This window comes from Ursus americanus, chromosome 26 (assembly GCF_024610735.1).
Source record: "Ursus americanus isolate L20-20 chromosome 26, mUrsAme1.1.p, whole genome shotgun sequence".
In the NCBI taxonomy this organism is placed as follows: Eukaryota; Metazoa; Chordata; class Mammalia; order Carnivora; family Ursidae; genus Ursus; species Ursus americanus.
The window spans coordinates 12,000,309-12,288,666 of NC_142152.1; the positions used below are offsets into that span (position 1 = coordinate 12,000,309).

At 37.8% G+C, this 288,358-nt stretch overlaps 2 protein-coding genes and 2 pseudogenes across 4 annotated transcripts in view; 3 read left to right on the forward strand and 1 right to left on the reverse strand.

Moving 5' to 3' along the window:
• The first annotated feature begins 5,320 nt into the window (after window positions 1-5,320).
• LOC148107687 (small ubiquitin-related modifier 1 pseudogene) lies at window positions 5,321-36,480 on the forward strand (annotated as a pseudogene). The gene is made up of 2 exons (XR_015721790.1): window positions 5,321-25,129; window positions 36,391-36,480. The product of XR_015721790.1 is annotated as a small ubiquitin-related modifier 1 pseudogene (transcript).
• A 33,791-nt stretch (window positions 36,481-70,271) lies between these two features.
• On the forward strand, window positions 70,272-221,052 carry FUT8 (fucosyltransferase 8). 2 transcript variants are annotated; one of them, XM_087856020.1, is made up of 10 exons: window positions 70,272-70,475; window positions 126,983-127,098; window positions 127,211-127,373; window positions 128,065-128,160; window positions 135,323-135,443; window positions 163,150-163,387; window positions 202,249-202,495; window positions 205,328-205,504; window positions 211,196-211,346; window positions 219,967-221,052. In XM_087856020.1, the coding sequence occupies exons 1-10, from the start codon at window positions 70,273-70,275 to the stop codon at window positions 220,282-220,284; spliced, it is 1,830 nt and encodes a 609-aa protein (XP_087712146.1). In that variant the 5' UTR covers window position 70,272; the 3' UTR covers window positions 220,285-221,052. The 2 variants fall into 2 exon arrangements, with proteins under 2 accessions (XP_087712146.1, XP_045666401.2); XM_045810445.2 differs by lacking the exon at window positions 128,065-128,160 and having other exon boundaries at window positions 135,329-135,443.
• LOC123800650 (cytochrome c oxidase subunit 7B, mitochondrial pseudogene) lies at window positions 119,599-119,844 on the reverse strand (annotated as a pseudogene).
• Window positions 221,053-273,215: 52,163 nt separating the features above from the next.
• Window positions 273,216-288,358, forward strand: part of LOC123800594 (uncharacterized) — an 18,158-nt gene continuing 3,015 nt past the window's right edge. Inside the window, exons 1-4 of the mRNA XM_087855932.1 lie at window positions 273,216-273,409; window positions 273,875-274,474; window positions 278,520-278,664; window positions 283,928-288,358. The exon at window positions 283,928-288,358 is cut by the window's right edge and continues 3,015 nt beyond it. Coding sequence (XP_087712058.1) covers window positions 273,216-273,409; window positions 273,875-274,474; window positions 278,520-278,664; window positions 283,928-283,984 — 996 coding nt within the window. The 3' untranslated portion in view covers window positions 283,985-288,358. The remainder of the gene's footprint in view (window positions 273,410-273,874; window positions 274,475-278,519; window positions 278,665-283,927) is intronic.

The following is a 288,358-nucleotide window of genomic DNA, read 5'->3' on the forward strand; positions in this document are numbered from 1 at the left end:
CTACATAATAATATGTTCCCCAAAATGTGTTTGAAAATAAATATTCACATGGTAGGAGGTGTTTGGGTATTTCTATGGGGAGTTATTCCACGAAGCCAAAATGTATCATTATAAAACATCTAATTCTTTGTGCACCTGGGTGGCTCAGTTGGTTAAGTGTCCAACTCTTGATCTCAGAGTCTTGAATTTAAGCCCAGTGTGGAGCCTACATAAAACAAAAACAAAAACATCTAATTCTAGTTCCTGGGCATGTCGTCTCCCTGGGGACCAGGAATCCTGCTTTTGCACAACATCAAACCTGTCTGAGTGGAATTGCTAGCTATGTTTGGGCTGAGCAAATGGATCTTGGGCCCAACCTCCTTCTAGAGGGGGGTGCAGCCTCTGGGATTTGAGTTCTGTTACTAAGATGGTAGGTATATGAAGCTGAGGGGAAAAGGATCCTTCTCACCCTGCTGTGACAGTATGAGCTGGGGTACTTAAAGTCTCCCACTTATATATTTGATTACCTGGGATATTTTTGCAACCTAGCAATACCTATAGCTCTGTACTGTCCCGAGGGAGAAATCAAGGACTGTTGGAGATAGGCCTGGGAAGGGGTTAGGCCGGACAAGAGGACGCCTATCCTGCAGGATTTTAGAATGACAGCTTCAGTTACCCCTTCATCCTTACCCATCCCAACTTTTGTGTATATGTGGCCAAGCCTTTGTCTGTAGAAGGACTGGGAAATGAGGTAGGAAGAGTTAACTTTTTTTTCCATCATAGACCAGGATAATAACACATGTTTATCTCAACTTCAGGGAGGCCTGGCTTCAAACTTCTTCCACTCCTTAGCATTGTGAGTTACCAGAGCTTCATGCAGTAACTCACAGTCATTGATAAGATGATGTCTAAATGACTGAATTTGGTGTCCTAAAGGTTGTTTAAGGGTATCAGTCTGTAATGTGTGAAATGTGTTGAGTTGTGTGAAATTTAGTCCTGGTCTGCTTAGTGTGGTAAGTATAATCGGCGTATCTGTAAAACTCAGTTGTAGTATACAGGGAGGAACAATAAATTGTGCCTAGAAGGTAATGAAAGGGTTTACAGAGGAGGGAATACTCAAACTCTTTAGTAAATGAGTGGCTTAAAAAGTAGATCTAATAGTGGAACTTTCTGCCTGATAATACTGATATCTTAAAACCTTACTCAAATCAAATAGGGCTATGGTGCAGAATACATTATTTGGGACTGAGCTCAAATTTCAGTAACTTCTAAGCTGCCTTTAGTAAATTTTCATTGCAAATTATACATTAGATGATTTTTATTTTAAAGATTTTATTTATTTATTCGACAGAGATAGAGACAGCCAGTGAGAGAGGGAACACAAGCAGGGGGAATGGGAGAGGAAGAAGCAGGCTCACAGCGGAAGAGCCTGATGTGGGGCTCGGTCCCACAACGCCGGGATCACGCCCTGAGCCGAAGGCAGAGGCTTAACCGCTGTGCCACCCAGGCGCCCCTATACATTACATGATTAACAATTTTTTTAAGTAGAACAGTTGTTCTAGTAATTGAACTTTTATTGTGATTCAGGTACTATATTGAATGCCTGAGACACCCACAACATACGACATGAATTAAGTCTTAAGAGGCAAAAGTCCAGAGGAAAGACAGAAATCGCTAAAATTGTGACACATAGGGAATTGTGCTCTTACAAAACATGCTTTGCAAGAATAGGGAGGGAGTGATGATATCCACAGAGTGGAGAGTTAGAGAGTTTGAGAATGGTGCTTGATGGAGATGACAATTGAATTGATAGCAGAGATATTTTTAAAGCTAAACTTCCAGTACATAGTCTCTCAGTTTTCTTTAACTCTAGACTTAATTGGTTAAGTTACAGTCTCCCATAACATTTAGTTATATATGTATACAAAGAGAATTACTACTTTTAATAAGGACGCTCAGATTTTGCGTGGTTCAGGATCAATAAAGCAAAATTATATTTCCTTTGCATATTATAGTTACTAGTAATATTACTATTAAATACTACTATACTACCACTGCTGCTCCTGTAATTACTTCTATCACTACTATTATTACTGTTATTAGTACAATGTTCTAATGCTATTACCCCTTCTCCTCCTCCTTCCACTTGTACTACTACACTACTACTTCTAGGTAATACTTGTTTTTACTAGGAACCATTTTTAAGTTCTTTTTTTAAAAATTATTTTATTTTAAGTAATCTCTACGTCTGACATGGGGCTTGAACTCACAACCCTGAGATTAAGAGTAGCACGCTCTACCGACTGAACCAGCCAGGCGCACCTACTTTAACTTCTTTATAGTTTTTTTTTTTAAGTTCTTTACAGTTTTAAGATGGGAGATTATATTAATTTTTAGAAGAGTTTTCAAGCGTATTGATTAAAAAAAGTGACTATTTCACAGAAACTTAATAAAATTATCCTCATTTTCAAAAAAGTATTCTGATAATTCAAGTTCTAGTTATAAGGGGTTATCATATGTTTTTCTTTATGTTTCTTTTAAGTATTATCATATGTATGGTAATGTGATTGAATTTTTATGATTAGATTTGTTCCAAATAAAAATTAATCCTAAATATAAAGCTTTTTTCTACTTAGGTATGCTTTTCTTGTTACTCTTGATATTTTTTCTGGACATTCAGGTCAATCAGGGTGTTTGTTTTAGAATTTCTCTAGAGAGCATAAGCTATGGAGTAAGGCGGATGTGGTATGATTCTTAATGTGGATACTAGCTGTGCTTGGGTAGTTAATTTAGATACTAAATTTCTACATCTGTAAAATGTAGATAAATAATAAATGTGAAGTCTTAAGCACAGTGCCTGGCATGAAGTAATGACTCAATAAATGTTAACTATTACTGTTAACTGAGTTAGGAGTTATGTTTCTGGCCTTAAATGTGGACCTTGGAGACTAGGAATACCTTGGGCCACCTCAAGCCCCTATATGAAGAAGACTGCCTATAAGATGACCTCTTCTGGGTATGCCTTTCTGACCTGAAACTAATCAAATGGCTATGGGCTTTGCTGAAAAATTTTTAAAGAACTCGTGTATTGCAAAAACAGTATATAGAAGAAACTTTTAGTATACCTCTAAATTTTGGCATAGGATGAGGCCTTAGGTTGGTTAGGTTTCACTATGATGTAAGCATAATCATAGAGCAAGAGTTGATAAGAGAACCTTTTTCACAGCCTCTGGTCTGGGTAAGTTTGGCTTACTTGGGATAAGGTAGAGGAATCTGAACTATAGAGCCAGTAGTGCCAAACAGTAGGGAGAGGTGTCCTTTTTTTTTTTTTTTTTTTTTAAAGAAGTTCTAGATTAAAAAAAATCTTGTTTTAGATGTTATCAGGCATCAGAGGTAACTGATGAAGGCAGCAGAAAAGTCAGAGACAAATGTAGCTAAATCTAGGTTGTATCTCCTATAATCTTTTTAGTTAGAGGACCAGGTCTATAAAATGTTGAGAACCCTCTAAGGGGATTCCATGATGGCAAATGCTTGAGAGCTCTGGTATTTCCTTGTCTTTCTTTTTGAACAGTGGAGGTTAGAAGTGCATTCCCAGTCACAGAAACCTGTGTATATATGGTTACTATTCTGAAAAGAGACATTCTGTCTTCCATTTCAGATAGTTATCTTAGATACTCATATTTTTAGAACAATAATGTCACTGTGGTTTAGGTTCTGAGTTAGTGGCTTGAGGAAATTTGATCAGGCCATTGCAGAATAGAAGATAAATCTCATTTTAAAAATATTACTTACCGTGCCACCAGTTAGTAGTGACTTGTAACATGAAACATTCTTAAAAATCCTAGGAGAGTTGTACTTTCATGATAGTTTAATTAATTATGTGCACTTTGCATTTTGGGAGTATTAAAAAAGTGCTACATGGGGAGGGGGATGGCTTTAAAACAAATTGGATTCTTTTATACACCAATAAGTTGACAGTTTGTCTAATTATAAATGAAAGCGGAATTATTACTATTTATTTATTTTTTTAAATTAAGTAGGCTTCACACCCAATGTGGAACTTGAACTCCACTACCTGGAGATCAAGAGTCACATGCTCTACCTACTGAGCCAGCTATATGCCCCAAAAGTAGAATTTTTAATTGATTTAATTCTAGATTCTAGAAGATGCTTTACAAAACACCTAGTCTGTCAATCAATAGGTTGGTACTTTTCATACATATTGTTAACTTAAAAACTGGAATTTGTAGAGTGATAGTATTATACATGACACTTTATCAAAGAGATTAGTTGACAGCCTCATATAACCTCTTCCTGATCACTCAGTCTAAAATAAATATCTATTTTTTATCATATCATCTTATATATGCCACTGTTTTGTGTGTGTGTACATGCATGTGTTTGTATTTGTTTATTGACTATTTTCTTACCAGAATGAAATTCCATGAGTTCTTTTTCATCAAAACATTTATTAAATGCTTAACCGAACGTGGCCTGAGCTGTGCCTAGGCTTTGTTAAAGACTTGAGTGCCTGTAATGAATCATCGAGCCTTACATCGAAAACCGGGGATGTACTGTATGGTGACTAACATAATATAATAAAAAATTATTATAAAAAAAAAAAAAAGACTTGAGTGCCTGGCTAAAACCAGGGAAACTGCTGCCTCCTTTTCATGTTCTGAGAGCAGCTACTTCTCATAGTTGGGGCCAGTCCTGTGGCCTGCAAAAGAGGGGATACATATACCAGAGCAGGATTCTGCTAACTGGAATGGAGCCAGGGGTAAGGACACTAAGCCAACACTTCCAGCCAACTCTTCAGGAGATATCCTGAGCACCTAAAATAGCACATGACACATAGTAGGTGGTCAACAAATATTTGATGAATGGAGGACTTTCTCTTTTTCTTTCTTTCTTTTTTCTTTCTTTCTGAGGGGAAGAGTGTCAAGGTTCAGACTTGAATGACATGTAAGTAACTTTAAGTTATTCATTTTCATAAAGATGATGCTGGAAAAGTATGTTTGCATAATAAAGGGATACATTTCAACATTTTAAAAATGAAGAATTGAGAACTCATTAGTTTTAAGGCTGGCTAGTGTTCATCATTGTAATCTGTTAAAGGAAAATATAAATTGTGATAATTAAATTGAAAATACAAGAGAAATTTTGATTGTAAAGTGATAATGTTTGTAATAAAAATTATAAATATAATTAAAATTTTAGAAAAGCTTGAATACCATGAAATCTCTGAAAGTTAAAAAGTCAAAGTAGAGTGGTGCAGTGCCTGGCAGAAGTCCCTCCAGCTGTGGTATTGTGCTGTGGGAAATTGTAAATTCCACAGTGCGGTTCTGCCTACCCGAAGCCACTATGCAGAGACGCTGGGTGAAGCCACCTTCATCATGTCTGACCAGGAGGCAAAACCGTCAACTGAGGACTTGGGGGTAAGAGGGAAAGAGAATACATTAAACTCAAAGTCATCGGACAGGATAGCATTGAGATTTGCTTCGAAGTGAAGATGACAACACATCTCAAGAAACTCAGACTTGTGCTGTCAAAGACAGGGAGTTCCAATGAATTCAATCAGGTTTCTTTTTGAAGGTCAGAGAATTGCTGATAATCACACTGCAAAAGAACTGGGAATGGAAGAAGAAGATGTGATTGAAGTTTATCAGGAACAAACGGGATCATTCAACAATTTAGATAATTCTTTCTATTTTTTTCTTTACTCACAATCCTTTTTTATTTTTAAAAGTAGTTCTTCTGTAATGTGGTGTTCAAAATGGAATTGAAAACCTGCACTCCCATCTCTTTAAAACATCTGGTAATTTGAATTCTAGTGCCTCTTATTCATTATCACTTGTTTTCATTGTGCTGAGTTTTAGTGATCAAACTTCAGCCCCCTTCATATTGCCCTCTCCTTTTAAAACATTACACATGTGCACAGAGAGGCCACCTTTTCCAGCATTGCATTCACAGGCAATGTGAGTATTCATAATGACTTTCTAGTTGGCCTTGAAGTTCTAGCATGTGATTGCTTTATTCCTGGATTATGACTTTCAGTGGGAAATGGAAGTTTTTCAGAGAGCTGAACTGTGGAAAATGACCTTTCCTTAACCTGAAGCTACTTTTAAAATTTGCGGGTCTGGACTGAAAGAAGAGAAGTATCAGGCCGGAGTTGAGATGACAGAGATGGTGAGAGTAATGACTAACTCCAAAAATGGCTTCACTGAGGAGAAAACATTTTAAGATAAAAGAAGTCTTGTCAGGGCCCCTGGGTGGCTCAGTCGTTAAGCGTCTGCCTTCGGCTCAGGGCGTGATCCCGGAGTTCTGGGATCGAGCGCCGCATCAGGCTCCTCCGCTGGGAGCCTGCTTCTTCCTCTCCCACTCTCCCTGCTTGTGTTCCCTCTCTTGCTGGCTGTCTCTCTCTCTGTCAAATAAATAAAATCTTTAAAAAAAAAAAAAAAAAAGAAAAAGTCTTGTCAGAAGATCCAGAAAAGTTCTAATTTTCATTAGCGGTTAATAAAGTTATTCATGCAGAAGTATATATAACAATACTGCTCTTTTAAATTTTATTTGTACTTTTTGGCCTGTGATATGGGTTTTAAATGGACATTGTCTGTACCAGCTTCATTAAAATAAACAAAGTGTTTGTAAAAAACCTTTAAAAAAAAGTCAAAGCAGAATCTCTGAAGTAGATGTTTATTCTAGAATCTGAAAGAGGAAAGGAATAAAATTAGGTTATGAGTAGGCTAGGTATTGACAAAGCACACCAATCTGAGGCTAAATGTTGTCAGCCAAGAACAGATGTTAGATGGAGGAACCCAGAAGTACTGCCTTCAACCTACTGTTGAATTAGACTATATTGGACCTATCATAGACTCCTCTTAAGAACAGTGACTAAGTTCGCGTTCAGCGCTATCCCCAGTGCTCAGTGTAGTTCCTGGCAATTAGTATTCTCTGCACAAATTTTTTTCTTGAAAAAAGTGAATTAATCTATAGGTAGTAAATTCTGGAGAGCTGATTTCAGACATTTTTAGGGGTGTTGTTGCCATGGGTTTTCAGCCATAGCTTCTCCTGTATCATTTTTCTTTGAGTTTCGCTTAACCTTTTGGGGTGAAGTATCAGAAGTTGTGCCTTTGGCCCTTGTTAATAATATGTTGTGAATTATTTTCTGTATTACTCTTATCTATAGCGGGACCCTTTTTTTCATAAAAGACAGAGAACAAGCTTCTCTAGTTTTTTAAGTTCTGGTAACCAAAATTTGAATCTATGACCAGTGTACTAATAGATAGAATGTCTTGTATTTTTTTTTCTTAGTGAAGGTACCTTAAATAAAATTCCAAAGGGTTTAATTGTCCTGCTAAATAAATCTGTATTACTTAGTTATGTGAAGTTGTAATGATTAACTTAAGGGAATGAGTCATCAGTGCTTTTCTCTTGCAGTTAGTGATTTCAAGCCTTTTTTTGTGTCGGTAGCAATGAAAAATTACTTAGTCCTTGCTGGACATGAAGAAATTCAGAGTTGCCTTTGCTTGTATCTTCATGGAATGAAAGAGGTGGATTAAATTGCCCTTTTACTAATGTAAATATGAAAATAACTTAGTCTAGATTGTCTTCTAGGCTTTTATTTCACTTACACTTTTTCCCCCCAAAGATACACTCCTCTTATTTTAATACATGTTAAAATTGGATGAGTAAGCTTCAATATGTTAGTGTGCCTTCCCTTCAGTCTCACTAGCCATATTTTAAGTGCTCTGTAGCCACACACAGCTAGTGGTTATTATATTGGACAGTGTAGGTATAGAACATTTCCTTCTTGCAGATATACCTGATATAGACATTTTCTCTTATAGATTTTAATGATCCAGGTAATTATAATCTTTAAGGTAAGATTCTCAGTATTTTTTGGTAAGACATTTGTATTATGAAATTTATTTTGATTATTCTGTTATATCATGGATACTCAACTAATTTTTATTCTGTTTAAAATGTCATTTTTATCTAATTTTGAGACTAGCTTCCATTTTGTAATATAATTTAATGGGACATTTTGATGTAGTAACTAGAAATTGCCCTTACAGGTAACACAGAACATTAATCTTGTTAAGTGAGGTAATGAATATAACTGTGTGAAAATTCCTTTTAAGGCTTTTACTATCAGTATTTTAGGAATGTGGAGCTTTCAAAACAGGCCTTCAGGTCCTAATGTGTTTTGGTTAAACATGATAATGATTTTGTCAGTATAGTGCTGGGCTTACAGAAGTTGCTGATTAGATGTTTGTTCTTTTATTACATAGATTTCATTTTCTAGAGCATGGTTCCCTAAACCAGGTGATCATAAGAATTTCCTGAGGAGGGGCTCCTGGGTGGCTCACTCGGTTAGCTTTTGCCTTGGGCTCAGGTCATGATCCCAGGGTCCTGGGGTTGAGCCCCATGTCCAGCTTCCTGCTCAGTGGGAAGTCTGCTTCTCCCTCTGCCTCTGCCTGCTCCCCCTGCTTGTGCTTTCTCTCTCTCTGTCAAATAAATAAATAAAATCTTAAAAAAAAAAAAAAAAGAATTCCCTGAGGAGCTTTTTTAAAAATATAAGTATCCAAGGCATATATATTATATAGCATATGTATTAATAAAATCCTTTGCGTGCATTTCTTAGTATTAAGTCCTTGAGATAGAATTGTTGGCTCAAAAGATTGAATTATTTTTTAGATTTTTGATTCACAGAAACAAATTTCCTTCAGAAAGTTTGTGCCAATTTATAAACTTTTCCTCACATTTTCTCCATACTGGGTATTATTGAGCTTTTACTATTTCTCAGTTGATTAAAAAGATCTCTTATTTTAGTTTTTATTTCTTTGATTAAGATGAGAGTCAGCATTTTTCAAAATTTTTTGATATGCATTTTTTTCTTCCCTTTCCCTTCCTCCCTCTTTCCTTCCCTCTCTCCCTTCCTTCCTCTTTTTTTCTTCTTTTCTTTTCTTTTTTCTTTCGGATTACCTGTTTTCGATATCTGTTCTTTTACATACCTAAGTTTCTTCATTTTGGTCAACAATACGTTGAATGATAGGGCTAGAAGGCAATGACTAAAAACAAGAATTGGTGTTCAGAAGGGTGGGGTGATTTTGGTTATTGAGCCTGGTACAGATATGGGCAAAATGTTAACTCTGTCACAGATCTGCAAGATTCTTTGTACATATTTCCATCTATTCTCTTGTAAATGTTATCTTAGGAATGGTCCTTTTCAGTTTGACACTGGAGGAATTGGACTTAAAATTTTCTTGTGAAGAAAGGAAGTATTTTGCTACTATCATTTGGAAACCGATTGTTATATTTGGTTTTGGTTGTTATTGGAATCAGTTTGAAATAATGCCATTTAGTAATGCCATCTAACACAACTATTTATTTTGATTTCTTGCCTATGTATAAATATGATAGAACAGAAATCCCTTAATTATGGGGACCTTTTATCTTTGTGTTGCTAGTGCCTCCTTGTATCTGGCCCTCTAAAGGAAAACTCATTTCCTGTACTCACAGCACTTCTGACACCAGATGTGTGGGTTTTCCACACCAAGCAATTCTTTAATTCTTGGAGGATACCAACCGAGTAGTTAGCGTAGACCCCAGAGGTTAAGGGTCCAGTCCCACAAGACTACCCTTCACTTCAGATGTCAGTTGGAGGTAATGGGTGCCCAGGTAACCCACACGTCTGTCTGACTTGGCTACAGATTGGGGGGATCCCATGACTTCCTCCTCAGGTTTGATAATTGGCTGTTATGGCTCACAGAAACTCAGAAACACGTATGTTTATCGTCTTATTACAAAGGTATAATTAAAGATAATGATGAACAGCAAGGTGAAGAGGTACATAGGATGAGGTCCAGAAGGTTCCTGAGCACACAGAGTGAAGTGTGCCACTTTCCTTGCACATGGATGTGTTTACCAACTTGGATGGTCTCTAGGCCCCGTAGTTTAGGGATTTTTAATGGAGGCTTTATCACATAGGCACTATTGGTTATTAAATCAATGTCCAGCCCCTCTTGTCCCTGGAGGATAGGGCATGGGGCTGAAAGTTCCAAGCTTATAATCTGGGTTTGGTCTTTCTGGTGGCCAGCCCCTATGTTGAAGCTATCCAGGAACCCAGCAAGAGTAGCCTCATTAGAATGAAAGATGCTCCTATCAAGAAATTCCAAGGGATTTAGGAACTCTGTGTAAGGGGTGTGTGTTCATCAGGGCCAAGACAACTGTGTTCAGTCTGCATGGGGGCTCACAGAGGGGGAGTAAAGGTGCTGGCACTGGCAGGAGTCTTTCAGAGTACCCAGGGGCTCTGGTTTCCATGTGCAGAGGGATGTTGACAGCTTATTATCAGGCGGAGGCTTCAGAGTCGCAGGAGGATTGTTTTCTAGGTGACTGGGACAGCACTCCACTAGAAGTCCTCACCCACATGTCCAACGCTACTTCCCACCAAGTCCCTACTGTAAACTGGTGTGGAGCCTCTTTTTACTTCAGTGTCCCTTGAGTGCCCTCTACTGAAAAAGCTTAGCATAGTGCTCATGTTAAAGGAATAGTTAAAGGAATTTTGTTGTTTATCACAAAACATATATTGAACGATTCCTTCATATGCAGAGTCCCCAGCATATGTGTCCATAAGTGACACATATGGATAATACCTAAGTTTGTTTACCCAGTTACCTGTTGATGGACAGTTTTGGTTCTTTCTAGTTTTTGGTTCGTACAAGTAAAGCTGCCATGAACATTAATATACAAGTTTTTGTATGGACGTATATTTTCATTTCTCTTAGGTAAATGCCTAAATGTGGAAAGACTGGATCGTACAGTAGGTGTGTGTGTAAATTTTTAGGAAATTGCCAGATAGTTTTCCAAAGTGGCTTATGATTTTTTGTTCTTGATGGCAGTTCCTCTATATCTTATCAATATTTGGTATGGGTTATTCGTTTTAATCTTAGCTATTCTAATAGGTGTATACTATTATCTCCTTGTATTTTAATTTCCATTTCTCTAATGACTAAGAAACTCATTTCTTGTGTTTATTTACCATTTGTATATTTTCTTTGGTAAAATGTCTGCTCAAATCTTTTACTTTTTTTTTTAATTGGGTTTTCTCATTATTGAGTTTTGGATTTTTTTTTTTTTTTAAGTTTTGAATGCTGTTTCTATATTTTTGATTCCATACTTTGCAGAGGTTTTTTTCCTGGATTGTGGCTTGTCTTTTTATCCTTTTGTTTTTTTTTAAAGATTTTATTTATTTATTTGACAGAGATAGAGACAGCCAGCGAGAGAGGGAACACAAGCAGGGGGAGTGGGAGAGGAAGAAGCAGGCTCCTAGCACAGGAGCCTGATGTGGGGCTCGATCCCACAACACCAGGATCATGCCCTGAGCCGAAGGCAGACGCTTAACCGCTGTGCCACCCAGGCGCCCCTACTTGTCTTTTTATTCTTTTAACAGTATCTTTTGAGGAATAATAATTTTTAATTTTGATGAAAGTTCAGGCTATCAATTTATTCTTATATTGATCATGTTTTTGTAGCTAAGATATTTTTGCCTAATGCAAGTTTACAAAGGTGTTCCCCTAGGATAGCTTCTGGAAGTTTTATGGTTTTAGGGGTTTTTTTGTTGTTGTTTTGGAAAGTTTTTTTTTTTTAAGATTTATTTATTTTAGGGAGAGAGCACAAGCAGGGGGAGGGGCAAAGGGAAACAAGCAGACTCCCTCCTGAGCAGGGAGCCTGACAAGGGGCTCAATCCCCTGGACCCTGAGATCATGACCTGAGCCAAAATCAAGAGTTGGACACTCAACCCACTGAGCCACCTGGGTGCCCCATGGTTTTAGGTTTTATGAATAGTACTATGATGTATTAGAGTTAATGTTTTTTATGTGAAGTGAAAATTGGATAAGGGTTTATTTTTTTTGCATAATGATTTGTTGTCTTTACGCTTTTTGTCAAAACTCAGTTGATCATATATGTGTGGGTTATTTCTGATTCCCTAATTTGTTCCCCTCTATGAATGGATTTCTGGCAAGTTGCGCAAGGCAGATTTCCAGCAAGTCCTACTGACATGACACCAGAACAATTAGCTGTCATTCAGTGAGATAGGACTGTGCCCTCTTCAACAAGGTCTCATCTCAGCCCTGGAACGTCTAGGGAGTTGGGAGAGGCTCTTGCTTAGGCACTCCTGTCTCAGCCCTAGGAAGTATTAGCTGCTCTTGTATTCTTTAGTATTCTCTTTGCTTCTCAGTAGTTAATTGTTGTCATACCAATCCCTGTTATAGTTAATGATTCTTTATACTTTCCTTTTTCAATTTCTGTGTGTCTTCTCTCATCTGATTGGATCTAGAATGATGCAACTGTTCTAGGTTTTTTACATTTCTATGTGAGTTTTAGAAGCAGATGTCTAAAAAGAGCCTACTGGGATTTTCACCGAATTTATACATAAATCTGGGGGAATTGGCATTTATCAATAGATTAATTTGGGGAGAATTGACCTCTTAACAATATTGAGTCTTTTGATTCGTGAATAAATTATCACCTTTTATTTAGATTTTCAGTGTATTTTTTTTTTAAGATTTTATTTGTTTATTTGAGAGAGAGTGCTTGCATGTGTGGGGGGATGGGCAGAGGAGATGTGAGAGGGAAAGAATCTTTTTTTTTCTTAAAGATTTTATTTATTTGTCAGAGAGAGCGAGCACACAAGCACAGGGAGAGGCAGGCATAGGGAGAAGCAGGCTCCCCGCAGGGCATGGAGCCCAATAGCGGACTCTATCCCAGGACCCTGGGATGGTGAGCGGAAGGCAGATGCTTAAATGACTGAGCCACCCGTCTGGAGGGAAAGAATCTTAGGCAGACTCCATGCTGAGCTTGGAACCTGTTGTGGGCTTGATATCATGACCCTGAAATCATGACCTGAGCTGAAAGCAAGAAATTGAACATTAAACCAACTGAGCTACCCAGTTACCTCTAGAATTTCAGTCTCTTCTAGCAGTGTTTTATGGTTTTTTTTATATAGATCTTTCCCAGATTTTGCCACATTTATCCCTAAGTGTGTTATATTTTTTATGTTCTTATAAATAGCATAATTTAAAAAAAATTCCACTTTCCAGTTGTTCATTGCTAATATATAAAAATGCAGTTGATTTTTACAGTATCCTGTAACCTTGCTAAATTCACTTTTTAGTTCTATTAGTTTTTTTTGTTTTTTGGGGTTTTTTTGGTTTTGGGGTTTTTTTTTTTTTGGTAGATTCCACTGGATTTTCTACACAGTAATGTCTTCTGTGAATGAAGAGAGTTTTAACTCCTTTCATTCCAATTTGTGTTCCTTTTATTTCTTTTCCTTATCTGAATTCATTGGTTAGACCCTCTAGTATAATGTTGAACAGAAATGGTGAGAAAGGACATTCTAGTCTTGCTTCTAATCCTAGTGGGAAATCATCCATTCTTTCATAATTAAGTATGATGTTAATTGTAGATTTTTCATAGATACCCTTTATTAGATTGATTAAATTCATCTATTCCTAGTTTGCAGAGACTTTGCAAATCAGGAATGGATATTGGATTTTGTCATATGTGTGTGTGTGTGTGTGTGTGTCTGTTGAGATGAGAGTTACTATTTTATTATGTTTTAGCTCTAGGTAATGCAAAAGTCTGTTGTTATGTACAATTTTATTGGCATTTTTTCCCGCCAAAATGACCTCCTCCCCTAAAGAAAGTTAATTAATCTGCGTGTATAATACCTGGGTTTTAAAAATATTTTATGTGCAATATCATCTCTAATTGGTTAAAATATATAAATTACAATAATGCTAATGGAGTCTAATTATTGAGCTGTGATGTGAAAAAATAGAGAAAAATCTGAGAAGTATCCATAAAATACAGACCCACTAAAGAAATTTTGATTGAGTACAATTGTTTTAACTCTAAATTTATATTTAACATTACTGAAGGGAGACAGCTGTAAGACACAGATACTTAAGGGTCTTTGGTAAGTGTTTAGGAAGAAGTGAAAACAATAGAAGAATTACATGAAGAAAAATTTAAAGCATAGAGGCTTTCTTAAAGATTGAAAAAGCAAGTAAGTAGACCTAACAGAACACAGGGAGCTCAAAAAGATTGCCGTTCTTTCTTATAGACAATAATTGGAGTTAAGGCAATGTAGCTGGTGGCTTTGTGAAGTGGAAAGAATTGCCCTGGGATATTTGGGTTTAAATCCTGTGTTTGCCACTTAGTTTCTTAAACTAAGTTTCTGATTTCTCATCTGTAGAATGAACATAAGAATATTTATTCCAAGGGTTGTAATGAAGATTAAATAGAATCAGTTACATAAAAGTGCATAGCAGTATAGTTAGGTGCTTAATAAATGTTTGTCTTTGTCTTTATTATTTTTTTAAATGACCAATAGAAGCATTGCTTTTCTGTTGCCTATTTCCCTGGTGATTATATATAGGAGATATATATATAGTAGTGCCCACAGTTACTTGAAACCCATCAAGAAAATAAAAACTGAAGCCAGTTCCTGCTATGTTGACCTCCTAGAACTTCTCATAGTTTGAAAGAAAATTAACCAGAGCACTGTGAGCATGAGGTTGTATTAGAAAATGTTCTGAAGGAGAGTTCTAACTTGAGGAAGGATGGCAGAATTTATAGGGCATTAGCAGAAGGTGTTAGGCATAGTTCAACTAGTTTGGGGACTAGTTGGTCAAGGATGGCTCTCAGAAAATTGATCTTGTAGCTAAGTAGCCATTGGACAGATTTTTTCAAGAAGTTTGAGGAGAAGCAGCTGTGGGGGGTCAGTCAAGGACATGAGAGGACCAATGCAAAATTCTCAGGTGTTTACTGTCTACACAGTAGATTTCTCTATCATTGGCTCTTCCAGTCTTCTCCTCCTGCACCCCCGCCACTACTATAAGGGCCCTTTATCCGGGTCATGATTTTAGACCCTTTTAGCTCTTGATCTCAGAGGTAATATCTTTATGAAACTATTAAGAACAAGGAATTAAGTATTTTGTAGATTCAGAAAGTTCTCTTAGTCTTTGCTTCCTGCCTTCTTCGTATTGTGTTTTGGATTCTATTATGTAGGTGCTCTGCAGTAGAGGAAATTGTAGTGTATGATAACGAAAAGCTTCAAAGTAGACATATGGCTGGAAGGGAGATTCAAATAGAGTTTTGTAGCAGGTATTTTAGATAATGACACATCTTCAACTTAAATTGCAATTGATTTTTTTTTTATTTTGCCGTGTCTTTCTGTGATGATTCTAGTAGAAGTCAAATGAAATTATTTTTGATAGCTGGTTTGTGAACATTGGTATTTGCGGCTAACCTTCCAAAGCCTACCTGTGCTTTCAGGGAGCTCAGCCTGTGACGAAATGGATCATCTCTTCTCTTGTATCTATTTAATGCATTACTGGTTTCTAGCAGCCGGTACTTTAACATTGTTATTCTTGAGTTTGGTGCTTCAAGTGATTTCTTTGCCTTTATGAGGTACTTTCTGACTATAGGTGAATCCATTCTCCTGTAAATATAATCTGTGCTTTGAAATTAAATTATCCTTGTCCTCTTTGAATGCATAAATCCTTTTATTATCTGATAGTTTGCCTCTTGCTTTGTGGCTTCCTGTGTTCCTTTTGTAATGCTTACTTAGCTTTTAATTTAAATACAAGGGTGCCTTAGTTAGCATCCAAAGAAGACTTTGGCCTATCCAGACATTGAGAAAGTATGAATATTTGGCCACCATATTTAGGATTATTGGGACATTTCATTCTAATTTTTCAGAATATAGAAGGAAAGGCAAATTTCTCATTTTTTCCTAATCAAGCTCACCATAGACCTTGTACTTTTCAAAACAGCTTGAGTTGGAAAAAAAAAATATATGAAGAATGGCATATCTGCTATTTCTACATGGATGTACTTACCATAACTGTGAAAAATATATTTGATTTACTGTGAAGCTGTGAGGGTAAATGGGTCAGATATAATCAATATTTTACTATTGTCATGCATAGTTAAGCACTTTTCCATAAGTTATGAGAAAGCTATGTATTTTTTTTTGTTTGCAGAATATCACGAATATTTCCATAATGTGGCTTTCTTTTTTTGATATTCAGAGGAAGTTAGAGATAAGATTTATCTACAACTAAATAGTAAGGCACTGGTGAGCATCTTTTCTACCTCATATATTACTATGCTTCTTAAATCTCAATCTCCTCCATTTGTAACATTTGGTGATATGATACAAGTATCACTACCATAGCTTGCTTTATTTTCTGGGAAGTATCTTTTATAGCCTTCATATCTTTCAATTATCTTCTTTTGCTTTTTTTTTAAAAAAAGATTTTATTTATTTATAAATAGAGAGAGAGAGAACACAAGCAGGAGGGGCAGAGGGAGAAGCAGACTCTGCGTACCCTGAGATCCTGATCTGAGCCAAAGGCAGACACTTAACCAACTGAGCCATCAAGGTGCCTCTTTTCATTTATTCTTGATGTTTTTATAGAGATTCCTGCTACCCATGGAGAGAAATAAAAACATGCAATGCAAAATCTCATTTAGGACATTTTAAAAATTAACAAATCAGTTATTTAAAAAGTTCCATGGATTTGTGATTTTTTTTTTAGTTTTTTTTTCAGCTTTATTGAGGTATAATTGACAAATATTATAAAATATTTAAAGTATACATCATGACTTCATATGTTCTTTCTTAGTAATTATATAGTGCAGTGTTATCAACTATAGTAACCATGCTTTACATTATTAGATTCTCAGACTTTGTACATCTGATAACTAAAAGTCTATACTCCTTTACCAACCTCTTCCTATTTCCCACACCACCCAGTCCCTGACAGCCACTCTTCTACCTTCTGTATGTATGAGTTTGATTTTTTTGGGGGGGGGCGGGGGGTAGATTCCATGTATAAGTGATACCATGCAGTATTTTCTCTGTCCGGCTTATTTCACTTAGTATAATGCTCTTAAGATTTATTCAAATTGTTGGAAATGGCAGATTTCTTTTTTTCTCATGGCTGAATAATATTGCATATATACACATATATGTATATGCATATATATATATATACCCCACATCTTTATCCATTCATCTGTGAATGGATACTTAGGTTGTTTCCGTATCTCAGCTACTGTGAATAATAGTGCAGTGAACATGGGAGTGCACTGATCCTGTTTCCATTTCCTTAGGGTGTATACTGAGAAGAGAGATGTCTAGATCATTTGGGTAATTCTATTTTTGATTTTTTGAGGAAACCTCCATACGTTCTCCATGGTATGCTGCATCAGTTTACATTGCCACCAGCAGTGAACACGGGTTCCCTTTTGTCCATATCCTCATCAACACTTGTTAAATAACATTTCTTTTTTTTGTGATAGCCATTTTAACAGGTGTGAGGTGGTATCTCATTATAGTTTTGATTTGCAATTGGTGATGACTAGTGATGCTGACCTGCCTTTTCACATCCCTGATAGCCATTTGTGGTCTTCTATGGAAAAATGTCAGTTTTTAAATCAGATGTATTTAATTATCTATTTATTTATTTATTGCTATTCAGTAGTATGGGTTCTTTGTGTATTTTGGATATTAACCCTTATCAAGTATATGGTTAGAAAATATTTTTTCTCGTTCTGTAGGCTTTCTCTTCATTTTGTTGATGATTTCCCTTGCTGTGCAGAAGTTTTAGTTTTTTGTTTTTTTGTTTTTTTGTTTTTTTTTCCCCAAAATGGTAGTTTTATTGAAGCACAGGGACAGGCTCATGGGTAGGAAGAGCTGCTGCTGCTCCCTGCTGCCCAGAAGCTTTTTTTAGTTTGGTATTGTCCCATTTGTTTATTGTGTTTTTGTCACCTTTACTTTTTGTGTTTTGAAATTGAAAAAATCATTCTCAAGACTGATGTCAAGAAGCTTACCCCCTATATTATCTTCTAAAAGTTTTACAGTTTCAGGTCATTTTGAGTTGATTTTTGTCTGTGTTGTAAGATAGGGGCCCAATTTCATTCTTTGGCTCTTGCTGTCCAGTTTTCCCAGCACCATTTCTTGAAGAGACAATCCTTTTCCCATTGTATATTCTTGGCTTGTCAAATATTAATTGACCATATATGCAAGAGTTGATTAACTGTATGTGCATGAGTTTATTTCTGAGCTCTCTCTTTTGTTTCATTGATTTGTATATCTGTTTTAATTCCAGCATTGTACTGTTTTGATTACTGTAGCTTTGTAGTATAATTTAAGTTAGGAAGTGTGAGGCCTCTAGCTTTGTTCTTTCTCAGGATTGCTATGGCTATTTGGGGTCTTTTGTGGTTCAGTACAGATTTTAGGATTATTGGTTCTAGTTCTCAGAAAAATGCCGTTGGAATTTTGATAGGGATTGCACTGAATTTGTAGATTGCTTTAGGGTATTTGGACATTATAACAATATTCTTCTAATCTGTGAGCACAGATTTATTTGTGATTTCCATTTATTTGTGTCTTCAGTTTCTTTCATCAGCCTTATAGTTTTCATGTACATATCTTTTACCTCCTTTGCTAAATTTATTCCTAAGTATTTTTTTGATGCAGTTGTGAATGGGATTTTCTTATTTATTCTTTCTACTAGTTTGTTGTTAGTGTATATAAACACAACTGATATTTGTGTATTGATTTTGTATCCTGCATCTTTACTGAATTTGTTGATTGATTCTAACAGTTTTTTGGTGGAGTCTTAGTATTTTCTATATATAACATGTCATCTGCAGATAGTGAGTTTACTAACTCCTTTCCAATTTGAATGTCTTATTTCTTTTTACTGGCTCTGGCTAGGATTGCCAGTACTGTGTTGAATGAAAGTGGTGAGAGTGAGCATTCTTGTCTTGTTCCTGATCTTAGAAGAATAACTTTCAGCTTTTCACTGTTGAGTATGATGTTAGCTATGGATTTGTTATATGTGGCCTTTATTATGTTGAGGTATGTTCCCACTACATTCACTTCGTTGAGAGTTTTTAATCATGAAAGAATGTTGAATTTTGTTAAATGTTTTCTTCATCTGTTGAGATGATATGATTTGGGGGGGGGGTAGGTGGGGAAGGGCAGAGGGAGAGAGAGAATCTTAAGCAGGCTCTATGCCTAGTGTTAGAGCTTGATGTGGGCTTGATCTCACAACCCTGACATCATGACCTGAGCCAAAATCAAGAGTTGGGTCCTCAACTAAGCACCCAGGTCCCCCATATGATTTTTACCCTTCATTTTGTGTGTGGTATTACATTTACTGATTTGCCTGTATCGAACCATCCTTGCATCCCAAGGATAAAACTCACTTGATCATGGTGTATGAATATTTTAATGTGTTGTTGAATTCTGTTTCTAATATTTTGTTGAGGATTTTTGCATTCATATTCATCAGGGATATTGTCCTGTAGGTTTCCTTTTTGTAGTGTCTTTGCTTGGTTTTGTTTATAAGGATAATGCTGGCTTCATAAAATGAATTTGAAAATATTCCCTTCAAATTTTTGGAAGAGTTTGAAAAGATTGATAATAATTCTTCTTTAAATGTTTGATAGAATTTACCAGTGAAGCCATCTGGTCCTGACTTTTTTTGTAGGAAGGTTTTTGATTACCGATTAAATCTTCTTACTAGTAATTGGCCTGTTCAGATTTTCTATTACTTCATGATTCAGTCTTGATAGGTTGGTGTATTTCTAAGAATTTGTCCCTTTCTTAGGCTGTCCAATTTGTTGTATGTAATTGTTTGTAGTAGTCTCTTATATTCCTTTATATATGTGTGATACCATTTGTAGTGTTTCCTTATTCATTTATAATTTTGAGTTCTTTCACACTTTTCTTGGTTAGTCTAGCCAAATGTCTATTTTGTTTATCTCCTCAAAAAACCAGTTCTTAGTTTCATTATTTTTTCTATTGTCTTTATAGTTTCAGTTTCATTTATTTCTGCTCTGATCTGTGTTCTTTTTTTCTTTCTTTCTTTCTTTTTTAAGATTTAATTTATTTATTTGACAGAGAGAGAGAGACAGCCAGCGAGAGAGGGAACACAAGCAGGGGGAGTGGGAGAGGAAGAAACAGGCTCCCAGCGGAGGAGCCTGATGTGGGGCTCGATCCCAGAATGCCAGGATCACGCCCTGAGCCGGAGGCAGACGCTTAACGACTGCGCCACCCAGGCGCCCCAGCCTGGCCCAGCTCTTGGTTGTCTCTCACAGCTTTGTAATTGTCCAAGCTGCCATCTTCATGGCTCCCAGCAGCTGAGAGTATGCAAAAATCTTTCTGTCCCCAAGTGGAGGATCAGTCATCCACCTGTATGCAGGCTAAATGAAAGCTGGACCCTCAGGTAGCAGCTTTCAAAGTATGCAAGTAGATGTGTTCTAGGGAAACTGGGATCTGGGTGTTTCTGTCTCCTCTGTCTGTTCTGAGCCCTGGGGGTTAGCCAGTTAAGAACTGTTTCTTTGTTTGCTACTGTCTTGTGGGACCTGTGAGTGCAATCCCTGCAGGCTGCCAGAACCAAGCAATCAAGGAGTGCATTCCCTGGATGGCAGCCATAGTACTCATAGTGCCAGATGTGTGTACAGTCTTCTTCCAGGAAGCTATGTGTGATTTGTTGTGATCTCCTGGGAGAAAGCAGAGATGGTGTCTGCTGGTTTCCCAGTTTTCATGGAGGATCGACATCTCTCTATACATGTGTACTAAATTAGAAGTCTCATCCTCTGGCAGCAGCTTTTTAAGTATGTAAATAGGTCTCTTTCTGGGAATGACTGGGAGATGGGTGTTTATGTCTGTTCCCTGTGCATTGAGCCCTGGGGAGATAGCCACCTAAGAACTATTTATTTGTTTGCTACAATCCTGTTGAGTCTGCTAATGCAGGCCTGGCTGGCCATCAGAGTTAGACTATCAAGGGGTGTGTCCTTTGGGCAGCAGCTGCAAAAGCCAGCACTGGATGTGTACATAAATTCCTTTCAGGAAGATACCAGTGAGTGGGAGCTGGGCAGAGAGAGAATGCAAAGATGGTGCCCACTGGCCTTCCTGGTTTCAGGAGAGGATTACAATCTGTCCCTAGATGTGTGTTAAATGAGAAACTTGGCCATCAGGCTGCACCTTTTAAGATATGCAAATAGGCCTATTTCAGAAAAGAATGGTAGGTGGGCACTTTTGTCTGTTGTCTCTGTGCTGAGCCTTGGGGGCATAGCCATGAGTCTGTGGAGCCCACCAAGAACTATTTCTTTGTTTGCTATAGTTTTTGGGTCTTGTGGACACAAGCCCCATTGGCTTTCAGAGCTAGATGTTTTGGGGGCCCATCTGAGTTGGAAGTCTTAAAAGTGGCACTAGATATTGGGTTGAAACCCTTTAGTCTTTTTTTTTTTTTTTTTAAGATTTTATTTATTTATTTGAGAGAGAGCATACACAAGTGGGCACACCAGCAGGGGAAGGACAGAAGGGGAGGGAGAGGAAGAGGGAAAGAATCTCAGCACTGGAGTCCCATGTGGGGCTCAGTCTCATGACCCTGAGATCATGACCTGAGCCAAAACCAAGAGCTGGATGCTTAACCAACTGAGCCACCCAGGCACCCCAGAAAATCTTTACTCTTCAGGGAGAAGTTGGTAGTTGTGAATTCTCTCCCAGTTGTATGTTGCTGTGCCGGGAGTGGGGTTTATGGAAAGTGTTTCTCAGCCTTTCCTACCCATTCAGTGTTATGTTTTTTATTTGTCCTATGTGTAGTAGTTACTCAGCTAGTTTCTAGATTTCTTTCAGAGGGACTTGTTTCATGTTTAGATGTACATTTATGCCTCTAGGAAGAGGTGAGTTCAGGATCTTGTCACCATCTTCAACTGGAATCAGAGTTGTGATTTTCAAATGTTATCTTTTTGAATGAATAGTTATTCCAGGGAATTAACAGAGATGCCAGTCATATCTAAAATATAACACAAAGTGAGTCTTAAAAGGTATATAACTTCATTTGTGTTGCTGCATGATTTAACTCTTTTCAGTAAGTATACCATTAGAGAATACAGTAGTTCCCCTTACCCATAGTTTTCCTTTTCACAGTTTCAGTTACCCACAGTCAACCATAGTCTAGAAGCAGATGATACTCCTTCTGATGTTAGAAGGTCAGTAAGTAGCCTAACGCTATGTCACAATGCCTGTGTCATTCACTTCACTTTATCTCATCATGTAGGCATTGTATCATCTCACATCATTACAAGAAGAGGGGTGATAAGATATTTTTAGAAAGAGAAAGCACATTCATGGTATTTTTATTATAGCATATTATAATTACTCTATTTTATTTTTAGTTATTGTTGCTAATTTCTTACTGTGTCTAATTTATAAATTAAACTTTATCATAGGTATACATGTATAGGAACAAACATAGTATATATATAGGGTTTGGTGCAATTTGTGATTTCAGTCCACTGGGGGCCTTGAAATGTATACCCTGTGGAAAAGTAGGGGGAACTACAGTATTTTAGAATGATAGCAAAAGGCTTGTGCTGTTTATTAATATCATACCTATGTGTAGTTGGTGTCATTGGTCTCATAGTTGCATAAAATAGATGGCATAGGGAAGGAGAAGAAACATAAAATGAGAGTTTCTGCAAATTTACCAGAAGAAAGAAGTGCAGTGTACTTTCTAATGTGCTTTTTAATGTTAAAAAATTAAAAATTCCAAAACCCAAGGAAACTGAGAAAGCTTCTTGGACTTATATAACAATTTTTATGTATTAGTTGCGGAGCAAAAACAATAGGAAATTAATTTTATATAAAAAATAGCTTTTAACTGTGAAGTCCTTCTATCATTCTTCAGTTCGTTAAGCCTACTTTTGGTTGTTATTATTTTAAAAAAAATGTAATTAGGCAGTTCCAAGAAAGCTTCAGAACAGCTGTAATTACAGCTGCAGATTTAGTCAAAATAGGGGTTTTTAAAGGCTCCACTCCCCTTTCGCATCTCTTTCCCTCACCCCAAGTAACCCAAATTTAGTTGTAAAAGTTTTGGTGAGCTCAGGATTCCCGAAACTGGAGTGCCATATGTTTAACTGCATGCAGATGTGATGATTATATGTGACTCTTCGTTAAGTTTTTCGGAACCTTTTTAGTTTTTCTACTCTATACACAGTTAAATGATTTTTATCAGCTTGTTTCTATATTTAATTTTACAGATATACGTGTATTCCAAACATAATATTGATTTTTATCAAGGCTCAGGCATCTGCTAAAACTACTTAGGGGGATAATAGTTTTTAAATTTAAATTTGAGCTAATGTTGCTATTATTACAAGTTGACTGGAAATCTGTAAAACCTTACATCTATGTTTTTCTTCAAATTTTACTTCAAATTGTTTTCAAAAATATTTCTTTAAATTTTACTCTAATAGGAAATTGACTTTAACCCTGTCTAAAAACAAATTTGGTAAATCTCTTAATTATTGGAGAAAGTTCTATTATGATAAATCAGAAGTTAAAGATACATTCTTGTTAGTGCTCCCCTCATGTTTCCTTTCTGTAGCTTTATGATCTAGGGATGTGGATGTCATTTTGAGGTCTGGTTTTCAGTTAGTCAGTCAGGGATTGGCTATAAAGGTTATGAAAAACAATGGCTATGAGCAAGGTTTGGGGCCAAACTCCCTTTCTCAATTAATTGCCATCTCCTTTGCAGATGTTAGTTATGCTGAATATCAGTCTTGGGCTACAGTAACTTAACTTGGATTCTAATCATAATTTTGCAGTGTTATTTTCTCAGAATTTGTTTTAAAATTGTAGTTATTTGTGGTTGAATCACAGGTAAGGAAATTCAGAAAGTCTTCTGCCAAAGTTAACAATTTAACAATTTCAGGCAGAAGAGCAAATGAAACATATCTATAGGTATATACCACCATGTTCAAAGGGATAAGGTTACAAAAATATATGGTTCTTACCTTCAAGTACAGTGGGTAGAAAAGATACAAATATGTGCATTAGTTTAAGAAATCAACTTTTAGGAGTGTCTGGCTGGCTCAGTCAGTCAAGCTTCTGCCTTTGGCTCAGGTCATGATCCCGCGGTCCTGGAATGGAGCCGCATGTCGGGTTCCCTTCTCAGCAGTGAGTCTGTTTCTCTCTTTCCCGCTGCCCCTCTGCCTGCTTGTGCCCTCTCTCTCTTTTCTCTTGCTCTCTCTCACAAATAAATAAATAAAATCTTAAAAAAAAAACACAAAAGAAATAAACTTTTAGAAGATAAATAAACTCGGTTTTATATCTCCAGACTCCGGAACTCTTCAGATCTTAAAGAAATTCCAAAGCCCTAGACCAGTTTTCTTATACATGAGGAAACAGACTCAAAGAAATTGAGTGAATTACATTAAGTCATTGATTAAATAGATTTATAGGACATTCTAAAAATGAACTCAGGAGTACAAAGGTAGCAAGTTAACTTTGCTCTTAGAATGTTGGATGTCAGCTAATGTTGATTTGATTGCTCATTGTAGGTACTTCTAGAGAGAAACTGCTGGTTTTTTCCTCACATGAGTCTAAGTGGGAGTATCAGCAGAATGTGGACTTATATAGTAGGTTATTTTTAGAGAGATAAAAATTGAACAAAAGCCATTTCAGAGAATACTGCTGAATTCAAATGAATAGTTAAATACACTCATTAAGACAGAATAAAGAACCGTATTTACAAAATTACATAACTTTTAAAACATAGATTGGCTTATTTGAGATTGAGTATAATTTTGATGAGGAACATACAATTAATTATGTGAAAATAAAGGAAGAAACTTAACAGAAAGAAACTATTTGGAAGGAAAATAAAACTGAGACTTTAAAAAAATAGGAAAAATGAAATGTGAAAAGCAATTTAATTTTATTTAGTTACCCAAACTTGATGTTGTCACTGTCTCTTCTTTTGTCTTCCTCCTTCCTCTACTGGTTCTCTCTGAAAAAGGCTCTAGTGTGGTGTGGTGTGATACAGTTCAGTGCAGTTCTGGGTTTGTCACCAATGACCAGTATAGTCTTGGACTTAAAGTTTGCATATTTAAAACATACAAAAGTGAATAATTTTGAATTACTTTGACTTCTGAGCTTAAGTTAAGGTACTTCATGAAAAATGAGATTGGGTCTTGGATGTGACTATCAGATTGTTGGGACAATCACCTGAAATCACATGAAAATGTTTTAAAAACTGAAGACTTCACAAAGGTAAATAATATATTTTTTATAACTATAGATTCAATCCAGCTTGACAAATACTTGAGTATCCAGTATGTCAGAACCAGGGTTGTAGACTTTTGAATTCAGGAAGATAGAGTCCTTGCCTTTAAGATACTTTCTGTGTAATTGGGGAAGAAACAAAATATATAATGCAAATGTCTATAGTGTATGACAGAATATGAAAAAGGTAATGAGAGGTTCAGCTGACCCAGATTGTGGTTTAAGTAAAAGAGCTTCCCCCCTGAATCTGCTTGAAGTCCATGAGACTTGGTATGCCCCGAGTGACAAAGTGAGTATTTTGACTTTTTCTTGTATATCTTCTGCTTTTTGAGCCTTGAGGTAAGAGTGGACAGATTTTTTACTTGCATTACAATGTGGTGAAAGACTAAACTTGGGCTCTCTAATAGTTGCAGATGGGAGCTTATTGATTTTTTAGGTGTACAGACATGAATCAGTAGCTGAGTCAAAGTGCCACAAAGAATGTATAATTTTAGATTTGCTGAGTACTGTCAATGGGATAGGTTCTAGATTTTAACATCTGGGTTGGATCCCTTGACAGGAACATAGATGATTAAAGGGAAGCTTGAGGAACATCTGTCCAGTCCCTTGAAGAGAACTTTTACAGGGTCCCAGAATTAGCTTGGCTGTTTCTGTTTCTCATAGTGAGAAATCTTTCTGTTATGTGATGAAGTACACTTTCTTATGGGCTGTTGTGTTTGGAATTCTTTGTTTTTGTCAGACCAAATGACCTTCTGCTCCATCTGCTGTTCTGTATTTTTTACATTTTATTAGATATGCTACAGGCTTGAATAAGGAGAGAACCTGTCGATAGGGCAGCCAGAAATAGAAGAGAAGAATGATAGGTTCAGGAAGCAAGTCAGAAAAGAAAATAATAATGATAATAGCTAATACTTATTAATATTGAAGTTCCAGGTCCTGTTCTAAATGCTTTTCTTTTATTACCTTACAACAGCATATGGTATTGATATTTTAATAGTAACTATTAGTTAAATGAAATATTAACTTAATGTTAAGTGGTAATAATATTTATCCTTGTTACAGACAAGGGAGATGAGCTATAACGCTTTGCATGAGAGGCAGGGTTCATGCTAGGGGTATTCGATTCTATATACCAAACTCTAACACTACCACATACTGCTTGTTAGAGATAATCTGGACACCCTTTTAGGAAAAATTCTCAGCCTCCTCTTCTCTATGTACAGTACTCATTAGAGATAAAAGATGAATATTTTAAGGCCAGTAACTTGGTTGGCAGAGGTAGGGTAGAGGAGGTGAAATATTATAAAATTTATTCAACATTTTAAGACTGAATGGAGGTATCAGAAAGGAAGGAACCTGAATATGAATATAATCTACTTTGCAAATCAGGGAGAAAGGGAATTTTGGTTAGGCTATTGTAATGACTAGATTTTATGATGCTACATAGTCATGAAAGGTTGACATAGAAATAGTTTCATAAGAGCTTATGACTGATCACTAGTTTATAGACCAGCACCGTCCAATAGAAATATAATGTGAACCATGCATGTATTTAAAATTATCTGGTAGGCACATTGAATAAGGTTAAAAGAAACAGGTGAAAGTAGTTTTAATAATATATCTTATTTAACCTAATATATTAAAATTTTTATCTCAATACCAATTAATATAAAAATATCAATGAAATATTTTACATTCTTCCTACAAAGTATGAAATCAGTGTGTATTTTATACTTACAGAGTTTCTCAATTCAAATTAGCCATATTTCACATGCTGAATGGCCACATCTGGCTACCGACTACCTTACTTGACAGTGCATTTTTGTACCATTAAAAGATAAAAGATTGATTTTTCTTGTTATGTTCATAAACATTTCTGATTGAATTATAGATAGATGGTTTATTCTCCCTCTGTATATAGCACACAAAGAGTGGAGGTTGACCTGGGGCCAAAAAGGCATCACTCACTATTCAGTTGTGTCTAGAGAATCTGCTCAGGAGGGGAATATATTTTTAATATTTAGTAAGAAGGGTTGGGGAAAGATTTACCAAATGTTTAGGCTTCCTGCTGTTTGAGGTTTTGTAGGTGCTATATAGAGGGACTTCCAGGGGACTCCAGAGAACTTCTGGAGCTCTGGTTTTATATAAAGACTGCAGTGCTTTTTCTGTAGACAGAGCTGTGGAGGAGAAGTACACAGTTCTTACTCTTAAAATATGGTGTTTGTTAGTTAGGGCTTTGTGCCTCTGCCTGGAACCCATTAATTTGATTTTTGTGGAATTTAATGTTTAAGGTATATTCCTCAGGCAGGAATTTCTAAATCTGTCTTTTCCTCAAAAAAAAAAAAAAAAGAAGGATATACCTTATTAAACTTACCACTTAAAAATGACAATAAATCTTTCATAATTGGGGAGCCTGGGTGGCTCAGTCTGTTAAGTGTCTACCTTCTGCTCGGGTCATGATCCCAGAGTTCTGGAATCGAGCCCCACATTATAGGGGCTCGCTTCTCCCTCTCCTCCCCGCTTGTGCTTTCTTTCACTATCTGTGCTCTCTCTCAAATAAATACATAAAATCTTTAAAAAAAATAAATCTTTCATAATTGTAAAAGTGTAATATGCATTCTTTGTAAAAATTTAGATAGTAGAGATACCTATTTTTATGTGTGTTAATCAGCAGATCTCCAGGAGTTCCTGCGTTATCACTTTGGCTTCTTCCTGTAGTACTGGGGTTCCTTGAGCTCTGTAGCATTCCAGTGAATCAGAACCTTTTTGGTTTGTATGGGAGAGGTATTCTCTCCTTAAAGGAGAGGGTGAGCAAATGGGAGATATGTGTTCTCCCTGGCTGAGTTAATTTTTTATATTGTACTGTATTATGTATCATATTTTATATTTAGCTAAGAGCTTAATTTTAATGCATTTAATTAAAAATCTTTCTAGAGAGTTATCTACAAATTGTAAGGTTTATAAAACTAAATAAAAGCCATAAGATTTATACTAACTTGTTGAGAGTTATCAGGTTAAAATATAAGTTCTGCTCTGTGCAATTTAAACAGAATAGAATGTGCTTTTATCATTAGTAATTTCTTTTTTATAATTTGTGTTTTGGTGGCATGCGGATGTTATCAGTGTATACATATCTTTTTGCATGACTAATTGTGTTTTCTTGGTTATGAATGTAGTTTAAGTGGGGGAGGTTTGTGGAAATAAGTGCTTACCGTTTTAGAGGTAGTTGTTTGGAACAGGCAAGCTAGAAATGGGAGAAAGAAAATGATGGCCATTTGGGAGGCACTGAGAGGAGTGGAAAACAGATGCTTTGAGAAGAGGTCCAGAATGTTTTAAAAAATAAATGATTCATACAAAAAACTTAATCATTAGGAACATAAGCAGATTTTACAAAGTTTGAGTAGAAAGCATCATGAAGGAGAACTTTGAATTGCATATTTATTATGTTCATGTTTTGTGTGGATGAGATATAGAAGTCTCCTGGTTGCTTTGAATTCATCACCTTGTAGCTTCTTATACTCTTAACTAAGGATTACAGCCCTTAGTTGTGGGAAGTCATGAGACAGTTTGTAATCTTTTTGAGTTAAACAGCTTAATGACTTAGACTGGATTTCATTTACCTGTCTATTCATATTGTCTGCTGGAATGTTAGCAGTCATACCCTCATCGTGGAGTTACTGCTAATTTGTAAAGTGCTGTGAAAACATTAAATACTCTTTAAATATCAAGTATTAAATTTATCAGAACATTCCTTAATATAAAGTAGTTCACTCATTAATCCATACTTAATTTTGGTTATCATAATGAATAAAGCTGCTGTAAACATCCATATGCAGAGTTTTGTGTGAATATTAGTTTCAGCTAGCAGCTAGTTTAATGAGCATTTATTTATCTTAGCCAGAAACTGTTAGTAGACTACATGCAATATATCATTTAATTCTTGTATCTGTAATATTATATAAAGTTCATGCCATAATAATATATGTCCAACAACTGGTTGCTATTATTTTTTTCTCTGTGTTAGTTCCAAGGATGTAGTTTAATCAGAAGTCAAAGCTCTTAAGATGAGGGATAGGAGTGGGTAGTCTGATCAGACCTAAAGGACTTGTAGGGAAGTTGAGAGTGGTTTGAAGGTGAAGCGTAATTCAAGGATAATCTGCATCATAATTACTTAGGAAGCTTGTTAAAATGTATAGTTTTGGGTTCATTTTAGAAAGTCAGACTTTATGATTCAGAATCTCTGGTCATGGGCCCACCCTACAATTTTATGAGCTTAATATGTAATACTAATTCACAATGAAGTTGAGAATCATCTTTTTAAGTTTATTCTTCCTGATGAAAAAATGATTCAAGTGATTTTTAAATAGTTATTTTTCTTTGATACAATAAGTTTTCTTTTTTATTGGTGATGGAGGTAGTAATTTTTTTTTCATTTAAATTTTACTCATGATGTATAATAAATATGATTTTTCTGTGTTATGAGGGTAGAAGGAGTAGTGATTAGTCATTCGACTCATATTTAGTAAATATAACTTATTTGAGGTATATTTTATTTTGTTGTAAATAGATCATATTTTACTTTATTATTCAAATAATGTAGTCTTTTGGAATAGGGTAGCAAAGGAAGGTAGACTGAGAACACATGCTATTACGAAGATAGGTGGACCTATGAAGAGAGTGATTTCCTGGTTTTAACTAGAAGGAAAAAATAACTACAAATAATTTACATAAGTAATATGGATTATTAAAGCCTGATGGAAATTTTCAAGGAGTTTTGGTATGGGTAATTTTGTTAGTCATATTAGTTAATGAAAAGAGTCATATCAGGAATACTCCGCTTCTGTGTTTTTTGACAGTTGCTTTGCCTCTTAAAAACATGCTTCTTTTGGGTTTTGTCAGCGTTGGCTTCCTGAGACTCTGACTCCATTCTTTGGGAAATCAGGTTGCATCCCTACTGTGGACATGAACATTAGCTTTCTTTTTTTCTTTCTTTCTTTTTTTTTTTTTTTCCTTGAGAGAAAGAGAGAGGGGAGGGGAGGGGAGGGTGGTGAGGGAGAGGGAGAGAATCTTAAGCAGACTCCATGCATCGAGTACAGTACTCTATCTCATGACTCCAAGATCATGACATGAGCTGAAATCAAGAGTTGGACCCTTAACTGACTGAGCCGCCAGGCTCCCTGGACCTCAGTTTTCTTAGATTCTTCAGGTAAAACCTCACCCAAAGGAACCAATGACTTGCTTCAAGTCATAGTTTTATACTTAGGTGTTTAGAGGAGTGTATTTCAGTGAGTCTTTGCTTTGGTATTTTTAGTCTTCAAATCTTTCTGGTTCTAGCATCCACTTTAATAGCTCTTATGGGTTAAGCAACTCTATTTTTAATATATATAGTTTTGTTCATTCTCAGCAACTGGGTCACCAGAGCTTTGTCATTGTTAATGAAAAAGGTACTGCATACTTTTTTATTTTTTTAGGACTGAATGAAGTTGCTTGGTCTGAATGAAGTTAAGTCATCTTAGAAATTGTTGCTTTGCTTTAAATACTCATAGGATATAATTTTACATATTTTAAATTCAATCTATTTGCTGGTAAATTACATTATTTACCTTTGAGAACTTTGGCTATTCTATCATGCTATTTAGAATTCTCATGAATTATTACAACTTACTAGTAGACCTTAAACTGATAGCCTCTGACTTCTTTAAAAGTTGTCTTCAATATTTTCAAAAGTAACATTTGGGTCTTACTGGGACTGAAATTTTTACTTCTGTTATGACAGAAGCAGAGAGTGGACCTTTTGAGAAGTTAGGAGCAGTGTAGTACAGAAGAGAAAAATCAGTGAATTTATGTCATATCTGTTTCATTGTGAAAAATAATCATAGCCTTTTATAATTTACTTTTCTGAGGGTGGTGGTAATAGTGGTGGTAGGAGCAGTTATAGGGGTGAATTAAGGAGGCACTGAGGAGAATATATCTCCTAATATGGGCTTTCAGTTGTTTCCCAAATGTAGATAGCAAAGTGATTATTACCAAAATTTTTTCCATGGGATAGTCTCACATGCAATATTTTATCCTAAAATATTGACGGTGTTGGCATTATAAGCAACCTCCTGAGTTACTGTCCTCTCTGTCATGTTCCTCTCTGTTTTAAGTGCAGGCCACAGACTCATAACAGTGTTGATGTAACTATAGCACTATTATAACTCTGTTGATCCTTTTTTTTTTTAAACCAGAGAAAAGCACACTGATTTTTTTCCTTTACTCTTATAGTGTTATTACCTATAATTATACTTTTCTCCTGAATGTTTCGGGATGGTATTGGTAAGCAAAGTGTTATTTTATGGTTAAGTTTAAGCTAAGGCTATCTGAGTTCAATTCTCAGCTTTGCCACTTACTAATTGTATGACCTGAGGCGAGCTATTTATTTTATATAACTTTGCCTGAGTTTTCTTATCTGTACAACAGGGATTGTAAAATTATCTACTTTATAGCCATATGTTGAGGATTAAATCATTTTGTAAAGAACAATGCCTACAAATTGTATAGGCTGAATAAATATTAGTTATTATTAAATATTATTAAAAGTTATTAACTTACTAAAATTGTATTCTTAGTAAACTCTAGTAGACTTTAAAAGTAAAAACATTTAGGGGTGCCTGACTGGCTAAGTTGGGGGAGCATGCGTGAGTTCAAGCCCCAGGTTTGGTGTAGAGGTTACTTAAAAAAAAAAAAAAAGTAAAACTGTTTAAAACTTAAAAAAAATTCAACTTAGTTATTTTTAGGTTGGAGTTTGGACATACAGACTCTCAAACCCTTTTCATACTGTTACAGAATGATGTTTTTTTTCAAACTTTAATGTGCATACAGATTATTCAGGGATCTTGTTAGATCTTAGTAAGACAGGAGAAGCTCCCTGTTTAATAAGCTCCACTGGTAATCTGGATGTAGCTAAGTCCTTGACCATACCTTGAGTATTAAAGTTATGGAATGTTCCAATAAGCGGTTCTCAGTCCCTCTGTGAGTACTTTATAAACACTTGAGTGTTTGTTTTTTTTTAAGATTTTATTTTTAAGTTATCTCTATACCCAATGAAGGATTCAACTCACAACTGCGAGAGCAAGAGTCACACACTCTACTGACTGAGCCAGCCAGGTGCCCCTGGTTTTTTTTTTGTTTCGTTTTGTTTTTGTTTTTAATATGCCTAGGCTCCATCTCAGACCAGTTAAATCAGATCTCTGGCATTGTGTTCTGAGCATCGTCATCATTACTACTATTTTATTATTTTTGTAAAAAATATTACAATTCATTCTCATGTGTAAACAGCATTAAGAGCTACTATATTAGTGATTCAAAGGAGAGTCAGTAAGCTAAGAAGCTCCATTTCATGTCTTCCTTTATCTCCTATCATTTGAAGCATCTGTAGGGAGGATGAAGCACAGCTGGTTAGAGCTCTTTAACTGGAAGGCAGCTAACATCCTGAAGTTTTCTTTTACTGGCCTGGACTAAGAAGTGTGACTCCTTGAATGTCTCCTCATGCATCCTATTGCTTGTTGCTTTCATCATTTTTTTGGTAATTTCTTTGACCTCTCCCTAATTTGTCAATGGCCTCCTGAAAGTATGATAAGTCAAACTCAGTATAAAACTACTTTAATAAAACAACAATGCCAGAGGCAAAAGAATGAATTCCTTCCACTTCTTAAATTTTGTGATTTTTATTATGGAAAGTGGAAAACTATATTTGTTTTAGACTTTTTATTGGCCTTTTCTTTATATTTCTGGGGACTAAAATGTGTTTTCTTTCTGTCATGATATTTTTTCAATATATTACTTTCTTTTTTTTTTAAAAGATTTTATTTATTTATTTGACACAGAGAGAGAGTGTGTGTGTGCACACACAAGGGGCGGGGGAGGTGCCAGGCAGAGGGAGAGGGAGAAGCAGGCTCCTGGCTGAGCAGGGAGCCCGATGTGGGGCTTTGTCCCAGGAGGATGGGATCATGACCTGAGCTGAAGGCAGACATGTAACCAACTGAACCGCCCAGGCGCCCCCAGTATATTACTTTCTTAAGTTGTGTTTCCTCATCTTTTTCAACCATACTTCTTGCATCCATTTCCCATCTTGCACCAATTTTGGGGGTGAGGCAGTAAATATTAGACTATCACGTTTTCAGAAAATAGTTTTCCAAAGTCATTGTGATCATGCTGGATTTTATTCTATGTAGCCATGATGTAACAGTTAAAATCTGGACAGGAAAACAATGTACACTAGATCTTTCTGCCAAGAAAATTTAATATAGTGAATGGATTATACAGGTGTGGGAGGGTTAAAAAAGCAAAAGGGGAACACTGGAGTAATACAGAGACAATAATTGCAGAAAGCCACAACTATCAATACTAGGAGAACAAAAAAGGGCTTAGGAGTAGAGTTGGGGCTCAAAACCTCTGGAGGAAGTACTGCCTGGCTGCTGCTGCTGCTGCTGCTATTTCTGAGAGTGCTGGAAAAATTGGTGGCTGTCACCAACTGCTCCTGCTGGAGTAGAGGGCCTATCCTGGGGCAGTGCTGACTGGAAAAAGCAAGTTTCTCCTTCTAGTGCCCTTTCGGCAGCGTGAGGAAGCTGGCTGGCGAAAGAGAAAAGTAGTTTCCAGAGTTCTATTTTCAGCATCACTATGCTGAGTATTAAAGGGTGGATTTGGAGCTAAAAGACAATAGCTGAATAATGAGCACATGCAGCTTTCTTCCCTTCTGGTTACATGACGGCATGGGCTTTTGGTCTCTTGGTCTCTTTCATAGCTACTGGGACTCCTGCATGCTCTTAGAGTCTAGGATTTAGAATGAAAGTTGTTATTAAATTAACTTGTCTAGTTAATGTGATTCAGGGGCATGAGGTGGGACCACCTGCTCTAAGATAACTCTGTCACAGCCTTTCTTGGGCTCTGAGATTTAATTATTAGATAGTAATTCCTTTGGCTCTCAAGAGGTTTCTGTTTTTTAAGATCCCTTATTTAAAATACAAAACTTGGGAAGTCTTGTGGCTCAGTAGGTTAAGCATCTGACTTTAAAAAGTAAAAATATTTAGGGGTGCCTGACTGGCTCAGTTGGGATCAAGCCCTGTGTTAGGCTCCCTGCTCAACGGGGAGTCTGTTTGTCTCTCTGCCCCTTCTCCTGTTCATACTCTCTCTCTCTCAAATAAATAAATAAAATATTAAATAAAATACAAAGATTTGGAAGGAATAATGATGCTTTAAACCAGAGGTTAAAAATTGATTGCTTATTGGCCAAACAATGGCCTGCAGTAAGAACCAGTCTTTGAACAGATTATACCTTCTTTCTCATTCTAATATTCTTCTTCCTGCAGAGATTCTCAAATATTAATATGTATGTGAATTATTTGGGGATTGTTCAAATGCAGATTCTGATTCAGTCTGTCCCTGGATAGGGCCTGAGTTTCCGCATTTCTAACAAGCTCCAGTGGGAGGCTAAAGCTACTGGTCCCTACATTAGACTTTTCTTCTCCCTTTGCTGCTTTGAAAACCACTGGTCTGGCTTGTATCTGCTGTTGGACCTGGGTTTGAGTGGTTGATTGGTGAGTGATCACAAAGGAAAAGTTTCTTGCAAGCTTAACTTTGTAGAAATATTTTAAGCAATCTTAATAGATTTATAGCTGTTTCTTTCCAGGTAGAACCAGAAGGGCGTATGCCTCTGAATAGGTTGAATTTTTGTCCATAATTTTGTTTGACTGCATTGTCTGCTCTGGATGCAGAGGCATGTCTATCACTTGTAGTTTTCCTAGGTTCTTTGCATAATTGCATACATGTTTAAGAGGAACTGACTAATGGGAGATAGGAAGGAGGACAATTAATAAATTCATGCATGAGATATTGTGCCTTCATTAGAGCCATTATTCTTGATTAAATAGAGCTATCTATGGATTTCAAAAATTGAATTTGGTTTGAATTTCATACTAATTGCATTTCCCCACTTTTGACACTTTCATATACTTAAACTTGTCATCAAAGTGTAGGGTCTTGCCTTGAGCCAAGTAAATGATATCCTTTATTTTTATTTTTTTGAAGATTTTATTTATTTATTTGAGAGAGAGTGCAGAGGGGCAGGGCAGAGGGAGAGGAAGGAGAAACTCAAGCAGACTCCGTGTTAAGTGTGGAGCCAGATCCCACACACCTGAGATTAGGACCTGAGCTGAAATCAAGAGTCAGACACTCAGCAGACAGTGCCACCCAGGTGCCCCAAATAAATGGTAGTTTATCTTAATGGACCTTTGAAGCCAGCCCAAATTTATGAAGTTGTTAATTGTTCTTTACATTTGGATTTTACTTTACCAAGCCATACCTGGTTACATGTGTAAAACATTAATCTTTTATTCAGTTGCCATTCTTCAAGATTCTTTCTCTGAAGGCTCCTCATCCCCATTCCTGGATCTTTCCTTTTTTTCTTTACAGACTTTGATTTTCAAAGATACTATGTACTTTGTTTTTGTCTGATATGAATATTATCCTTAAAGTTTTAATTCAGGCTATGGATGATAATTCAGACTATGAATAGAGAAATAATTGGCCCCTTTATCAGCTGAGGTGAAAGAGTTAAAATGAAAGTTAAGGATTTAGGGGATTCCTACAAAAAAGAAGGGTGATAAAGCTCAGTTTTAGGATCCTAAACAAAGCATTTTGATTGGCATATAGAGACCCTTGCATGTACATAAACGCCCATATTTGAATATTTATAGAAGATAATCTGTCAAAATTACTGTTATTTTAATTTGCCAAGCTTGGCTGATTGCTGCAGTTGGATGTTAGTTGAATTCTAGATGAGGAACTGTAAATATGATCTAGCGTGAAACATGTTTTTTGTCCTTGAAGCTGTTTGAATATCCCCCCTCCCCTGTTTTTGTGGGTTTTTTGTTGTTGTTGTTTTTTAGTGAGCCTTTTTGTATAGTTGAACTTCCATGTTCTTTGTTAGGGGGAAAAAAATTAAAGTAGTGTGAGAACAGTAAATATTTAAAAAAAAATTTTAGTTGGAAAAAAATTTATTCACATTTAGTGATCAGGAATGTTTAAATAGTTTTAACTGTTTGTTCAGTCTTCAAAGGAGCTGTCTGTAGAGATTTCAAACCTAGGGACGTGTATCTCATCTGAATGGCCTGTGAGGTTTTATGTGAGATATGTTTCATGTTAACAACAAAGAAAATGTATAATTGTAGATAATTAATGTTACCCCCTTCTTTTCTCATTTTGAACAGTGATAATTTTAGTGACCCAGATTCAAGCAATAATATCTTCCTTTGGAAATACCATGTGGTTTTGTCAGCTTATGTTCTAGTGGAAGGAAGGTAAGCCATTTTTCACAGTTAATATTAAAATAACTTTATTAATAAATCAAATTTTTCTCTTTAAAAGTTAGGAAATCCTTTTCTCTTTAGGTAGGTAGTGTTCCTTCACCCAGAAAACACTATATTATTTATTGATGCTCTATCACTTTTCCTCAAAAGATTCTACTAATACTACATTATTTCAGCTCTGGAGATAATCAGTGACTTTCTAAAAATCATGTGACTTTTTTTGGAGCAGGAGTACCATGTGTGCTGTATCTGCTAGGCTATCTTGTCTCTTAGCCATTTTTACCTGGATAGTTTATTTTTACAAATATATAACCACTTGACATGGTGAGAGAGTCATAATTTTTGTTTTTGGTTTTTTGCTTTTGATGTTTTCATTTATACCTTGTGAACTGACATAATTGGCTCCATTTTTATTGGTTATTACTTTAGCTAGAAACAATGCCAATTACTGAGTCTTAGTTGTAGTTAATACTGACTTTGTTTTGGGATTGCAAGAATGTGAGGTCTCAAGAATATACTTTATGTTTAGCAAATTAAGAATGGAACTTTTAGAACATTCTTTTCTATCTTTCACAAGCATCCATCTTCATTCTCATTTGACAACCTCTTTTTGGGTCGATTAGTCTTTTTTCTAGGAGCTTTAATATATGTGTGTGTGTGCGTGTGTGTGTGTGTGTGTGTGTATGTGTATACTTTTTTTTTAAGCTTGTTACTGTAGTCACTTTTCCCAATACTTTTTGTGACCATCCCCAAATCATTTCCTATGTATTTCACCCTAATTCCTCATTATCCTTGTAGGAAAGTATTTGTCCAGCTTTGTAGCTCTCCTCTGGCTGAAGTGCAACATTATTAATAATTCTTTAAGATGTTACCCTTGTTCCTAATTTTATAATGGTTCACCATCTGTTCAATATATTAAGGGTTCAGAAATGTCTGTTGTACCTAATACATTACAGATGTGGAAATAATAATAATAAAATACAGTTACATTTATGTGAAGTGAAGATACTGCTAGTATGTTCCCTTGGGTTTGGTTATTCTGACATTTTTGCAATGTTTGGGGACTTATTTGCAACATGCTTTCAAATTTCTTAAGGTGAATTAGATATTTTCATCTTATTTAACCAGCATGCCTTTGATTAAGTATGTTAAAACAAAGTTGAATAAAATTTAAGTAAATAATATAAAGAGTAATGAGCTTTTTTACAGTGTAATTTGGAAAAAAAATTAGCTGTATTTCTTGTTATAAGAACAGCAGACAGCACTATACAGTGGACTCCAATTTTCTAAGTAAATTAATTTTGATAAAGGTTAATTCCACAGCAGTAGCAAATGTTGGGAATTGGCATCCAAATGTCAAATTCACATACAAATTCCAGGTTTTTACTGATTTTTTTTTCCTCCAGAGGAAGAATATGAAAACTTGAGTTTGTTTAGAAGGTATTATAATTCTATTTTAAGAATTAAGAAATAGGCTTTATTTTTCTGCAAACTGAGCAGCAAAGATACCAGTGAATTGCAGTTTTTACTGATAGATTTTTTTTTTTAAAAGCCCCTGTGGATATCTAATATTTAGGTCTTTATTTAGGAACTATTTTAGTTTGTAATAATAATGCAGGATCTAAATGATCCCTATAATTTTTGATTATATATGTGTTTTCATTGCTTCAGAAAGAAAGGGTAGAGTGTATTGTATAGTAATTTGCATTTTGGTATTACTTATAGGGTGAACTCTGACCAGTCATATTTTAGGTAATTTATATGCCGTTGAGACAAATTCAAATCTGTAGTTTTCCTCTCTCCTTAGTAGCATAAGTGTGTTATATGTCACTTTATCAATTAGTAAAATGTGAAGGTAAAAATTGAAAATGGAGATTTTTCAGAGGTTTTTGGTTTGGCATGTAAGTTACCACTCTATCCTAACAGTAAGTAAGAAACTGAACAATCTGAAAAATCTTTCAACTTTTCTTAGATTTTTCATAGAGGTGAGGTCACAGGGAAAGCAGGTATCCCCAGATTGGACAGACAGGCAAATACAGAGAATGACAACTTATTCTAGCAGAGCATAGGAGCAGAGACCTTTTAAGGGAACCAGTATTGGGTAGGAAAAAAACCTAAAATGTAATTAACGAATTGCTAGAGGCTCAGTGTGGACAAGTCTGAGGTAGAAACTCCAGGGGGGCCCAAGTATAGGAATCCCACACTTTCATGGATTTACCTCTAGCTCTACCATGTCTTCACAGTGAGTATTAGAAAAAAATGCCCTGATACTTCCTACAGGGGAGGGGGAAAGCAATCATTTTGAAATGTGCCAAGGCATTTTGTTTTTCTCAACAATATTTGCCCCAAAGAAAACTTATTTCATCAGTATCTAACCTTTTAAGGTATTATCAGAGCCTAACTGACCTGGAGGAAGGGGAATACCCAACTCTAGTCTGTTTTAGCCTTCCGTGTAGGGGAAGAGAAATGTCCAATTCCAGCCATTCTGTTCCTCCTCTAGCCATCCTCTTTGACCTAAGGGGTGTGTGTGTGTGTGTGTGTGTGTGACTGGGTTGGGGGCGGGAAGAGGTGCAGGAGGACTGAGAAGAACTTGTGAAGATCATAACTTGGGAGTGCAGACTCACTAAAAGACAGAGACCTAATCATGGGACTATATAGAACACTTCTCCTACCCCACATTACTAAATGCCTGTTTGCCACAGTTCCTTTTATCCAGTGCATCATGTCTGGCTTCCAACAAAAAAAATTATAAGGCATGATAAAAGCAGAAAGCATAGTTTACAGAGATAGAGCAAGCATCAGAATCAGACTTAAACATAGCAGGGATATTGGAATGATTAGACCAGGAATTTAAAACAATAATGACTAATATGCCAAGGGCTCTAATGAAGAAAATAGACAACGTGCAAGAACAGATGGATAATGTAAGTAGAAAGATGAAATTCTAAGAAAGGAAAAGAAATGCTAGAAATAAAAAAATATTGTAACAGAAATGAAGAATGCCTTTGATGGGCTTATTAGGAGACCGAACATGGCTGAGGAAAGAATCTCTCTGAGCTTGAGGATATGTCAGTAGGAACTTATAAAATTAAAAAGCAAAGAGGGGCACTTGGGTGGCATAGTTGGTTGAGTATCCAACTCTTGGTTTCTGCTCAGGTCGTGATCTTGGAGTCATGGGATCAGGCCCTTTGTCGGGCTCTGTGCTCAGAGTGGAGTCTGCTTGAGGCTCTCCACTGCCCCTCCTCATCATGCTCTCTAAAATATATGGATAAATCTTAAAAAAGAAAAAAAAATGATTAAAAAAGCTAAGAGAAAAGAGCTTGAAAAAAAAGTTAAAAAATAACCAAGGACTGTGGGGCAATTTCAAAAGGTATAATATATGCATAACGGGAATACCAGAAGGAGAGGAAGGAGAAAAAGGAACAGAGAAAATATTTGAAGCAATAATGATGGAGTATTTCACCAAATTAATGTTAGGGTCCAAACCATAGATCCAGGAAGTTTGGAGAACACCAGGCAGGGTAAGTGTCCCCAAAACCTCACCTGGGCATATCATATTCAAGCTGCAAAAAATCAAACAGGAAGTAATCTTGAAAGAAGCCAGAGGGGAAGAAACACCTCATCTATAGAGAAGCAAAGGTAAGAATTACATCGGACTTCTCTTCAGAAATCATGCAAGCAAGAAGAGAGTAGAGTGGAATATTTGAAGTGTTGGGAGAAAAATCCAACAATCTAGAATTCTGTATCCTACTAAATTATCCTTAAAAGAGAAGGAGACTGAAGACTTTCTCAGATAACAAAAATGTAGAAAATTTGTTGCTAGTGTGCTCGCCTTTTAAGACATATTAAAAGAAGTTCTTCAGAGAAGGAAAATTGTGTAGGCCAGAAACTTGGATCTACATTAAAAAAGGGAAGAACATTAGAGAAAGATTAGGTGAAGGGAAATAACTTTTGAATAACTTGAAAATGATTTTTATTTTTCTTATTCTTAACTGATCTAACAGATAACATAATTTGTTTAAAATAATAATATCAACAATGTATTCAATGAGTGTAGCTTAAAAATAAGTGAAATGAATGACAGCAATGATACAAGGGGCGGGAAGGAGGAATTAAGAATATTCTATTATAAGGTACTTGTACTTCACTACTCATGAAGTAGACTTGGATTAGTTGTACATGTATAATATGAACTCCAGGGCAACAGTTAAAGAAAGTGAAAAAAGAAGTATAATTGACATGCTAAGAAGGGAGAGAAAATGGAATCTCATAAAATCCTCAATTAAAACCATAAAAGAAAAAGAGTGGAAGATATAAACAGGAACAAAGAACAAAGGCATTGAAAAGAAAACAGAAACAATACGGTGGATATCAATCCAGGTGTATCAGTAATTAGTTTCAATCCAGGTGTATCAGTAATTAGTTTACATGCTAGTGGTCTATATATACTCAGTTAAAAGAGACCATCAGAGTGGATCAAAAGATAAGACTCAACTATATGGTGTTGACAGAAATCCACTTTAAATGTGGAGACACATACAGAATAAAAATAAAAAGATGGGGAAGGATATACCATATGAACACTAATCAGAAGAAAGCTGGAGTAGCTATGTTAACTTCAGACAGAGAGCAGACTTCAGAGCAAGGAAGATCTTCAAGTATAAACAGGAGCATTATATAATGACAACTGGGTTAATTCTTTAGGAAGACATAATCCTTAATGTGTATGCATCAAAATATGTGAGGCAAAAACTGAGAGAATTGCAAAAAGAAATAGATGAATCCACTACTATAGTTGGGTATCTCAACACTCTTGTCTTAAAAATGGACAGATCTAGCAGGCAGAAAATCAGTGAGGACATATTTGAACTCAACGGCACCATCAATCAAGCAGATATGCTTGAGATTTGTAGATTACTTCATCCAGCAACAGCAGAATACACATTCCTCTCAAGAATGAAAATGGTGGGGGTGCTTGGGTGATTAAGTCGGTTAAGTGTCCTCTTGGTTTTGGCACAGGTCATGATCTCAGAGTCGTGAGATCAAGTCCCACCTTGGGCTCTGCTCAGTGGGGAGTTTGCTTGAGATTCTTTCGCTCTCCTTCCCCTAGTGCTCCCTCCCCCTGTGCTTCTCCCCCTGTTCATGCACACACTCTCTTTCAAATAAATAAACAAAATCTTAAAAAAGAAAAGGAATGAAAATGGTATTATTCAGAAACTTCAGAGTTCATTTCAGACTTTAATTTGTTTCCTATAGGATTTGCATCATAAGCGAGATCAGAGAAAAGAAAGATGAGGACTCACTTTAAAAAATACAACAAATTATCACCTGCCTCCCCTCTACCTCTTACATATTCTAGGGTAAGAATTTTAGAACTTTGATTTTATTGTGATACTTACACATTTTTCTGGCCTCAAGTTTGGTATAATGAATGAGTGTATGTGAATTTCATGCTTTTAGAAATGAAACCTACCTGGCACTCTCTCATTCATTAGCTACCAGGAATATTTCATACTACTGTTTGGTTCCATGTAGCAAAATTTGGAAATTACTCTGAAATATGAATCCTTCATGCCTTGGCCAGTATTTGATAATTATTGACCTTTGATACTGAATAATAGAGCCCTAGATGTCTGACTGCCTTACTATTTTTTTTAGTAGATTTTGAGTAAGAACTGAAGCAGATGAGAAAGGACAGGTGAGAATTTATAAAAGAAGAGAATATTCCAGCTGAATTTTAGAAGGTTTTATAGGCTAGTAGAAGACAGATACTTTGAGTGATACATTGCCAAACTTCCTCGAGGAGAGATGAAAATGACTTAGGTTTGATTTTGTATTTGAAATGATGGTGTTTCTTTCCCATTCTGAGACCGGCTTTTTCTCCCTGCTCTTGCTGTCCTGTAGAGCCATGCTAGTGGGGAACAGGATCATAGGTTTAAATTAGTGGAATGTAGGAGCATTGGGTAGAATGGGGAGTAGTATTTCACCTTCTTCCGTTAAAATTTAATACTCATTCTTTGTTGCTCAAAGTAGTGTTTCAAGAATTGGCACCTGGTTCAAGAGGGTCTGATTTTTAGGAAAGCTATTCTAATGACAAAAGGCGTTCAGTGTTTTCCTGTTGGGTTATTGGATTAATATTGGGTTGACATCTATTTGCATGCTAAATGCTGTGTCATTGTTACCTTTTGTCTACCTGGTAGATTCATGATAGTGACCTTACAGGGATTACCAGCAGAGGTATCATTCTCTAAAGGAATTAGAATTCTTATTAAAATGGATTTGGTAAAATTCTTCCCTTTTCTATAGAAGAACAAATAAAACTGAAAACAGGGGCACCTGAGTGGCTCAGTCAGTTAAGCATCCAACTCTTGATTTTGGTTCAGGTCATGATCTCAGGGTTGTGAGATTGGTCCCCATGCTGGGGCCTGTGCTGGGCATGGAACCTGCTTGAGATTCTCTCCCTCTGCCCTTCCCCCGCCATCCCCTGCTCACATATTCGCTCTCTTAAAAAAAAAAAGAAAAAGAAAAAAATGAAAACTCTGAAAACAAAAATAAAATCTGTCAAATGAACTTCCCCTCCTTGGATCACAATCATGGCTTGAGGACAAAATCTATCAATGTATAATTCTAGGGTTTCTGTCCTGTCTTAGCTGCCTATTTTCTGTACAAACCTTGATCAAGTCAAATCACTTCTTACCTCAGTTTCTTCATCTTCAAAATGGAGATTGTGCCTACCTTACAAAGCAGTGATAAGAATTAAGTGACAAAATGTGTGCCAAGTGCCTGGGTCATGTCTGATACAGAACAAGTGTTACTTCTCTTCCTCCTTCTTTTTGGCATCAGTAATATCTGGATTCCACCTCTTGAATTCACTAATCACTGATTGTGAGATCAAATTATTTTGTTTTTCTGAGCCTCATTTTCCTTTAACATGAGATCATTAATACCATTTTATAAAGTTGTGGTTAGAATTCAGTTCCTAGTGTAGTCTAAGAAATTTTTGTTGAATCTGAATGTGAATGTTAAACTGCTAAAAACTTATATAAATATGTGAGTTTTGCTGGATGGATCTTTTGGATACAAGATCCACAATATATTTTTAGGAATATATACTAAGAAGTACATAATAAGGAAAAATACATCTCTAGTTTTTGTTGTTGTTGTTTGATGGAAGGACTCTACAATAGTTTACTTAATTTTTGCTTAATGTAATTCATTGGGAATGTAGGGAAATTCTGGATCAAAGGATTTGGTGTCACTTGAAATAGCTCCCTCTAGAAGGAATATGTGTAGGGTACTAAGGAAGTCGAACGCTTGATTTTGAATATACCTCTTTCTTTGCTTTTATTCTTTTTATCTTAGGTAACTTCATTTTTTTGTGAGACTTCAGTATACAATAATAGTTTTGTGGGCAGGTCTTGGAAAATAATCAGTACTGAAAACTTCTTAGTTTGGTAATTACCAGAGAAATAATTAATTAACCAATATTAAAGTTTAGTTGGTAAATTAAGGTCGAGTCTCATAAATGAATCATGTTAAAAGAGTTATGAATTAAATCAGTATTGTTGAAATTTATGTGTTAATCAGTATAATTTCTTTGACATCATAGAATAAAAATTGATGTATGTGTGGTATATTATATTGAACTAGGGAGTTTGTATTTTTAAGCATGTTATATAGTTCCCATGAATTTCAGTTAGATTTGTTTGAATGTGAGTCGTTTTTATAATTGGCAGGAAAAATATCATTGCCTTTGTGTCTTGTAGCAGTAGTGTTAGCTTTTGTGTATGTTTAGATGAATGTAAATTTTAACTTATTTTCTTACACATTTCCCAAAGGTTAGGAAATAATTTAGCATACAGAATGTTAATCACTTTTAAGAAATCCCAGTTTATCATTTTATTTGACATGCTGTATTTTTTTTTTTTTAAGATTTTTATTTATTTATTTGACAGAGATAGAGACAGCCAGCGAGAGAGGGAACACAAGCAGGGGGAGTGGGAGAGGAAGAAGCAGGCTCATAGCGGAGGAGCCTGATGTGGGGCTCGATCCCATAACGCCGGGATCACGCCCTGAGCCGAAGGCAGAGGCTTAACCGCTGTGCCACCCAGGTGCCCCAAGACATGCTGTATTTCTTATTAGATTGTTTGTTAACTGCCTTGAAAATGTTGCAGAAAGTAGGGAGTAGTCTTTGCATGCGTAGTTTTTACCTGCAAGGAAAAAGACATAAGAAAATAGAATCAAAACTGAATCGCAAAAAACATTTAAGTGCAGACAAGCTTCTGCTGAGAAAGTGGAGATGAATTTAGGTGTGAATATTAAAACATATGGATATGTTGATTATCCCTACGTTTAACTATTTTTGTCATAAGACAAAGGGTTTGCAAAGTTAGAATAAATGCATGCACTATTGGTATTGCTGAAATCAAAATAACTTCGGGGTTTTTTTGCTGTTTTGTTTCTGTTTTTGGTACTTGTTTTTTTAAAGAAACCAGATATGGAGAAAGGGGATCCCTCCTACATTGTTGGTGGGAATGCAAGTTGGTACAGCCACTCTGGAAAACAGTGTGGAGGTCCCTTAAAAAGTTAAAAATTGCACTACCCTGTGACCCAGCCATTGCACTACTGGGTATTTACCCCAAAGATACAGACGTAGTGAAGAGAAGGGCCATATGCACCCCAATGTTCATAGCAGCATTGTCCACAATAGCCAAATCGTGGAAAGAACCGAGGTGCCCTTCAACAGATGAATGGATTAAGAAGTTGTGGTCCATATATACAATGAAATATTACTCAGCTATCAGAAAGAACGATTTCTCAACATTTGCTGCAACATGGACGGCACTGGAGGAGATAATGCTAAGTGAAATAAGTCCAGCAGAGAAAGACAATTATCATATGATTTCTCTCATCTATGGAACATAAGAACTAGGAAGGTCGGTAGGGGAAGAAAGGGATAAAAAAAGGGGGGGTAATCAGAAGAGGGAATGAAGCATGAGAGACTATGGACTCTGAGAAACAAACTGAGGGCTTCAGAGGGGAGGGAGGTGGGGGAATGGGATGGACTGGTGATGGGTAGTAAGGAGGGCACATGTTGCATGGTGCACTGGGTGTTATACACAACTAATGAATCATCGAACTTTACATCGGAAACCAGGGATGTACTGTATGGTGACTAACATAATATAATAAAAAAACATTAAAAAAAAAAGAAACCAGATACGTGTAGAACGTATAGAAAAATAAACATTTTTAACTCCTTTTTTCTTGATATTTTAATATTAAGAGCTATTAGAATTCTGTGATTGTACATTTATAAAGTATTATTTGGGCAAGTCATTCATAAAGTAATATATTTTTGTCCTTTTTTATTGTGGTAAAATACATATAATATGAAATTTACCATTTAGCCATTTTAAGTATGTGATTAGGTGTGTGTACTTAACTTACACTGTAATTCAGCGTAAGTACATTTAATATTATTGTGCAGCCATCACCACTATCTCCAGAACTTTTTCAGCATCCCAAACTACTGCACTCAAGAAACATTAAGTCTGGATTCCTTCTTAACTTCCAGCCCCTAACATACCATAATCAACTTGGATGTTCCATTCAAGCATATGTATTTAACATATGCATTTAACATTCAAGCATAGATTCTAGAGAGATCATACTAAAATGGAAGTTGGATCATGACATTCTTCTAAACAGTATTCTCTAATGAAAACATTCTTAGAGTGATTTAACATTGCTTTTCCCAGACTCATACCTTAACTCTTATCACATCTCCTATCTCCATCCCCACTGTGAGCTGTGTAATTCTTTGTTGTGGATACATTTCTTATGTATGTAAACTGGCTTAAGTGTACATGAGTAAAAGGCAGAAGGTTGAACTCGATATGTCTCAAGGTTCTTCCCAGGTTTGTGATTTTAATTTAATCTCTATAGTACCTGGATTTTCCAAATGAGAGAAAACAGACTAGGCATGTATAACCTCTAAATAAAGTTCTCAACAGATCTGTGGTAATTTTAAAAGCTAAAATTTGATCAGACTATAAACATTTTGTTATGTTTTGGTATTTCAGTGGTCTTTTTCTCTCTCTCAAAATATTTTTCCTGGAAAAGCAATATAAATCTTTTATGAATTCAGTCATAATTTTGCAGTTTAATTGGATTTTTAAGGTTTCTCTGTGTATGCCAGCTGGACCTTTTGGAGAATGTTACTACTCTTTTTCCACTGAAATGTTAGACCAAAGGAAAACATACAGCTAGCTGTTAAATTCACATTTCCTATGGATGATGTTTTGAAGCTCAAAAGGAACTTTGAACATTTTAAGCACAGCTGAGCAGAGGTTCCAAAAGGTAATGCTGTAGTACTGTTTTTTTTCCTCCATATTCATATACTTGACTCTCAGTAGTGAGCCTGAATTGTGAGTGATAAAGACATTTACAGGCTCATTACTGTGCAGAATGAAAAAAAAGAGAAAAGAAAACTGAACTAATTTCAAAGTCAACACTTAAAAAAGTGAAGGGGTGAATGAACAAGCATAATCATCCATTCATTCAGCACATATATGATAGTCTACTATATACCAGACAATCCACTAAACACAGGAAATATAATGAAGTACTGTATGGTGACTAACATAATAAAAAAATGCATGTATCATAAAAAAACACAGGAAATAAAGCAGTGACTAAAATAGAATTAGTCCCTACACTGTTGGAACTTAGATTGCCTAGAACAGTGAGTGGAACATAATAGGCACTTAAAAATATTTGAATAAATGAGTTCTGTTTTGTGGAAAAGGTTTTGGAGTAATGGGCATTGGAGTGAAGAAGTGTGGAGTGTCCTGATCATTGCATTATAGATAGTTCATTTTTAAAAAAATGAAAAAATGGAAACAAACCAAATATTTATTAATAGGGAAAATGTTAAGTAAGTTATGGTAGTACATAGAATGTAATATACACTAGGGCCTTTAAAAATAATGGCATGCAAAGATATTTACTGGCTGACATGAAAGGTGTTCTTTCCCAACATTTTGATTACTTGGTTATACTCTTATTCATCCTGTTTACAAACCAACTTTTTTCAGGTTCATTTTCACTCTTACCCCTGCACCTGTTTTCACCTCCTTTATCTTTGTTCTTGGTCATGACAATACCTCATGGCATTTCAGTCTCCTTTTCTGTGGTGGTGGTGGCAGCTGTTCTTCCAGATTGCACATGGGATAACCTAGCATTTTATGCGAAGTGGCGCTCTACAGGTGCGGGAGTTTTGAGACTGAGCTTTTCTGAGCCAGACTCAGTGGCAGCAAATTTATTTCCTTCCCTCTTCCCTTTCCATGTGTGTTAATGTGTTTAAGGTTTTCTAGGGCAGGTCTAGAGGTCACCTTTACTCTTGTACTCTCTTAGCCTCATTACTAAGGTGGACCTCTCTTTGGGACTTTACTGAATGTCCCAAGGATTAAGTGAGGACTCTGTATCATGTTTGTAAGAAGTTGAATGATTCCTGGCCCTCTGTGAGCTCTAGTATCATCAAATAATTTTACTCAGCTTTAGCTACCTGGTAATTTTTCTTTCGCAGAACTTATTTTTGCTTAACGTTATGTATTTTCACCCTATGCATATGTAGATTGTTATTCAGTTAATTTAAGGGTATCTCTCTCTCTCTCTTTTTTAAAATTTAAAAAATAGGTCTTTGCATAGCTCTCTCACTTCAGGGATGTTTTCCCCCCCAAATAATTGTTTTGTTTTGTTTTTGTGCTCTGACCTCTGCCTTTTCAACTTAGCAATGCACTAGATTTTATTTGGGTTTCCCCTTCAAGAATACTGTAATCTCAAAAGTGCTTTCAGAAAGAATCCCAGGTAATTATAGGTCTTCCCTGTTCCTTTTCTCCTCCTCCTCCTCCTCCTCCTTCTTCCTTCTTCCTTCTTCCTTCTTCCTTCTTCCTTCTTCCTTCTTCTTTCTCCTCTTCCTCCTCCTCCTTTTTTTTTTTTTAAGGAATCAGTTTTGTGTTGCCTATTGTCCAAAGTCAAATATATAGTTTATTCAGTTTTCTAGTTGTTTACATTTGGAAGTTAATTCTGGATCCTATTTACTCCCTTGTGGTAAAAGTAGAGAACTCAACACTTTTAAAATGAGGAATGATACTCTTAGCAAGTAGTATGTCCTGCCCATTTCAAATTGTGTTCAAATACCATTATGTGTAAAAATTCACTTTTAAATGTTGCTTAAATTAAATTGATCTTAGTAACAACATTTCTGTTATTATTCCACACATAACTATAAATAAAAGCTGCTTTGGCTGCTTTTCATCTAATATTAGTTCCCAGTCAACTGATGCATTAAATTAAAGTTGGTATAATGCTAATGATTTGTAATACCTGATTCTTTTGGGTACTTTTATGCCTCACTGAGGATCACTGGCTGTTTTATTCTTTCATTTCTTGTCTTGTCTTTTTTTATTTAAACAGGAATCAGTATAACTAAGAAACAAAAACCTTAACATAATTCTTAGTATAGTAACTTTTTTTAAAAAAAAGATTTTATTTATTTATGAGAGAGAGAGAGAGAAAACACACAAGTGGGAAGGAGGGGGATAGGGAGAGGGAGAAGCAGACTCCCTGCAGAGCAGGGAGCCTGATGTGGGAGTCAATCCCAGGACCACGAGATAATGACCTGAACCGAAGGCAGATGCTTAACCAACTGAGCCACCCAGGCACCCTGGTATAGTAACTTTTTACTAATAAAAATATGTTTTATGTTTCATCCATTGAAAATCCAGTAGTATAGAGCATAAGTTTAGTACTGCTCAATTCTTTAAAATTCCTCCAGTTAGTTTAAAAGCATTGGTCATTGAGTAGAGTATAAGCATGAACTGGTCTGAACTTAACTGAGACTATCTCATTAAGTCTGGAATTAGGAAAAAAGATGTGTTTGATAAAGAACAATATACTGAGCCTAATTTTTTTTTTTTTTTAATAGGATATGAGGTGTTCATGAAAGAGTGAATGACTGTCATGGTTGATTCGATTGGTGACTTGAGCTTCATTCATCATTAATGCTTACAGTGTTTCAGCTACTGTACTAGGTGCAAGATACTCCTCCTAATAGTCATTATGTGTCTGTGCTGTTCTTGGAAGAGAGACCTGAAATTCTTAGGGGAGTTTGAAAATGAACCAGTGGTAGCATTGTGATTTGTATGTTGTGTGCTAAGGCTTAGCATAGGCTTATTTATTTATTTATTTGTGTGGGAGAAGGGGGATTTTCATTTTATTTATTTATTTTATAGAGAGGGAGAACACAGGCATTTTTGACTCTGGCATTAGAATTGTACATTGTTAATCTTAGGAAAAAATACTAAAGAAATTTACAGGCATAATTTACATATCTGTCAAAGGATGAGAGTCAGGGTTGTAATTATGGGTAAAAGAACTATAAATTTATTAGTTCTGACAGATAGCAACAAAATGTCCGATTCTGTTACTTTTTATTATTTCTTAAAATATTTTTCCCGATGTCTTTAAAAATTGCTGCGTCTAGATATATCCATTGAGTGTGGTGTAGCAAAAAACTGTTTACTCTTTAATTTTTTGACAGCAGATATAAAATGCAGACATCTATTCAAGAACTTTTAGATACTAATGATTATTCAAACTAGATACATTTGCCAAAGCTGCTTTGGGTTTATCTGTTACTAAAAGTGGTGGCTCTACCTGTACTGCTGCCTAGGCAGCATGGATGCACTGCATTTCATCCTCCTCAATTGCTTATCATTGAAATTTATGGATTATGTTTCTTATTTTGATAGAGTTTTTCTCTTGTAACTCTGCCCCTGAATAGTAATAATCCCTCGGTCAGTCAAACCATATTGCTTTGATTCATTTGAAGTCAAGACGATAGATCTAGCTGTGAATCTTGGCTCCTGGTCTTGTGACCTTAGGTGAGTTACTTAACCTCTGCTGGTTTTTTTTATTATTGTAGTATAGTAGTTAATTGAGTAGACTCTGGAGTGTTTGTGAGGATTTGCATCCTGGCTCTGCTACTATTTTTTTTTTTAAGAGAGAGCGCAAGCGTGTACGCTCATGTGTGCACATGTGTAGGGGGGGCAGAGGGAGAGAATCCCAAGCAGACTCCACGCTGGGGGCGGGGTGGTGGGAAAAGGGCTGATCTCAGGACCCTGGGATCATAATCTCAGCTGAAATCAAGAGTTGGATGCTTAACTGACTGAGCCACCCACGTGCCCCATGGCTCTGCTATAGCTATGTGACTTTGGGCAAATTACTAACTTTTCTGCCTTCTCATCTGTAAATTAGGGATAATAATAGTGCTTATCTATAAAATACTTTGAGTAAGCCTGGCACGTACTAAGCACTCAATAAATGTTTGCTATTATTATTTTCTATAAAAGGACAAAAATAACATAATAGGGTTATTATAAGGCCTGAATGAATAAATATATCACTTTGCACAGGGACCTTCTACATGTTCAGTAAATGAGGCACTATAATGGGATTGATGATAATTGTGATCATGCAGCAGATGTGTCTATGGAATAAGATCCAAGATTTGTAACAAAAGAGACCACACTGGAGCTCCATTGATTTGCTAATTGGTCAAGACACACAGAGTGAGTTGCAGCATTCTATTAGGTCACTTGTACAAAACAAATCAACTTTTCTATCCCAGCTGGTGCACAAGATGTGATAGATGAAAAATCCTATCCAATAAGACTTTAGAATTGTAATCTTATTATACCTGTTGTAGTATCAGTACAGGTTAGGATTGGCCACACTCCCCAGATAGCCAAGGAAGTAAAAGTATTTATTGGGGAAAGCTTTTACATTAGCTGTATTGATTAAAGATGTGATATAAAATTTCTCCCAGCATCAAAGGTTACTCAGAAGCTATGAAAAATGGATAGGAACTTATGATGCAGGCTGCTAGTATTCTACCTAACTTTAAATCTGTTTTTCTCTTCTACAGTAATAGAACCCTCATTTTTATTCTATTTTTTAAATTTAGGTAGGTACATTGACACCTTGAAGAAAATACTGTATTTTGTAGATAAGTAACTAAGTTCTGGCAATAAAGATAAAAGCAGAAATATTATATGTATGTGTGTGCTTGTAAAGGTCAGTGACTCTGCTGGAAGAGATCCCATTTTGCTGTTCAGTTTCTCCTCTTTGACCTTTATTGAAGACATGGTAACTAGAGCTTTGGCAAACATTTTGGACTGTGAGGTGATCTTGATGATGGAAGCCAGGCATGGAGAATGGTGGAAGAGAAAGTTAGAAACTTGGGTCCATGAAGGTCCCTGAGGATACTGTGAAACCACCATCTCTACATGGCCTTTCTCTAGATGACTTTTACAAAAGAAAAAATAAACCTCAATTTTGTTTAAGCCAAGCTGCTCTTGTGTTGGGGTATTCTATAATGTGCAGAACCGTATCCTTATACCGAGGGGAAGCAGTATAAATAACAAAGCCCCAATGAGATTTAATGGTTTGTGTGGGAGGAGTGAAGATGTAAGGAGAATTGGAGGCTAATACTAAATGACTAAGTGATTGTGGGTCTACTTTGATCATACTGGTGAAATTTTATTAGATTAATAGGAAATAGACTTATGGGAAAATATTTAATATTTCAGTGACATTGATAGTTATCTAATCACATTTTGTTGGATATTGTGGGTGGTAAGAAGAACTGGTGAAATTGATGGGTGGACCATAAGTCATTCTTGTCTTTATTAATAGTTTTTTTATAGGTTATTGTTGTTAGCTTGTCATACCATTGTTAAATGACATATATCTAACTTTGTAGTTTTTTTATGGTAAATTCCTTTTTTTAATGACGCTTCAAGTGTCTTTTCTCAAAAATTTGGATTGACAAATATGAGAAAAATGGTAGAAAACATTGGATTAGCCATTTTCTGTGGAAGAAGTTGAAAAAAGGTTATTTTGGAGCCTATGCAGTAAATGGTTGATATTCTTTCACTCCTTTACCTAAATATGATTCTAAACAATTATTTATGTACTGATACTTAGGCTCTCACTTTTTAATGGTTTCTATGACACCAGACAAAATTGACAGTGCTTTAACTACATTAACTAAGAACAAAGAGATTCAAAAACCAAAATGAGAAATGGAAGAGAAAACAATACAACAGATAACCACAGAAACACATAGTGTGATAACAGATTACTATAAACAGTAATATACTAACATCAGATAACTTAGGGGAAAAAATAATTTCTAAAAATGCAAAAGGATATGAATCAAAAATCTCCCAGCACATGGTTTCATTGGTGAATTCTACCAAACACTTAAAAATATAATGACAATCTTTATCAAAATCTTAAAATAATGGAATATAGGGAACACATTCAGAATCATTCTATGAGGCCAGTACTACCGTGATACCAAAGCAGAATAAAAATAATACAGGAAAAAAAAGTCTAGTTTGATCTAAGTATTGCTATACCAACTTTCTTTTGACGTCCATTTGTGTGATAAATGTTTCTCCACCCTCTCACTTTCAATCTGCAAGTGTCTTAAGGTCTAAAATGAGTCTCTTGTAGGTGGCATATTGATGGGTCTTGTTTTTTTTTATCCATTCTGACACTCTGTGTCTTTTGATTGGAGCATTTAGTCCATTTATATTCGAAGTAATTATTATTATTTTTTAAGATATTCAGAGAGTGCGAGCGGGGGGGAGGGGAGGGGGAGAAGAGAGAGAATCTCAAGTAGACTGTGCTCCAGGCATGGAGCCCAGCATGGGGCTCGATCTCATGACCTTGAAATCATGACCTGAGCTAAAATCAGGAGTTGGACCCTTAACTGACTGAGCCATCCAGGCGCCCCCACCAAGTAATTACTCATAGATATGTATTTATTGTCATTTTGTTGTTTATTTTGTTGTTTTTGGAGATTTTCTCTGATCCTTTCTTGTCTTTGACACTTTTGGTCACTAAAAGAGTCCCCTTTAATATTTCTTGCAGGGCTAGTTTAGTGGTCATGAACTCCTTTAGTTATTGTTTGTGTGGGAAACTCTTTATCCTCTCCTATTCTGAATGATAACCTTGCTGGATAGAGTATTCTTGGCTGTAGATTTTTCCCATTCAGCACTTTGAATATATATCATGCCACTCCCTTCTGGCTTGTTAGGTTTCTGTTGAGAAATCTCCAGCTAGCCTTGTGGGTTTTCCCTTCTATGTTATGGTCTTCTGTCTTGCTGCTTTTAAGATTTTTTCTTTATCACTATATTTTGCAAGTTTAATTATAATATGTCTTGGTGTTGGCCTGCTTTTGTTGATTTTGATGAGAGTTCTCTGTGCCTCCTGGATCTGTTTGTTTCCTTCCCCAGATTAGGGAAGTTTTCTGCTATTATTTCTTGAAATAAGTTTTCGGCCCCCTTCTCTGTTTCTTCTTCTGGGACTCCTATAATACAAATATTATTGCGTTTAATGTAGTCACTGAGTTCTCTAAGTTTATTTTTGTGTTTCATAATTTCTCTTGTTCAGCTTCATTATTTTCCATTATTTTGTCTTCTGGACTCTGCCCCTTATCATGGTTGGCTTGAGTGCAAGTCTTTGGTTTGAAATTATTTTTGGATAGATTTCTTTCTGAACATCTAGTTTTGATGTTTCCTGTATATAAAAGTAAATGAATAAACATATGAAAATGACTTTGAATCTTAGTTTTAATTCTTCTAGGGCTTGATTTGAATTTTATTTTGCCTAGGATTTTAATTATAGCTATTAAATATATGCATACTTGGGTAATATTCATGCATTCAGTTTTTTCATTCAATAAATACAAATAAAGGGCTTGCTCTGTTTTAGGTACTGTGTTCTAAGTCTTTGTTCTACTACTACATACCTTTAGGTATTGGATATAAATAAGCCAGTAAGTGTTGTGCTAAAGAATAATAGAGGATGGTGAATGCTTTTTAAAAAAGATAAGGTGTTGTAGCATTCTTGTAAGGTATTGTAGCTATTCTTCTTTCTTGCTTTTAGGGTCCCAGTTTTGTTCTGGAACCTACCCTTAGGGATAAATCCTGATTAGTCTAAGCCATAGTGGTAATCCCAACCCACTTGTCAGTGATTGATTTTGTGAGGCACAGGTGAGTCAGTCTTTGGTAATAAGATGTGCAGATCTTCTGGGGGAGACTTCTGTCAGTAGTTTTCTCTTCCTTAAAATGAGACAGACTAAAGGGGATTACCGGTTGTTCTTTGTTAATATATGTACCGTAATTACATGTGGCTGGGATTGAGGCAGCCAACTTGTTCATGAAGAATGTTAGCCTTAGGACAGAGGCTGACATGCCAAGGGAGTAGAATAGAAAGATGAAAATAGATTTTTGGAGTGATTAAATAAACTTTTTGTCTACTGAGAAATTAAAATTTCCTTATTTTTAAAGCTATTTTGAGTTAGATTTTCTCTAGCTTATATCCTAACGTGTCATAATCAATATAGTTTATCAGGGACTATCTCTGAAAAGAGGTGGCATTTATTTAAGTAGAGATATGAATTATAAGAATGAGCCAAAGGAATTACAGTTCAGGTAGAAGGAACAGAAGAATGAAGGTGCCATGATAGGTAAGAACTTGGCAGGAGGCTAGTATACCTACTTTCTAATGACCAAGGGAAAAATAGTAGTAACTAATATTTATAAATTGCATTACAGTTTATAAATCACCATTACATATATTATTTCATGTAATCTTTACAATTATATGAGGATATACTGTTATTCCCATTTTATATTTGGGTAAACTGACCATATAGTTATAGCCACCTATTAATTTGGAATGGTTGCTGTTTCTACTCTATCATGCTGCCAATCAAGTATATATTATGTAATACTGGATAATCAGATGAAATGGTAAGTGAATACATTTTATTTGAATTTTTTAGTATTACTACTTTTCAGCAGTTTTAATCTGTTCAGGCCAAAGGTACAGATAAGGCCAGATTTCTGGACCCATTTGAATAGTACAAATTAATTGCATCAGTAAGCACAGCCTGGTGTGTTATCTTGAATTAAAGTGAGTAAGATACTTCTGATAGAAACCTCATAAATGTGATTATTTATTTGCACTTCATAATGAGGAAGATTAATTTCTAAGGTATTGGCTGGTTCCAGTGAATTTAAATAGAGTATTTTGTGCTTATATATTCAGGATGTCTAGCATTTAAAATTCATATGTGCGTATACTGTGACCTTACTGATAAGCAGTATGAAAGTATGATAGATGACTCTGTAAGTAATGAATGAAAATTGAATTTTATAGTCTTGGTAGGGGTTATATGAAAATTTCCTTTTCTGTCCTCTCCTATCCTTCCCTTTCCCCTTCCCTGCGTTCTTCCCTCCCCTTCTGCTTTCTTCCTCCGCTTTATTCTACGTTTCAGTTTAGTTGGTTACACCAGTGCTTTTACATAAGTAAAAGTTGATTTCAACTAGCATTAAAGGGCCATTTTAATTTATGATACTCTTTTTACTTGCTTTTTTCTACTTTCTTAAATTAATAAACACATAATTTTATAAACTTCCCTTTTTCCATATGGAGGCTGGACAGTAAGTAGTAGTTTAAATAAGTTATATGGAACAGTACTTAATTTAAAAATGAATTTAGATCAAATGGGAAGATATTTAAAGTCTTGGGTATATGTTAATCTAGAATTGTGGATTTTGTATATACAGGGCTTTTAAAATATTTGTACTTTTTTTTCTTTTTTTTTCCCCAAGATTTTATTTATTTATTTGTGTGAGAGAGAGAGTACACAACAGAGTGAGAGAGAACATGAGTGAGGTGGACGGGGTAGTAGAGGCAGAGGGAGAAGGAGAAGCAGAAACCCGCCAAGCAGGGAGCCTGACTCAGGGCTCAGTCCCAGGACCCTGGGATTATGACCTAAACTGAGGGCGGACACTTAACCAAATGAGGCACTCAGGTACCCCCCCCCCAATATTTGTACATTATAATTGATAACTAACTTTCCTCTAAAAGCTTTATTTATGTTTCCCTGTTATCAACCTGATACCTTTAAAATGTCATAGTTACACTTAACTTCTGCTACATTATAATAGTCATTGATTAAATTTGTTGAATAAATGATTTTCTGTTGAATTTTTCATTTCATTTCAGTACAGTGAATTACTTCAAGAAGTAGTCTATAATAATGATTTGATTTTTACTCTTTCCAGGTAAGAAAGTAAATTCTTCGAAAGAGAACTCTCTGAACTATGATTTTATGATAATAACTAGTATATATTTATTATAATTTAGAAAATCATTATTTGAATATTTGTGATTATTTCTTTTGTTCTGAGAGAAGGTTAGGCTACTAAGAAGATTGGACACAGTTTATGGTTTGTTAATTATTTTACTAGTTATTTGAGTTGATTCTTACTGTTTTTGAAATGTAGGCAAAATGCAATTTTCACATTAACATTTGGATTGAAGTTGATTATATCTATAGAATAATTACCTTTGGAATTTTTTCATTAAAAGAAAGAATGTACAGTGATTTTGCTGAAAAAATTTTCATTGAAACCTCAAGATGCAAGCACATAATTGAGCCATTTAATGAATTAGCAGCCTTTAATTATTGACATTCTCAATTACATTCACAAAATGGATATAGTTTAAACTTTCTCTTAAAATGTTTTTCAACTGTATTGAAGCATAATTTACATCAATAAAATGTACCCATATTAAGTATACAGTTAGATGATTTTTCTCAAATATATACCTTCATGTAGCTGTCATTCCCCTTTTTAGTCATCACCTGCTTTCTTCCTGGCCCTTTGTATTACTTTCTTTGTTCTAAAATTTCATATCAATGTGTATTTTTTTTTATCCCTGGTATCTTTAGCCAGGCTTGTTATTGATATACATCCATGTTGTGTATATTAATAGTTTGTTTTTTACTGTTGAATATCCTATTATATCAATATGTCACAATTTCTTTATCCATTCATGTGTTAGTAGATACTTGGGTTTTTTCAAAATTTTGGCTCTTATAAGTAAAGTGGCTGTGAACATTCTTGTACAAGTCTTTGTAGGAACATACGTTTTCATTTCCCTTGTAAATACTTAGAGTGGAATTATTGCGTTATATGGCAAATATGTATTTAGCTTTTATGAGACTGTCAAACTTTTTTTTTCCTTTTTTCTTTTCTAGAAAAATTTATGTAAAATTGCTGTTACATCTTCTATAAATATGTTTGGTAGAATTCACACATAAAGCCTTATGGGCCTAGGGTTTTCTTTTTGGGAAGATTTATAAGTACGGATTCAACATCTTTAATGGTTATGATCCTCTACAGTTACTCAGATTGTCTATTTCTTCTTGATTGAGCTTTGGTTATTTCTTTTAAGAAATTTGCCAGTTTCAGGTCTGGCTTCGTATTTGTTGACACAAAGTTGTTTACAATATTCCCTTATTATCTTTTTGTAGCATCTGTAGTGATGCTCCCTCTTTCATTCCTAATATTGGCAATTTTTGTCTTATTTCTCCCCCTTGATTAGTTCAGCTGTAATATTATCAATTTTATAGGTCTATTCAAGGGACTTGGTTTTGGTTTCATTGTGTTTTTTTTCCATTGCTTAACTGTTTTATATTTCATTGATAGAGTTTACATTTTGAATCTTTTACCTATTTCACCAAACTTTCAAATACTGTCATACTTCTTGAAGGATAATGTAGGAACTTTAAAGTAATATCTTTCCTTTTTATGCCTGTCATCATTTATTATTGTTATTTACTTTATGACATTGTTACATATCCCATAATACTTTGTCATTACTTTAGCTTTAAAGATTCAAATTTATTTTAGGAGAAATTAAAATGAGGTTTCATTTATACTTACCATACATTTAATATATCTGTTTAAATTCATTGTTTATATTCACATTTCCATCTACAATCAGCCTAATAAGCAACCTTTTATATGTATTTTGTAGTGGTATGTGCTGCCAACAAGTTCTTTCAGCTTTTGTTTTCTTAAAAATGTACTTGTTTTGCCTTTATCTTAAAAAAACAAAACAAAAAACCCCCCCAAAAACCAACTTTTTATTTTGGAGTAATTTTAGAATTACAGAAAATTTGCAAAGAAAGTACAGAGACTTTCCATATACTCTTTGCCAGGTTTCCCATCTTACACAGCCATGGTAATTTGTCAAAACTAATAAATTAACAGTGGTACAATATTATTAACTAAACTACAGATCATATTGGATTTCACCAGTTTTTCCACAGTGTCCCTTTCTCTTCTAAGATCCAATCCAGGAGACCATGTTGCATATAGTCATTATGTCTCATTGTTTTTTATGATAGTTTTGAAGCATACATTCAGGTCAGTTTGGTTTTGTCTAGTATCTTTCCCATTATTAAAATGGAATTATGTGTTTGCAGATGAATACCATAAAGATGATGTGTCGTTCTTCAGTACCATTTAGAATTGTTCCATCACCGTAAAAATTTCCCCTGTGGCCCCTTAGTAATCCACCTCTTCTTGCATCTTCCTTGGCTATCACTGATCCATTTTTCTTCCTAGTTTTCTATCTTTTCATAATGTTAAATAAATGAATCATACAATGTGCAGCTTTTGATTCTGGCATCCTTCACTTAGTAAAATATATTAAAGATTAATCCATTTTGTTGAGTGGGTCAGTAGCTCGTTCCTTTTTAGTGCTAAGTAGTACTCCATTGTTTTTGACATATTAGAGTTAAATTCATTTACCTGTTAAAGGCCATCTCAACTTTTTTCCAGTTTTTGCCCATTTTATGAAAATCTGCTATAAATATTTAAGCATCAGTTTTTGTGAGAACATAAGGTTTCATTTCTCTTGGGTTGATACCTGGGAGTGGCAGTCTTAGGTAAGTGTAGTTTTAACTTTGAATCCTAAAACTAAAACTTCTTTAAGAAAACATAGGAGAGGGGCGCCTGGGTGGCACAGTCGTTAAGCGTCTGCCTTCGGGTTAGGGCGTGATCCCGACGTTCGGGCATTGAGCCCCACATCAGACTTCTGCGCTAGGAGCCTGCTTCTTCCTCTCCCACTCCCTCTGCTTGTGTTCCCTCTCTCGCTGGCTGTCTCTCTCTGTCAAATAAATAAATAAAATCTTTAAAAAAAAAAAAAGACAGAAAAGAAAAAGAAAATATAGGAGAAAATATATGTGACCTTGGATTTGGGATTGAATTTTTAGATGTAATACCAAAACCACAATTATGAAAAAAAAAGAATAAATCATATTTCATCAGAAATTTTTAAATGTTCCTGTGTGCAAGACACTGTTAAGAGAATGAAAAGTAAGTCACAGACTGGGAGAAAATACTTGAAAAATCACTTATCTGATAAAAGATTTGTATCCAGGATATGTAAAGAACTCTTAAATCTCAACAATAAACAAATAATCTAATATAAAAATGGCAAAAGATTACAGTAGACACTTCACCAGAGAAGATATATGGATGGCAGATAAGCACAAGAAAAGATAATCACTTGCTTAATGTCATTTGTTTTTAGGGAAACTGAAGGCAAATTGAAACTACATTGAGATACCACTCTACAACTATTTTAATTGCTTTAAAATATTAACTATCAAATGCTGGAGAGATTGTGGAATAACAGGAATTCTCATTCATTGCTGGTGCTAACTCAGAATGAGAAGCCACTTTGGAGTACAGTGTGGCCTTTTCTTTAATAAACATACATTTTCCTTATGACACAACAGTCCCACTTCTAGGTATTTACCCAGATTAAGTGAGAACTTAAGTTCACAGAAAAACTGCTTTTATTTTTGAAAATATTTTCACTGGATAGCAAAGTGTAGTTTCGCCATTTTTTTTTTTTTAATTTCAGCAGCTTTAAAAGATGTTGTTCCATTGTCCACTAGCTTGTACTTTTTTCTAAGAGGCCCCCTGAAATTATTTTTACCATGTATGTATTTTTTCCATGACTCTTTTTCCCCCTCAAAAATGTGGTTTTATTTGTATTTTAAAATACGTTGGAAATTCTGCATATACCTAAGACTAAGCTTATTTTTGGTATATATTACTTTAAGTTTGATGACAGGTTTTGTTCTGAGAAGTCCTTTTTCAAGCTGAATGTCAAAATGGGGAAATGCCTATAGATTCTAACTGGCCCTGAAGCTAATGATGTAAATTGCTTTCTTGTTAATGATGATGGATGACTTTTATTTGAGTTTTATCACCTCAACAAATTTTCAGTTCATGATGACGGTTACTATATGGTGATACAGCTACGGGGAAAGCTATATATAGTTACAAATTTTCTTCTTGTGATGAGGGGTTTTTTTTATTCTTTTTTCAAGTCCATTGAACTTTTCCTCTATAGTATCTAATCTGCTCTTTAATCTTTTCCAGAGAATTTTAAAAACATTCAGATTTTTCTTACTTATGGAAGTTGCATTATTGTTGTAGTTTTTATCTCTTTTCTTGGTATATTGGTTTTTTAATTTAAATCTTAATATATATTTTTAGTAATTGTTTTAGTTTCCTTGTCTGCCCTTCATCATCGCTATCTTAGGGGTTTGTTTTAAATTGACTGATTTTCTTCTTGGTTCTGAGTCACATTTTCCTCCTTTTTGACATCATGGTAAAAACAGTTTTGGGGGGGTTAAAGTAACTCATAATTTATTAAACCGTATTTCTGTTGATGGGCAATTATGGTTTTTTCCAGTTTAGAGCTATTGCAAAAAATGTTGTAATGAGTAGCCTTGTAAAATTCATTTTGTTCATATGTTAAAACACATCTTAGCATAAATTCCTGCTAATGTAATTTCTCATCAAAGGGCGTGTTTTTACAGAAATACTTGATGTATGATGCCATATTTCCCTTTGCATAGTATATAAGTGTATACATACTTGTATTAGTTAAATAAGTGCTGAATTATTTTTGAGTTTAGAAGACTACCCTCTTATGAACATGGTTCATAGCAGATCAAGTCTTTGTTCTCTTAGTTAGTTCTATAGAATATTGATATATACTCATCTTTTGCCCTTAGCATTAAAGTGAAGCCACTTGAATGTGATTCTTGGAAACATCATTTGCACACAGATGCTAAAGGAAGTCACTGTTGGTCATTTTCTTATTGTTAGATATAAGAACAGTCAATCTGACTGTTATAAATGGTACTGCATTTGTTGTTTTTCACAGAATGATTAAACTAGTTCTGTTTTTAAGAAATTAATTAGTTGATATAGTTTATATTCAGTTTCTCACTGTATCACTCAGTATGTTAGTAGCTGCAAGAAGACGCTTTTTTGAGGTTGTTTCTGTGAAATTACTTCCCTTTGCAATTAGAATCCACTAGCATATTACCTCTTGAGGGCAGAGTTTCTCATTTGTCTCATTCACTGCTACAACTCCAGTGCCAGGACAGTGTCTTTTATATGATAGGGACTTATTAAGTATTTTTTGAATGAATGAGTGATTGAATCATGATGCTTTATAGAATTAAGTAAAGTACATGATAAATTTGTTCCACATGTTCTCCATTACAAATGATTAGATTGCTGTATATTTTAAAATAAATAGAGCATTATGTATGAATGGCTACACTGAGTGAAGTAACTTATTTAGAAGGTTAACTGCTTATTGGTGGCACAGGGGAGTATGTGTCAAAATGACCATTGTAATGGACAAAGACCTTTACTCATGCCATCTCCCTTCTCTATTGTAGCTGTAAAACTTCTCTATTGTAGCTGTAAAACTTTCCCCTATCTTCTCAAGATACTAAATTCGATCAGAAATCCCAGAGCATTCATCTGTATCAGGTATCTTATGTTCATCCTTTCTGTTTTGTATTTTGAATCACGATTTCATTTTTGTCCTATTTTATCTCCACTATTGGATTTTTTATACTTATTTCTAAATTATTTGTTGCTCGGGGGAAATGTTGACTGATACTTAATGAGATGATGGAAATGTCCTGTATCTGCACCATTCATAGGCACAAGTAGCTGTTGAACATTTGAAATGTGGCTGCTGTGACAGGATAAATTTTTAATGTTAATTCCAGTTTAAGTAGTTGGATGTGGCTAGTGACTATTGAAGAAGACAGTGCAGCTCTAGGGCTTACAGTATACATTTTAAAGTTATCAGTCTAATGTGCAGTGAGAACTTTACTACAGTGTACTTCCATTTCCTCCCTCTTCCCCTTTTGTGTTTTGTCATCATATATTCTACAGATTTATAAACCTAGTGATACATTATTGCTATTTTTGAGTTAGACATTATTAAGTTAAGGGAAAATATGTCTTTATTTTCTTTATATTTTACCATTTCTGGTGCTGTTTATTTCTTTGTGTAGATCCAAATTTCTGTGTGGTATCATATTTCTGCTTGAAGGACTTCATTTAACTTTTTTTTTGTAGTGCAGTTTTGCCAGCACAGAGTATTTTTCAGCCTTTTTCTTCCCCCTGGAAACAACTATTTTTGAAAGATATTTTCACTGGTTATAAGTTGACACTCTCCCCACTCCCATTCCCTGCACACACACACCCCCCCCCCCCAGTATTTTAAAGTTGTTGCTCCATTGTCTTCTGGCTAACATGGTTTCTGATAAGAAATGTGTTCTTACTCTTGTTTATCTCTATGTGATTTTCCCCCCCAGCTACCTGTAAGATTTTCTGTCTTTGTTTTCAGCAGCTTTGCCTACATTTTAAATGTATCCTTCTAGAAGTTCTCTGCAGTTCTTGGATTTTTGGTTTATCATTCATTGATTTTAGAAAATATATTTTCTGCCTCATTTTCTCTTCTCTCTTTCTGTGACTCCAGTGTTAGATCATTTGATAATCAATGCTCCCACAGATTTTGATTTCCTTCTTTTTCTTTCCATTCTTTTTTCCTCTTTGAATTTTATTTTGGATAATATCTAACAACCTCTTGTCCTGTTTGCTGATTAATCTTAACTTTTATCCAGTTTTCTGATAAGCCTGTTGACGGTCCTCTGATATTTTTGTTAATTTGGTATTTTATCTGCTAAGTCCTCCTCTGTTCATGTATGTTGTCCATACTTATCTTAGATTTTTTAATATACTATAATTATTCTGAATTTTCTGTCTGATAGTTCTAACATCTGGTTCATTTATGGGTCTGGTTCTGGTGTTTGCTTTAACTCTTGAAATGGTTTGTTATATCTTGCTTTTTTTATGTGTCTCTAGATTTTTTGTTACATGCCAGACATTAGAAGTACAGAGCTGTAAAGACTGAGGTCAACAGTATTTATGCCCAGAAATGGGTATTTTTCTTTTTGAGTCTGTTTATGTATGGATGGGGATTGAGTCATTCCAGTCAGTGATTGAGTTGGTTTTGTTTTGTTGTTGTTGTTGTTTTTGCAGTTGTTACCTTCACTGAGTCAGAGACTTAAAATTCTTGAAGTAGTGGAATGCTGTTACCTCATTCTTAGTGTGGGGCCTGGAGTGCTAAGATTGCTCAGTATTCTAGTCCATCCTTAGCCTTTACCATGTCTTTGGATGGCTGCATCACAAGATAATCTCTCTTAGTGTTCTTTGTAATTTTTGATTAGTTGCTGGAGAGTGTGAAGTTTATTTTGTTGTCTTTCTTGAAAGGATGTTGAGTTTTGTTTTGATAGGCATTTAATTTACTTTTAGATCACCTTGATCCTTTTGTAGCTTGTTTTTAAGTTTTGTTATAGCTTTTGTTAGCCTCTTTTAATTCTATGGCTAGAGTCATTAAACTCTGGCTCACTGAGGTAAATATGGTCTATAGCCTGTTTTTGTATAGCTTTTGAGCTTAGAATGGATTTTACATTCTTAAGGGGCTGTAAAGAAACATAAAAACAAAAAATATGTGATTGAGACTGTATGTGTCTCGTATAGCTTATGATGTTTATTATCCTGCTCCTTAGAGAAGATTTTCTGATCCCTGCTCTAGGGCTTACTTAACTGTAACTTCTTTTTTTTTTAAATTTATTTATTTTTTATTTTTTAAATTATTAACATATAATGTATTATTTGTTTCAGGGGTACAGGTCTGTGATCCATCAGTCTTACGCAACACACAGCACTCATGACAACACATATCTTCCCCAGTGTCCATCACCCAGCCACCCAATCCCCCATCCCCCTCCCCTCCAGCAGCCCTCAGTTTGTTTCCTAAGATTAAGAGTCTCTTATGGTTTGTCTCCCTCTCTGGTTTCTTCTTGTTTCATTTTTTCCTCTCTTCCCCTATGATCCTCTGCCTTGTTTCTTAAATTCCACATATCGGTGAGAATATATGATTATTGTCTTTCTCTGATTGACTTATTTCTCTTAGCATAATACCTTCTAGTTCCATCCATGTCATTGCAAACGGCAAGATTTCAAATTTTGATGGCCGCGTAATATTCCATTGTGCATATTTATATATATATATGCCTGCGTGTGTGTATATATATATGCACACACACACACACACACACACACACACACCAACCTAACTTCTGAGATGTTTTATTTTTGGCTTTCTACTGAATGCACCAGGTTTTCTCTGTGGCATTTTCATAGTTTTTGGTTGGAACTCTCAGGTTTTCCCCTTTATACAGTCTCTGAGAGATACTCATTTTTCAGTTACCTAGTATTTAAATTTTCTTTCTTGATAATTGTTCTTTGCCGGACTCATGAAGTCTTATGCATGCAGAACTCAGTATCCTATATACATTTTTGGATCCTTTTCTCTGGGCAGCTCCCTCCTCTTCAGTATACTGACCTGTATTTTTTCTCCCCCTTAAACTTCTTAAACTTTAAGTCTCTAACTTATCACTTCAAAGATAGCTGTTCTTTGCCTGAGTTCTCCACCTTTGTGTGGGTGTTTTGTAAATTTTAGCCAGAAAGCTGGAGTGATTATAGGACTTACCTTTGATTGTTAACCTTATCTCAGGCATCGCAACCTTGTCTGGCTATTGCCCAATCTCTGAAAACAGGTTTCTAAATATTTAAGTTTTCTGGTTGTTTATGTGTAAGGGCAGGTCTAGTACCAGTTATTTTCTCATGGTTAAAAGTAGAACTCTGGTTAGCAAACATTAATAAAAATGCCTTTAGACTTCCAATATAGCATTAAACTAATAATTACAATTTTATTTATTGAATTGCTTATTTGCTCTAAATTGAGTTTAGTTTTTATAGAATTTATAAGATGTGTTAGCAGGATGTATAGGAAAATGTGATTAAGATTAAATTCTGTCTGGCATCTTGAATGCCTGCTCTGTGCCTTAGACTTTGTACAACTTGGTGGGGACAGAAAGAATAACACATGAATTGAAGACCAGGCACTCAGCCCCGGTAGGAAGTAGGCATGTATACTAATTCTCTATTGTTATGTAACAGATCACCCTAAGACTAAGTGATTTAAAACAATTATTATCTGTTGGTTCAGAATCTGGGCATGGCTTAGCTAGGTCTTCTGGCTCTGGTCTTTCAAAAGCCTGAAATCAAAATGTGGACCAAGTTTCAGTCACATCGAGGCTTGACTGGTGCAGAATCCATTTCCAAGCTTACTCACATGGTTGTTGGCAGATTCGGTTCCATTCCACATGGGCCTTTTCATATGGCAGCATCAGGGTAACAAGAAGAGAGAATGTGAGTGAGGTAAAAGTATCAGTCTTTTGTAACCTTATCTCAGAAGTGAAATCATACCACTTTTGCTGTATTCTATTTAAGAAGCAAGTCACTAGGTCCAGCACACACTCAGGAGGAGGAGATTACACAGGGCATGAGTCCAGGACACAGGGATCATTGGCAGCCATTTTAGAAACTGCCTATAATAATATATGTTATATAAATTATACAAAATATTATAAATGGGTCTGTAAAATAACATAACAGCATTAATATATGTACCATAATAACAATTTGCTAGTGATATGTTAACTGCTTCCCATAGACTATTTTATCTAAGCTTCTTCTAGTATTCCGTGGGAGAGGAATAAAAATATCCATTTTACAGATAAAGAAACTGAACTTCAGTAAGGTTACCTTGCTATGATGTAACAGAATGAAGATTCTGGTCCAGGCTTTGCCTATTCTACTACCCATATTTTTAATCTCCATATCTTATCAGCATTAAAATACTATTACCTTTTATTGAGCCCCTTTTATGTGCCAAGCGTTATAGTAAGTACATTATATATTAACATCATTTAAGCTTCACAGTAACTTTATTAAAGCTCTCAGTTTTACTGATTATATACTTTAGCTTTCAGATTCAAGACATTACTTTGAAAAATTACATTTTTTTCTTGTTTCAGAGACATTAAGCAATATAACCCAAAGAATCTCTGTAAATACCAAAAAAAGAAAAGTGATTTAAATACCTACTACCTTAAAAAAAAAGTGGTATCACTAGTTAAATAAATTTGTGTAAGGAAGCCTGACATATTTCAATCCATTTAATATTCCACAAAAAATATATCTCTCTCTCTATATATATATACATATATAGAGATATATAGATACAGATATACATGTACATATATATATATAGATATATTTTGCAGATGAAAGGTGGTATGTGAATCTCAAACAGGAATGAATTTATGAATACTTAAAAAGAAAATGACCCACTCGTAGAAGAAATCTCAACAAATATTACTATATAAATTTAGTTAGAAATTAATTCATGTAGTTAATGTTAAAATATTTTTACTAATAAATTTGAAATATTTTCACTAATAAATTCTTTCGCAAATAAATTGAGTGGCTTTCATATCAAGATCTGTACATACTTTCTTCAGTCATCCCATTGTCTTTACATAATAAATCTTTTAGATGAGGAAAATAAGACGAAGTAAAGAGAAATTATTTTCTCATGTTGGAAAGGTACCATAAGTTGATGTTATGGTCTTTTAGACCAGTTTATTTTGATTTATTTAATTTAGACCAGTTATTTAATTATTGAGGGTGCCTTGTAAGGTATATGTTGACAATGGTAAATCCTAAAGCTTATGGATGACTTTGTTTTTGAACCATTTTCCTTATAATAATAGTACTGTGTTACTTTCTACATTCAGATTTGCTTTCTTAAGTGGGGCATAAAATGCAGTTGAAGCTGATGTGCATGAATTATGTCATATGTCACACTAGCATATGTCATGTATGACACCTTCATTTATTCATTCACTTATTTATTTATTCAAAAATGTTATTAGTACCTACTAAGTGCCAAGCACTGCTCTAAGTACTTGGGATACATCAGTGAACAAAATGGATAAAAATCAAGGAGTTTACGTTTTGACAGACATGGTTCAAACAATAGGCTGATGCTATTAATTAAGAAAATGACCATGTTTTGCTCCTACAATAATTTTTAATGTATTTTACAACTCATGTAATATGTAGTAACTTAATATTTTGGCATTTAGTATTTAATTTTTTATGGTAGTTTATAAGAATTTAGGGTATTTTGTATAACAAAATTTATGTTTCTGTAGACTTCTGTTTCTATTTGAGTTATATTATACTTCTGCTGACTTTGAGTATTATAATTTTTGTTGTAATGAAATGCTACAGCACATCTTTTTATTATTTAAATGATTCTTGTTTAGAAAGCTATCTTTTCTTTTGTTTATCAGAGTTATCTAAGTTAACTTTTGCTACAAAGGGAAAGATTAAAAAATTTAAAAACTTCGGGCACCTGGGTGGCTTAATCAGTTGAGCATCTGGCTATTGGTTTCGGCTTAGGTCATGATCTCAGGGTCCTGAGATCAAGCCTTGCATGGGTCTGTGCTCAGCATGGAGTCTGCTTGGGATTCTTTCCCTCTGCCTCCTCCTCCCACCGTGTGTGTGCACGTGCGCGTGCGCGTTCTCTCTCAAATTAAATAAATAAATAAAATCTTTTTAAAATTTAATATCTTATTGGTATAGCTTGGAATTAGCTAGAGTATATTATAGATTAGCATATAACAATAATTTACAGTGTTGCATATGTTGTTACAAGCAGTATTATTAACTCAAATGTTGATAGTTAAGCTTCTTTTGTTGACTTACTGAATTAAATCCATCCCTTTGACCATCAGGGTGGATTCATTTTTTTTAATTTGCTTTTTAACCAGGAAGCCCTGAATATCTGCATTTTTTTCCACATATGAAGAGTAGACATTATATGACTAATCTTTGACCTGAAAGGTTGAATAGTCCTTAATTATTCTTATGTTTTGGTGGATAGATGAGGGTACCTGAGATTCGAGGAACAGGGTTCTGGGAAAGGATTTTGAGAGAGACAAGAATGAACAGTGGCATCACTAACAAGAATGTTCTCAGTGGGCTTAAGCATAGTTACTAAAACACCAGACAAAATGCCAAGTTTTCTTTTTGGATTATTGCTTTTTTAGTTGGTTTTCAAACAGTTCTCAGTGAGTACAATTCTTTTCATTGTGTGTTTTAACAGTAACAATGAAGAAAATAGTGTAGGAATAGGAAGGAAGTAGAACACTTGTTTGAAGAGATTTGCTTTACATTGAATACTTGGCCACTTAAAAACAGCTGAGATTTAAGGTTCAAAAGTAGGAAAATAGCTGCTCTGCGCTAATTTTTGAGGCCTTTCTCCAACTTTTTTGTCCAGTCTTTAATAACTGCTTAATTAATGCTTAAGTGCCCATCACATTCAGTCTTCAATATAGAAACTATTTCTTGTCTTTTCTTTTTTTAAAAAAAGGAACTCTGTGCCTAGAGATACGACTTCTCTTATATAGCTCTGGAATTATCAAATGGTGTTTAAGTTATATCTTTGCCTACAATTTTTTTCTTTGGAGAAAAAACTTTTATTTCTAAAGGAAATCTAAGCCTGATGAAGTAACAAATGAAACCCACAGTGAAGCCTGAGAAAGCATGTGCATGTGTAACTTAAGATGCACAGTGACTAAGATATAACTGGTTTAGACTTATGTTGCAGTTACTGGTCTTTTTTAATAAACTCAAGGAAAGGATAATCTAACCTAATCTATATGATAACCTTTACTTGTGATATTTGGAGTGGTTACCGCTGGTTAATGGCTGCGATAACCTTTGCTTAGCTAATATGCATGTCACTTTTAGAATTTATCAGTGACAATTTGCCTGTCACCTACAGAGTTAAGTAGTGTAATGGCAGTCGAGCAGTGAGATGGAGGAAGATGGAGTCGAGATCTTATACGAATGAGAACACGTTTCTGCTTGAGATAATGGAAACACTGGGCCAAAATATGTAGTTGAATATATTTTGTTTGGTTTTGATTGCTTATTCAAAGGTCTTTGATCCCATGTATTATCTATTGCACAATGATGTAAGAAGGAGAAGTGATGATGGCCCTTAGAGGGGTTTCAAGCTTAGAGCTAATTAATTTATCTGGTAGGGCCCTGGTATACATGGGTGATTTAATATGCAGATGTAAAAGCTTTTGCTTTTTATGTATTATTAGGCTGTTAGATTATTTGCCAGCCCTTTTCCAGTCAACACCAATGTGTTTCCTTTAACTCCATGAACCTCAGCATATGCTATTTTGCATATCCTAAATAATTTAAATACATTTCTTACTCTTTCCACAGCATGTAGAGTCCATGAAGTACAGGACAATAAATCTTCCTACTCATACCACCAAGAGGATCTCTTTGAAAGATTCACTACAGGACTACCAGAGACACCAATTTGTCTGAGGCATCATGTGTTGAAACAACAGAAGGCAACTACTTTTGCACTAGCTAGAAACAGAGTTACGATGTTTTCGATTCTTTGAGCTCCAGGAAGCCAGGGGAGTGAGTTGAAAATCTGAAAATGCGGCCATGGACTGGTTCCTGGCGTTGGATTATGCTCATTCTTTTTGCCTGGGGGACCTTGCTATTTTATATAGGTGGTCACTTGGTACGAGATAATGACCACCCTGATCACTCTAGCCGAGAACTGTCCAAGATTCTGGCAAAGCTTGAACGCTTAAAACAGCAAAATGAAGACTTGAGGCGAATGGCTGAATCTCTCCGGTAGGTTCTAAAAAATTGAAGGAAGAATGATGAAGTATTGTACTTTGTTTTTAGTTGCAGGTCTTCATTCATCTATTGAAAAATACTTAATGATTTATTTAAACTGCTATTTTTGCAAAAATTTAAATATTTTAGTAAGATACTTCTTATACCAATGATACCTCTATATATTTAAAATAGAGAATTTTTTCAGAGTGTCAAATCTTATTTTGCATATGAATTTTAATATAGAAAAACCATGTCATTTAATTTGTTTTTATATTTCATTTATAGTTATCTTCAACATTTTGATAATTTTGATACATCAAGTACAAACTTTGTATGATTTAAATTAGTGCATATTAAAATTTTTATTGTATGGACAATAACAAAGTCATAATAATTGAGAGGCTGAGTTAATCTATAACTAAAAATGAAGAAATGAAAATTCATTGCTAAATAAAACAACTGGATCTGGAATCTAGGGAATTGTTACTGTTGCTACTTCTAGTCTATTAAAAAATGTGACATATATGTTAGAAGGCATCAGCTGTTTGGAAAAATAAAATCTCGTATTTTCAGGGAACAAATAATTGTTAAATTCTAATTCCTCTGCTTCATATATGAAGGTGATTATCTATTTAGTGATTGCTGTTTCTCAAGCTAGAATTTGAAGATTTGAGATAAAGAGTTGTCATTACTCTAGAAGGTGGTAATTGACCCTAAGGGAAGTAGTATAGAGAAAAGGAGCACAGAGTTCATTTCTTTTTGAGAAACAAATAAATTGAGGAGTGTGACATGCAAACGTCCTGTTGTGCTTTGAGCCTTCAGAGTAGATGGGGAAGGAGAGAGGGAGAGTGCTAGATTGTGGAAGCTGAGGAGCATTCTGTGAAGGAAGAAAACAGTTGGCAGCGTCACATGCTCTCGAGGCTTGAGAGAAGACTTCTCTGGTTCTTCCATTCCCTCACCTCCCTGCCACTGCTGCCCTTGTGCTCTTTCTTTAGAACTTAACTTCTTTCTCTCAACTTTTTTCTTCACCATAATATTATTTTTGGCCCTTTTAGGTTCTGTGGAAGACAACCCTGGGTTTTAAGAATTTTAGACAATGAATGAAAAATTATCCATGTCATTTGTAGTAATACCATGCGGTAAAACATAAAGTAACCAGGAATTAGGAAATGGACAGATAACTCCTTGAATTTATATATCATTTTATTTCCTTTTGGGTGGGAGCCTGGGAGTATCATGGAGAAAGTGATCTTTCAGTAGAGTCTCAGTCAGTGATTTATTACAAGATTCAAAGATTGGTAATTTAGAGGTTAATAATAATAGCTATCATTGATGGAGAGTTTATCATGTGCAAGGTACTGTGCCGCGGGCTTTGTGTGGATTATCTCCTTGAACTTCGTAAGTTTCCTTATGCGATGCTGGTATTGTTTCCATAATCATTTTATAGATGAGGAATCAAAGGAATATTAAGGAATTTAATTTTTCCTGAGGTTATATTTTCACAAGTGGTAGAGCTCACTTTGCATCCTGGCAGTATGATTCAAAAGCCCGGACTCTGATGAGGTGTATTGCCTCTGTGAAGAGGAGAAACCAGAGAGAAGTCAATGCTTCAGAAATCTCAACTAAAAGTGTCATGTAGGAGATCACCAAGAGTAGCTGCTGCGCTGGTTGATTTTGGAGTATGCTTTGATTATAGTAAAATCTTGTTCTACATCCTGGGATTATTGCTCCTTGGAAAAGATTTTGCTTCTTAACAATTTAGGCTCATAAATAACTGATTATTTTTCTCCTCATTCCAGCTTCAATACTGATACTTCATTTGGCTTATTTCTGACTGCCAAGTGTCTTGTTTTTATTGTATGAAAGCAAGCTTGCCTCTAATAATAGTTGTTTTCCTCTGCAGCGTAATCTTTGTGTCTCTTAAGTCACTTTGTGTTCTTTTGTATTGAAATTAAATTCTCAACTACTACATTCAAATGTAGAGACAGCTTGTAAGAGCTGAGACAGTTTGTCATGCTGTAATACTGTAAATACAATCTGAAAACAGACTGAGTCATTTTTATATATAGATAGATAATTTTAGGAAAATAAATAAGTAATTCTTTTCCCTCATTAGGGCAGAAAACCTCCTCAGGCCCTTCCATCAACTTTACGGGTAGGGCCATTTGTGTTTCAGCCAGAGGGATTGCATTTTAGAGCTCCTGGCATAAAAGGAAGAATAGCAGAGGTGCTACTGGTATTTGTGATTTTTCCCTCTCATTGTAACATTTTGTACCCAATTTGCTATGTCTTTTTCTCAAAAGAAAATGTGTTCGTAAGCCAGACTAAAAAGGAGTAATTCATATGTCTGTAAAACTAGGTCATTTCTTTGGGATGAGGCATATGGATTGGATTTGGAAAGAAGCTTGAAATTACAGTATTTAAGAGGACAGTAGTTTTAAAAACAGTTAACCAATCCTCCAGCTAGAATTTGCTCATTTTGTTGATTGTACTACACATTCAGAAAAATAATCATTATTCTGAGGGATGCAAATGTTTAAGTACAATGTTTGGGAGGTTGTTCTGTGTATGTGTGTCTGTGTCAGTCTGTGTCTGTTTAATTCTGACTTATTGATGAATAATTTCTATACAGTAAAATTCACTTTTTTCAGCATATAGGTCTACGAATTTTGGCAAATGCTTACAGTCATGTAACTACCACCACAGTCAAATTATAGAAGAATTCTACCTCCCACCAGAATTCTATTGTGCTCTTTTGTAGTCAGATTCTAACCTTATCTTCTGTCCCTGGCACTGATCTGTTTTCTGTCTTGTATTTTATTCTGTTCTAAAATGTCATATAAATAGAATAATGTGGTATATAACCTTTTGAGTCTGGCTTTTTTCATTTATAATGTACTTGAGATTTATTAATGCTATTGTGTGGATTGGTAGGTTTTTTTCTTTTTCCTATTATTTTAATTCCTTTTTAATACTGAGTAGTATTCCATAGTATGGACATATCACAGTGTTGTTGTCTTTTTTTTTTTTTTTTTTAAACGCATTGACCAGTTAAAGGATGTTAGGGTTGTTTCTGTTTTTGGCAATTATGAGCAAAGATGTTACAGCATTTGCTCTGTAGGTATTTGTGTGAACATAAGTGTTTATTTCTCTTATGTAAATATCTAAGAGTGGGATTGCTGGGTCATTTTAGTGTATGTTTAATTTTTTAAGAAGTTGCCCAAATGTTTTCCAGTGTTCTTATATCATTTTGTATTCCCACCAGCAAAACTTGAGAGTTCCGGTTGCTCTCATTCTTGCTAGTATTTGCTACTGTAAGTTATTTTTATTTTAGCTGTTTTAACAGATAATGTAGTATTATCTAACTGTAGTTTCAATTTGCATTTCCATAATGATTAATGATGGACTTTTTTTTTTTTCATGTGCTTATTTGCCATTCTTTAGTGAGGCATCTGTTCATATTTGCTATTTATTTTATTTTATTTTATTTTATTATTTTTTATTTATTTGAGAGAGAGTGAGAGAGAGAGAGCATGAGCATGAGTGTGGGGGGGGGGGCCAGAGGGAGAAGGAGAAACCAACTCCCTGTGGAGCAGGGAGCCCAGTTTGGGGTTCGATTCCAGGACCCCAGGATCACAACCTGAGCTGAAGGCAGACGCTTAACCAACTGAGCCACCCAGGTGCCCCTGTTACCTATTTTAAAAAATTGAGTTTTCTTATTAAAATTTGTTTTCTTGTTATTGCATTCTTTTTAAAAATTGGGTTTAGATATAAAATTTTAAATATATATGCATGTATGATAAAGTAAAAACTGTGGCTTAAAACAAAATTTTATTTTTTCTTGATTATTTAATTTGCATTGTCCTCAACTGGGTTGTTTTTCTAGTTTGGGGTCACTCCTGTAGCTGCTGCATTGTGGTAAGGCAGTCCAGATAACCTCACTCACATGTTTGATGGTTAGCTGGGACCATCATTTGGTTCCCTTCCATGTGGCTTCTCCCGCAAGATAGCCCAGGTTTTTTATGTGTAGTAGTGTTCCAAGAGGGCAAGAGCAGAAACTGCAAGTCCTTTTGAGGCCAAGTATCAAAAGTCATACAGTGCCATTTCTGCCACATGCTCTTAGTGTTTGCAAGTGAAAGGGGCACTTCATATTCAGGGAATAGTGGGAGGAACTGCATAGAATTTGTAACCATATTTAACCGTCATTCTCATCTCCAGAAGTAATCGATTAGGTCAAATCATTGTGGTCCTGACAGCTGAAGTTTAGTTTAGACTTTGTAATAGGGGCCTCACTCGTTGGGTTTATAGTAGAGGAATGACACACTGAAAGTGGTTGAGTAAGATTTAGATTTTTCAGATGGATTTGGGGCATGCGCCTCACTGGAATGAAATTAACTAGGAAACAGTATTAATCTAGACATGAGGTGATGCTGACCGAGATTAATTAATGGTTTAATTTGTTGTCTTGGGAGCTAAGGTACATCTGCTTATTTTCCCATGTTTTCTGTATGTTCTTATTTGGTGTTTCCCAGAGATCTCTTTCTTACTTGCCAATTGCCAGTATATTAGGTAAACATGTGGTAAGCTTTCTTTTAAAAACTTAGAGATAATCACTTTCTCAGCCTGCCACCCTACAGGAATGCCTTTCCATGCCTCATGTTTGTTTTATCTCAACCTTTAATAATGTGAAGTTACTGTCAGTTCACAGAATCTTTGCTTCTTGGAATTTGAATCTGCTACTTTGCCTCTCAGTCAGGGCTGACATTTAGCAGAAAATACCTAGAAAATTATTGAAACTTGTTCAGAAATCCCTTGAGCAGTGAACCTTAAGTGGGACAGATGTCAGAACTGGATAAAACTTGTAAAATCTAAAGAGTACTTAATTGTCAGTGTTCCTTTTAACTTAAATCCTTTTTGTTCTAGGTCCATTTATTTTTGAGAGTACAACTTAAAAAAATTCAAGTGTGACGTTGTGACTAATTAATAAGGTTGTTTGGTCCAGGAAAACCAAAGAAATTTCTTCTGGAATTTAGATGCTTGCTGTAAACTGTAAATTTACAAACCACAAAGAATGTATAATTAATTTATGGATTATCTGTTTTTCTGAGCTATGTAGTAATTTTCCCAGATGGATTAGAGCCAAAGCATGACTCTTCTGGTGGAAAAATTTGACTGAGGCAACAGAAGCATGGAACACTGGCATGGGTAGAAAGGAAACTTATGTAATGTTTCACAGGTCATATTTTACTACTTCTGTTTGAGAAGCTGGTATTAGAAAGGAGGGGATGCCTTTCTTCCTATTGGTTGATTGGAAAATTGGCTCTAGGCTCTCTTCTCTGTAACTGCTCGTCTCTCATGTAAAGAGTGTACTTATATTCCTAGAGCAAGTGAATGGATTGGAATGTATAGAGTACCTGCCATCTACCTATAACCTTCCCTTATGTATGTGGCTTTTATTTTTGCAACCCTGCATCCGTTTTTCCTTATGCTATTAAGAATATCTAATTTTTCCTTAGGGACAATACTGCTTCCCTATGTGAGAATATCTTAGATTTGTAGTCAAGATTCTTAGACTTCCCAGTCTGATAAACAGATGCTATCTCCCTGAAATTTTTACTAACTTTTTTATATGTTGCTAGATTAAGTTTGTCAGTGTTTTATTTTGGGATTTTTTTTTTATGTTAACAAGACACGTTTACCTGTAATTTTTCCTTCTTATGATGTCTTTTGTGTTTTGGAGCAAGGTTATACAGGCCAATTCTATTCTCTAGAAGGGTTTGTATAAAATTGGTACTCATTCTATGTTAAATCTTTGTTAGAATTCTACCAGTGAAGCCATTTGGGTCTAGAGTCTTTTGGGGAGGGTCCAGGGTTTGAGTTGGGGAGTGAAAGGGAACAGCTGCGAAGGTTTTTAATTCTGGATTTGATCTTTTTAATAGAAATTGGCTCATTCTCACGTGCTGTGATAAGCACTGGGTGTTATATGTAACTAACGAATCATTGAACACTACATCAAAAACTAATGATGTACTATACAGTGGCTAGCTGAACATACACACAAAAAAGAAATTGGCCCATTCAGATTTTCTTTTTTTTCTTATATCAGTTTTGGTGAGATGTGTTTTTCAAGGACTATGTCCATTGTATCAACATTGTCAACTGTATAAGCATAAAGTTGTTCATAATGCCTTTCTAATTTTCTTCTCCATACCTGTAATACCTGTAGTAATGTCCCCTTTTTCATTCCTGGTACTGATTATTTGTGTTTTCTCCTTTTATGTTGCTGAGAGTTTATCAAGTTCATTTACCTTCTCAAAGAACTAGTCTGGTTGTTTTTTTGTTTTGTTTTTCTCTAGTCATATGTCTGTTTCTATTTTATTGATTTCTATTCTTAGTAAGATAATTTCTTGTAGTCTCTGTTTTGTGTGTGTGTGTGTGTGTGTGCGCACGTGTGTGTGTGTGTGTGTGTGTGTTTGCTGTGATTTTTAAAGCTTTTTCAGAAAGAATTTTATATCATTGATTTTAAACCTTGCCTCTTTTCTAATATATGCCTGGTGAACTTTAAATTTCTCTCTAAGCAGAGTTTTAAGTTGCATCCCACAAGTTTTGACAATGTCCTATTTTAATTGTAATTAAAATAATTAAAAATTTTAAAATATTTTCAAATTTCTATTGTTATTTTTTTCTTTGACCCACGGGTTATTTAGGAGTGTGTTGCTTAATTTCTAAGTGGGACACTTTCTTCCTTCTATCCAACTGGGAGTGAGTGAATATGGCAAGAGTAAGGTGATAAAACTTAGTCTACATTACTGTGAACTCAGGGATTTTCTGAACTTGCCTTTGTTTTATATAGTGTTGTGTTTTTCCTGTAATTATACGTACACATATGTAATCTTTCAAACATGGACATTGGCTTTATAGGTGTAAATGTAGAAAGTTCCCTGTGGATGGTTTATACTTTTGTTCATATAATGACAAGTTATCACCGTTCATTTAGAATCAGGTATTTTTGATGAATACTTTTTAATTGAATTTTCAAAATATAGATAAAACTATAATCAGAATTAGTCAACAGTTGAACACAAACAAGTATAGCTTTCCTATGAATAATCAAAGATTATTCAAGTGTGAATTAATTTGGTTACCTTTTTACCAGGGATCCTTATAATAATAGCTCACTTGCTGAAGATGGTTGGATCTCGGGGAGTTTTTGTGTGTGCTTGGATTTAATGTGTGCTTGGCTTTAAATGGCAAACTATGGGTGATGGGACAGATCCAGCCCTCCCTTGTTTCTTTGTTTTTTGGTTCTTGGGTTTTTGTTTTTTTTTTTTTTTTTTTTAATGGCTCCCAAACAAAGAATGGTTTTACATTTTTAAATGGTTGGAGAAGAAATAAATTCCAAGGAGAACATGCAACAGCGGCTATATGGAGCCACAAAGCCTGAATAATTTCCTCTCTGGTCCTTTATACAAAGTTTGCTGACCAAAAGTTTGTAGGAATCAGGATGTACTCATTTTTAGCTCTTGTTTCTCTTAATCTCTAAATTGTTATGCATATTGCATGTGAGTGTTGACATGCTCTGAAAGTAAGTCAAAGTCCAATTATTGATATTATTCTTATGTTTGTGCTTACTTTACAATAAATCTTTATATACTTTTGATTTCTTGCTTTATGCTTTTACTCTTATGTTCAGCTATTCCATGTTTTCATTGGTCGGCCTCCTCGAAGCAGCTTATATTTAGAGCTGAAATGGGACTTGTGGATAAGAGTTTGGTATGTTTAGAAAGGAACAGTCTGGTGAGATGAAAAGAGTGTGAGTTTCTCAGATTTGAATTTGGATCTCAAGTATACTACTTACTAAATGATCTTAAAAACGATTTACAAGCTTTCTGATCTTTAGGTTTTTCACTTATAAAATGGCAATAATTATCTCTATTTTGCAATATTGTTAAGTTTTAACAAAAGATTTAAAAGCTTATTGAGAAGACATCCTTTGTATTAGTAGTTCATCAATAAATAGTAATTTTAGCTAATGGTAGTTGATAATCTAGTTTTAGCTAATGGTAGGTAGTTAGTAATCTAAAAAAGAACATGGCCTTATATACTTTTCATAGAATTCAGAATACTTGTTTCCTTTGTTTCTAATAGAAAGAATTCTTTTATGTCAGATGTTTAAGCACAGTGGATTAGAATTAAAAAGCCCATGTATTCTTTAGAGTAACTCTTTACCTTGAGAAAACTACTTAAGCTCTGTGGGCCTAGAATCAAAACTATAAAGAAAGTCAATTGGGATAGGTGATCTCATTTGATAGATCTGTACATTTTTGCAGACAAAATAGTTAAATAATATACTGTGTTGAATTGGAGCATAAAGTTGGCTTTATTCCTTATAATTTGGTTCTCATGACTAAATTATATATTTTTTTAGCTGGTTGATGCTTTTATGTATAGGAATTATAATTCCCCATCCAGAACTTTATTTAAAATATAGGAATTTTAATAATTATCACTACCCAGAAAGTCTCTAGGGAAAAATAGATCATTCTTTGAGAAAGGTGTCACACAATAAAAATACTAGAATCTTAAATAACTCATTTGAAAAAGTTTAAACTTTGTGTTTTAATTATTTTCCATAAATAAATGGCATTGAGACAAAGTGAATTTGCATTAAGTATTTTAAAATGTATGAATATTTGAGTTTAGGAGCTGGATTAAACATTTTTTATGTAATATCCTTTATTCTTTTATTCTGGTGTTATGGAGCTGATAATAGCTCTAAGCACTTCTTGATAATTGAAGATGATAATAACAAGAAATATGGCTATAGTCATCAATTTCAGTGTTACCTGATTTATAGATGATACATAATCTAGTAGTTGTTTAGAAAACAACTTTTTTGACTATTTCTTGTATTTCTTTTAGGCAGACTTTTATTTCACTATGAAGATGTTTGTTTTTGCAGTTGTCACATTGACTGTTTATAATTCATTCAGTAAAAATGATGAAAGAAAATGTTTATTTAGTTTCAGAGATCAGTGTTCTAGACAAAGCTGTCTGAAGGAGAATAAATATAAAAAGATTTCAAAATATTATAGTTAGACTGTGAATTACAGTGGCTAGAAGGAAGTATAGTATAAAATAGCACACTGTGCTTTTCTTGTTGTTGCTGGTTTGAATAAAATAAGTTTGATTTTAATCCAGTCCTTTTGTTCTTTTAAACTGTATGCAAAAGGTGTTGGTTGACAGAGATGTTTCACATCAGAAATGTGTAAGAGATTCCAGTAAGGTTTGGAGAGAAACTGAGGTTCCCCTAATAAATGCAGAATGCTAAATAAAGACAAAAGGGACATTCAGAAGTGTAGTTTAATATTAATTCTCATTTGTATTCAGTAGCACTTCAAAAATATTCTCTTATCACATGATATGTACAGAAGCTAAGTGATTTAGTCATTTTTCTGCAAGTCAGTAGCAGAAACAGAAATAGAACCTTCCAAGGAAATTATAAAGTTGTATCTGATTTTCAGTATACTGCCAACACTGTCATTTTAATACCTGTTCAAGTTCCTCTTCCTTTAAGTATTTACTCAGGACAATATATTTTACTAGCCTACCAATGATGACCAAAAAATCCTATAATTACTTCTGTAATTGTTACATGTGATCAGAGGTTCCCATATACCAATATTAGAAATGGCCATTTGAATCATTACATCTTTAAATTATATAGATACACCTGTATAAGCATATAGGGGCTATGTTTAATATTTGTTGAATTTAACTATTATAATAGCTTATAATCTGTATAAATAAATACAAATGGCACATTTGACACGTAAGTTTGCTCTGACCAGTACTTGTAGCGTTTCATGTGGTCGTGGATCTATAGTAAGAAACCATATGCTATAAGATTAGATTAAGTTATTTGGTCAATCATACATAAGCTTAGTAGAAATGGTGTGGTCATGTAGAGTAGGAATCTATGCAATATGTCCAAATGTAGCTTCCACTGGCCCTTTAGAGTCCCAGAAACTGCCTGTGCAATTGTCTACACAAGGTATTGCCAGCTGTAAGGTCATTTGTAGTTATACTGTAATCTTTTTATACCTGGAACTAATGTCACCTTTTTCGAAGAGTGTATGCAAACAGTCTGTGCATTTCCATTTAAGGGAATGAGCCAGACCCAACAACAATAAAGCCCTATTCTGATCCTTAAGAAGAAAGCAAAATTCATTTCAAGATATCTCAATGATAAATATGCCTGTGGCTTCCCAGCATTTTGGAGAGTGTATCTCTCCACAATACTATTAGTGTTATATATTCTACACACACACACACCCACACACACACACAGAAGATTGGTTGCAAACTGACCTACGCCAGTTGATCATTTTTTAAAAATTTTTTTTTAAGGATTTTATTTAATTTTTTGACAGAGAGACAGCCAGCGAGAAAGGGAACACAAGCAGGGGGAGTGGGAAAGGAAGAAGCAGGCTCCCAGCAGAGGAGCCTGATGCGGGGCTCGATCCCATAACACGGGGATCATGCCCTGAGCCAAAGGCAGACGCTCAACGACTGAGCCACCCAGGCACCCCCCAGTTGATCATTATTATTTGATTACTTTTGATAGCTATTGGTAGCTTCCCCAAACTAGAGGTCAGTGAGGAAGACAGACCTTCTCCCTCATAATTTTGCCAACATTTAATATGTTACAGTGAAGGCAAGGCTCGGATTGAATTCTGCCACATATAGAAACATAATAAGCAGGTGCAAAAACAGTCACACAATCTACTCTGTAACGCTGAAGTCCACACTCTCTATTATTTTAGGTGTTCTTGCAGTACCTTCTATAAAAGGTTCTCTTAAGGCAGTTGTGGCATTAGTCTGACTACTGGATTTGGTCAGTCTTTTGTTCAGGTACCCGAGAATATTTGAATCAGTTCCTGGACACTGTGATTTTGGGAACCTAAGCCTAATGCACCACCTCAAAGATTATAGACTATTGGGTTTATTAGATTCTTATAGTTGTTCATAAAGTGCTTCTGTAACATTTCTAGGTATTTCACATTTTCATGTATATTGAATTAATTATAACAATGAAATAATATTTCTAGAGTCTTCTTAGCTAATAAACTGCCTTTTATTAGAAATAAATCTGGCTGAAGAGCTTAATATTACTATTTCCTTTGGGATATTGTCTTTTTCCCCTAGATTTATTGAGATATAATTGACACATAACATTATGTAAGTTTTAAGTTGTGAAGTGTGATGATTTGGTATATATATATATATATTATGAAATGTTTACCATAGTAAGGGTAGTTACTTAAGTGTGTGTGTGTGTGTGTGTGTGTGTGTGTGTGTGTGTGTGTGTGTATTGAGAACTTTTAAGGTCTACTGTGTTAGCAACTTCCAAGTATATGATACAATAGTATTAACCATAGTCACCATGCTGTACATTAGATCCCCACAACTTACCTTATAACTAGAAGTTTGTGTCCTTTGATCACTTTCACCCATTTCCCCCATCCCTCCATTCCTCCACCCCCTGGCTACAGCCAATCTACTCTTTGTTAGTAGGAGTTTGACTTTGTTAGATTCTAAGTATAAGTGAGATTATACAGTATTTGTCATACTCTAATTTATTTTGCTTAGCATAATGTTCTCAGGGTTCATCCATGTTGTTGCAAATGTCAGGATTTTCATCTTTCTCATGGCTGAATAATATTCAATTGTATATGTATACACCACATATTCTTTATCCATTCATCCGACAGACACTTAAGTTGTTTCCATAAAAGTCATATCTGACTTTTATGAATAATGCTGCAATGAACATGGGGGTGCAGATACCTCTTTGAAATACTGATTTTATTTCCTTTGGATATATATACAAAAGTGAGATTGCTGAATCATGTGATAGTTCTATTTTTAATTTTTTTTTTTTGGCAACCTCCATACTGTTTTCTGTAGTGGCTGTACTAATTCACATTCCCTCCAACAATGCACAAGTGTTCCCTATTCTCCACAACCTTGCCAACACTTTTATCTTGTCTTTCTGGTAATAGCCATTGTAACATATGCGAGGTGATATTTTATTGTGATTTTGATATGCATTTCCATGATAGAGATGTCAGGCACCTTTCATATGCCTGTTGGCAATTTGCATGTATTCTTTCAAAAAATGTCTTTTAATTCTTCTTGTGCAGAGCTTTTTTTATTATTATTATTACTTTTTTATTTTTTAGTTTGATGTAGTCCCACTTACTAATTTTTCTTTTGTTGCTTGTGCTTTTGGTATTATATCCAAAAATCATTGCTAAGACTGACATAAATGATCTTTTCCCCTGTATTTTCTCCCAGGAGTTTTGTGGTTTCAGTTCTTAAGTCCTTAGTCCATTTTGAGTTAATTTTGTTAGTGGTATAAGATAAGTCACCAATTTCATTCTTCTGCATGTGATTATCCAGTTTTCCCAGCACCATTTATTGAAGAGATTATCCTTTCCCCTTTTTGAGTATTCTCGGCTCCCTTATCAAATATCAGTTGATTAAATATGAGAGGGTTTATTTCTGGGCTCTTGGTTCTTTTCCATTGGTCTACGTGTCTTTTATGCAAGTACCATACTGTTTTGATTACTATAGTTTTGCAGTATAGTTTGAAATCAGGAAGTGTGATGCCTCCAGTTTTGTTCTTCCTTCTTGAGATAGTTTTGGCTGTTCAGCATCTTTTGTGGTTCCATACTAATTTTAGGGCAGTTTTTTCTATTTCTGTGAAAAATGCCTTTGGAATTTGGTGGGGATTGCATTGAAACTATAGGTGGCTTTGGGGAATATGGACATTTTAGTAATATTAATTCTCCTCATCTATGAACATGGGATATCTTTCCATTTGTGTCTTCTTCGGTGTACAAATCTTTCACCTCCTTGGTTAAATTTATTCCTAAGTATTTTATTGTTCTGATGCTATTGTGAATGGAATTTTTTAAAAATTTCTTTTTCAGATGATTTGTTATTAGTGTATAAAAACAACTGGTTATTGCATGTTAATTTTGTATCCTGTTACTTTACTGAATTTGTTGATGAGTTTTAACAGGTTTTTTTGGTGGAGGCTAGGAATTTCTATATGAAAGATCATATCTCCAACAAAAACAAGCTTACTTCTTCCTTTCTGATTTGTATGCCTTTATTTATTTTTCTTACCTAATTGCTCTGGCTAAGAGACCTCCCCTACTATGTGGAACAGGAGTGGTGAGAGTGGGCATCCCTTTCTTCTTCCAGATCTTAGAGGAAAAGCTTCAACCTTTCACCATTGAGTGTGATACTTGCTGTGAGTTTTTCATATGTAGCTTTTAATATATTGAGATATGTTTCTTATGCACCCAATTTGTTGAGGTTTTTTTATATGAAAGGATGTTACATTTTGTCAAATGCTTTTCTGAATTTATTGAGATAATCACATGGTTTTTATCTTCTGTTAATGTGGTATATCACAATGATTTGCATATGTTGAAGTATCTTTGCATCGCAGGATATCCTACTTGATCATGGTTGTGATCCTTTTAATGTACTCTTGGACTAGATTTGCTCATATTTTGCTGATAAATTTTTCATCCATATTCATTGGAGATATGGGTCTGTAGTTTTCCTCTTGTATAGAGTCCTTTTCTGGCTTTGGTCTCAGGGCATTGCTGGCCTCATAAAATGAGTTTGGGAATATTCTCTCCTCTATTTTTTGAAAAAGTTTAAGAAGGATTCTTCTTCTAATGTTTGGTTGAATTCATCAGTGAAACAATGGTCCTGGGCTTTTTTTCGTTGTGAGGTTTTGGTTACTGATCCAGTCTCCTGACTTCTTACTGGTCTGTTCAGATTTTCTGTTTCTTCATTATTAAGTCTTGGTAGGTTGTATATTTGTAGGAATTTATCTATTCTAGGTTATTCCGTTTGTTGGCATGTTATTGTTAATAGTAGTCTTAAGCTCCTTTGCCTTTCTGTAGTACCAGCTGTAATTTCTTTTCTTTTGTTTATAATTTTATTTGATCCTCTCTTTATCTTAGTCTAGCTAAAGATTTGCTAACTTTATCTTAAAATACCAGCTTTCATTAATATTTTCTGTAGTTTTTCTGATCTCTATTACATTGATTTCTGCTCTGTTATTTCCTTTCTTCTGCTAACTTTGGTCTTAGTTTGTTCTTTTTCTATTTCCTTGAGGTGTGAAGTTAGGTTGTTTATATGAGATTTTTTTTTTTCTTAATGTAGGTATATATTGCTATAATGTTCCCTCTTAGAATTGGTGTTGCAGCGTCCTATAGGTTTTGATAAGTTATGTTTCCATTTTCATTTGTTTTCAAAATATTTTTAAATTTCCCTTTTGATATCTTCTTTGACTCATTGTTTGGGAGTGTGTTGTTTAACTTCTACGTATTTGTTATTTTCCTAGCTTTTCTCCTGTTAGTGATTTCTGGTTTCATATCATTGTGGTCAGAAAAGACACTTATTGTGATTTCAGTGTTTTTGTGACCTATCATGATGATCTACTCTGGAGAATGTTTCATGTGCATTTGAAAAAAATGTGTATTCTGCTGTTGCATGTAATATTCTGTATATGTCTGTTTGGTCCTTTTTGTGTAAAACGTGGTTCAAATCTAGTGCTTTTTCCTTATTGATTTTCTGAAGGAATGCTTTGCTCATTGTTCAAATTAAGTTATTAAAGTATTCTACTGTCATTGTATTGTTTTCTGTTTGTTCTTCATATCTGTTAGTATTTGCTTAATGTATTTTGGTGCTCTGATGTTGGGTGCCTGTATAGTTACAGTTATTATATTTTGTTAATGGATTGATCCCTTCATCATTTGTAATTACCTCCTTTGTCTCTTTTTAAAGTCTTTGGATTATAATCTATATTGTCTGACATAAATATAGCAATCCTTGCTCTCTTTTGGTTTCCATTTGTATGTAATTTCTTTTTCTATCCCTTCATTTTGGGCCTCTTTGTGTCCTCTAAGCTGAAATGAGTCTCTTGCAGGCTGGGTATATAGCTGGTTTTTGGTTTTTTATCCATCTGGTCACTCTGTGTATTTTGATTGGAGAACTTAGTACATTTCCACTTAGAGTAATTATTGGTATTTGGAGAGTTACTGATGCCATCTTATTAATTGTATGGACCAAAACATTAAAGAGGAGGGAACACTCTCAAACTTAATTTATGAGGCCGGCATTACCCTGATACCAAAAACAGGGAGGGACTCTACAAAAAATAAAGTTAGACAATATCCCTGATGAATATGCAAAAATTCTCAACAACAAAATAAAGGCAAATCTTAAAGGGCTTATTCCCTAATAAAATATTTTATTACTCCTTGAGTGTAGATTTAGAACACACATATACCAATACACACAAATGCATTCACCACATACACCATATGCTAGGTATTTTAAAGTTAACTACTGACATTGTAGTATAGGTATATAGAGATTGACTAATCTATTTTTTATCATCCTTTAAGGGAAGTAATGTTTGGTTTTCATCTTATTTTTGTTTCTGTTATATTTCCAATAACATTTGTGTACAGAGAACCACTGCTTCAGAGCAGATATCATGCCTGGTCTGCTTCATTTAAAGGAAATCAGGTTTTGTAGCAATCATAAATTATGTAAATGGTTCTTTTAATGACCACTTGTCTTAATTGGTATACAATAGTGTATCAGAACAATCATCTTTAAAGTGATAATCTGTAGTCAGGTAAGAAATCTTAAGTTAGATGAGCAATTATACTAGTCTAATAAGTGAAAATAAGCATGCATATGCTATCTAAATTGTATTAATCTTTAAAGATATAACAGTCTTAATTTAAATATTTGAAACTTCTGTGTTCAGAGAACCAAGCAAATAAAAAATTGCATCGTGGTTTCAAAGCTTAAACCCTGAGAGAATGCTGTTTCTGGTATATGGCTCATGCATGTATAAATGTGTGTATATTCATACTCTCCTCCCTTCCCCTGAGTTTTCTCTGTCCATTGAGGTTCTTTCCATTTTTCAGGGCCTTTGTCCAATAAGCTTCTTCGTAAAGACTTTCTTCAGTTTCCTTCTTGCATAAAATTATCTCTTGTAATACTTGTTTTTACCAGACATTGTATTAAAAACATTTATGGACTTGGATGCCTGGGTGGCTCAGTCTGTTGGGCATCTGACTGCTGATTTCAGCTCAGGTCATGATCTCAGGGTCCTGGCCTTGAGCCCTGTGTCTTGATTTCCACTCAACTGGGAGTCTGCTTGTTCCTCTGCTGCCCTCCCCCCCAGCTTGTGTGCTTTCTCTCTCTCTCTCAAATAAATGTTAAAAAAAATAATAACTCATGGACTTGTTTTATCTTAGCCTCTTTAGTGCTAACTACCTTGAAAGTAGGGGCTATTTCATTCATCTTTGTATCCTCCACAGTATTAAACATAGTGCCTTCTACAGAGTAAGTTTTGAGTATGTTTTTAGGAATGCATTTACTTAGAGTTTTAATACCAAAATATTCCAGAGAAATTAATTGTAAGGATATTTCTTTTTGCATCCTAACTGATCAGTCTGACTGGTTTTTATTTACTTGTTTTTTTGGTGTTGAATCCAACTGCTTCAAGGAAAGGTTCTTGGAATTAATTTGGGAAGCACCCTGACGTATCTGGACTTTAAGGAAAGAAAATTATATCCATATCTTTACATCAAAGTGTAAAAATTGGCAGGAACCAGTGGTTATTATAGGAGGATAGATGTTTAAAGGGCATGCCATGTAGGTTGCTATTGTGCCTCTCTTCTCTTCACTGAATTCCATTTCCCCCTCCCCAACTATCCAATCACTGGGAAACAAGCAGGCCAGGAGACATTTCTTTGACTTAAACTGCTAAGGTTATTAATGATGTTTAAAAACTTTACTCTTGTAGTTGAGTGTTTTTTTGCAACTTTATAAATGAGAAACAGGATATTTTATATGTGATGTTTAGTGTAAAGGAAAACTTGACAAGAATTTTATACTCTTCTTTATTTGTATTCTTTATCTGAGCAAATTTTTTTTCTTTTTGGTATAAAAAAATTGGAAGAATGATGCTATAATGGTTTATAACTAGACTTCTGTTTTCATGGAACCACCCCAAAGCAGTGATTTTCAAAGTGTGGTTGTCTTTTTTGTTTGTTTGTTTGTTTATTTATTTATTTCAAACATAATTAAAATGCAGTGTTATATTATTTTAAAGTATATAATATAGTTACTCAGCAATTCTATATATTACTCAGTGCTCATCAGGATAAGTGCATTGTTAATCCCCTTCACCTATTTCACTCATTCCCCACCCCCCCTCAACCTCTATCTGCCAAAGTATGGTCATTTGACAATTGCATAAACATTACTTGGAAATTTCTTACAAATCCAGATGCTCAGGCCCCACTCCCAGACCTGTTGAATCATAAACTCTGGTGATGTGGCTCAGTAATTTATTGTAGCAAGCTGTCTAGATGAATCTGATATGTACTTTTAATATGTACAGTTAATAAGATGGCATTAGTAAGTCCTTACTTACTCTCAGTGTCAATGTATTGAATTCTCCAATCAAAAGATTGAGTGACTAGATGGATAAAAAAACAAAACCCAAAGATACAGACGTAGTGAAGAGAAGGGCCATACGCACCCCAATGTTCATAGCAGCATTGTCCACAATAGTAAATCGTGGAAGGAGCCGAGATGCCCTTCAACAGAGGACTGGATTAAGAAAATGTGGTCCATATATACAATGAAATATTACTCAGCTATCAAAAAGAACGATTTCTCAACATTTGCTGCAACATGGACGGCACTGGAGGAGATAATGCTAAGTGAAATAAATCAAGCAGAGAAAGACAATTATATGGTTTCTCTCATCTATGGAACATAAGAACTAAGAAGATCGGTAGGAGAAGAAAGGGATAAAGGAAGGGGGGTAATCAGAAGGGGGAATGAAGCATGAGAGACTATGGACTCTGAGAAACAAACTGAGGGCTTCAGAGGGGAGGGGGTGGGGTAATGGGATAGGCTGGTGATGGGTAGTAAGGAAGGCACGTATTGAATGGTGCACTGGGTGTTATACACAACTAATGAATCATTGAACCTTACATCAAAAACCAGGGATGTACTGTATGGTGACTAACATAATAAAAAAAATATTATAATAAAACAAAACAAAACAAAAGAAAAAAAAACCAAAAACAAAACCCAACTATATACTATATACAAGCTTTAAGGATGCTTGTAAGCTCAAAGTAGAGGGATGGAAAAAGATTTAGAACCACTGCCCTAATAGGTATAAAAAATTTGATATTTAAAGTCCTGACAGAGAAAATTCCTAAAAGAAAAAGAAATAGTTAACTACCAGTAAATCATCTTTAGGAGTTTATCATGACCAGTTAGTCTCAGACACCTGGCAGTGTTTACTAATGAAATAAATATTCACGTCTTGTTTCCTGTTAAGTGTAGAACTTAATGCAATATGATGGAAGTGAATATTAGTTCAAAAGCACTTATTGGGAACCTTCTATTTATTCATTTTAGGAAGATTGCTGCTTTTGCAAGATTTATATTGACTCATTTATGCAGCCAAAGCTTTTATTAACAACAAAAGCCTTGGAAGGAGAATGTGAATAAAATATTGCCATACTTGTTTGTGTCAAAGAATATAAACCAACATGTGTAAATTTCAGTTTATTTGGCCTTGTTTTCCAGTTAAAACCTACAGGGATTGTTTTTCATAGTCATCTATGTGTGATATGTGAGTTGGTATGTTTTATTATTAATAGATGTCAATCATTTTTATCTTTTTTGTTCTACCCATTTTTCCTTCCTTGAATGATGCCATTATTGCCAAATCAACAAGGAGATATTTATTTATGAGTTCTTTGTTTTCTAACAGGACTTTTACATATTTACAGAAAAATTTGGTTACAGAAAGGAAGGTATTTGGACAGATTTTTATTTTCTCAATCTTGGGAGGAAACAGTTTATTTTGTCCATTACAATGAGATTCTAATGGCTGAGACCATTAGAATCTTGTTGTGATAACTTAAAAGTCAGGGTATTGAATTTGCCTTTGAGGTATAGGAAATAGAATGATGTACTTGAGTTCACTTTGCTCTACAGAAGCATAGCTTGAAAGGAGCATAATAGAATGGTCAGTTTAACCAGATTTTTTTTCTTCCATCCAATTAAAGTAATATTTAAAGTCATGAATACCCATTTTGGTTGTATATCCATATTTTATTCATGATGAACACATATGATTTCTTTCATTTTAAATTTATGTGTTTTTCCCCTGAAAATTTTATGCTATTCTGAAATATTTTGATATAAAGTGTACTTCATTATTTTTAGATAGATTTATAGTGATATTGGCATTTCGTGATCTCTGCTTTACTTCACTAACCTTTATTCTCAGTATTCCTAATTTGCATTCTAAACTTCTGCTTTATTGAGCAATTTATAGTTCTTCAAAAGCACTGTGCTTCCTGCCTCTGTTTCCTTTGCACATTTTACTATTTTGCTGATTCAGCCCCCCATGCCAGTCTTCCCTAAGCATTTTTAGTGGGTCCGACTGGTGCTTTAGGACTCAACCCAAACATACCCTCTCAGAATCATTTCCTGATCCCACTCGTCCGGATTCAGTGCCCTTTCTGTGTTTCAGTTTGTTCTCCTAGGACCTGTGGCTAACACCAGTCATTTTACTTACCACAGTGTAATAGCTTTTTATACAGTTGTCTCTTTGACTGAATCTTAAGTATCTTGAGGGAGTGGACCATATCTTGTTCTTTATATTATAGTGCCTTGCTCAGAGGCTGGTATCTTTAATAAAATGTCCAACAAATGAATAAATGAATGAACAAATGAATGAGCCTGTTGATTTGGGGAGCATTTGTGTCCAACTGAAAATCATTCCTGTATTCTCAGCTGATAACTGTCATCTTAGACATGCTGATGCATGCCTATTATATCTTTGATTCCCTATATTACTTAGGATGATATTTTCTATAAATCATTCAATAGGCATATTTATTTGCAGATTTAATAATTTTATGATTGAAGGTTAGATGCCATCTTTTTTTTCTTTTTTAAAGCATTTTTTTGATCTGCCTTTTACCCCATTGGTCTAAGTATTCCTTTTGCTTATTTGGGCCCCATTTTGGGTTGTGGGTTCCATTGTAGTGTGGATTTTTTTGTGTGTGATCTAGATATAGAATTCTTGTCAGCAATTATAAAGTCATCGTTCTGAAATTTAGTATTCTCATGTCATTGTGGAAGATATTAGCCACAATATTTTTTGTAGGTCAGGTAACTATGATAGTCATCACTGATAAAATATAAAAACATACACTCCTCTTCATAACCAACAGGAGGACCTAATAAAGCTCTGATAAATGACTTGTAGACTCTAGACAACATAAGCAATATTGAATTTATTTGGATTGCTGAACATCATAAGCATTAAAAGAGAAAGGCGAACTCTGAGTCAAATGTAATACATTCAGCATCTACAATAACTTGGTTTTTAATGATTAATCGGCATATAGAGATCATTGGTGTTTTCCAACCCCTTGTTTAATACTGAGGATCTCATCTTTGTTGTATAGAGTAGGCAGATATTTAAGAAAACAGTGTTTCACATTTATTTTCTTTAAACTTTTTGAATTAGATCTGAATTAGGCAGCTAAGAATCTTTATTTCTTAATATCAAACCTTAAAACTCCTTGTTCAAAAGATTAAAAAAAGTAAATTGCTATCTATCATGGTTGCTATATGCTTATTAGGAACATTAAAAAATGGAACAAAGATGGAAAGATGATAGGTTGAGGTGGTAACAATTAAAGAAGTAGAGAAAGTAAGTCAAGAGATTGAAGAACTGTAAATTTGGGCCCAAGTTCTAATATTTTGATGGATCCTGTGCCCAGGATCTAGGTTCTTTCACATATGTTACCTTTAATTTCAGGTGAAAATTATAGTTTATTTTGCTTTAGGATCTTCTTTTACATCTTCTCAACACTTAACTCTTTCGTTTGTATATGTTTGCATGGGCATACTGGTTTGTCAAACATCATTCAGTGATTCATTCATGTATTCAGTCAGGCTTTGTAGTCTGAGAAATCCGAAATTATGTTCCATCTCTGTTACTTAATTATTAGCTACGTGAGTTAGTTATCCTTTCTGACCCTTAGTTTCTTCATTTATAAACCAAGAAGCTAAACTTCTTGGTCAGAGTTTGTTTTTTGTTTAATTTCACTTCATAGAAATAAACTTAACCATAAGACGGAATTATTTGTAAGAGTGCATGGATATCCTTTGGAATCCAAGGGCAGGATGCAAATTAAGATCTTATAAGAGTCTAGAAACAGAATTAGAAAGCTGATAGAAACCTAGACCTTTAATCTCTGTTTCTCTCTTGCTCTTAGCTTTTGTCTCTCTCTCTCATCTGTCTGTGTCATCTGTCTCCTTATTTATTCTTTCTTTCTCTCTCATCTCATTTCTGATTCTCTTTGTATATCTACCTCATTCTTCTCTCTCCCTCTTTCTGCAGATCACTTTTCATTGCTTTAGTGTGCCCAGGCCAAACACGGGAGTCCCACAACTTCTCGATTTACGTTACTTCAGTTTGAGTGACCAGCTGAGACTACGTAGTTGCTCTCAGTTTATATTCTAAATCTCCAGGAGAAAGAAACCAATTGGCTCAGCTTGTCTCAGTTGTGTGCATCCTGCCCAGTCAACCATGGGGGGAGGAGGGAGGGTTACATAATACAAGCATGGCTACTCTAGGTAGGGGCAGGGGTTAGTGTTAAAAGAAGGTTGCTGGTGGCTGTCCACTTAATGCCTTTGTCAGGGCTGCTGTGATCATTATATTAAATAACATGTGAATATTTGTGACTTCCTAGTAGGCAGTGGAGCTGAATTAGAGAATACTCTGTATCACCATAAAATGGATGCCTGTCAGATATTAATTGCTTGATTTAATCTTCCTGGGCAAAAGGAGCAGTTATCACTCACACTTTATAGGTGGTCGCAGAAATGTTTAGCAACCTGCTTACTATCACAGAGTGAAGTAGTTTTAGACTTAGAATCTAGGCATGTAAGTTATCTCTTACAAAATGCACTTATTAAATTCCTAATAGTATATGAGGCTATGCCAAGAAAATTACTTTGGCCTTCCCCCGATCGTGAGAAGCATACAATTAAGACATGCATTAGACTTTGCCGATAGCCAATAAGAGATATTAGTTATGAAAGGGCTAGTGATGCATTTAATGCAATTTTAGGGTGCATATACATATGGGTTAGTATATAGTAGTCACATTATGGACAATATTGGGATAGATATTGATTTGAAGTATGGCCATGGGAATTACACATCTCACCTGAGTACTGTAAGGAGTGTCATTGATACAGTATACCATGGATTGTAGCGTGAAACCTTCTTTAATATTATTATTAAATATATATGCATACATGTGTGTAAATATGTATCAGATTCAAAACTTGAATGATTGTTTAAAATTGTAAAAACCTATGTTAGTTAATAATTAAGGACTGTAGAATTTCTGAAATATCTCATTCCCAGGCAGTCTTTGAAAGGAAGGAAAGATCAAGAGATGGGCCTGCGGGGTATTAATTGCATTGGCACATGCTGTCCTTATCTGCTGTATCTATTTGAAAGTGGAATAGTAAACTCATTGAGTTAATTATAGGTCACATGTAGGCACTGTCATTGATCCTCATTGGTCATTAAGGCAGTTGTTGGTACATATTCATTGAATAAGTTAATGCATAAACTCGTAGAGGCCTAACTTTGAAGGTCTTTTCTCTTGGCATTTACGATCATAGAGAATAAATTATCAGTTATACTCAAACATGCATGCAGCACTGGAATAAAATTCCTTTAAGGACTTTTCTAGCACACTAAAAAAAGATTGATTAGAGACTATTTTTAAGATGTAAAAGGGAGTATTATCCTTTGTTCACAAATATTAAGAAAATAACAGCAAATGGTAACTTCTTTAATAAGATGGTGAGTTGAAAAGAGACCTTTATGACTGAATTCATTAAAATGGTGTGCTATGGTTAAGTATTATGAAATGGTCTTCAGATTTTGCTATAGTGGGTCTGAAAGTGACAAAGTTACAGAACAAGGAGGAAATTATTTCATTAGCTTATATGTTGCTATTGATTCTATGTGCAATGACTCTAAGGAAAATTTGGAGAAGGATATGTGGCTCCCATTCCTGGAAGGAGAGTAAGTAAAGTTTTCTATTGAAGATTGATCATTTTATACAAGACTTTAAAAGAGAGCCTGTAGGTCGGAATAAAGTTAAGCAATGTCTAAAGTTTCAGGTGTGATTAAAATAGAAGATAAGTAGCATGTTAAGGCAATGGGAAAAGAGATAATAGTTCATTATCCAAAGTTTACATTTAAGTTTTAGAAAATTTTTTCTTACTTTTTTAAATAGATTATCAATCACAGATATAGATATATATGTATATGTATATCTATATATATCTAGATATAGATATACATATATATATATATATTTAGTTAGATGGTATTTTGGGACCCTTGAGATATTACATACCTTTAAAATATTAGTAGCGTAATACATACATATGTGTATGTGACCATACTCAAGTTTATTGAGGAAAGAATATCAAAATTGCTGTCAAATAAAAGATTGTTAATTAGAAATTCATATAAAGGAAATTAGAATATGTAAAGAAAATGGGAATATGGAGTCTGGAATAAAAATGCTATTATAGCACTTTTTCTTCCCTATTGAAGCTCAAAAATTTAGTTGGTTTGTGAATAACATGACATTCATCTTCTGGATGAAGAGCCAGTGCAATTCCACCAAGTTTATGACATAGGCAGCCCTGCCTAAAGTTAAAGGCAGAGTTGTGGTTTTAGGGATCATACAGTTAACTACAAATCAATCAACTGCAATAGTATGAGCAAAGTGACTATGTGACTATTTCTCAGGCTGGTAAAGACATTAGTGTTTACAGAATACAGCAGCAACATCAATTATGTTGAAGGTTATGGCTCAAGTGCAATGTATCACTTTATGGGGAATATCTTTTTAAACCTTTTATTTTTTAAATTCTTTTAAAAGATTGTATTTATTTGGCAGAGAGAGAGAGAGAAAGAACAAGCAGGGAGCACGGCAGAGGGAGAGGGAGAAACAGGCTCCCCACTGAGCAAGGAGCCCTATGCAGGACTTGATCCCAGGACTGTAGGATCATGACCTGAGCCTAAGGCAGAGGCTTAACTGACTGAGCCAGCCAGCGCCCCCCCCCCGCCCCTAAACCTTTATTAGCAAATCTTCTTAGCTTTGAAATGAGAAGAGGCTTTAAGGCACTCTTTTTTTTTTTCCCCATCAGAGAAGACAAATGAAAAATACCTTGCCAAGTGATCTTTAGCATTTGTTAAATCACAGATCTCTGTCCCAAATGATTTCCATCATTTGAGGTGCTAAGTGTCTTTCTTGACAGATTTTTTTTTTAAGTAGTTTCCACGCCCAGTGTGGAGCCCAGGGCAGGGCTTGAACTCACAACCCTGAGATCAAGACCTGAGCTGAGATCAAGAGCTGGACACTTAACCAGCTGAGCCACCCAGGCTCCCCTTTCTTGACAGATTCTGTAAACTACATTCAGGTATTTAGTTCAGTCTTATATAAATACATTGTAACTTTCAGAATAAGAAACAACCTAATACCATTACCTACATAAATTACTACTAAAGTTTACTTCTTAAGCATCTGTTAGAATGACACATTAAACTTTTAATTTGATCTGTTTATAATAGTAGAGTTTGAGTCAATTGGCCTAGATAATGTCAGAGGGCATGATGTTAAGGGAAAGGTCATGAATTGGTCCACACCTCAAATTGTTATATTTGTATGGAGAAAAATTCTATTTTGTAGTTAGAGATAGGCATTCTTTATCATATATACATATAAGTTTATGTCTCACTGATTCCTTATTCCCTCTTTGAACGGTGCACATTTGAGAAGTGGGCTAAATTTTATAGGAAATAAAAGAAGTTACTCAAAACATTGTTCTGTTGTCTTAGTTTATTAGTTATCTGTTTCTTTGTAGCAGATTATTGCCTTAGAATTATTTTTGGGTGTTCAATGACATGACATCTGGCTGCTGCCAGAGCAAGTGATTCAACAAAGTCGGAAGCTGCAACGTCTTATATGACCTAGCATCCAAAGTCATACTTCATCATTGGCAACATTACTATTAGTTACTACATAGGTCATCTCTAATCACTGTGGGAGATGACTACACAAGAGAATGCATACCAGGAGGTGAGAATCTTTCTGGGCCATTTTGTACGCTTGCTGCTTATACCTAGTACAATAAATTACTTACATGTTCATAGAATTTGATAACTATAAAGGATTTTAAGAGTTATCTCTATTAACTCTCTCATTTTTACAGCTGAAGGAATGGAATATTAGATGGCTTATTGAGTATTTCCCCCAAGGTGATATGGCTAGCTTACAGTGAAGCCCAAGCTAGAACCTTAGCCTCTGAACTTCAGGACAACTTTGTTATTTTAGACCTTATAATCTCACCATTGCCTCTACTAGCATATTACAATTTGGGAATATATGTAAAATAAATATTTAATTGTTCTAATAGGTAGTCTTAATTGTTTATACATTTCTTGGTTAATTCGTTTATAAATACTTCTATTTTATTTGCTTTCCAACTCATCTCTTAGGATGTTCTCTCTCTCACTCTCTCCCCCACTCCTTCCCTCTCCTGTCTCTCTTAATTTTATGGTTCTCTTCCCTCAATAATGTTTGAGTTGAAATGGTAGCCAGGGTAAAGTTTTGGCCATATGTAATATAAAGTAATAGGAAATAACATTAACATATACTTGTAAAAATATGGATATTTTTAAGCTGCTCCTCTTTTGACACATGTATAGAGTACATGTATTTTTTATTATAATTTTAGACAAGGAGGGAAAAAAGTATAATTAAAGTGATTTTTCTTACATTGTTACACAATAGTGAAGATTAAGGAGTGGCATGTCTAGTTACTATAGTTTCCTTCAGAGAATGGCTTTAGACTTCCTTGAAGCTGGAAGAAATCAGCATATGGAAGTCAGTTTGCCTTGCCTTAGGAAGATACTTGCTATGTAGTACCTGGAAGCATGATTACTGGAACAACAAAGTAGAAATAGCAAGGGATAAAAACAATATAGATAAAAATTAAATTACTAACATTGAAGAAAGGTGTGGCATAATTACAGAGAATGCAGGTGGAAAAGTGGGACATAAAAGCACAGAGACTATATTAGATATGGAGAACCAGGATACAACATTAAGATAATTGCATGATGTAGAGAGTGGAAAATGTGGAAGAGAAAAAATATTCAAAGATATAATGAAGAAATTTTCTCTGAAAAGAAGCAATCATCAAGTCAAAATAATATTTTGGGCCCTAGGGATTTTGATTGCTTGACATATCTAGGTTAAATGATAGAATTGGAATTTTGCTTTTTCTCCAGATATCCAGAAAGAAGCGTGTATGATTTCAAAGGGAGGAAAATCAAGCTCTTAGTAAATGTCTTCCCAGGAGCAGTCAATGCTGAAGACCATTTTAAAAGCAATCTCTGTAGACTTCTGAAATAAAGAAAATGTCCTTCAGGAATGTTATTCCTAGCTAAGATACCACTCAAGTGTAAATTCAGTAGTCAGATATTTCCAAATACCCAGGGGTACTCTTTTTTTTTTTTTTTTTAAGATTGTATTTATTTATTTGAGAAACAGCCAGCAAGAGAGGGAACACAAGCAGGGGGAGTGGGAGAGGAAGAAGCAAGCTCCCAGCAGAGGAGCCTGATGCGGGGCTCCATCCCAGAACGCTGGGATCACGCCCTGAGCCAAAGGCAGATGCTTAACAACTGAGCCACCCAGGCACCCCTACCCATGGGTACTCTTGAGAAAATATCACTTACTTATGAAATCCAGCCAATTAAAAGATAAATTGATAGCAAAATTGGCAATGTCTCCATTTAAAATGCAATACTAGACATTTATGCAATTGATGATTATGGAATTTAATATATTTGTTATAAAGTTGGACAGTGTGAATAATAGAATGCCCACAAGATGAGTAGTCTTATGTTTCTGTTAATATTTTTTCACAATTTTTTAACCTTAATCTTTTAGAAAATATCAATTTGAAATTGAGAAGTTCATATATTTTGAGGTTGTGCTTCCATTAAATTAAGTATATTATATTTAAAATCACAAACAATATCAACTGGATGCAATTTATAGAAAAACTTTATTTCTGCATATGCATTAAAGTGGCTAGAATTATGTTAATGTAAATGATAGCTATTTTTGTGTGGTGATATTTGAGGGGTTTTATTCTACATTTAAAAATCCCTTTAATCCTTTCAAATAATAAGTCCTAACTTATATAAAAATTAGTAAAATATACATTTTGGGACAAGTTATTTACTATAAAATAAAATTTTTGTATATTTAGGGAAAAGTTATGACTTACACGTTAAAAAAAAGTGAGTCCCAGAAATGACATGTTTAATTCTTTGTCTACTGCTCTTTTTACTCTCTTACATGAGTAATAACACATGAAATTGAGATGTTTCCAGGGTGGTAGTGATAGAACCACAGTATGTTACAAAGAAAACAAATAATAGGCTCCATGTATGTATGTATGCACATATAAAATAGGCTGAAAAATTTTAGTAAAGCAAACTTACCTACTTAGGACATGTACTATTAATATTTTGTGAATGAAATTATACTGTTTAGGCAACATTTAGAAAACTTTACAAAGTAGGCTTAAAAGATGTCAGCATAGTCTTAACCCTAAACCTCATGGATTCTTGGACTTCAAATACTGCTAAATATGAATATTACTGGGGCTTGGATTTGCACAACTAATTTGTATGTATGCATGGCTGATTTTATAAAAGCAATTGTGCCCATGTGTTAGTTGTGTAGTTATACATTACAAATTTGCTTGTTGAGGGGAAGATAATCAACCTGAATTAATGACAACTGTGAATCATGTAGCATTTGATGATAAATACAGCCATACTGCTTTCAAGTTCACGTAAACCAAAATAAGTGCAACAAACTGTCTGCAAGGAGAGAGTCCACCGTCCCTGATATAACCAATAGGTGATGGTAATTGGTTAATAGTACTATCTCTACACCGTAACTAGTATATTTGTGTTCTGAAAAAATTTTTTCTGTAAGTGAAAATACTGCTACCAAATGTCACCCCAGTGAGTATTTACACAATTTATTTTTAAAACAAATATTCTTATACAGTTTAAGAAACTGACCATTTCTACTGTTTTAGCTTATTCTCCTCTTACTCCTCCCCTCACCTTAACCTCCCTTTTTACTTTTACTTCCTAGTCTCCTATGTACCGTATGCTCCAGCCATATAAAATTATACTCTGTTCCCTGAATGCAGTGTGCTCTTTCATACTGCTATTCCTTTGCTCATGCTCTTCCTTCTTGAAATGTTCTTCCCTTCCTCCATCACCCAACAAATTCTTCCTTAATTTTTAGGATAGCTTAGATATTACTGCCTTTTTATAGCTCCTTAGCTACACCTGACATTATTTGTCTCTTCTTGGTCTGGTCCATACCCTCCTACCAAATCATGACTGTCAGTGTAATTCATAATTCATAATTTCTGTCTGACTTTCCACCAGGTTGTGAATTTCTTGGGATAGGAACTGTTTCTGATTCATGTTTGTGTCCTTAAGTACCTGGTGTGTAACAGGCACTTGGCAAATAGCTTTTTTGTTTGTTTGTTTGTTTGTTTTGAGTGAATTGTGATTTTTTAGTCCTGCAGAGATCTTTTAATCAATTTTTTTCTTTCTCCTTCCTTTTCCCCTCATTCTTCTTGTATGTCTCCATCTCTTTTTTCACTCCCTGTTTTCTTCCCCTCCCTCCTTCTCAGTTTTGTTCTTTTCTTCAGATTTCTTCTTAAATACCAAAGTCTGTTAGTAGCTTTATCTAACTGTATGCACATAATAAAAAAGGAATAATGGGCCTATGCAAACTTAAAGGTAAGAATTTGGCAGAGACTTATAATTCTACAGAGAACACCATGGTACCTCCCAGATATTTGCTTTGACATTCACCCTTTGCTGAAGGGCCTTGCCTTCAAGGTGTTGACTCAAAGTTGTTCACCTTCACTTTGGCACCTGGGTGACTCAGTCGGTTAGGCATCTCAATTTGGCTCAGGTCATGATCCCAGGATCCTGGGATCAAGCCCAGCTTCGGGCTTCCTGCTCAGTGGGGAGTCTGCTTTCTCTGCCTCTCCCCTGGCTCATGCTCTCTCTCTCTCTCTCTTTCTCTCAAATAAATAAATAAAATATTTTTTTAAAAAAATTTGTTCACCTTCACTCATTCAGTATGAAGACCTCTTTTCTCATTTTCTTTCCCTTCCTCTCACAGTAATAAAGGTATATGTAATTTACTTTAATAATTTTTGACACAACAGGGAATTCCAGTTTTTTAAAAGGTGATCCATAGACGTGGGAAAACATTCAAATGGTATAAAAGCATTTATAGTGACAAATAATTTCCCCCACTAACCCGTTCATCAACCCTTTATTTCTTCTTCCCATAAGCAGTTGCCTCTATCACAATCTTGTGCATCCTTTCAAAGATATCCTCCCTATCTGTGAGGGAAAGAGACAGATACATGGCATACCAATGGATCACCTCACCTCTTGGAGTAGTTTCCTAGCTGTGTGTTCAGAGCTCTGCCTACTTGATTTTGTTCTTATAAATTCATTTTTTTGTCTTTATAACTGTACAAAAATAAGAATCACTTATTGATCATGAGTTTATGGGCAGAAAATTTAATATTTTAATAGCCACTTAAAAAGAAAACACTGGGCGGCTGGGTGGCTCACTTGGTTAAGTGTCTGACTTTGCTCAGGTCATGCTCTTAGGGTCTTGGGATCGAGCCCTGCATGAGACTCCACACTTAGTGGGGAGTCTGCTTCTCTCTCTCCCTCTGCCCCTCCCCCTGCTCATGCTCTTTCTCTCTCTCTCTCCCTCCCACCCTCTCCCTCTCTGATTCTCTGTCTCTCTCAAAACCTTTCTAAAAACACATGAAAAACATTAATTCTAAGTCTTCGTCATTGAAAATGAGTTTGCAGTGACTTTGTTTTCAAACCAGCATAACCAGTTCATTTGTCATGTGGGATAAAAAAAAAAAAAAGACAGGAAAAGAGTAGAGATTATGCTTTTGCTGAAAGCTGAACATCTCCACTTAACCTGCAGAATTGTTTTTGTATCTTTGCATCATGCGGCCAAAGAATATAGATATTAGGGGAAGATCCTTTGAGAGGTCTCTTTCTCTTTCTTCCTTCTTTAGCAAGTAGTGGGGAATAATAATAATGGGAAAGGTTTTATTGCCTAGGTGGCAGCATGACGGAACCTAATGTGTCATTCATTCATTTCCTGTAAGTGGATTAGTGTCTATACTCTATATAAGTATGTGGAAGAACTGCAGTTCTTTTGTGAAGTAGGAACATGGTAAAAACCTGTGATTCTTAGCCCCAAACCAAAGGTTTCCAGACACTACCAGGGTTCAGTACCTCAGTAAAATCCTACTTAAAACAATGTTTTAACAGTCTCCTGGTATTTGTTAGAAATAGCTTTCATACTTCAGGCTGGAATTATATGCCCGAGGGCAAATGATAGTAATGATCTTTCACCTCCTTCTGCCACTCCATCTGTCTTGATTAAAATCTCCGTGGGGAGAAGAAGTGGTATTAGTGCTATATTTTGGGGGAATTTTACATATTTGTCATTTCATTGTAGGGGAAAAACAGAAGCATTTCAGTATTTACTTGGGAAAATGTTATATCCTAAAGTTTGGGTTTTTTTCTATATTTTGTTAACACACACACACACACAACAGAGTGCTGTGCAATAATGGAAGAAAATAGAAAGCACTTTGTTGATACTTTGGAAACAAAGCCCAGTCTTTCGGGGGAAATGTTTCCTCATAAGAACAGTTATGTGAATACATTTGTTACTTATATAAATCTGGAGTTAGTGGTTTCAAAATTTCCCATTTCAATATAAAGAAACTCAAATTTACCTTTGAACTTGCTATTAATAGTCTATGTGGCTTTCTCTTGGCCCATTGTTACTGTTTTCAGTGAAAAGCAAAAAAAAAAAAGTGGTATTTAGTTCAGGTTTAGATTTGAAGTATTTAAGAACATGAAAAGGGCATAAAATTCTACTTCTGAGAGCTTATAATACGTTCTGTCTTTGAACTTGAACTTCCTTGTTCTGACAACTGTGTTATACCTCAGCCAGTCAGGAAGATGATATACAAGTAAAATCCAAGTCTTTCTTGGAAAGAATTAACCCTCAGTTGTTGATAATACTTATACCTCACTGGGGTTTTATATAGCTTAGTTAGCATTGGCAAAGCAGCTTGATACCATTGGATTAAATGAAGTTAAGTTATTAAAGGTTACGTAGTGCTATTATGATTGTGATTTTGCAAACCAATGATCATTTTTTAGTTTGTGACTTGAGGGGAGGCTGAGGAGAATCTTTAGGACAGTGTAGTTTGAGGCTAGAGGGCTTTATGAAGTGGGTCCTATCTTTAATATCTTAGCTGAAAATTAGTTGTTGTCTTTCCCTTAAACAATTCTGGTACATTAGCCGAGGGAAATGTGCACTGTTAAAGTAGGCTTTTGTGGTGTGTGTGTGTGTGTGTGTGTGTGTGTGTGTGTGTGTGTGTGTGAAAGAAAGATGTATAATCTAGTAGCAGCTTACTTTACTGATATGGTTAACACTACAGGCAAGTCACAGATTGATTATAACAATTCTTAGCATGACTTGGTTGTGACTCAAAGGGTGTAAAATTTATTACAAGATAATAAAAAAATTTTTTGACTGGAAATAAACAAAAGGTCGTTGCTTCTAGATCTCACCTCCTAGTTCTTCAGGAAGTTTCTAGTTGCTTGTTAACGCAGGGATTAATTATGAAGGCTTTTCTGCATCCTTGTGCATTTGCAGCCGTATGTGCCGTTGGTTTTTTGCCAGCTCCATTTTTAAAACAGGCACTGAGTGCCTATGGATATATATGAGGATTTTTTTACTTTGGTTTTGTATCATAATTGTTTATTTGCTAGAAAGTAGTTCACAAAAAATGATTGTGAGTGTGACTTGAAATACAAGTATATATTTGTAATTCATGGAGAAAAGCATGAGCATGTTTGGTGGGGGGAGAGGGAGTGACCTATGACCTATTTTTTTTTCCTTTATTCAAGCATTGGCTTTTTATAGGGGATGTAATTCTGTCCTCTTAGAGAATGAAAATTCATTAGTGGTGAGGTTTCCCTTAATTATAAAAGATATAAAAGAATGTTTAAACCTCAACCTTTGGTGGAAAGCAAAAGAGGACTTTATCAGAAGATGGGCTTCTGTTTAAGGAATGTCATTCTTTCCTGCAAATAGCCTGGTTCTATCTAATAATGATACTAATGGACATTTCAGTTTGTCATAGGACAGTTTATCCTCCAGGATATAACCTGAAAAGTTTTCAGGCTTACTCAATCACCTTTTCCCCTAAAATAATCCTTACAGATCAGCTATCAGTTGGTTTATTGCAACTTTGTTTGAAACTGAGTGGGTTGTCAACATTGGGAACAATGCATTTCATGTATTTCTATCTTTCATGGAAAATATTACTCTCTTTTACTTGTTGGGAAACTATCTCTAGTCATTCTTTAATGCATCAATCATTCGATAGCTATTTCCTGAGCACTTACTATTTGCCAGCACTTGGACTAGGACATGCCATGTTCATAGAATTGAGTAAGACAGGGTAGCTGCTCTCCAAGTCGAGAATTACTATTTGTGGATCTATTGGGTGTTTTGCCCTCCCTCCCTCCCTTCTTTTTTCTCCCTTCTTCCCTCCCTCCCTTCCTTCCTTTATTTTCAAGTAACAAATAAAATTTACAGGTATATTACCTTTCATATGATGCTGTGGCTGTCTTCCTTGAGTCTTCCAGAAATTCCTTAGCAATGATAAGATGGTTATTGTTTATAAAGTGCTTATTGTTTTTCAAATGCAAATCAGTCATGTTCCACAAATTCTTTTTTAACTGAATAGGAATAATGAGAAATCAAAAAACATAAAATGTCCATTGAGTAGTTTTAGGATACCTTTTTTTGCTCTTTAAAGTAAATATTCACTGTTACAACTAGTGATTGGCTCCATTCTACCAACACATTTTTCTCCCTTTTAGTGAGTGGGTTGCCATTTTGTCCATTTTCCCTGTTTTATTGGTAGTTACCAAATAGGTTCCAGTGCTGAGATTTGATATCCACCTTACTACTCAGGAGATTGTTTGGCTCACTTCGTTGCACTCAGCTGAGTTCCAAATAGGTCGAGCATTATGAACTACCAGTATATGGTTTAATTCATTTAGAAGTATGATATTAACCTATACCTTTTTGGGGGGGGGCATTCTTTCATGTTAGATTCAGAATGGATTTAAAATATGGCTGATCATCAGAATTACCAGAGGTGATATTATTATTATTATTATATTTCTGTATCATTTTAAAGGATTAATATTTGTGAAGAGAAAAAAACTGATTGCCCTCTTCTTTCCTATTCATTGTTTTTTTTAATAAGATTCCATCAACTGTTACTTAAAGGCAGTATCTTTGATTCACTTTAGAATCCAAATCTCTAAATTGATCAGAGAGGGAATCTCCTGAAATCTCAGCTCTTTCCTTTTATTTCTTGAACATTGTTTCTCTTCACTTCTATTATTTTTGATAATTTTACTCTGGATTTGTTATGGAAGTGGAGGAGCAGAAAGAGACTGTTCCCAGATTCTTCCTATCTAGTAGTACACCACCAATCTTACACCACCAATCCTTTGTACACGTTGTTCTTTCTGCCTATAGAATGCTTTCCATTCCCTTTGGCCTAGTTCTAGTTTATCCTTTAATATACAGCTCATGCATTATCCTTTCGGTATAGCACCTTTGCCTGTCCTCAGTCTGTCTAGTTACTTCATAGTCTTAATCACTTTCTCCTCTCTGCTACCTAGACACAGATTTACTATTGTACTTTTCACCCTGGCCCTTCCCTGCTAAACTGTGAGCTTTTTAAAGATAGGATGAGGGTTGGATACATGTTTTACCTATTGTGTATCCCCCAGTAGTTGTCCTGGTGTCAGGTACAATTAAAGGCCATGGTAAATATTTATTCAGTAAAATTGAATTGGTTTGAAGACCAAATACATGAAGCGATTAAAGTTCTCTGAAGCATTCTGAGGCCATATTAAGGCTATTAGTCAATGAAGACGACCTGTATGTCATAAAGCAGAGCTATTGGCTTAAACAAATGGGATGTTCAGTCTGGGATTCCAGAATCTTGACAATCCCAAATATAATATAAATGACCCCCCATTTAGAAAAGGGTACATTCCTGTAAATGCCAGCATTGATTAAATCAGTACTGCAAAGGGCTGTGAGACTATAGTCTCCAAAGAGTAAGTTCTGTGCATGGTGTTTTGGTAGTTTCTTAACCATTTTATTCACATATGATGGATCCAGCATAGTTTCCTGCAACTAGGTCAGGCAATTGAACAGTCCTTCCAGGATTCAGTAATGTTTATAATCCCCACCATAATTCCATAGGATTTCCAACCTAATCCTATATTGCTTATTGATCTTTACCATGTATTTTTCTTGAATCATTTACTTGAATCACTGTACAACAGTCACCTGTACTCCACTCCTTTTGTGAGTATGTGCCAATGCTATAGACCTTATATTTACCTTTTTGAAATGAAAAAGTAGAGTAAGGAAAATATCCACTATTTTAGATAAAGAATATAACTTAACTAAAATGAATCTTGAGGTTAAGTGGGGAATCTACTACTACCTTTATTTTGAGAGAGGGATAATTGTTCCTTTAGCAAACAAACCAGTTTTTTTTTTGAAATGTTCAAATTTTTATCATGAGCACTGTAGATTCAGTATTTCACAGAGTAAAGATGCAGACTAAACTTGGCTGCCTAATATCTATGTAAAGGAATATTATGTTAAAACAAATTAAAATAGTTGTGAGATGATGTGCTTTTCTAAAATGCACTTTTGTAATGAATTTCACAGATTTCTAAGAAATCTCTATTAAAAGTAATTAGAGGGGCACCTGGGTGGTTCAGTTGGTTGAGTGTCTGACTTTTGTTCAGGTCATGATCTCAGTGTCCTGGGATTCACCTGCATTGCCCCCCACCCCAGTTAGGCTCCACATTCAATGGGGAGTCTGCTTCTCCCCCATCCCACCCCCTGTTCGTGTTCTCTCTCTCACTCTCTCTCTCAAATAAATGAATAAGGTCTTTTTTAAAAAAGTAATTAGAAAATAAAATGAAAAATTGCTTTTAAATATGAATTCTTAACATATAAATTAGACTATTTAATCATCATTAATGACATCTAGCATGTTGTATTTACTATGTTTATAAATTAATAATCCTTAAATCTCTCATTAAGTGTCAAGAGTATCATTAACATGAATGTATTTAATAAACTACAATTTCATTAGCCACATTTCAAAAGTATTTAGATAGGGATTTACCTTGAACTCTCATGTCTATTTGACTATTATAAAATGAACTGAAAATATTAGGATTTGTTTTTTGAGGTAGAATGATAAAGGAAATTTGTTTCCAGGGCTCGCTTCTTCCTGAAAATAAAGTATCATTTTTTTCTCATTTCCATGATATTCTTCAGTCTGGTTTGAAACTTCCAGTTCAAAACCACTTACCTGATTGTGAGAAGAGAGGTTACTTTGAATAAAGTAGAATTTGACATACATTCTTTATCAAAGAACTTGGTGAGAGTCCTCTGTTTATCTTCCACAGCATTTTCCTCTATCATTTCTACTCTAAAACATTACTGCTGGGGGTGATAATTATTCTTAAAGTATGAGCATAAATCATATTATCTGGGCTAGAAAATAGAAACTTATAATAAGGGAAATGAAACTTATAAATGACCTGACAAACTGGTGATCTGGAATCTAAAACCTTTTCAGTTTAGATTCAGTTTCACCTTTAGATTCTGTTAATTTTTTTATTTTTTTAATCTTAGGAATGATTATTCTTCTTAACCAGGTTAAATAAATGTACACAGAGATGATCACATGCGCTTATATATGCAAAATGGAAAGTTATAGTTTTGATGTGTTATGATTTTAACTGTAGATCTACTATAATAAAAACCACATTTTTTACTTGGATGTGAGTATGCGTAGTTTGAAGATTAAATGTACTTATTAATCATTGCTTTGACAGCAGCAGTGTTCAGTTAAAATTCTTGATATTGTCATATAATTTATATAGTATTCTTTCCAAAGCTGTTAATTCACTTTTAACAGTTATCATGACTATTGTTCTGGAGAAGGGTTATCTTTCTTTCTTATATGATAAGCTTTTTTAATGTTACTGAAATTTTTGAAAGCCGGCCTTCTTTCATGTTCCTCCAGATTTTCCCAGCAGACTGTGGTGTAGGTGTACAGAATAAGGAAGGTTACTAAATTATTTGTTCTTTTGATAGTTTTCAGCTAACATCTCCAAAATGTCATAATAAGAAATCAGATAAGAAACTATATATTCTTTGATGACCCAAGACATTCTTTTGCTTAAAAAAAAGAAAAAAAATTGTAGGGCACCTGGGTGGCTCAGTCAGTCAGTTAAGTGTCTGCCTTCGGCTCAGGTCATGATTTAGGGGTCCTGGGATTGAGCCCTGCATTGGGCTCCGTACTTGGTGGGGAGCCTGCTTCTCCCTCTCTCTCAAATAAAGAAATAAAATATTTTTAAAATAAATAAATAAATAAATAAATGTAGCTTAATATTTGTGATTATTTTCTCTCTTAGGACTTACTGTATTCTAGTATATTGAGTTTTCCAAGCATGGTCCTGTGTAAACATTTAACTTCATTATGTAGAATTTTATTAAATTTTTTGTAGACCAGTCATCCTAGTAAGCTCAGCAGCATAATTCATGAAAAGAAGGTGTAATCATATTCTTTATAATCTTTATAAAATTTTAGGGATGTACCATAAAGATATTCCACAGTGTTCTGTGCTGTTGTACAATACAACACAGTACAAGTGTTAATAGGTAACATTTATTGAGCCCCTACTATTTTGGAGCATTTAGTCTTCAAAATGAATCTTTGTGGTACTATTGTTTTTGTATGTTTGTTTTTTCTCTTTCTTGGAGATATGATGGAAAAATCTTACAGGTACACATGGAAAAGTAAGACATGATCACAGTTTGTGGTACACTTGTTATTTTCATGGTACAGGTAAGGAAACAGGGGCTTAGGTTAAATAACTTCAGAGTCACACAGCTAGTAGGACCCTGATCAAGGTCTGTCTTACTCTAAAACCACTGTAGTGTACCTAACCATATGTGGAACATAAGAAACAGGCAGAGGACGTTAGAGGAAGGGAGGGAAAACAGAACGCGAAGTCATCAGAGAGGGAGAAAAGCCTGGAGAGACTCTTAACTCTAGGAAACAAACTGAGGGTTGTTGGAAGGGATGGGGGTGGGGAGATGGGGTAATTGGGTGATGGCCATTAAGGAGGGCACGTGATGTGATGAGCACTGGGTGTCATACGAAGATGATCAATAAAAAAAATAAAGATCACCGTGATAAAAAAATAAAATAAAACCACTGTAGTGCACCTAACCAGCAGTTGAAAGGGCACTGATTTAAATGATCTTTACAGCGATGGTAATGATTAATTCATCTAATTTATCCATCCTTCCTGGAACGATGTATATACCAGAGTAGTTTGGCTTGGGACAAAGGGCATGATAATGTAACAAGCTTTCTTCGAAGGCCTAGGAACTCTTTATACTTATCTTAAAACAGCTGAGGATATTTGGCTCTAGATTACTGACCAATATGGATGACTAAATCAGGGTAACATTGATCAGAGATTTACAACCCATGCCACCTCACAGTAAATTTATTCTTAATAGGTTTTATTTTATTCTGGTAACTAACAGAAAGGAAGAATAATCAACACATGGACTCCCAATTCCAGCTGCACTGCTTATTAGCTTTGTAACTTTGAACAGTGCTTAACCTCTCTGAACTTCCATTTCCTTGTCTATAGGAATACCTCCTTTTTCATGATTATTGTGAGTTGTGAATGAAATAATTCTGTTAAATGGTAAACACAGTGCCTTGAAGATAATGGGAGTAACATATATGATAATAGCTGTTATAACTGTATTTTCATTTTCATTATTCATGTTAGAACAAACAAGAACAGGGAATAAATTTTTTTAAAAACTTGTTTTGCAAACTTGAGTACTTTGGAAATAAGCAGCTTAGTGATAAGCATTCAGACAGACTAATATGCCCTATCCTTACATGAGAAACATTATAGTCATAGCAATTTGCCAGTTTGTTTAATTTCAAAGAGTTCTATTATGAATATAAGTGTATGTTTCTACTTTTAGATATGTCTGCATACACACACAAGCACACACACACACTTTTTGGGGAGAAGAGACTATATGTATGCATCTATTAAATCTAGATTAATTTAGCTTTTAGTGTTTTTGTTTGGTAGAAGTCTTATCCTCATTTCTTAGTTTATCGTCATCATTGAATTGTCATAGAAAATAATGTTGTGTTTCCGTAGTAGTACACTTATTTATTTCAAAGACTAAACTATTGTTTGCAATTTTTTACAAGCCTCTGAACATAAAACTTAATATTTGCTTGAGCTCTTTTTCACCTTATAAATGAGAAATAAGCAAAAACACAGTCATCACCACTAGTAAACAGAAAATATGATTTTCAGAATATGCTGCCCACTCTAGTATCAGGCATATAAATAAGATAATCATTTTTATAAAAAGAAATTGGAGGAAGAGGGGAAAAAAGATATCCTAAACTTATTGAGAAAACTTGCAGTTTCCTCCTTTCCATGCATGCTTTTAACAGCATTTCTTTTAAGCATTTTTTTAAAAATTGAAAGTGTGCCTGAAAGGAGACAAAAAATTACCCTTTTAGATTTTATTTTCCAAAGCATAATTTTATTTACTTTTTAAATTTTTTATTTTTATTTTAAGATTTTATTTATTTATTTGACAGGGAGCACAAGCAGGGGGAGTGGCAGGCAGAGGGAGAGAGGGCAGTAGGTTCCCCATGGAGCAGAGAGCCGGAAGAAATGGGGCTCCATCCCAGGACTCTGGGATCATGACCTGAGTCAAGGCAGATGCTTAACTGATTGAGCCACCAAGGCGCCCCTAATTTTATTTACTTTAATATATTCTAGTTTGATATGAGTATTTTCTGAAATGTTCTAAATTCTTACTCATGCTAGGGAATGGCTGGTACAGGGTTGTAATTAAGCTACTCAAGTTTGGGCCTGTGTCATATAAAGGCCTGACCCACTACCTTGTAGGAAGTCTGTGTTTAGAAGAATTTGAGGATACACTTCTGGGCCAGACATCCAGAGATACTCTGTGGTTTGCAAGGTTGCCAGGTCTCTTTTTTCAACATTTTGTCCTAGGGGTTCTGCTTTACTTAGTAATCTGGTAATTGTTATAGTGTTACCATTTTACTCTACCTTCAAACCTTGCATCTAAAAGATCCATAGTAGCATGATTTGGCAGGCAACCAAGGTCTTTCCATTTCTTAATAAAACCATTCACTACTTTCCTAATTTGTAAGAAGAGACTTCCAATAATAGTTTATCAGGTCTACTTAGTATATAAGCTTTGACAAAAATTCAGTAGTCTGTAAATCCTCTGCCCGGAAGATATTCTCACCAAAGATTCTTGCCCTTTGAGGACATGAAGAAAATTAGCTTTGAGGACGTGAAGAAAATTGAGAATGTTGGAATGTCCAAATTTTTTACAACAACCTGTATTTTGAGCATTTTCTTACATTAAAAGTGTTCATTCTTAATGAAAAGCATGAATTTGGAAAAACAACAACAACAAAAAAAACAAAAACAAGTGCGGCAACTGGATTTTTGATAAAGTAATTGGATTTTCCATTTACTCATATTTCAATTTCACAAGTGCTTTACTTTTACTTCTCACTGATTTTTCGTTTCTCACTGTAGCTGGCTACAAACAGAGCTTTGTTGTTTTCCCTTCCTTTACCACCATCTTCTTTTTCCCCTTGGCTCTGATAAATAGTGATTTGTTTGTTTGTTTGCCAGTTCATTTATTCAAAAAATATTTATGAAGCATTTAAGGTGTGTTAGAGAATGTGTCAGATGCTAGATATAAAATAGTGCCCTCACAGATTTGAATGTAGCAGAGAGGAGAAACAAGCTTTTACTTTAAATATGTGGTTATAGAAACAACAAAAATCACCATCAGTAGGGGATGGGTTAAATAGATTATGATGTTTCTATAAAATGAATGTTTTGTAGCTGTGTGTGTGTGTGTGTGTGTGTAAACATTTTTAGAAAAATGCCTAAGACATTGCCAACAGTGATTGCCTCTACTGAGGGTCCATGGGGACTGGACTTGTTATTCATTATATATAATCTTGTACCTTAAAAAAGAAATAAACCTCTATTCATGTACTATATTTTCAAAGAAACTTTAAGATTTAAGAAAAATTCACAGTACAATGAATAAGCAAATAAGCAATTACACTTTTCTAAAAAAAAAAAAATCTGGAGGTAAAACCTTCAATTTTTAAAACAATCACTCATTACCTTAATTTGTATATTTTGTCCAAAATGCCTTCTTTTAACAGGGGTGCTGTTGTCACTTTGAAGTGAGCAGGGACAACTCTCAGTCTGAATTGTTGTGTTTTAGGCTGTTGGATGATGAAAGAATGGTCTAATTTACACTTTCTATTTCACTTGTCAAAATAAACTTGGTCACAGATTTCCTTGGGGAATTGAGCCTGAGACCTCTATTTAATGTTGATATTATAGTATCACAGAGCTGAATTTGGATACAGATTATCCCATGTGATTATTCTGTTAAAACTGATGTGGTTGTTTGACCCTTCTACTTCTTCTTGGGTTCCATTTCTAATTTTTGCACATTAGGTAAAATGGATAGGAAAGCAGTTCATTTCAATAAAATGGTATTTTCTCTCAATAGAGAGAGGGCCTGGCTCTTCCATCTAATTTGACAGACCCTTGGCAAAGCTTGACATTTGAATAAATGTAATTATTTTTTTGTGCTTTTGCTGGGAATATTTTAGTCCCATGAAATTCTAACTGAAAAAATATTGAGCATCTGTGAGTTATTGAGTGTAATACCAGTTTTCAGCCAATTTATTTCATATTTATAAATGGTCCAAATTTATGTTAGTCTTAGTGGTTTATTGATAGGGTGCCACTATTTTAGATTCTCTTTATAGACTGTGTTCTTTCTTTTTTTGTTTTTAATTCTTTTTATTTTAGGAGCTCTCATATAGGAATGATGAAAGTTTAGGTAGATAGTGAATAACTATGTTGGTTAATCTCCAACTATGTTGGTTAATCTCCTTTAAATAAAGGACATTCCACTTGATATTTTTATAGCAGTATTCTAATATGCAGTATTGCATGATGCTGGAAGTTGAGAGTTAAATAGCAGTAATGATGAACATCTTACCAATGTTTATCTAGTTTTTTCATTAAGGGATGTCTCTGCAATTAATTAAAGAGTATTTTTAATACATACATATAGCTCAGAAAATAATGTAATTCCTTGTCTCTGTCACTCCTATTGAATAAATGTCGACATTTCACTTCAGATTGTTAGAAAAAGTACAGATAATACTCCCTTCCTCAATCCCATTTTCATTCCTCCCTTCCCAGAGGTAATCACTGTTCTGAGTGTCATATATACCTTCTGTCCATACTTTTATTCTTTTATTATTTATCTGTATGAAAGCATGTTGTATGTGTTTTAAAGATTTATATGAATGTTTCATACTACATATATATGTATTCTGTGGCTTCTTTCATTCAACATTGTGATACTTGTGCAGGATTTTGCATAGGTCATTCTTGGAGATATACCCATTACTCTGTTGATGAATAGAAAGTACCTTCTTTTGTTCATATGCTAAAGTCTCTCTAGGGTGATTGCCTGGAAGGACATATCCTGAGTCTTAATATTTGGGCATCCTTGACTTTGAAGTAACTTCATGGTTATTTTATAAATGGATTGTTCTACTTATACCACTCTACATTTATTATATGTTACAGGCTGGGCTGTGTCACCCCTGCCCCTCAGATTTGTATGTTGAAGCCATATCCCCCAATAGTTCAGAATGTGATTGTATTTGGAGTAGGGCTTTTAAAGAGGTTATTAGTTAAAATGAAGCCATTAGGAGTGTCCTTAAAACAATCTAACTAGTGTGCTTGTAAGAAGAGGATACTTGGATACACAAAAAGATATCAGGGAGTCACTCACACCGAAGAAAGACCATGTGAACACACATGAGAAGGTGGCTCTCTACAAGCCAAAGAAAAAGGCCTCAGAAGAAACCAAACCCTGATTTTGGACTTTTAACCTTCATAACTGTGGGAAAATAAGTTTCTTTTGTTTAAGCCACCGGTTCATTGTATTTTGTTATGACAGCCCTAGCAAACTAATACAGTAGTTCCAAATACTGCCCGATGTCCTCACCAGTGTTCAGTATCACACTTTTTAATTGTTCTCAGTTGAATAGGTGAGAAATGGTATCTCTGTTTTAATTTGAATATCCTAATTAGTAAAATTTTAGAGTTGATCACTTCTCAGGAGTATTAATCAGTAACGTCCTTTTCTATGCACATTTCTTTGCACATTTTTCTATTAGATTTTTTCTTTATATAACCTAGATAATAGGTATTTTCCATTCTCTTCTGTACATCTATGACTTGCATATAAACTATTGAGAGCAGTCAGATTTATCAATGTTTTTATGGTTTGGACTTTTAAAATCTTTTTTCTTTTTTTTAATTTTATTTATTAGAGAGAGACAGTGAGCTCGTGTATGTGCATGAGTGGGGGCGGGAGAGGCAGAGGGAGAAGCTAACTCCCCGATGAGCAGGGATTTTTTTTTTCCCTCCAGGTGGGGCTTATCCCAGGACTCTGGGATCATGACCTGAACCTGAACCTAAGGCAGACGCTCAACCGACTGAGCCACCCAGGTGCCCCCGGACTTTTAAAATCGTATTTTTAAAATTCTTCTCTTTCCCAAGATCTTGAAGAATGTAAAATTTCTTCTAAAAATTTAAAGTTTTAATTGTTGGATTATTTTTCACATTTTCCAGGTAGGAAGCCAGATATTTCAGTCATCATTTATTGAGTAATTTATCTTTTCCCTAGTAATTTAGAATGATCCCTCTGTCATACATGCTGGGATCTATTTCTAGGTACTTTATTCTGTTCCATTAGTCTGTTTATCTGACCTTATGCCAATACCACACTGTTTTAATGTTTTAATTATTATTTTGCAAAATTACCTAGTCTATTTGAGACATTTGGTTTTTCATATGAATTTTAGGATCACCTTGTCAAATTCAATTAAATTTTTTTGGTAGTTTTTTATGAGAATTGCATCTAATACATAAATCAATTTGGGGAACAATTACTTCCTCAGAAAATGCGTGGGGTTTTTTTCCCCATACAAATCATGTCGCTCTTTTGTTAGATTTATTCCTTAGTACTTGATTGTTTTTTAGTTACTATTTTAAATGTGGTATTTTTTAAAGATACATTTTGTAATTTGTGCTTATTGTTGTTTAGGAACATTAAACTATTTTTTATACCTTCATATTGTATCTAGCAAATCCTCTGAACTCTTCTGGTATAATTAATTTGTAGATTATTTTGGATTTTCTGCATTAGAGATCATATCATCTGTGAATGCTTCTTTTCTCTACTTGTCTTACTTCCTTCTTACTACCTTGGCTAAGACTTCCAGCACAGTGGTGCATAGAAGCAGTGAAGGGCAGACATTCCTTCTTTTGTTCTTAACATTAAAAAGAATACTTTGATTATTTGATCCATGGAATGTGATATTTACTATGAATTTATGATAGAGGACACCTTATCAAGTTAAGGAATTTACCTACCATTTCTTGTTCAGAATTTTATAATGAGTAAATTTTAGAATTTGTTGAACAGGTTTTTTTTTTTTTCCTGGTTCTTTTGAGCTCGTAATTTTATTTGCTTTAATTGTTAATGCAATGAATTTACATGAATAGCTTTTCTAATCATTAATCTGTTATTCTTGGATGAAGTATGTATAGTCATGATGTGATGTTAAATACATTGCTGTATTTGTTAATATATCATTTCAGATTTTGAAAATAAGTTTTAAATTGAGTTGGCTTTATTTTCCTTTTCTTGATCTTTATACTCCTTTTATATCAACCTTATACTAATCTCAGGAATGGAATTTTAGAGAATCCTCTCTTAATATAATCCATAGAAAACTTCAATTCAGTTAACTGTTTTATGAAGATTTTTATAACTCATATAAAAATGTGTAGGGGCACCTGGGTGGCTCTGTAGGTTAAGGGTCTGCCTTCAGCTCCTGTTGTGATCCCAGCATCCCGGGATCAAGTCCTTCACCAGGCTCCCTGCTCTGCGGGGAACCTTCTTCTCCCTCTGCCTCTCTTTCTGTCTCTCATAAATGAATAAATAAATGCCTGGACCTAGAGTTTTTTTTTTTTAATTCGGTAGGTTTTTGGTTAGTGATTCAATATCTGTTTCTTTTTTAATCTATTTGGTAATTTAATTTCTTCTAGAAATTATTTACTTTTTCCATGTTTTTAAGTTAAGTGCCTGAAAATGTTTATAGTATTTTGTGATGAATTTTAACATTCCTGATCTGTGTTTATCATTCTCTTTTCATTCCTAATATTGTTTATTTGTACTTAGGTCCTGGTTCACTGCTTACTAGAATACATTTGTGTTTTTCGAAATATTCTTTTTTTTTTTTTTTAAAGATTTTATTTATTTATTTGACAGAGATAGAGACAGCCAGCGAGAGAGGGAACACAAGCAGGGGGAGTGGGAGAGGAAGAAGCAGGCTCATAGCAGAAGAGCCCGATGTGGGGCTCGATCCCACAACGCCCTGAGCCGAAGGCAGACGCTTAACCCCTGTGCCACCCAGGCGCCCCGTGTTTTTCGAAATATTCTTAAGCTTTGTTCTGGGGTGCAATTGAGTTACTTGATAGTAACTTTGGGGTCTTCCCTTTAAGAAATGTTAGGCAGGACCCAAGTAATGTTTAGTCTGTGGCTAATTCCCCCACTAACTGATACCAAATCCTCTGAACAATATCCCCAGTGCCCCATGAATTACGAGGTTTTTCAGTTTAGCTGATAAGATCAGGAACTGTTCCCAACCCTGTATGAATGCCAGGCACTGATTTCATTAATTCTTTTAGGGAATTATTTTCTCAGCCTTCAGCAGTTTCTTTACATACTGTGCTGATTGTCAAGTAGTACCTATGCATATCTCTGGAGTTTTCTCCCAGTTCACCTCTCTCTTCTATGGTATTTTGGTCATCCAAACTCTAGCTGTCTTAGTTTTTTTAGACACAGCTTCATCACTTCAGAAAATTTACCAGGCTCCACCTGAATTCTCCTTTTCTGTAGTCAGGAATCTCTCTCAAGGCAGTAAACTGGGGCAGTAGAAGGGCTGTCATCATTTGTATTCCTTCTCTGGGAGTCACTGCCCTTTAATTGTCTGATTCCAGTGTTTTTTCAACTTTATTGGGATATAACTGTGTAAGGTTAGGGTGTACAACATGGTTTGATACATATCTATATTATGAAATGATTACCACTAAAAGATTAGTTAACACAACCATCTCAACACATAATTACCATTTTTTTTTGTAGTGAGAACATTGACGGTCTATTCTCTTTGAAATTTTCAAGTATACAATACAGTATTGTTAACTGTAGTCACTATGCTGTACATTAAATTCCCCAGAATTTATTCATCTTAGAATCATAAGTTTATACCCTTTGACCAACATCTCCCCATTTTCTCCACCCCTCAGCCCTTGGCAACTACCAGTCTACTCTCCATTTCTCTGAGTTTGTAATTTTTATATTTCACATAAAAGTGTGGTTGTACAGCATCTGTCTTTTTCTGTCTTAGTTCATTTTGCATAATGCCCTCAAGGTTCATGTGTGTTGTTGCAAGTGGCAGGATTTCCACCTTTGTTAGGGCTGAATAATATACCTCTGTGTGTGTGTGTGTGTGTGTGTGTGTGTGTGTGTGTGTACACCCAATGCCAACACACACACACCCCGTATATACCATATATTCTTTATCTAGTCATCCATCAATAGACACTTAGGTTTTTCTCATGCTTTGGGTATTGTGAATAATGATGCGTTTAACATGGAAATGCAGATAGTTCTTTGAGATACTGATTTTATTTCCTTTGGATATATACCCAGTAGGATTACTGGATCATATGGTAGTCCTGTTTTTAAATTTGTAAGGAATGTCCATACTGTTCTCCATAGAGACTGAATCAATTTACATTCCTACCAGTAGTGTAAACGTTTCCCTTTTCTCCACATCCTTACTAGCTCTTGTTATTTCTTTTCTATTTGATGACAACCATTCTTACAGGTGTGAGGTAGTATCTCATTGTGGTTTTCATTTGCATTTTCCTGATGATTAGTGATGCTGATCATCTTGCATGTACCTTTGCAAATGTTAGCCATTTATATGTTGACTTTAGAAAAATGTGTATTTGGGTCCTTTACTAATTTTTTAATTAGATGATATTTTTTTCAGTTTTTGCTACTGAGTTGCATTTTATAGATATTTGATATTAGCCCCTTATCGGATATATGGTTTGCAAATATTTTCTCCCATTCAATAGATTGCCTTTTCATTCTGTTGATCATTTTGTTTGCTGTGCAAATGCTTCTTAATTTGATGTAGTCCCAGTTGTTGGTTTTTGCTTTTGTTGCTTATGCTTTTGCTGTCATGTCCAAAAAATCATTGCTAAGACCAGTGTCAGGTTTTTCTTTATGTTTCCTTCTAGAGTTTTATGGTTTTGGTCTTTCACTTAAGTTTTTAATCCATTTTGAGTTAAATTTTATGAGTGGTGGTAAGATGAGGTTGAATTTCATTCTTTTGCATATGATTATCCAGTTTTCCCAGCATCATTTCTTGAAGAGAACTATCCTTTCCACATTAAGTATTCCTGGCTCCCTTGTTAAATATTAGTTCACTCTATGTGCAAGGCTTTATTTCTGAGCTCTTGATTCTGTTCCATTGGTCTGTATCTGGTTTTTTATGCCATGCCATACTGCTTTATATTCTACAGCTTTGCAATAGAGTTTGAAATGAGGAAGTGTGATGCCTCCAACTTTGTTCTTTCTTAGTATTGCTTTGTCTATTCAGTGTCTTTTGTGTTTCCATATAGATTTTAGGATTTTTTTTATTTCTGTGAAAAATGTCATTGGAATTATGGCAGGAATTGTGTTGAATCTATAGATAGCTTGGGTAGTATGGATATTTTACAATGTTAATTTTTCTGATTTAAGAACATGAGTATTTTTCTTTTTTAATATTTTTTTAAAGATTTTTATTCATTTATTTGACAGAGAGAGAGACAGCCAGCGAGAGAGGGAACACAGCAGGGGGAGTGGGAGAGTAAGAAGCAGGCTCTCAGCAGAGGAGCCTGATGCGGGGTTCGATCCCAGAATGCTGGCATCACACCCTGAGCTGAAGGCAGATGTTTAACGACTGAGCCACCCAGGCGCCCCTATTTCTATCTTTTTTCATCAAAGTCTTATAGTTTTCAGTGTACAAATCTTTTACCCCTCCTTTTATTCCTAAGTATTTTTTTTTTTTTGGTGCTATTATGAGTGGATTTTTAAAAATTTCTTTTTCAGGTGTTTCATTATTAGTGTATAGAAATGTAATTGATTTTTGTATGTTTCTTTTGTATCCTGCTACTTTACTGAATTTATTGATTTGTTCTAACAATTTTTTTTGTGGAGTCCTTAGGATTTTTTATATACAAGGTTATATCATCTGCAAACAAAGACAGTTTTACTCTTTCCTTTCTGAATTGGGTGCTTTTTATTTCTTTTTCTTGCCTGATTATTCTGGCTATGAGTTCCAGTACTGTGTTTAATAGGAGTAGTTAGAGTGGGCTCCTTTGTGTTGTTCCTGATTTTAAAAGGAAAAGCTTTCAACCTTTTACAATTGAGTCTGTTAGCTGTAGGCTTATGATATATGGCCTCTTATGTAGAGGTACATTCCTTCTATACCCACTTTGTTGAGACATTTTATCATGAAAGAATGTTGAATTTTATCAAATGCTTTTTCAGAATCTATTGAGATAATCATATGATTATTATAGTTTGTTCTATAATGTGATATATCAGACTTAATAACATATATTGAACCATCCTTGCATCCTAGGAATGAATCCCACTTGTCATGGTATACATTATCCTTTTAATGTGCTGCTTAATTTGGTTTGCTAGTATTTTGTTGAGAATTTTTTTATCTATATATATATCAAGGATATTAGCTTGTAATTTTCTTTCCTTGTAGTGTCCTTATGTGGCTCTGGTAGCAGGGTAATGCTGGCCTTGCAAAATGAATTTGGAAGTCTTCCCTTTCTTCAGTTTTCTGGAACAGTTTGAAAAGGATTGGCATTAATTTTTTTTTTTTTAATGTTTTGTAGAATTTGCCCTTGAAGCTGTCTGGTACTGAACTTTTCTTTGTTGGGAGATTTTTGGTTACTTGCTCAATATTCTTATTCATTATTAGTGTATTCAGATTTTTTAATTTCTTGCTAGATTGTATGTTTTTAGGAATTTACTCATTTCTCCTAGGTGGTCCAATTTGTTGGCATATAATTATTCATAATCTCTTACAATTCTTTGAATTTCTGTGGTATCAATTATAATGTCTTCTCTTTCATCTCTAATTGTTTTTAAGGTTTCAAATGTATTTTATTTCTTCAATCATGCCGTATTTTAATGGGTCCACAGTACTTTTGGCATCAGTTATGAGTTGGTTTTGAAGTAATTCAGTAATACACCAGCTGGGATGATTATTGATCTCTCCATTCCTTTGGGTTGACTCTGCCAACAGGAGACAGGTTCCATTCTATTCCAGTTTGTGTTGCTGTATATGTCCATACAGCAACACAGAAAGTGGCTCTACTAGCTAATACAGCATTGCCATATTTGTCGTGGAAATCAGGTGTCCCTTTCGGGTGGCTCTATCTTGCCATTGTTTGCTGAGTGCTTTGAACTTGGAGACAACTTAGAGCATTTTTGGCCACGGGAAACATCATGAAGCTGAAGACAAAACGGTGGCAACTGCAGCTATTGGTTTGCTACAACTTCGTGCCAAGTCTCCTTGCAAAGAGCCCTAAAAAACCTCTAATTTTTTTTTTGTCTTTTTTTTTTCTTGGTAAATCTAGCTAAAGGTTCATTGGTTTTGCTTATCTTTCAAAAAAACCGACTTAGTTTCATTAAGCTGTCTTATTTTCCTCTTCTTCATTTTATTTTCTTTCTGCTCATATTTTTGTTATTTCCTTCCTTCGGCTTATTTGGATTTAGTTTGTTCTTTTTCCATTTCCTTAAAATATAAATTTAGATTGTTTATTTGAATGTCTAATTTCCTAATGTAAGTATTTATCACTATCAACTTCCGTCTTAAATCTGCTTTTCTGTATCCCCTATGTATGTTGGTTTTCCATTTTCATTTGTTTCAAGATTTTATTTCCTTTTTGTTTTTTTCTTGGCCCATTCTTTGCTCAAGAGTCTGGTTTTTTATTTCTATATATTTGTGGATTTTGCTTTTTTTCTCTTGTTAACTAGTTCTTGTTTCATACCATTTGGTCAGGAAAGAAGATACTTGGTATGATTTCAATCTTCTAAATTTGCTAAGAGATTTCTTGTGACCTAAAATATGATCTGTCCTGGAGACTGTTCCATATGTGCTTGAATGTGTATTCTGCTGCTGTTGGTTGGAATGTTCTGTATGTGTCTATGAGGTCCATTTTGTATAAAGTATAGTTTGAATCCAGTATTCCCGTATTAATTTTGTTTGGATGATCAGTCCATTGTTGGAGGTTGGGTCCCCACAATAGTAGTAGAACCTGCTGTTATTATTGTCTGTTTCTTCCTTCAGATCTGATAATAGTTGCTTAGTATATTTAGGTGCTCTAATGTTAGGTACGTATATGTTTATAATTGATATGTACTCTTGGGGGACTGACATCTTTATCATTCTATAATGAACTTCTTTGTCTTTTTTTACAGTTTTTGGCTTAAAGTCTATTTTGTCTGGTATAAGTATAGTTACCCCTGCTCTCTTTTGTTACCATTTTCATGGAATATCATTTTTCATCCTTTCACTGGAAGTCTGTATCTGTCCTTAAAGCTGATGTAAATATCATAAGCAGCATATACTTAGATCTTGTTTTTTTTAGCCATTCAGTCACTCTATTCCTTTCGATTGGAGATTTTAATCCATTTACACTTAAAGTACTTACCGATAGGTAAACAATAATGCCATCATACTAATTATTTTCTGGATGTTTTGTAGCTTTTCCCTTCTTTCTTCCTTTCTTGCTATCTTCCTTTGTGATTGATGATTTTACTTGGTAGTATTCTTTGATTCTGTTCTCTTTATCTTTTGTGCATCTACTGTTGGTTTTGTTTTGTGGTTACCATGAGAGTTACATGAAACATCTTATAGATATAACAGTCTATTTTAAGCTGATTACAATCTAACTTTGATCATAGACAAAAACCTCTACCCTTTTACTCTCTCCCCACATTTTATGCTTTGATGTCACAGTTATATCTTTTTATATGGCATAGGGGTTAACAAATAATTGTAGTTATAGTCAGTCTTTTAACTTTTATACCAGAATGAAATGATTAAAACACTACCATATTACAGTACGGTGGTGTTCTGAATTTGGTTATATACTTTCCTTTACTACTGTGTTTTATATTTTTATATGTTTTCATGTTACTAATCAGCATCTTTTCATTTCAGCTTAAAGAACTTTTAGCATTTCTTATAAGGCTGATCTGGTGGTGATGACCTCCCTCAACTTTTGTTGTTGTTGGAAATTCTTTATCTCTACTTTGTTTTTGAAGGAGAGCATGTCAGATACAGTGTTCTTGATTGGTAGTATTTTTCTTACAGCACTTTGAATATATTATCCCACTCCCTCCTGACCTGCAAGGTTTCTGCTGAGAAAGCCACTAATAGCCTCATGGAGGGTCCCTTGTATGTGAGGATTTTTTTTTTCTCTTGCTGCTTTTAAATTTTTCTGTCTTTGATTTTAGATAGTTTTATTATAATGTGCCTTAGAGAAGATTTTTTGGGGTTGAAACTTTTCAGGGACGTTCAGACTGCATGAAATGATGTCCAAATCTCTCAGTAGATTTGGGAAGTTGTATCTTTAAATAAGCTTTCTTCCCCTTTCTCTTTTTCTTTTCCTTCTGGGACTCCAATAACTATAGATTGTTTCTCTTATGGAATCCCATAATTCATATAGTCTTTTTCACTTTCTAAAATTCTTTCTTCTTGCTCTTTTGACTGGATAATTTCAAATGATCTGCTTTAAATTCACTAATTTTTTCTGCTGCTTGGTCAGATCTATTTTTGAAGCTCTCTATTGAATTCTTCAGTTCAGTTATTGTATTTTCCAGCTCTAGAATTGTTTTATTTTATTTTTTTTTACAGTTTCTGTTTCTTTGTTGAGCCTCCCATTTTGTTCATGTATTGTTTTTCTAATTTTGTTTAGCTGCTTATCTGTATTTTGTAGTTACCAAATTCCTTTAAAAGGATTGTTCTGAATTCTTTTTTAGATATTTAATAGATCCTTTTTTTAATTTTTAATTTTTTATTTGTTTTTTATCTTTATTTCTTTAAGGTTCGTTATTAAAGCTTTTTTAGTTTCTTTTGGTGGGGTCATGCTTACTTGATTCTTCCTGATCCTCATATTCTTATGTTGGTATTTGCTCATTTGAGGAAGCAGTTTCTTTTCCAGCCTTTTTAGGTTTGCTTTGGCAGGGAAAGACATTCACCATTCAGCTCAGCTGAGGCTTCTGCAAGCAGCTGCTAGGAGCTTCTGGCAAGCAGTGCTTGCTCTCAGGGTCTCTAGTTGGGTGGGGCCGATGTCTGTGTTCTAAGGTTGTTTGGGGATACTGCCAGTGTTCTGTAGTCTGTTGGGTCTGATGGCTGGGCTCTGCATTCAAGCATAAACGCTGGCTTGTATCTGTGTTCAGGTAGAGCTACTTGCTGGGCTTTGCAGTCACATAAGGTTGCACAGGTTGCAGGTTATGTTTCCTGGCAGGGTGGTATTTCTGGTTGCACTCTGAGACTGGGCAAGCCCACATGCTGAACTCCGAAATTTGCTTCTAGTCAGTTGGAGTCCCCAAGTCGTGCCCCCTTGCTTGATGGTGCCATTGGCTGGACTCTACATTCAATTAAGGCTATACACAGGGCTTTGCAATCAGATGGGAATTCAAGCTGTGTTCCTTGATCTGATGGGGCTGTAGGCTGTACCCCAAGTTGGATGGAGCTGCAGGCTAGGCTCTACAATTGAGCAGGCTACTGGCTGTGCTCTGCTGTTTGACAGTGTCTCTTGCTGGGCTTCCTATTTGGGAAGGACTACCAGCTGTACCCCACAGTTGGATGGGACTGGGTGCTCCATGGTCAGGCAGGGTTACCTTATGGGCTCACTGGTCAGGTGGAGCCACAGGCTATGCTTTGTGATTAGGTGGGGTGACTGGCTGTGCATTCTGTCTGGGTGAGTCTGCAAGCTATGCCCAGCAATTGGATGGAGCTGTAGGGTGTCTGTGCGGCTGGATGGAGCTGTCAGGTTGAGCTCCAGAGCTGACCAGGGTCTCTGGCTGGGAATCTTGTGAGGCAGGGCTGGAAGCTATGCTCAACAGTAGGGTGGTGCTGCTGGGGTTAGCTCCCTACCTGAATGGAGCTGTAGAATGGGCTCTGTGGCTGCCTGGGATCCATGGCCACGATTCCCTGTCAGGAGCTGCTGGAGGCTATGGAGGCTATACTTAGCAGTTTAATGGGGCTTCTGACTTGCTTCACTGCCTAGGTAGGCCACAGGATGTATTGTATGCTGCCCATGGCTGCCTGGCATCTTTGGTCAGGCTTCCTTGTTGGGTGGGGCTGGAGACTATGCTCAGCAGTTAGGTGTGGCCATTGACTGCTTTAGTGGGCCATGGGATGTGATGCATAGGCCCAGCAGCTTAGGGCAGGCTTCCTGCTTAAGTGGAATGGAGGCTATGCTCAGCATTTATCAGGGCTGCTGACTTGCTTCTTGTGTAGGTGGGGCTCCTCACCAAGGTATCCCTTTGGCTGGGGACCCAAACCAAGTAGAACTGCCATTTAAGCTCCCTAGCCAGTGGGAGGCACTGGCTCAGCTCTGCAAATGATCAGAGCCAGGATCTGGGATCTCTGCTCAGGCCCCACAACTAACAGGAATGCAGTTGGCCAAGATCTGCACACTTGTTGCTATGAGTCCGTTTCCCCCTTCTCTATCTGTAGCTGATTCTCCCAGTATTCTCTGTGAGGCATTTCTTAAGTGGAGCTCCCAGGACGCATCAGGTATGCTAGGGAAGCTTGATGTCCACCTTGCACTCTTCCTTTTCTCACTGGAGAAACTGTAGGACCAGGGGGACCCCCTTGTGTAGCACTGCACTGACCTGGGGAAGGAACAATGCAGTCAAAGTGAAACTGTTCCTCTTAACCTTATTCTAATGAGGTTTTTCTTGGTTTTTGTGGCTCAAGTGGATGCTTCAGCCTCACCACCATGTTCTTGGATCCTCACAAGTATCTTGTCTATAGATAGTTACTAGTTGCCCTTTCCCTGAAGGGGACAGAAGTTGGGAACCACCTATTTTGCCATCTTTCTAGTGGGTATCTCCTGATTCCAGTTTTATTAAATCATTGTTTCATACATTTTGTCTGGGTTTTCAGTTGTTTCAGGCATTTTGGTAAATCTAATCTCTGTTGCTTCATCTTGGCCAGAAGATGTCCTATATATCTTTTGCATAGTGAGTATGATTAAAAAAAAAAAACAAAACACCTCAAACCCCAAATATTCAGATAATGTCCTTGCAGATTGACTCTTCTGGATGGGTTTTGGAAAGAATAGTCCTTATTGTGTACTTTTTTTACATTGGCTCCTCCATTACTTTTATCTACAGTTTATCCAAGTTGGGTTTGATTATTATATATTATAGTGTAATATAAATTACTAATTCATGTATGTTTTATTAAAATTAGATTGGATTTAGTACTTAACTGAAATCTGAAATGATTTTATGCTGTTTTTTTCTTGCCTATTTTACACTAATGTTTTTCCATCAATATATGCAGAAATGAGATAAAAAGCAGAACCTAGACATATCTTTGTATTGTCTGAAATGTTATGTCATTAAGGTATGTTCTGGAAAAGGACATTCTTGTCCTATGGCATAGTGCTGTCAAAATTAATTCCAAGAGGTAGTAGTTTTATTCTGTTTTCAAATTATTTCCTAGAAATCAGCCATCTAATTCGGAAAGAGATTAAGAGGCAAATTTTAAAAACTATATACCAGGAAATGCCTCATTTATGAGTGTATGCACATTTGAGCTTATAAATTGGGTAATTGTGCACCTAATAACTCTATTTATTTTATCATTATTCACTTTGTAGGTATACGAATGAAGGCTTTGTAATTCAAATTTTGTAGCCTGGGATACTCATGATTAGAGAATGGTTATTTTTCATGCTGCTGTTCAGTGTTAATGCATACAAGTACAGAATACCTCATTTACTCTGGTAGGGCTATACCAAGAGCTTCTTTACTAAACATGTATTCTGAAGTGGTATAGGTAACTAATAGTTCATTTGGCTTCCTCTGCTATATAAAAAAGTGTTTGAAAAGGTACAAAAGATCTGTATTGGAGTCTTTGCATCAAAGGACTGAGTTGACATCTGAATTTAAGTTCTGCCAAGTGTATTTTAAAAATTATTTCCTTAAAATGATTGTGATGAGAATAGATACCCAGATATTTTGAGATTATAGCTCATCTCTAAAATGACTGAGCCTGGATACAATAGTCCTGATAGTTTATTGCCAAATACTGTGCTAAGTACTTTTATAGATTTTGGAAGAAAAATCAGCCATTTATTTAATCTTCACAATAATTATGCAAATACATATATACAGATGGATGTATGGATTTATATGTGTATGTGTGTTAGTTTTCTGTTGCTGCTGTAACAGATACCACAAACTTTGTGGCTCAAAACAATGGAAATTTATTCTCTTACAGTTTGGGAGCCAGAAGTCTGAAGTGAGTTTTACTGGGCCAAAACCAGTGTCAGCATATTTCCACTGAGAAGCTCTAGGGGAGAATCTGTTTCCTTGCTTTTCCCAGCTTCTAAAGTTGCATTCCTCATATTTGTTGCTCATGACCCCATCCCCCATCTTTAAAGCTAATAGCAACACCATCATCTCCTCTTTTGCAGTAAAATCTCCCTCTGCCTCCCTCTTTTAAGAACCTTTGTGATTACAGTTAGGGTCCACCTGGATAATCCAAGACCATCTCCCCCATCTCAAGATCCTTAACTTAATTATTCACATATTTAAAGTTTCTTTTGCCGTCTAAGGTAGCATTTATAGGTTCCAGGATTGGGATGTAGATGTCTTTTTTGGCCAAAATAGAGTACAGAATATTGCCAAAGTCCTATAAAAACAAAACAGTCCTGTTTGGAAGTTGTACAGATAGGTTGATAATATAAGCAAGAGATCCTCCGCCATGTTCCAACATTTTATATTGTTGACTGATATTTTGCATTTCTGATAGAAACAAACAGGACATTAATCTTCAATTTTTTTTTCCAATATACTCCATCTCCTAGTCTTGTCTTACCCTTCTATAAAACCAATACTTAATAACCTAAGGTCATGAGTTCATGAATTGGAGCACAGATTTAGATAGCCTGATATTGTGATTAATTCAGAAATAATTTGTATTTGTTATTTGAACACAGGCACATGTTCAGATAAATGCTTTATTTCCCCTAAGCCTTTTTGTCACCCTCTCCTTTACCTTTGTTGCTCTTGACACTAATGAAGAATTGACCACTTTGCTACTGATGGTGTTTTTCTAAGTAATATGATGAGAGTTTTTAGGACACAGTCCTAAAGGTTCCTTTATTCCTAGAAGATCATAGATCTCTGAGCTAGATTATTTTTTTCTGTTTTTGTTCAGTATCATTCCATTGTTTATCCTTTATCCTACACCTTTGAAGAGAAAATTTTATTTTGTACTTCTAATATATGGTTTGTGACTTCTAGAGTTACCAAGAAATATGTTGTAGCAAAGTAAGCATTAATTTTGTTGCATAATTTATAAGCTAAATGTTTACTTTTTTTTTTTAACTACAGAATACCAGAAGGTCCCATTGATCAGGGGCCAGCTTCAGGAAGGGTTCGTGCTTTAGAAGAACAACTTTTGAAGGCCAAAGAACAGATTGAAAATTATAAGAAACAAACTAGAAATGGTAGGTGATTATACAGTGTTTTTCCTATTTAATATGTTGATATTACCACAAGTAATTAAAAATTTTCTTTTATCAAAATGTTGGGAATATTGATACTATTTATTCTTTGCAGGTCTGGGGAAGGATCATGAAATCCTAAGGAGGAGGATTGAAAATGGAGCTAAAGAGCTCTGGTTTTTTCTACAAAGTGAATTGAAGAAATTAAAGAATTTAGAAGGAAATGTACTCCAAAGACATGCAGATGAATTTCTGTCAGATTTGGGACATCATGAAAGGTGCTATTCTTTTTTTACATTTCATTTGGCCTTTGGTAAAGATTATAATCTAAGAATATAAACTGGAACTTTTGTTAATTTCCCTGCTGAATGGTAAGTGATACCTACCATATTTAAGAGAAGGGTACCTGAGGTTTCAAGGACAATAATTCCCAAATGTAGTTCATCAGCTAAAACATACCACTGGAAAATATTATTTAAAATGTATTTCTAGAAATCTTTATATAAACCCTAAGTAAACTCTGAAGGTAGTGGTGTCAGCCAGTAATACATTAAAATATCTTCCTGTAAATTTCCTTCATATACAATCAATAATTGGAGTATGCATTTTTACATTACTGTACATTGGAACTCATACTGAGGCTGGCAGTTATGTTTCTAATGCAAACATTAAGAATTTTAAAATAGCACCTTTTTAGGGTTTCTGAATAAAGGTTAACAGGTTTTTTATAAAAGTGTGCATTCTTTTAATTATTTTTCTACTTAGTTGGTAGAAAGAAGAATCTGAAATCTGTTAAATTTATTTCTCCTGTTTGCACATTCCTGAAAATATGCAGTTTATCTTCCATAGAAAAGAAAACATTTTGGTACTGGTGTATTCATGCAGAACACAGTGTATCTGAGAATCATTATAAATAAAATGAAACCTGTCCTTAGGTCTGTTATATATACAAGTCTATATTCCCAGTAGGATTCTGATGGCAATTACTGTCTCATTAGTGAACAGTAAAAGAAAAATTGTTGTATTAACACAGCCTACCACTGTGAAGAAGAAAAGAATTCCTCCACAACCAAGGGATTCATATATATTAACATCATTAGCAATTGTACGGATTTTGAAATATTGTTCTATTTTAAGTGAAATTACAAATAAAATCCATCAGTTTAGTGGAATCATTTTAGCATTAATCTACAGAAGTAAGCATAAATTTCAAGAGGCATTCAGTAGTCCCTTTGAAAGTTTTCGCCATACTTAGACCATTAGACCAAATGCTGACTAATTCCATTCTTATTGCTTCTCTACCCTAAAGCTGATTCTGGGCATCATGATTCTGCTAATTGGAGCTGTGTGCTTGTGTGCTTTGCTTATCACCGTTTTACAGGAAAATGTAGATCTGAAAAGGATTTGAGTTGGGTAGACTATGTGGTATTTAAAGGAGAATTGGGGCTATTGAATTCTTAGTGTTTAATTTTAAAGTTTGATTTAATTAAAGTACTTGAGAATTTAATCTTCAGGTCTTTTCTAAATTAAAATTATTATTTAAAGAATTATTTTGTGCATGTATTTTGTGACTGTGTGTATAAATGGAAAAATTTGTACAAATGTACAAATGTAAAAAGTATTGGGCCCTAAAGTTGATGTAAATCAATGTTAAATTTTTTGTAAGTTGAATTTTGTTTTAAATATATTATGATTCCTGACACTACCTTTTAGTATATGTTAAATAATAATATTTAACTGAAGACAAAAATGGAAAGGTACCCAGGGTACCCCAGTCAATTTCTTTTGCTATCTTAAGCAGAAATTCTAAGGAACTTGGGATGCAACTTCACAGGGTAGTAATTTAACTTCAGGCAGCTGTATTAGAATGCAGTGATACAATAATGAGCAAAGCATAGCCAGACACTGGAGAAATAACCCTAAAGTTATGAATGTACAAGTAGGGAGGATTTGTATGTATGCAGAATAGGCCATCTTACTAATAATTTTCAAGATTTTTAAGTGTAAGAATTAAAATTAAAACAGACTTTTGTGTTTGCCTCTGGTGATTTTTACACTACACAAAAATCCTCATTTCATTTTTACAGTTGCCCAAATATAGTGTATAGGTTGTCTCTGGACTAAAAGTCTATGTTCTCTGAGAAATCAGTTAGAGGTTAAGCCTATCAGTGTTTTTGTTCAGCTTTCTCTATGAATCACTCTTGTCATTTTTTGGTTCAGAAAGACATCAATTACAGGTAACAAATTCATGGGCTTTTGTTTTTTCAAAAGGGTTTTTTTTCTTTCTTAAAACTTGGTTCTGATAGAAACACTGATCCTCCCTTTCTAAATGAGTTTTATTGTGACATAATTTATATACAATAAAATGTATGTATTTTAGTCTGCAGTTCTGTGAGTTTTGACAAATGCTTGTAGTTTTGTTACCCCCACCACCACCACAATCAAGATACAGAACACTGCTACTACCCTGAGAAATTTGCTCATGCTCCTTTGTAGTCAGCACCTCCTCAAGCCCAGTCCCTGGCAGTCGTTAGGTCTGTTTCCCGTACCTATAATTTTGCCTCTTCCAGAATTTTGTGTAAATGCAATCATTATATTATGTAGCTTTTTGAGTGTGGTTTCTTTCACTTGGCATAATGCATCTGCGATTCACCCATGTTGTTTTGTGCATTGGTAGTTCATTCTTTTTATTGCTAAGTAATATCCCACTGTATGGATATACCACCAATAGTTTATCCATTCACCAGTTGAAGGACAGTTGGGTTGTTTACATGTTTTGGTGATTGTGCATAAAGCCACTACAAACATTAACATGCATGTTTCTGCAGAAACATGTTTTCATTGCTTTTGGATTAAATATCTAGAGCCGGATTTGTGGGACATGTTGAGAGTCTCTTTAATTTATAAGACATTGCCAAACTAGATTTTCAAGTGATGATTTCATTCTAGCAATTGCATATTACCATACTTTGTAGTAATACAGTCAAATTTACCTGCTGCTTTTGACATCATCAATCATGAATTGACTGTGGCCTCTTTGAAATAGTGAGAGGGAGATTAACTTTAGAGTGATTATTTTTGTCATTGTGATGTTATTATTTGTGTAGTAGTATAGGCTCAGGGCTTGGAAATATAACTATATATGTCTGTCCCTCTGGAGATATCATGGAAAATTCTGCCTTATCACTGTCTTAGGTTGCCCAGAGACATATTTAACTTAATCACTGTTGCTTTGGTTCTTTTTGCATTCCTTATATTGCCAGACACCAATGTTAATGAAATAGTTCCTGGAGCTACTTCTTTCTGATTTTAGATTATAGCAATTATTAAACTTCAGACTGAAGGACAGGAGGGTTTATAGGGTTAGCTGAAATTACTGAGAAATAATCTGGTGAAGCAGCAATCTCATTGCTCTGGCCTGGTCTGCATCATCTCATTATCAATAATATATAAAACAGCTTTGGTAAGATGTTTCCCAAATGATAAATGGTACTTATGGCTAATTATGCTGATTGACTGTTTGATACGGTGTATAGGGGATTATGACTCAGATAAGGGGTGCAATATCTGCTTATAGGGAAAATTAGTAGGTTAATAGCTTATAGATTTATTTGTTCAGAATTCCTGATCATAGCTATTATAGCTCTCTCATAAGGTAGATGCTACTAGACTGTCTTTGAAAGGTCAAAGAATTGATATTTCCACTCTTGAAAAGTTAAGTTTTGTGAACCTTCAAAGCTGTTCTTTGTTTTTTATTTCATACACACACACAGAGGAAGGAATGAAGGAAGACCTTAAGTTCTTTGAGATGTGACCTGACTGAGACTTAAATTAAACTGGAATGTAGATACTCTTTCTTCAGTTGTTAATTCCTTTGGACAAAATGTTTGTATATGATTGTCTTTCTTGTAAGGAATCTAGGCTTATTTTTAGGTGGTGCTAGAACATCCATCCTAATATCCATGGACAAAGGGAACATTGTCATATGAAGCTTATTCTTCTCATCACTTAGTCTCTATCAGCCAGATCATGATTCTCCATCTTCTGTAAGGAAACATCCTCCTCTAAGATAAAGTTTGCACTGGAAGGAGAATCTGAGGGAGAAAAGGTGTCTCTTCTAATTGCTCTGATTCTGCTTTGCCTGCCCCCAACCGTACATCTCCTTGGGTGTAGTTTCCAAACTCAAGAATGATTTGACATTAAAAATAGTTACTTACTAAGGACTTCCTACATGGCAGTTACTATGATAAAGGCTTTCCATTGTCTTATTTTATCAGCACAGTAAGACTTTGAGGCAAGCATTATTATTCCCCATTTTATAAATAAAGTTATACTCAGGCCTAGAGAGATTAGGTAGTTTACACAAGTTAAGTGGCTGAGCTATTTTACTCCAAAATACTTTTCCTTAATTGTTAAATACTTAGCTTCTCTAAGCTTTATTTTTCTCTTCTACACATCAGGATATAATTCTCATCTCATAGCATTGTGTTGATGGAATGTGGGAAAAATATATAAAAGCACTTTCCACAGTGACTGTAGATCCTGGTAGGCTCTAGTGAGTCCTGCATAAGGGAAGCCCCAGAAGAGGATATAAATCGAAAACTCAGCTGCTGCAGGGCAAGCACCGATAAGGGGAAATTGTCACAGTGTTCAGTAGGAAGAATTTCAAGGTTTGGAACCTAAACATAAGCCTAGTGGACATCACTCACCAAGTAGCATAGTTATGAGCTTATATGATCCTATAAACTGTTTTTGTTGTTGCTCTTCTGGACTCCTCCCCACTCATGTGGGCTGTCAAAAAAGAGGTGGTCTTAAAATTCCTCCTGGAGACAAGGAATGCAAAAGGACATTGTCTCCCTGTTTGTCTCCTGGCACTGCTTATGTCTGCCCCAGGAGCAAACCCAGATAAAAGCAGCCTTGGACAGCGCCCGAGGAAGTTTTCTTGCCTTTGATCCAGATTTGCCTATGATTAGATTCTGTGGTACAGCCTCCCTTAATCACATTTACTTTAATAAATGTAGCTCCTTCACCTTGGTATTTTCTTGAATTATGTCTGCTCTTTGCTGACCCTCAGGGGGATTTTCTGTCTTTAACATCTTGAATCAGGTATAAAGAAAATACTCTACTTGTGGTTCTTCATTGGCATAATTGAGACAGACTCAAAGATTTCAAAATAGTTTTGTGGATATTAAAGTATAGAAATAGGAAAATTAACTGAAAATACAAAGAACATAAATGTAGCCCCGCTTTTGAAATAGAGGTTTTGAACCTGTCATAGCTGGCTTGCTCTCAGAGTCACAGATTCTGTTCCAGTTTACCGGTTATCTTCAGGCATCTATACTTTACCCTCAAGTGACTAGCGCTGTTCTGCTGATATTTTGCCTGGGTTTGTATTTCCCAGGCTTTGACCTGGCCTCAGACCAGGCCTTAAGATTTACCATATACCTCCCAGATTTCTTGATATCTATTCATAGTCAAAACCAAGATAGCCAGATTCTCAGCTTTTGGGACACTTTTAGGAGATTTGACTTGAGTAGAGTCACTGAAAACCCATCATTTCTATAGAATGGATTTAGTCACCTTGTTTCCCAGTAATGATCCATAACTTTCTCTTTGATTATTCTCATGTCTTTGGCTAAAAGATGATAAATTTTACAGAATGGTAACTTCTAAACATTGTTGTATCAGCAAAGAACTAATTTAAATTTAAGATTATTTCCCGGGCTTGTCTCCAATAAGAAGGCCAAGAAAAAAAGATTTTTAAAAACAAGCTTAATTTTAGTTGACTCTTGGAGTAACTTATGTTGAGACTCTGTGTTATCATAAAAAATTAGTGGGTTTTTTTTTTTTTTTTTGTATTTGATCCTCTAATTATAAGCTTGGTTATCCCATTGTACTACATCTCCAGAAGGAGTACTGCTATTTAAAGTTGAGGCTTACAACAGGTTTTGTGATCACTCATATTTGATAGGTAGGAAAAAGCAAATGACCACATTTGGATATGATAAAACCTGTGAAGTATAAAAAATAATGAACATGATGAGAGTGATGGGGAAGAGGCTTATAAAACTGAGAAAGAGGGTGGTTCAGTCCATTAAGTGTCCAACTCTTGGTTTCGGCTTAGGTCATGATCTCCTGGGTCATGAGATCAAGCCCCGTGTTGTGGCAGGCTCCTCACTCAGCAGGGAGTCTGCTTGAAGAGTGGCTCCTTCTGCCCCCCACCACCGCTCGCACACCTGCATGCACTCCCTCTCAAATAAATAAATAAACCTTAGAAAAAAACCAACCTGAGAAAATAAACTTCCAGCTGAGCCCTGTAACACCATTATAGTCTAAGATTTCTCATGTGTTTCCATGATCAACTCACACAATTTCATATGGGTGGTGACATTTCCCCTAGGAAAAGTAAAACTATTAAAAAAAAAAAAATACTGTAGGCTACATAAGAATCCATAGGGACCTCGGTTTTTTAATCTGAAAAAACTTAAAAGTTGAATCTCTCTCTGTTGCACAAGACTGTTTTAAGTTTAATTTCTCAAGGAGGCAGTAAGTTGTAGGTTTGCTTTTTCCAACTACAATTACTCTTTTTCATAAAATTTTTTGAAAATGTTTTGAATCTTAAGTGAGAATAATATAAAAATAAAACATCACATAATCAGTTGTTACCCTTTTTAGAAAAAGATGAACATGGAAATAGGGTGCAAAGTGTCCTGTGCATCACTAATGTTGACACATTGAGCTAATGCCTAAAATGCTTCACAGATGACTCTTCTGTTCCAAAGCATTGTGTAAAGCTCTTCCACTGTTAGTTGGATGAATATTTTAAATTATGGCTATGATTTTTAACTTTTATTTGTATATTATTAACAGTTTTGCTTTATTCAAAATGCTATCTATTATCAGATGTTCTCTGTTAATTGTGTGTAGTTTTAATGGTTTTCTATGATAGTAAATAAGACTTTAGTTTTTCCTGTGGGGTGCCATTGGTTTGTTACTAAATGGTTTAGCAACTAGTAACAGAGAATTGAGACTATGCCATGTACTCCTAGGTAAATCACAATTGTTAAAGGCTGGTTTCATTATCTCTTAAATGAGTTCTCACTCATCAGTCCCCTTCTTCAGAGTGCTATAAGGCACTGGATATTGGATCATTTTTCTGACCAGCCTTCAGTGTCATGTATTACTTTAACTCACACCCAATGGATATTTTCTTTTAGTTGTAGAATTATTAGTAGGTACTCTTCATTCACAAGGTAAAAGCTCTGAAACAACTCTGAGGCATTGTAATATAAAGAGTAATGTCTAGTCTGTTCAGGCTGCTATAACAAAAATACCAAAGACAGTGTAGCTTATAAACAACAGAAACTTATTTCTCACAGTTCTGGAGCCAGGGAAGTCCAAAATCAAGTCCAGATTTGGTATCTGGTGAGGACCTGCTTTCTTGTCCGTGAACAGCACCTTCTCACTGTGTCCTCATATGGTGGAAGGGGCTAGGGAGTTCTGTGGGGTCTTTTAAAAGAGCACTAATCCCATTTGTAAGGGTTCTACCCTCATGACCTAAGCACCTCCCAAAGATCCAACTTTGGGCCATAGCCCGTTTCTGTGAATAAAGTTTTATTGAGAAATAGGCACATGCATTCATTTACTTATTGTCTATGGCAGCTTTCCTGCTACAAAAGCAAAAGAGGCCCACAAAGCCTGAAATATTTACTATCTGGCCCTTTATAGAAAAATGTTTGCTGAACCTTGGTTTGGACCACTGTTTATGAGTTATGTCAGAATTTTCCTCTCATCTTTTATTCCAACCACTCAGAGGGTTTATGTATGAAGAGATCATTTAAGAGGGGGAAAGAAATGACAGAACAAAAATGTAGTATTCAGGTACTGGCACCAACTTATTTCTCTCCCTTATGTTAATTTACCTATTTCTTTGCTATGGGTTTTCACTTCCCCTGATGTCTGTAGTGCTCTGTGTTGGGAAATAAGTGCAGCTGACTGGCCTAGGGGAAAACAGTATGTTTTTCTCAGTGGTGGAAATTTACTGTAGGAACGAATCTTGGATGTTAGGGACTAATTTTTGAATTTCATGGTCTTAATGGAAAATAAAGGATGAGAACCAGCATCAGTGTGAGTATCAATCTTTATGAAGAATTTGATTCTCTTCTTATGATTTTGTGTCATCCTGTGATGAAGTACAAATAAGTCAGACTTCCAAATGTTGTTTGTTTTATAGGTCTATAATGACAGATCTATACTACCTCAGTCAAACAGATGGAGCGGGTGATTGGCGGGAAAAAGAGGCCAAAGATCTGACAGAGCTGGTCCAGCGGAGAATAACATACCTTCAGGTAAGAAAGGTAAAGAAATAAATATAAGTGAAAAAAGAAGGAAAATCATAATAAGGCTAAGAGTTGCTGTTGGTTTCGTCTTCCTAGCCCTTTTTTTTTTTTAAAGTATTTACTCATTTTACATATTTATTCAGAAAGATGGTATGTTATGTCTTCAGTGCAATACAAAGATGGCTAAAACAAAGCCCCTGCCTCAGAGGAGCTACTTCTTAGACACACACACACACAACCACACACACTACAATGAAAAGGAGGAAGTGATATATTTTATGTGAAACATATAAATGAAATGCTCATTGGAGGAAGATGTCAGGGAACCTTTGTGGAAAAGATTTTTGAATTGAGCCGAAAAGGACAATTAGGTAGGATTTAGACACATAGAAAGGGAAAAGAGTGTACTAGCTGGAGCATGTGATATGAATAATGGTCGATAGCTGGAAGGAGCAGGACAGGAACCCATTGAGTCATGGGATATTTTAATTTGTCTGTAGTTTTGGGTTGGATAAACAAGTGGGGTGTAAAATAAGCTGGAAAACGTAGGTTTCGGAGCCAGATTGCAGAGGTCCGTGGGTGCAGGTTAAGCTTTATAGTGCATAAGCAGCAAGTGGTTGCTGAAAGATTTTGTTTCATAAACATCATTATAACAACAAACAGCCACAAGTCCCAGGCCCTTTTAAATTTATTCTTGTCATTTTTTGTGTGTTTTCTTCTAGCTCTTATTAATATGCATACCCAGTCTTACATATTTGTAAGAACAGAATTGATTTACCTTTTAAATTTTGTTTTTTTCCTTAATATGCCATAAGCTTTTTTCTATTTTGGAGTCACAACCCACTTTTGAAAGATTTTTACACCTAAGAGCAGTATGATGAGGGTGGTGCTACTGATCTGTATTATTTTGGGTGAACTGGATTAGTTTTGGAAGAGACTAGAAGCAAGGAGACCATTTAGGAGGTGAGGACCACCCTGCAGGTAATGGAGGTATGTGGCAGTTTGCATTGGAAGTGAAGAGACAAAGTTGAGAGAGACTGGGAAGGTTGAACTGATAGCCCCTTCCAAGTGGGTGAAGGACTGTGCATTGTTATCTGACAGGGAACTTAAAGAAAAAATAGTCTTGGGGTAAACAGTGAATTAGTAAGTAACTTCAAAATGCTGGAAGTTGAAAACTGCGCCCATCTTTTCTAATACTATTAATGGTGTACTTTCTGTGTCCAATCACTCTGCTTTCCTTCTAAGATTAAAGTGTCTTGTAAAAGCAAAATAATAGCCAGTGACCTAATTCTCCAAGGTGCACATTTTCCTACACTTAAGTAGGAAAAAATAGAAAATCAAGTGTTTAAAGAGATCATTAAAAACCAAACTGATTTTGGCATGCTATCTTGGTCTCATACTCCCATGACCATTCATCAGAGGTGTCTGCAGAATGAGAAACACTTGCCTCCTGTAGGGAAGAGGTAATTATCTCCTATCAACTAGAACCTGATTCAATGAACTATAAACAGCTGGTGGTGCAGAACTCTCATCCTCATTTAAAATGGAAATAACTATGGTTTCTCAGTTTCTTCCATTTCCACATATTCATTAGATTTTTATTCAACAAAAGTTATATTTAAACTATGATTTGGTCATAGTTCAGCTACACATACTGTAGCAAGTACCTGCCACCTGCTTTATTTTTTCTTCTTGGCCAAGTGCTTTTACTTATAGTGCAAATTTGATCCTCTATGTGCTGATTTCTGTGGTTCTTGTTAGAGAATTTCACTTGTAAATCATGCTAATGATTTAAAACCATGTTGGCTTTTTTAATATTTTAGACTATAGCAAAACAGCATTTCAGTTGGACCTTTCAGTTTCAAATATTGCTATTTAACAGATGCTTACTTTCATGCTTTTTTTTCCCACTGAGAAAGAAAAAAGTGGTTTTTAATATTCAAGGAGATGAGGAAAATCTCAGTAGGAAAAAACATTTTTCTGAAGAAAAATATTTTTCTTTAATTATTTAATTATTTAATGTCATTTTTGCCATCTAGTCCAAAAGTTCTTTGAAGTCAGGAACTATATATATTTTTTTAAAGATTTTATTTATTTATTTGACAAAGAGACAGCCACCGAGAGAGGGAACACAAGCAGGGGGAGTGGGAGAGGAAGAAGCAGGCTCCCAGCAGAGGAGCCTGATGTGGGGCTCGATCCGATAACGCCAGGATCACGCCCTGAGCCAAAGGCAAACGCCCAACAACTGAGCCACCCAGGTGCCCCAGGAACTATATTTTTAACATAGTATTGTTAGAGATTAACAATGCCAGTCACTCACTCTTTACCTTCTTTGGATAGAGGTGAATAAGAATCCTTTCTCCCATTCCAACAAAATTAAACACATAATTTGTAAGGAATGCTTTCTCTGACTGTAACTTTTATTCCCACCTTAGAAAAGCACAACAGCTACTTTAAAAAGAATGATTTGTTACTGGTTTAACTAAATGGATTAGAGAGTTTAATGAGATGAGGTGAGCTATTTATACACATTTTTAAAAGTGATTATATTTTTTCCTGTTATAACTTTTCTTGGTATTCAAATGTATTGGTGTTCCTAAACCATTACTTTAAGTGAAATATTGTAAAGGGCCATTTAAGTAACTTAAATTCTAAAAGACTTCAACAGGCTTAGAAACTGAGTAGTATACTCGAAAATAAATCTGTAAAGGGAGATAAAGAAAAAAATCTTTGACCTTTGATACTTGTATTCTACATTAAAATAATATGTACAACTTAATTGAGATTTTTAGAAGGCTGTCTTTATTTGGCCTATCAGAGCAGTTATATAAAGAATGATAACAATTTATAGCTAACTAGGAAATACTAGGGAAAAGATACAATAAAAGAAAGTGTTTTTAAAAGTTTAAGTCTGTTCTGGAGATTTTAGTCATTTAAACACCTTATTGTATTCCCAATAAATAATTCAGATGATTTTATAATTTACTTCAGTGATTGGTTTGGACATTTGAAAACAGTTTCAGTTTTACTAGATTTTTATTCATTCTGATGAAATTTATTATCAGTTCTCATTATCACCAACAAGCAGTTTTCTAAACTCTAATTTATTTAAGGTATAATGCAAGACCTGGTCAAAGAAAACAACCTAGATTAAACCCTTGTTTTAATCCGTAATAGGTTTCATTTTAGATCTAAGCCTTTTTGCAACTCTCCAGTCCTTTGAGCAAATATCATTATGTCTCATGAAAATCCTGCTTGACTTAGTCATGTAGTTCAGTCAAGTTTAGTCTCAATTTAGATTTTCATTCATTTATTCTATACCTTGGTTTTACTTGGGAGAAGCAATTTCACGAAAGCTAGAAAGTAAAAAAAATACATATGGTAACTAGACTTCAGTGGGACAAAGTTCCATGGTTGTCTTAGTTAAAATTATTTTCTCTTTAGAGTTGAAGGGCTTATGGCGTGGTATAAAAAGGCTAAACTGACTAAAAGATTATAATAATCTTATTGAGGACAACCTTGGGTATGTTGCTAGGCTCAAGTAGAATGGAGCAAGTAATTCTCATAAGAACTTAGTCTTCTATATGTTTACCTGAAAAGTTCTTTATCCATAAAGTGAACATGTAATATTGGGTTGTTTTAAATACTATTTTGTGCTGGTCTTTACTAGTGTGCTGTATAAATCATAATAAGTTGAGAAAGTGCTGTTTTTTATATTTTGAAACCTAATTTCTGATATCAACTCCAGACTCATTTTAAAAACTACACATTGCTGATATTTTCATCACGAGTCCTTTGCCATAATATAAGTCATTTTTCTAGACTTTTGAATGACATGGAAGAGATTCTGTTTTCATTACTGTTATTAGAATTTACTTTGTGGCTTCTAATCAGCTCATATTAAATTCTAATCAGCTCATATTAAACAAACACAATGAAAAAGACCACAAACAGTTTGAAATTGGCAACCACAATGGTGAGAGCTGCTAGTTAGGGCGTATAGCTTATGGCAAAAGGCATTTCCCAGTTTAATTCGAAATTATCTGTCTTCTGGTTCAGGATGATTTTTTTTCCACTTAGACCCAAAGTTGACTATTTAAGCAATATTGAGCCCATTTTCATTGGAATCTAAGTAAAGCATATAAAAAATAACTATAGTAAAAGATGTTTTTTGGGGGACATTGCTTGTTTATGTTGTGAATAGGACTTTACTAACCTACCAATTTCCAGTAAATTTTCCTTGTTTTCATAGAAAAGTAAAAGATGTACAAATGGAGAACAAGTATTTCACATTTTAAAGGAAGATAGAGAGTTGTTTTTTCCATTCAAAAACAACAGACTAGCTAGAGAAATAGCAATTTCTCTTTTCCTATGTGGATTCCAACAACTGTAGATGTTCTATAAAATGGAAAGTGGCCAGGTCATGCTAGGAATGCATTGTTGAGGCTATTAAACATGTATTTCAGATTGTGAAGAGTACCTAACTCCAACACAGGATGTAGACACATTTGTCTTTGACAGGACAGATTCTTTAAAATAGATTTAAGGCTAGTATATAACTATAAACTTCATTTGTCTGCTGGTGTACTGATCATGAGATCAAACCCATCATCAGGTGTCCTCAGAGTTGTGAAGTGTGTTCTAATGAGTGATTCAGACGATAGTTATATTTCTGCCCAACAAGGATGAAAACCAAACATAAAGTCAGAGGTAGTAATACTTGTAACTCATAAGGCAAAGTCATTAGTTTAGCTGTATTAAGATGTTAATTAAATATATAGAACAACTGGAGTAGGGAGAAACTTTTAGGACATTTTTGTGTTTGAAAGAACTTATTAGTTTGAGAAGAGATCAAATAAAGAAAATTAGACAGTTCCTTAGAACTAAGACATATCTTTGGGAGAATATCTTTCCCAAGAGCAAAAATATAAACAGGTTTGAGGAGGAAAGAACTAGACGTGGTAAGTAGATACAGTGTCAGGGGCAGCTTTCATAAAATGAAAGAAGGGATTGTTATACTAGAAGTTGAAAAAGGACAAAGGTGGTGATAAAAAAAAGAAAATGTCTTAAAGGTAGTTTTCTAAGTATTATTAAAAACCACATTATCTTGAATTCTTACAGATTTCACAGAGCCCTTGCATGTGGGAGCATAGGTCTGATTGAATTGTTTGTTTGTTTATTCAGCAAGTATTTGGATGTACTGGACATTAGGTATGTTGCTTAGGATTTAGTTTTGAACAAACAAATATGGTATGTTGTCTGCCCTCAGAAAGCTTAAAGTTTAGTAACATTCCCAGAGTATCTCTGAATTAATTATCCTCAAATACAAACAACTGCACACACACACACATAATTTTTTTTAATTCCTGTAGTTTTTTTGTTTTGATGCTTATGTTTTTGTCTCATTATTCATATCTTTTTACTAATTCCCCTATCTCTATTACACTAATTTTTGCTACAGGCTTTTTTTTTAAGATTTTTTTTTATTTGTCAGAGAGAGAGAAAGAGAGTACAAGCAGGGGGAGCAGCAGGCAGAGGGAGAAGCAGGCTCCCCGCTGAGCAAGGAGCCCAATGTGGAACTCGATCCCAGGACCCTGGCATCATGATCTGAGCCGAAGGCAGACCCCTAACTGACTGAGACACCCAGGCCTCCCACTACAGGCTTTTTTATTATTCTTTTTACAGAAGTTTTTATTATGGAAACCTTAAGCATATATAAAAATGAGAGACTAGTGAATCCCTATGCTTCCATTTTCCAGCTCTAATAATCATCAATTCATGATCAGTGTTGATTCATCTGTACTGCCACCACTTCTTACCATCTCCAGGATCATTTTGAAACAAATCCTAAACATTTTATCATTTTATTTATAAATATTCAAAATAAATTTCTAAACGTTAAAGATACTTTTTCGAAACATAACCACATAGTATTATCACACCTAAGCATGGCATAGTAAGAATAGTTCTCTAATATCAAATAACCAGTCATCAATCAAATTTCTCTGATTGCCCATCACATTTTTAATGTGCTATTTAAAAACTGCTTATCTGCGGAGGAATTCCAAAAAATGGCAGAATAGGGAGCACCAAGAATCTGTCTTCCCACCTAGACATCAGTTGCACTGGCAGAAACGAATATAACCAGTTTGGAAGTCTAGAGTCAGTTGAAGGCTTACAACTTCCAGGGGAAAGCTTCAACTGTACATTGCATTAAGTTTGGTCAATTTCAGCTCTTAAGCTCCACAGCAGCTGCCTATCCCTCACCTCCAGCCTCCTGGCAGCAGCTGTGTCTGTGTTCCTAAAATACAAGGATGGTTCAGCATATGAAAATTAATCACTGTTAATAGGCTGCATCAACAAAATAAAGGGAAAAAAAACCATCTGATCAACTTGGTTGATGCAGAAAAAAACATTCAACAAAATTCAATACCTTTTCATGGTAAAAACACTGAACAAAATAGGAACAGAAGGAAACTACCTCAACATATAAAAAAGCTTGATTTTTGTGTATTGATCTTGTATCCTGCAACTTTGTTAAACTCATATGTTAGTTCCAGTAGCTTTCTTGTAGATTCCGTCAGGTTTTCCACATAGATTATCATGTCATACCTAAATAAACACATTTACTTAGTCATTTTCAATTTGGATGTCATTTTTGCAGTACTCTCTTAAAATTCATTCACCTTAATTAAATAGTATAATTTAGTATTAGCATAATGTACAGTAAATCACAAATTCAGTTCCTTCTTTTAAAATCCTTGCCAAAGTCTGATTTGGGATTTTAGATTTTCTTAGCAAGAGTTTAAAAACATTTTGAGATGCCTAATGGTTATGGAGGCACTTTTTAAATTCCTAGGAGTGCAGTCAGCCAACTCTGCTAGCATTTTGTTGTTGTTTAAGTACTTATTTGAGAGAGAGAGAGGGAGAACATGAGCAGGGAGGGCAGAGGGAAAGGGAGAGAGAATCTGAAGTGGACTGTGCGTTGAGCCTGACGCAGGGCTCGGTCTCATGACCTGGAGATCATGCCTGAACTGAAACCAACAGTCGGATGCTTAACTGACTGTGCCACCCAGGTGCCCCAGCATCTTGTTGTTTTTAAGTTTTTATACTTCTTATATACTTGTATCTTCTTAATTATCAATAAGAAGTCTTTTTAAAAAATTTTTTTGTTTAATGTATGTTTATTTTTTTTCTTCCAAGTTTTTACTTAAATTCCAGTCAGTTAACATAAGTGTATTATTAGTTTGAGAAAGACTTTTAAAACATCATTTCTTAGTTGAGGTATATAACAGAATGCATGTGAGGTTCTTAACATCTGTTACCTACAAAAAAATAAGCAACTGATGACATTCTAGATGCTACTCCCCTAAACCATTTTATCTTTGGGGATAGAAACAATAAAGATTTTATCCTCCTTACTTTTTTGAATAGAAGTTGAACTTAAATTGGATTTTGTCTAATTTAGGTATATCACCCTAGCATCTACTTGTTTTGAACATTATTCCATTTCCTCAGTGGTTTTCTTTTTCTGGAAATAAGCCTCTTTTTTTTCCCTAAGAAATGGCAAATTTCACTATACTTCGACTCTGCCCTACATTATAATGTACACAGTATTGTTATAGAAACAATTTTCCAAATCTTAAAGCCAGTCTGGTTTCCACATAGAAATAATGTTACAACTGGGGATTTTGACCCCAACTACCAAGTCCCAGGCCAGAGGTTCATCTTCCAGAATCCCTGTCTCAATTCCAGCAAGGAAAGAACTGGGGAGTAGCAAAGTTCCCAGGAAAGGAAGAGGGAGGCTACTGACCAGAGGTGGATTCAGATTTAGGGGCTGGACCTGAAACCTCTACAGTCTTTGACACTCTCTTTTATAAAAAGGAATACAAATACAGAATTAAATGTTAAAGTAAATAGTTACAGTCGATTCTCATTGTTTGCATAAATTATGTTCTGTAAAGTCACCAAAAACACTGGATTAGTGAACCACTGCTCCTGGGTTCCTGTGAATCTTTGGTCACAAATTTTTGTCAACCAATTAATATATGATCTGTGTTATATATGTTTCTGTTTAAAAACATTTTGTATAATATATATTGTTGATCCACTAACATTTAACTCATAGCTTCTAGCACTGCAAGTCATACTTGAATGAAGCTTATGTAACACACATGTTTTTTCAGTAAAGCACATCACAGCTTTCCTGTGCTTAGGAATGCTAGACAGCACTTCACTATGCTTAGGCGTGATTTTAAACAGTGAAGTAGTCAACAAATGCACAAAAATGCAAAAAACGTGGCATTGTATAGACTGCAAAAAGGATGCTTGTTCATAGTGTGACAGCTAAAACAAGAAGGCAAAATGCTATCTTGTTTGACCTCAGCTGAGAACTGTGTGCTTCAGGCAGCCCACATTTTCACTGTATTGGCTTGTGTCCGCAAGTGACCCTGAGAGCACCTCAAGTATTGATTTTGAGATTGCAAGTAAATTTTAGCTAGTAGGCAAATTTGCAAATATGGAACTTATGACTAGTGAGGATCAGTTGTTTAAAATGAAAAAAAGAAATACCAACAAATTAAAAATTTTACAAAGTTGACATATGCCATAACACAATACTCCAGAAAAATTGAAAGTCTTATTAATTGCCTGATACTCTTTATAATACTGTTTTCCCCATATTTCTTAGCTTCATACTCTTTATGATTTATAGGATTTTCTATAAAGTGAATTTACAGTGATTTTGTAATATTTCTTATAAAGAGAATGGAAAGATCGAATCAGATCTTTTTATAATTTCTTTCAATACTTTATTTATTTGAGAGAGAGAGACAGAGATGGCGGGAGAGAACACAAATGGGGAGGAGAGGGAGAAGCAGGCTCCCCACTGAGCAGGACACCTGATGGCAGGGCTCGATCCCAGGACCCCAGGATCATGACCTGAGCCGAAGATGCTTAACCGACTAAGTCACCCAGGCACCCGAAAAAAGTTGTTTTTTAATTATTGGTACTTGTGATACATAAAATTTACAACTTTACATATCTCATGTTTATAGTACTGCTGTAAGCTTGTTCTATACAAAGTAATTCATATAAATTCTATATCATGTGATCCTTATCATAAAAGGAAAAAAGAATAATACATATAATTGTTTAGCTACATTTTGAATTGCATACACTACATTTTTGAGGATATTAATGACAGAAAACTTCTGTGTTGACTAGGCATTATTGGGAACTGACTCCCAATTCTCTGATTACCTGACACTTCCCTTGCTGGGTGCAGTGGGACCCATTGACATTGTAGTATGTCCCCTTGCCCTGTATCTATGTCACAAAAATAACTGCACAAAAGTAATCCTGAACCACATAAATATATCCCTATAGATCTAAACTAAATGAATCCCCAGCTTAATTTTCCTATAACAGGATCCCAGAAATGCTGAAGGCCACTTCACTGCCACCCAGTACTGACTCCGACACCAGGAAAGTGAGATGGGAGGGAATTCCAAGTGGGACAAGGCAGCCATCTTAACTCATTGTGGTCAAAGTTTACAATTTTTGCAAAAACATATGACCAGATGAACACATTACATAAACACTTCTCCTCCCAGGGCCTTTGAAGGGACCTGTTCAAATGAGGGTCCCTGCAGCTTACATTTCAGTAAACCCACTCTGCTCCTAAGGAAGCCCTTCTCACGGAACTAGGAGGGAATCTTATCGCCCTTAGACATAAGATTACCTAAGAACCACTGTAATTAAGAAGCCTGAAATAAAGACATACGGGAAAATTAGATGAAAAGTAATAGATGCTGACTATTTAAGATTGAGTGAGTTCTGTCTATCTCAAAGACATAGATAACAAAGAAAAACTAGCTTGCCTCCAGTTAAAATTTCACCTTATTTATAAAGTAGCTTTCTGACTAGGACTTTCAGTCATTCAATCCCTAGAGTATGCAGCACTTTCTCAAATTGACCAGCCTACGATTGATTATCAGCTGCTCTTCACTGACCACCCACAACCTTTGTGTCAGACTGCCATGCTTTAGGTGTAAGTCCTGGTTACTGTAGACAATAACCATGTCTGTTCAGTAAGTCTTAGATGTGAGTCAGTGATAAATCATAAAAGCATACAACTACATGTCTATGCGATCAATTAAAATATATACATGTGCTCTGACACTAGAAAATGGTGTGATGGTTCTCCTATTGCTTATAGTACTGTAGTAGCTATTCTAAAAAGTGTTTGGATGTTCTGTATGGGATGCCATCATATGTTTGACCTACCTAAGCCAAAAATGCCAGTTGTGATAAATATTTATCAGGGGGTGGTGTGTGTGATTTATACAGCTCGTATCACTTCAAAAACCCATCTGAGAAAGGTTAGTACTGATTCTGTTTTTTCTATAGAAAATTGAGACACTCAAGTCATTACATTGGTGTTATACTGGGTTCAAGGTTTGGATCAATCATTTTGAAAATAGATGACAAAACATCCAAATATTTCAAGGTCTCATTAAAGTCCTTTAATTGGAAGGTAAAAGGGAAGAAATATTTCTTCTTAATCTTCTGCTACATTAAAGGAAGTCGTGAGGATGAATAATGTCTGTAAGCTGCCCCTTCTATACACTTTCTGTATTGCTAGGTAGTAAGCATAACTCTTACGAGGCAGGTGTTGCTATATTCAATATGTAGGAGAATAAATTGAGGCTTAGAGAAGTTTGCGTAACTTGCCTAGTAAGTGGCAGAGGGGAGAGGCAGAGTCTTAACGTCATTATATTCACCATTAGCAAGTGCTTTGAGGAGCCAGTATTTTGTTTGTTTTTGTTTTGTTTCATTTTCCTGGTGCTTTGTTGAAGGTGATGAACTGAATATAAGCTTTAGGGGCTGCTTTTAATATTGGCTGGTGAAGCCACATCCTTTTTTGCATCTGCCCATCATTAGCAACATAAAACCTTGCCACAGAAACCTTAAACAATTAGATTTCTCATGTACCTAGTTAATAGAGGAAATTAAAGTATAACTTTTAAATAACTAAATGAATAGAACCATAAAATATGAAGTTTCTAGAAGTGTCTTTTGCCTATATATATTGTTTCTACCTCTTAAGAAGATTTCTTTGTCATTATAAGAGATTTTTAATTTGCAAAAGTCAGAGAATATAGACTTTTTTTCAGTAATGGACAAGTCTGAAGAAAAAAGAGATACATAATATTATAATATGGAGATTCTATGAGAAGTACGTTCAAAAAGTCATTATTTTTGTCTTTAATCGTAACAGTAGTCATGAGAAGTGATTCTCTTTCTTTGGATTATAAAAAGTTTAACTTAATGGTGGTAGAATGTAGAATGATGTGCTAAGTAGATTAAAATTCAGATAGAGGTGTGAGTAGAAAGCCTGATTTTTCACAGAAGAAATGTTAAACATGTCCTGACTTCCCCATTATATCTAGCAAACATCTTTCTTTCCAGGTGGTAAGAAACAAATATTACTTGATTCTATCCAGTTTTCAGTGTTGTTCCATACACAGTAGTGGTATCCTTCAAGTATATATATGGATGAGGTAAATGTCCTCTTCAAGATTTTAGCAGCTGAAACATTAAGAAAATACTACTAGCAGTATAAGTAGAAAGTAATGCGGGCATTGGATCCTAGGTTTATTGAAGAACTAAATCTGTGTATCTCACTAATGGTAAAAGATCTCAGAACTTGTATCAAATCAGAATACAAAACAGAATAAGACATAGGTTCCAATATTCTTAAGAAACATGTATTCCTACCCATCTTGTCTAATGTTGTCTTTCCTTTTGCCAACCTGTTTTTACAGATTTTATTGGCCTAGACCAGAAGTCAACAAACTACTACCCTCAGGCCAAATCTAGCTCAGCTATTTTTGTAAAGTTTTATTGGAACAAAGTCATGCATATTTCTTTAAATATTGTCTATGATTATTTTCAGGCTACAGTGACAAAGTTAAATAATTATGACAGAATATCTGGCCTGCAAAGCCAGAGATACTTACTGTATGGTCCTTTACAGGAAAAGTTTGTTAATTGTGGCCTAGACAGTAGTAGAAATAATTCTTAAATATTTTTGCCTTCTGTTTTCCTTTGCTTCCTCCTCCTGTTCCTTCAGCTACGTATGAGCTCTTGTCTGTATTTGAGATATCATCTTTCTGGGCATATGCGTTTGTCTTCCCCATACTGAAGTTCCTTCCCCAATTGGTTATTTTTTTCCATTTATGAATGAGTTGAAGAGTTTTTACTGGTTAGATCATGGAACTAGATATGAAGTGTATGTAGATTCTCAAGAATATGCTCTGTTACCGACTTTGGCCATATTCACTTTAGATTGTTATTAGCCCAAAGGCCGAGAAGCAGTCACTTTAGATCATTATTAAGAGCACAGTGATCTCCTTAAGATACAGTAAGGAACACTTAATGATTGTGAAGCTTTCAAATGCAAAATGTTATCTGTTTAAATATTGGGGCCACGTCTTGATTTACTCTAAATAATATCAGATTCTACTAGAGGGGCTTTGAAGCATCTAAGCTAATGAAATCAGTTTTTATTTTACTTTATCTTTGATTTCTTACATGTTGGAGGTAGGGAGGGAATGAGAGTTAGTAGCTTTTTTTTTAGTTCATAATTTTCTTTTGTTTTACTGAATAGCAAAGTTCTTCTGGTATATTTGGGCTTTTGTTGTCATGCTATTACAAGAGGCTCTAATAGCCAGAAAGATTAAGATGCAGATAGGGGTGCCTCAGTGGATTAAGCCTCTGACTCTTGATTTTAGTTTAGGTCATGATCTCAGGGTCATGAGATCGAGCCCTGCATAGAAGCCCACAGAGCTCCACAACGGGAATGGAGCCCACTTGAGATTTTCTCCCTCTACCCCTCCCCCCTTTCCCCTGTTCACACGCTCACGCGCACTCTCCCTCTTAAAAAGAAGATGCAGATAGAAAAAGAAGCAGATAGAGATTTCAATATGGAAAAGTAGGGAGTCACTGACTATATCTGAATGGCTAAAGACAGGTCATTATTTTTACCATTGCTTGTTACTGTTTTCTCTCAACTATTTCATATCTTTCCCAGAGCTATGGCACCTTTTTCTTGTTCCTCTCTCTTCTCATTGGCATAACCATTGTTTATTATTAGACCAAAATGTATCATCTATAAAAAACCAACACTTTTATACACACACACCCCATCATTTCTTTTATCAAATTGAAGCATAGCAGGGACTATCTGGGGTTGTTGGAAGAATTCTAGTTACTGTTCTGCCAGTAAAATAGCCTCGTAGCTTTGGACATTTCTCTTGCTTAGAGGTTGTTGTTTTTTGTTTATTTGCTTGTGTGGAAGGTTTTTTCATTTATTTGTTTTACTTTGAATTTTGGTATAAATCCTCTTCCCCTGGAGTGATTTAAGTGGCTGTACTTGCTGGGTTTGGAAGTGTCAGGGCTAGTGGAGGAGACCATACCTTGAAGCTGCAGGCATTGTCAGAAATCAAGAGAGGTGGTTGGTTATAGGATGCCCTGTGAGAGGGCTGCTTATGATTAAAGAGTTAGGGGCAGAATAGATACTATGTTTGACTTGCAACCAAAAGACCTAGTGCCCTGCCCTTTGTACATATATAATGGAGGAAAAAGGAAATAAAGCTGTACCCTAAGAAAAAGCTTTTAAATATAAGGAATTTTGCCTGTGTTCAAAGCCTACATCCCATAGAGGCTTTGAATAATCTTTTAAATATTCACTACTAGAGTTCTTTTCTTCAAACAGATGTTATATTTTCCTTTTACATAAGAAGATACAGTACCATAGTGTTCTCAAGATTCAAATTATTGAAAAAAGGTTGGTTTATAATTTTTAAAAGAAACTTATATGAGCAAATGCCTCTGGAAACACAAAGTCATTAGTTTTCCAATAAATAAGTAGCATTATAGATGTGAGTTAAATGTGCATTAAATGAGATTATGTTGGGCTAAAACATAGGCTTCTGTTTCTAGATAAGATGTAGTAAACACATTATACCCTATTCTTCCTGCTAAGTACCCCCCCCCCCCAAAAAAATCCTGTACAACGTGAATCTTCTATATTTGTTTATTTCCTTGTTTTATTCCTGTATATCCCAGTTGGAGGTGCTAGAGAATCCTCCAACCTAAAAGTACTAATGGGTGGAGCCAAAAAAAGGCCTCATTTTGATTACATCTATCCTGTTCCAGGTAAACGTCATGAAAAACGTTGCCCCATGCTCTTCCCGGTACCATCACTGTGGACCTGAAAAACGTTGCCCCATGCCCTTCCCGGTACCATCACTGTGGACCTTGAGCACATAGCCCTGTCCACCATACCTGCCCTGCAGTAGTGAGGGCACCCCCACTTCTCCCAGCTGGTGTTACAACCTCAGAGGCTTTGGACAAAACCTGTCCACCATCCCCACACTGCAGTAATAAGGCAGTTCCCATTCTCACCACCACTAGAGTGGAGGGAGGGTTATAGGGAAAAGAGAGTTAGAGAACAGAATTTTTCAAATCTATGTTTGAATACCTGGACAGACCTCTGAATATCACATGCATGTAATTAATGAGAATTGATGCAGAAAAAAGGTTGAGAACTGAACTCTGGTATGATAGACCACTTAGGCTTCACACTGGTTCTTGGTTAGCCCACAAGTGGGGCAGAACAAAATAACACTGAAAAAGTTTTAATAATTAAGTTGACATTTGAGCCACAACCAATAAAAGTGAGCCAGGAGTCTGTGTAGTTTGCTTCCTACCAAAATGGATCATTTAATAGAAAGCAGAGTCTCATAACATAATATTCACCATATACCAAGAACCAGGAAAATCTTAATTCAAATGACAAAAGATAATCAGCAGCAGATAGTACACTGAGATGACACAGATGTTGGAATTACCTGATAAGGATTTTTAAAAAGATATAATACTAAAAATGCTCCAGTGAGCAATTATAGACTTGAAACAAATGAAAAAATAGAAAGCCTGGGCAAAGAAATAGATGATATAAGGAAAAAACAAATGAAAATTTTAAAACTGAAAAATACAATAATCTAAGTAAAAAAAACTGGCTCATGGTAGGATAGCTGTAACAGAGGAAAGAATCAGTGCACTTGAAGTTAGATCAGTGGAAATTATCCAGTCTGACAACGATTGAAAAAAAAGTAAACAGAGCCTCAGGGACCTCTTAGACAATAACAACAGCAACAAAAATTTATGTTTCTTATCTTTGGAGTCCAAGAAGGAGTGAAGCGTGAGAGTAAGGGATGAAGAAATGACTGAAAACTTCCTAAATTTGGCAAGCCAACAAGTTCAAGAAGTTGAGCAAATTCCCAACAGGACAAACCTAGAGCAATCCATTTCCAGACACTTTTTAAGTAATTTGCTGAAAACTAAAGACAAAAAATTCTTTAAAGCAGCAAAAGAGAAGCACATGCATTACCTATAGAGGAACGATTTGAGTGACAGCAAATATCTCATTGGAAAACATGGAGGCCCGAAAGGGGTAGTAAGATTTTTTTTTAAGTGCCAAAAGAAAGAAACTGGCAACCTAGAATTCTTCATCCAGTGAAAATATAATGAGGTGAAATAAAAACATTTTCAGATGAAGGAAAACTGGAAGGATTCATTGCCAGCAGACTTGGTCTAAAAAAGAAATTCTTCAGATGGGAAGAAAATGATGACAGAAGGAAACTTGGAACGTCAGGAATAAAGAAAATGCAAAAGACAGTAGATATAGGGTAATTGATTAGTCTTCTCCACTTAAATTTTTTAAAATGTTTGGTGGTGGAAAACAAAATTTATAACATTATCTGATGCAGTTTTCAATGTATATAAAGGTAATCTTTAAGACAACTATATCATAAAGGGGGAGAGAGTAAAGGTAGTGAGGTTTCTACGTCCCACTTGAAATAATAAAGTGTTGATATGAGTAGACTAATAAATTATGTGTGTGTGTGTGTATATATAGATGAATCAGAATTGAATACTGAAAGTTCAAATTATGCCCAGGAAAGCAGGAATGGGTGTTGGATTTGTCAATACTTTTGCTTTGTGAATTGGTATATAATCATGTGGATTTTCTTCTTTAAACTGTTAAGTGATAGATTACATTGAATGAATTTTGAATACTTAACCAACTTTGCATTCCTTGAATAAACCCCACTTGGTCATGATATATACATATATCTATATATTTATATATAGATATAGTATATATTCACATATATGTATATATCATAAAATAGGTTGAAAATGATAAAATATGTTGATAAGATGATAAAAAATGTCAACATGATAAAAAAATGTTGACAAAATCCAACACCCATTCATGATAAACACTCAGCAGACTAGGAAAAAATGAGACATTCTTCAATCTGATTTTTATTTTTTTTTATTTTTTTAGATTTTATTTATTTATTCGACAGAGATAGAGACAGCCAGCGAGAGAGGGAACACAAGCAGGGGGAGTGGGAGAGGAAGAAGCAGGCTCATAGAGGAGGAGCCTGATGTGGGGCTCGATCCCAGAATGCCGGGATCACGCCCTGAGCCGAAGGCAGACGCTTAACCGCTGTGCCACCCAGGCGCCCCATCAATCTGATTTTTAAAAAAAGAATTTATAAACAACCTACAGGTGTCATCACATTTAAGACTAAATGAAATACTTTTCTCCTAAAATTGGGAATGAAGCAATGATACCTTCTCTCACCTATTCTCTCACTCCTACTCATAGAAATGGAAGTTCTTTGCAGTGCAGTAAGGCAAGACAAAGAAATAAATGACATATATACTAGAAAGAAAGAAGACTATCCCTATTTGCAGGTGACATGATTGTCTCCATAGTGAAATTGCAAGTAATCTACCAAACAATAACAATAACCACACAGCTATAAAACTCCTAGAATAGTGAAATATGTGATCATCACACAAAAACTCATCATATTTCTATATCCCAGCAAAGAAAAGTTGAAAACCAGAATTTTAAGACATACTACCATTTACAGTGCTCCAGGAATTGAAAATTAAATACTTAGGTAAAAATACTGATGATAAAATAAAATGCTGATGAAAGAAATTAAAAATCTAATGAGTAAATTAATATATTATGTTGGAAGATTCAACATAGAAAAGATGTCAGTTCTTCCCAGACTGATCCATAAGCTTAGCATAATTCCTATTAAAATCCCAGCAAGTCCTTTTTTCTTTTTGTATATATAGACAAGTTGATTCCAAAATTTATATAAAAAGGCAAGGAACTAAAATAGCTAAAGCAACATCGAAAAAGAAGAATTAAGTTTGAGTAATCATACTTTATAGTTTTAAGACTTGACAACTATTGCAACGGTAATCAAGATAATGTTTGGTATTGGAGGAGGGGTAGACCTATATAAATCAATGAAACAGAATAGAATCCCAAATAAACCCATATGGGTATGCTAACTTTTTTTCATTGAGGTGAAATTTATAAAACCATCTAAAATGAACAGTTCAGTGCTATTTAGTGCATTCACAAGGTCGTGCAAACAGTACCTTTATCTAGTTGCACGGATTTCATCAGCTTAAGAGAAGACCTCATACCCATTAAGCAGTTGCTCTCATTCCCCGATTCCCTCTTCTCATAGCCCTTGGAAACCACCAACCTGCATTCTCTATGGAATTACCTATTCTGAATGTTTCGCATAAATGGAATCATACTATATGTAATCTTTTCTCTCTGGCTTCTTTGACTTAGAATAATGTTTTCAAGTTTCATCCATGTCGTAGCATATATGAGCACTCCATTCCTGTTTATGACTGAGTAATATTCCATTGTGTTGAGTATACCAAAACGTGCTCATCCATTCATTTGTGGATGGACATTTGGATTGTTTACACCTTTTGCTATTTCAAAATAACATTGCTGTTAACATGTCTCTACATGTATTTGAATAAGTTTTCTGTTCTTTTGAATATATACCTATGAGTGGGCAATTGATTTTTGACAAAGGTGCAAAAGTTCAGTGAAGGGTCATCTCATAGGGGAAAAAATGGACCTTGACCTAAACCTCACATTTTACATAAACTAAGTCAAAATGGATAGTGAATCTAACAGATAAATGTAACATGTAGAACTATAAAACTTTTAGAGGAAAATGTTGGAATAAATCTTGTGACCTAGGCTAAAAGTTCTTAAACGTGACACCAAAAGAACGGCTTATAAAAGGAAAAAAAAATCAATAAATTGAACTTTATCAAATTAAGAGCTTTTGTCCTGTGAATGACCCTGTTAAAAAGGATGTAAAGACAAGCCATAGACTGAGAGAAAATCTTTGCAAATCACATATCCAACAAAGGTCTTGTATAACTCTTTAATGTCAACAGTGAGAAACAATCCAATTGGAAAATGGGCAAAAGTTTTGAGCAGACAACTTTACCAAGGAGGATATATGGATGGCAAATACGTACATGAGAAGATGTACAAAATCATTAACTATTAGGGAAATGTAACCTAAAAACATGATGAGATCCCACTACATACCCATCAGAATGGCTAACATAAAAAAATACCCAGAATTTGGAGCCACCAGCTCTCTCGTATATTCCTTATGGAAATGTAAAATGGGATGGTCATTCTGGAAAACATTTTGGCACTTTGACTCAGCAATTATGCTCTTGTATATTTATCCTAGAAAATAAAAATTCATGTGCACACAAAAATCTGTACATTTGCATGCATAGCAATTTAATTGGTAACACCTTAAACCTGAAAACAGCCCAAATGCCCTTCAGCAGGTGAATAGGCTGTGGCACAATCCACATAACAGACTAGAAGTCGGTAATAAAAAAGAATGAACTATTGATACGCACAATAACGTGGATGGATCTCAAGAGCATTATGCTAAGTGATTTTTTTTAAAAAGCCAATTTCAAAAGGCTACATACTGTCTGATTTCATTTATAACACTCAGAGTTACTAAATTATTGTCATGGAGAACAGATCAGTAGTTGCTAGAGATTAACATTTGGGGAAGGGTGTGACTCTTAAAGGGAGTATTGTAAGAGAATTTCTTTGTTTTAATGTAACAGTTTATATCCTGATTGTAGTACTAATGACATGAATCTATACATGTTATAAAATTGGATATACCATACCCCCCTACACACACACAAAAAAGAGTGCATGTAAAACCTGGTGAAATCCAAAGAAGGTCTGTATATTAGTTAATTATGTTATGTAAGGTCAATTTCCTGATAATGATAATGAACTGTGGTTAAGTAAGATGTTCTTATTGGGGAAAGCTCTGTGGAAGATATACATGGTAACTCTCTACTGGTTTTGTAATTTATTGTGGGCCTTAAATTATTTAAAATAAACAGCAAAAAATACAGTGTTAAAGATTTCAAAAAGTGAATAACCTGATTCAGTTTGATGACTGTTAAATTGAGGCAGTGAGAAAAATCGTCTTAAGAATGTTTTATTTTTAATTAAACGTAATAATAATAACTGGGGATTTTAAAGAAATTAAGCTCAGCTAAGGTTGGATTCTGAGTGCATGGATAGCTGCATGGAGAAATGGAACAATGCCTCTGTCCGGAGAAGAGGCAGCAGGATTTGACATCTGGTCTAGTTATTGTTGATGGTTTGATTGAAAAACCAGTGAGTAGACAGACAAGTGCTGTAAGTACCAATGCTGCTGGGACGAAGGGCACTTCACAGAATGGAAAGCTGGCAAACAGTGTAAGTTAGTCTTTTCTTTACAATAAAACTAAACATTTGCAGCAGCCTTTGCAGAAGAACAGAGTTTCAACTAGTGTTTCTTTTTTGTATCTGCTATCTACTTTATCTTTTTTTTTTTTTTGTCTCATTTTTTGATCTGGGCTAACCATTCCCAGACTTCCTTTTACTTTTCTCCCTCTTCTCCCGCCTCTTCCTCTTTCCCTGTTCCCCTCTCTCTCCAACATTTCTTCCCTTTTCCCTTTCCTCCCTCCTTCTCCTCTCTTCCCCCTTTCTTCCCTTCCCTCTGTCCTTTTCACATTCTTTTCCCTCCTTCCTCTTTTTTTTTTTTTTCTTTTTTAAAGAGTACCTGCCATGTCCTCTCTGAATTTCAGTTTTGAGGAAAGAGAGCCTAATGAGTTCTGTGAAGTAAAATAGTGGAGGACATTACTGAAATTCAACCTTAATTTTGAAACTATGTTATTTTTAAACTGAGCAGTTAGCTGATTCTGACACCGAGAGATCAGACCCTAAACCTCTGGAGAAAAATTGAAGGTGCTTGAGGTTATACATCTTCTGTACAATTATGTAGCAGTAGCAGAATCTGGCTTCTCAGGTAATTTCACTTTTCTTCTCTAGCCTTATTTAAGTTAGATTCTTGGATGAGAAAAGTTAGACGTGGATGCATCTCATTCTTTCTCTGCCTTTCCTTTGTGACTTTAAAGTAGCAGAAAATATTACCAAGGTTGCTTTAGTGTACTCATCTCATGAACCTGAAGTAGAGACTTTGTAGAGACCACTTGGAATATCCAGAGATGACACACTACTGTCTCAAAGACCCTCGGTAGAAGAAATGCCCCATAATGTTTGTTGCTTTCCACTGGACTTGTAGAATTTCCATCTTTTTAAAAAATGGCTTTAGAACATTCAATAGAGACTTATAGGCAAAAAGCAAAAATTTTAAAAATACATTTAAATTAAGTCAATTTTTGCTTTATTTACCAAGATCTTCCTCTTCTATAACTGTATAGTGACCATTTGCCTTTGCTTCAGTGTGTATGTATCTTGATATCTTTTCTCCATTAAGTTTCCACACTTAAAATTTTATCAAATACCTAAAGGGAAATTGATTTCCTGCAGCATTTGGTAGCCTTCTTGTGCCTCACCTATTGTGTTGTTCTTACTACTTGCAACAAATTGTTTTTTGCTGGAGGGGTAGAAAGGATACCTTGATACTATCTTAACTTTGCTATGAAAATATTCTTGTTTAATGCATTAAAAGACAATAATTTCCAGTCCTGGCTTTTAAAAATGAGAATGCTTTTAAACTTTCTCTTTCATGGTTATTAACTATGCCCAGACTTTTCATTTTAATTACCACAATGCGGTACTCCAGTTCTCTTATTTGCTTCATTACCTTCTCTGCTTTGGTTCTGAAAATAATTTTAAAGAAATAAAATCAGACTGTTTCCAATACAATGAAATGCTTTTACCACACTATTAATGAATCTTTTCTTCATTACCAACACAAAGCTGGATGTTGCAGATCTTTTTAAACAAACAAATTAAAAACCATTTAGTCTTGTGATTAGAGCAGACAAAGAGTACAATAAAATTTAACTTACCTGGCTCATTCCTTTGGTTTTTCTGACCTCTCTTCATTGGAAATATAAGCTGTCTATGGCTTAACTCCTCCCTAGAAAAGAAATGCTGTTAGAGAGTTCAGGGTTCTGGGTTTTTTCCTTAAATGTAAGACCTGAAACCGTAAACATACTAGAACAAAACTGTTCTTGACAGTGAGTTTTTGGATATGACACCAAAAGCACAGTAATAACCAGGAGGAAGGAGATGGGGGAAATGGGGAGATGTTAATCAAAGGTACAAAGGTTCACTTATGTGGGATGAGTAAGTTCTAGAGATCTAATGTACAGCATGGTGACTATAATTAATAATACTGGCATTATATACTTGAAATATGCTAAGAGAGTTGATCTCAGGTATTCTTGACACCAAAAAGTAAATTGTAATGATATGAAGCGATGGATATGTTAATTAGCTTGATTGTGGTAATCGTTATACAGTGTGTGTGTGTGTGTGTATGTATATATATATATATATTATATATACTTTTTAAATATATAAAATTTTTTATTGTCAACTATGCATATGTCTATAAAGCTGAGAGAGTGACCAGATGAGTGCTCTGAGCTTGTACTTCTTGTTGAATCTTGGATTAAAGACATCATGGAAGCATTGAACAATAGATTGAGAGAGCTAAATTTGAAATTCTGGCTTGTCACCAATTAATTTATTTTTGTCACTGTCAGCTTGACATCACCTTTGTCCCCCTACATGCAAATCAATTGAACTAATGGTCTTTGAGCATTTACACTTTACAAGAGTTGCCTGGAGATATTATGTCCAGTATATATTGACTAAGTTTTTTTGTTTGTTGTTAATTTAGCCTTTGAATGCAGTGTTTTTGCTCTGTAGTAAATCTAGGCAGATAAGTGAGGAAAATTACATAGTGCCTCTAAAATTTTCCTCTGAAGAGGCTTTTACTTTTGTATATTGGAAATCTAAATAGTTGTGGCAAAAGACTTTATCTTTGATTTAATTTTAAAGCCATGAAATCAGTACTATTTTATAATGTTACATCATTAATTCACAATTACTACTAATTTACTAAATGAAGGTAGTGGAAACTTCTAAATCTTAGCAGTGCCTGCATAATATAAGAATAGTTCTGGTTTACTAGTTGATTCAAAATTATTCTTTTTTAGCAAAGTAGAAATTAAGCTGGCTTCCTAATTTGAAATATGTTCAGTAGTAAATATTTTTGTATTTTAACCAAAGCAAAAAGGACTAAAATATTTCAGCATTATGATGGTGCCTTTACTGAATTAGTAATCATTTAGGTTTAAGAAATGCTGCTTCTCTTAATGTACCATCTTAGAGGCATATTGATTTTAATACACTTCTTAATTTTTATTTATATGATAATGAGAACAAATACAGCTTTTGGTTCTATTGATTTAGGGTCATTCTTGGAAACTAGCAATGTCAGAATAAATGCCTCAGCGTTTTAAGGAAAAATGGAAGGGCATCTGGGTGGCTCAGTTGGGTAAGCGTCTGCCTTCGGCTCAGGTCGTGATCCCAGAGTCCTGGGATCAAGCCCTACATTGGGCTCCTTGCTCAGTAAGAAGACTGCTTCTCCCTCTCCCTCTGCCTGCTGCCCCCACTGCTTGTGCTGTCTCTCTCTCCGTCGAATAAATAAATAAAACCTTTTTAAAAAATTAAATTTAAAAATGGAAGAAAAGGAAACCGAATACAGAAGAACCCTGTCTTAAGTCCTTATTTCTTGATTTATATGTACTATAGTGATAGCTTTGCTGCAGAATTATAACTGTAAAAATGTTACATAACACTGTTAGTAAAGGTCCATAATTGGGCTACCTTGCATCACTAAATCCAAAAAAATATTGCATTTATCCAGGGTGAAATGATGTCTCTTGAGATGATGAGGATAAATGAGATAGTATGTTTGAATTAACTTTGAGCATCTCCCATGTCATTTAGCTTCATAGTATCTCTGAGAAGGAAGGATGGGTAAGCAGAGAGAGTGGAGGGAGGTAATTTTTGTCACAATTTCTAATGAAGAAAATGAAGCAAAATCACACAATTTAATTCATAACAGGGCCTGAATTAGAACAAAATCCTATCTTAAGCCTCTCGAGGCAGCGTTCTTTAACTAGAATGTTGTCTCAAGTAATTTTGACAAAATTACCTCCTGTTTCTAAAACTTGAATAATCATCATCATTTCAAGGAAGAAGAATGTATGTGCCTATTAATGCCTTTGACTTCAAGAAGACCATATATATAAAAATCCCACATTGTAAGTATAATTTAGAGAGTTTATAATTTTACTTTGCTCTTAACTATTGTTCTTTACAATATAGACTCCTATTTACTAATGAAAAAAGTACTTTTACTTAGCATCTCGTAAACACAATAAATTTTAGTTGTTAAGGTTTAGCTTAAATACAATTTTATTTATAACCCTTTCCAGTCCAGCTGAAAGTGATTTTTCCCTTTTCTATTCCTTAATTTCTTGTTTACTACAGTCTTATTACATTTAAGTTGTCTGTTATTATTACTTATATATAATTATTCTGTTGGATTGTCATCTCCTGAGTTTTGTTGTATATATTAAGTGCTTAATAAATACTTATTTAATGAACAAAAATTCACCTATACTTGGTCAGTGAGTGATACTCAAGGCAGAAGGAGGTGAGACCCTCTCCCAGGGGACTTAAGGGGTATATTCTCAATCTGTATTTCCCCATCTTCCACTCTCAGATGAGAAGTACTTCCTAGTAGGATTTCTGCTGGGAGTGTATCATATTCCACACACACACACATGTGGGGGTGGGGGGTGTGTTGTGTATGTGTGATGAGTGGAGAATGTCGTAAAAGGGAGAAAGGAGAAAAATCGAAAGAATCACAATATAGAACAAAGCAATATGCCTGCATTCTTGCATAAATGATAGAGAAATATAGAAGAAAATGCATTAGGCACACTATAGAAGCTATTGAAAAACAGATTTTATCATCAGAAATAGTTAGCCTGTTAAAGTTAGCATAATTAAAGCTTCTTTTAGTAATGAGGCCCTTCCGTATATGCTTGCTTATCGATGAGGCATACCAGCAAGCCTTTTGCAGACAGAAAGTGTAAAACCAGGATCAGTGGCAATTGACAAAGGTTATTTGGTAAGAAATTTGAAGATTACGCATACGTATATATGCACACGCACGTGTGTGTGTGTGTGTAGAACAAAGGCTCTGTTTCCCCTTTATAGATTCCTATAAATCTCTTGTTTGTTGCTACTCTGTAAGTGGTGGATAACAAAAACTTAGGTCATGTAATGGGTTTCCCATAAGGTTCCTTTCCACCTGAATAAATCCCTGCCCATCTCAGAATTGTTGTTTTGTTTAACTTATAAATACCCACTTGTTTTTTTTTTCTAGTTATTTTGGTGAGCCTAATCTTGTGTCAGAAACACACATTTTTTTCTATTTCTCACTGTCTCTCTGCCTTTTTATGAACAAGATGTTGCGTATTTTTCAGACTTTTACATATTTTTGTGAAAAAATTGGACTGTGACTCTGAGCTTCTTCAGTACTTTATTTATTGTTCTCATTCTAGTTATTCATTTTCTCTTCTCTTACGGCCAGCCTCTGCCTTGGAATCTTCCATTGGTTACCCTGTATATATGTAGACCTTTTTCATTCTGGAACTAAACATAATGGATTTTATTTCCTTTCTCCATATTACCTACGACATAACAGAAAGATTTAATATATTCTCAATTTAGCTTGGTTTGAGGAGCACTAAAATTCTTGAATTAAGCTTCGTTTCATAAACTGTCCATTTCTTTCTCTTAGGACTCAGTCCTTGTGCTCAAAGCATTGCATTCTAATTAAACGCAGGAAACACAATAGATGTGCCGGTCTTAAAAGCAAATGTGTCTTCTTTTTATTTAAAAAAAAAAAAAAAGCCTGTGGTTTCAAATGTTTAATTATTATGTTCCCTCACTCTTTTTTCCCTTAAAAAAGATGAAGATTAATGTAAGACATGATAGGGGAACTGGATGTGAGGTATATGGGATCTCTGTATTATCTTTGCAATAATTCTGTATATCTATGGGGGAATGGGATAGACCGGTGATGGGTAGTAAAGAGGGCACGTATTGCATGGTGCACTGGGTGTTATACAGAACTAATGAATCATTGAGCCTTACATCGGAAACCGGGGATGTACTGTATGGTGACTAACATAATATAATAAAAAATCATTAAAAAAAAAATAATTCTGTATATCTAAAAACTGTTCTAAAAGAAAAAGTCCATTGAAAAATATATAAAGGACATTTTCTTTTTCATTCATATGAATTTTAGAGATATTCAAGTGCTATATTTCTTACAAATCATGAAAAATCTGACAAATGTCAGTGTTCTTTGTTTGCCCTTTTGATAAACTATTGAGTTAATAATAAAACTTTGAATCAGTTTGAGAATGTTACTTATTCCCAGGATTCTTATATTATATCGGATAGAAAATAAATGATATTGGTCTTCCAATAACACATCACATATCCTCTGTTCCTCTCAAATCTTTTGCAGCTAAACCAACTAGAGTTCAAAGTCTCAAAATGAAAAGAATCAGCAACTCTAGTACTTGATTGGGGAAACAGTATTGACCAAATCTTGCTGAATTTAACCTGGATTCTCTCAGATTCATAAGGACTGTTAACTTTTCAGAAGGCTTCTGAGCACCTGAGTGGCTTAGTCGATTAAGCATCTGTCTTTGGCTCAGGTCACGATCCCAGGGTCCTGGGATCGGATTGATTCCCAGATCAAGCCCCACATGGGGCTCCATGCTCAGTGGGAAGCACTCTGCTTCTCCTTCCCCCTGCTCTTGTGCTCATGTTTCCTCTTTCTCCTTCTCAAATAAATACTTTTTTTTTTTTTTAAGAAGGCTCTTGAGGGTATTAGGTTCAGCTTTGATAGAAAAAGACCAGCCCGCTGTGGCACATTTGAATGTAAAAGATACCTCTTCTGAAAGTAACTGTATTGCATTTTCCCTTCTCAGTTTCTCCTTCAGAATCATTTTATACCTTCACCTTCCTACTTCTGTTTCTAGGGCTCTGCTTGACCAAAGAAATGATATCCCTGGAAAATATTGTAGATTTGTGGTTTGGCAACTGCTTTTTTTCAAGGCTCATATAAATTGAGAACTGGTTACTTTGCTTCTCACTTTGTGGGAGAAAAGATTCTGTTCCTGACGATACCCATCCTTTCTTTTAACCTTGCAGACAAAACAGCTTAAAACTTCCTAGGCTAAGGAGTCCCTGTCAAAACAAATTTTTATTTGAAGAGCTAAGATGCCTAGGGATATTTAGCAATAGCCCATACGAATTATGGTGGAGTCGAAGCTTTAGAATAAAAAAGACATCTCTCATTAACTGACCCTGTTGCACCCACTGTTAGATAATATTGTTTTAACCACTTGCTATTCATCTTATAGCAGGGTATACAAATAGAAAAATGGACCTCCTGATTAAAAATTGGCATAACAGTGGGTAGGCAGATGGGTGAAATAGATAAAGGGGATTAAGAGGTACAAACTTCCAGTTATAAAATAGTCATGGAGATGAAAAATACAGCATAGAGAATATAGTCAGTAATATTGTAATAATGTTTGGTGGCAGATGGTGACTGCTCTTATCATGATGAGCACTGAGTAATGTATAGAATTGTTGAATCATTATGTTGTACACCTAAAACTAACATAACACTGTGTGTTAATTATACTTCAATGACTAAAATATTGGCACAATATAGAACATATTACATATTTTGTGAAAATTACTAGTAGCTATCATCAAGGTTAGTTGTTTTTGTTTTTTTTAAGTCCTGAACTCATATTTTTTTTAATTTAATGGTTTCACTTCCATAATGAAAAAGTACGTTTTGTTTGTGACATCTAGAACTCTGGAGATAGATGGAATTAATAGGTAAACTATAGTTTTTCATTTAAGATGATTTGAGCTTCAGCTGGAAAGGTAAGCGCAGCATGCTGAGTACAGCTGGAATAAATAAACTATTTTACTTCTTTCAAAAGATCTCAGTGTATGCAACTTTGAGTTCAGAGATGATCATACTTGCATGTTCTGAGTGATAGAGAAGTGAAGGAGTTTTTTTTCAATGTAATGCTTCATTTCATATTTGTTTAGTGATGTTTCCAAATCAACTGTCCTTTTCACTGCCATCTCTCTAAAATAAACTTTCAGTGGATTCTTTGAAATTCAATCCTAAAGCTGGATTCTTGGCTTAGTAAGATACACTGGATCAGTCCTGACTAATTATATGATTTTTGACACTTGTCATTTATAAAGAGAAGATGACCTCTCTTCACCTTTGTTTGTCTTTCTTCCTGACAGAATCCCAAGGACTGCAGCAAAGCCAAGAAGCTGGTATGTAATATCAACAAAGGCTGTGGCTATGGCTGTCAACTCCATCACGTGGTCTACTGCTTCATGATTGCATATGGTACTCAGCGAACACTCATCTTGGAATCTCAGAATTGGCGCTATGCTACTGGTGGATGGGAAACTGTGTTTAGACCTGTAAGTGAGACATGTACAGACAGATCTGGCACCTCCACTGGACACTGGTCAGGTAAGAAGCCTGTACAGTATTTCACATCTCTGGGTTGAACTGCCACATTCCAAATTATCAGATTTCCAGGCACAGCTTTATGGCTCATGGTCATCTTTTTCTCTGGATCCACGACTGTTCTACATTACCAGGGTAAAATCTAGAGTGATATTTTATTTTAAAAGTGTTTTATGACCTGTTTTATTTCTTTTTTTTTTAAAAGATTTTATTTATTTATTTGACAGAGAGAGACAGCCAGTGAGAGAGGGAACACAAGCAGGGGGAGTGGAAGGACCTGTTTCATTTCTAATGTTCATTTTTATCTGGATTTAGCAAAACCACTAAGTTTTTTTAAGGAATGTAATTTACTCTTTTAATGATAATACATGATTCACTTTTTAGGGTACTTTCACATTATTGAACTCCTTGGATACTCATAATGATCTAATAAAGTAGACCGATACATGAGAATCTTCACCATGTGTGAGAATCAGCTGGGAGGCTTGTTAAAACACTGGCTTCTGATTCAGTAGGTTTGGGGTAAGGGGTGCTGAGAATTTGCATTTCTAACAAATTTTCCAGATCGGGGATGACACTTTACCTCCAGGTACCTTTACCTCCGTTTTACAGTTAAGGACAATGAAACTTAATTTGCTTGTGCAATTTTAATTTTATTCAGGAAACATTTGATGAGGAAAAATATGAGTAAGGTACTATGCTAGACATTATCTCCAAGAATTTAGTGATAAAGGAAATACAATATAGAGTTTCTTACTGCTAATCTATTGTTGTTTCTGCAATGATGATCTTTAAACAAGGTCTAAAGTCGGGCTACCTCTGTGAAAATCCTGGCTTTATCAATTTGTAATCTTGGGCAAGTTACTTAACCTAGGCCTTAGTTCTCTCATCAGTAAAATGAAGAGTAATGTTTACTTACCTCTGAGTTGTTGGTAGGATTAAGTGAAATAAGATATGTAATGCACTTAGCACAGTACTTGATATATGAACTCTAGTAATTATTAGCTGTCGTTGATAGCTTTATTCACTGGGTAGATATACAGTGAATACCTACAGTGTGTCAGATACTGAACTAATTGATTAGGTGAAATGCTAAGTAAAACAATACACCATCTCTGCACTTACATCTTGTGGGAAGTCAAAAATTTTTCAAAAGGCTGAGGCATTTCTGTTAATATAATTTCTCATGGAGTGGAGCATCTTTTTTCACAAGTTTGAAACACTAATATGGGGGCACCTGGGTGGCTCAGTCGTTAAGCGTCTGCCTTCGGCTCAGGGCGTGATCCTGGGGTCCTGGAATCAAGCCCCACATCAGGCTCCTCTGCTGAGAGCCTGCTTCTTCCTCTCCCACTCCCCCTGCCTGCGTTCCCTCTCTTGCTGGCTGTCTCTCTCTGTGTCAAATAAATAAAAAAAATCTTAAAAAAAAAAAAAACACGAATATGGAATTAAAAAGCTCTGTCATTGGCAAAGTGAGTAACTTTAGTTCCCTTGTTTCTTTTTACCTCCTTTGGAAAATATCAGATAATACCTGACTCTTTATAGAAGTGACAGAAAAGTTAATTGGGTAATTTTTATAAAATGCTCCAAGTTGTTCTATAAAAGGTTCTATATGGATTTATTTTTTATTTTTTTAAAGATTTTATTTATTTACTTGAGAGAGAGTATAAGCTGGGGGAGGGGCAGAGGGAGAGGGAGAAGCAGTCTTCCCGCTGAGCAGGGAGCCTGATGTGCGGCGCTCCATCCCAGGACCTTGGGATCATGACCTGAGCCGACACTAAGCTGACTGAGCCACCCAGGCGTCCCAGTTCTATATGGATTTAAAGTATTATTTTGTGATGTGAATTTTGTCTTCTTTAGGATGATTTAGGAGCCTTATTGTATATATCAATATATTTTTTCTTTGTAACTCCAAGCTTTAGAGGAACCTCTTATTAATCTAGAACCTTAGCTGAGCTTTAATTTTGAGGTTACATCTCCCATTGATCTGGTCTGTGGTTTGCAGCTGGGACAAAGATTAGGTGTCAAGGTTAGGAAGATACAGGAAAAGCAGTTCTGTCAGACTCATTGTGGCTAACTTTTTCATTTTGTGGACTTTGTTTCAAGCCTCTTTGCTTGTGAAGTAGTAGCCAGAGTAGGATAAGGTTCTTGTGTTAATAGAAAAGTAAAAAGTTGGCCCTACTAGACTTATCAAATCTAGTATATAGTTTGGCCTTGCCTAAAAGCTACAACTGGTTATTTGGTTTGATTTTTAGTCCTTGCTCATACATTTTGTAGTCTGTAGTGGCAACTACAGGATATGAAGTCTAAACAGCCTTGAATTTGAAACATGCAGAAGTTCAGAATTTCTTAATGTTATAGTTTTAAACAGGTTCCAGAAATCATCCTCCTTTTATGTAGATTCTAAGGCCTAGTAGATACCAGGTGATTTATCCAGGATTATGCATTTATAAATGACAGAACTGTGGCTGACACATTGACTTCCACCTACCTTCAGTCTATATCCTTCCCAGTCAACTCATGTCAAACTCCGTACCCATTAGAACAATGAAAGACATAGAGACTGTCCTGAATGTCTAGGAACTAAATAAAATTACTAATTTATTTCCTCCCCCTGCCCTGTAACTTTTTCCAAACCTTCCATATAATTTCCACTGAAGAGTTATCAGTGGTGTTTTCTTCTCAGTCATTTGCAGTCCCTGATTAAAGAATTCATTTTATCGTGGTGGCTCATAATTATGATTTTAATTTATAGATCTTTCCTTTGTCACTACAGGTATTGTATAAAATCATATATTTTTCTTTGTGTTATTGAATTAAACTGTGCCTGTTGGACACCTTTAATTAATTAAACTAGTGATTATTTTCAGTATGCGTGCAGAACTCGTTGTAACTAATTTAGATGCTAATCATTTATCTAAAAGAAGGAAGAGATTTATATTCTGAGCTTAGAATATTTTATTTTTATGAAAGCTGTGGTAGCCATCCACTTCTGTTTCTGTTTATATACATTATCTGTATATGTACATTTTGGAGAAACTAACCTATTTCTAGAATTAGAGGAAACAGAATGAATTTTAATAAGCTCTTTAACATTAATTCTTTAGTTAGCCATAAATCAACTACTACATCTGTTATTGTACTGACTTGTATAAAGCATCTTGGGATATTTCCCCTGGCACCATTGCCATGAAATTATTATTGTTTATACACACTTGACATGATATGCCTGCAGGTGGAATTTAGTGATTTCTGTTGAAATCTGTCACCAGTACAGGAATTAGTATGCACATCTGATCATTTCAAGAGCTAAATCATACCTTATTGTGGGTTGAGTTCTGTTTTTCTCCTTCATTACTTATGAAACCATATCCTTTGTAGTAAATAATTTCATTAAGTGAAGGAAAATATTCAAATGCTTCCAGTTAAAATAATAACAACAACAATAATAATAATACTTTCCCATCACCTATAGATGTCATATCTATTCTAAAGTTGCTGATAAAATTATCAATTTATTTTTCTATAGATACAGTTTGTTTTTCTATATATACAAGCTATTTCCTAAAGCTGAACTAACTACATGTAATAAGACTCATTCTTCCAAATATATTCCTTATGATAATTCAGAATGGAATCTTGGTGTTTAATGGTTTGAAGTATCTTTCAACAATTATTGGTTTGATTTTTAATATATATTAACTGTTTTGGGCCATTATGATGACCAGCTTCCAAAATTCTTATCTAGTTCTTTATTCTTATAAATAGTCTTGAATAGATGATTTAGCGACAAAGAACCTCAACCATTTAAACTCAATTCTCCACTCTTTTTTCCATTCTAAAAACTGAACATTTATTCAGATTAGCAGTTAAACCACTTTGACTGTTTAGTATTTCCTTCTTCTGTCTTTTACCGCTGTCTTAATAAATACGTAATAAATCGAACTGACTTAATTTGATAGGTCTAATGGGAACACTTTCTTTTAAATGAAGAGAATGACTAGTAACGAAAAGTGTTTCTAAATACGATAAAATTTAATGCCCTAGAGGTGCCTGATTTAAATACATCTTTAGGTAGATTGCCATTTGCTATATTTAGTTATCTAAACTGGATGGTTACCTTCTCTCCATACCTCATTTCAAAAAGGTTTTGGTCAGAGTTTTATTTGTCATCCTTATATGGAGGCAATCTTAAAATACAAGTAATTTAGTAAAAGCACCCTCTCTGTGCCAGGCACCATGCTGGACTACACGAAGAAGACAGACATAGTCCCTGACCTGTCAGGGCCAGCCTAGGGGGAAAGGCAGACAACTGAATGGATATTAAAATATATTGTAATATGAGTAAGTTGATAGGACTCTGAAGCATATATCTAACACATATTTGGGACTCTTCTGGAAGAAGTGACTTTTAAGCCGAGGCCCAAAGAATGAGTAGGAGTTAGCCAGGTAGAGTTGTAGTAGAAGAATTTTCTGTCATTGGGCATAGCATGTGAAAAGAGAGGCAAGAGAGTATGGAGTCACTGGGGAAACGAGAAGTAGTTCCTTGTAGAGTTTGATTATTGAGAGACTTAAGTTTTGTTCTGGAAACTTGTATCATTTATCAGGTTTCTGTTTGGATGGTTGTATGATTTTGTTCCTCCCTAAAACCAACAGGTTTTAGTTCAAGATTCAAAGCCCTTTGTTTTGTTTTTGCTTCAGAGAGGGGCAAAGTTAGAAATTAATTGGCTTTCAGCTGGCTCTTGGTGTCATCCAGGAACCACTAAACTTTTTTTTTTATTAAAAATTTTTTGTTTCATTTTTAATGTCTTTTAGAGTTTACTCTTGGTAATTTTTTAAAAGCTGACAAATACCACAAACTAAAATTCAGAAAAAAATAACGTATTTTTGTTCATTGTCTAAAGCAATTCTATAATGCTATTTTCTCTGCATTTTAAAATTGGATAATTTCTGTATGACAACAATTTGCATTATCATTTTGTATAGAAAGAATAGAAAGGTAATTCAGTCTTCTAGCTTAGTTGATCAAATTATTTTTCCAGTTTTATTGAGATATAATTATCATATAACATTGTATTAAAGTGTACAATGTAATGATTTGATATAGGTATATTGTGACAAGATTACTGCAATAAATTTAGTTAACATCCATCACATTCATATACTTACAAATTTTTTTCTTATGATAAGGACTTTTAAGACTTACTCTTTTAGCAACTCTCAAATATACAGTATAGCATTAACTATAGTTATTATGGTTCATTATATCCCCAGAACTAATTTATCTCTTAACTGGAAGTTGGTACCATTTGACTACCTTCACCCTTTTCTTCTACCCCCACCCTTCCCTAGCCAATCTGTTCTCTGTTTCTATGAGTTCAGGTGTTTTTAGATTCCACATACGAATGAGATCATACAGTATTTGTCTTTCTCTGACTTATTTCACTTAGCATAATGTCCACAGGGTCCACTGATGTTGGCAAAATGCTAGGATTTCCTTCCTTCTCATGGCTGAATAATACTCTATGTGTGTGTTTTCTTTATCCATTCATCTATTGGTGGACATGTAAGTTGTTTCTGTGTCTTGGCTGTTGTGAATAATGCTGCAGTGAAAATGAGGGTACAGATACCTCTCTGAGGCAGTGATTTCTTTTCCTTTGGATATATACCCAGAAGTGGGATTGCTGGATCACATGGTAGTTCTACCACTAAACTCCTTAAGTTTGACTTAGGTCAAAAGGAAAATCTCTGCCTCAGGCACAAATTAAATTAAAACTTCAAGTTTTCCTGTGAAACTAGTATTTTTAACATTTACAGAACTACTAAGATGTCTGTTAGAATCATCTAAATGGTCCAGCCAGCTTGTATCCTTAATAATGGCTAAACTCACATAGACTGATTGATAACTAATGAAGTGATTAAGAATCTATAGGCATAATATACCAGTTAGGGTAGGCTATGGATATTGTTGTCAGCCTTTGGTGATTAATAGAAACTTGAAATAAATGCATATCATATTTTAGATCCCTCATGCTGCAAAAACATCTTGATTTCTCTGTTTCGGTAATGTGAGGAAGAGGAAAAAAATACGGGCTCTGGGTTTGACCATATCTAATCTAACTTCTGTTGTTTTTATCTTTCTGGATTTCGGCAATTAATTATAGCTTCTGAACCTCAGTTTAGCTGTACAAAAAGTTCCTGATACTCAATACCTACCTCGCTATCCACTTTTATAGGGCTGTAATCACAAGAAAAAATGACTAAGAACTATAACAGGTATTAAGACTTTATTTTCATCATGTGTGTTTGGTCCCCATATTTGAAAATACAAACATGATAATGGAATATATTATTAGATTATAACCTACAACAGAAACAGGTTACAACCTAACCAACAACAGAAAAGTTATCTTTTTACTCTTAGGTGAACATTGAGCTTTTCTAAGAGTGCCATATAGTTTTTCCTTTTTAAAATTGTAGAGTTAAATGAAAAAATTGAAAGAGATCCAGAGAGGAAAAATAACTTCTGAGAATACCTTCTAGACATTAAAATATCCACCTTTTAATCATAATAAAATTCTGAACCTAAGAGTCTCCCTGCAGCTACCTTAAGCCTCCATCTCAATATTTTTTCTATACCAACACATCTGAGATAGAAGATTTACTCCCACCCATAACAGTGGAGCATAGTGATTTTTGGACTGGCTGAGTCTGGGGGCGAGAGGTGCTGGTACAGGGCTTGAAGAGTGAGTTGGTGCCATACGTAGTTGAAAAGTGAGCTGTCCGTGCTTCAAGATTCCAGTGGGTCTCTCTGCCCTATACCCCACTTCTCTAAGAATTACTGACCTAGGCAAGTATCATTGCTGGTACATAAGAACTTTTGTTTCAACCTATATGACTTTTGTCTTGCAATTCATGGTTTATAAAAGAAAGAAAGATATTTGAGGAATGTAAAATACCAGATTATAAGTGTCTCAGAAGAACTCAAACTACTTCTCGCTATGACATTTCCTTTATCTTCAGCTTCCCACTTAGGGACATAAAAAGAAGCCTTCGATATCTCATTTATAGTTATGAAATACAGGATTAGGGAGCTGAAGCTTTGTCCATACAACAGCCTTGCCCAGAGTGAGCCCACATAGATGCTTATTTCCAAATTTATTCCTACAAGTGCTTCTCAAATTGAATTACAAGTAAACGGGCAGGTGAGTCAGAGGCTTACAAACTGCCAGGATAAACATGGTACATTTTCCTGGACTACTAATTTTATTTGCTGGTACATAAGTTAAATCATTTTCAAGTAATAAAACAAATAGGATATTATAATGGTGTAAAATAAAAAATTTGATGAAACATCAAACTTCAGCCCATTGGTTTAGACCAAACTTCGTAAGTAGTATAAGTTTACCCTCCTCTGCCATTGGGAGCATTTTGGTCAAGGAAAACTTAAAGAAGCACCATTCTATATTTGAATTTTTAGTTTATTTTATCTTCAAGGGGAAAACTCCGGAGGGCAATAGGGCCTAGGTCTTCTAGGCATTTACACAATGCCAAACACTAGATCAGAACACAATAAATGGAACAAAAGAAACAAATCAAACCTACCTTTCCTGCATCCTGGTTCAAATCTCAAACTGTTATCCTGCAAATCTGTATCCTGCAAATTGTAGATCTTGTTTTTTAAAAAAATAGTTTATCACTAAGAATGAATCTTTTTAGCAATATATTCTGGCCTTTTTCAAGGTTCTGGCAGAATGAGTTCAGAGATAAAAAGAAGTATGATTTAGAAAGTAGCAATACATAATAAGCATTAAAGTCATTGTGGAGTAGAAACAATTTCATTGAAAACGTTTTTGAAAAAGTCCTCTTACGTCTAGTTAGAACCTATCCAAGGTTGCTGGAGCTAGAAATAGAATCCAGGTGTTCTTATTCCCTGTGCAATGTCTGGGCCACATAGCCATGATACTGGTCTCAGAAATTATCAGTGGTTTTGTAAATACAGATACCTTTTTATGTTACAAGTGTGTTTCTTTAAGATTTGCTATAAATTGAATTATTATAAATGACCGTCTTGCTTTAAACATTTTAGTGGAGCTATGTAAAGGATTCCCAAAGGAAATCCTTTCCTAAACTAAAGAATCTTTCTTCTAATATGATCTGGTAGTCCCTGGATTCATCAATTGTTTTTCCTTCGTCCCTCCCTTCCTTCCTTCCTTTTTCAAATGTTTGGATTTTTCTATTTTCCTGAGGCACATCTATGTAAGTCTTTGAGGCTCAGTCACATTTGGCTTTTGATTCAAACATCAAAGTATATAAAAGGAAGAATGCAGTCTTTCAGTAGCATTTTGACAAAAGTTCTATTTAAAACACGTAGATCACATTCAGGTTTAGAAATTATTCTACAAATAAATGATAAAGAAAGTTAAGAATGCCTCCTAGCTCTTTTGGTTGGTTTTATATGCAAGAGTTCTGGGTATGATATAAATCTAGAATTTCCTTATCTTTCTTCCTCAAGTTTATATAAATTATAGGCTAATTCCATGGAATAGGAAAAGATAATAGTCCATGATCTTTAGTGTAATTATACATATCCTTTTTTTCCTCCCAAAAGGATGTTGCTAAGTAAGAAGGCTCAGTAGAGATTTATACATTAGGTAACAGTATAAAATATATTTTATATATGTGTAATTTAGAAAATAGACTTTCCGGGGTGCCTGGGTGGCACAGCGGTTAAGCATCTGCCTTCGGCTCAGGGCGTGATCCCGGCGTTATGGGATCGGGCCCCACATCAGGCTTCTCTGCTATGAGCCTGCTTCTTCCTCTCCCGCTCCCCCTGCTTGTGTTCCCTCTCTCGCTGGCTGTCTCTATCTCTGTCGAATAAATAAATAAAATCTTTAAAAAAAAAAAAAGAAAATAGACTTTCCTTCTCACACGTTTTCCTTGCCTTTAGCAGAAGGTCAAAAGCAGATTACAGAATTATAAACATCCCTAATTTATACTTTAGGGTTCAGTATTCTTTCTCCTGTTTTGTTTCCCAGAAAGCTAGGAATAAAAATATTCCTGACAGTATTGAAAAGGATTAGACCTGAGTTCCCTACCTTTTCAAAAAGAGGTACTCCTTTTCATTCAATTAAAGTTTAATCTACTAATATAAGTAGCCTTTAAACAATGCAGGTTGTATTCCCTAGAAGCAAGAAATTGCAAATAGTAACGCTATAAGTCAAATGGATTTTGCCGAAAGATAGAATATTATAATTAGAGTTATTATAATTCTTGTTCAGAAATCGTACATCTGGGTCACCTGTCTGGCTCAGTCGGTAGAGCTTGTGATTCTTGATCTTGGGGTTATAAGTTCAGGCCCTACATTGGCTGTAGAAAGTACTTAAAAAAAAAAAAACAACAACTAAAGGGGTGCCTGGGTTGAGTGTCTGACTCTTGATTTCGACTCAGGTCATGATTTCAGGGTCGAGAAATTGAACCCAGTGTAGGGCTCTGCGCTGGGCATGGAGACTGCTTGAGATTCTCTCTCTCCATCTTAAGTTTTTTCAAGGTACAACTGCCACACAAATACTGTATATTTATTTAGGTGTAAATGTAAATGGGCACATTTATATTTATAATATTTTTTATAATGAAGTTTCTAAGAATGTGGATCACCCACATAAACGGGGTTGTGCGCTAGACATCCAGTAAAACTTTGAGTGTTTCTAGATGCTGTAGGGGATGTAAAGATAAATAAGACCCAGTCCCTGCCCTTCAGGAATTTACATTGAGTATGATAAGATCCATAAATCTGTAAATGTAACAAAGATGGGATATGATAAGTGTCATAAGAGGTATAAAGTTCTGTGGGCCATCAGAGAATAGAGAAATTTTTTCTGGCTGAAGGAATTAAAGACATCAGTGGGAGCACAAGCTAGGCCTCTACAGAATGAGGAAAGGCATAGCCTATAAGGACAGGTCAATGTCATTGATTTGGAATCAGGAGTTATTAGCTGTGTGACTTTAGTGTCCCACAACCTTTCTTAATACCTGTTCTATGTACCTTACAGAGTTATGAGGATTCAAAGTGATAATGTATTTGACAATGCTTTATATATTTTAAACCACCCTGTATGTTTTTATTAGCACTTTAGCTTTATGGGAACAAAGCAAAATAATAAATAACATAATTAGGTCATGGGATTTCAGCAAAGGCTTCTTTAGGGAAACTTTAACAACCAACATTAATGAAACTTAGAAGTACTCAATGGCTTTTTGTGAAACTCATTCAGAAATGTAAATGAAAACAGAATAGGTAAATAATGCTAGCGAGACAAAGACAACCGTCCCCTTTGCTCATTGTCCCGTGGAAAGCCAGATTTAGTTCCCTAGCCCACAGGAGGATCACTGTCTCCTTCTCCTGGGTTTTACTTGGAATGCCCAGGAAAATCCCCATGTCTAGACTGACTAGGCACCAGCAGTATCCTGTCAAGGAAACCTGACCGATTCCCCCTAGTTTTGGGGACTAAGTTGCCTTTTTAGCTAGAGCACTGACCCCAGTTATAGTCTTTAATTAGTTCTTTAGCTGTCTATGCTGATAGGATGATGATTCTGAGAGGTAAGAGGGGGACTTGGAATAAAACATACTGTCTTGGAGCTTATATATATATATCTATATATATCTATATATAGATATATCTATATCTATAAATAGATATATATCTTGGAATAAAACATACTGTCTTGGAGCTTATATATATATATCTATATATATCTATATATAGATATATCTATATCTATATATAGATATATATCTATATCTATATATATAGATATATATAGATATATATATATATAATACTAAGAGAAACAAGATTTCTGTGAAGGTTCTGCTCTCTGGGAGCTGTGTCAAAATTAATGCTTAGGAAACGGAACATATTTAAGGTGTTAATTTTCAAGTAACTTGGCTAAAAGTGGAGATACACTTTGGCAAAGAAGTTTTTCCAAAACACTAGCAATGGAATTGAGCAAATCATAAGGATCTGAATATTGGAAATACATAGAAGTCAGGGTCTTGGACTGACTATCCATCTGTTACCGGTCTGTTGACTAGATGGAACTAGATGTGCCAGACCAGCAGAGATTAGGTTTGGGTAAACAACCCAAAATATAGTATTGAAGCATGGTAGCATGCTCCTGTCCTCTTTAGTTTGGGGATATTAAATACTATATTTGAAGTTATTTTTATTCTGGGAAGGTAAAGTGGACTACCCTAAAACACTCCATTGGGATTTTAAGGCATGATGAAAAAAGCAGTCGATAAATGGGTTAATTACCAGTATTTTCCTTTTTCTGTTGCCACTGCCCACCTGGCTGTGTCCACTGAAATTGGACAGTGGGACAAATGGAATTGGAGAGTAGGCTGGTTTAATAGCTCCTTCTGCTGCTACCTCTGGCCAGTCTTGATCCATGCAGTCCAAAATATCCAATAATATGATTGACAAAAGTCAACATTGCATTCTTTGTCCCCCCTTTTTTTTTAGGATTATGTCCAATACCAACCATGGGTCCGCCCAGATTGAGATTTTAAAATCTATAGAGCAATCCATGTGTATCTTTTGGAAACATCTAGCAATTAGTACGTGGATTGAGTTCAGAGAATATGATAGCCTTTGAAGAATATGGTATCTACATTTTAAAACTAATGTGGTATTTCTGTTTCGGAGGAAAGATTATCTGTCTTATGTTAGAAACAAGTGTTAGTGAGGATGCGGAGAAAAAGGAACCCTCTTGCACTGTTGCGGGAATGCAAACTGGTGCAGCCACTGTGGAAATCAGTATTGGGGTTCCTCAAAAAGTTAAAAATAGAACTACCCTACAATCCAGTAATCACACTATTGGGAATTTATCCAAAAGATACAAAAACACTAATTTATAGGGATACATACACCGTGTGTTTATTGTAGCATTGTTTACACTAGCCAAATTATGGAAGCAGCCCAAGGTTCCATTGATAGATGAATGGATAAAGAGATGTAGTGTGTGTATAATGAAATATTATTCAGCCATAAAAAGAATGAAATTCTGCCATTTGCAACAACATGGATAGAGCTAGAGAGTATAATGCTAAGCCAAATAAATCAAAGACAAATACCATATGATTTCACTCGTATGTGAAATTTAAGAAACAAATGATCAAAGGGAAAAAGAGAGAGAGAAACCAAGAAACAGACTCTTAATATAGAGAACAAACTGTTGGTTACCAGAGGGGAGGTGAAGGGGGTGGGTTAAATAGGTGATGGGGATTAAGGAGGGCACTTATCATGAGCACTGGGTGATGTACGAAATTGTTGAATCACTATATTATACACCTGAAACATATATAACACTATGTTAACTCTACTGGAATTTCTTTAAAAGATTACCTTGTGGCTTGCCATGAGTGACCATCTTAGAGGCACCCATTTGTATTATACACATGTTAATAGGTGAACATTTAGTTCATTCACCTGTTGTATTTTATTGTATATATGTGTCATAATTTGTGTATTCCCTCATTGATGGACGTTTAAATTATTTCAAGTTTTTGGCATTATAAATAATGGTTAGTGAATACCTTTGTGCATGTCTCCTTGTGCATATGTGTTAGTTTCTCTAGGGCAGTGCTTATCAAAGTTTTTCACATCTTACCATATGTTGAAATAGGTCTTTACTGCCCATATTATCACCTGGGGGTGGTGGTATATGGTAAAGCTACAGAGACCTCTATGGCAATATGTTATAAATAAAATTTTATACTTTAGTAGAGGGGTAGGCAAACTGTAGTCCTCAGGCAAACTCAACTCCCCACTGTTTTGGAAGTTTTACTAGAACACACCCATGCCCATTTGTTAAGGTACTGTCTATGGCTGCTTTCATACTATGGTGGCAGAGTCGAATGGTTGCAACAGAGACCATATGGCCTGCAAAGCTAAAATATTTACCATCTGGCTTTTTACAAAGAAAAGTTTGCTGTCTCCTACTCTAAAATAATAATTACCAAATATGGTTTCAACCATTGTAAATTTGTGAATTTTTTTTTTAAATTTGATCTTTTTCATGTACTTATAATGTGAGGTAAAATTAATTTCTGGTGAAGTAAACATCTTAATTGTATAATTCAATGAGTTTTGATAATGTAACTAACACCCTTACCCAAGTCTTAAATTAGTTTTTAAAATTGGGCTATTTATCTTTTTATTTTTAATTTATAGGAGAAATATGTATGTGTGTGTGTGTTTCTGAGATACAAGTTTTTATCATAAACATGACTTGTAAGTATTTTCACTCTGTGACTTGTCTTTTCATTTTCTTAACAGTGTGTTTTGAAGATTAAAAATTTTTAATTTGGGGGGCGCCTGGGTGGCACAGCGGTTAAGCGCCTGCCTTCGGCTCAGGGCGTGATCCCGGCGTTATGGGATCGAGCCCCGCATCAGGCTCTTCCGCTATGAGCCTGCTTCTTCCTCTCCCACTCCCCCTGCTTGTGTTCCCTCTCTCGCTGGCTGTTTCTATCTCTGTCAAATAAATAAATAAAATCTTTAAAAAAAAAAATTTTTTTTAATTTTGTTGAAGTCCAGTTTATCAGTTTTTGTTCTAGTACTATAAAAGTTAGTGCTTTTTGTGTCCTAAGAAATCTTTGCCTATCCTAAGGTCATAAAGATATTATTTTATGTTTTCTTCTGAAAGCCTTATTGGTTTGGCTTTTAGATTTATGTCTATGATTCCACTGATATTATTTTTTGTGTACAGTATGAGGTAAACCTGGGTTGAAGTTCATTGTTTTCCATATGTTTATCCAGTTGGTCCAGCTTTATCTGCTGAAAAATTTGTCTTTCCCTGTTGGATTGCCTTGGTGCTTTTGTCAACAATCAGTTGACAACATATGGGCGTATTTCTGGTCTCCATTCTGTTCAACTGCTTCATTTATGTCTGTCCTTACACCTTAAATTTTTACCTGCCATCAAATATTTTGCAGCATGTTGAATGGAAAGCTGTACATATGCCTAGAAGTACTATAAATTGCTAGGTCATAGTAGTGTCGTAGACGTAGTAAAGTGTACATATCTTTATCTTGTCTACATATGCCTAATCTCTCTGTGGCGCAACTATGTCAGTAGTCTCCTAACCGTCCCTCTTCCTTTCAGGGTCTAGAGAGGTATGTATATAAACACCTTACTTAGTATATAGGAAAGAAGCCACTTCTCAAAATGCCCTGATCTCACCAGTCCAGCTACTGAGTTATTTCTTGAAAGTTATGTACACTTTTATTTCTATGCTGGGAACATGTTATTTCTTTCTAAAATGTCTTTTCCTCCATTTCATCACATGAAATCCTGTTTATCTTTTAGTATCATTTCTTTGTGATATTTCTCTCCAATTGACCCCATGTCCTCACTTATAAATATACTATATTTAAATAGTTTGTTTTCTTTGAGAAGCTTGTCTGATTTATTTTTGTCTCTTTTTTGCCTAATAGTACCGGCCAATACTTGTTACTCTGTTGTTAGTTGTTTTTTGTTTGTTTGTTTTTTAATTAAATTGCCTCTAAGCAAAATGATCCCTAAAAATTTTAGGCTCCTTCTCCAAATCTACCAAATAAAGGAAATGTAGCCTAATCTATGTGATTCATAGGTTTCTGATGAGGAGTAAATGAGGCAAAAGGTGTGCAAAAAGGTTGGTTAGTTTTTTTAAAGAACATAATTTTTATTTTATTTTACTAAGGCATGGAAATATTTGAAAAATGTTTTAAAAATATGATGGCCTTATCGATGCTTATAACAAAATTCCAATAGAATTTAACCCTGTTGGTGTCTTATAAATTTTATTGTGATAGAATTTCACCTTCACGTATTTGTATTAGGGCTAAAATAATCCTAATATTAAAAGACTGCTTTAAAATTTTTATTCCTAATATTTTTAGTAAAACATAAAGAATATGTTCAATAAAACAGTAAAACTGAAACTAACTAAGAAAATACTTAACACTGAAAAATACTAAGTTAAAAAATAGCTAAATTTAAGTGTACTTTATGGACTAAAGATGACATTTTCCTGTACAAAGTCTCAGCTATGTATGTATGTGTGTCTGTCTCTTTGGATATCTTTGGCTCAGTAAACATTTATTGAATACTTTTCAGTTTAGGCACTATGAAAGTAATGCTATATATAGAAATAGCTTAAGATTTAGTGAATCTTACTAAGTAACAGTTCTTAAAACTTTTGAACATGTTATTTCATTTAATATTCACAATTAACCTATATGGTAGGTACTATCATTACTGTATTTTATGTAGTTGAGTAATTTGCTAGAAGTAATAAGAAATCCTCAGTTTGCCAATCACACTATAGATGATTAAGACAGAGTCCCTGTTCTCAAGAAGCTCCCAATCTAAATAGTAGATTAACACAAACATTTAAAAAATGGATCTCATGAGACAAAATATAGTTAATGATGTTATAAAGATATAAACAAGGCCCTAAGGGATTGGGAACTATTGTCATTCTACCCAGAAAAATGAGGAGGAAATGACTTTTGAACGGGTCTTTAAAAAGTTGTTAAAATGACCAGAAATCTTAGATACAGAATTCTGCAGACTGGATTGCTTTTCAGATGATGATAAAAATGCTTATGTGCCTGTCATATCTTACTTAGAATAATGCCAAAGTATCAGAACTCCTGGGCATTATTTTTCCTTCTGCCTCTCCTTTGCTGAATTATGTGGAAGAGAGCATTAAACCATCTGCTTCTCACTTTATCCTTTAGGAGAATGTGACTAAAAAATCAACCCGATAGCACTTACATTGCATTTCTCAAGGGATGCCAAAACAAATCTGATAGAGGGTACTTAGGTACAAGTATTTTCTCAGCTGTAAAAGTATGAAAATGATAGTGCTTTAGTTAAATAAACCTTGCATTTTGTATTCATTCTTAACAGTCATTGAATAGGTGAAACTGAAAAGCAGTGTTTACATTCACAGTAATAGCTTTGTGGATAGGTTTCTTACCTATAGGAATTCAACATGTAATTTTATAACATTAACAAACATTTTTGAAAAACTATAAATTAATGTAGCTGTGCTTTTGAAGAATATCAGCAAAAGCAGTCAAGTTAATACAGAATTGCTTAAGAAATGTTTTAATTAAATTGAGGAAATGACAGGATTGGCATTATTTTTGTTACTCAAACCTTTGTTGTAAACCATGGCAAGGTTATAAACAATGAATGTCATTCTGAAAGATTTGAGTGCTTTCTAAATTAGGCACACAAGAAAGTATTAAACTATAATAGGAGATACATTATCTGCTAACATAATTTATAATACGACAGTTAAGTAATTAATCAAATGGTTGGATATGGCGGGATTTTTCTCCAAAAGAAAGAAAAGGATAAATTACTCCATGCCAATTGAACAATATTCCAAACACAAAAATAAAGTCAGGGGGAGGCATAAAGATTCTTTGATTTTGTAGTTTGTGTAGACTGCCATCCCTTGTATGAGTAATAGATGTTATGTCCATATTCATGACATTTTAAAAAAATCTGACACTAGCTTCAAGCTAATTTTTTTGAATAGCATTAATATTAATATGTAATTATTGAACTAATTAATGTATATATGGACAAGTTACTGTTCCCTAGTCTGTTGTGGATGTTATAATTTAAATGTTTCTCATTTGATTGAATGAAATCTCTTTTTTAAACATTTTTCTTAGCCTGAAAAGAAATATGCATTAGTGAAAAGTACCAATTTTGGTTTCTGTGTTCTATTGTTGGTGCAGGTATTTTGTTTGACATTAATTTTATATAAAAATGTACATTTGATGGCATTTTTAGTGGTTTAACAAAAGACTGATACATGTTTTACTATAACAACCGTTAGCATGCCCTTAACTACTTATTTATACGTATTCCTCTCTATTCTAGTAGTGGAATTACCTATGTAATTGAGTAAAAACAGGAGTGGCCACAGATGCATAAGAAAACACTTCTGCAAATTATTGCATTTGCCATACCACTTCTTAAAGACCATTTTGCCGTTCTGTCCCATTGAAATGAATTGCCTGGGTCTTTAGAGTATGCTGAGAAGATTAAAGTAAAAGAGAGGAAAAAGAATCACTTGGAGAAGGTTTGAATAAACTCTTTGCATTCTGGCTAAAAATTGTCCGAATTCTCTATCTAGCCATGTCATTATTTAAAAAGAGCAGGGAAAGAAATGGTTCATGGCTGTATGTTGATGGAATGAATTGTTTGTTGTCAAGGGCAAACTAGCATTTTAAAGCTATTGCTTTTTTAGTAAACATAATATGTTGTTATCCAGTTTTATGTTTAATTGGTTTAATTTAATCAAATGCTATTTTGTATCAGGGACCACAGATAAGAAATCTTACAGGAAAAGACTGTTTGATTTGTGGATTTTTAAAAAGGCCATTGTTCTTTCTCCTGTCCTTCCTCTTTATGTTTAGGTTAGTGACTACCAGAAATAAAAAGTAAAAGCTCTGCCTTTTTTTTGTCCCTTGCTTGACATTTTACAGTCTCTTTTGTCATTGGAATGTGAGACAACACTTTTTTGCAATCTGCCACTCAGTTTCCCAATTCAAAAAAAAAGATTTGGACACATTTTTCCCTAGCAGCACTCCATGGAAGAAATTCACTTTCTCTCAGTGGCCATTACATAAAACAGTAAGAATGATGCAGTCAGCTCTCTCCTAAATTAACTAAACGAGATGTAATTGTAGATCATTTAAAACAGAATAGTCAGAAAGTCATTTTTCCTTCATTTTGAATAGCTTTATGCCATTCTGGGGGAACTTAACACCAGGGTACAGAAATGATATGTAGAGGCCATAGTCTACCATGTGGATAAGACATACCTCAAGAAATAGAAAGCCTTTGTTTTTGTTGCACGATGGTGAACAGCTGTAACCATCAGCTTGCTTGCCCTTTTTGGCAGCTGGCTGTTTTTAGCATTTAAAAAAATTGCATGCTATTTGCCTCTGGTGACTGGCATTCTTCAATTAAAATTTTAAATGTATTCTTATCATTCCCTAACACAAAGCTCACTTATGCAGTCCCAAATCTTGCCTGAGACACCTGTTCTTGAATCCTTTTTTTTTTTTTTTTAATTCAGAAAAGTTCACTGTGAAATAAATCTCTGTGCGGTGTCATGCTAGAATAAAGAAAGCATAAATTATTGTAATGGAACCAGATCAAGCTACTTAGATGAGCTTAAGTGAATGGTTGAGGCCTGTTAATGGATATGAGATATTATTACACCAAAGCCATTTCAATAAAGGATTAATGTTGTTAATTTTAAGAGTTGTTTTGTTTTTGTTTTGTTAACAACAGTCTGGAGACAATAAATAGGGAAAGGGCCTTGATTATATATCGCTTTGATTTCTTGTAAGCCTTAAAATTCCATCAATTAGGAAAGAGTAAGAAACTGTTATATGTATGGACAAACTTTATGTAGCTGTTTGCCATAAAAGAAAGAGGACATTGGAAGCGCTGTATTTCCATTTATCTCAAATTATAGCCTTCGGATCTATATTGACCAGAAAATTCCTACACTTGTGAACTTGAAAACATCTACACTGAAGTAGAAATTAAATACATTCAGATAGAACAAGTTTCTTCCCATGGTGGAGGTTTCAGTTAAACAATGACTCCTACTTTATTGAATTTAAGCTGTTCCTCCATATAGCCTTACAGTTGGACTGAGAAAGCCTTTGATTTAATAGAATGCTCTCTTTGTATTTCTAATTTGTGATAAATTTAGCCTTTGTTGTTTGGTTAGAGGTTTCATTGAAATCTTTCCAGGCCTACCTCCCTCTTCAATCAAAGGAAACACCTTATCTTTTCCTATAATTAATCATTTTTAGCACTTTCTTTGATATCCTTTTTTATTATTATTTTTAAAGAGCTTTCCTCATTTTGTCTCCCCAGAAAACAACTCTAAGGGGAGGTAGCATGATTTTTAATTAATATATGAAAAGAAAAAGAAGGATTAGAGATTATGTTAACTGGACAACAGTATCTGAGATTAGAATTTTCTGGATTTAATTTCATCTGGATCAGATTGTTGTTCTGTTTTAATGGCAAGTTTATGTATTCCATTTGGCATATTTTAAAATAAATTTTAAAATATAAAGCAATGAACACCCATTGTTGAAAAACCCAGAAAGTATAGAAAATGTAACAAAGAAAATAAAAATACATAAATATATGTGTGTATGTATATTCTTTTAGTCTTTTAGGATGCATTTTTTTAAATTAATAGACTTTGTTTCTTAGAGCAATTATATGTTTAAAAGAAAAATTTGTTAGGAAGTGCAAAGTTCCCATATATTCCCTCCTTTTTTTTTTTTCTTATTCCTTCTGTCTCCCTCCATGGCCTTGTTTCTCTGTTAACATTTACCTTGGTGTGGTCCACTTGTTACAGTCAATGAACCAGCATTGATACATTATTTTTCAAGTCCATAGTTTACTTTAGGGTTCGTGTTGCATAGTTCTATGGGTTTTGCCAAATGCATAAAGTTATGTATCCACCATTATATAATCATACACAATACTTTCACTGGCCTAAACTCCTGTGCTCCACCCATTCACCCCCACTCTCTTCCTCCAACCTCTGGCAAGCATTGATTTTTTTGTCTCTGTAATTTCGCCTTTTCTAGAAAATCATATAGTTGGAATCATACATTAGGAAGTCTTTTCTGACTGACTGCTTTTTTAAAATTTCCTCTGTGTCTTTCTGTAGCTTGACAGTATTGCGGAAATAATCAGACCTGTGAGAAACCAAGCGACACTCAGAGAAGTAGGAGAACTCGGGTTTATTTTACGCCAGTGGACCCAGAAGAGCTTGCACTCAAAATTCTGGGCCCCGGGTAGTGGGGTTACAGAGCTTTTATAGGGCACTGCAGGGGGTCAGGTTCCAAGGGCTGTGCTGACTGCTGGTAGGTGGGTTTAAATTGGGAGGGGGGGTTGCTTTAAGAGGGAACTGTGGTTAGGGCAGGGCAGGAAGCTCTGGGGGGTGGGGGATGGGGAAGGGGAAGCCTGTCTACCCGAAGAAACAGCTGGTTATCTCTTGCTCGAGCAGGGCTTCTGGTTATCTGGTTATCTTTCAGCATCGCTAGTAACTTTCCATCTTCCGGGGCCTGCTGGCCTGGGCCCGCTCTGGGTAATTTTCCTTTTCATTAGCTCATTACTTTTTTTGCTGAATAATACTGATTTGAATGGATGCACTATAGTTTGTGTATTCACCTATTGAGGGACATCTTGACTGCTTCCAATTTGGGGCAATTAATGAATAAAGATGGTATAAACATTCATGTGTACGTTTTTGTGTGGGCATAAATTTTCAATTTTGGGGGGTAAATACTTAAGAGAGTGCTTGCTTGGTTGTATTAAGACTGATGGGGTTTTGGAATATAGGTGAGGTTCAGTGGAGTGAGGTCTGGAGCCAACAACCAAGAATTCTTGAGACATCTTTGGTGCAAAATGGTGGTTTTATTAAAGAACGGGGACAGGGTGCATGGGCAGAAAGAGCTGCTGCACTGGGGTTGTGAGGGGTGGCTGATTATATACTATGGGGTTGGGGGAGGTAAGGAAAAGGGAGGCTTCTAAAGGATTTTCATATGTTAAAAAAGACTCGCGGGATACCGGGATACCAGAGGCCTTGGCATTGTCAAGTTAAGATTGTTTTTCCCTCTAGCAAGGCATTAACATGAAGATAGTTACATTCTGCGGGCTTCAAGCATCTGTCAATGGGCTGCAGCTTATAAGGACATTTAATTGTTCTGCATTCCCTTCTGGAGGGTAGACCATTGATAGAAATGCTTGGTTCTTGTAAATTGGTAAGGGTTTGTAAACTGAGGGAGACTCATGTCTTGTAGGATTGTGCTCTCTATAAGTTAACTATTTGTTTTTCCTTTAGGGCAACCAGGAGTGCCTGAGGAATGTCACGTACATCCTGTGGTGGCGGTGGGGTTGTGGGGTGTCAGCTTCTGCTTTGTCTTCAGCTTGCCTTCTGTTCCGTCATCAAGGCTATGTTTAGCTTTGTAAGAAACTGCAAAAACTAGATTCCAAAATGGCTGTCTTAGTCTGCTCGAGCTGCTGTAACAAAATACCATAGACCGGGTGGCTTAAACAACAGACATTATTTTTCATAGTTTGAAGGCTGGGAAATCCAAAATCAGAGTGCCAGCAAATTGGTTCTTGGTGAGAGCCCTCTTCCTGGCTTGCAGGGAGCTACCCTGTTGCTGTATTCTTACGTGATAAGAGTGAAGAAACTCTAATGACTCCTCCTCTTTTTATAAGGGCATTAATCCCATCCTGGGAACCCCATCCTCATGGCCTCATCTAAGCCTAATTACCTCCCAAAGGCCCCCACTCTTAATACCATCACATTGAGGGTTAAGACTTCAACACTTGAATTTGGGGAGGACCCAAACATCTGGTCTTTAACAGAAGCTATAGCATTTTGCATTCTCGCCAGCAGTGAATGAAAAGTTTGTGTTGTTCCACATCCTCTCCTCCTCCTCAACAGTTGTCACTGTTAGATTTTAGCCATTCTAATAGGCATGTAGTAGTATCCTGTTTTAATTTACAGTGCGCTAATGATCTGTAATGTTGCGCATCATTTCATGTGCTTTTTCTCCATCTGTATGTCTTTTTTGGTAAGGTGTCTGTTCATATCTTCTGCCCATTGTTGAGTTTTAGGAGCTCTTTTTATATTTTGGATGTAAGTCTATTCACAGATATTTTCTCCCTTCTGTGGCTTTTCATTTAATTCTTTTAACAGTGTCTTCCACAGAGCAGAATTTTTCGATTTTAATGAAGTACAACTTTTCAATTTTTCTTTTATCGATTGTGCTTTTGGTGCTGTATGCAAAAACTCAGTGCCAACCCAAGGCCACTTATATTTTCTCCTGTATTTATTTTCTAAAATTGTTACAATTTAGAGTTTTACGTTTAGGTCTATGATCCATGTTGAGTTAATTTTTGTGAAAGATATGAGGTCAGTGTCTAGATTCTTATTTTATTTTTTCTCTTTATTTCTCTCCTCTCTCTTTTGCATGTGGACATGCAGTTGTTTTCGCACTATTTGTTAAAAGACTCTTCTTTTTTCTCTATTGGATTGACTTTGCTTCTTTGTCAAAGATCAGTCAACGATATTTGTGTGTGTTTATTTCTGGGCTCTCTGTCTTGTTCCATTGATCTGTTTTTCTGTTCTTTCACCAATAGCACGGTCTTGGTTACTGTTGCTTTTCAGTAAGTCTAGAAGTCAGGTAGTGTCAGTCCTCTGAATGTGTCCTTTTTCTTCATAATGGTAATGGCTATTCGTAGTCTTTTACCTCTCCGTATAAGCTTTAGAATCATTTTGTTGATACTCATGAAGTTATTTGCTGGGATTTTCATTGAGATTGTATTGAATCTATAGATCAAGTTGTGAAATACTGACATCTTAACAATGTTGGGCCTTTCTGTCTATGAATTTGGACTGTCTTCCTATCTATGAATTTGAACTCTTTCTCCATTTATTTACATCTTCTTTGATTTAGTCAGAGTTTTACAGTTTTTCTCTTGTAGATATTATCTTATAGATATCTCATACATATTTTGACTTAAATATCTTTCTCACTCCTTCTTTTTTGTTTCTAATGTAAATGGTTGTGTGTTTTTAATTTTAAATTCCAATTGCTCGTTGGTGGTATATAGAAAAGTCATTGACTTTTATGTATTAGCCTTGTTTCCTACAACTTCGGTATAATTGTTCACTAGTTCCAGCAGTTCTTATGTCAGTTTCATGGGATTTTCTTTCTTTTTTTTTTTAAAGATTTTATTTTTTATTTATTTATTCGACAGAGATAGAGACAGCCAGTGAGAGAGGGAACACAAGCAGGGGGAGTGGGAGAGGAAGAAGCAGGCTCATAGCGGAAGAGCCTGATGTGGGGCTCGATCCCATAACGCTGGGATCACGCCCTGAGCCGAAGGCAGACACTTAACCGCTGTGCCACCCAGGCGCCCCTCCATGGGATTTTCTATACAGATGATCGTCTTATCTGGGAACAAAGATAACGATAGTTTTATGTCTTTTTTTCCAATCTGTGTACCTTTTATTTCCTTTTCTTGTCTTAATGAATTAGCCAGGACTTCAAGTACAATGTTGCATAGAAGTGGTGAGAGGGGACATCCTTGCCTTGTTCCTAATCTTAGGGAAAAGACATCAAGTTTCTTACAATTATATATACCATTAGCTATAGGGTTTTTTTCAGATGATCTTTATTAAATTGAGGAAATTCCCTTTGCTGAGAGTTTCTATCATGAATGGATTTTGGTTTTGGATGTAAATTTTTCTGTATCTATTGATATTATCATAGGATTTTTCTTCTTTAGCCTGTTGATGTGAGGGATTACATTAATTGATTTTCAAATGTTGAACCAGCCTTGAATAACCTGGAATAGATCCCACCTGGTCATGGTGTATAATTCTTTTTATACAATGTTAGTTTTGATTTGCTAATGTTTTCTTGAGGATTTTGCATTTCTATAATGAAAAATGTTAGTCTGTTTCCTTTCTTGTAATGTTTTTGTATAGTTTTGGAATTAGTGTAATGGCCTCATAGAATAAGTTAGGAAGTGCTCCCTCTCCTCTGTTTTCTGGAACAGATCATAGAGAATTGGTGTCATTTTTCCCTTAAGTATTTGGTAGAATTCACCAGTGAAACTATTTGGATGTGGTGCTTTTTGTTTAGAAAATTATTAATTATTTATTCTGTGTCTTTGATTGATATAAACATAACCAAATGATCTATTTCTCCTTGTGTGGGTTTTGGTAGATTGTGTTTCGAGGACTTGGTCCATTTCATCTAAGTTATCAAATTTGTGGGCATAGACTTGTCCGTAATGTTTATTTATCCTTTCAATATCCACGGCATCAGCTGTGATGGTGCCTCTCTCATTTCTGATATTAGTAATTTGTGTCATCTCCTCTTTTTTTGGTTAGCCTGACTGGGGGCTTATTTGTTTTATTAATCTTTTCAAAGAGCCAACTTATGGTTTTGTTGATTTTTCTCTATTTTTTCCTGCTTTTAATTTTTTAGACCTTTTTCTGCTTATTTTGGATTTAATTTGCTCTTTTTTCCCCCTATTTTTCCAAGTTGGAATATTGGTGTTAGCTTTTTTTTTTTTTAATATGTGTAAATAGTTCTATACTGTTCCAACTACTACTCTAACTGTATGCCACAAATTTTAATTTTTTTTTCATTTTCATTTACTTCAAAAGTTTTTAATTTCTCAAGACTTCTTTAATTCTTGTGTTATTTGTAAGTGTCTTGTTTAATCTCCAAATATTTTGGGATTTTCTAGCTATTTTGTGTTAGTAGTTTTCATTTAATTCCATTGTGGTCGAAGAGCATACTTCGTATGATGTCTGTTCTTTTAAATTTGTTAATATATGTTTTATAGCCCAGAATATGGCCTCTTTTGGTGAATATTCTCTGTGAGCTTGAGAGTATGCATTCTACTGTTGTTGGAGGAAGTATTCCGTTGTCGCTTAGATACAGATGATTGATGATACTGCCCTGTTCAACTCTGTCTTTGCTGATTTTCTGACTGCTGGTTCTGTCACTCTGATAGAGTAGTATTGAAGTCTCCAGCTACAATCTCTGTACTTATCCTTGCAATTCGAGCAGTTTTTACCTCATGTATTTTTATGTTCTGTTGTTATTTCATGCATATTAAGGATAGTTATGGCTTCTTGATGAATTGACCTTCTATTGTAATATAATGCCTCTCTTTATTGCTAATAATTTTCCTTGCTATGAAATCTGCTTTGTCTGAAATTCATAGAGCTACTCCAACTCTCTTTTGATTAGTGTTAGCGAGATGTGTTTTTCTCATCCCTTTACTTCTAATCTATCCGTGTTTTCATATTTAAAGCGGGTTTCTTGTAAATACCATGCAGTTGTCTTGCTTTTTTTATCCACTCTAACAGTCCTTGTCTTCTAATTAGTATATTTTAGACCACTTACATGTAAAGTTGGTATCGATATAGTTGGATTAATGTAAACCATATTTGTGACTGTTTTCTGTTCATTGGCCTTGTTCTTTCTTTATCCTCCTCTATTCCGCCTTCTCTCATTTTAATTATCATTATATATCCCATTTTCTCTTCTGTCTTAGCATAGAAATTACAACTTTTTTTTTTAGTGGTTGCTTGAGAGTTTGTAAAACACATTTACAAATAACGCAAGTCTACTCTCAAGGAACACTATATCACTTCAAGGGAACTGCAAGCACCTTATAAAAGAGTAATCCCAGGTCCTCGCCGCCATCCCTTATAGCACTGTTGTCATTTATTTCACTTATCCATAAGCTATGATCACCAAACATGTTGTTGCTATTATTACTTTGAACAAACTGTTACCTGTTAGATTAATTAAGAAAAAGACAAGATTTTATTTTTCTTTTATTTATTCCTTTTCTAACACTCATATGTAGTGTTTCTGACCTATATCATTTTCATTCTCTCTGAAGCTGGCAACACATTCCCGCAATTTTTGTTTGTCTGAGAAAGTTTTTATCTCTTCTTCACTTTCGAAGGATTATTTCACTGAATACAGAATTCTAAGTAGATGGTTGTATTTTTTCAAAACTTTTGAAGTATTTCACTCTACCCTCTGTAAAGTATTTATCCTGCTTGGTGCTGTCTGAACTTCATATATCTGCAGTTTGGTGCCCGTCATTAATTTTGGAAAAATCTCAGGCATTATTACTTCAAATATTTCTTCTCTTCCTCTCTTTTTCCTCTGGTATTCCCATTACATGTATTCACCTTTTGTAATTGTCTTGCAGTTTTTGGATATTCTGTTTCATCCTTTTCATTCTTTTTTCTCTTTCCAGTCAGTTTTGTAAGTTTATATTGCCATATCTTCACAGTCACTGATTCTTTCCTTCATCATGTCCAGTCTACTGATGAGCCCATCAAAGGCATTCTTCATTTCTGTAACGTCTTTGATTTCTAACATTTCCTTTTGATTCTTTCTTAGAGTTTCCATCTCTTTGCTTACATTACTTGTCTTGCATATTGTCCACTTTTATCATTAGAGTCCTTAGCATATTAATCATAGTCATTTTAAATTCCTGGTCTGATAATTTCAATATCTCTGCCATGTATGAGTCTGGAGCTGATGGTTGTTTTGTCCCTTCAGTCTGTACTTTTTGCCTTTTAGCATGTCTTGTAATTTCTTGTTGAAAGCTGGACATGATACATCAGGTAAAAAGGAACTGAAGTAAATAGGCCTATAGTGTGAGGTTTTGTGTTTATCTGACTAGGGGTTAGGATATTTTTACTCTTAGCTGTAGCTCTGTATCAGATACTGAATTTTCCTCTAGTATTCTTGTTTTTGTCTTCCCTGTTGTTTTTAGATGTTCTTAGAGATTCCCTAAATAGGCAGTTCTTTTAGCTATACTCCTTTGTTATTACTCAGTAGCCCTATTGATGTGGTAGTGGTATGAGGAAGTGACATTCTGTAGTCTTATGGTTAGATCTATTTTTTATTGAACGTGAGATGGCTATTTCCTGTCCCCCAGGTTGGTTAGTCTTTGGTAAAACCTCAGTAGGTTAAGTTCTGGTAAAATAGTTTCCCTTGAAGGCAGGCCTCAGGGAGAACAGAAAGCTTGCTACAAATAAACTGAGCTAATAGGTGAGAATTCTCTGAAAGTGAAAATAAGCGCAATATGTCTTATTAGAATGATAGTAATGATCACAAATAGCATTAACAAGAGATATGACGATGTTAGTTTTAAATGTAATATTTAATTCATTTGTATATTTTCTGCTATGATATATAAAAAATATTCTGAGAATCTTATAAATTAATTTCATTATCTAAAACCCACACAGTTCTGAATGAAGGAACAAACTGTTGTAACAATAAAACATGCTAAGCATAATTTCCAGTTCCATCAGGCTCTTTTCATCATGTAAAAATTAACTATAAATGCTAATATTATTTAATAACTAAATAACTAATAACTATAGTGTATGTCACTCTCAAAAATAATCCTTTAGGTCCAAGACATCAGATTCAGCTCCCTGGAAAAGTATACCTGTGATCATAACAAAAGCAAGAATATTATCTTCTTTCCTGCCATGTCCTTTTTCAGCAGTATATACTTAAAAAATGGACAATGGATCCACAGCAGAATGCCTATATATTTCTCAAGTACTTTACAAGCGACAAGAACAGAGGTGTTATATAAATATAGTTTAGCAAATATTTATATACCATTTGCCACCTATTTGTTATTTAAGAGACTGATAAAGTTCATAAATAAAGGCAGTACCCGTGTAATATTGACTATTTTGCATTGTAAAGCAGTAAAACTGGTGATATTCTCAAATCTCAAAATTTACCCATAACATTGAGATTATGATGCTGAATGGTGGGTTGATCTATTAACTAGCTAAATAATTATTTCCTACAGCAGACTGTGGGATCTATATTAATTACAGTACTTTATATATTAAATTCAATTCAGTTCAACTAAGCACTTATTTTATGTTTTGTATGTATCTGGGATAGTGGTACTTGCTGAAATGACAGTACAAAAAGGTTAAGGTTTATGTCCTTACTCTAGATTTGTGGGGAAGATGAATACACATAAAAACAATCATAAACAGCTTGGTAAATGCAGTGACAGAGATACATAAATGGATGGTTCTTAAAATTACCTTGTGTTCTAAGAGTTAAATTTCTAAAATTTTAAATTCCTGAAAGCTAAAGTTTACTATATACCACTTATTAACTCCTCATGTCCTATCTAACATCACCTATGTAGGGAATATAGCCTTTGCTGTCTTGTATATATCATGTAACCACTCCTCCTCTCCTGTACATGTGCGTGCACACACGCATACTCAAACTCACAGCTGTACAGGCCAATGTGATTACCTGACCCTGGGAAACTAATCCTTTAGGCTGGGATGTGCAGATAAGATTCCCTGTAGAGAGATGATCTAATCTTGTAGCTGAACACTCTAACTCTGGAGTCCGATGAATCTGGATTCTAATTCCTTCACTGGTCATCTATAAGTGTACTTGGCCTATAGGGTCATTTTGGTAATTAAAAGAATTAATGTTTATAAGCATTATGTACAGTACCCAACACATAGTCTCAGTAAATGTTAGTATTATTACAAGACAGGGACTCTAGCTTATCTGAGTATGTGACTAAGTTGTTAAATTCTGTGGACTGAAGCTGATGTCTGCAAGATGGGCCCTGAGCAAGAGTGGAATCAGGTAGCAGAAAGGAGGGTGTTGCTGACCCACGCAGACCACCATGTGGCCACAAAGACATGGTATGAACTGCAAATTTCCCATCTCCTGAGATACAGTTGTACTTCCTGCTTTTTTTCCTTGGCAAATTCTCTTGTATTCTTTCAGTAATTTCCGTTTCACTTGGTCTAATTTGACTAGGTTTCTAGTCTTTGCATCCAGTGATCCTTGGTTAGTAAGACAGTTCTCGATAAGCATTTTTTGGTTGTTTGATATTGGTGAGAGGAAATAGTCGTGTACAAGATTTGTTCTAACAAAACAACTATGTAGTACTAGCTTCAGAGCTCCAATATCCTTTATATTATGAATTTCATATTCTACTCTAACCAAGCAAGCAGTATCAGCAGGCATAAGTAATATTCTATTCTTCTTATCCTTTTCTGTTTCTATGGTATATCTACCTCTTATCTCCATATTGCAAGGAAAAGAAATAATGGTTTGTTGGTATACAAAGAAAAAGCATCTCTTAGAGCCAAAATGTAACAGTTTTATTATCTGATATATGTAATTTCCTGTGCAGTGAAGCCTATGAAGGGCATTTGGGGTCATAGCACTGATTAATCCAGTTAAGTACTCTGATTTAACAGTAGTTCTCAATGACATTTTATAGGAAATATAGTTGTCATCAATAGTGTCATGGTATGAACATTCATATTTTACCTCAAACATCATTTCTGGCTTAAGTTGTGTTCTCTTGGGATAGTGAGTTCTCTAAGAATTCTACCTATTGTGTAAAATTAGGCTTTATTTTATTTATTCTTAAACTACTTCTTTCAAACACCAATGAAAGATCCCTAATTCTAAGATTTGGTGAACACATTCTCGAATACCTTGTTTAAATCTTCCATGATTTTATATGCTTTGAACATATAACTCTCTGTCCTCCTCTTTTCAGATGGGCAAGAATCATCCTGTTGTCATTTGGAAGATCTCCATCCCTCTAAATATTATTTCTTTCTAAATATTATTTGTTCTTGAGAAGTAGTAGTTTAACTGCATGAATTTATTATTAGTATATAAACACAGTTGTGATTGTCCCTGTTCATTTATGTTCAATTAAATAATATATTGAATTGACTTAAAAATTACTTTGTATCACCTCTAAAAGTCCTTTCTCTGACCTTTTTTAATCTTTTAGAAATTCCACTGACATGAATAAAGTTAATTATAATAATCAAGGCTGAAATTTGTTGCTGAAAATATAAAAATATTTGTATTTATTTTGTGATTCATTTTGGATAGCATCCATTATTATATCCTGAATTTTGGATAATATCAGAAGTAGAAACTTCAATTTATAAGGTCTTCGGGAGCAAATTGAAATTTGTTCATTTTTATTTATCAATATACCATTTAAGAAATTAAAGGAGGAAATATTTTTTAATACAGACATATTTTAGGCTGCAAAATATTTTTGCTTTAATGTTTAACAGTGGAAAATAAGTATGTAAATAGATAATGAGAGTGGTTTACATGTTTAATAAATCTCTTTATGATAACTGCTTTTTAGATTCTTTGTTCTTAAGTAGGCTATTTCTCTTTCGTGGAAGGGCTATTCTATAATTATTAGGAAATAAGACTGTCATAGGTTGGCTAATTCATATTCTCTTTACAATCAAATTGTGAAGGTATTATTAACTCTTAACCATGAGCTTAAAGTTGACTCAGAAACACCCTAATTGTTTCATACAATTTAAATTTGAGATTATCTGTCTTTAGCTATTATTTTTGTTTCTTCAGGGATCTCAATATGACCCAGAATGACAGTGAATTAAGTTGTTTTGTTTAGCCATGATCTAACTACTTTATATGTGCACATGTGATCCGTGTTTGAAGTTTATGTCCTTTACTTAATATTAAGTTCCTTGATCTAGTGCCTGCTGTAGAGAGCGATCTGGACCTTACCAGTTGGTGTTACCTTACTCATACCTGGAGCCCCACCCATCCCTCCTTTATAAAAAAATTCCACATAGAGTCACTTTTGCTTTCTGTGAAACTTTAAGGTAATGGAGTAAGGTGGTGTAAAACTTCAGATTCTGAAATCAGAATGTCTGGGTTCAACTACTGTTTCTGACTGCTAGCTGGGTGACCTTGAATAAGTTACTTACATTCATTGTAAAATAGGGATAAGAGAGTACTCCCCTCATAAAGACTTTGTGGATTAATTGGGATAATGGATGGAAAAGATTTAGTGTATTACCTGGCGTATAGTTGGTGCTCAATAAATATTAGCCTTTAATTAAAGTTGCTGACAGGGAGCTGAGGCAGGGAGGCGATGGATGCAGGGGCTATTTTAGAAATGGCTCATAGCATGCATGGGTCATTGAAGAGAAGCAAAGTATATGAAAAGAACAGACTCTGGGGGCAAAAATCCTGGCTGGCTCAGTCAGCAGAGCATGCAACTCTTGATCGCGGGGTTGTGAGTTCAAGCCCCATGATGGGTATAGAGAGTACTAAAAAAAAAAGAACCGACTCTGGACCCTCGTCCCTGCCAGAATCTTTATGATTTGGGATGAAGATATGATTATGGTAAAATTGTACCTTCTGATTTGGAGACTTAACAGGTAAGACTTTGGGGCCTATTGATAGATAACTCTCTACAGGTTGAAAAATATGTTTCAGATGATGAGAAACCATAACCTTGGCAGGGGAGTGACAGGATCTAGTCCAGGTTCTAAAGAGGGTTGTGGTGTGCTGTCCATGATTTAAGTATAATTGAAAAATGTTACAGGAACCGTAGTGTGAAGTATCAAATCTGTACAAAGTATTATCTTTTGTAAGCAGTAACAAACAAAAGATTGCTTCTCGCCATCTCAGACATCTCCTTGCCCTATTTGCTACATTTGTCTTCCTCCTTCCTCCCCTTTCCATGCTCTGTTAATTAAGGTTTCATGCCTTTTGTCTCAGAGTTCTTTCTCTTCATATATCCCCCAGTTAAACCAAAAACAGTAAAATATAGCTGCTCTTTGAGTAATGTCGTTACAATATTTATCTCAGCTATGCCACCAGAGGCTACAGATTGTAAAGTATTAGCTCTCTTCTCTCTAGAGACTAACACAGCCCAGAAAAGGAGAGAAGGGGAAGGTCAGCTGACTTATACCAGATCGATGGCTGCATTGACAGCAGGATCTATGGCTTGGCACGTGACGCTATACCTCAACCCCCATCTCTTCTTCCACAATGGAAGCCAAGGCAGCTGGGAGAGAAGACAGATTCTGTAGTCTGAGATGGCGAGCAAGCTAAAGGTGGAAATGGTGGCAGGGCGACTTTTGGAGCTGCTGGTACTTTATGGATTGGGTTGGCATACGGAATGAGGGAGATTTGCTACCCCAATCCCTGGTTTAGTAGGCAAGACGTTTGTCTGTTTGATCAGCAATTTGTAGAGTGCTTTAGCGTGGTGATACTACACTCGATTTGGTTGTCTTCTCTCCTAATATCTCACAAAAGTCTTAACTGTTTTGTTAGGATTTTCTTCTTCCAACATGACTATGTTTTCATTTTCTACTCTCATGGGGTAGCCAGAATTTCTAGATATAATTCTTATGTTTTTGGGTATTGGGATTGACCTATATGCTATTAACAGGAAACTCAAATTAGTCCTTCCTGATTTAACAGTTGAATGATAATTTAGCAGAAAAATCACAAGGAACTGTAAGTCCAACATGAAACTTTGCAACGAAGTGCTAATCACAAAGGCTTCTATAAAATTCCTCCAAAGCAAAAGGGAACACAGCATGCCAACTGACAGCTCTATCCTGTGAGATCCTGGTGACCCCCCAGTAGATGCAGTCATCTCTTTCAGGAATCCTCAAGGGGTAAAAGACTATTACCTGGAGGTCCTTCCTCCTGCCTGTTTCTTTCAAGGAGAGTGACTTGTGGTGAAAGAGTAAGAGGAATATGAAAATGAAATTGTGATTTTTTTTTTTTATGAGAATGGGGAAAAGAGAGTTTGGAGTTTGGCTCTTTAATAATTTGATGAAATTAAGCCTTATCTTTCTGCTGCTTTCCATTCCTCTATGTTCTTGTTTTTTCCCCTTGAGAAAAGCTGTTCTAAAATTCTTTGGGATCCCTTGGATTAGAAGGAGTTTCTAAGTTAGGAAAAAAGTACTAAATTATTTTTTAAAGGCAAGAAAAAGAAAAAAAAACAGAACACTCTTCCAAATCTCTACATGGAGTTATAGGGCCTATGCAATGTGAATCATCAGAGAAACTGTTGGCACTGTCCCATTTATGAGCAAGCTGTCTGTGGACTGTCTGGAATCTTGGCAAAGTAACATATATGTATATAAAAGTTAAATGACTAAATTTGTTTCAGAAACATGCAGAATGACTGTACGGAGCCTTCTGTTCGATGGCATGAAGCAAAAAATCTCTTTGGTCTTTTTTCTTTTGATACTGTCCTGCCTGCCTCATCCTGAACTGCCTAACTCACTAAGATATTACATATTTTCCATTAGCCGTTCTTTAGTCCCGTATCCAGTCTGTCAGAATAACATTGAGGTTGGTGAACCATGAGTCTGGTTGCCTTTGCAAGGCATTTCTGTACTAGTAAAAGCAGGAAACACCTCATAAGAATGCTGCACAATCATTCCCATAGTGTGATATGCTAATTCTTAAGAATGTTGCTAACACTGCACTTTGTTTCATATGATTGAATTTAGAACTTTTACTCAATTGGTTGAAGGCTTCAAACTGGCAGTAATAACAGTCTTTTGAGTTGTTGCTCAAGTAGAGCGGTGATGGAATTCATATGGCAGGCGACAGTTGCTCATTCAAGTTCAAGAAGAAATCTCTATCAGCCGCAGTGGTTGAAAAACAAAAGGAAAGTAGCCCAGCTGTTCACTTTCCTCCGTATTTTAAGTGAGAGCAGAGCTCAGTCATTAAATGAAGATATAAATATTAATGTCATCATTGTTAAAAATCCTGAAGAGTAGACCTCACACATTTACGTAATTGTGTGTGTGTGTGTGTGTGTGTGCACGCACGCGCGCGTGTGTCCATCTTATTGTGTCTCAAGTAAAATCAAGAAAAATCCCCACTGCCTCTAGAGGTCTCACCACAGGTAGTTAGCTTTCAGTCTTGATCTCCTTTTACTCGTACCTCCCCTAACAAGTCTCAGGGACTTTAGTAAGAATTTAAGCAGTCATATTTGGTCACACAGTGTTAAAGAAAGTAAATCCCAGAAGTCCAGAATATCTTTGTAGATATAATTTAAGCATACAGATTCTTTGCTGTAATATGTATTACTAGTTTAGACAGCTTACTGTCTTTCTGTGCTTTCATTGTGGAACAGAATTTTGGTCAAGCCAATTTAGTGATGATAGGAGGTTAGAGCTTTCAGATAGCCAGTCACTATCTTTCAGTTTGAACATTTGTTGAATATTTTGAAAAGATAAAAGCTGCTTATTGTTCTATTGCCTGTGATAAACAGTATGAATAAGATTCACTTTGAGTGTGTATCTTATACCTCCTTATATCTAATATATTTGGGAGTATATCCTTGGCTCACTGAATTTGGGAACTTTGATTAATTTTTAAAGAATATAATATTTTGGCACATAATCTCTTCCTTGACCAAACTCTAGCTAGCTTCTTGAGAGTTGTTCAACAGAATTGATCCCAAGGTAAAGAACTAACATTTTTTGAGAATTACTATGTGTCAGGCATTGTGCTCAGCTTTCTCCATGTAATATCTCATCCTTAAAATAACTCGATGAATAAGATACTATAATTAATCCCATTTTACAGATGAATAAGGTGCGGTAATCAATGCCATTTTCCAGATGAAGAAGCTGAGGTGAAGTTAAATATAACTTATCCAAAGTCACACAACTGTTAAGTAGATAGAGCATTTGAACACAAGTTTTTGTCATTCCAAAGACCATACTCGTAATCTCTACGCACTATAATCAAGGTACTGTGCGAATAGGCATTTGCTTTACCATATTTGTTTGATGTCTCTCCCTTGGTCCAGCCTCAGGTAGGTCCATGAATCTCAGCAGTGGGCACAGTCTTTGGAAAGGCTCTTGGGTATGATGGCATTTACCAGCTATAGCCATTCAAGAAAGGGAATTAAAACCTCATTCTATCCATCTGTAGCTATTTGAGGGAAGTGTGGACCTATGTGGATATTGAAGGAAGTCTTCTTAGGAGTCTTGAGACCAGAAAGCAGATAGCTTTTTTGGTTCAGAATTGCCAACGTGTTATTTATAATCCCCTCCTCCTCCCAAGTGAAATTTAAGTTACAGGTAGCGATGTCTTATTGGAGATTTTTCCCAACTGGCAACCCTGTTCTAAACTTCTTTATTTTGACCATTCTGGCTGTATGAATTCTGTCTTCAGGAGATTTTCTCCTCTTAAGTTCTGTTTCTCTCACAAGTCAGAGTGATAACAGTCACTGAGTAGCAAATGAAGAAAGAAGATAGTAAATGCAGAAGATATCTCATGAACTAAGACCCCAAATCTTTTCCACCCTTGGAACATTTTTCCTTATAGCAGAACCTATTCATTGATGGTAGATGTTAAGACCTTTCTATTGAATCTATAATGATTAATAATTCAAATTGACTAATTCCAGGGCTAGTGTCTCTGTCTTATGGCATGTGGAATGATAACAGAATAATGCTTTTAAATGGGGTTGCAATGAATTGAGCAGCAGGGAAGAGGGCTTCTCTAGCGATAACAGCAGCTGTGGAGATCCTCCCTGTCAAAGAGCTATCTTAGCTACTGGCAGAGAGCTGTAAGTGTACTAACAAGTTTGTTGAGTCTTCCCTGCCTTTGGCAAAGAGAATGACCTTATGAAACAGAGTTAGCAACAAGAAGAGGTAGCCTTGAAAATGAGTCTCTGAAATAATTAATAATGACCGTATCAGTTCAAGTTGAACGAGGCAGTCAATTGTGTAATACCTAGGTTAGTTTGCTCTGATTCTTTCCAAATGCATAGTGCTGACTTTTGTATGACTTACACATATAAAACATTCTCTTGCTGAAAGGTTGATGCAGTGCTGCTTTTTTCTTTTTTTCAACACTAAAGTCTTAATAGAATGGCAGGGCACTCTTGATTGATCAAAAGGGGACATACTGAAATGCTTTGAAATATATATATATAGGTTCCAGAAAGCAGAATGTAATATAAATAATGCAGTAAACACTAATCTTGGCCCTTTTATTAGCTTTATTACCTTTGAGAAATTCACTTAACCTCTCTAGTTTATTTCCTCTGTAAAATGAGGGAGTTTAAGTAAATCTGTGTTCCCCAAACTCAGATTACTAGAGATTAGTTTAAGTGGCATATGAGATAATTTCAGACAATTTCCTGATAAAAGATTAAAATAAACATTGTATCTCATAATTGAGAAAGTTACTTCTTTTTCAGTCTTTCTAATTATGTCAGGCAAATTCTCAACTTGGTATCAAGATATCTTTAATAGTTCTTTAATACTGGATAATTGTTTGGGTATGGAGATGGGTAGGAACAGGTACTAGGAGTCCTCTATTCCTCAAGAGTTTCTATAGAAGAGAAATGAATTCATTTCTTCAAGGGAAAGGTACTGAAGTGCTTTTTTGCTTCTTTCTGTCTACCTCATTTCCCTACCACTTGGAAAGAAAGTAGTGTACAACTGGTGAGTTTAGGAGAAGGAACTGAATGTGTGAGGCACAGCCCTTTCTGGCTTCTTTCATGGTACAGGCTACTCTCAGAAGGCATGCTCCACCCCCTCCCCCGTGTGGTAGGCCATGGTTGACAAACTCTGCATAGGGCTGGATGGGAACTATTAGGAAACCCATAAAGCCAAAAATCCAAAACAAAGAACCACGTTCTGTAGTTTATCCTTATTGGTAATCAAGCTGATATTTTGATTGCCATTTTATTCTTCTCTGTCTCTCATTTGGTTTCAAACTCATAGGAGATGTAAGCGAAAAAGCAATTATACCCCTTTTTTTCGCTGATAATCTCCTCTTTAAATAGAAATCTGGCTTGGGCTCGGAGCCCTTCACAGGGAATAGTATCTATATAGAATTTAATAATATGGTTTTGTTTTCAGCGAAGTTATTTACTGAACAAAATTATCTCTAGAATCTGTTCCAGATTTAAATTCTTTTGAATATGTATACCAGTAGAATAAAAAATGTTAGGTGGTAAACCAAGTTAAAAAAGGGACCTTCTAACATAGCATGTACTATGTTATCTTCATTTATTTTGAAATATATCATTATTGAGGAAGCTAAACTTTTATTTTTTATATAATGAAAATGATATTGATATGAAAATGATAAATTCATAATATTTTACTAGGTAGTTGAGTATTGATATCTTTTTTATAGCATGTTTTTTGGTGATGGTATTTTATTTTGTTTATTTTTCTTTCACTGAAAGCAGTCAGTTCTGAGAGAGGTTTTTGAACTAGAAATCTTGGAGGGCAAGAACCATGTTATCATTGTATACTCTGCCTCGTACGGTGTTTGGAATATAGCAGTGTTGAACTGCTGAATGAATGAACTGAATGAATGAATGAATGAAGAATCAACAAAAATAAGCTGAATTCTCTGTCTTGGAGATAGAGGAAGTTTTCATTTATATCTGAAAGCTGTCAATAGGGCTAGCTGTAAGAAAGCTGAGGCCTTGGGGCAATCGAAAGGGTAATACTTCTATGTAAGTGAAAGATGGAGCTAGTAACACAGAGCATTTAGAATGACCTTGTTGGGAAGAAATCACAAAAGGAAGGTAGCTCTGTTAATTTTGCTTTTGTTTATGGTCATATAGGAGAGGCTAGATTTTTCCTTTCTTTCTCTTTTTTATAAAAAAACTGCTTTCGCTTCCTTTTTTTCTCTCTCATTTATGTATTACACCCCTTATGTCCATATCAGAGAAAGCACCCCAATTTCCCTTGCCTTAGGGAGATTATTAGAGCCTAATTTAATATGTAGCTCACTCTTTCCCCGTACACTCTTAATTACAGTTTCTCGTCTGATAGAGGTGCCCACCTCTTTCTTAATTGGTGCTCTAGGTGAACTGCAATAGTGGTGGTAAATTTTTTTATTGCCACTTATTCATGCAACAAATGTTATCTTTCAGGGACTTTATTCTAAGAATCCTGAAATGAGTCTTACATATCAGAGAAAGAGAATATTAACCAAACATTTTTAATTTTTAGTTAGGCCAACTGACTTTCTAATAATCGTGCAGTTGGTTTGAGTGATTACTTTCCCAGGTCATGTAATTTATCTTAAAACATTTTGCATATATGCAAAAAAAAAAACCAAACAAACAGAATTTGAGGACTGTGTTCCATTCTGGTGAATACATTTTAAATGTTTTCTAGGTTTATTCTCCACAAATGCATTCTTTCTTTAATGGTCCAAGGATTAACTGTGATTCTCATTCATTATGCACAATGACAACATCTGAAGTGGAGTTATTTTATATGTTCAGGTTAATATTTTCTGTTACTGAAATTTTAAGTACATTTTGTATTTGTGAAATTTCTCTGCCTGATGTCTTTGTGTCTTCTAGTTATTACTATGTGGCCTTCAATATGTAAAGTAAACTCTGAAGTCACTGGCTTATCCAATTTGGGGAGGTTCATCTCATTGTATTATAAAATTGATAGAACAGGGGCACCTGGGTGGCTCAGTTGGTTAAGTGACTGCCTTTGGCTCAGGTCATGGTCGCAGGATCCTGCTCAGAGGGGAGCCTGCTTCTCCCTCTGCCTCTGCCTGCTTGTGCTCTCTCTCTGTCAAATAAATAAATCTTTAAAAAATAAATAATAAAATTGATAGAACAGCAATGACATTAATGATATATAGAAGTTGGATTCTGAAACTAATCATCATCTACAAAAATTAGCATCTAATCTCTGTTCCAACTTTAAATTAATATCCAGATGAACAATCAAGATAGATTATATTGTTATCATAATTGAAAATATAATAGACAATTTGGCCAAGAAAAAAGAAGACTTTAGAATTATCTAGGTTTTTTTTTTTCTTTAAAAGATGTAACTGCTTAGGTTATAATTATAATCTTTAGGTATCTCTAGTATCATTGTGCTCTGTCATTAAAGTAATACAAGAGCCATTTGCTGTAATGGCAATCTGGAAGTTTTGAGAACAATTTATTGTCTAGTTCAAAAACTTAAAAAAAAAAACAGAACTTTGCCTCATTGTCTGTGTTCACTAGCAATATGGTTATTCTCTGATTAGATACTTTGAGTACTGGATACATCCTTATCTGGGATATGAGGTTTTGATATGGCAGCATGTTAGAACAGGTAAAAACGAAAAAACGCCATGGATTTGAGAGGTAGACCAACCTAACCGTGAAATTTAGCTCTATCACTTCTGTGCCAGTACCTTGGGCAACCGACTTAACTGCCTCTGTAAAGTGAGAATTGTAATACTGCTTTAGAGTTGCTATGAGGATGAAAGCATCCAGAGTGAATTCTTCTTAAACGGTAATTGTATGAGGAATGCAGTATGGTGATGATACGTTTTGATATTCTCGCAGGTGAAGTAAAGGACAAACATGTTCAGGTGGTTGAGCTCCCCATTGTAGACAGTCTTCATCCTCGTCCACCGTATTTACCCCTGGCTATTCCAGAAGACCTTGCAGATCGGCTTGTACGAGTCCATGGTGATCCTGCAGTGTGGTGGGTGTCCCAGTTTGTCAAATACTTGATCCGCCCACAACCTTGGTTGGAAAAGGAAATAGAAGAGGCTACCAAGAAGCTTGGCTTCAAACATCCAGTTATTGGGTAAGAATCTGATTTATTCAGATAGTAGCAGAGATATGTATACTTTATAATATATTATAAACTGTATGATATATACTTTAATTTTCAGAGCCCCACCCAAAAACGGATGTTCCAGGGTTCATCTTAGGTCACAGGGAGATCATTCTTCCTTTGTTCACTTAGAACAGCTGAGTCATCATTCTTTGTTACCCTCATTTACTTATTTATTTATTCATTCAACAAATATATTAAACCCGTATTTCTGAAATTAGCTGTCTCTTCTGGGGAAGCTAACAAAACTTCATTTTATTGAGAGTATTTTGGATGTTATACATGACTCCTGTCTTATCCTAACAAGGCCATGAGATGAAGCTGTCACATTTATAGCTTTTCTATTGCATTTTTTGTTAGGCTTCATTAATTACCACTGGTGATTATTCTGCATTTTTCGATGCTCTGTTTTCTTTTCTGTCATAGAAGCTATTTTTGAGAATAAAAGGACTATTTATAATGTAAGATAATGTTAAAGTTATTATTTAAAATTATCTCTTGGCCCACTTGGGAATTATCGTGTACATATGCAATCAGTCTCATGCTTATGTTCAGGGAGTTATATCAGGAGATCCTAGAACAGTGAAGAATCCGAAGGAGCATCTTTGCTCATAAGTATGTGCTTCTTGCACATACATAAACAGTTACAGAAAGAGGAATTTCCTGAGTTCTGGTGCCAAATTTCATACCTTAGGAAAATTTTCTTTGCCTAATGGAAAGAATACTGAGCTAGAGAAAAGAAAGTGTTATTAGAAAATCATAAGGAAGAGAAAATACATTTACAGTCCTGTATGATAAAAAGTCTGTGTGTAAGTAGACCCACACAGTTCACACCCATGTTGTTGAAGGGGCAATTATAGTGAAAAGCAAGTACACAAAGAACTTTTACTTTTGTGATGACTAGATTGAAATGTATGTGAGAGAAACCAGCTTCCGTTTGGTTTATGTTGTCTTTTTGTTCATTGATAATGTCTTCAGAAGCATCAGTTTCCTTAACTGTCTGATGAAACACTTACATTAAATTAAAATGACTTCTAATATCTTTCACAGGCCTAACATTTTGGTTCTTCCATAAAGACCATAATGCTCCTCTCTCGAATTCTTGATTCAGGCCTAATTTCAAGAGTACTCGGAGAGTTGAGAAAATTGATTAGTGGTACTCTGCCACTACCTCAAATGCCCCTCTTCCTTTGATTCTTCCTCTGTTATTACAGCTCTTCTTTGTTTTTATTTTTATTTTCATATCTCCCACCCCACATCTTCCCTTGTGTCTTAGTCTTCATATGTATAGAAGTTACTGATCCCCCTTTTATTTTTAAAAATTTTATTTTTTTATTTGAGAGAGCAGGTGCAGGAAGGGGGAGGGCAGGGCAGAGGGAGAGGGAGAAGCAGACTCCCCGCTGAGCAAGGATTGGGGCTCTATCTCAGGACCCTGGAATCATGCCTGAGCCACCCAGGCACCCCCATCCCTATTTTAAATGTTAGAGCTAAAGAAAGTACATGGTGAAATCAGAGTGACAAATAGTGCTTCTTCTCATGAAGTTTTTCATTGAAATTCAGTGGAATTGTTCTTTTTGTCCCACTTCATCTCTATGGAGCACAGTGAACAATTCCAATTTCATGAGAGAAGCAGTGATTAAGAAGGATGTGGGAAGAAAAAGATGATAGAATAGGTATTCATATGATGGTATTCACATGTGAACTGTAGTCTGGAATGCAAAGGAAAGAATACCTGCAGAGATATCAGATTAACTACAGTGAAAATATACCCTCCCTCCAGATTCAGAATTAGAAGCTGGCCTTCGGCTTGACCTAAGGCCTGCCCATATGCTATGACCTAAGGGGAAACAAATCTACCTTTTTCTTTTTCCCACATATGAATAGTGGTTTAGTAATTTGGTGGAGGTGAGGATACAGGAAGGACAAGTTTAAGGAGAGTTTTAATATATGAAAATAAACTCTGTCCATTATTTTCATTACAATTACTTTGAAAGCACTAAGATGGGAGGAGAGTACTGTGGACGTCAGCACATATTCAGTGCAGGGCGATGCAAATCTTTGTCCCCAATTTTATAGTTTTAGAGCTTTTTAAAAATAGGACAAATGAGATCAATATCTGCTTGTGTTTGATAGAATGAAAAACAGCAAAAGGAAATTCATTATGCATACAACAAAAGGGCTAGAACGTCTCCATGAACTTAAAATAGTTAAGAATTCTTAAAAGGTTTGCCTGCCTTGATTGCGCTATAGGAAGAATCCGTGCAGGTCTGTGTTTTCCTCAGACAACTTTCAGTTCTACAAGCTGGCAGTTACAGTAACTATACAGAGTATCATGAAGAAAAAGAAAAGTTGGCATCAAAATGTTGCAAAAATTATATTTAATATTCTGTAATAACAACTGTGAATCTTGGTATCATTTGTTGTCAGAAATCTTAAAAAGTTATACCCAGTTTTTTCTGGAAGGCTGGTTGGTATTTTGTTCCCTATATGGAGTATAACTCTGAAATCAACCATTTATTTTACCATTATTCTTGGATATGCCAATTACCTTACAAGAAAGCATTCTTCAAAAGCTTATTTTCTAGTTCTCCTTGTATTGTCTTAATATGCAAATAGTATTTAGAATATATTTGTTTGAATTTTTTTAATACTTTATTTTTTCTAATGGCAAAATGAAAGAAAAATTTGTTTAAAATGTTTCTGATGCCACCATAAATAAGGGTATAAAGTTGAACACCCTAAAAGCACGCAGTGGTCTAGAACATTGTCAGCAGAATCTGACTTTCTCCTTCTGCCCCTCAGAGTCCATGTCAGACGCACAGACAAGGTGGGAACAGAAGCAGCCTTCCATCCCATTGAGGAGTACATGGTGCATGTTGAAGAACATTTTCAGCTACTTGCTCGAAGAATGCAAGTGGATAAAAGAAGAGTATATTTGGCCACGGACGACCCTTCTTTATTAAAAGAGGCGAAAACAAAGTGAGTTAGATGAACTAGTGATTCTAGACTGGGATCCTTTTCAGTTAAAAGGAATCCTTAATTCCTATGACTTGTGATTCTTGTTATACTACTACTACTGATTATTGGCAGTTTTTTTTAATTCAAACAACTGTGTACTTATGTGACTGTTAATATAATCAAAGCATATTTGAGGTGCCAGCAAGGTGTATACTTCATCCTGAAGTCTCTTCTCTGGGTGTGCAGGCAGCTGCCATCTTGCTGTGTACTCACATGACCTCTTTGTGTGTTTAGAAGAGAGAGAGCAAGCTTTCTGGTGTCTCTTCCTGTAAGGGCGTTAATTCCATCATGAGGACCCCATTCTCATATGCTTATTTAAACCTAATCATCTCCCAAAGGCCCCATCTCCAAATACTATCACTTTGGGAGTTACAGCTCAAACATAGGAATTCTAGGGGGACACAAACATTCAGTTCATAATGCGAACCAGCTAGCTAAGACTTCTAGCAATAAAACACACCAGGTGCTTATCTTTGTGCTCTCACTATCTTCACCAGCAATTATGGGCAACTGAAACATATATAAAATATAAGTTTTCATCTCATAAAAAATTTCTGGAACTTGGAAATTATATTGAAGAAAAGTAAAGAATCAGAAGATAAGTTTTATAAGTGGAGGGATAAGAACTGCTAGTATGTATTGAACAGTAACCATCATTTATGGAACATGCCTATATTTCAGGCACTGTGTTAGGTACTGGGGATTCCATGATACGCAAGATACTCTGCTCTCAAGGAATTCCTACTCCAGTGGGAGAACAATTACTCTACAGTGTGAGTAGTGCTACTGTAGATTTAATATAGGGTGTTCGGAAAATACAAGAAGCACACTGATCCTAATTGGGAATTTATCACAGGATCTGGGTGAACCCAGAATTGTCCTTTATTTACTATTAATAAATAAAGGATGTATTAAATGTGGGAAAATAGGGAATGAACGAGAAGAATATGTAGTCTTAGTTCTGCTCAGACACCATTTACTCCAGAAATCGTCCCTGAATCCCTAAGTGTCCCTCCTCTGTGCATTCCCCTGACTTAGTGTTTGGTACTTGCTTACCTCTGCCTCCCTCACTGGATTATAAGCACTTTAGACACAGTTTCTAGCTCTTGTAAGTGCCCAGTAATTATTGAATAATGTTTATCTCAATCCCATCAGTTTGAAAACATTTTATTAACTGTTAATCATTTAAGCTATATGATTATTTAATTAATTTATTTCTTGGTCCATTTCTTTTTTTTTTTTTTTTTTTGATTTTATTTATTTATTTGACAGAGAGAGACAGCCAGCGAGAGAGGGACCACAAGCAGGGGGAGTGGGAGAGGAAGAAGCAGGCTCCCAGCGGAGGAGCCCGATGTGAGGCTCGATCCCAGAATGCTGGGATCACGCCCTGAGCCAAAGGCAGACGCTTAACGACTGAGCCACCCAGGCGCCCCCAGCATGATATTTTTACAGCAAGCAACCTTATAGTACAGTTGGCAGCAGGAAATAGTACAATTTGAATTTCCTTTTTGCAGTCAGCAGCTAGTAACCCCTCTCCCCATGGCAGTCCAGGAGGCAGTTTTTTTCATATTCTGTTAATAAACATAGCAGCAGCATTTTATGCACTTCCCCCCCCCTTTGGAAGTCCTTTAGTTTTAATTTTCTGAACCATTTTTTTAAAGATTTATTTATTAATTTGAGAGAGAGAGAGCATGAGCAGGAGGGGCACAGGGAGAGACAAGGAGAATTTTTTTTTTTTTAAGATTTTTATTTATTTATTTGTCAGAGAGAGAGAGCGCACAAGCAGGGGGAGTGGTAGGCAGAGGGAGAAACAGGCTCCCCACTGAGCAGGGAGCCCGATGCAGGGCTCAATCCCAGGACCCCCGGGGTCATGACCTGAGCTGAAGGCAGCGGCTTAAGCAATTGAGCCACCCAGGTATCCCAAGAGAGAGTCTCAAGCAGGCTCTGCACTCAAAACACTGAGATCATGACCTGTACCAAAATCAAGAGTCAGATGCTTAACGGACTGCACCATCCAGGTGCCCCAATTTTTTAATTTATTTATTGTTTATTTATTTATTTATTTGACAGAGAGAGAACAACAGGGGGAGCAGCAGAGGGAGAGGGAGAAGCAGGCTCTCTGCTGAGCAGGGAGCCTGATGTGGGGCTCAATCCCAGGACCCTGGGATCATGACCCAAGCCAAAGGCAGACGCTTAACCAACTGAGCCAAACAGGCTCCCCCAGGCACCTCAATTTTATGAGTCATTTTGAAAATATTCTCAGGAACTTAAATGCTGTTTCTCTCCTCTATTATTTTACTTATGTTTTTCTACTCGAATCAACTCTGCTTTTGACCTGTCAGGATTAGTTTTGATACCTAAGCAAACCATAAAACCTCTTCTATTGTTTTAGGAGACCAAAAACATGAATTAATCTCTCACCAAGATATATAGTGTCCAGGGTGATTATGAGACTTTCGTGCTTCAAGAGGGTGAAGAGCTGAAGAATTAAATGATGCATGGGATTCACACAGGGGAGAATCCATTTTCTGGGTAGCTTATCTTCTGTAAAAGCAGTCAAGACTAGCTTTATATATGTGGCCTCTGTGTGAAAATGAGCAGTTAATGCTTTGCTGCTTGGTATTACACCTCAAGTTTCTCTAGGTTAAGACGGAGTTCATCCATGAGATTTTGGCACCTGTATCCCACTGACTATGGCAGCCATTGCTAATGTAGAGATATCTCTCTGGGTAATCCACTGTTATTGTGTTTAAATCACAGACTCATTGGCAAAGAAAGAAGAACGGTTGAAGTTGACAATCCAATATGGTAGTCTAAGACGTGGAGATTGGAGATTGGCAACAGGGATGAAACAAGTCTTTACAAATCTCGCAGAATAAATATTTACATATTTAGTGTGCTCTTTATCAAAAATGCTGGATGAGCCCTCCTCAAATTAGTTTCATTTAAATGAATAAAAGCAAGAAAAATGTGCTTAAAAGTTTTTGTAAAGTGTTTGGTTGCCCTGTGAAATGAAGACTCAGCAATAAAGTGTGGTGAATTTTCACTATTTTATTGAACTATAATATGCTCGACACAGTTACAGGACACTAGAAATACAAAGAGAAATAAAATATAATATGTGGCTCCTTATTTCAAGGACTATCCACCTGGTATGCGTATACATGTAACAAGCTATTGCAGTATAGTTAGATGAATGTCCTGTAGGAGTTGTATACCAGGTACAGTGAAATCATGAAGAGGAGTTATCTCCCTTAGTCTGGAGAAAGATTTCAGAAAAGAAGGTGTGTTCTTAGTTTATAACTTTAAGTTAGTCCTTTGTGAGCGATGTAAAAATAAATTTTTATAAGGTAGAAGAAGAAAAAAATATTTTTTTTATCATGGCTAATCTCTACAACTCACAGTAAAAGAATTCCTCTGCTGACATAACTGTGGGCAAAAGACAAGAAAGAAGCACGTTTGTGTAGAAACACATGCTTATTATTGGAGATGCAAAATCTCTCTTTTCCATTATTTACTCTTTGTTTTTTTTCCAAATTCAGTATCCTTCATCAAGTAGTCTCAGAAAAGGCCTGAGGAACTTAGGTGTTCTTTTGGTTTGATTCCAGGGAGGGGTCTTTAAGTTAGGAAAGGCATTAATGTTAGTGTCACTTCTCAGTAAAAGGATCACTCTTTTCTTTTCACTGGGCACCCAAACCATGCTGACAGAGTTAGTCTTTATTGAAGGATAAAACCTATACTGGTGTGTTTTAATGATTCCCTCTGTCCTCTGTCCTCCAGCCTTTTCGTATTTAGTTGTTACTTTTGCTGCCCTATGCCTGGGTATGCAGCTTCATAAGAATCACATTAAAAGTCTTTTTGGTTGTTTTCTTTTTAGAACAAATGTGACATTTCCTTTGTCTCCCTGATTTGGGGCTGAGGAGGGCAAAATGTCAAAAATAATGAGGCCAAATGGATCTGAACACTGAATACCAGTCTGAAACAGTGCTCAGAGACTTTGCTGTCACAGTCATTATTAGAGGCAACGAGAAGAAGCTCCTTGGTGGCTGTGAAATGAAGAGAATCTGAAGCAGCTGTTTGGGGATTAGGAAGAAGTCCGAGACATAGCACTCACTTATTCATGTATTTACTCTCACAGCATTGTGTGGGGAACTAGGTGCTGCGAAGGCGAAGAAAAATAAAGTCTAGTCCCAACTTTTGGGGAATTCTGTGTGGGAGACAGACATGGAAATGGACTCCTGATGGTTCAGGGTTTACAAATAGGAACTATTGCCCTCTCAACAAATATCTGTTGATCCTCTATTATATTCCAGATTCTCTTCTAGGTACTGAGAATAATGCAGTGAACAAAGCAGACGAAATGCCTCTTTGTAGAGCTTACATGCTGGTTAGGGACGATGGAGGTGGGGAATGGATACAGGCAGTGAATAACAGTCAATATATATTATGTCCAATGATAATAAAAGTCATGAAGTTAAGCAGGTAAAAAAGATAGAAATTGCTGAAGTTCTCATTAATTAGGCTGTACTTTTGCAGAGATCTAAAGGAAATAAGAAATAAAACCAAGTGGATATCAGCAGAAGAATGTAACAGTCACAGCTAATATTTATTGAGTGTTTACTACATGTCCGATGCTCTTCTAAGCACTTTATATTGCTTCTTTATTATAATTATATAAAGCAGGTACAATTATTATCCCATTTTCATGTAACTCCTTAAGTTAACAACTTAACTCTGAAGATGTACCTCATGCACTGAGAAAATTTATTCACTCCGTACTAGAATATAATTAAACCTCTTAATTCACAGTAGAATCATTTGAACATATGGTAGACTTCTTAAAGATATCCTCTTTTAATATGTTTAAACACATATCCTATCTCAAGACTATCAAAGTGTTACTTGGTGAACATCTATAAGGAATTTGCTCTTATAAATTTATTAGATTGATTTTTCATTACTGTTGTTGGTTAAGACGGTGCTTCGAGGATTGGGGTTAGGGGAGACAGGTCTGAATTATCACAAATTCTAAGTTAAAAATTTAAATGAAATTTAACCACAATATTTATATTCTAAAGGAGAAGTTCAGTGACCAAATGGGAAAGCAGCTTGAGAAACCTCTTAGAGGTCACGCATTACAAAGAAAATAAGGAGCCTTCAACTCTTATGAATTGAGAAGGGACATTTTGATGCATGTATGTGTATATTATGTGACATGCCAATAACATGTAACATACAGGGCATTACAGAATGTTTTCTACTCCATGATGGATTCAAAGATGCTTCATCAACTATTACATGCCATAAAGCTCCCCTTAGTGTTAGAAAGAGGAACTTTGGGCGCCTGGGTGGCTCAGTTGGTTAAGTGTCTGCCTTTGGCTCAAGTCATGATCCCAGAGTCCTGGGATCGAGTCCCACGTTGGGCTCCCTGCTCAGCCAGGAGTCTCCTTCTCCCTCTGCCTGCCACTTCCCCTGCTCATGCTCTCTCTCTCTCTTACAAATAAATAAATAAAATCTTTAAAAAAAAAAAAGGAAGAAAGAAAGAGGAACTTTGGTCAAAGGAACAGGTCTGCCTCCTGCTGATAAGATACTGCCTCCCTATAGAACACTGTGATTTCAGTGACTATGTACAAATTTATTTCTTTTTTACAGGTACCCCACTTATGAATTTATTAGTGATAACTCTATCTCTTGGTCAGCTGGGCTACACAATCGATACACAGAAAATTCACTTCGGGGTGTGATCCTGGATATACACTTTCTCTCCCAGGCAGACTTCCTAGTGTGTACTTTTTCATCCCAGGTAAGTGATAGTAGGGCATGTTTAAGTGACCAATATTTTTTTAGTCATATTGAGTTCAGGAAGTTCTTGGAGTTTGGTGTTTTTTTTTTTTTTTTTTTTTTTTGGTGTGTGTGTTTAATGTTATTATGACTCACGTGCAAATTTCCTAATATTTGGGAATGATCTCTTTTGTGAAAGAATGGGAAGATTCCATATCCCCCCCAAAAAAATATAGGTATTCAGGTATTTAGTTGCTTACAAGCAATTGTTGAATACATCTCCACTGAAGCCAGCTATCAGAGTTGTTTAAAGTACATGGCACGTTCACAGCATTTAACCAAAATAGCAAGTAAGTAAGCTTACTTAATACTTTCTGATTTTGCAGGGGCGCCTGGGTGGCTCAGTCAGTTAAGCTTCGACTCTTGGTTTCAACTCAGGTCATGATCTCAGGGTCATGAGATCAAGCCCTAAGTAGGGTTCCCTGCTCAGTGTAGGATCTACTCAGGATTCTCTCTCCTTCCCCCTGCTGGCGCATGTGCTCTCTCTCTCTCTCAAATAAATAAATAAAATCTTTTTTTTTTTTAAATACTTTCTGATTTTGCATAGTCAGTATGCAACCAGCATCCATCCACTTCTACACATTGATGCACTGATACTGAGAGGCTTAAATGCCAAGCACTGTGTCTCATTCAATTGCTTTATAGAAAATAAAGTGTAAATGTAATTCTTTTTCAAGTCCTATTACATTTCTACCAAGCAAGAAACTGTACATTAAATTTAAGCAATACCATATTACAATCATTCTTTGAGTTTAATTGTTGCAGATAATTATATGTTATGGGCTTGGTGTATTTGTTTTTTTGAGTGGTCCAATCAGCCTTGTATACACAGTGGAATACCAGCATAGAAATATTTATTGTTGGTTTTATCCGGCTGTCATTTATGTGCATATTATTGGTTAGTTCATTCAACAAGCTGTTAAATGACTATTTGTGCTCAGAATTATATTAGGTGTGGAGAGGATTTCCAGGGAGATTGAAGATACAGATCTTACCCTGGTCCAGAATCTAGTGAGTAAAATACTCACATGAAATAACTGGAGAGTAATTACCAAGAAATACAGATCATGTAAGATAAATCTTTGCCTAAAAGCTTAGAAGAAGCAGAGAAAAGAAAATGTGAAAAGGAAGACTGCACCACTTTCATGGGAATATACTTCACAGAGTATAAAGAAATGGACAGTTTTTATTTTGTGACAATGCACATTGTCACAATGGGAGGGTGTTATGATTATTGGAAAGATCCTACCCCAGCAAAGGCTATGAGTTTCTTCAATATGAAATAAGAATACAACTTTCTACCCAGAACAGAAGTCACATAGCAGCAGTCTTAGAACAGAAAACTTTCTTGGCCTTCCAGTTCCCATGAAGCCATCCACCACTGACGTTTTTTTTTCCTAATGGGGATAAGGATCCTCTCATTGAGAAGCCCCTTTTTCTATTCTCATGGTGGGTAGACGGGAGGAGTTATAACTACTTGGTCTCTCTCAACTGTTATTGATAACCTGGCTATATGCCCACCTGATCAACAGGTGCAAATGACTATTAACAACCTCTACACATTTTTGAATGCTTATTGTTTGAATGAATGAATCAAGAGTCGTTTTCCCAGATATACCACCTCCTCTGTAGGCCTAGATTTTAGGCCTGTCTATAAAGTCTATTCCTGGAGTCCAGGGTTTCTCAGCCTCGGCACTTTTAGCACTATAGGCAGGTACTTTGTCCTGTGCATTGTAAGATACTCAGCAGCATCCCTGGCCAGTAGCACCCCACCTCAAGTCGTGACAACTGAAAATGTCTTCAGATATTGCCAAATACCCCACAACAGTGGGGAGAACAAAATCACCTTTGTTGAGAATCACTGCTGTAGTCATAAAGCTTGAACATTAAATAAATATATACATGTCTGAACACTTAGCAGCCTTACATGTGGGCAGGCACTGAGGTTTACAGGGATGTACTCTATTTTGCTTTCCTTCTTGAGCCCTTCTTAATAATACCATTAGGCTCATTCTAGAAAGAAAATCCTTTTTTTTTTTTTCTTTTCAAGGATGTGCTGTAGAATTTTTTATTCTTATAACCTCATGACTCTAATTTTGAGCCAGAAATCAGGACCTCTGTTATTTTATGATAGTAGAAATCTGTCCAAGCTTGTTCATACTACTTTGTTCTATTTTGTGCATAATATCAATCTCAGTGTGTTCTCCAGACCTCAGGTTCAGAGAAGACATTCATATGAAGAAGGAGTGGTGCTGAGAAGATTTTTTGTCTCCAAAGGAATGAGATTTGTGCTTATATATTATATTGTTCCTAAAAACTCCTGATAAGTCAGACAAAGTTCATCTAAAATAACTTTTGTTCATTTGAACCAAAGCAAAACTCACACTAATATCTTGTATCCCAAAATAGACTTGAATACCTCAAAAAATTCTATGTAAGGGTTCAGAATAAAAGTTTAACAGTAAAAATACCTTACATTTATTATTGAGTAGCAGTTTGCTAAATGTGATCACTGCCATTATCACATATCTTTCTTGATGACTATCAGCTATAGCACTTGAAATTGTGGAGTAATTCCACGTTCACTAATAAATCTTGGAGCTTGCTTGTATTCCAGCATTTTTTGCAAATATTTTTAGGAAAAAAATGGGTTTAGTACAGTTCAATATTTTTGCACTGTGAATGAAATTGGTTGCTTGATTGTAGAGATTCTCTTGCCATAAACCAAAATTGTAATTGTTTGCCCCAGAAATGTCTCATCATCATCATCACCAGTGGAGTGTGAGAAAAAGTCACTGATAGCATCAAAACGCCAAGCCATTGACTACTAGGCAGAGAACAAGAATGAGGCAACATGGACTCTGGCGTCAGACTGGGTTTAAATCTAACTTTGACCAGTTAGTATCTGGGTGGCATTTGAACAAATTACTTAGCCTATCACTGACCTTTTTCCCCCACCTATAAAACAGTAGTAGCACCTACTGCGTGGAGTTTTTGTGATGATTAAAAGTTATATGTAAAGCACTGAGAATAATACTTAGCAATATATTAAATACAATGTTAGCTGCTATTGTTATTTATATAGGGAAAAGTATAGGAATACCTTTGTGTGTTAGAGAGACTCTATGGTATTTATTTGAGCAACCTTTTTTCACCTGGCCCCATTTCAGACCACACACTCTCATGTTTTAGGAGCATGAAACATACTGTTCAAGTACTCTATTACTCTTGCTTGTGGTCATGAATCATGCTTAGGTTCCACTGAATAATCATGTACATTGTACAAGTATAACAATTCTTTGTTAAGAAGAGTAGCCAGAGGGCTCCTGGATGGCTCAGTCAGTTAGGCATCTGACTCTTGATTTCCACTCAGGTCGTGATCTTATTAGGATCCTGAGATCAAGCCCTATGTTGAGCTGGGAGCACAGCAGGAAGTCTGCTTGAGATTCTTTCTCTCTCCCTCTCCCTCTGCCCTTTCCACGCCTCACGCTCTCTTGCGCGCTCTCTCCCTTACTCTAAAATAAATAAATAAATCCTAAAAAAAAATAAATTAAAAGAAGAAGAGTAGCCAGTAACATTCAGCATTTTAATTTCTCTGTGCCAACATACCTCAACTCTTTTATTTAGCTTATTGAAAGAGATCACCAAATAATATGAATTTTCAGAAATAGAAGCTCTTCGTTCTCAAAGAGTGAATGATAAATAATAGTATTTGCTTTAACAAATGCAAGTAAAATTGTGTATGTGTAGACTTTAGGGAAATTAATCTGCAGACATTCTAGTGTATGCCATAAGAATGTTGGGAAATGGGAGAGGACTAACTGTTACATCCAGAAAGATAACAAAAGAATAAAACATTGAGAACCAAATTTCAGGCCAGAATAAAACGTGGACAACCAACTCTCAAAGTTTCCTTAATGATATCATATTCCAAGGGATTATTAGAAAGTGACAAAGAGTTTAAAATCTTCCACATAATGGTTTGACAACCCTGCAGTTTTGTCTCCTGAGTCCAATCGTTTGAGGACTATTACACTATATGACAATAGTGAGAAAGAGTTTATCTGTTGACCATGAGCTGTTGTAGGCAATACTTGAAGAATGAAATGCCACGCCAGAAGAAAGAATGCAAGACTTGATTGATGTTTGAGAAACTGCAGGCACAAATATCATGGCACCTTAATCAGGATTCCTCATCACGTTTTGGACCCATCCCCCTCAGTCTCAGGGCTTCTAATCTTTCTTGGTTTTATATCCATAAGTGAGATCTGGGAATTCTCTCTCCTTAAATGAAAAGTTTTTTTAAGCCAATAATATGACTTTACTCTCTAATTTTGATACTATTGTTGCTGTTAGTTTTCTGAATCCCTTCATCAGAGCTGTTTCTCAAAGCCAAGTTTGTCCTAGAAGCCTCATAAATTGAAGAGACCAATCCTCAGGATTTAATCTGAAAATTAGAGGCAATATTAACATTTTCCAAGAACATCATGTATGTTTTGAAAGCTCTTCAATCACATTCCAAACTATTCTACCAAGTACTCTAATCTTGTTCTCTGTTACTGGAAGTTGCCTATACCCAAAGCATCTACTTTGTCACTTATTTTCCTATTTAACAAAACCATCTTAAATATGAAACACAGAAATTATAGTTGGTGAAATAGCAGTGGTTATTCAGTTGTACTCAGTTGTAGATGGGCAAAATATCAGAAAGTTTTTAGTTTTTGTTTTGTTTTGTTTTGTTTTTAAGGGGCGCCTGGGTGGCACAGCGGTTAAGCGTCTGCCTTCGGCTCAGGGCGTGATCCCGGCGTTATGGGATCGAGCCTCACATCAGGCTCTTCCACTATGAGCCTGCTTCTTCCTCTCCCACTCCCCCTGCTTGTGTTCCCTCTCTTGCTGGCTGTCTCTATCTCTGTCGAATAAATAAATCTTTAAAAAAAAATTTTTTTTTAAAGAAATTTTTTTTAATACTATTTATCAGGCTCTGTAATCAGTTTTTATTACTCTGGAATCTGATTTACAGAAATTGTTGTACATGCTTACTTTAAAGGCTTTGGGTAATCAGCATTTTTTAAGGAGCGATTAACATTGTTCAGTAGTTTTAACCATTAAATCACAATAGGACAAAATTACTTTTTTTTCCCTTGTGACAATTTCCTTTTTCATACTTAATAGAACATTCTCAAGCCACTCTCTGTTGTCCAGTTCCAAATCCACACACAGCATACCTGGCCTCCTTAGCCTTTGAATAAGACTTTGGAAAGCCCAAAGGGAAAAATCGTATACTACATTCATTTTATTCTAAACAGAAGACTCTGGATAGGAATTTCCATTGAGGGAAGGCCCATGAAACAACAGTGGATATACTGTTCTCTTGCTGAATAGCAGAACAAAGTAGTTTACAGGAAAAGTGCATACATCTCTCAGCATCACCCAGGGAGACAAGAACCTACTTCCAACTTCTCACACTAGGAGATCCTCCTGGCCCCATCTATTTTCACAGAAAAACAAGATTCCATCTGCTCTGAGAAGGCTTTGGAGGCTCATATAAACTGAGGTGGTTGCTTCTCAGGGATAAAATTCAAGTTAATGGACCTTCCTCTCCTTTTTAATTTTTTTTATACAGTTGCATCTGTGTCTTATCCTTTGGCAGCATTTTTGCTCTTACCCATTACTGTGTGCTTAGTGGTGTTCTAAATGATATACTGACATGAAATAAATGAAATAAAACTTACTGCATATAGCCAGCCACTGCTTTCAAACCAAAGGGTTTGCCTCTCTCAGTCCTGCTACCTGTCCAGTATCAAACTGAGTATTGATAGCAGCTGAAAGCCTTCATTTACCTGCCACACAATTTGGATTAATAAAGCCCAAGGTAATTAAATACAAACATTAACACTATAGTCATCTTTCTAGCCTTTTGCAGTAAATTACCCCATGGCACATACAGAGAAATCTTTTAACTACTAAGAATGTTATATGTGGATCTTAGGGATTAAATATCACTCATGGACCTGCATTTCCACTTCTAGGCTAGTATCATGCATGAAGCGGTATTCATTCAACAGGTACTTTCTGAACACCTACTATGTGACAGGCACAGTACTAGGTACTTATCCTAAGACAGTTTAGTGTATGGTGGAGAGCCAGAAAGAAGTCTAATTGTAGCTCTACCATTTACTAGCTCCTTCCCCTACCCCCACTTTTTTTTTTTTTAATTTACTTAATCTTTCTGGGGCTTGTTTCTTCAGCTGTAAAATATGGATAAAAACAGCAACCACCTCATAGGGTTACCATTATTACCAGAAGGATAAAGGCCTTGTATCAGCCCACCTCAGTGTCTGAAATGTCTACCATTCATTTTTCTTTGGCTTAAGAAAACACATATCCACAGACTAATACTTTATGGATACCAAAATATAAATTGATTATTAGGATTATCCTCCAAAAGAAAGGAAGTCCCTAAGGATGTGGAACTGAAGGCAATGTCTCTATGAGGGTGAGACATTAATAGTGGAGAGGAGGAAGTAGATCAGGGCTCATTGCCACAATGTGGTCATCCCACGGGCAATGCAAGTTCCTGCATTCCTGGCTAGAGATAACTGAAGAGTGGGTGACAGGGCCCTGAAAAAAAAAACCTGTCAAGTTTGCTCAACGCTTGCCTTGGCCTTAAGTTTTATCTTTCTGGTGTTACAATCCAAATATGGAGACCAGGATCTACAAGAGAAAATATGCTTAGGAGTTAACGAGCATACACAAACTGCCTAGATTCAAAACCAGAATCTACCACCTAATAATAGTGTAACCTTGGGCAAATTCCTTAACTGACCTTCGGCATCTGTAAAATGAGCATCACAGAATTTTATGGGGCTACTTAGAGGATTAAATTCAATAATACCTAAAGACAATGTCTGACAGCAAAAACTCCCAGGAAGCTAGCCTCTATCATTGTCACTATACTTTGCTATTATTGGAGCTGCTTTGTTTTAATTATTTAGTTTCTTCCTTTCCAGAGTCTCCACTTGATTTTGCTTGTCCCCTATGAGCCTTCGGCTGACTTTGGAGTTCCCATTCCAAAACTTTTGACCCTCATTTTGTGACAGTCTCAGTATTCTACCAGTGATCTCAATTATACCATAACATCCCCACATCCCCAATGTAAAATTAGTTTGTTGATGGAGTAGCAGATTTGCAAAGGAAGTGGTTGTCTTGGTTCTGTGACTAATTGAAATTCTAGCACCAGAATTTGGGCCAATCACTTGCTCTCCTTGTATTTTAGTCCATATTTGCAAAATTTAAAATATTTTCTAAACTTAGTTTCATAGCATTTGCATTCCTACAGTTCCTGAAATTCAGATTCTTTAAGAAGTTAAGGTGATGCTTAACCTAGTCAGATTTCCTTTGCTCATAATAGTTAAGGATGAGTGTCTCCGTTTAGTTTTTGATCTCATAAATACCAGAAGTTTAGAGGACTGCTGGATAATCCTGATTTTGCTCCACTGAGCAGGTTAAAAATTACTGTTAGTAGGAACATTTTAAATAAATGCAAAAGTACTGACATAGTGACAATAAAACTTCATTAATTGAGACAACCACAACAGGAGATTTGGGAAAATTTGACTTGAGTTCTCTGTTCGCAATGATTTATAATGGAAGAATTTTCTAAGCAAAATGATAGTATTCTCTCTTCTATCTTCATCTATTCTTAGAAAAGTTCCTGAAACCCATTTACTCTATAAAGAGTGTATTTATTAATTGCTTAAAATGTTATGCCCCCATGAAAGTAGTTATAGTTTAACTTTATCACCAAGCAGCAGGCTCAATGTACAAAGTGCATATTGTGGAATTTCAGCAGCCATCCAGTGGGCATAGTAGGTATTCTTTGGACAGAGGAATCTTTTAAGTAGCCTTAAATGCATTAGATAGATGGATCTTCACCAAAGGCTAGTCCATCTTATTTTAGTTCTAGAATGCTAATATCTACTCAGGGCTCTTAGAACTCTTTAGAACAGAAATGACATGTTTTAGCTCACTTGCTAATGCTAGTTGATTGTCAATAATTACATGAATTTCTGTTGAGAAGAGTTCTGAGATCAAGCCCAACCTGGCAGAAAAGAGTATGTGATTGACTGAGACTGAAGGAGGGGAAGGGAGTAGCAGCATTTGTGTAAAGTATTTATAATCCTAATGCTTAGCCTTAAATTCTTCAAGGGCACAAACGATGTCTTACTCGTTTTTCTATCACCAGTACTGAACATGAGGTATACTATGTGACTCTCAATAAATGTTCGTTAAAGCTAACTGATTCATATTCTTAAAGTACTTTGCATTATGTATATTTTTTTCTCCCAGAGATTTTAGCTGTAGTAATCTTATAGGTTTTAAAAAAAAAATACAATTATGCACAAAGATGAAGAATGACCATATCTGAGAGCAACTGGACTAAAAACCTGTGACTAGAATCTACTACTTCTCATCTTCTCATCCTGGTCCTGGTCTAGTCCTAGTCTGTTTGGGCAAGGGCCTTCAGATTGCTATCAAGGAGATTTTATGTATACTTTTTTTTTTTTTCATTCTTTCCCAAGGTCTGTCGAGTTGCTTACGAAATCATGCAAACACTTCATCCTGATGCTTCTGCAAACTTCCATTCTTTGGATGACATCTACTATTTTGGGGGCCAAAATGCCCACAACCAGATTGCCATTTACCCTCACCAACCTCGAACTGCAGATGAAATCCCCATGGAACCTGGAGATATCATTGGTGTGGCTGGAAATCATTGGGATGGCTATTCTAAAGGTGTCAACAGGAAACTGGGAAGGACGGGCCTATATCCCTCCTACAAAGTCCGAGAGAAGATAGAAACGGTCAAGTACCCCACATATCCTGAAGCTGAGAAATAAAGCTTCGATGGAAGAGAAGGACAACTAAACTCAGTTGAAATCATTTGAGCCAAACAGTAGATGAAGAAGGCCCTGACCTTACAACACATGGTGAAATGAGTAGACAACTTCAAGCACCAGGAGCAACTGGAAATGACAGATGCTTCACTGGTGGAATTACTCTTTAATGAGGGCTACAACGCCCTTAAACTCATGCACAGTCCAATAATGTACTCACATATAACATACAAACAGGTTGTTTTCTACTGTTGCCCCTTCTTTCAAGATTATGTCCCCATGAAACAAACACTGCCACATTGTGTAATTTAAGTGACACAGACATTTTGTGTGAGACTTCAAACATGGTGCCTATATCTGAGAGACCTACGTGACCTAATGAGAAGACCCGAATAGCTCCCTACTATGGGGAGGTTGATTCTCAGCCAGTGGTGCTATTGTAACCACTGAATTCACTCCAATCAGCAGATTCAGAATGAGAATGGATGTTTTTGTCTGGAATTTTTTTTTTTTAAGTAATTGCATCAGTTCATCCACTTCATCATTAATAAGTGAAGGATACATCAGAAAATAAAATATTCACACTCCATTAGGAACTTTTGTAAAACAATGCCATGAACGGATCTTTAGTACTCAATGTTTCTGGACATTCTCTTTGATAACAAAAAATAAATTTTAAAAAGAGGAATTTTGTAAAGTTTCTAGAATTTTCTATCATTGGATGATGTGGTCAGCTTTATAGTAGAAAATGATAAAAGTAGTTTTCTAGTTTTTCTGCTTAATTTTTTTTCTGTTTCTGATTGAGTGACTACTCAGTTCTTAGGTCAAAGAGTCATATGCCTATTTTAACATTGAAAACTGAATTTAGTTGATACACATTACAGAGTGTGAAGAATACTCTCCGAGCGCTTTTACTTCCTTATTTGGGGCAATTAATTTTTTACTTGAATTAAATAATCACACTTCTTTTCCCAGAGAAACTGTCACCTCCATTTCCAAAATGAACAATTTCAGGCTTGTTGGTAACCTTTCTTGTTGTGGCTATTGTCACTTTTTGTGAGTTGAGTCCTGTTTTTTTATCCAGGAACCAACATGTGCCCTTATCATGTCTTGCTTTTGAGAGCACCAGGAACTTTTGGGGTTGAGAAACTGGCTCTGTTTCTCAAGTACATATCTCACAGTATGTAGTATTTGCTGGATAAAGGAGAGTGGAATCAGTGTGAGACCCAAGATGGACTTGGGATTATCTCTCCAAATACTTCTTTTAGTAATTCCATGAGAAAATCACTTCAGAAGGTAAGACTTAGATGCCTTCTGTGCTTTCTCTCTGAACATCGCTTTTCTCCTTGTAGAAACATTTCCTATTTTCAGTAGCCTGCCTCCTTTAGATGCATGGAAGAATATTTCATAGCATGTGTTCTACCTTCTGAAAGAAGAATTTGATCCATTAAAAACCAGTAGCAGGCCTGGTGTTGAATACCAAGAATGCCAAACAGAAAAGCTGTCTTTCACATCCTCACTAAATGAAAATACCTATATGTAAAATCTCCCCACCAAACTTCCCTAAATTCTTTCTACCTCTCTGGTCAAGTCTCCCGAAGAGCAAAAACTAATTACCTATAGTGTCAGCAAACAACTTTCAATTTAGTTTTAGTACAAATAAAAATCTCCCACTGAGCAGAGGGACTTTTGAATATGAGTTTTTTTTTCTTTTTTTCCATTTTTCTTTTTTTTTTTAAAGTGGGCTCCACGCCCAATGTGGAGCTTAAACTCACGACCCTGAGATTAAGGGTCACAGTCTCTACTGACTGAGCCAGCCAGGTGCCCCTGAATATGAGTTATTTCCTAATTCCCATCTCACTTGTCATCAGGACATCAGTAACCATGGGTTACTAATGATACTATATATTCCTCTGCTTGTAATTTCTCTGCTGAGATTTCCTGTTTTTATTCATTACAAGCATTTTACTTTATAGAACATAGCTATAACTACTTTAAAATTCTTTTCTGCTAAATCCAACATCTGAATCATCTCAGAGTTGGTCTCCATCGTTTATCTTTTCTCTAGAGAAAGAGTTGTATTTTTCAGGTTCTTCAAATACTGAGTAATTTTAGATTGTTTACAACTCAGTGTTGTAAAGGTTTGTGTTGTGGATTCTGATATATTCCTCTGCACAGAGTGCTGATTTTTTTGTTTGTGTTAGCAGGCATTTTAGCTTCATTGGACTCAAACTGTCAATTTTGGGCAGCAGCTCAAATCTCAATTCAGTTCTTCTATCTTTAGCTGGAGTCTGCAGTGCACATGTGTGTTCAGGGGCCCGCCAGAGATTTGCATAGAGTTCATACATAGAATTTGAGTTTCTCTTTTCTTTGGTTCTTTTCTTCTGAGATTTCCCCCCTCACTTTCTAGCAGCTGTAGTTGCTCTGATTCTGTGGTTTCCTCTGATTCTTCCAACTGCAGTTTTCAGTCAGCCTAGAAGCCATAAAAATAGGAACTCACCTTGTGCCATTTCCTTCTTTTAAGTTTTGACCTGTCTCCAGAGTTTGCCTGCTTTTTTGTTCATTCTCCAATGCCTTGGGGTCGTTTTTTTGTATTTTGTCAAGTTTATAGTTGTTCTCCTTTGGAAGATGTGTTCAGTAGGTGCTTAAACTCCACCATACCAGAAGTGAAACTCTGAGGCAGAGGCGTAAGATGAAAAAGCAAGGTGTGGGAGGAAGGAACATAGTCCTATGACAATCTGTTTGGACTCTAGCCTTAATAGCTAAGCAGCCAATAGCTTCAGGCAGGAGGGAAGATGAAGAACTAACCAAATTGTTAAACCTGCAGGTGTGAAGGGCTAATGAAAACTGCTTGCCACATCTTCCTGAAAAGCTTTTCTGAGCTACTTTTTTGCAAATCATGTACACAATGTTGATTCCTCTTTTACACACTGCCTTGTGGGGAGGGCTGACATTTCCTCACCACTGGTGTACTTTCTCCATAAGGACATGGTACTTAAAAGCTGCATGATTTTGAATTGAGTGACAGTGCTAGATTAGGAAGGTTTGGGTCTTTTCCTTATTATAAGAAGACCCATTTCTGAAGGAACCTTACCTAGAACCAAATTATTAGCCTGGGCTAATTGAATATAGGCCCCAAAATCCTGCATATGAATGACTAAGGGGTTATAAAAGGTCTTACCAAGGCTCTCCTGGTCCTACTACTGAGGTCTGAGTTGGTACTGAGCTGGCACTTTATGCCTGCTGTGAAAGGGCTTCCAGCCCTAATCCAGGGTTTCTTGGTGTCCCAAGGGAGGGAGAGACTAGATGCTTCCCTCTCTTGAGCTTTAGTTTTTCCTATTGTATAGAGCCTAGCCTGTCTCCCGGGTTTCCTCTTAAATCAAGAACACGAACTGAGCTTCTGAGAGGGTTGAGTGTTAAAAGAGAAAAAGCACATTTAAAAACAATCTCGTGAAATATTGTTATATTTAGTTCTGAGAGATTATAATTACTGAATATTCAATAAGCAGGAAAAGTATTAGTCTAAATGGTGCACTAGAAAAATCTCTGCCTCAATAAGAAAGCTCTCTTAGTTGAGGGACAACAGGCAAGTCCTCTTTGACCATAGCCAACTGCCTGATACTTCATTCGTGCTCCCAGGAAGGCTGTGCAATAGCCAGGATCGATAGACCTGTATAGAACAGGTGTGTGGCTTGGGAACTAATGAATTTGGGGTCTTTATTATGACACCCAAATATATGCCAGATACAGACTCCAGGGAATTTTTAAATGCGGTGTCCACAGGGAAGAATAAAGGAGAGTTTGCCTCTGTTCTTATTGGTTCCTGGCAGCATTCTCCCTCATGGAAACATGGAGGAACTAGTCCAGGATCCTTGGTAGGGCAGAGGGAAGCCTTGGTAAGTTCTTGGCCTTGGCTGTCTTTGACATTATGCATGTTTGATCCTTGCCCTTTGACAGTGGATTCATTTTTGGTTCTTTACGCAAGTCAGAATTTCTGACTCTGGGTACCTACTCAGGTTTCAGCCTTGCCATCTCCAGTCCAGTTTGATTTCCACCTGCTTTCTCCTTGTCCTTAAATTAGACGGTCTTGATTTTTGCTTCCTACTACCTTTGCAGAGAATGATCTCATGTGTTTCTCTTGTTGCTGTGCCATTCCTTATGTAGTTCCTATCCTAATTACTTACACTATAGTTTTGTCATTGCCATCGCCAAGATGGAACCAAATATTCCCCTGGACAGTTTTAGGTAAGATATCCCTGGACCTGAGGTATAATGCAGCTATGATACTGTGTATTTGTGTCTATTTAAGCTAAAGATTTCAAATATTTTCATAAATCAATGTTACTACACTGCAGTGGAGCATGGCCAGGACACCCTTTGTGTAACACCGCCCATCTGGACAGAGCCGGCACTTTTTTAAAAGCAGTGTATCAAAGGCCATGGCCATAATCATTTGGCATTTGGGAAGAGAGCCAGGAAGAGAGTTCCGAGCTTCTGCTGACCTGTCATCTGTAAGTGTTCTCTACGACCTCTCCTCCAGCATCAGTGTCCCACAGAGGCTCTTGTTCGCTAACTGCCTGTGTGGGTAGAGAAAAGGCCATTAACAAAGGAAAAAGCAGTATGTTTGTTCATAACCCAGCTGCATATGTGAGCATCTGTGGAGGCTGGGAATGTGCAGTGCTTTGTACAGAAAGCACAAATAGTTTAGACCGTGGGTGTGGTCAGCAGTCTGAGGAATGCTGGGACTTTGAGTTTCGGGCTGGTCTTCACTTCCCTTCTGGATTGCAGCCCCTAAGAATTTCTGGCCCAACAAAACAAGTGGAGCAAAGGCAAAAGTTCTCAGTTTTATTTCTTTGTCATAGTGCCTGCAAGCAGGTGGTGTACGTGTATCTCAGGTCCTCTAGGGGAAAGAGCAACGGTACTGTTGACCCTTGAACTGCGTAGGTTCACTTACATGTGGGGGTTTTTGGTAAATACAGTACAATATTATAAATGTATTTTCTCTTCATTATGACTTTCTTAATATCATCTTTTCTTCAGCTTACTGTAAGAATACAGTATATAATACATACAACATACAAAATATATGTTAATTGTTTATGTTATTGGTAAGGCCCCTGGTCAAGTAGGCTATTAGTAGTTAGGTTTGGGAGGAGTCAAAATTATACATGGATTTTCAACTGCATGGGGGGGTCAGTGCCCCAGCACCCACATTGTTCAAGGGTCACCTGTACTCACTGAAGATCACTGAACTGGAATTCAGAACACCTAGCCTTGTGATTTTGACTCTGCTATTCAATGTGAACAGGTCAAATAGTTTTTCAGTGCTCCATTTTCTTCATCTTTGGAATGAATTGCTTGGTTTTAATCTGGTCCTAAAAGTGTTTATTGTCTGGTTGGGTTCCACATGTCTCAAGAAGGTAGCTACTGCTCAGCCTCAGCTGATCATTGTCCCAAGGACAGAATAAGGCCAGATCTTTGTTTTTCAAGACCAGCAAAATCTATTTGTTATGCACTATCTTCAAATTTTTTAAATCTAACGGCTAATTCAAAAAATACATAAAGCACTAAGGGGAGCAAATAAGACTTCTGTAGCTACTTTTGGCCCATGGCCCCTTAGTTTACAATCTCTAGATCTAGAAGGTTCTTTCCTTACTTCAAGATTCTATCTCTGGAAAGGATTGGTAATATGGGTAACAACTGTATAATGCTTTCAGGTTCAGTTGCCACACATGTCCCAATTCTTTGGAAATGTCTGCTTGGTTGACTCTTATCCTGGGCTCAGAAGTAACTTAGTATGTTGAAGGACAGCTGTGCTGTGATAGCTCATACCCTGGGCCCCTCTCAGACTTGAACTTAAGGATCGAAAGTGGCTCTATTTCAACTGCCTTGACCACCAATCTTGATTTCCTACACTAAGGCTTACAGACGGCCTATGACTCATGAGGCCACAAACTGAGATGCCACCTTAGGGAGTTCCTGTTATTTTTCTCCATTATACCCAAATACTAAGGTACCAGAGTATGCTTCAAGTCTCTGGTCCTCAGTGGAGAGAGAGATGCTAGGGCTCTTGGTAGGCTTTAAGGAGACATGGTCAACTAGGAGATACCGAATGGTTGAAGATGAGCTGTTATTTCTGTTTCTAAAAACGAGAAGACAGATTACCAACATAGATGGATACATTTAACAAGTCGTGAATGAGGTTTTGGACTAGATTCTTAAAAAGTTAACAGTGGTAACTACAGAAGAACCAGACATACCAGACCAATCTTATTTCTTGTTTTCATACAGCTTTACAGTAATAAGAGTGGCAATGACAGCACTTTTTCTAAGTACTTTACTGGGTTAGCATAATCACCATCATCATAAGGTAGGTACTATCATTACCTTTTCTTTATTGACTAGAAAACTGAAGCACAGAAGTCTTAAGTAATTTGCCCACGATGATAAAGTTAGAGGGCAGTACAGCCAAGATTCAAATGTAGACTGTCTGGCTTTTACCCACGGCAAGGAATACTGTGTGCCATCCTAAGATTTCAGCACGGCGTCAGTCGTTTTACTGTAGGCAAGATAGAACAGCCGAGGCTGCATGAGCGTAAGCAGTTGTACTAAGAATTAGCTGTACTTATTCAGAAGGTTTGGTTAATTCACGTCTCTGCTGGTTTGCCATAGAGCTCTATCCTGACTTGTTCACACAGTTTATTAATGCTTTGAAAAAGGATGGGAACAATACAAAGTAGTAGTTAGAAATCTGAGTTCTCTTGTCAATCTGCTGGGTTCAAATCTTAGGTCTTCTACCTATTGGCCCAGTGATCCCGAGCAAGTAACTTAACCTTTCTGTGCCTTCATTTACCCATCAACCAAACGAAAATAATCAGAGTAACTACTTCCTAAGGTTTCTGTGAGGATTAGATAAGTTAACATGAAAATCTCTTAGCCCAGTGCCTGGTACAAAGTTCAACAAATTGAGCTATCATCACTAGTCTCAGCTCCTCGTCGTCAAGTTTTTTAGCGACTAAAAGCTGAGATAATCAAATTACACTGTTTGAGAGAATCAGGATCCCTGAACATTGCGTAAAAATTGAAATGGGGGCGCCTGGGTGGCTCAGTCATTAAGCGTCTGCCTTTGGCTCAGGTCATGGTCCCAGGGTCCTGGGATCAAGTCCCACAATCTGGCTCCCTGCTCAGTGGGGAGTCTGCTTCTCCCTCTGCCTGCTGCTCCCCCGACTTGTGCTCTCTCTCTCCCTCACTGTCAACTAAATAAATGAAATCTTAAAAAAAAATTTTTTTTTTAATTGAAAGGGTAACTCTAGCACATTGCCAAGGCTAAGAATCACTGCATTAGATAATAGATTCTAGAGATTTTAACATCTGCACAGTTTACAAGTGTTGTTTATTCTTCAATCCAAAAGCCGATTGTGCCTCAGTTCAGGCCATGGGAGCTGTAACTAAAGACCTAGAGAATTTAGTTGCCTGTAAACTCAGTATTGCCATTAGTGTGCTGTGACTTCCCCTCCTACCCTACCCAACCCTCCCGAACAGAAGTCTCCTGGCAGAGGAGGTACTGAACTCTCGAGTCTCACCTTGAATCCTGTGCTTGGTTCCTGATAGCCTGTTCAGGTATTGGTGCGGCTGCTGTGCGAAGAAGTAAATACGGTTGTTTTATGTGCCTGCAGCGTGCAGAAGCAGCAGACATGAGAGTAAGTTTAACCCAACACATGAAAAAACTTCCTAATAAATTAGGTTGTTGAGAATGACACAAGCTAATGTCCGTGGCAGCTTCCTGTTCTTGCAGGAATGTCTAAGGGAACCTCAGGCATCAAACTGCGGTTAGATAACCTCCAAGTTCCATTCCAGCCCTAAATTTCTAAAAAGGTCATGGATTTGTGGTCATGTTATAGAGACTGAAATTCCAGTGAGGGCATACGTGGTGCCCACCTGAAGCTGCCTGAACTAGAAGCCTGGACAGCCTGATCTGGTAGCAACAGAAGCAAAGGCCTGTTTGCTAGACTAGGTGACTAGGTCCTTTTGGAGACATCACTTATAACTGAGTAACTTAATTTCTTGCTTAATGTAACAGGATTTGTGAACCCGTTTAAATTTGGAAACTCCTCTTTTGTTTTCTTTCCCACCTTTGTTCCTGGCAAAGCTTCTTTTATGGAATCACAGCTTTTTCCCTACCTAAACTAAGGGAAGAGACAAAGGCCGAGAGAACTGAGGAGTCAGGGTCTCCTTGGAGGGCAAGGGTTAGGATGACATCCCCCTCTGGAGGAGATCTGACTTTTCTTTCCCACTCAAGAAATCGAAACAAGTGTGAGTCCCTTCTGATCTATTCCATTATTTTTTAAGTAATATCTGTAAACACTGGAAATTGTCAGCAGACGTACCTCACAAGAGGTTCTCCTTGCCAAGAACGAGAACATCTGATGTGTGTTAAGGCTATAAAGCACAAGAGGTTTGAAATCAGTTGGGTCTAGTTTCTAGTTTTGGGGTCTTACCTGTTGATAGTCTAATTGAGGTAATGCTCTTTCAAGAAATTCTTATTGATAATTCAGACAGCCAGAATTCTGTAAGTCAGTGATTGGCAAGCTATAGCCCACTGCCTTTTTTTTGTAAGTAGAGTTTTATTGGAACACAGGCACACCCATTTTATTTACATACTGTCTGGGACTGCCTTCAGGCTACAACAGCAAAGTGGAGTAGTTGTAAAAAAGATGGACTGTTACAGCCCAAAAGGCCTAAAGTATTTTACTATCTGGCCTTTTACAGAAAATGTACTGACCCCTGCTACAAGTAATCCTACCTTCTAGATTCCAACTGATAACCCCAAGGGGCTCAACATCCCAAAATACTGTTTGGATTGTCAAAGAAAACTTTAGTTGTAATAATAGTGTAGTAGGGCCTCCACTAACCTATGTGGTGGCTTTGTGCAAATTGGATAAAGGTGCTCCTGTAGACAATTATTGTGATATACTTATTTTTATAAGAAAACTCTTACTGCTGTCTGTCAGAAGATTACTTCCTGTATATAGTAATGTACAGTGTCTACAATATGATTACGCTCCCCTGTAAAACTGCGTGCAGCAGCCTCAGTATAGTCATGTGATCTGGTAAAAAGAACACTCTACTTAGAGTACGAGAAGTAGATTCTACTTCCAGCTCTGAAACTAAGCTGCTCGAATCTTAGGCAAGCCATGTAATCTGTCTAGGCCTCAGTTTTCTTACCACTGGCGTGGAGGGAGCCTATAGTTGTTGTAAGAAATTAAATAAGATGCTAGACCTAAGATTGCTTTGTAAAGGCTTACAGCTCTGTAAAATCCATCTCCACTCATGTTTTGGGCAGCTTCTATATTTAGTTCGTTTACAGTTTAACTGGAAAGTTGTGCACATATGAACTGCACTGGAAAGTTACAATCTAACATTAAAAAGTCACGTAGAGGGGCGCCTGGGTGGCTCAGTCGGTTAAGCGTCTGCCTTAGGCTCAGGTCATGATCGCAGGGTCCTGGGATCAAGTCCTGCATCGGGCTCCTTGCTCAGCAGGAAGCCTGCTTCTCCCTCTGCCTGCCACTCCCCCTGCTTATGCTTGCTTTTTCTCTGTCAAATAAATAAAATTTTTTTTTAAGTTATGTATATTTAAACTAATTATCCTTTAGCTAAGGGACTTCTTCCACTTTCAGCTTTCCCCACCCTGAAGATGGGGTATGAAATACTGGTTCACATTTACTGACCTCCTACTATATGCCAGACGTTGTAGTAAGCTCTTAATATGCTTTATCTCACGTGTGTAACCCACATCAGCCATGTGAGGTAGGCATTATTATCCCCGTCTTTACAGATAGGGAAAAATAATAACTGGCCTCTATTTATTTATTTACTATGTCCCAGACACTCTAATGAGTGCTTTACATATTTTAACTCATTTCACCCTCACAATACCCTTTGAGATATGTACTGTTATTATTTCTACTTTTCGCACGAGGAAATTTATTCAGAGATTAAATCAGTGCTTTACAAACTTTTCCACATCATGGCACGCAGAAAATTCTAATTGTTTGGCATTCTGGGATAAATTTACGGGTTTTGGAGCAACTCTATGGGGCTAGGTAAAAAGATTCGGTACATCTGTATTAATAATTTGACTAGCTGAGAGGACTCAGTGTAGGATCAGAAAAGGTACATGTGATGTAGTCCACTCGGACTGCTCTCTGACAATGGGCACTAGCTGTAAAGTATGCAATAAAATAACAATTACAATGGTCAAAAAATCTCACGAAGTGCTATACAAGTAGTGTTCAAATGTAACTTCTGTTATAAAATGTTGAATAGTTACAAAGATTGCTTTAAATACTTTATCATAAAAAGAAGTTTACAAGCAGCAGTATTCTGTGGCGCACCTGTAAACCATCTATGCTTGGCAAGTTCCGAGATAAAGTACTTGCAAGGCGAATAGCTAATAGGAGGTTGAGTAGGACCAAGACTTGAATCCAGGGTGCCTGACTGGCAAGTCTGTTCTTTAAGCCTCTCTACAATCTTGCCCCTCTGCAGTGAAAAGCCAGACGGTGTGACACAGGCCCCATTTATCCTTAGAGTATTTGATTACTTGAGGGTTTGATCATCCAGACTCACTATAAGGTAAATTTGTGATCAACCATGGTATTCAATTAACCTTCGTCCCCTCCTCCATTCTCCCAATAATTTTAGAACTGGTATACCATACTTCTTTCTCTTCACTCTCTACCCATATCCATAACAGGAAATAGAAAAGCCAGTGAGACAAGTGAAGATCCTGTGAGTTGACAGGCAGTAGACTTCCCCTGTGCTCTGGAGATACCGGCTTGGGCTCACTCTCCTCCCTTTGGGCCTCTGCTTGCCTGCATCCACTGAGAGGTGAGTCCTAGCGGAGTGTCCCTTCCCAGCTCAGCCTGCTGTGCTCACACAGAGATGCAGGGGTGTAATAAGCGGCTACTTAAGCTATCAGTTACCCAACCCCTACATGCAGGAGTTAACTCTAGGTTTGATTCTGTTTGTCTTCTGTGCCTCACAAGATATAAATCTGAGCGGAAACAATTCCCTGGGTGTGCTTCAGTCCGAGACTACATTTGATGTTGGAGCTCTTTATCTATTATTTTTATTTATTTATTTATTTATTTATTTATTTATTTATTTAAATAATGTGTGTGTGTATAAAATATATGAATGAAGGCACGTTATTTTAATATGAAGCTTGATATTGCATGTGTGTTTTACTTGATGATGGTTTGTCTAAGTCCCAAGCCTATTTGCATTTGAATTTCATATTCCATCTTCAGGGTGGGGAGAGCTGAAGACGGAAGACACAGAGAGTATTTTATTCCTGGCTTTGGCTGGCATGCCAAATGACTGGTGTGTAGACTGTGATAAGTGGCAGGACATCTGGGGCAAGGTTAGTGACCCATTAAGGTGTCCTGAGCTCTGATTAGACAAAAGTTGGAGCCAGCAGAGCTGTCAACACTCAGTTTCTTTTTGATTAAGATTCTGCCTCTTAACCCCTGGAGGCCACTTATCCTTCCCACCTCTAAAAAAAAGACAGAGCTAAAACCTGAGGTCATTGCTTGGTAGAAGCCCCGAGCTGATTGGGCTGGAAAGGGCCTCTCAGCCTCTCTGAGCAGTCGTTCCATTATCAGACTCCTCTATGGACAGGTGAGCTCATGCCCTGTGATACATGGACCTCCTAAGCCAAAATGGCTCTCAGAGGAGCAGCTTCTCAAGGAAGTGAGAATGTTTATAGAAACCCACTGGTGAGGTAGGGAGGTCAGGGGAAAATAAGGTTATTTATTATCGAGGATTTTGTTTTTGTTTTAGTCCATGTTGGAGGGCAGATCATGATCTGTTGGGTCCTGAGATCGGCTCAGGTCATGATCTTAGCGTCCTGGGATGGAGCCCCACATAAGGCTCCCTGCTCAGTGGGGAGCCTGCTTTTCCCTGTCCCTCTGCTCCCCCTGCTTGTGCTCTCCCTCTCTCTCTTTCTCTCTCAAATACAGAAAAAAAAAAAAAGAACTCCAAACTTCTGGGCAATGATGAGGTGAGTAAGCCTAGACCTCTGAATTACTTCAGGGAGCAGAACCACCTCCCACACTCTGCTGATAAACCTATACTAGACTGTGGTGTGACTAAGAGATAAGTCTTTGTTGTGTAAAAAAACAAAACAAAACAATACAATATTGGCCATAATCTGGCAAATGAGGTTTTGAGCCTAGCTGTTTTAGATATGGGAGGAGGCTTAGTAGCTATTTGACCTTTAGGACATCCAGAGCTATAATTAAGTACCTCTGAAGATGATGATTAAACAACAACAACAACCGTCATTTATTAAATAATCACTATATACCAGGTACTGTTTTACGTGCTTCATATGTACGAACTCATTTATTCCTTATAAGAATCCTATGAGGGAGAAGCTAGGGTTGTTCCCATTTTGTGAAGGAGGGAACCGAAAGAATAATTTCTGAAGTCAAACAAATTCCAAATGCCAGAGCCAAGACTAAAATTCAGGTCTGACTCCCAAGCTCTGTCTCTTCACTAGTTTGTAATATTGCCTCAATATTTTGTACGTTGCCATGGGGAATGGCATGAAATAATATCTGGGCAGCATGAGGTATCACCTATAAAGTAGGGCTGGACCCCCATTCTGGGGAGGAGTACACAGAACTGGAAAAGGTCCAAAGTCTGCCCTAGTGAGCAGAATTTAATGGTGGCATCCTTAATCATCTGGGATAAAACCAAGGGTGAGATCTTCATTTACTCTGAATTTCTCTGATTTAATTCTATCTCCAGTCAACCTTGGCATATCTTGTAATTACCCCAAGGAGCAAATGTCTGTCATCTGCTCCGCTTACATCTCCCATGCCCCCACACCCCACACTTGGCCCACCCTTTGTGACCCCCCCCTTCATCCCACCCCAGAACCTATGTCTCTCCTCTCTCCTGGGCAATGCAGAGCACATATTAAGGCAGAGAGTCATGTCATTGCCCATTAAACCTCCAAATGATAGCAGTCATTGGGAACTCCCTTGCTTCCTGGCCTCGCTTGACTGCTACAGATACCACCAGTCCTCGACTCTGCTGGCTGTTGAGGTGCCATCAAGCTTTTTAACAGTTTCTACCTGGGACGGGAGTTTCAAACCACATCCCGTGGAGAGGCTTTGAGGGGCCACCTGAGAAGATGCGAGAGGATATAGACAGTGTTGAATGAGTGAGGCTATAAGTCCCCACCCCACAGCAATTCCACTTGATCTGTTCCATGTAAGATTGCATTTGGAGAATTGTTCCACTCTTGAAATAGAGAAGAAAAAAAGCCCTTGCTCTGGAAAACCCAAACCTTTGAGCCCTTCTTTCTATCTCAAGCTTCTCAGGTTCCACCATTCCTGCCCACCAGGAACAGAGGTGGGAAAAGCCAGCTTACTGTCCCAACTCCTAATATCCCACTCCCTAGGCTCCGGAGCCAAGGAGGATTACAGCAAAACAGGGCTTGTGCATAGAGAAAGGACTGCGGGTTGCTGTTCCCCCGACAGTTCCCGCAGTTCTGAGTCTTCACGTGGCCTGATGTGGAACAGGCACTAAATGAACATGGCATGAATAAATGAATGATTCCATCTCTGCTAGTCTGGGTGTAGGTCCAGTGGAGGAAAACCTAGCCTTGATCTCAGAATGGCCACAATATTTATTATTTAAGATTCACAGAGGCAATTTGGCATAGACATTAAGGATGTGGAACCTAGAATAAGAACCTCAGTCTTCAAATCCTGACTCTGCCACTATCAAACTGTGACCTTACCCTTGCAAACTATGAAAAATATTTCCCTCATAAAGCTGTTGCGAGGATTGAGTGAGTTAATATGCGTAAAGCACTGGTGCTTGACATGTTAGTGCTCAGTAAACACTAATAAACATTAGCTCTCACCATTGTTGTTCAAATGCTCCCTTCTGACTCTCCGAAACAGAACTCATTGTTCTCTGCACTTTCAAAGCACTTTGTTCAGACCTCTGAGGAAATTGCGAGGACTTTTTTTCATTCCAAATCAAATTAGATGATGGGGACAATAAAGCAGATTCTTTGAAATCAAGATACATAGATATCATAACTAAAGCCCTGCTCCTTCCATAGCCGTTAGGGTTACGTGCCTGTCTCTCCCTCTCAAACTCTGGCTCCTTTAGGGCAGATTCCACTTTTATTCATCTTTGTATCCCAAGGGCATGGTGTGCTGTAAGTGCTCACTGCAGTTGCAGGAGTGAGCAGCATTGACTCGGTCTGGAGTCAGAAATAACCCCGACCATTGTCTCCTGGTCTTCCTATCTGCCTGTCGAGATGCTAGTTTCTTTCTTTGCCCCAAGATGAGGGTGATGTTAAGAGTCTGGGCTGGGGCCAGGGTACCTCCTCAAGGCTTGGCTGTGTGGCTGTGGGGGTTCAGAGCATACAGAGGAGAAGAACATTTGCTGATTAGCTACCATGTTCCTGAACTATTCTGGGCTCTTTACAACACGTAATTCTCACGGCAACTTAGTGGAGATACATTCCCGTTGGTCCCATTTTTCTAGATGAGGAAACTGAGTTTAAGCAGTCTTTTTAAGGTCCCATAGCTGATATGTCTGTGGCAGAATTCAAACCCGGGTCTGACGGCAAAGCCCATGCTCTTTCCACTGTCCTTGCAGGCTCCCACTGAAGCACCTGTCCCACCTCCATATTCCATTCTTCCTCTCCTCTCTATCTCAGTCTTTTCTTCATTTTCCCCTATTATCCTCCCTGAATTATTTTTCTTCTTGAGTTGCCTTATTTATCACTTGGCCATGTCTCCTTATTAATATAACCAGAACTTAAACAATGTGCATCCCCACTGCCTCATTTTCCAGCATGGTGCTGAGTGCTTATGAGCCTGGCAATTAGATTGAGCTCAAAGGGGCCATAACATCTGCATCTTCAGCTGCTTTCATAGGGAAATGGGGTGGAGAGGAAAGAATGTGAGATGGGTCAGTGCAAGGCAGTGCACAGTGTACACGTATAGAGGAGGGACCAAGGAGGGGGAATTGGATGATGACACCACCAAGCATTTCTCCTGTAGTGTACTTGGCCTTAACTCAGAGTGACCTGCTTGTGGCCTAGGGCTGTCAGCCTCCAGGAAGACCCTAAGGTCATTTCTCCCAAACAGGCTTCTTCTATCTTATTCCTATGCCTGGTATCAACAGCAACAGCAGCAGCCACCACTCACCTATTGAGTACCTACTGTATGCTTTACACACATCCCATTTCATCCATACAACAATTCATGAGCTAGGTATTATTTCTGTTTCATTATTTAGATGAGGAAGCTGGAGTTTGGACAATGTAAGCAATTTTTCAAACTCATATACCTAGCAAGTGACAGAACAAGGAAAGGGGTGAAAGGACCTGAAAAGTAATGAATAGAGAGTGAGTGCAATTGGCCATCAGAGTAGGCCTTTCAAAGCTTCCCCTATTCGGGCATCTGCCCAGGTGAGCTGACAGAGTATAGAAGCAGCTGAATGCCCCTATCAGCTCACCTCATGGCCTTCCTGGGGAAGAAGGATCTCTGAGCCCCAGTTGTTGATGCTCTGATTTTTTCCCTGACTTTCCAAGAAGACTGCAAAACTGGCAGAGGTTGTCCAGGAACCAGGAGGACTTTATCCTCCAAAGCCCATCATGCTTCATGCTTCTTGGACCAAGAAACTTTATATTTCCAGTGGATACCTCAAGAGCCCCCCTAAAAAAGATGTCTGCCCAGCTGATTGTTCTGCCCCAAGACTGTTCTTTTCAGGTGGCTCTTCCCCAACCCTTTTAGTTCTTTAGTCCCTTACCCCAACCTTATGGTTTCCTGGGCCCAAGACTTCCAAGCCCATTTGGAGCCCTTCCAACAGGTATCCTAAGACAGTTCCCTCTGAGTCATAACACAAAACCAATTCTTAAGAAAACCAGGATGAGATTTTATGAGTTACCCTGGAGTTGGCCCTACCCTCCAGAAGTCTCTTAGAACCCAGCACTGGTCCAATTCACAGATTTAGGCTATGCTACGTAGCCCAGGAAAATTAGCCCCAAGCATCTTGTGGAAACAGCTACCAACAGAAAGTAATAAGCTTTAATGGAACATTGGCTTTTTTTTTTTTCATCTTAAAATATATTTTTAATAGACAGGTATAATAGACAAGTATTAATAATGCAGGACCAAGTATTAATAAGGCAGATCTTAGTAGTTCTAGTTGAAGCTGTCTGTGTTTCATGCCTCCTCACACCTCATTCCACCTTCCCTATCCTCCCCTATCCTCATCCCCTTTCTTCCCATGCAAATGTTATAATTGGCAATTCCCACTGCCAGCGTGTATGCCCAGTGGGCAGTGAAGTCATGCTCACTGGTTTATTTAAATGTGATATTACCAGGGGCATGGGAGTAGTTGGAAGGACCTTGGAAACTATGCACTGAACAAATGTTTATTGAGTACATGCTATGTGCCAGACATTATACTAAGCCTTAGGCATAGAGCAGAAGACGGAAAAAGATTTCCACCCTCCTGGAGCTTACTAGTAAGGAGGGAGACAGATAATAAATAAGCACATGAAACTTACAGTATGTTAAATGTTAAGAATTATGACAAAGACAAAGCAGAGAAAGGGTGTGAAGATTGCTATGGTGGGAGGTAGAAGGTTATCATTTTAATAGGAGTGGGTTAGAGGCGGCCTCATTTGAGCAAAGGGCTGAAGGAGATATGAGAGTGAAAAGTGCAGCTGACTAGGAGAAGCATTCCCTGCAGAAGGAACAGCAAATGCAAAACCTCTGAGGCAGGAGCATGCCAGGCCTGTTCAAAGAATAGCAGGGCAGTGAGGGTGACTGGAAAGGAGAACGGCGGAGAAAGAGGTAAAAGAGGTCATGGGAGACTGGATAGTGTGGGACCTTGCAGACCAGCATAAGGGCTTTGGCTAAATGAAATGGAAAATTTTTGAAGGGTTTTGAGCAGTGGAATGACATGGTCTGATTTATGTAATAAAAGCAATTACTCAGGTAGCTGCCTTGAGAATAGGCTATTGGTATTGATAGAGATAGAAGCAAGGAGACCGTTTAGGACATAGGGCAATCTTCTAGAAGGGCGATAGAGCTTAGGTCGTAAGAGCAGAGTCTCTGGAGCTAGACTGCCTGAGTTCAGGTCCCAGCTATGCCACCTACAAGCTGCATGACCTTGAGCAGACTGTGTAATCTCTCTGTGTCTCAGTTTCCTCATCTATAGAATGGGGATAATAATTGTACCTACCTCTTAGGGATTTTGTAAGGATTAAATGAGTTATTAAATGTGAAACACAACATAGGGTTGTATGAGGATTAAGTGAGTTAAAATAGCTGTAACAGCTCATAGCAAATGCTGCTTCTGTGTTTGAGTTACTGTTATCATTACTAATATCTTCTGAGTGAGAGATGATCACGGCTCAAGCCAAAGTGGTTGTAGTGAAAGAAAAATGGTCATTTGGAGGAGGTGTTTTCAAGGTAGAGCCAACAGGATTTGGTGACATACTGGATGTGTGGAATGAGAAGAGAGAGGAGACTCCTCTCTCCTTTTTAGGAGGATGAGACTCCGCCATCACCCTCCTATTACAGATGAAGAAACTGAGCACAGCTGAGGCCACCATTGTTAATACCATTTTTTTTTTTTGTAATTAAATAGGCTCCACATCTCAGGCTTGAACTTACGACCCTGAGACCAGGAGTCCCATGCCCTTAAAGAGCTTGTTGCTAAATAGTTTATTTAACATTAACAGAAATCAAAATTAAAGAACAAGTTCACTCTAACATAAAAATCCCTATGTAATAAGCTATTTTAATTTTTATCTATTCCCTTTAATTCTTCACTTTATGCATGCATGATTCTCAAATAATTATGATAATTTCATTAACATAATTTTATATTCAAAAAAGAGAGGTAGGAGGCATTTCATGATTCTAGCAAGGGTTCATTGGTCAAACATTAAGGAAATAAATGTGCTCAATGCCATTTATACTTCAGGATCTATACAGGGCACAGCATTCCCATTTTAAGATGAACCAACATACAGTCCCAAATTAGCTGCTGAAAGAGAGCTGTGGGAGGCAGAGAGTCATGCATTCACTTATTCACTCAGCAAACTTTCATTAAGTGAGTCTATATACAGCTACTAGATAAGTCGATTGATAAGTAGATCACACTTTTTTATTTCAAGGAGATAAGTCTGGTGGGGACAAGAGCACCTCGCTATAATTGGTTTTTACATCTAAGAACTATACTAGAGGTATGCGTGGGCAAGTTACCTTGAATGCACTATGGAAAATACACTTAATTCTGCTTCTAAAGGTAGGGAGTCTTCCAAAGAGAGATGACATCTGGATACTATATTCTTTGAATAGGGCACAGAAGAGACTTCGTTCAGGGACTTGCGTTGTGGACTTCCTGACCACCTTTCCCACTAGGCTATGTGTGTATCTCCGATCCCTGGCACTATCCAGATGCCTGACACATGGTCACTGCTCTCTTAATGTCTCTTGAAAAACACACAGCATATCTTTAAAAAGTTACCAAAACAGTGGCAAATGAAGAAATCACACAAGTACAATAGCTTTATAAGTCTTTGGCAGGGGGTTGGGGGAAGGAGGGTGGTCCAAAAAAAATTCTTCCTGACTTCCAGAAGGACCTCATCTTTCATCCGAAGTCTTGCTTAATGGGTGGTCAGGAGACAGAAGCTACTCTTGGCATTCCAAGCAGGAAGGGTTTAATACAGGGCATTAGAGCCTTGCACAAACGTTAGAGAAGCTGGAGGAGTGAAGGCTCAGGGAAGACACTGTAAGAGGCTGTAAAATCAAAATATGCTGGGATCGCAAAGAAGCCACTGCACTCATAACTGCTTGTACTACCAAAGCAGGTGACTTGCAGAAGCTTGCCCAGAAATCACTGCAAACCTTGGTTCTGCCATCTGCTCATATATTTGCCCTCAGTTGCCGCCAGGGAAAAATTACTTCTCTCCTGCCTTAAATCTTTCACAAGTGCTTCTCATTAGCAGAATATAATCCAGAGCCATCTAGGAAGAAAGATCCTCAGAAATGTAGTTCCAGACTTCTCTCCTGCAATGCAGAGAATTTAGGATAGGCAGTGCTTATGCTGAATTGACAACAGACAGCTCAGCACAAATGGCTTCCCCAAGATGAAGATGATTTCTTCATTTCTGAGGAGGGAGGTGAGCACAGCTCTGGCAACGTCTCTTTCTACTTCCCCTACCCCTAGGAAGCTGTCGTGTTCAGTCCAAACATCTTCCTGATGGAGCAGCATGGTACCTATAACATCTCCATACAACCAGACCACGAAAACCTGCTCTTTAGTAAGCAGATCCAGGCAGTGTCGAATGGCAGAAAGAACTCCAATTTTGGAGGCAGACACACTCTTGAGCTCCGATCTCAGCTGTGCTGTTGGTGAGCTGTGTCAGACTAAGCCATTGAACTCTTCTAAGAAAGGTGGAGAGTATAACATAATCAGAGCTCTATAAAAAATACATATATAAGAATGTTTATAACAGCATTCTTAAATAGATAATTTATTACATAAATTATGATACCTCCCTATAAAATAACCTCAAGCATCCCCTTAAAATTATCTCATAGAAGAATAAGGTTGACATGAGAAAATGTTCATAATACGGTGAGAAAAGCAAGTTACAAAAAAAAAAGTATGAGCACTGTGATTCCATTTTTATAAAAACAACTATATAACTGAAAACTTATTTACACCAAAATTTTAACAGCAATTACCCTCCAAGGGTACTTAGGATTCCAGCTGGGGTTTTCTCCCCATAGGTGTGTAAGTTTCTCAGATCTTCAACATTGAGTGTATATTACTTTTTTAAGTTTTAAAAAAATTACATGAAAATAAAAAATAGGACTCAATAAAATTGAGAGAAGTAGATCAGATAATATATGCAAAGTTCCTGATGCATTTTCAATAAATGATAGTTCCCTATTCATTTAGAAATGATTTTACTTTATTTTATATTCTAAATAAATACTAGTCACATTCAAACATAAAGATAAGGAAATGAGAATTATCACTCCGACCTGAGGCCTCCAGACACTCCCTTCTTTTCCCTACAGTTCATCAGTGTTATTGGTTTCTTACATACCCTTTAGGGAAAATATGCACGTTTAAGCAAATATGTGAAGTTATGTGTTATTTTCACTCATTTTTTACACAAATGGTAGCATATTCTGCTACTTTTATGCCCCTTTACACTCTTATCTTTATGCTCCTCCTATTGGTAATCTTACCATATCAATATAGACAGATATTAACCATAATTTGTAGCATTTATTTAACCAGTCCTCTATTGGTGGACATTCAACCCAGTGATAGCTTCTGAAGGAGGCCCCAGATACAAGGGATACAAGGGTGGCCTTTACGAATGACCTCCCCATCCTGGTTTCTTCTGGGCTTGCAAGCATCGCCCTCTCCATGGGCTGCAGTCATATCTTTGCCTCTGCTTCTGAGACTGAGGGGCTTCAAGAGACTTCGTACTGGTTTCAGCTCAAACCCATACTGGTTACAGTCTTTTTACCTATTGCTTTGCTTCTTTTTTTTTTTTTTTTTTTTTGGCAGTGACCCAGGTCCGGCATGGTTCTGAAGACATTCTAGTCTAGGATGTAAGAGCTGATAAGCCATGTGCCATGTGTTTAGTAATCTGTCCCCTCCATGGGGCTCTCCTCCTGTGTCACTGTTTACTTCTGCACAGTCTTCCAACCTCAGTGTTTTCTCAGGAGAGGTCAGTGGCCCATGAATCTCAGAGCTCCCTCTCACACTGCCCTCATCCTCTTTACCATCTCGGAGGATCTGGAAATTGGACTGGGGTGTTGTCACCTAACACCTTGGGTGACAAGGGCAGTGATAATGAGGAGCTGGGCCAGGGGTGCAGTGGTGACACAAGGGGGTGGCAGCCGGATCTGCTGGCCCCTGCCAGATGATCGGGAATGTGGACGTGCAGAGTTAAGTGAGGTGTGCTTGGCCGATGGTAAATCTTCTGGATGAGAATCCCTGGTGGTAGTTTGGGGGAGGTGGTTAGGGTCTAAGCCAATAAGACTGGCCTAATCCTTATCCTTATATAAAGCCTATAAAGAGAACCCTTTGGGTCATTTATTAATTTCATGATTGAACTGATGTCGATTCAATACCTATTACACACAAAGCTCTCTATTAGGTGGTTCTGCAGTCTCCATGTTACCATTTTCCTCATTGTAGTTTGCCTTTCTTGTGGGGTCACTGAGTCAGGCAGTCTCTTTCATTGCTTTTGCTTCAAACTTTTGTGGTCTTTCAAGGCCTGCAAGTTCTTTTCCTGGGGCTCAGCCTATAAACCAGAGTCCAAGTCCTTGAAAGACACAGTTTAAATCAGGGCAGTCACAGACATAGACATCTCATCAGGATGGCACACAGACAAGCTGAATCAATGTTGTTTCAACTGAACTGATCAGGGTCAATGAAAGCCCTTCTGTAGAACCGCACGGGATACCACATGCCCTCACTCACTCGAGATAATGGCCTTAGGAACAATTATCAGCCTAATTTCTTTTTACATCAATGTAGATTTGATGTCCAGTAATATATGTGTTGTACCTTTAATGGCCTTTTAATGATGAAGAGTATCAAAGGCATTTTAGATGTGACCCTGCACCATTAGTTTCCATTCCAGATATCCATCGTAATTACCGCAGCTGTTTCTCCAAGCCAGACAAGAGCACCGAGTGGCTGTGCTGTCGCTGCGCCGTTCGTCACCATCAGCACGGAGCCAGGTCTGACGCAGGTCCGGGTGCGGGGGGGGGGGGGGGGCGGTTACTGAAGGTGGAGGACAGGGTACAGTCTGGGAGGGAGTGAAGGGCTGAGTCATTCAGGGCCTGGAGCGTCAAGATCTCTCAGCACAGGGGTTCTCTCAGCCCTGGTCCTCTTCTCTCCTCATGTCACATTGAAAAAAACTACGGGTTCTTGGTAATTCTAAGTTCTCCCCCACCCCATTTAGGAAGATTCGGCAGGGGCCAGGGAGGGTGTGGGGCATGGGATGCAGGGTGCCCTGCTGAGTAAGTGAATCTGAAGAGGCAGAATTTGGGGAACAGAGCAAAGAGGGAAGGATCTAAGGGGAGTGATTCTTAAGGTGTTCAGATGGAATTTAAAGTGAGTGACCCCTATCCTCAAGGTCCATTGTCTGCTGTTCCCTGTGCCCCGGAGGCTGACCACTGTGGGGGAGGCTGACCACTGCGGACCTCATCACCAGGCTCTTTTGCCCCCTGGCTTCCAACGGGCTTTGGCCATAGGGGGCCACCGGCAGGAGACATGAGGGTCTGAGGAGTCAGGGGACAGGGTATTCCCTCCTCCACACCCTTCCTGCGTAGGCCTTGCAGGTCTGGCCATGGCTGCATCCCTCCACAGATATGGCTTCTGTCCGGAAGCCCTTCTTCCACGGCTCCAGCTCTTACTGGGCTCTAATCACAAGTTTTCTCTCCTTGCCCTTGGACTAAGGGTGGTATAAATTTCCTGTTTTTACTAGGGAGTGGATACTTTAAAATCCCATATAGATTCCCTTAACCCCATTCACACCTCTGTAAATAGTACCTTCATTAAACTCAAAATCCTAGCTGAGCGTGCCATCCGTTTCCTACAAGAACCCTGATTGACACAATGGGTGTGTCAGAACACAGCTCATGTTTACCAATCCTGTTTCCTTTTCCTGGACACACAGGAGACTACATTTTCCATTCTCCCTTGCATTTAGGTTGAGGCTATGCCACTGTGTTCTGGCCAATGGGATGATGTATGACTTCGAAGCCTGGCCATAAAACACCTCTTGCAATTGTCCCCACACTCTTCTTTTTCCAAGGTAACATTAGAAGCTATATATTTAAGGTTATGGTATCTCAAGCTGGAAGGAGTTTGGATCCCCAAGTAACTGCTTGGAGAAGAATTGCCCAGCTGTATTCAGCTATGATATGAGTGAGAAATAGCCTTGATTGCGTTGTGCCACTGCCATCTTGAGAGTGGCTTGTTACCACAATGAGGGTTAATTGCTTTGCTGACTTCGGTGGAAGTGTTAAATGAAGAGGCCACCTAGAGCAAAGGAGTATTCAAGGTATAAAGATAACTTGAGTGACACTGCACTGAGAGTTAACATGTTGAGTTAACATTAGTGCTTTATGAAAAGAACAGGGATTCGGACATCAGAATTGAGTTTATTTTTTTTTAATTTTTTTTATTTTTTTAAAGATTTTATTTATTTGACAGAGAGAGACAGCCAGCGAGAGAGGGAACACAAGCAGGAGGAGTGGGAGAGGAAGAAGCAGGCTCCCAGGAGAGGAGCCTGACGTGGGGCTCGATCCCGGGATTCCGGGATCACGCCCTGAGCCGAAGGCAGACGCTTAACGACTGCGCCACCCAGGCGCCCCAGAATTGAGTTTAAATCTAGGCTTCACCACTTCTAGCAGTGTGATCTCGGGCTAGTTATTTCACCTTTTTAAGTTTTCCTATATCTAGTTTCAGGATTTCCTTTGCCTTTTTAAGTTTTCCTATCTGTAGATTATCTATCTCATAAGGCTCTTTTGTGGATAGATGACTTTTGTCTATAATAGTTGGTACTCAATAAAAGTTCCCTCTTTTTCCTCTTTCGGCTGTGGCTGAAGCTCAGTGCCGCTAGTAACTGGTAAATAATTTCAGCTTGTGAGGCATCTGTTTCCTCATCTCTGACGGTAGAGAACAATTCACACTATCCTGAGCATCCTGGTATGTAAGTGGTTTGAATATTGACCAGGAAAAAAGGACTTCCTTTAGGTCTTGGATTTAGGCATTAACTCTTTCACTTCTCTGCCCTCCAGGCCCCATCTTGAAATTTGCAGGCCACGTAACGCACGTGTCAAGTCAAGCAAAACCGAGTCCCAATGCCATTTCTTACTTCATGAATGACTTTAGATCCTGAGACTGAAATGTCTTTTGGAAAAGTAAAGAGAAAGGACTCCCCCTGGAAACTTTTTCATCATCAAGAGGGCTTATTTGTCCATTTATCCATCCATCTATCCATCCATAAATCCAGAAAATAATCATGTAGTGCCTAGCATATGTGAAAACACTTCTAGGCCCTATAGTAGATGCAAAGATGAATTAGACACATCTGCCCTGAACAGCTTATGTTCTTGCTAAAGAGAAGATAATTTAACTTCACAAATATCTGCAAGACAGACCAGGTTGTGGTAAGCATGGAAGACCATATACAAAGTGCTATGGAATTCAGAGGAGGGGAAACCCCTTCTGGCTGAAGATATCAGGGAGCATTCGATACATCATAAAGGTAGGGCAGGATTTGAACATAGGGAGATGAGGGAAGAGACCCATGGGGAAACAGAGGCCAAAAGCTTGGCTAGAACACAGCTGCCAAGAGGGAGGTTGAGGGAAACACTTTTAGAAATGTCACCTAAGAACAGCTTGTTCAGAGCCTGAGTTCTAGGCCAAAATGCTTTTGAGGAGGGCAGAGACAGGTCATCAAATGTTTCTGAGCATTGGTTTGGCATGTGCCTTGGGAAGGGTAGCTGGGAAGCTGTGTTTGGCAAATTTGGAGGCAGCAGGAGTTGGGGATAAGGAGCCCAGCTAGAAGACTTGCAGCCATCTAGGTAAACCTTAATGTGGGGCTAAACTAGGAGGGAATACATGGAATGTAAAGAATGTGGGGAAGAATCATTCAACATGTATTTATTATGTATCTGTTCTTCTGTCGGTCACTATAGGGGATGAAAACTAAGCAACACAACTCTTGTCTCCTTGATACTTAGCATATGACTCCAGGGATGAATCAGTCAAGGGAAGTTTGTCCCTTCTAAACTCTTTCCCTTTATGGCCACGCAGCATAAGCTGGTTTACTGTCCCTACCCCCTGGGCACCCTGTCAACAGCATCCTGTCTCCACCCCAACAATATCAAAGAGAAGATAGGGAATTAAGTTTTAAGTTAAGATATTATGGTCTGCTGTCTGCTTATTTAACATTCTACAACACTTATTATATGCTCTATGTATCTTACTATATGCTCTATTTTAAGAGCTTTATAATATAAATACTACATTATTTATTTTCATAATAATCCTATGAGGTAGGCACTATTATCATTCCCATTTCATAATTGAGGACACTGAGGCACAGAGAGATTAAATAATTTCCCCAAGGTCATACAGCTAGTAAGTTGCAGATCTAGAGTTTAGAACCCAAGGAATCTGGCTCCAGAAACTTACACTTACATTACATGTACTGCCTCCCTGCAGCACTGCTTGCCCTCGGCCCACCTGCAATGAATCACAGCCAAAAAGGAATTACTCTTGGACTTTACTTATCCCCACTGAATCAGTTCGCTCTTCTTGGCTTGTGATGCTGCCCAAGGTCACAGTGAGCTAGAATCAGTGATCTCTGGTACAGTCATAGTTACAGTCAGTGCTGAATTTGACTTCCTGCCCTGGTGGGTAGTCAGCCAAGAAGGCGTGTGGGGCAAATGAATGAACCGGTGAGGGGCAGCCAGCTTATGAAAGGTGGTTCTGTGCCTGCAGGGTCTTCAACCCTCTGTTCAGAGCCATCAAGTTAATGCTGCCGCTCACAAACCACTCTGGAAGAGGCAGATACAATGGCAGCGCCCACAGCATGGCTCTGACGTTTGCTACCCATGCACCCATGGACTAAGCATCAGTTTCCCAATCCACAAAATGGGGGTATTACATAGGAGTTTCCTCATAAAATTGTGGTAAAAAGTAAATGGGACACTTTCTGTAAAATGCTAAGTTTAGTGCCCAGCATGCAGCTACTACTCAGAAAGTGTTAGCTGTTGTCATTGCGCTCAGTTAAGAACACACTCTTCGCCTGATCCATGACACCAGCATCAGAAGTACTCAGAAGCCCCAGGCTGGCTCTTCAGACCCTCATTCAAGAAAAGAATTAAAATATCCCATAGCCTTTTGGGGAGGAGGAACCAGCGATTTTGGGCATTGCCATACAGAGCTGTATATTATTATTATTATCGCGTTGCATCGTGCATTGTGTTCAAGGCTGTACTGAACCATAGTGAAACCACAAGCCTGGATTTAAATCTCAGCTCTGCCATTTACCAGCTGGGTGACCGTGGGCAAATTCACATCTTTGAGCCTCCGTTTCATTGTCTGCAAAATGAGGTGATGATGATATCCTCCTCATAGGGTTGTTGGAGGATAAAGTAAGTTAATTATGTAAAGTCTTTCCAGCAGTACTCAGAACACTATAGACATGTAAAGAGGATTAGCTATTATTGTGGCGTTCCTTTGTATTAAACTAGTAAATTCCTTTTCTTCTAAAAAAGGAGACTGGGGCAGACTTTTCTACTTTAGTGGGGAGAGATAACCCACAAAATCCAGAAAAGGAGATAAGCCAGACCTTGATGGTAGGAGTTATCCCCTCTCCTACAACTTGGAGATGGAGGAGGACCCCGTGACTTCCAAGACTGTGGGGGTTAAACATAAACCAGCCACAACGACCAGGGTTGACTCCAGGCAGCAACAGTGAGATGGGAGCTCCCTACAAAGAAGAGGTGAATCAGGGTGAAAAGGAAAGTAACCCTTTTATCTGAGGCTTTTCAGGGCATCAGTGAATAAGGCTGCCATACCTTGGCCTTCTTTGGAGACCACACAGAGGCTCTAAGCTTCTGGCGTTCCCTTCACCTCCACACTGAGAAGGGAGGAGCTCATCACAGAAGCCTTTCAGCTTAGGCAAATAGGGGCTTCTTTTGCCCCCTCAAAGACCCCCAAAGAAGGCAAAGCAGGAGATGAGGCATTCATGAGAAGGCACTGGTAATCCATGGCAGTAAATGCTACACGACGAAGAGGGACTGCAGGACCAGGTTCCCAGGGTTCTAGTTCCATCTCTGCCAGTAACTAGCTGCTCAGCCTTAGACGAGCCACTTCACCTTGCCGAGCATCTGTTTCGGCGTCTGGGAAACCCTCTCATCCCCACCCTCTATGTGCTGGGTGATCTCTAAGTAACAGCCTCCCAGCTCTCTGATCCCATAAGTGTTGGGACAGTCATTCCATTAGGAGTTCAAAGGAGGGACAGATCAATGGGGAATGGAGTGGTCAGAGAGGGTTTTGTGGAATTGATGAACCCGGGAGGGTCTGTGTAGGCGGAAGGGAGGAAGTTCTATTCTTGTTCCCTTGGTCTTTAAACCTCACCCTGACAGCTGGCAACGTTTCTGGACCCATTCACCAGGCCGGAAAAATTTCTCTTCTAGGAGTTCCTGCTCACCTTCTCACTCCAGGATGTTGTCCAACCTCACCAAGAGAACCAGCAAAACCTCAAACCAAGGTATAAGCTGACTAAAATGTCACCTGCCTGGAGGCCACCTGGAACAGTCTCCTTTCTAGTCAGAGGGATTGCATTCCATCTGTTTCTCATCAGCTAAGCACTGCCCAGGTCAACGGGAACAAATGTCCCCTAGGCTGGGGAGATTGCCTTGAAACAAGACTGAGGTTCCTGACGAGGGCTGAATCCCACTGTTCTCTCTAAAAGAGACGGATGATGTTTGTTCATGAGTAGGGCTGTGGGTGGACTGTGTTCACTGGACTTGGCATCCCCCCTTCCTATCATTATCTCCAGGAGGGCCCACCAAGGAGGCTTTCCCGGGCACCTGCTTAGAAAGAAACCTATACCTTTACATCCCACCCCCTTAAATGGCTCAAACTGGCAAGTACTGCTGGCCTCCCTGCCAAATCAAATTCAGTGACACAAAAGATTGTAGCTGTCCTTCCAAGCTAATTAGAGGCCCAAGAAAGGATGCAAGGAAGGGAGAGATCAGCCGCTGAGAAAATGGTACTTGTGAGAGCATCGTGGAAAGCCAATGGGGATTAAACCGTGCTGTGTGCCTTTGCTCTGACCTCAATTTTTTATTCTCAGCTCTCTTTGGGGGCCCTTGTCTACCTCCTTGAAAAGCTGTACAGTGAGGTCAATCTTTATAGCAGAGGCCATCTGCCTATTGCCTGTGTTAGAAAGGTGACGTATTTTCCTTTTCTCCTAAAGGTCAAGCTAATTTACTCCCATGTGAGAGAGTCCAGTGTGCTTGTCATGAGTGACAGCAGGGCTGTGATGGATGTCAAGTGGTCACAGTAGCTCCAAGTCAGGAACCTGCCTCTTCTAGGGAAGCAGCCAGGGGGGGTTGGCTGCTTCTGGCTGAGAGATGAGTCCGTGTGAAAGTTCAGAGGCCCCTGGTAACAACTGCCCCTCCAGAAGCCCTCCTGGTTATCAGTTTTCTGCAATTCCATCCTTCTGGTCCTCAGTTCTGTCATTGACCTCTAGTCATGGGAGTAACCCAGCGTCATTAACTACAGTCCTCTCAGGTTCCAGACCCTGCAACCGCCTTCAGCTTTTTCTGGCTAGTGACATGGAGGGTTACCATTTCAGATGTGACATCCAGAGGATTTTTCAGCATCTTTTCTTCCACTGCCATGAGAATAGACTGCAGAGGTCTCTGTCTGGGTTTTTTTTTTTTTTTTAAATTACGCTTCAGAGTTAGGATCTCATATTATTTTCTAAAAATGAGAGGTGATTAATGCTGACAAAACATTGTACTTCAGCAAATGAGTAATGATGCCTTCTTTCTACAATGAGGAGACTTGCTCCTCACAAAAAAAAGCCCACAGTCACAGAATGACACAGCTGGGAGGAAGCTTAGAAATCATTCATTGCAGCCCCTCATTTTCTAGATGAGGGAATGAGATTTGGAGGAGTGAAATGACTTGGATGCTCAGAAAATATGGCCTTAGAAATATGGTTTCCAGTGACCCTGCTTCTCCCCTTCAGGGCCCTGGGATGTTAGACGTTCTTCATGTTCCTACTTTCGGGGTCTGACTCTCATCTTGGAAAAACATATAAAAAACAGAAATGATGTGAAAAAGAGAGTAATGTTTCCACTTCAGATGAGAAAAATCTATCCCCTCACCAGCTCCACGAACTCCCTGCCCCTAGATCCTTTGTCCTTTTAGGTATCTATTTCCACTGGATCCTGGCTGGCTATACTGGGCATGCTTCTCCACCCTGATTGTCATGAGTGATTGAGACCCCAGACGACTGGAGTAGAGAGAGAGACACCTGAACTGAGGAGCCTCATTCAGAGACTGAGTATCTGCCAATGACATGGCCTGGTTCCCAATATTGAAACTGTAGTTAGGTGCCATAAGGCCATGGACCTGGAAGGCCACGTAGATCCTGGTACTAGCATGACCATGTTGGACTTTGTGCAGAGACAGTAAGCAGAAAGGGCTGTTTTTATAAAAGAAGCAAGAGGATAGAAACACATGGGCATAAGTCACCATGTTGCCCCAAAAGAGGGAAGTAGGACTGTGGCTCTGGTAATTTTTAGTGTCATGAGGTTGTGCTTTACTTCATTTCCCACCCTTGACTGGCATGGATTTTCACAATTTCCTACCCTCTGTCCTTTATTTGTATTGGCCTTGGTCCCTTACAGCTATAACATCTCTAATCAGAACATTATCTTGTACTGTCCACATCTGTAAGTCTTGTTCCTCAAACCAGGAACAAGCTCTCAAAGGCCAGAGGTTTATGTCTCAGCCTTTTGAAAAATCTTTCCAAGTAACTTGTACATATGACAGCTGTTGAAAGGTTGGGCTGAAAATGCTCTCTGGAAATTCAGTTTTATAAGCCCTTTTAAACATTTACATCAGTTGGCCCCGAGGAAGCCTTGTTGAGCTTTCCAACATAAAGCTGCTCAGTATTAACTGTCACTAGACAGTTGACTTTGAACAATGAGAGGGTTAGGGATGCAATTGAAAATTCGAGTATAACTTTTGACTCCCCCCCCCCCGAAACTTAACTAATAGTCTATGTTGACTGGATAAGCAGTCAATTAACACATATTTTTTAATGTTGTATGTATTATATACTCTATTCTTTTTTTTTTTAAGATGGAGAAAAAGGGGGAGGGGCAGAGGGAGAGGGAGAATCTCAAGGAGATTCCATGCTTGCATGGAGCCCAACTCAGGGCTCCACCTCACAACCTGAGATCATGACCCGAGCCGAAATCAAGAGTTGGACACTCAACCAACTGAGCCACCCAAGCTTCCCTATATACTGTATTATTAAGAAAATCATAAGGAATAGAAAATATATTTACATTGTGTACTATATTTTAAAAAATCTGCATATAAGTGGACCTGTGCAGTTCCAACCTGTATTGCTCAAGAGTCAACTGTAATTTTAAGGGCAACAAATCAATTCCAGTGTGTCTTGTGTTGTCCCAATTTCCCCAAGCCTCTTCAACTAGCAGGTCGAAATGGGATTACAGGGATTTTAATAACACAGAAATCACTGGCTCGTGCAGCACTTCAACCCCTGAAAATGCCCCTCTACTACTTTTGTGGGTTCCAGTAGGATGTCTCACTTGGGGCACAGAGAGATTTACTCCTCCAGGGACCGCTAATGGTCCACAATCTCCCATGGATCTTTGCCTTCTTACCTCCCCACCCAGCTCTTTTTCCAAGCTGCGAACAGAGCTGTCTTCCCAATGTAAATCATATCACATGATTCCCCTGCTTAACACCCATCTGTGGTCAGTTCTATTAGTTGCTGTTCCTCAGTCATTCCCAATACTGTTCTTCCTCATTGGGAGCACTGGTTTCCTATGGGAGATGCCCAAAATCCCAAATATCCACCTTCCTGCAGTCCCTTGCAGCTATGGCCTAGGAATATGCCCTGGACGCCTGGACTTGAAGTGAAGACTTCTGAGGATTTCTGGGAAATAATTTCCTCCTTAATATAGAAGACACAAGTGAGAGGAATTCCCTCTTTCTTGCTTTGGGATTTTGTGTGTTGAAGCTGTGATGCTTGATCTGGACTTCCATATTGTGATGGTGGAAGAAAGCTGACCCAGAGCCCTACACTGACAAGCTCCTGCAGCTTTCTACTGCTGGACTTTTTATTATATGAGAAAATTAAATGCCCTTACAATTAAAGCCACTTTTAGATCGGTCTTCTTTTGTTACTTATAGGCAAAAGCAACCAAGGACATTGTCCACAGATCCCTCAGGAGAAAACCCAAATTCCTTAGCATGGGTACATCAGGCCTTCCCAAGTTTGCTCTGTATCCCGCTCCAGCATCATTTTTTGCTAAACCCACCTTGTGTTCCCATTCCGTAGCCACACCAAGCTATTTGCCAAATGGGCCAAGCTTTTAGAAACCTCAGCCTGGAATGTCCTTCCCTGCCCTGGTTACACTCATATACAAGACTCAACTCAAGTTTTTCTTGACCCTTCACACCTTTTGTGTGGAATGTTCCCTTCTTTATGCCTCTCTGTACCTGTAAATACTTCTGTAGTAGCACCGTAACAGCTCTTCTTCCTTGGCTATTTCCATATCTGACACTCCTTTCAGCTCTAAGTTCTTTTGGGGCAAGGCCGTATTTTTTATTTTTTTTCAGATTTATATGTCCAGCGCAGATGGTCAATAAATGGGTTTTTGAAATTAATAGATAAATAATTGGATGAGTGATTAAATTCATTGGTTGATCCCAATTCTCAACTTCCCTTATTAATGCAATCATTTAAGGATTTTGTTTTTGTTTGTTTTTAAGTGTGTGAGTTTCTCAGCCTGTTTTAGACCAGTACATACCACTCACCTGGGCCGCTTGTTAGCATGCCAGTTATGACACAGTAGATTTGAACGGAGCCCTGGAGACTCTGCATTTCCAACAAGCTCCCAGGTGGTGTCAGTGATGCTGGTCCAAGGAGCATAGGAGAGTCATCAGGACAGCAGGGTCATGGGGGGCAGGGATTGCACCTGTCTGTGAGTGGATGAAGTTCTAAAAACAAGTGGAGACTTATTGACAATGACATTCAGATGACAAGGAGCGCACTTTGTATCCATCATTTCCATCCGGGGGCTTTCATCTCCTCTGGAATTCATCTTCTTCAGTGATGAGCTTTTCTGGGGCTCTTATTTCTCATTTTCTCCAGCTAGAGTCCAGCCTAGGCCACAAACATTACTCTCTCTATACCTTTGAGATTATTGTCAGGGGCTCAGCTGAGCTGGGAGAGAGAGCACTGAGCTAGCTACCAGGTGTCAGAGTAGCTGCTTAAAGCAACAAGGCAAAAATGAAAGATTTAAACCATAAATCACTGACTAATGATATAAGCAAGAGTCTAAAACTGGTAAAGATAATGACTGGCCCTGTTCCGTTTCCCCTTGGGGAAAGGCATACCAGTCAGGGTCCAATGAGTCAGTTGTAGATGTGAGGGTTGTCTTGCTCTTGAGGAAGCCCCTGAAGAAAAGACAGTTTTAGGGCCCCTCAGGTTGGAAGAAAGGGATGGGGAAGGGCTCTGAGTGGAAAAATCCTGGGTACTGAGGCAGTGTCTTCATGGTTTCCTCCCCTACTCGCACTCCGCCTCGAAGGAGGCCTCAGCAGAGATGGGCACTTGAAGAGGACCACTGCCCGAGCCTCAGAGAGAGGAATGCAGGTGCCTCCCAGTGAGGAATGCACACATGCAAAGCGATGACCAGCGAAGGGGCGCAAGTGTGTTACTGCACCTCCCTCCACAGCCATACATGGGCCATGCACCAAGGCTGCTGTGCAGACGGCAGCCTTCCCCAGACCTGCCAGGCAAAGCCTCTGTAATTGCCTATGGTCAGACCTTAAAAATCACACATAGGTTTTTAAACAGGAGCTAGTCTCCTCATTAGTTTTTCTCACCAAAGTGTCCACTTGAAATTCATTCATATCCATTCCCCTTCTCTTTGTCCCTTTCCCTCTTCACCTCCTTCCCCCTCACACCTTCCACCCCCTGCAATCCCACTCATCCTTCTCAGCTGTATTAATTATTTATTATTGCATCACAAATTACCCCAAGACTTAGTGGCTACAAACAACAAATATTTATTATCCCACAGTTTCTAGGAGTCACAAATCAAGGTGTGGCTTAGGTAGGTGCCTCTGGTTCAAGTTCTCTCACAAGGGTGAAAACCGTCAGCCGGGGCTGCAGTCTCATTGGACTAAGGGAACCACTTCCAAGCGCACTCTCTTGGTCATTGGCACTGTTCAGTTGCTTGCTGGCTACTGGCAGGAGGACCACCTCAGTTTCTTGCCATGGGAGCCTCTCCTTAGGGCATCTTACAACATGGCAACTAGTTTCCTCAGGGCCAGCAAGCAAGTGAGAAAGTATGTGAGAGTGAATATCCAAGATGGAAGGAACAGTCCTTTTATAACTTAATGTCACAAGTGGCATCCCATTACTTCTGCTGTACCCTGTTTGTTAGAACCAAGTCATTATGTACAGCCCACATGCAGGGGTATAATCAAGGGCTTGATTACTGGAGGTGGGGATGTTGGGGTCCTTCTTAAGGGCTGCCTATCACAAAATTCCAGATAACATTTTCCCTGTCTCCTAACTGTTCATTTAGCACACTATACAGTCTGTTCTCCCTATAACCAAGCTTTTGATTTCATTCTGTTTTGGATGGTTGTTTTATCACCCCAAGTGTCTGAAGCTCCTCTTCTTAATGGAATCCCAGCTCCCTTAGAAGCAAAGACTGCTAGGTCTCGTGCCTCACTTCTCGCCCTCACGGTGCCACCCCAGGAAGACAGCTACGATAAATATTTGTTGATTAGGATCAGCTCTCAACTTAAACTTGTTTAAACTTTTTCTCTTCTAGTCTAGCTTTCTGGGGCTCAGAGATTTCTGTGAGAGCCTTTATATTCAGAGCCTTTTCCTGCTGAGCAAACAGACCTCCTCCAGGTCCATAATCCTTGCTGGGAGGGTGAGGCAACGTTATTGTTTACACTACAGTGCTGTCTTCTAATGCCTTTAACATTGGAATTTAGCTATTGAAAGAAGCAGGAATGATTTGGAGCCTTTTAGAACAGAGAAAAGATGAAAGGCAAGAGAACTGGCACATGGTGTTGAGTTTCTATTTAATCCTCCCAACAACATGAGGTGGAGTTTATCACCCTCACTTTGCACATACAGAGTTGAGGACCCCACAGTTAGCAAGGAGCAGAGCCAGAACCTGAACCCAGACGCCAGAGTCTTTCCTTCACCTTTGCCTTATGCTTCTAGGTGTGATTTCCAGAGTGGTTTACCCTCACATCAGGCTCCTTCTTGCTGGGGCTATTTGCAGTATCACTGTCTGTGATTCCTGTGGTCCATTCTGTGTCCTGAGATGCCCAGTGAACACCTGAAGTATGAACTCTTTCTCCTCTGGAATAGGGGGTGGCCAGGGGGCTTCCATGCTCACTCCCAAAGGCCAAGCAAAACATAGACGCCCCTCGCCAGTGAACCTGATTCCAGGAGTGGAGAGGTGGAGTGAGGCAGGGAGAAGCTGGGTTGGGTGAAGTGTGGCAAAGAGATGTTGTCGGAAGCTCTGACACCACAGGAAGAAAAGGTCACTTGAAATGTAAGCGTATGTAAATGGATGGCTTTGCCAAGCCAACTTGTCTGCCCTTTTCAGAGGGGCCTCAGCAGTGGCCTCAATCCCCTGAGTGAGACACTTGGTGGAGGTTAGTGTTGCAGGGGACATTGAGTAGACCCAGAAATGTACGCGGAAAGAATTACCATAGCAGACCTGACATGGCTTGCAAGGTTGGCCTCTGGGAACTTGCCATTCAGGAGGGTTCCCATCACCCCAAGTGACAAGTTGCCCACAATTCCTATACTGCTTGTACAAACAGTGTGGTTTATGCTCAACAACCACTCTCCTTCTGGGAGTCCAGACTTTGGGGCATGCTAGGCAGACAGTACCGAGCTGACTAGCCCCCAGTAAAAAGCTTGGGCACCGAGTCGCTATTGAGCTTCCCCGGTAGCATCCCATAGTTAGGATTTGTTGCCGGGGGGAAGTAAGTATGTCCTGTATAACTGCACAGAGACAGGACCCTTGAAAGCTCATGCCTGGTTTCCCTTGGCTGATTTTGCTTTGTATCCTTTCACTGTAATAAATTTTAGCCTTGTGTATGACTAAATACTGAATCATGTGAGTCCTTCTGTCAAAACACTGGCCCTGATGTGGTCTTGGAGACCCCCGACATACGTGGGAAGGAGGAGTGGAAGGTAGGTGTCGGGGCAAGAGCTTTCCCTAGCTAGATGTCTGTGAATCCTCTTAACTCCACAACTGTCCAAACTTCTCCCTCCTGATCTTCCTCTTTCCCTCTCAGGGTCTCTAATTTTCTTCTTTCCCTCATTGAAAATTATCTCATTATTCAAAATAAATGCTTTAGGTTGTCCTCCTGTGATTCAACCTCATCTGAGCTCTGATATGGGAGAATGAGACCAGGGCTTAGTGATATGAAAAAACTCTTGAATCCTTTAGTTAATAAGTATGATGTATTTTTTGAATATAGGTGAGGTTTGGTGGTGTGAGTGATGAGGGAACAGAAGGCAAGCTGAGGACAAAGCAGAAACTGACACCCTGCAACCGCCCCCCCCCCCCCATGGATTTACGGGCCCGTTCCTCAGACACTCCTGGCTGCCCTAAAGGAAAAAGAAATAGTTAACCTATAGAGACCACAATCCTACAAGACTTGAGTCTCCCTCAGTTTACAAATGTCTTAGCAATCTACAAGACCGAAGCATTTCTATCAATAACCTAGCTTCCGGAAGGGAATGTAGATACAATTAAATGTCCTTATAATCTGCAGCCTCCAGGAAGTTCCCAACCATCTTAATGTTAATGCCTTACTAGAGGGAAAAACAACCTTAACTTGACAATGGCAAGGCCTCCAGGATCCTGTGAGTCTTTAACATATGAGAATATTTTCTCAACCTCCCTTTCCCTTACCTCCCCCAACCCCATAGTCTATATTCAGCCACCCCTCACAACCCGGGGCAGCAGCTCTTTCTGCCCACGGGTCCTGTCCCTGTGCTTTAATAAACCACCAATTTTGCACCAAAGACGTCTCAAGAATTCTTTCTTGGTCGTCGGCTCCGGACTCCACCCCACCGAACCTCACCTATATTCCACAACCTCATCATGAGGTCTGGATGGGTTGTGGGGTGTCAGCTGATGCTTAGTCCTCAGTTTGCCTCCTGCTCCCCCATCAAGAACACTGATAATAAAATACCTATAGGTTCTCCACTTAAAATTCTTCTCTCTGTTGAAAGGTCTGAAACGGTGTTCTTCTCTGAAAATGTAGATGGGTGTCGCCTGGAGAGCTGTCATGGAGCAGAAAGAGTATCATTTGGCACGGAGACAGGAGTCAGAGCGCCAGCAACCCCTTAAGGAGGTTGAGCCTGTGAGAGCTGTGAAGTGAGGACACAGAGGTGGAGCAGGGCCAGATCCAGTGGGTAGAAGAAGCCTTTTTTACAATTTTGAATTTCAAGTCAGGTGCAGGGGGATGGGTAGCACTGGACAGCTTTTAACAGAGGACTGAGATCTTGAATATCTTTTCTAGTTCAAAGACTTTATATATGAATACCTGAATGTCTCAGACCATTTCTGAAGAAGTACAGGACCATTTTGGAGAAATTGGTGCTGTAATTTTATGCCCTTTTGTTGTAATTTCTGGGAGCCATTGAGCCATCATCAGGGATCCTGCTTGGTTTGACACTCTTATTTCCTCCCCTTCCTCCTTGCTTTTTCTAAAGAAATAGAGGCCTAGTCTGTGGTGAAAAACCAGAGTCCTCATTTTCTTCTGTACATCATTGTCATTCAGATTATTTAATTTATTGAATGGGCCTATTATTTGCATTTAGAAGAAAATTGCCATTTACATTTTTAACCCAAACAGCAGGGTGATAAATCAACAGGAGCTCATTATGCCCATTTCCCTGTGGGGTAGGACCTCTGACCCAGCCACACAGCTGGGGAGCAACCCACTGACTACTGGTGCCTTTCCTGCTCAGACATGGACCTCCTCCTGTGATTAGGCCACCTTGGCCCTCTGAGCTGAGGTCTAGAATTCGTTGATTAACCATGCTATTGTGACATAGTAATACCATGAAGGCAATTTGAAAATGGTGTAATAAAAATCTTTCAAGAGTTGAAAGCTAAACTCAACATTTGTAATAGAATCTTCCTCTTCTGATATGAAAGGATAAATCTCACTTCCTAAATATTTTATTGTGTGCCCACTATGTGCCAGGCAGCATTCTAAGCACTTAACCTTTGTCGTTTAATTCCCACAACAACCCTTTCTTTAGCAGGGACAATTATTACTCCCATGTGATAGTTAATTTTCTGTGTCAATTTGATTGCCCAGCTATTTGGTTAAACAGTATTTCCGGTATTTCTGTAAGAGAGTTTCTGGATGATATTAACGTTTGAATTGGTAGACTGAGTAAAGTAAATTGCCCTCCCCAGCATGGGTGGGTTTCATCCAATCCGTGGAAGGCCTGAATAGAATAAAGGTTGAGTAAGGAAGAATTCTCTTTATCTGCCTATCTCTGAGCTGGGACATCAGTCTCCTCCTGCCTTGGACTCAGACTAGAACTTACTAACCCACTGGCTCTCCTGAGTCTTCACTTCACTGACTCCAGATCTAGGGACTTTTCAATCTCTGTAATCATGTAAGCCAATTTGTTACAGTATATCCATCAACCAGTCTCTCTTTTTCTCTCTTCCTCTCTCTCTTTCTCTCCTTGAATAATATCTCTCTCTCTCTGAAAAAAAAATGTCTTATTGGTTCTATTTCTCTGGACAACTCAGACTAGCACACCCCATTTCACAGCAGTAGAATCTAAAGCAGAGCCAAGATTACCATGGCTATGGTAGGAGGAGCCAAACTGTCCGATTTCAGAGTTCACAGTAGATGGTCCAGCTCACCAAATAGTAGAGAAATACAAATAACAACAAAGATTTGATTCTTTTGCCTCTCAAATTAGCAAATATGAAAGACAGTGAAAAAAAAAAAAGCTATACTGATAAGAGATGGGAAAATGGGTACACCTATGCAGGGTTGGTGGCACTACCAACTAGTACAATCTTCCCAAAAGGCAGCTTGAGGATATCACGAGGCAAAATGTATAGACTCCGTCACTAGCTGGCTCCTCAAATATCTGTTGCTAAGACAAAACTGAGCTTATTGCTTTCTGCCATGAAGGAGACCACTGATGTGGTTTTGGAATATAGGTGAGGTTCAGCGGGGTGGGGTCCAGAGCCGACGACCAAGAAAGAGATCTTGAGAGGTTTTTGGTGCAAAATAGTGGTTTATTAAACCCCAGGGACAGGACCCATGGGCAGAAAGAGCTGAAGCCCCGGGTTGTGAGGGATGGCTGATTATATACTATGGGGTTGGGGGAGGTGAGGGAAAAGGGAGATTTCAAAAGAACTTTCATATGCTAAAGAGGACCTACAAGATACTGGAGGCCTTGCCATTGTCAAGGTAAGATTGTTTTCCCCTCTAGCAAGGTATTAACATGAAGACAACATGAAGTTGGGAGATTCCTGGAAGAATGTCACACATGTCCCACTCAGCAGTAGGGGACAGGCCGTTGCTGGGTGTCAGCTTATGCTTTGTCTTCAGCTTGCCTTCTGTCACCTCATCAACCACCACCTTGAAAATACTTGGCAATGTCTCAGAAAGGGAAAAGAAAAGTCAGAACTTACTGAGAATGGAAGTTCGGTTTAAGGCCAGTCTTTCTGTGGAGGTTAGGAGGAGGATGACATTTGTTTAGGATTGGGTAAGAATAATCCATGGTAGAAACAGCAAGGGAAGGATTTTGAGGGGAGGGATTCAAAGAACCTTATGACACCCTCTGTCTATTGAGATATTTTTTTAAAGAGCTGATGGGTCTTTGGGAAATTCCTGTAATGAGCAATCAAACCGTTTGCTTGTGCAGGACAGTGAAAGTCAGTTCTGATCAACAGGGTAGAGGTGGCGTGCGTTGTTCATTTTGGTAAAAATTATAACGAAGTTAAGTAGATTTTTAAAGGTTGATGAAAAATAAAGATGTTTCAGGGGGTTAATCTGAATATATCACATAAACTACTGCTTCAAACTTCTTTAAAGGATCACCACAGCACCATTAATAATAAACAACCCAAATGTCCAACAACGGGGACAGGCTCAATAATGTATGGCCATCAACAATGGAGTTTGGCCATTCGGCCACTAAGGAAATGATTGTAGAGAAACATACAACCTCTAGTAGTATGAACCACCTCCCAGCCTACGTGTCTTTTTTTTTTTTTTTTAATCTTGTCATTTTCCAGGCTGGCACTGCAGGGAAGAGACCTCCAGGATAGCTAGAAAGGGGCAGACTTGGTGTGGATGGGCTTTGTTCCTATAGACAGCTCTGTTTAAATGAAGAGAAATTCTAATTTTCTGGAGGTGTGGGTGATATAAGCCCTAGTGTTGGCAGGCATGGACTCCGACCCCATGCAGCTCCTGGGCAGTGAAAGAGTGCTCCCAGCCCCTCACCCAACACCCTCTGAGCAGCCTTCCCCACTCCAGGACCACTGTCTTAGCTCAGTGCCCCCTGTGTCAGGACTGTGTTCCTCTCTCCTCTCTCCTCTGGAGTTCCTCTTTGGCCAGTTAACTTCTACTCAGCATTCTTGAAGCTTACGTGCACTCCCCAACTACCTGTCTCTGTCCTAGTACTTCTCATGCCACATATGATGTCTCAGCTCCATCATCTCCCATCACTTTGTGAGCGACTCGAAAACAGGCTCCGTGCTTTGTTCTGCATGTCTAGTCCCTGGCACGTGGCAATCATTCAGTGTATTTTGTTAAATAAAGGGATAGATAAAGATCTCTCATTAAATCATTTGAAGAGTTATCTTTTCCTTTTACGAGTAGGTCAAAAGACTATTTCTCAAGTGCATTTTGTGTCAGATTTTTCCTTCACCTAGAGGTTATATCAAAGGGAAATCCTTCTGATAGCACCTTCCCAGCTGATCCCCTATAAAAAATCATCCAAATGGCCCAGCCTTCAGGCTTTCCACTCTTAGGTCCCAAGGTAGCAGGGCTTCTTTTTCTAAAGCACAAGGATGGTGTTGGATATAATGTATGAAAAGATTTTCCCTTGGGTCTGAGATGGGCACAGAGAAGTAGACGTGGGCAGGTGCTCTGGGTCTTCCCTGGTTTCTCTCAGAACCTGGGGTCAGATAGGAGGCAATGAATCTGGGGGGAAGAAAAGTTTCCTGAAGAATCTACACATCTTTAGAGAGAAAAAAAAAGCCCTTAAAGTTGAAGAAGAACTTTGGAAAAACCAGAAAGTGATGAGAAATCTGGGGAATGGGAGTCTGATTCCCCTTATTCTTATTTGGTCTGGGGTTGTGGTATAGGAGTGATGTCAGGGAGGAAGTAGGTGCTTGGCTCCCTTGTTTTCCCTGCCCTTGGAGGCTTTGAATGAACTAGGGGTCCAGGGTCTCAGAGGTGGAACAGAGAGAAAGGAACAAGTCGCAACAATGCTGGGGAACACAATGCCGCAAGAGTGGTCTGGAAAAATCAGTCTTGTAATCTTCCACTGTTGTGTCTGGGGGTTGGACATACTCTTGTTCCCTTTTCAGTTTCTTTCTTTGTGGAAAGGTCTCAAAGGAACAGCAGATTGAGGTGGGACTGAGGCTTATCACATAAAGAAGGAAAAGGGAATTAGGGTCCGGTTTCTGTCTTCATGATCGTGCCAGTTAGGAATTGTGCTTACCGAAGAGGCCTTTCTTCTACGCCTGCAGAAAACTATAGGGCTGAGGTACTTTATCATGCTACTGGGCCAGGTTTCCCACCTCCCCTCCTCTCCTCCCTTTCACAATGGCTTGGGCAGAAGACCCTGAGATACTACTGTCTTTGTCATCACACACAGCAGAATTTCTGAAGCTCTAAGAAAATCCTAACCTAGCCAGGTTTTGGCAACAGCAGAAAAGATTCATGGAACGTCACTGGGCACAGCCACATGATTTAAATTAGATAACTCTGAGTTTCAAATTTTCAAGAAGTAGGCTTTCATTGGCTTTGGCGTCTGCTTCTCCCTGTACATTTGCATTTTGGGAAAAAGTCAGGATATGGAAATGAAAGGGTCTATTTCAATGAGGAAAGCATCCAATTATCAGTAAAAGAAAAATCTGACTACAATGGTTTAAATAAATAGGGATGTTTTTCTCTCAAAAAGGAAGTCTGGAGATAGGTCCCTGCTGGTGTTGAGTCAGACATTTGATGATACCAGGGCTGTGGCCCCGGGATCCTCTCGGCAAGTCCCTCATGGTTGTCACAAGGCTGTTCAGGCCATCTTGTCTTCATTCAAGAAAAGAAGAAGGCGGAAGGAACAAAAAAGTCGTACAAGAGATCCCCCACCCCCCACCCCTTACCTGCTGTTTTGCTTTCTGCATTTTGGTTACCCGTGGTCAACCGCAGCCTGGAAGCAGATGTTTCTCCTTCTGATGGATTCTATCATCTCTCATCAATATAAGACGCAGCAGAAGGGTGAGTACAGCGTAATAAGATATTTTGAGAAAGAAAGAGAGAGGCCACATTCACATAACTTTTATTCCAGTATAGTGTTATAATTGTTCTATTTTAATATTAGTTATTGTTGTTAATCTCTTATTTTGCCTAATTTATAAGGTAAACTTTGTGATAGTTATGTAGGTATGGGGAAAAAACACAGTCCATGTAAGTTTCGGTATTATTCACAGTTTCAGGAACCCACTGGAGGTCTTGGAACGTATCCCCTGTGGGTAAGGGGCGGGGGACTCCTGTACTTTTTTACTGGGAAAAACAATAACCTTCCAGAAGTCCCTAGCAGACATTGTTGCCTGGAATGATGCCACAGGGTCATTCCTACGTTCAAGGAAGGCTGGGAAAAAGAGAGTTTTCCCTTCCCAACTTTGTAGGAGAGCCAGTCAGGAGACTAGGGGTGGGACGTGCGTTGGCTCCACCCACCTGCAGTTTTCTGTGGCCGCGCGTGGCCCCGGGATTGAGACACTCTCTGTGTACCTTCTGTGTTCATTGTTCTCCTTGCCAGTTCATGTTAGTCAGCGCCAACTAGTTGGCTCAGTGTTTAGACCCCGTAAATACTACCTAATGGATGTAACGAGCCTTTGTCAAAATGAGAAAAGCACACAGTTTTAGGGGACAGGGGTGGGCGCAGCAGGCTGGGCAAGTACAAGAAGAAAAAACTTTGGAGGAGAACGTCCTCAGAGTGCAGTCAGACTTTGAACCCTGTCTGTCTGAAATACCCTATTTTCACTTCCCAAACGGGGAAGCCAGTCCCACAGTGGGAACCAGGCTCAGAAGCTTATAGCTTTGGGGCACATTAGGAAAGGCAGTCCCCTGGGGATCCATCAGAGGAGAAATTTGTCTTCTCTTCAAATCAGCTGAACTCAAAACCCTCAGAGGCAAATCATTCACTCTTTTAGCATATCATTGTAGGGCCCCTTAAAGCATAACGACAGAAGGACTCCGCCAGAGCCCCAGAGCAGCTGGAGGTTGTGAGAAGGGCCAGGTAATGTTTAAAGTGAGTGTGGGGAGGCTGACTTCCCATCCGAAAGGCTTTGCAGGAGTGCGGAGAGTGGGCTGAGCAAGCCAGGCATTTTCTCAGATGGGGAGGCACTCTCAGAACCCATCCATCCACAACTCTATAACTCATCGCTTTCCCCAGCACCATGGCTCCCGCAACCCCCAGGATCAGAATTGCTCATCGCCATAGCAACCTGGAGAATGGCTTCAAATGAGGTCTCTTAGATCCTGGAGGATGCAGGTGCGCTCTTCTTTTTCCTTTCTCTCTCTCTCTCTCTCTCTCTGTCCCCGTCCTTTCCTACCCTCCCCCTCTCTCTCTCTTTCCCTCTCTTGTTCTTTCTTCCTTCTCCAGGAGGCAGGGCAGGGCAGTGGTGGCAGGGTGATAAAAGATAGGGCTGAAGTTAGCTGTGAAGTTGCCACTCCAACAAGAAATGGCGCAGGCCTCAAGGCAGAGGATGAACACGTGGTGTGTAACTGTACTCTCAGCCTCTTGAAGCATCTGCCCTCACACAGATTCTCAGCTCCTCTCACAAGGAAGAGGGGATTTGCATATGGCTACAGGAAATGAGAGAAATGGGATTGCTCTCCTAGGTAGAATTTTGATACATAAACAAGAAAATAAGAAGAACGTTTTTCTCTTATTGCTTTCCCTTGTGTTTACTCATTTTTCAGAAGCAGTCTGGTTTATGTGGAAGGATTCGACAATTCAATAAATTCCGCAAACTTTTATGGAGTGTCTTCTCTTTATTTTTTTTTATCATTTATATCTCACCTCTTCCAACAGGAATTCCAGGCAGCTTACACTAAAGGACATAAAAGACAAGACTAATAAAATAGAAATCAGGACCAAAAAAAAAAAAGAAAAAAACAAATACTTTAACCGCTAGGGTTAACACAGTGGTAACTGAGGATTAAAATTTAATTTGAGAATCCTAAACACAGAGACAAAAAAAATTCATATTCTCTCTGGTTTCTCTTAGAGAAAACAATTTTTCCCCTACTAAATACCGAAAGACAATTCTCTCGGGGAATTTGAATTTAGTTAACGTTTTGTAACATACCCTTCTTCTTCCTCCTTTCATCATAATTATTAATGACATTTATTGAGAGTTATTTACTAAGTGACATTTATTTGGTGACGCTTATTGAATATGTTAGCTACTGTTCCAAGCACTTAATTTTTTTTGAAGATTTTATATATTTATTTGAGAGAGAGAGCATGAGAGAGAGCATGAGTGGGGGAAGAAGCAGAAGATGAAGGAGAGGGAGAAGCAGACTCCCCTCTGAGCAGGGAAACTTACACAGACAGAGCTGGATCCCAGGACCCTAGATCATGACCTGAGCTGAAGGCAGACGCTTAAGTGACTGAGCCACCCAGGCGCCCCCCCCAAGCACTTTCGGTGTACTACAATCTTGTCCTTGAAATAATCCTAGGAGGTGGGTGCTATTATACCCTCGTCGTCTAGAAGGGAAAACTGACACATAGGTGAAGCCTTCCACATAACAGACTTGGTTCCTGGGCTGTTGCCAAGGACACCCATTCATCCGCTGAGCCTAACACTAACGGTGTCCTTAAGGACCAGGACTAGCTCGCGCCAGGGATCCCTCAGCCCATTCATACGCCCCAGGAGAGCCACGTGCTTTCTTATGTGGAAGAACAGGGAGCTCCGCCTCAGTCAAGACGCCCTTGACCTCAGCTGATGAAGCTAATAGTCTGGTTCCACCGCCGAAGTTGCTCTCATTGTGGCAGGCGATGCAGAAGGATGATTCTGGCCAAGGTCTATTACATCCTTTTTGAAGTAAGAACTGAGAAATCAAGGCGCTTTTGAGACGTATGGTCCCACTTCATGGAAACTTCTCGTCCCATGATCTGCTCAAAGCAGTGACGTCTGAACCTTCTTCAAGCACTTTCAGTCTCTCTCTAGTGCATCGCCCGCCTTGCTTATAGACTAGGGCCAATAGATGCTTTCCATTCCAGAAAATCCTCCGACATAAGGACTTGCAGACATCCAACTCCAGCGTACAAAGCAGCACGAGCTGGTGCCGAGAGCAGGCTCACGGGACGAGCTCCAGAGAGCAGAGGGGCCAGTAGCCCTAAGTGGCGAAATCTGCCCCAAATATTTTTGGTTTAGTCAAGATGCCACGCAGATACTGTGGTGCCACGGAGGGGCTGGAGTGTTCTGAGCAACTACTCACGTGTTCTTTCTCTCTCTCGCTTTTACACAGTTATAGTCGTCTCCATGGGTCTTACGGTTATGTCCTTCAGAGAACTCTGCTCCTGTCTCTCTAACTCGACTGAAATGGTACTTTCGTCTAAGTCAGTACCCATCTTTCTTTTGCATTGTCCACAGTCTGTGGACTGCCCACTGCTGGAGTCCAGTACAACTAGTGATGCTTTGCTTTCCCTCTAGAGTCTCCCTCCCCGCCCTCCACCCACCACTTGCACGGACATATTTGAAATTTGTCACATTTCTCTTCATAATAATCATTACTGTTTCTCAAGTGCTTATTATGTAGCAGGCGTGGAACTAAGACGGTCACATGAATTAATTCATTTAAGCCTCCACTCTACTGGGTGGGGATTATTATCATTTTACACAAGAGGAAACTGAGGTTCGGAGAGGTCCCATTACCGCCCAGGGTCTCATAACTGGCAAGTGGCAGAATTGGGGTTTTACCCCAAGAGACTGACTCCAAAGCCTGGATTTGCACCACTCCCTGACCACCTTCACCTTCCACCATTCATTGTACTATTGTGATGACACGTTTTCACGAAACGGAGCACGGGGCTGTTTTGCATACACCACTACGTGTTGCTTACATACACCAAAAAGGCAGTTTTTAAAATCAACATTTTACTGAATTTTAATTATGAATATTAGGTTGTATTTACATATGTTGTCTTTTAACTGTTTATGAATGGATAGCTACTCCAGAAAATAAATCTCTCAGGACCCAACATGAAAAAAATCCTTGTTAAATATTTCATTAAAAATAATTTTGTGTTGCTGCCAAAGCAACAGAAAATAATTAAATTCCTTTGCATTCTATAATTTACGTAAGTCGCCATGCTATTCCTATCTGTGAACGTCAAGCGTCCTAGTCTGGGCCCCTGATGGTAACCTGTGTCAGTGTCGTCACGATTTCGACGTTGTGAGCCAAGGCTGAGTGGCAGCTTTGCGGTTCATGAGACACACAGGAGTCTGACCAATTCTTGGAAACGGACAGTGTAAACCGGAACCAGGGAGAGGTTCCGCAGCCCTAAGAGCCTTGAGAAAATGCAAAGCAAAGCAGGTTCCCAGGCCAGCTGTCACTGCTGTCCCCCAGCCACTGAAGGCTCTGAGCACCATACTGTCATTCTGGGGACCTCTAGCGACCTTTTCCTATTCTATTCCTGACTCCCAAATGTGACCTTGGGCGATCTTATCTTCTATCCATGCCTAGGTTTTTCTATTTTTATAAATGGCTTTCCCTCCTCTATTAAGGAATCAGCTTTTGTATTCATTGATGGAGGGAGGTCTTCAAATAAAAAACACAGCATCCATATCCGTATTTTTCTTTAGTGTTAGAGACAGCTGAAAGTTATGCTTTCTACTCTGTATTCTAGGGTGTTTGTGGGTGGGCGTGGGGTATAGGAGTGAGTAAAGGGAACGACCTCCAAATGGCCCAAGGACAGAGAGAATAAAGTGTTTCCTGTTCCTCCTGCAGAGCTGGCAGTCCTGCAAAACGGTCTGTCTTTAGGCTTCCTGGGGGGCACTGGGTCCGCCACACAGGCCTGTATGGCTTTCACGACCTTCATCGACTACATTAAAGTTACTTATTCTAATCAACACCTCATTGGGATGTAGTGGGAGCTGGGTTTTTTTAAGTGTTCTGAGAATTTCACCAAGCCAGCTGGTGAAGGCTTGGATGCAGGGGTCATAGGTCACCATAAACACAGAATCTAACAGCAGGAGGCTCACGGGCTTTAACTACCTTTATCTACTGGGAGACCCATGCCGCATCCTAGCGGCTCTTAAATCACACGGAAGAAAATTTTATGACTTGGAAAGAAGACAATGCAACCGCTCTAAACCCGCTGCTTCCTATTAGGAAGCAAATGATTGGGGAACTCAGGAGCCACAGGGAAGCGTCAGTACCACCACCATAAACCGCGAGGGTTCGGCAGGAGGAGAAACAATTTCTCCAGCTCCAGGCCCAGGAGGAATGGAGAGAACAATGAAGGGAAAGGGATCTAAAGACAACCGTAAAAATAGAAGGAAAATTGGGAAAAGAAGTCCCCTGAGTAATTCATTAAAGAGGGGAATTAATTTTAGGTCAGACTAAGCCGCTTTGGGTCTTCCTTACCGAAATAAGGTGCCGCTCAGGGCCCCCATCCATTCCTGCATAGAACTCAGGGGAGTACCTCCATCGGGGGCTGGTCTCAGAGACCCCAGGCTCTCTGGACTCAGCCCCCCCTAGCCATACCTTCTGGCTACAGAGAGGTTCAGGGGCTGAAAAGACATTTATCTGGACAGGAGGTTTCTACAGACCCACAGAGGGACCCAAGGGTACCGAGACCTCCACAACCCTCATGGAAGTCTGTTACATTCTGATAGTGACCCAGCCTGAGCTCAGTTCCCTAATTTTGCAGATGGATTAGTCAGCAACCTATGGGTCACAGAATCAATCAATCAATCAATCCATCAAGCCCACAGAAACCAAACTCCCTGAAACAGCGAGGGAAGCAAGCCAGAGTGAGATGCGGGCAGGTAATTCCTTAGACTGTCTTCTGTTCTGCACTCTGTGAGGACCAGAGACCAACTAGCACTGGCAATCCGAGTCTGTAAAACCCTTTCCGAGGGCACCCGGACACTCAAGCCATTGTGTTGCTCGGAACCTCCTTGACAGTTGAGGGGATTTCTACTTTCTCTTCTCTTTCTCTCAAAGGGTGCCAGGGTGGACCCCTCATGGGGAGATGAGCCGAGGAGAGCATTCTGAAGCAGGGGTGTCTTCATTTGAGGATGCAGGAAAAATTCACTTGGTTTAGTTTTTCTTCCCCAGAGAGTAATCCATGATGGTTTCTTAGCTCATAGACAAGTTACAATGAGTTTAAATGACTTACAATATATTAAAGGATGTGTGAGGGTGTTTAAACACATCAGTATATCCCAAGGCCACACAGCATATAGCAAAACAGAGATGTCTAATAAGATACAATTAAGGCAATAGAAAAAGAATGGCTATTACAGAGCAAATAAAGGAATATTTGAATAATCTGAACCTACGTAAACAAATAAATCATCTTGCATCCTTGGGTGATAATAAAATTAGATAATAAACTGTAGGGTTGGAAAATTTCTTTGCACAGAACTAATGGAGGAAGCAGGCTGGCTTGGTTTTGGTCTTCGTAAATGTTATTAGTGGTGCTTAAAATCGCAACTGAAGAATTCTCCTACAGGCAATTAGGTAAAACAAGTAAAACCAGGAAGTGGAAGAAAGGCCTGATACAGAATTTCCCAAAGACTGTGCACGAGCCTCACACGCTGTGGCGCCTGAGACGCTAGCGTGTCCTGTCGGCGGGCTGGGGTGGGCCGTGCACGACTGGAAAACGTCGCCAGCGGCACTGCCCAAAGCAGAGAAACTTCTGACTCTCCCACCCAACTGATACTAGGTCCAGAATTGATTTCTTCATGGATTGGTTCATTCTACTGATACTTGTGGGCATCGATGTTAAGCAGGTTTCGCTCTGGGCCTGGGAGACATCAGGGAGAAAAAGACAAACAAGGTCTTTATTTTCATGAGGCTTAAATTCTGTGGGGAGTATATTGAAAATAAACAAGTAAACCCATAAACAGACAAGATAAAACCAGATAGTGATAATTGCTGGGAAAAGATGACAACGGGTGACGGGCTGGCGTGTGACTGAGGTGGTAACAGGAGAAGGCTAAGTAAGATAATGATAGGAGATCGGGGAGGGTCTCTCTGGGGAGCCAAGTGGCATTTGAGCAGAGAGCCAAATAGTGAGAAAGCCACGGTCGTATGGAAATCTTGCGGAAAGACCTTGTAGACGGCAGGAATGATGTGTGCAAAAGTACTGGGAGGGCCCCAAGTCTGCGGTGCCTAAGAAACAGAGAGAACCAGCATGTCTGGCGAGGCCCAGGGAGCCTGGGAAAGGTCTGAGATGCAGGGAGTGGGGGTGGGAGGCTAGGTCTGGGAGGACCTTGTCAACCAGAGTCAGAAATATAGGCCTTCATCTAGGTGCCGGGAAACCAGGGAGAGTAGGGAGGGTTCTGGTCCACACTGAAATTCTCTTTTTTTTTTTTTTTTTTTAAGATTTTATTTATTTATTCGACAGAGATAGAGACAGCCAGCGAGAGAGGGAACACAAGCAGGGGGAGTGGGAGAGGAAGAAGCAGGGTCATAGCGGAGGAGCCTGATGTGGGGCTCGATCCCAGAACTCCAGGATCACACCCTGAGCCGAAGGCAGACGCTTAACCGCTGTGCCACCCAGGCGCCCCCACATTGAAATTCTAAGTCTCAAACTGACGCTGGGTACTGGTGGGGGTCTCCCCAGCGGAAGAAGGAGTTGGGAAAGGGAAGGAGATAGTCTTGGACATGGGTCAGGCTGCCACATGGCCGCCAAGGCAGGCTTGGAAAAACCTCCAGACTGGTCATCAAGCTGTGTTTTCCACCTTGTAGACGGAAGAGCAGGAAAAGCCGAGCAGAGAGAACAGTAATAGCCTTCTGACCTGCACACGCTGGGCGCTCCTCTGTGCCATGCAGACACTTACATATTCACTCATTCGACCCTAACAACCACCCTATTCGCATCCCTGTTTCAGATGAGGAAACTGAGGCACGGGGAGGTGAAGTAAGTGGCCCCAAACCTGTAAGTGAGGCAGGTGTTCAGAGCGAAGAGCTCGAGCATGCGCCTCCCTGAATTTCCTACAGCCACCCCCAGACCTTGGCTTCCCGCCTTCTTGGGATGCTTGCCTTTGTTCTGGGAGAGGCCCCTGCTTCCGTTTACTGACTCTCCCCTTTCTGCCAACGCAGCCTCGAGTGGATTTCTGTTATATGCGACTGAGAGTCCTGGCCTCTCCTGCTTGTGGGGAAAGAGCTAGCTTCTACATGACGACACAGGCCGTTCCGCTGGCATCTCAGAGAAAAAGGGACGCACCCATCCCTTCCACAGACAGTTATACTGACAACATTGTTAATCACAGGTAGCATTTGTGACAGGCTTCTGATGTATTGGGTGCTGTTCTGAGTCCTTCCTGTAAACTAACTTATCCAGTCCACACACACCCTAGGAAGTGTATGGTATTATTCTCTTCCTTTAGGGGAAACAGAGGCACAGAGAGAGTTATGAGCTGAATTGTGTCCTACCCCAAAATATTTTGAAGTCTTAACCCCTTCATACCTCAGTATGTGACCTTATTTGGAAAAAGTGTTGCTGCAGTTATGATGAGGTCATACCAGAGAAGGGTCGGCCCTCTATCCAATATGGCTGCTGTCCCTACAAGAAGAGAGAGCACACAGGGAGAACACCATATGAAGATGGAGGGAGAGATTAGAGTGATGACACACCGACGAGTCAAGGAACACCAAGGATTTTGGACAGCCACCAGAAGTTTAGAGAGAAACCAACAGATTCTTGCTTAGAGCCTCCAGAAGGAACCACACTCACCAACACCCTGATTTCTGATTTCTAGCCTCCAGAACTGTGAGAGAATAAATTTCTGTTTTAAGCACCCCAGTCGGCAGTACGTTGTTCTGGGAGGCCTCGGAAATGAAATCAGAGAAGTTAAGGCATTTGCCCACGGTCACACAGCTAGTGAAGTGGTAGAGGGAGCGTAAGCTGGGCTGTGCGTCTCCGACCTTCTCTGCGGTACCCTCCACAGCTGTGCCGATGTCTTAGGGACTCCTAAGCAGATGGCCAGCCTTGAGCCAAGGGAGAAGCAGAGTGTGCCTTTTTCTCTCTGCTACTCCTCACTGTGGGGCTAGGGCAGAAAGGGGAAAGAGTTCATGAGTGTGCAGGAAAATCTAGATGGGGCAACTCGGCTGGAGTGAAGGCGAGCCTGCGACACTGTCTTTGACAGGGGGTCCCCCAGCTTCTCTCTCAAGACTTGCCTGGACTCGGTGTGCTGGGCACGTGTGTGAGAGGGCAGCAGGCACCGGACTTGTAAACCTGCTTGGCCTCACACCAGCTGGGTGACCTTGGCCCAGGTGCCCGACTTCCCCATGCCTCAGTTTCCTCAAGTAGAAAGGAGAACAAGTCCTACCCCTCCTCCCCCCCAGTGCTGTTGTGGCAAATGTGGCAGGGAAAGCAAGCGTGTGTGGGCCGAGAGCGGGACCTTAGAGATGAGACAACAGACAGTCGTCCTCTGTTCTGTCATTCCCCAGCCACGAGGTGCCGCAAGTCAAAGCCACGGGGCGTTCCTCTTTCCTTCCCTCTCCTTGGCTTTGTCTAGGCCGGGCCGGCTTCTCAAGTTTGGCTCTTAGTATGCACGGCTCTTCCCTAAGCTTCCAAGTGGGATCATCTACATGAAAAATTAATTGTGTATTTTTTTCTTCTTTTTTTTTTCAAGTGGAGAAATTATTTAGGGCTTTGGGGAAGATGGGGCAGCTATTTGCTATGCAGTGGCTCATCCCCTTAGCCATCACCCCTGCCATGTTCAGCAAATGATTCTTCTATTCTCTTCCTGGCAGGTGGTCTCGCAGCTACATGTGTTCCGCGCATCCAGCAGGGCGCTCCGGGGGCCGCAACGTGGTGATGACTGCTGTTTCTAATTACTGCCGTATCAGGAGGCAAAGGAAAGAAACTCGGCCGGCCTGCTGGGCTGCTGTGCGGCGCTGACGTTCTTGGCTATCGGGCTCCTGGGGACGGCGGGGCCTGGCGGCCTGACTGGTCACTTGAGTGTGGACTTGCCTTTCCCCAAACAAACCCGACAGCTGCATGACTGACAGGGACACAGCCATCGATACGCCCTTATTCACGGAACTCCTAGTATGTGAACTCTGGTTGTGTCGGGCACTGGGGCTGGGGGAGAGACAAGCAGTCACAAACACAGCTCCAGCCTTCAGGGGCTCACATTATAGCTGGGGACAAGGACAAAAGAAATAAAGAGAAAAATTTGCTCCATTTGTCGGTCCAATGGCATCTATTCAGAGTTGCCCTGTGGAGTTTATAGTCTAGTGGGGGAGAGAGACAGCCACCAAATTCCATCCCAAATATGCAGGTGCCGACCACAGTCGATGCTATGAAAGCAAAGTATGGAGGCTGGTAGAATGTAAACAGAGACCCAACGTCTCTGGGGTTAGAGGACTCCTGGATGAACTGCTCTAAGATCGATTCACGGACATGGAAAAGCAAGGTTCCTCTAGGAAGTGTTTAGAAAGAATGAACGAGAATTAGCAAGCTGTGTGGATAGGTGTAGTGGGGAGGAAATTGTGAACTGTGACTTCTAAGTTTCTAACTAGAATAGCTGGGAGTCAAAGGTGCCCCTGTCAGGCAGGGCAGTTGGGACGGGGAGTGATTTTTGCAGGGGAAGCAGCACAGAACAGGACAAGTGCGGAGGACAGGCGGGGTGACTGGGGACGCTGGGCCAGCTGGGCAGGCAGGCGGCAGGAGCCCAGTGTTTGGGGCTCTGAGGCGGAGACATCACAGAAAAACCTCCGGGCAAGTGAAGACAGGTGTGGGGGGCAAGTCTCCAGCTGGCGAGCTGCTCCAGCTAGGGCTTCAGATGGGAGCAGGGGCCTCACACTAACGGACACCCTTACACTACCGTGCGTGGGGTCATTAGGCAGCCGGACTCCGAAACTCGCTCCAGGTCATTTCAGTAAAGTGTGTGCGCGCGTATGCGTGGTGTGTCTATGTGTGTGGTGTGTATGTGTGTGTGTGGTATTATATCCCAGGGCAGGAAATAGCTGGGCCACCTGGGAGGGGACCTTGGAAGTCATTTATGGCGGCCTCTCCTCCCCTGTTTCTGAGGACACGTGGTTTCCCCTCTCCGCCTTCTGAGTGTATCTGTTCCATGTTCCTGCCTCTCTCTGCGGACTGTTGGATGCTGGACTGACTATTCCTTGCTCCTTCGTGGACTTACTGTGGCTTTTTAGTTCAAGAACCCAATCTTATCCATCTAATCATCGTTCAATAAAACTTCTTGAATACCTACTGTGTGTCAGGCAGTATTTTTAGGCACTGGGAATACAGCAGATATCAAAGCAAAGCCTCTTATTTCTAGTAGGGAAAACATATTAAACAAATAAAGATATAATATTTCAGGTGGCAATATGCTGTGAAGAAAAATAAAGCCTAGTGAGGGTCTGGAAAGTGCCTTTGAGGGCGTGGGGCAGACTGCCATTTTTATAACTGTTGTCTGGAGGGGCCTTGCTCCCATCAGTGACATTAGAGCAGAGCCTCGAGGAAATGAGTGAGTGATCGTGCGGGTAGCTGAGGTAAGAGTGTTTCCCAGAGGGGAAGGATGGGTGAAGACCCTGAGACCCGGCATTGCTTGAGGCCTTCAAAGAAAGGCCAGCGGACAAGTGTGGCTTGCCTGGAGTGGGTGCAGGAGCGCCTGCGGAGATGGGCCCAGCCGGCAAAGGCCACAGGCCTGCAGGGGAGGGGACTGCAGTTGGGAGGGCTTGGGGTAGAGGAGGCAGCGGTGGGACCTCCACTGTAGCAGGTGCACTAGGGGCGAGAGGCGGGACAGCGTAGGCCTGAGCAGGCCGAAGGAGAGCAGCTAGCAGGCTCATCCCCATGGGGGGTGGGGCTGGGCAGAGCTGGGGAGCTGACCAGAGGGGGTCACCATCTGGACAGGTTTGAAGGTTGAACAGTTGCCCGTGGCTCTAACGGATTTCATTTCTGGACCTTTGAGTTCAGCTTGTTGAGAGAGCGAATCTTATGGGCCCAGAGCAGCCTGTGGATGAAGTGACCAGAGAGGGAGAAGGGTAGGGTCAAGATCAAACAGCAGCCCTCCCTGCGAGCGAGCGAGGAAGGACTCTGGCGTCCCATGGTTGGCCTGTTTCCTTCGCTCATGCCTGGGAAGGGTGCTCACAACCTGAGACGGAGCTGTTCTTACTCCAGTCTTCCGTTCAAAACCGGGGCTCGGCGAGGGTGAGCGACTTGCCCTCGCCCACGCAGCTGGCGGAAGGAAGAGCCTGGAGCCCACCTTTGGGATTCCCTCGGCTTCCAGAGCCTGCGCCGGCACACCCGAGTCAGGCCGCCAGGGGCGGGGGTAGGGGTGGGGAGGAGAGCGGAGGGAGGAGCCGGGACGGCACCGGGACAGGTGCGAGGTCGCGGAGGCCCCGAGGAGCGTCCGGACTCCGGGGATCCGGGCAAGTGCTCACGCAGCCCGCGTTGCGGGGAAGCACGAGGCTGGGCCGTGAGCGGGGCCTCCGCCTGGTCCGAGGACGCGGCTGCCGACCGCCCCGGGCTGCGGGGGAGCGAGAGCCCAAGCCAGGTCGGGGCCGGCGCGGGCTGTGGCGGGCGGAGCCGGGGCCGCGGCCGGGAGGACACTGCCCCCTGCTGGCGGTGCCGGCGGGCACTTGCCGCTCGCGGCCTCCAGCGCGGAGCGGGCCCCTTAAACCGGCTGGGCCGCGGGAGACGCCCCGCAGGAGGTTCCGTCGGGGCCCTGGTCGTGTTCAGTGCGGAGATTTCAGCGCCGCTGCTCCACGTCATGTTCACTCTGGCCCAGCTGACAGGGCGGCCCCGTGTCGGGGGCTTCCATTTCTGTGACAGAAGGTGAGGAAGGGAGGGAGGACGGGGAGAGAGGGAGAGAGAAGGGGAGGGAGGAGGGAGGGAAGGAGGAAGGGAGGAAGAAGTAGAGAGGGAGGGGAAGAAGGGAGGGAGGGAGGGGAGGTGGAAGGGAGGAAGGGAGGGAGAGAAAGGGAGGGAGGGGAGGGAGAGAAAGGGAGGGAGGGGAGGAGGAAGGGAGAGGAAGGGAGGAAGAAGTAGAGAAGGAGGGGAAGAAGAAGGGAGGGAGGGAGGGGAGGAGGAAGGGAGGAAGGGAGGGAGGAAGGGAGGAAGGAAGGGAGGGAGGAAGGGAGAGGAAGGGAGGAAGGGAGGAAGAAGAAAAGGAGGGAGAGAGGAAGGGAGGGAGGGAAAGAGGAAGAGAGAGAGAGAGAATATTACGGATCACTGTCCAAGTGAATGGGAGAGGAGAGCATAACCCCCCAGGGAAGGGACGAAAGTATCTGGACAACGATCAAGCCAGGGCCTACCTCCAGGCGGTCAGAAGCTCTCAGGGCAGCATCTTGGCACATAGGGCTTAGAAATGATACCTGTGCTCTTGTTAACAGAGGCCAGCACCTGGGAAGGCAATCTGCGCCCCCCCCCCCAGGGAAGCTCCCCTTGCTTTGATTCAGTTGTCACCAGGAAGAGAAGGAGCAGTGGCACCCCAGCTTGTTCCGACGCTAGTCCCGTGGTCGTGGTCCATCATGGAAGTCTGTCCAGATCCCCGCAGGCCTGCGGCCTGGTCTACTTCCCCACACTCCGAGTGCCCAGCTCTCTTAATACTGTTTTGTTTTTTAAAAAACCAAAAGCAAACCCCAAAACCAAAATCAGAGTGGAAATCATTTTTAGTTACAGATTTTGGTCAGATCCCCAGCTAATCAAGTTGCATTAGAGTGATGATTCTTACTTTCAAGACTGCAGAGGGAGGAAAACGTGGCCTCCAGCTTGATTTCTAATAGGAAAAAAGAAAAAGGGAAAGCTGAAGCCATCTCAGTTCTCATAAACCCCGGGGGATCTCCTGCAAGGGGCTCTCGTCATCCCTCCCAGTGGCACTGAGGATGTGCCCACAGGCTGTTGCTTACTGTATACATGTTCATAAAGAAAAAAGTGGGACAGACACAGCCTAAGTAGGAATTCACATTTTCAGAGAATGACACTATGGATACTTACGTACCCACGGGAGAGCATTTTATCCAGACCTGGAATGGTGGCTGAGAAAGCCAGTCCTACTCACAGGGGCTGCAGCCACCATGGGGGGGAGGGGGGAGCCGGAAGACCTGTTAAGCCAGGAAGAACCAGTGAGGAGTACGGAGCGCCATGATGAGCTGGAATTTTCGTTCAGGCCACAGATGTAATGATCTGAAAGGCTTTTTTTTTTTTTTTAATTTGACTAATTTTGGCCTCACAGCAACCTTGAGAAGTAGAAAGAGCTGGTATATTTATCTGTATTTTCCTACATAAGAGAAACAGAGCTCAGGAAAGATTAAGTGATTGAACTGAGGACACAGCCGGTCAATGAGAAGGGCCAAATATTTTGACTCTTCGCTACCTGTTATTTTTATTACTAAAGTAGCCTCTAGAAGGTGAACATAGGTTTTACACCATCATTCCTTTCTTCATTAGGAATTTTGGGTATGCCCGAATGGTTCCATTGGATAACGAGCAAAGGCAGTAGACAGCAGATTTAATGGAGGCTAACTTTTGACCGTGAGTTAGAGTCAACTCCTCGGTTAAGTGTAGGTTCATTGGTCCAAGGCTGTAGCCTTATTCTCACAGGTGGAGATGGTGACAAGATTGGTGATTATCAGGAGTCAGCTGGTGTTTTGGGGTTGCAAACAACAGAAATCAGGTTGGATAAGTTAAGCAGACAATTGTGTCGGAAAGATTTCAGGCAAATCTCAGGGTCCACGGGAAGACTAAAGAACTGGGAGTGGATAGAAGCAGGGGCCCAGTGGGGGGGGCTGATAAGGCAGGAACCAATTGGGGGCGGCCAATGCTGCAGAATGAAGGGCGGAATGTCCGGCTCACCTCCCCTGAATCACTTGCTGTCTTCTTGGCCAGGGCCTACTTGACAGTCCCAGTAAAGTGACCTGTTGTCAGAAAAGGAAAACAGAATTTTCAGTTGCTGAAATAGGGAGAGCTGGGAAGACGATATCCACCCTTTATGTGGACCCCTCCAGCCCCATGCGATCTTCCGGTAAAGGAGAGTTTTGCAAGTCCAGTCCGGGATCTTCTATGATGTGGACGGTGGGGGATAAGTGAGGAGGTTTGGCTGGAAGGGATTCAGTCAGTCAACACAGGGAGAGAATAGGGAGGAGAGAGGAGGAAGGTTCGCATGCCTTGCTTGATGCTGGGACTGGTGTGTGGGGTTTGGAGTATTTCCCAGATAGCATCGCATAGAGCAAAGACAAGGCGCTCCTGAGATGCATGTGGCAAGTCATGAATTGAGTCAGATTGGAGTTTTTTTTTTTTTTTTTTTAAAGATTTTATTTATTTGACAAAGATAGAGACAGCCAGCGAGAGAGGGAACACAAGCAGGGAGAGTGGGAGAGGAAGAAGCAGGCTCCCAGCAGAAGAGCCTGATGTGGGGCTCGATCCCATAACGCCAGGATCACGCCCTGAGCCGAAGGCAGACGCCCAACCGCTGTGCCACCCAGGTGCCCCAGATTGGGTTTTTTTTGTTACAGATTTTATTTATTTATTAGAGAGAGAGATTGCACGTGCACAGGAGCAGGGAGGAGGGGCAGAGGGAGAGAGAGGGAAAGAATCCGAAGCAGACTCCATGCTGAGTGCAGAGGCCGATACTGGGCTCACTCTCATGACCCTGGGGTCATGACCTAAGCCGAAATCAAGAATCTGATGCTTAACTGACTGAACCAACCAGGCGCCCCTGAATTGGGTCAGTTTTAAGGTACTTCGTGAGATGCGAGCAAAGATTAGCAGTTCCCTTTGAATGACACGTGGGCTCTGAGTCATGTGACTTTGAGTGTGCCTTTGTGCACAGACTGGATAGGGCTCTGGATTTTATTAGGGTCACAGTTGTATTTAGTGTTTGTCATCAAAATTCTTGGGAATTGAGTGGCCTATGGCTTGCAGAGCAGAAGATGGATGTGACTGAATTGATCCATTTCCTTCTTTTTGTCCTTGTTCTAGAATTACTCATTTTAGTTTTTCCATGAGGAAAATTACAAATCTGCTTAAAATTTCCTTAAGGAAGTAAAATCTGCGATGGCTTTATTTTCTAGAAAGTGAGCATATTTCTGGTCAGGGCTTACGATATACCTGGATGGGTCCTGCATTTCCATTATTGTTCCCTTATAAAGAGCTTATCATTTTTATTATAAATAAGACCTTGAGTGCATAATTTTATATATATAAAAGTAGAAGCACATGATCTAATTCATAAAAGTTTAATGTGTTCATCTGTCCTGTTACTTGGAAGCCAACACTGTTATCATCAGAAGAACTAACTTTCAGAGTAAGCATTTCACGTGCACAGTAACCTTATGGGGTGAATCCACTCTCATCTCCATTGTACAGATGAGAAGAGTAAGGTTACTCATTTGCTCACAGTCACACAGTTATAGGAAAGAACGGCCCAAACCGGCCCCGCTGCACGGCTGCCCCGCTGATTAGCTCGAGCGCCTAGTGTGACTCATTTGTCACAAGGCTCTAACATTCAGAACCCAAACTATTATATTAGCATCATTAAAAGAACTAAAAAAAAAAAAAGCCACTGGTAGGTTAATGAATCAATTTTGAATTAATTAGGGTTTGCTAATTAATTTAAAATCTTTTGGGGGGTATTTACTCTTTTGCTAGGCCCTGTGGACACAGTGGCGAGCTGAGATAAAGCACCTGTCTTCAAGGATCTTAGAGCCTGGTGGAAATGTCAAATGAGAATCAAATAATTGCAAAAAAATAAACATATAATGACAAGTTCTGATAGGTACGTTCTTTGAGAGTGGATGACAGCAGTAGTGATAGGCGGAGAGAAGACAGCAGTGAAAGGGAAGCAATTAGCTATGTTCACCTGTCATCCACCGTCCAGCAGGTGTCACGTCCTGCAGGTATACGACTGTGTCAGTTGCCACGGAAGGTACGACGATGAACAAGACGTAGTCCTTGCTCTCAACAGGAAGTCAAGGGAGAAAACACATGTACATAAAGAACCGGAACCATATGCCATAAACCATGAGGTAAGACGACAGGACGACACAGTTAGCATATGACAGCTGACATCTCTTGGCACACTTGGAAGTACCCACCCGGGGTAACTCACTACTCCTTAAATGGCCCTCTTAGGTAAGTACCATTCTTACCCCCATGTGCATGGGGAGGGAGTGGAGAGCAGCGAGGCAAGGACACATCCCAGGTTTGTGTTTAGGGGCTGGGAGAAATAGAGGCAGCAGGTTTTAAGGAATGGCTGGAAAGTGGCAGAAAGGGAGGGACAAAATGTTATGGGTGTTCAGAGCAGGGAGAGCATACTTCTGGCTGGAGGAATCAAGAGAAACTTCCTGGAGGAGTGAGTATCTGATGTGGGCCTCGAAGGATGGGGAGACTTCTGCAGGCAGAGACTGGGGCTGTTAGCACAGATGGTGGCATGCCCCAAGGCAGGGTGTGTGGCGAGTGTGCTGGACTGGGTACGGATGTCCCTTGGAACCGTGCAGGGCAGTGGTTCCTATACCTGGCTGTGCTTTAGTCTCCTGGAAAACTTCTTTACAAATTTAGATTCCTGGGATCCACCCAAGACTCTGATTAAGTAGATTAGGGAACAGCCACTTTTACAAAGCACCCTTGGTGAATCAGATGTATAGAATGGTATGGTGAGAGGGGTGTGGCCAGATTCTGCAGGGCCTGGGGCTTGGGGCCTAGGAGTTTGCTCTACTTGGTGGGCACGGCTGAGAGAAGGCATCTGCTGAGCCAGGCTCCGGGACGGCAGTCTGTTTCAGGATGCTGGGCTCGTCAAGAGCCCGAAGGCAAGGAGCCTAGCAGTGGCTAGTTAACCGTACCTGCCAGAAGTGCGTGGCCTGGGATGGGGCAGTGAGGGTGGCCAGAGCATCCAACTGAGTCCTGGGGGCAGAGTCAGCAGGACCTGGTACCCAGACGGGTGGGGAGGGATGGAGAGCAGCTGGGCAGTGCTGCAGGGCCACGTCTGCACCGGGAGGCCAGCCGCCACGGCGGTCTCCAGCGAAGTGTTCGCTCCACAAAGGAAGACGAGGGAGGGCGCTGGCCAGAGGCCTGAGCCTCTCAGGACACCGGCGCCTGGCCTGAAGCTTTCTCTCTTCATTATGTCTGCCCAGAAGAGGCTTCTAAGAAACCCAGGTAATCATTTCAAAACCTCCTTCTGGCTGAAAGGATGGGTTCTTTATAGAATCAGAAAGGAAAGCTGGGCGCGGGAGCAGTGACATCAAGACCAAGGCCGAGGAAAGAGCTTCTGGTTGAGTAGATTTGTCTTGGCTCGGAGACAGAACAGTTTGAGCCAAATGATGGTATGAGTGATTGTAATGGTGGCAGCTATTGGGTCCTGAGTGCAGGATGACCACCGCGCTAGAAGCTTCATCTGAGCCATCTCTTGTAACTCGCACAGTAGCCCCGAGAAATGCCGATGGAGGCAATCTTAGCTCCGGTAGGCAGATGATGAAACCAAGGCCTGAGGCCCCCCAGCTCCTGAAGGGCAGAGCCAAGATGCTGTTTGAGCCATGGTGGGGCTACAGGGCCTCCAGCAGTGTGGTGCTTGAGGGGGGCATGGAGAGAGGGTGGGGAGAGCCCCGGGCCTGGAACCACAATCCCCAGGGCCAAGTCCCAGCTCTGTCTCTCCCCAAAGCCTCAAACCAGGCGCAGGTCTGGCCCTCATAAAATGTCCATAGTAGCACTTGCTCTCCCAGCCTCACTGGGCGGTTGTGAGGCTCGAGCAAACAGAGCAGGTGGCAGGAACACGAGATGTCTCGCTATGCCCGCTGCCTCTGCAGGGAGGACCCGCACTGCTGTCCCGTATTCATTTAAAGGGCAAAGTCTCAGGGGACAGTTCCTCTCAACTCTGTTCAGCGCCACCAACCCTGAGGGCCAACTCTGTGCCTGGCAGGCACTGGAAGGTTCCTGATGACTGATCCTCACATGAAGGGGCAGGGGAAGGACAGGGAAGATGAAGGTCAGCACTCTTACCCTGCAGCACAAGGAGCAGCGGGAATGAACAAGACATTGGAGACGTCCTTTCCCATGAACTTCAAAATCGGGGTGATGACTGGATCAATAGACTATATTTTGAAAGCAACTAAAGGACGGGAATATGATGATAATCAGCGGGGTGCATGGGTCTGTCAGATACAAATCCTGTAACACTGAAACAATTGCTTTCCATCACAAGATAACTGGCTTTGGCTCAGGGCCAACAAAAAGTAGATTTAGAGGAATATTGAGGTTCAATGAAGAAATCACTCTCACTTGAGCTTTCTCCGAATCCTAACTTGGGGAAGCGGCAGCAAATGCACTAGATTTTTCTAAATTGGGGGTGTGGTGGGGAACAAAAGGAATGGGAACCTGCAGTTTGCTCCCCTTTGAGACCGTGGCTGAGTTCACTTCCTTTCCACCGAAGGTGAAATTCTTCCACTGAGGCAGGGCCGTCCTGGGGCTGCAAAGCTATAGAGGAAGAATGTTTATTGATTGAGTTCATGCATTTTACAAGGAAAGAGATGCCCTGGATGGCTCGGAATCTGTTTTATGGTGTAACTGTTTCTTAGAGCAAAGTATTTTATTTTTAAGCACCAGCTGCACAGAGCCTGGTGGTCCTCAGTTGCCTCAGGCAAGTATTTTGTTTTCCAAACTAGAAACCAAGAAAATATAAGGCAGACGAGCAACCTCCCTCCTCTGCAAGCTCTCCCCGCCCCCCCCAGTCCAGCCCCGATCCAGGGTGAGACTGTGAGGTACAGCCCGGGCCTGGGGTGAAAGCCCTCTCACCCAGCCGCTGGGTCCCGGCTGTAGCATGGCCTCGGGGGCGCTGCGGGGGTGCGCGGGTGGATTGTTTAATCTCGTGCTGTCTGATGGATGAGCGGGATCTGTCAGATGGGCTTTCTCTTGCCTCACCAGTAAATGCAATAAAGCCTCCGCGTGTCATGGTGTGTAGCACTCGAGGTTGATTAAACGTCGACAAGCCTGTAGGATCTGATCTGCCCATATGGTACTTCCATGATTATTTATGGTTTATGTGTGAATCTTGTCAGTCATTCTTCCATCCAACGTTTATTGAGCACCTACCATGTGCCAGGCACCGTGCTAGAAGCTGCTGATACAAAAATAATTGAAAGACAGCCCCAGCTGGTTTGTTTTTTTTTTTGACACCCCTAGCTCTTAAAAGCCCAGAGAGAGTGGAAGGGAAGACTGACACATACACACACAGTTGTGGTTCAGTGTGACGAGCACAAGGATAGAGAGATGTCACAGGAGAAAGTAGATGACTTTTGAGGGTTTCTAGAAGAGGCTCTCTGGGAGGAAGGAGATCGCTTATCTGGGTCTTAAAGGACTCAGTAAGTGCTTCTCAGACAGTCTAGGTTGGAAAGTCCTTGGAGGCTGAACTGCATGGACAGGGAATTGGGGGGCCCTTGTGATAAATCAGGGTGCTATTGCTGGAAGAAAGGGAACTGGATGCTAGAGAGGCAGAAAAGATAGCAGTGTTGCCTCTTGAATTCCTAACATGACCTAAGTACTTTGAGCTGGAAACCTGGATCACAGATTTGTCTCAACCTCCGTGGCAAGTGGGGACCCACCATAATCACGTGCTGCAGAATCAGCCTGGCTCCCCAGCTGCAGTGTGGGGCCACTTGGGAAGGAGCCGTCAACACAGACTTGCCTGGGAAGGGGCTGGGTCGGTTGAAATCCACTCTCCTTTTTCCTTTCCTGGGCTCCCCCTTTCTGCCCGGAGAACAGCAAGCACTTTGCACCTTTCCACAGGGGGCGCCCTACTGTCTCGATGTTTGGCCGCTGTCGCTGGAGGCCCAGTCAGGTCCACTTCCTGATTAGTCCTTGATCCTCCTCCCAGTAGGGCCATACGGGGCTGCACGCCGGTTCCTCTCACATAGAGCTAAAACGTCCTCCCGTGTATGGGAATGGCTGCTATAGGGAGCTTCGGACACGTACCGTCATAACTTGAAGTGACAGGAAGCTACTTAGCTGGAAATGGTCTCCAACAGATGATTCCGGTAGTCAGGGATTTCACACTTCGTGGCTCCAGGCAGACTGGGGGGGGAAAGGAAGCTGTGATGGGAGCAGATACAAGCCCTGAGCAGGGAGGCCTCTAGGAGCAGGGCCAAGGTCAGATCCAATGTCTCAGATGGCCCAGTTTCTTTGGTACCACTTCCACTGGCTCCTTGGCCAAGGGAGAAGGCCTACAGCTGAGGAGAAGGCGCACGAGAGCAGGATGGGGCAACTGGAAGTCTGCGCCCAGCTCTGCTTCGAATTGGCTGAGTCCCTCGGGACCGGTGGCTTTCTGGGTCTGTTTCCTCATCTGTGAAATGGGGGGTGGCCCACCCATGAAGAGTGTTGTGAGGGTCACGGGGTATGAGGTGCTCTGCACTTCATCTGCTTCCTCATTCGTAAGTGAGAGAATTGGGCTCTGTCTCTAGGCCCTTTGTAGCACTGAACTCCAGTAGCTACTTTGAAAAATGAAAAACTATACTGCAAATACTTGGTCTTATTTTTGTTGGTGTTGTTATTCCAAGTGGTAAATGAAAGATCCCTCTGAGGTACAGAAGTAATCTGCTATTCTCCACTGGCCAGTTCTTAGCAAAAGGGAGCAGGGTAGCTCAGAGCTTACGACTGACCGGATGCTTCTCTGTGGCACAATATCATGACGGCCTGCTTGCAGAGGAGACGTTCATTGCAAAAAGAATCGTAAAGGGATTTGCTGGTATCTGCCCCTGACAAGTTATTGAAACTTATTTAATAGCAGAAAGGGTATTTCTGGTAAGGAATGGGTTTTATGGTAAAAAAAAAAATCTGACTTTGGCTAGATCAAAAAAACAAAAACAAAAACAAAAACACAACCCAAAAACAAAAAACAAAAAAAGCCCTGTAGGTGGGCACCCATGCAGGGTTACAGAGAGAAGCACAAGATCCCTCGCTGTCATGCTAGGGAAGCAGGACATCTGAGCATGAAGCATATAATAAAGGCAAGTTAGATGAGAATATATGGAGAGTGCCCGAGATCCACAGAACATTCCATGGTTAGTTGGTGAATGAATGGCAGAGAATGGCCTGTGAGGGTGGCAACAGGTGCTCTGGGAGCCACGTGCTTGATGCTTGAGGCTTAAGAGCTCACAGGGAACAGCCAAGGTGGCAGCCTCGCTGGGTCCCACAGGAGCAGAGGTCCAGGGGCCAAAGGGGAGGGGAGGTGTCATGGGCTTTATTAAATCCAGAGTAGCCATTTCCTTCTGTATTGACACCCTCTTGCACCTTCTGCTTCCCCAGATTCACGCTGGAGCTTGGCAGATTTTGAGTCTCTCAAGAAAGAGGCCTCTGGCTTAGGGAACTGCGTGTCAGTTATGGGAAAATCACTTGTTTACACCTTGCAGGCTTTCTCCGGGGGCAGAAAGGAAGCGAAATGGATGGGAAGTACCATCCATTGAACTCGGAGGCCAGCAGGAGATCCCACATTTGGATCTCATACAAGTCGCTTAAACTCTCAGGGTCTCAGTTTTCTTATTTGTAAAATGGGGTTAATTCTCACGGCCGGTTGTGAGTCGGAGTCAAAAGGACATACTCGACGTGGAAGAGCTTTAACTCTGAAGTTATTATTGGAAACTGGACCATGCTGTCCGGCGTGGCTGTCCCCTTTCTAGTTCTCCGAGCCCCATTTCCTCATGTGTAAAGCGCAGCTCATAAGAGCACCTGCCGTGCAAGGTCACCCCGAGGAGGAACCCAGGCGACGCGTGCGGAGTGTTTAATTTAGGGCCCGCTCATGGCGCATGCGGAATCCATGTTCGTTCCTCTTCTTCTGGTGGTTCAAAGCTCGGTCATGAGGAAAGTTGGAAGCTGGCAAAAGACTCCATTACAAGCACCCTGGTGACTGTCGCCTCTGGAGAGGATCTAAGGATGAAAACAGCCTTAGGTCACCTGTCCAGTCCAGCAATTCAAAAGCTGGTGGCTATCTTTAAAGAGAGAGCTCTTCAGCAAACTGTAGCTCCGACAGCAGCCAACCTTGATCTGTCCTGCCTCCTTTCTGGGCGTCTGATCTGGGCAAGCGAGGAGCAGCTGACAAATGGTGTGAGGCCAGCCGAGAGGACCCTCAGGGACTTGCCTCCCACAAGCGGTCTGTCCACCTGTGCAAACCAAGCTGGCCCCTCTATGAGCAGCCTCACTGCTGAGGACCGGAGGTGACGCCGAGCAGTCCTGCAAGCCCAGAGCTCCGTGGTGACCAGGGTAATTGAGTGCTATGAGCTCTGGGCCACGCAGGCCATGAATCCTGGTTTGTTAGGTCCGCCTCAGCGCTAAGTAGTGCCCAGCACTGGCTCGGGAAAGCTCAAATTGTCCAGCATCAAAGCTTGACGTATCTCTCTGGGGCGCTTGCTTGGAGTCTTTGAGGCTTTCTCTGCCTTGTGATGGGTATTCCTGGTCCCACTTGCTTCTCCTTCACTCAGTGGCTGCACTCAGTGTTCTACCCGCAGGCCTTTCTCTTCTCCCCTCCTGGTTCCTGGGCAACACTGCCCACTGCCTTGGCTTTCACCGTCGTATCATGCTGATGCTGTTGCAACTTCCGTCTCGATTCCCACCTCTCTCCTGAGCTACGTGCCCATATCTCCAGCTGCATACCAGACAGGCTCACTTGCAGGGTTCATGTGAACCATGAACCCCAAACATCCCAGACCTAACTCATGGCTTCTCCTACATTTCCGTCTCCATTTGGGAGCCAGATCATATGCTTCATGGGGTGGCAGTTCACCCAAGTCTGTAGGATGACTCGATGACTAGGGCTCAGTGTGGGCATGACACATATTCCTGCAGCCTCCATTTGTATGGAAGCTGGCAAAATACTAGAGAACAGAATTCAAAATCTATACTAAAAATTAAGGCAGAACCTAAGATTTTAAACAAAATGTGTCTGCAAGAGTTGCCTCGGACTGTGCCCCAGTTCTCCATGGGGGACAAATTTGTTTTTCCCATAAAGGACTCAAGTTACTTTGGGTTAGAGATAAATATGCGGTCATCTGCAGGAAGGAGAACGAAGAATTCCCAGCCAGCAGGTGTTGGTTGTCATTGACTGAGTGTGTGAGCAGGGGCTGGTCAGCAGAGGAGCCGGAGAAAAGGGAGCGTGTTTCTATGCGCTAACCAGGGAAGGGGCAGTCATGCCAGTAGACATCCAGACCTATTGACAACAGTACGTAGAATGCGAAGGCTGGGCACGTACTAAGCCGACTGTGAGTCTTCCAGCACCATTGACAAGAGCACGTAATAGCGAGTCGTAGGCTGTGGGGGAACTTTTTATTTTTCCTTCTACTATTTGTTTATCCCATTTTCATTAATAGCCCGCATTAATGTTTGAGAGTCACCCTCCCTCATTCTAAGGCCACATGTTTTAGGGACGGTCCTTCCCCCAGCTTAGGGGTGGAACACAGGATGGGCCTCGGCTGATCAGCGCACTTCATTCCTCCTGATTACAGTGTGAATCTTAGGTCTACTAGAGAAGAGGCTGTATCCTTAACTAGTTTTGGAGTTGTGAATGTGAGGCTGGAGTTGCTGAGGCCACTTTGTCACCATGCAGAGAGACTTTGTCTGAAAATGGCATCAACCAAGAGGAGGCAGAGACAAGAGATGGAAAGAGAGAAACTGAATCCCTTGGAGCTCTTGCGTTAAGTCATGCCTGGGGTCAGCTCTCCTTCTGGCTTTCTCAGTTGTATGAACCAGTAGGTCCCCTTTGTGCTCAAGCCAGTGGGTTGGGTTTTCTGTCACTTGCAACCATGAGAATTCTAATGGCCACTCGTCCATCGGGCCATGTAAGCCTGATGGCAACTGCACATTTGTTCTTTTTCTTGATTTAGTGTCATTCTTTCATTCATTATTATTACTCATTTCATTATATTATTATTATTTTTGGTCATTGTTGTTTTTCCAAGTGGCTCTTGCCAGGGGGAGTGAAGGTACTGATTACATATGTGCATAGATTTTTCCCATCCAAATAACAAGGTTTTGTTTATTTTTAATTATAAGGAAGTAAATGGGTTTTCTGATTTTATAATTTGGTCACTGTAAGCCCAGTTCCTTAGAGAAGGTGCAAATTGGGTTTCTGTCTTCAAAAGATAGAGGGTCAGATTCTGGATTGTGGAAAATTGACCAGAATAGTAAATGTAGCTTCTAGGCCTTTTCTCTGGAAGAACAACCTGATATCAACATGTAGCTGTGTGAGTATCAAAAACCTTTTTCCTCCTGGTCCTTCACCAACCATCTGAAATGTCTCTTCCTCCTCTTTTCCCATTCATTCAGTGATTACCAAGCATTGAGTATGCCTAGTGGAGAAAAGCGACAAAAGCCCCTGCTTTTATTGAGCTTATGTTCTTGGGAGGGAAGGTGGACAATAGACAAGATAAATACATACTGTAGCTAGTAACACACAACTGGGGGGACTGAGATGTTTTAGACAGGCGGATCGGAGCAGCAACTCTTCCCCAAAGACTCCAGGAGAGTGAGGGAAGTATCTGGACAGTCATCGGGAAGGGCGCACCGTAGAGGGAAAGGCCAGCGCCAAGGCCTGAGGCGGTGGCTGACCTGGCAGTTTGGGTGGGAGGTGACCAGCAGAGATGGAGTTGGAGAGAAGGAGGCCCAGGGTACGCAGGCGCACAGGGGCCAGAGTGAGGGCGTGGGAGGAGGGAGAGTTTGAGGGCTTTGAGCAGAACAGTGACAGGATTCAACTCATATCTGGGCAGGATCCCTCTGGCTGCAGTGTTGTGGATGGATGACAGAGGGACCACGGGCAGAAGCAGGAGAGCAGCAGGGAGGTGATGGTGGCCTGGCCAAGAATAGAGGCTGACAGGATTTTCTGATCGACTGCATCGATAGCAAAGGTTGAACGATGGCCTGAGGTTTTGTTTTGTTTTATTTTATTTGTTTTGTTTTGTTTTTTATCGTAAGTACTGATGCGTCAACTTTGTTTATGCTGAAATGGACGCTTACTAATAGAAGTGTTCCTTCTACTGGGCTGTGGCAGCTTTAGGGTAGGGTGCTTTGATTTCTTCATCTTTGTCTTCCCCAAAATCTGTGTAGGAGACAATCCCACAGGGAGAAGGTTGTGTGACAAAATGGAAAGCACATGACTGCGAGCCTGAGCGACTCTCCTTCGGGAATGTCTCTGCAAGTGCTGAGCAAGGAAAGGGAGTGGTTTCCTGCCTGGCTAGTGGCCCAGGGAAGCAGCACAGTTGTGGGGGTAAAGCCGAGGACCAGTGTTGGGGGGCTAGACTCTGGGGTCTTTAGAGGTCACGGGAGATCAGGGCTCTGGAGCAGGTGGACTGGGCATGGTGTCAGGAGTGTCAGTGGTCTTGAACCGTGGCAGGTGGCCTGCAGCAGCATGATGCAGGGCAGAGACTAGCCTTCTGGAGGCAATTGGCAGTGGTGATGGCCATGAAGGACATCCAGGTCAGAGGGTTGGTGCAGTCAGGTACACCAGGAGGGTGCCACTAACTAAGGGCAGCAGAGGGACAGCAGACAGAAGTGGTGTAGAGGAGTGGACAGATATCGGAACAAGGAAGAGACTCTGATTATAAATGGAAATATATAACCAAAAGGCTCTCCATCCTTTTGGAGGTTCTCAAGGAGATACGAGAAGGCAGAGGGCTGAAATCACGCAACTTGGTAGGTGGGTGAAATTGATCTAGAGGTCATACTACAAACTATTAAAGTGACCTTGCCCAG

Excerpts from the sequence above, each read along its gene's own strand:
- FUT8 (XM_087856020.1), top strand. The coding sequence starts at position 70,273 with ATGCGGCCATGGACTGGTTCCTGGCGTTGGATTATGCTCATTCTTTTT. Across the intron at positions 127,099-127,210 it reads TAAGAAACAAACTAGAAATG|GTCTGGGGAAGGATCATGAA; the intron begins GTAGGTGATTAT and ends TATTCTTTGCAG. Across the intron at positions 202,496-205,327 it reads TTCAAACATCCAGTTATTGG|AGTCCATGTCAGACGCACAG; the intron begins GTAAGAATCTGA and ends TCTGCCCCTCAG.